Source organism: Schistocerca gregaria, chromosome 7 (genome assembly GCF_023897955.1).
Source record: "Schistocerca gregaria isolate iqSchGreg1 chromosome 7, iqSchGreg1.2, whole genome shotgun sequence".
NCBI classification, from domain to species: domain Eukaryota; kingdom Metazoa; phylum Arthropoda; class Insecta; order Orthoptera; family Acrididae; genus Schistocerca; species Schistocerca gregaria.
In genome coordinates this window covers 138775866-139064223 of record NC_064926.1, presented here as the reverse complement: position 1 = coordinate 139064223, position 288358 = coordinate 138775866, and the positions used below count along the sequence as shown (strand labels likewise).

General features: G+C 39.9%; 2 protein-coding genes across 8 annotated transcripts; one reads left to right on the top strand and one right to left on the bottom strand.

Annotated features, from left to right (window-relative positions):
• Positions 1-136842: 136842 nt before the first annotated feature.
• On the bottom strand, positions 136843-205955 carry LOC126282205 (G kinase-anchoring protein 1-like). The gene is made up of 6 exons (XM_049981751.1): positions 205566-205955; positions 184192-184338; positions 163753-164136; positions 159924-160089; positions 142896-143047; positions 136843-138521 (listed from the first exon to the last, which is right to left on the bottom strand). The coding sequence occupies exons 1-6, from the start codon at positions 205734-205736 to the stop codon at positions 138486-138488; spliced, it is 1056 nt and encodes a 351-aa protein (XP_049837708.1). The 5' UTR covers positions 205737-205955; the 3' UTR covers positions 136843-138485.
• On the top strand, positions 205953-265484 carry LOC126282204 (mucin-17-like). 7 transcript variants are annotated; one of them, XM_049981747.1, is made up of 6 exons: positions 205953-206023; positions 217131-217202; positions 226874-227026; positions 230438-230617; positions 231397-231473; positions 258954-265484. In XM_049981747.1, exons 4-6 carry the CDS (start codon positions 230445-230447, stop codon positions 264362-264364), a joined length of 5661 nt encoding a protein of 1886 aa, XP_049837704.1. In that variant the 5' UTR covers positions 205953-206023; positions 217131-217202; positions 226874-227026; positions 230438-230444; the 3' UTR covers positions 264365-265484. The 7 variants fall into 7 exon arrangements, with proteins under 7 accessions (XP_049837704.1, XP_049837702.1, XP_049837707.1 ...); XM_049981745.1 differs by lacking the exon at positions 217131-217202 and having other exon boundaries at positions 205954-206023; XM_049981743.1 differs by lacking the exon at positions 226874-227026 and having other exon boundaries at positions 205959-206023.
• The last annotated feature ends 22874 nt before the right edge of the window (positions 265485-288358 follow it).

The following is a 288358-nucleotide window of genomic DNA, read 5'->3' as shown; positions in this document are numbered from 1 at the left end:
AAGGCTGCTGCCCCTCTTCAGGAACCACACGTTGTCTGGCCTCTCAACAGATACCCCTCTGTTGTGGTTGCACCTACAGTTCGACTGTCTGTATCGTTGAGGCACACAAGCCTCCCCACCAACAGCAAGGTCCATGGTTCATGGGGAAGATTCCAAGCTTAGTTCTCTTAAAGTGAAAGATATTAAATGTATGAAGTTCAAAATCATTATTGAGGCTGGAAACACTTACTTCTACAAAGAAAAATAGTTTATGGACTGGGTTACACATTTATATACCAATCATAAAGTTACTAGACTTTTAATTGGGATTTGTTGCTCATCATATATTAATAAGTTACTAGACTTTTAATTGGGATTTGTTGCTCATCATATATTAACCCCAATCATAAAGTTACTAGACTTTTAATTGGGATTTGTTGCTCATCATATATTAATAAAATGTATTAAAATGGTTGTAAGTTTGGGAAAAAAGTGAAATTTGTGAGGTCAAGTTTACTATTGTCACTACTACTACCATACCCTCTTGAAATGGATGGAATAGCTGACCTATCTGATAACCTCTTACGAACCCATTCCAAAGCTCCATGTAATTTAATAGTATTTATTGATGGAGCAATGCTAGGGGACTGTTAATGTGCTTGATTTGTGTACTGTTTAATGTTATAAGAGGTCTTGATCAGTAATACCAGTGGCAAATATTTTTAAAAAAATTTATGCTATAATTTTCAAAGCTGAAGATCTTGGAAAATGAAATCTGAACTCATAATAAAAACAGTTGAGACAGGTGATCACCAGAATCACTAACATCAGCTGAACCATCATCCCAACCAGCAGCATCTTGCAGAGCACAAGTAACAACCTGCAAAAGTGTGAATATTACTGGACTCAGTGTCAGTTATTCCACAAAAAAGTTGCTCAATTCTCACAGAACATTTCTCTGGAAATGAACTCACAACAATAAAACTGCTAATTCTGAAGACGTAGATGAAGTCATTTCACAGAAATGTGATAGAGTGAATATTCTTTAATGGAATGTGCACTCTTTAGTCAATAAACAGGTAGTTGTGGAACATCTCATAAGGTTTTTGATATAGATGTTGTCTGTTTTTTTCAACATTGACTAAAATGGGTGGAGATAGATATGTGCTACCCTGATGGATACGTGATAGCTATTTAATATTCCAGAACAAGCAGAAATTATGGTAGCTGGTTGATCTACTTGTGAAAGGTGATTAATTTTGAAAACTTTGAGAGGGTACACCCCTAGTGTTACGACTAGAAAATTTAAAAACAAACACAGCCATTCCCATACATACTGTCATGACATTAGGAGCATGCACAGCAGAACTGGCTCATTTAGACAACCAGGAGGGTGAGTCAGCTGAGCTACCAAAAGCTCAGCAAGGCAGCTTTGCGGTATCATCAGTATGTGGTGGTACACTTTGAGCCTCAATGTTTTACAGACACTTTGAATATGAGAATTTGTAAGACTGCATGACAGCAGCTAGCAGGTAAATGCATATGAGGTGGAATCTAAAATTTTCGGGATTGATGCTGACATCTGGAAAGTAAGAGTAGTAGATCTTTGCACCGTTCGGTGGCGAGAGCTGCATATCTGATGAGTCAGTGTGTGGAGTGGCATTCAGATGAGAGAACAAGTTGCGTGTCCACAGTGATTTTCGTGATACTCTGTGTTGGTGTGTGGCAATTTTATGGTGGATCTGCAAACAGAACAGCACGTGTTTATCAGATTCTGTGTGAATCTCGGCAAAAGTGCTACAGAGACCCTTGCAATGACTCAACAAGTGTTTGGGGGGACAGAACATGAGCCGTATGCATGTGTTTGAGTGGCATGCTCAGTTTAGGGCCGTACATACAGATGTCAAAGATGTTGCTCACACTGGAAGGCCCATTAGCTGCACAACACCAGACATTGTTGCCAAACTTCAAAAATTTGCTCGTGCGGATCGATGTCGAACTGTCCAGACCTTGCATGTTCAAGACCTTGCAGATGAAGTGGGTATTGGTTGTGGGACATGTCAACAAATGATGTTGACTGATGAATGGGGCATGCACTGTGGAACCACAAAATTTGTGCCACGGATCTTGACTGCCAATCAGAAGGCACAGCGTGCTGAAGTGTGCAAGGACCTTCGTCAGACCGCATCTGATGATCCAACCTTCTTGTCACGGGTTATGACCCAGACACAAATCAACAATCATCCCAGTGGAAGAGCTCGGGCTCTCCAAGACCCAAAAAAGTGAGACAGGTGAAGAGCAAAACGAAGAGCACGATCATCGTTTTCTTTGATACCAAGGAAATTGTGCACAAAGAACTCATCCCACTCAACCAAACAGTGAATTCCACGTACTACTGTGACATTTTCGATGGCTCCATGAAAATATGTGTCAACGATGGCCCGAACACTGGCCTCAAGGTAACTGCTTGCTGCACCATGACAACACACCCTGTCACACATCCTTACTCACCAGGACCTTTTTGGCAAAAAACAACATGGTGGTTGTGCCCCACCCACCATACTCAGCAGATTTGGCATCTTGTGACTTCGCACTATTCCCAAAACTGAAACTCAAGTTGAAAGGCTGTCAGTTCCACACTCTAGAGAGGATTCAAGAAGAATCGCTGGAGGTGATAAACACACTCAAAGAACAGTACTTCCAGAAAACGTTTGACCAATGGCAGAAGTGCTGGGACTGGTGTGTACATGCGAATGGGAACTACTTTCAGGCTGATGGTGACCATTAGTCCAAAGGTAAGGTTTTCAACAGATGGCAGCACCTGTCCCGAAAATTTTGGACAGCACCTCATATTCTTGCCACATGGCTGGGAAAACCCAAGCATCCAGGCATTGGCATGAAATATGGAGATGGCTGAACTATTACCAGCACAGATATTAAATAAGACTGAATCCAATAAAAACTGAACCCAGCTTGTAACAGAGAAGCCACTAACATGGATGATAATGCTTCCTTGATCTGAAGAGTAATTTTTTAGTTATTTATTTAAAAATAAACACTGAAAATTAATAAACTGACAATGCCTCAAGTGCTTTTCACAAACAAAGTGTCTATGGGCAGGTCTTACTGACCAATACCAGGAGATAACAGCAAATGTTTTTGTGAACATTTCCCACATTTAAGTGCATGCTGGAATGTACATTCCACAGGTTAAAAGCTTGAATTTTTATCTAAATAGTAAATTAAACCTTGAGAGTAATGGCAGCACAAATAACTAAATATATACCAATGGAAAAAAGTTAGTACATCTGGAAAGGTTATGTTGATTTTGATATGATGAAGGCATATGCCACCTGGGGGATAGTAGATGTGCTGATAATAGTTTCAATATCATCTGTTGACAGACAGCTTAGTGGCATAGCTAACAGAGCACCATCTGTGTCTACTCTTGACAGCCAGAAGGCTTAGTGTGACACAAACGTGTGAAGCAAGCAGGCAATCATGCTACAGAGATGCACTGGAATGACATTAAGGTGGTCAGCTTGTGGCCTTCTGAGTGGTTGGATGATCCTTTCAGAGAATTGCTGTATCAGCTGTGCAATTATTCTGGTATTAGTAGTCACATTATATTGTTCCTCTCAGATCGTTGCATTTAACTTATCTTTCTATTGCCTGGAGTTCATTTGATGAAAGAATATAACAGTTTCCAACTTAACAAAATTTATTGACAACTGAACTGCATACTCGTCACATTAACAAAATACTGACTGATATACTTCACAGATCTCTCTGACTGACTAACAAAATAACTCAACAACTAACTAACCCTCTCGCAGCATCACTGCTTTACTATATATTGAATTTTAACAATAAAATTCAAAATAACCCATTATTAATTTTGTACAGTTTTGATGTTAAAATTAAAATTTACAAATAATAAAGAAACTGATGTTACAGTCGAGTAAGGTATAAAATACAATATTAATTACCATAACTTTTATAGTGTCATCACTAGTTTTAAATATGAAAATTGATCTGGACTTTAATTACAATAATGTCTTTTGTATTATTTTAATTACATAATTAATTACAGTTTGGATTTGGTTACTAACATTCAATAACAGTAGAAATCTCATGCTTTATCCAACTACATATGTAAACTACTTACAAATAAGGCCTCAAATTCTGAAAATGGGAAAGTTTTGTGATGTAAACAATTGAAGAGTCACTTACAAATTTAATTAAAAAGGATATTAATTACTCAGGAGGACATAAAAATAGATAACAAATGAAAATACTTCGCTTGGTGATAACTTTTAATCCGTTTCTCAAGATAACGATGTTCTCTGTGTCAACCCATCAATCACCTGCAATTAAGGTAATTAGAGATGCCAACCACTTATGCCAACATTTCCACAGCCTCTTAATATTTGCCACCAGATATTTAACACTTCAATTTCTTGATTAAACATCTAACTCAGCACCTGTACATAATTTTTTTAATGACAACAATCCCTTGATAATCATGATAATATACGTCCTTCCAGAACATTCTATGTGCTTTCAAGTATTTTAGCAAAGTTTTAGCAAATTGGACAGAATAATACGTATAAAGACACGCATACAAGTCCCTAGGAAGCACTGACTCTTGCGATAACTATCCGGATTTGTATTTAAAAAAAAAAAAAAAAAAAAAAAAAAAAAAAAAAAAAAAAAAAAAAAGAGTGGTATCAGACATTTCATATGGTTCTTTAGGAAGGCCATATCGTTATAACATGAACATTCTAACAAGTGTAGACGAGGTTCTGGATGTCCACACAGCACAGACACCTGCCAGTATCATTGTATTGTAAGGACAGAAATGGCAGATTATACAGCTACCACAGCACATATAAGAGGGCTTGTGAGCCCAGTCATGTCAACACACACTGTTGCAAACTGGTTGTTAGCAGTGGGACTTCATGCACAAAAACCTCTAGCCTGTCTTCCACACTCACCACAGCATCAACATGCATGGCTCAACTAGTTCTGTCAGAAGATCACTTGGAAGATGGATTGGCACTCTCTGGTCTTCATTGATGAAGATTTTACCTGCATGCAAGTGATGGTTATTTACACGTACAACACAGTCTTGATGAGCACTGTTTTGTAGAGCACAATCATCCATTGGATCCACCCCAGGTCTTATAGCCTGGGGTGCAATAAGCTAGAACTCTCATTCACCTTTGCTGTTTCTGGAGGGGTGCTAACCAGTGCTGAGTAAATGTAAAATGTTTTTAGACCCATTCTTTCGATGTCTTGCAACAGGAAGGTACTGTGTTGTTCCAATAGGATAATACTTTCCCACACACTACCCATGAAGCTCAGTGTACTCTGTAAGATGTGCATCAACTTCCCTGACCAGTAGCAGATTTGTCTCCAATCAAGTACATGTGTGATATGATAGGACAGAAGTGACTCGTGCGACTCATCAACCAACAGCTCTTACAGAACTACGTGAACAGGTCAAGCAACCATGGCATAATGTGTCCCTGGACAATATTCACCACCTATATCATCGACTGGATGCCAGAATCAGTGCCCGTACTACTGCCTGTGGAAGCTACACTGCATAATAATGTGGATGTTTCAGCATAGGTTGATATCTGGTACCTCAAAACACTTGCGCTATTGATGTGTAAATGTAATCATTTTGTCTGCTCCATATGCTCTGCTGCAACAATAAATCTTGTATCAACTGTAAACCTCTAAAAGAGCGTACTTAGTCTTTTTCTGGCAGTGTAGATAGGGATGTATGAATGTACTCAGTTTTCATTTTTTATGTTTATTAGCAACAAAACAGTATATCACAGTAGTATTTATTGTGATAAAATAATTATTTGTGAACATACTATTTAACATAGAGAAAAACTAAATACAGCAATAGAAAAGTATGTTACAAAGTCAGAAATGTATGGTCTTGATGTAAACTTGAGGCTTAAATAGGGGCAGCCATCTTGCATGGGGCATTTGTTCAGCAGCCAATTTTTGGTTCAGAAGCAGAGGCAGTCAGGCTTGAGATCTGGGAAAGTGAGTACATATGAAAGATAATTGTCATGTCGCAAGTGTGTTAATATTTTGATAAGTACTAAGTCATGCATACTTTACCTTAATGTTCTTCAGCCTTTCCTTCTCAAGCCATATAATATATCATTTTCAAGAAGGAAAGACGTAGAGAAAGAAATTCAGAAAAATGGAAACATGGGGTGTAATTGAGAGAAGTAGGAGTGCTTATAATAATCATTTAGTTGTGGTAAGTAAGAGAAATTGTGGAGTGAGAATTGTTTTGGACTCTAGACATCTTAATAAATTTTTTATCAGAGAGAATGACCATCCTGAGAACATGGACGAGATGTTACACAAATTTGATTATGTAAAATACATGAACAGTTGGAAGTGTAGATAGGGATGTATGAATGTACTCACTTTTAATTTTTTATGTTAATTAACAACAAAACAATATACCACAGTAGTTTTTATTGTGATAAAATAATTGTTTGTGAACAAACTATTTAACATAGAGAAAGATGGCGGAAAGTGTAGATGTAGTGTGTGTTAGCTCCACAAATGTGAACAAAAACAGTGGTAAAAAGTGTGCAAAATGTAAAAAACGAAACATTTATAGTGAATAGAAATGTGTTACATGCCATATGGTCGCAAAAATATCGGAAGAAAGGGTGGGAAAATCGACAAATTTCATTAACGCAATTGCAAGTATAGTGTCCACATCATCTTCTGATCAACCTCGTGGTGAACATTATCATGTATACTCAGACTTGACTTCTGGATTAATTCTAAAGTATACAGCATTCTTGTATGGAGGCAAGTGTTTTCAATATTGTGTGGTGCCATTTGTGCTAAATGTATCTTTAGGTGAATTCATTACAGCTCTGGATTCTGTCTTGGGAAGTGAAGTGAGTTCAAAATTAATAGTGTATGTTTATGACATTCTGGCTGCTGAAAAGACTTGGGAACAACATTTAAATCTGTTAAGAGATGCATTTACAAAATTAGAATCAGGGACCATGACTTTGAAAATAGGTAACTGTGAATTTGATTTGGAAGAAGTTAATTTTTTAGGACATGTTATACCCGAAAAAGGAATTGCACCTGATAAAGAGAAACTTGATGCTATTGCTAATTTTCCTCCTCCTTGCAATAAAAAACAGCTTAAATCTTTTTTGAGTTAACTGTATTTTATAGAAAATTTTGTAGCAGCCAAGCTTTGAAAGCTCCATGATTGTGTGAACTTCTGAAGAAGAATACTGTTTGGGATTGGAATCAGGGGTGTCAGGATGCCTTTGATGAGATCAAATGACAATGTTTTCAAAGTCAGAGATTGTTCAGGCCAGATTTGTCTCTTCCTTTTTTGTAAAATGACAGACAGTAGTGATGCTGGATTTGATGGTCATTTATTTCAGGCAACTGAAGTTGATGGTGTTATTGAAAATAGATCTCTTGCATTTGCTAGTAGAGTATTGCAGAAACATGAAAAGACATACACAGTAACTGAGGAAGAACTTTTGGCTGTACATTGGGCATTCAACAAATTTAAAAATTATTTACTAGGTCACAAAGTCATCACATATACCAATCACAAAGCATTATGTTATCTTCAGGTGTTTAACTGTAAAATAACAGAATTACTTATTGGGCCTTGTTTTTACAGCAGTTCAATTGTGAAATCAGATACATTTTAGGGCACAGACAATGTAGTTGCTGATGCTTTGTCTAGGCTACCTTTAGGAAGTGAACACGAAACAGCTTTGGAGAAGGAGAAAAACAGTTTAAAATTATGGACTTGAGAGGGGTGGTGAAGGAGGAAAAAGAGATCTTGAGAATTTGCAAAGACATCTGTAGATATCAAAATCATGATCAAAATTGGAAATGGGTTAAGGGCATGTTGTGTAAGAAAGGAGGAGAAATGACAGAACAGTATCATAAAGTACCCAAGGCTATTTTATTCAGAAGGCACAAGACTGACTCAGAGGATTGGAAACTATGTTAGCCAGAACAATGTATTGATACTTTAATTACTTATACACATGAGAGTTTTGGTCATTGTGGATCAACCAAATGCACCAAACGATTCAGGAAAACATCTATTTTTATAACATAGGAAGAAGAGTAAAGAAGATTGCCAGCTGTGACAGATGTCAAAGAGTGAAGGTAGGTAAGCAAACAAAAAGAGGCCAAATGCAAAACATACTTCCTAGTAGTAACCTAGATCTCACATCTGCAGATGTTTATGGACCCTTACCTAAGTCCAAGAATGGATTTTGTTGTGTTTTTGTGGTGCTTGATGTATTTTCAAAGTTCATAGAGTTGTTTCCTCTCAAGAAAGCTATCAGTAAGCAAGTCATCTCTGAGTTTGAAAACACATATTTTCATCAAGTAGAGATTCCTAAAGCAATTTTATCTGATAATGGTTCTTAATTTACATCACAAGCCTGGAAAGATTTTGTTGATCATACAAAAATAATGCATATTCTAACCTCAGAGTATCATCCTTCAAGCAAGCCTGCAGAAAGATATGTGAGAGAGATTGGAAGACTGTTTAGAACATATTGTAGTAAGAATCATACCAGTTGGATAGAGTATGTCAGTGATTTTGAGGATATTATGAACAGCTTACAACATTTTTCAACAGGCTTTTCACCATTTGAAATCATGCAGACCAGCTAACTTTATTTCTGAAAATGCCAGACCGGTCGACTTCCAAGAGAATATAAGTGCTGGGTAATGTACTCAAGCATCTGTCAACTAAATCAGTGCCGTGTCTGATTATTGTGAATTGTTAGCCAAGACTGCTAAAAACAGTGTTAATCAGCATACATGCATGTTTTTTAAATAGAGGGATTGACTTTCCAATACATTATGTAGCTTTAAACCAGTATTTATTTTTTTTCATTTGTGAATGAATCTTCTAGGTCCTTGTATATGTTCGTTACTTTGTCTGGACAATTAGCTAATGGTGTGGAAGACATTTATTAGTATAAACAATGTAACAAGATGCATACATGTCTGCTTTCATACTCTAATTTTGTTCTCAAACTACTGAATTGTGTCTTCATTCAACGCGATTTATGACCATGTTGACCTAAATTTCAACGACACACATGTCACCGAAGTGGTGTCAAATTGAAAGACTTGCACCCGGTGAATGGTCTACCTGACGAGAGACCCCAGTCACAGAACATTTTACGTTTACCTTAATTTATCCTGAATATTGCAATATTGTATCTGATTGGAACTTGAGTTGTGGACACTCATGCTTAACCCTGTTTTTGGGTACCCCTGGTTATCATGACTGTGTGTGTGTGTGTGTGTGTGTGTGTGTGTGTGTGTTTGTGTGTGTGTGTGTGTGTGCGTGTGTGTGTGTGTGAACTCAAGGAGAGCAAACAACCGTTGACTAAGGCTATATGCTTCTTACAATTACTCTTTGCATATAATTGAACTTGTTGATTATGAACATTATTCATTTTGTTGTGCTGAAACGTTTTTGCTGGTTTGCACCCGGTATGGTTTGGATTCAGGGTCAATCCCTACATTGTAAACTTAAGCCCCAATATTTTTCCATTATTTTGTTCTTTTATGAGTCAACATATCCTTGAATACTATGGTTTAGGGGGTTGATAGATTCTTACTCATGATTGAGCATATTCTTCTGGTCTGTACCCATCATTGTGAGTCTTTCAAGTCAGCTCACTCATCATGCACTTGGACTCTGAAATTTCTCTCTTAACTTTTGAAGATTTTGAAGGTTTGATTGTATGTATTAAACTTAAAATTTGTTATTTTAGTAATTTACCTTGTCTCTGTAATTATTTCTATAGTTTAGTGTTGCAATGCTGTAGTTTTGATTTTGTAGTATTTTCTTGTATTTTCAGTATGCTCCCCCGATCTGAAAATCTGAATGTCATATCCTGATATACATATAGATTATGATCTGTATAGTATATATTTTTCTTGCGTTCTTGTAATATGTTATGTATCTTATAGTTCTATACACCTATATACAATCCTGGGCATCATTTTGTTCACTGTTTGGCAACCCTTATAGTCTGTCACAAAATATTGTAAGCACATTGTTTCCAAATTCTGTGAGGGGGATATTGGAATGGGACACCCTCCTCTAACACTACCCTTTTTTTTTTATTGAAATAACCAATGCCATTTATACTATCGATTCTTGTGTATGTTAAAATTATCTCAGCTGTTTCACTAAAAGAATTCACATGATTTTTACATGATGTACTATATTTCAGGCTTAAATGTATAAAATTAAATTGATTTGTTACAATCAATATGTACTTATGGTTAAAATTACTCTTTTTTTTGGAAACGTTTGAAATTACAAAATTTCTGGCATACTTAAAATTCATGTTATTAATTGCACAATCTAATGCAAATTATTAAATTTATTTCTGGATTCATTTATAAAATAATGATGTGGCTTAGTAAAGATTTTTCTTTCATCAAGAATGTATATAAACTCTGTTGCTTTGTAAACTCTTCGGACTACCGCAGAATTTAAGTAGTACGAGGTGCAGTCAAGATCTAAGGCCTCCGATTTTTTTTCTCCAGACTGGAAAGAGATAGAAACATGTGCATTGTTTTAAAATGAGGCCGCTTTCATTGTCAATACGTCCCAAAGATGGCAGCACTGTACGGCAGATGGAATTTTACCACCAGCAACGAGAATGAGAACTGTTTAAATACTTTCCTTACTTGAACAGCGTGCAATCATTCGTTTTCTGAATTTGCGTGGTGTGAAACCAATTGGAATTCATCGACAGTTGAAGGAGACATGTGGTGATGGAGTTATGGATGTGTCGAAAGTGCGTTTGTGGGTGCGACAGTTTAATGAAGGCAGAACAAACCGAAACAACCTCGGGCTCACACAAGCCGTTCTGACAACGTTTTCGAGAAAGTGGAGAGAATTGTTTTGGGGGATTGCCGAATGACTATTGAACAGATCGCCTCCAGAGTTGGCATTTCTGTGGGTTCTGTGCACACAATCCTGCATGACGACCTGAAAATGCGAAAAGTGTCATCCAGGTGGATGCCACGAATGCTGACGGACGACCACATGGCTGCCCGTGTGGCATGTTGCCAAGCAATGTTGACGCGCAATGACAACATGAATGGGACATTCTTTTCGTCAGTTGTGACAATAGATGAGACGTGTATGCCATTTTCAATCCAGAAACAAAGCGCCAGTCAGCTCAATGGAAGCACACAGATTCACCGCCACCAAAACAATTTCGGGTAACCGCCAGTGCTGAAAAAATGATGGTGTTCATGTTCTGGTACAGTGAGGGCGTAATCCTTACCCATTGCATTCCAAAGGGCACTACGGTAACAGCTGCATCCTACAAAAATGTTTTGAAGAACAAATTCCTTCCAGCACTTCAACAAAAACATCCGGGAAGGGCTGCGCATGTGCTATTTCACCAAGACAATGCACCCGCACATAGAGCTAATGTTACGCAACAGTTTCTTCGTGATAACAACTTTGAAGTGATTCCTCATGCTCGCTGCTCACCTGACCTGGCTCCTAGTGACTTTTGGCTTTTTCCAACAATGAAAGACACTCTCCGTGGCCGCACATTCACCAGCCGTGCTGCTATTGCCTCAGCGATTTTACAGTGGTCAAAACAAACTCCTAAAGAAGCCTTCGCCGCTGCCATTGAATCATGGCATCAGCGTTGTGAAAAATGTGTACGTCTGCAGGGCGATTGTGTCAAGAAGTAACGCCAGTTTCATCGATTTCGGGTGAGTAGTTAATTAGATAAAAAATCAGAGGCCTTAGAACTTGAATGCACCTCGTAGGGGCATGCCTCTGATGGAGACAGATGTATTTGTATGATCAACACTAACAGTGAATTTGGAATATTAAGCAGAAATTGTAAAAATGGTGTGATATTGAATAATGTGACAAAGAATAAAATCCAAGAAATATACAGGCAAATCTTCGCCAGTTATTTAGTCATCAGGAACCCACAACATTAAATCAAAATTTCAGCCACAAGCATGTACCCCCTACATGCAAGACTTGGAGCCAACAACAAGAGATAATGAAGATCAGCAAAAAGTTTTTCTGTTGTATATCTTATGCTTCTCAAAGCATTTGAAAATGATGAAGACACCAATAAAAATTTAATAGTGATGTGTGCGAGGGTAAGATTACAAAGCACATAATAAGACAGCAATGGTGTTCTGGTAAGTGTTTTGCTTGTGTAACAAAAATGTATATGAAAAGTGTGATGACATAAATAATCAAGTCAAGAATGAGATTTTCACTCTGCAGTGGAGTGTGCGCTGATATGAAACTTCCTGGCAGCTTAAAACTGTGTGCCGGACTGAGACTCGAACTCAGGACCTATGTCTTTCGCGGGCAAGTGCTCTACCAACTGAGCTAGCCATGCACGACTCACGCCCCGTCCTCACAGCTCCACTTCTGCCAGTACCTCGTCTTCTACCTTCCAGACTATACAGAAGCTCTCCTGCGAACCTTGCAGAACTAGCACTCCTGAAACAAAATATATTGCAGAGACATGGCTTAGCCACAGCCTGGGGGATCTTTCCAGAATGAGACTTTCACTCTGCAGCGGAGTGTACGCTAATATGAAACTTCCTGGCAGATTAAAACTGTGTGTGCCGGACTGAGACTCGAACTCAGGACCTTTGCCTTTCGTGGGCAAGTGCTCTACCGACTGAGCCACCCAAGCATGACTCACGCCCTGTCCTCACAGCTTTACTTCTGCCAGTACCTCACCTCCTACCTTCCAAACCAGCACTTGCCCGTGAAAGGCAAAGGTCCCGAGTTCGAGTCTCAGTCTGGCACACAGTTTTAATCTGCTAGGAAGTTTCAAACCGATAAGTTATTACAAAAAGAAAAGAACAATATATAGTGAACTTTAAGCAGCTTGATAGTGTTATATTAAAGCAATTTGACGGTGGTACTGCGACTACAGAAGTTAAATTCTTGATTCTCTTTTCTGTATTGTCTTTGCCATTCACGTTGTAGTCACGCATACACACAAATATGTGTATGTTTAGAAGAATTAGTTTACTAAGATGTACATTGTTGTTTACAGGTTTGTGCTGACTTTTTGGTATGCACAGGAATACCGATATTTAAATACATTTAAGATAATGTTTAAGGAAGAAGATGCTTCTGCATAAGTTAGCTGATACATTTTTCATACATTTTCTGTTTTAAAGATATGAATATAATTTTTTGTGGGTATATCAAAGTATTGGTGTTGCTTGCGACACCATCCACTATACGTATGGAGTTGGGGCACTCCCTGTAATTGGGAGTAGAAACTTTAAAAACAGATATGACCATGCATGCATATGCAATGTGTTATTATGTCAGGAGCAAGTGCAGTCAGACCAGCACATGCTCTGACAGTCAGGATGGTAGGTCGGCTGACCAGGCACAGCTCGGTAAGGCAAATGAGCTTTACAGTGTCATCAGTAGATATTGGCATCCTTCGAGCCCCAGTAATCAGTGGACAATCTTGAGTATGTGAATTTCCAAGACTACAGGACATTGGTTGGTAAGTGAACGCATGCTCTAGCTCTGTGGTCAACAAAACCTGAGTGTCCAGCCATTCATGTGAAACATGGAGAGGGTAACCACCATGGCTGAATTGAATGACCAATACAGATATTAAACATGACTTAATCTAATAAAAACTGAACCTAATTAGTTGTAGAGAAGACAGAAACATGGTCATGAATACAAAAATAATACAAGTACATGAATTAACAAGTGCCCTTGATCCGAAGATCATTATGGCCAAATTACAGGAAATACATTTCCACAATAATGTTTAAATTATATATCTTAACTTCACCTTTATTGATTTTATTTTGATGCTAATATGAATAATTTGTCTTTATGGTCAGCTGAATAAAAATTCCTGCTATTTTTCTGTGTATGAATATCATAAATACTGGTTTCAAAATTTGTTTACAGTGGTTTTTACATTTCTTCAGTTTCGTGATTAGATATAATGAGACATAAATTATATTTTATGTTAAATACTTTCCAGATTACTAAACTTCATCACTACAGTCGACTAATATCAGTACAATGTACGTTCATTTGTATATAGCAAAACTATATCATACATGCTGCTTCTTAAATACCTGGAGTATTTTGTTCTAACGATGCATGTGAGAAATGTGGAGCCAAAGTTTATAATATAAACTGATAACTATTGGCAATTCATTTTTGTAAAGCACAACTTTCATGTACATGACATGGGTATATCTACCACTTATAAGCTACCATCATGAAAATCATGTATTTCCAATTATAATAATCATTTTCTCACCGGGAAATATATGAGCTATAGTGTCTCTTGATAAAATGTAAATCCTTTCATTCTGACGAAAACTCTTCAGAAGTTTTACTTCATATCAGATAAGTGTCAGAGTATAACTTCCAAAATTTGTAATTTCTGTAGTTTAATCAAGAATGGTCTTGTTGTATAATATTCATTTCATAGTGTTACAGTCAATTTCATCTTCATTAGTTAAGATACAAATCATTTCAGATGTACGGTCAAACACGTGTACATGTAAATTAAACTATAAATCAATTCTGATTCATCTGATATAAGCTTATGTAAGTGCTGCTTTCACAAAGATATAGATCATAAGCTATAACTGTATGTGCCTTTCTTCAACCATATAATTTCACGAGGTAATGAAATCCAAGTTCAGTGTGTTTCACATTTCTTTCATTTATACATAACATAATTAGCTTGTGTTGGCAAGAACTAATATGGCAAAAACTTTCACATATTGTTTGATATGTACTATTGTGTTAATTTTCCATTTTCAGATTGATCTATTTAATTTTAAGATGCATATTTTCCGTTTCATATAATAACTCTGTCAATAAGTAGTGACATGAACATTTCTTTAGTTTTATCATAATATAGTCAATGGATTTTGTTAAGTAAGTAGATCATTATTTGCATTGAGGTAGGAATGGTCAGGAAGTCCAGAAATAACAAAGCTGATTCCCGTCGTAACAGAACTATCATCCAAAGTTGGTGAACCACCATGCATATAAAGAAAATTTATGTAAATGCATATATTTTCTCTGCGTAGTACATAACATTAAAATCTTTCTTTATTCAAAATAAATATGTTCTGATCCAAATTGCAGTGCAGTAAGGTATTAGTTCTTTTATCTAGGTGTATCAGTAGTATAACAATTTCATGGTATATTCACAGCATAGCATTTACATCATGAGCAATAACTGCAGAGAATCAGGGTACTCATATAGTACATTTCATGTTTTCGTGTGAGCATCTAAATCTCTATGATTAATGCGTATGTGACTTGCACAGGTGTACAATCTTAAGTCTCAAAGTACTAACAGTACTCAGCATTTCTTACAAAATATATTTACAGATAATAAAAATATTAGTCGAATAAGTAGCTAGTAGATTTGTGAGGTAATTTTGTGCGTACATTTTGTGACAGTGTGTGTGTGTGTGTGTGTGTGTGTGTGTGTGTGTGTGTGTGTGTCTATATATGTGTGTGAGTGAAATATTTCAGTATAAGTAACAATAACCTATACATGTATTCAACAAACTTTTCAATGTATACAGATTCAACATCATGAGCAGCTATAGATCATCTAGAATTGACCAGAATTACTCCACAAATATAATTTCAAATGGGTATCTGACTCTTTCAGTAACACAAAATATTCTTATCTCTCACCATCTATATTTTCATTGCTAAGTTTTCACTTTAGGTGCACAAACGTACACTACTGGCCATTAAAACTGCTACACCACGAAGATGACATGCTACAGATGTGAAATTTAACCGACAGGAAGAAGATGCTGTGATATGCAAATGATTAGCTTTTCAGAGCATTCACACAAAGTTGGCACAGGTGGCAACACCTATGGCATGCTGGCATGACGAAAGTTTCCAACCGATTTCTCTTACACAAACAGCAGTTGACTGGCGTTGTCTGGTGAAAAGTTGTTCTGATGCCTAATGTAATGAGGAGAAATGTTTACCATCACGTTTCCAACTTTGATAAAGGTTGGATTGTAGCCTATCATGATTTCAGTTTATTGTATCACGACATTTCTGCTCGCAGTGGTCGAGATCCAATGACTGTTAGCAGAATATGGAATCAGTGGGTTCAGGAGGGTAATACAGAACGCTGTGCTGGATCCCAACGGCCTCATACCACTAGCAGTTGAGATGATAGGCATCTTATCTGCATGGTTGTAACGGATCATGCACCCACGTCTCGATCTTTGAGTCAACAGCAGCATGGACTATCAGCTCGGAGACCATGACTGCGGTTACCCTTGATGCTGCATCACAGACAGGAGTGCCTGCGATGGTGTACTCAGCAATGAACCTGGGTGCACGAATGGCAAAACGTCATTTTTTTCGGATGAATCCAGGTGTCGTTTACAGCATCATGATGGTCGCATCCATGTTTGGTGATATCACAGTGAACACGCATTGGAAGCATGTATTTGTCATAGCCATACTGGTGTATCACCCGGCGTGATGATATGGGGTGCCATTGGTTACACGTCTCGGTCACCTTTTGTTCACATTGACGGCACTTTGAACAGTGGACGTTACATTTCAGATGTGTTATGACCCATGGCTCTACCCTTCATTCGATCCCCGCGAAACCCTACATTTCAGCAGGATAATGCACAACCGCATGTTGCAGGTCCTCTACGGGCCTTTCTGGGTACAGAAAATTCGACTGCTGCCCTGGCCAGCACATTCTCCAGATCTCTCACCAATTGAAAACGTCTGGTCAATGGTAGCCGAGCACCTGGCTCTTCACAATATGCCAGTCACTACTTTTGATGAACTGTGTCATCGTGTTGAAGCTGCATAGGCAGCTGTACCTGTGCACGCCATCCAAGCTCTGTTTGACTCGGTGCCCAGGTATATCAAGGCCATTATTACTGCCAGAGGTAGTTGTTCTTGGTACTGATTTCTCAGGATCTATGCACCCAAATTGCGTGAAAATGTAATCATACGTCAGTTCTAGTATAATATATTTGTCCAATGAATATCCGTTAATCATCTGAATTTCTTCTTGGTGTAGCAATTTTAATGGCCAGTAGTGTATATTATGATAATATTGTAGTGATGAAGATCAGATACAAGAATAACAACATTTTAGCCTGTCCTGCCGCAAATGTGATACACATGTGCTGCAAGTACATTACCATCTTGTGTGGCTGTGAAAACTTCACCTTCAAGAACTGAGATTTTACAGAGCTCACTACTCACTAAATGTATTGTATTGCATATTTATTGGTTCTGTAAATCATACATTGTACAGGGGTACATAATGATTTAGGGCAAGTCAAATAATTGCAATAAATTTACCTCAGCTTAGTACAGCCGATAGATACACAAAAAACAACCTAAAATTTAAGTTCCTAGCTTTCGGAATAAATGTTCCTTCATCAGGGAGGATAGAGAGGAAAGAAAGGAAAGTGGATTTAGTTACTCACAACCCAGGCTATGAAGCAACAGGGAAAGGAAAACAGGGAGGGTAGCAAGGATGGAGGCATGGTTGTCAGAGGGAAGCGAAAGATATTCTACTGTAGGTACTGTGCCAGCTTCAAACCAAAGAGGATGCATACAGAAGTAAAGAGGTATATAGTATAAAGATGTACGTTAACCAACCTCACTCCCATTTACTCTTCAGTCTTCTCCTCTTTCCCTTTCCTTTTTAGCTATTCATGCATCTTTTCATGCTACATCTTTATACTATATACCTCTTTACTTCTGTATGCATCCTCTTTGGTTTGAAGCTGGCACAGTACCTACAGTAGAATATCTTTGGCTTCCCTCTGACGACCATGCCTCCATCCTTGCTACCCTCCCTGTTTTCCTTTCCCTGTTGCTTCATAACACGGGTTGTAGTTTCCTTTCTTCCCTTTCTTTCCCCTCTCTCCTCCCTGATGAAGGAACATTTATTCCGAAAGCTAAGAACTTAAATTTTCGGTTCTTTTTTGTGTATCTATCGGCTGTACTGAGCTGAGGTAAGTACTGGCCAGCTCCTCTATCTCTTTGTTAGTATTTGTTTCACAACTTTATATAAGATTTTCCATTAATTAATTGCAATAAATTTTCACAGAAAAATGTTGTATGGTTTCCAGTATGTAGCAATATAAGTCTAACACATGGGAATAACATTTCACAAATACAGAAATAAATTTTACACATACACATTTCTTACTTTCGGCCTTGATTATCAGATACACACATATATGTAACAGACCACATATAACACACAGATAAATGTACATGTACTCATTTCTTATTTTCGCCTTAGTTGAATGAACTATTTAAATTTTTCACATATTTACGTTGTAGATAAAAATTCATCAACACTATAGTAGCAATTCTGTAGCAAGTAGTCACTCATTGCAGTTTTCAATATATGCATGCCAGTTATTGCCCTAATTTTTTTATGTAGTTTGTTATCCATTTTTTCCTGCTTCGAAGGGTCCTTTTTCTTTTAGTGTTGCATGTGAAAACTGTATATGTAAATCTCCATTATTCTTAGTGTTGTATAAATGGATATTTTGGTTTTTTGGAGCAATCTTGCTATTTTCATCTACGATTTTCCTTATAAACATTATTGCTTGTAGGATACATAGGCATGATAATGGAAGAATATGAAGCTTTTTAAATGAGTGTTTGCATGAAGATCGAGATGCGGTGCCTTCCATGGCTCTTCTAATTCTTTTTTGTGCAATAAAACAGCTTTTGCTGGGTGGTGAATTTCCCAAGCAAATTAAACCAAATCTTAGTAGCAATTCTGCTTCGGCAAAGTACACACTTTTTATGACTTGCATTGATGTGCATCAAGCAAGAATTTTTATACTATGACAAATGGTATTTAGTTTAATACATAGATGTTGTGTGTGTTTCTGACACTTTAGGTCATCTTGGATCCAAACTCCCACAAATTCGGTGCTATTTACAATTTCAAGCCTTTTGCCTAACAGTTCTATGGTTGCAGTTAAAGAATGTTTATTCTGCACTGTGTGTAGATGCATAGTGTTTGTTTTATGTGTGCACATTATTTAGTAGTTCATTATGAACAATTCTGATACACATAAAGTGCTCTTTTCATTTCATTTTGGAGCTCCTCTGGGGCCTTTCCTTTGATAAGTATATTTGCATCATTGGCATATTTAATGCACTTATAGTCAGAGATGGTTGGTTCCGAGTCATTTACAAGAGCAAGAACAAGATTGGTCCCAGTACAGAACCCTGTGGCACGCCGTATTTAACACACTGTTTTTCTGATTGACAGGAAATTAAATTTTTTCCTTCTTTGTACAAGACTTCATCTATTTGGTGTCTGTTTTATGACTTTACCCACTCATAAGGTGGGCCTCTGACACCAACATTTTCTAGCTGTCTAAGCAATAGACCATGGTTAATGATGTCAAATGCTTTTGAAAGATCTAGGAATATTGCTGCTATGTGTTCTTTTTTATCTAATGCATTTAAAGTATCATTTAAGAAATTGATAATAGCTGTCTCAGTGAATTTACATTTTCGGAAACCATGCTGTGTAGCTGAGAAAAGTTAATTTTTTTCGATGAAATCTACGACTCTTTTATAAAAGAGTTTTAAAATTATTTTTGAAAAAAGAGCATATAGTAGAGAAACTGGCTTATAATTTGTTATATCTGTTTTTTCACCCTTTTTGTACAATGGCTTCGCTTTAGCTATTTTTGACCTTTCTGGGAAGATTCCCTGAGAAAGTGAACTATTGCATATGTCTACCATGGGCCTAACTACTAAGGGTGCACATTTTTTAATGATATGGTCTGGTATGTTGTCAGTACCAGAGGAAAATTTTTATTTTAACTCCCCTGTTGTTTTTAGAATTTCCTGTTCATCTGTTGGGTATAGGAAGAGAGACTTCTTACTAGGGATAGTTTTAATCTGTTTTGCAGAGACATCTTATTGAAAGTTTTGCTTCACCAGAATCTCAGCTGCCTCAAAGAAATATGAATTAAAATTATTTGCTAACTGCTGGGGATCAGATGTTACAGAAGAGTTATCTTTCAGTTTGATATTACGGTATTCTCTCCATTTTACTCCTGTTTCATGCTTTACAATATCCGATGTGGATTTCATTTTATTTGGTGCATTTGCTATGAAGGAACTATTTGCCATTCTTTTTGCTTCTTTTATGACTTTAGTTAAAATCTTCTTGTAATTCTTAAAATAGGAATCAAATTCTGGGGATGTGGTGTGCTGTCTAGATATTTCATGAAGTAATCTCTTTTTCTTCACAGATATTTGTTTCCCTGTTGTGACCCATTTTATTTTCAGATCTTTTTTTATGACTATCTTTCTATGGAGTGGAAAGCAAAGTTCAAAATAATAGCTTAAACTATTTCGGAGATTGTTAGACTTATCATTTGTACTTTTACAATGATAGATGTCTTCCCAAATAACTCAGGTAGTTAAGGAAATGTTGTATATTCTTGTCATTATACTTCCTAGATGTAGTTGTTAGAGATTCAGTTGAACAAAACTGTTTTCCTAATCTTATACTAATTTCTTGGTCTGGGTGGTCCCTAAAGCCTGTATTGTGGGTTTGTGTTGAATATTGCAAAGGGTACATTTGTAAATTTTTGATCAAGGATCGTGGCTGAGGATTTTGTGATGTGTGTTGGTGTTACTGTAGTAGCCTTCAAATTGAAAGTTTCTAAGAGGTTAAGTAAAGCAGTTTTTGCTTGGATTCATTTGCAAAGCCAGTGCTGAAATCCCCACATATAATTAGCCTTTTATTTTTTTGTGTAGTCTTATGTAAGATATTTACAAGGTTCTTTAACAAGATGCTAATATTGCCAGTTGGTGCCCTGTGTAGAAAAATTATAGCATATGCAACTATCACCATATTTATACAATTTCTGACAAAAATAACTACCCAATACAAAATTTGGATTGCATACCATATGAAGTTTCTCTTTGTCAAACCTATTATCAGTAAAACATAATACAGAAGTATTTTTCATGTCATTTTCTAACAAAATGTGAAATTTGTTTACTTTGTTAGATAGCAAATGTAAATTTTGATGAAATACCATCAATTTTGAAGTTAAACACGAGTTCTGAAACTTACTGCCATTAGTACTCATTGAATTTTCATCCCCTTCACATAGTATCAGTTTCTCTTGTTCTTAATGATTTTACAGATGTCTGTAATCATTTTACTGAAATTGATTGAGCCTAGTCTGTTTAAATGCACGACATCCTTTCCCAAGTATTTGTCAATTAAAAATTTGTTGGGGTCAACGAATATTGTGCCGAGTTCGTCGCACTGTTCCCTGATAGCACTGTTTATGTTGTTTATATAAGAATCGCTTACTGTCCTTCTGTGCAGAGTTCCACTTATAACCAGTCTTGAGTTTGTGTACAATGCTTTGGCTGAATAAATGACGTTTCTCGTCTCACTCACAATTTCTTCCCGAGCGTTTAGCATCATTGGCCGGGAGGCCCCTTGCAGGGCAGGTCCAGCCGCCTTGGTGGAGGTCTTATTATATTCAACGCCACGTTGGGCGACCTGCACGCCAGATGGGGATGAAATGATGATGAAGACAACACAACACCCAGTCCCTAAGCGGAGAAAATCAGCTGGGAGTCGAATATGGGCATGTAGGACGGCAATAGGTCACACTGAACACTTAGCTACCAGTGCGGACAAATTCCTCCTGATAGCTGCTTTGTATTGAATTTGTCCCAGAATGAATAGAAACACCTTTGTAGTTGGTCTTTGGATCGTTTCCAGTTTTAATTGTAGACTGTTTTGCATTTAAGATATTTTTAAAATGTTTTTATGAACTGATGAGGTCGGATACCGGGGCAAACATTGATTTCACAGCTTGCTGAAACTACATTTTTTAGTATAGAATCACCAATAACAAAGAATTCATTTTTGTTAATCTGCTTTTGTGAAGCAATTTCATGTTTCACCCTTTTATTATATGTCACTATTTTCCAGCAGTATTTACTTACCGATTTTCCACAGTTTAAAAACTCTGCGCCTTTTTCAATCATATTTTGCCCCTGAGAATTTTCACTGTTCCTTTCCTCACTAGGCACAGGATTTGTGGATTGCACACTAGAATTTTCATAGTTTTTTTCCATGTTTGGTAGGCTACTGGATTCCCACAAGAACAGGGTGCGAGATCACTTAGTAACTTCGTGTTTGCTTCCTTGAAGCCACAATTTCAGTTCTCAGTGATTCAATATCACTTTGCAGCAGTTTGATTATTACGTCCTTCAATTTGATTGTACTTTCTAGGTATGTTTCACTTTGTAAATATACTGGGCATGTCCATGGAGAATCGTTGTTTATGAGTTTTAGGTTTACTTTTGCACACTTTTCGTGCAGCCAGAAATTGCACTTTAGGCATAAGATACCTTTCATAACTCACTTGTTGCACTGTTTACACAGTGTACTGATTGTTTCTTCCTTTTTGTGACAGAGCAATATGTTGTTACACTGTATACCGGGTGCCATCTTAACATGGAGCCACAGCTGCAGATCATTTTTTTTGTTGGTTTCACTTGCTCATATAAAATATCAAAATGATTCTTTATGATGAACAAAATATTGTGTACAAAGTTTTTAGTGGACACTGGGTCAGCCTCAACAGTTTACCAATGACAGTGTTTCAAACAGACTGTATGGGCATTACCCTCCACATCATGGCAGACTCATCTCAGGATATAGTGAAAAGGGATTGTGCATTGACATAGGGATACAGTAGCTGATCACATGGAATTTCCTAATTGCAGACATTGGGAAACCTACAATTGTGGTAGACATCCTACGCCATTTCTAATTACTCATGGATATCCACTGAGGCCTGACAGTTCAGGTTGCCATCACAAGCACCTCACTGCAAAAACCTGCCTCCTTCATCAAAGAGACTGATGGCAGCTAAAGCAGACATGGACAGAAAAATTAGGAACAGAATCATGCACCTCTTGGACAGCCAGTAGGCCTCTCCTCTCCCCATGAAACCCAAAAGGGATAGTTTAAGGAGACTATGTGGGGATTACTGGATACTGAATGAGAGAACCATCCCTGAAAAGTACCCAGTTCCCCACATCATTGACAAACAATGATTTGTCTGGAGTGACAGTGTTCAGCTTAATTGACTGTGCAGGATCATATGCACAAACCCCCACTGTCCCAGGGGATGTGACAAAATGACCCCATTCCGGTTATATGAGCATTTGCTCATGATATATGGGCTAAAAAATGCTGCCCAGATGTGGCAGCATTTCATCCACCAAGTCCTCTGATGTCTAGAAGGCTTATATTGTTATACAGGTGATATTCTCATGTTTTCTAATTGACTGGCTCAGCATTCTAAACACCTACAATTATTGTTTGAATGCTCAAACAAGCAAGAGTTATGGTAAACACAGCTAAATGCATTTTTGTCCAGGGTAGTGTGAATTTTCTATAGTTTGAGTATTGATAGTGGGCATCTTCCCTACAGCAAAACAAGCCAGAGTGATTCAGGAAGAGGTGCAACTAAGGATATTCCAGGACCTTTGATAGTTGTAAGGTATGCTAAACTACTACTGATGCAACCTACCTCACACAGTATCACTGTTGGCACCAATGACTTTTTTACTTAAGGGAAAATACACAGCAGGTACTAGAAAGGGCCCTAGAGTGAGTTAGTGAAAGAATATGTTGCACATGCCATACTATTGAATCATCTGCACAAAAAAGTGTGCTGACAGCTGTTATGGTGGACACTAGCCAGCTGCCAGTAGGTGCCAGTCTCCAACAGCACATTGATAGTGTGTGACAGTCCCTGATACTCTTCTTCTTGCTGTTTACAGAAACCAAAGATAATGGAGTGCCATAGATCACGAGCTGGATAGATAGAAAATCTACTCACCAAGCTATAGCAGAACACACATATAAAGCTATTAAAGTTTGCAAGTTTTCAGAGTCAGTATCTCCTTTTTCTGGTAGAAGGATTGAAGGGGAAGAAAGAGGGATGGAGGAGAAAGGTTGATAACCCTTCTTCTAGGAGAAAGAGCCAATGACTCTGAAAGTTTGCAAACTTTAATACCTTTACATATGTGTTCTCCTATCAAGGGTTAATGAGTATATTTCTTACCTGTCCATTTACATTATATTTTCATAAATTGATCATCTTCGTTGATATAGATCATGAGGTGTATGCTGTCTACCTGGCTGTTAAGCACTTTCGCAAGTGTGTGGAAGGCAGAGAAGTCACAATTTGCACAGGCCATACCCATGTCACTGCACTGTTTCAGACTCGCCTAATGGTTCACTTCAACAGATCAGACAGGGGTTCATTTCCCAGTTTCATACCAATGTGAGTAGCTGCAAGAGATCACCGCTGACTGTTTATCCAGAAGTTGTACCAATATTAGGGCTGTACAGTCGGACCACATTGCAAATGCGTAGGTGATGGACAAGGAGCTAGACATGCAACAGGAGAAGCAGAGTTCAAGCCTACAATCACAGAAAGTCAAATCAGCACAGGGAAATGTAGCTCTGTGGTGTGATGTGCACATATTTCCACATTTTGTGCAACTATTGGAAATTAATTTTCTGGCCTTGCATGATCTCATGCATCCAGGAGTACGGGCTACAGCAAAATGAGTGAAGAATAAGGTGGTGTGACTCAGTATTCACAGAGATTGCCTCATGTGGGCAAAGCAGGGTGACAGGTGTCAGCAGAGCAAAATCAGCTACCATGTCTTTGGCTCACAAGGATCATTTGTCACATGTTTGTCCAGATTCGAGTATATCCATATAGACCTCGTGGACCCCATTCCATATTCCAATGGCTTCTGTTGGCTAATAACCTTTGTGGATCACTTTATTTGGTGTTCAGAGACCATTTCTGTGACAGACATCATAGCAGTTATGGTGGCAAAGGATATCTTAAGGGTTTGGATCATGAGGTTTGGCACGCTGCACGTCACCATGACTGACAAGGACTGGCAGTTCATGGTGACCTTACTTCAGGAAGCTGTATATATATGTGGCTGTTCCCACACACACCAGACCAGCTACAGTCAATCAGCAGTGGTATGGTGGTTAGGTAAATTATACATTGAAGCCAGAATTGATGTTTGCTAACACTATAGTCATGTTGGGTTTGTGATCACCATCAAAGAGGATCTGCAACATTCACCAGGACAACTTGTTTATGGCCAAGAGCTATGCCTACTGGCAGAACAAATTACTGCCAAGCCTTCCAACCTCCTCCTGCCAGCCTCCATCACCAAGTCCCTTCAACACCAGTGAAAAATGTAGGCCCAAATACACCTGTCCAAGCCGCAGTTACATGGATACAGGGACATCTTCATAAACAAAGGCCTGTACAGTGTACCTTTCATCTGACTGCAGGATGACTCAGTTGGCCCTCTGGTTGTGCCACCGTATAGTGGCCTGTAAAAGGTTCTGCACTTTGATGCAGCAGACAAGACTAAATGGTTTCTGTCAAGCAGTAGATGCCACCACACTAGAGCATGGAGAAAATAGATATCACCACTCAAGTAACACCAACTACACCAGCACGACAGCGCAGCAAAAAGGTTTTTTTTTTTTTTTTTTAAAAAAAAAGGGGGGGTGAGAGGTTATGTAGTGATAGATGAACAAACTAAAGACAGTGTGAAATAACTGTAACTGAAGGATTTTATATCACTCTCTGCTGGCAATGAGTTCTGAGAGACTGTGTAATTTAAGAGGTTGTAGTGTGCAACCTATCTTCTCCATTCGATTACCTCAACCTTAAATGACCTCCCTACAATATTATTCCTGATTCAGTTCCACTTGAAAGGCAACTTCATCACAGACAAAGAAAGAAAGGGGTATCATCAGTGGTAAATGTGTATCATTTGTAGAATCAAACAATGGAAAAATAAGTCCCTACAGTGAATACACTTTTTTGCCACAAACTCTACCAATCAGACTCATCTCAAAACTGATGTTGAATCCCTGCCTGACTCAGTTTGTTCATCCACCTAACTATGATCCACTCTCGCTGCCCTCAAATCACCCTTCTTAACATTCCACAATTTCTTAACCTCAAATCTTGCCTCAGCGTCACTCCCCAAATCTCTCAACATGTAAGCTAAAATTATGAGGCGTGATTGGAAAGTTTTAAGAACAGGCTTGAAAATGTACAATGGTGGTACTTACATGCTGCTGAGATGCATCTTCTTCAAAATAGTCCCATTCTGACTGAAAACACTGAATCCAGTGGTGTTTCCACTTTTGGAAACATTCCTGGAAATTTTTGCCCTGAAGTATGTCAAGGACACTCTCCGTATTTGCGTGGATGTCTCAATTGAGTCAAATTGTTGCCCTTTCAGTGAAAATTTCAAATAAGGAATCAGGTAAAGTCTGCAGGGGCCAAATCAGGGAACTATGGCGATTGTCAAAGCACAGGAATTGTGAATTTGATCACAAATTCAATGATGGAGAAAGCACAATGAGCTGAAGCATTGTCATGGTGTAGCACCCGACTCCAGTCTTTCCACAATACAGGACTTTTTTTCCACACGTTTTCGCACAAACACTCAAGGACACATTCCTGTTTAAATGTCTGTCACCTACAGGTAAATTCATGATGCACAAAACTGGTAGAATTGAAAAAAATCACCAACATTGTCTTCATCTTCGACCAACTTTGCCATGCTTTTTTTGATTGTGGTGAACCTGGAGTCTTCCACTGCAAAGACTGCACTTTGGTTTCAGGATCATATCCATATACCCATGATTCGTCACCTTTAATTACCCTATTTAACAAATCTGGGACATTTTTAGTCCGATTAATCAGTTCTTGGCACACTTAAAGTTGGTATTGTCTCTGGTCACTTGACAACACTTTTGGAATGAATTTTTCGGACACATGATGCATGTTCAGATCTTCAGTTAAAAACAACTGAACTGCATAGAAACTTACATTAAGTTCATTAGCCATCTCCCTAATTGTAAGTCTATAATCAGAGCGCACTAAGTTGCGAACTTTCATGACATTTTCTTTCGTTTTTGAGGTGAATGGATGGATGGCCGGACCATGGTTCATCTTCAAAATGATTCGCGACCATTTTTCAATCTGTTGAACCAGACAAAAACATTTGTCTGGCTCATACAATTATCTCCAAAAGCTTTTTTTTTAATAGTTCATAAGTCTCAAAACCTGATTTCCCGGTTTTAAAACAAAATTTGACACAAACTCATTGCTCCATTTTTATGTCCATTTTCACACAGACAGAATCCGCCAACAAGCCCTAACAGACCCGCACTCAACCAGCTGCCACAATGAACTGAATAAAGGAAATGAAGTTTCCTGTAACAGGGCGTGCAAGGAATAGGCAGTGACTCTCTCCCCACCCTCCGTGTACCTGCCCGTCACACCTGTAAGCAGTAGTGGATCCATTCTTAAAACTTTCCAATCACACCTCGTACATCTTCAGAAAGAACTGCAATCCACCACTTAAAAACATACCAGCCTTATAATACTACATGCTGACAAAGGCTCCACTGTTGTGGTTTTGAACTGCAGGAATTACCTAGTGGAATATCTCCACCAGCTGTCAGAATCATCCACTTACAAACTCTGCCACAGTGACCCAGCTCCAAAAAGTCAACAGGATCTCCAGTCTCTCCTCAAATCCTAAGGCACATCCCACAACCTCCCCCCCTGAGTCTATCTCTCTCCCCACCCCTACCACTTGCCACACTTCTACCTTCTACCTGCTTCCTAAAGTTCATAAACACAACCATCCAGGATGCCCCATTGTGGCCAGCTACTGAGACCCCACTAAGAGACTCTCTCCTCTCATAGATCAAGCCCTTCAGTCTATTTCCTGCAACCAACACCCCCCATACAAAAGGCACCAACCATTTCCTTTAACATCTCTCCACAGTTCCTGGTTCTGTTTCACATACATCCCTGCTCATCACTATGATGCCACCTCCCTTTATACAACGCCCCAAATGTCCATGGCCTTGCCACTATTGAACACTGTCTGTCCCAGTGCTCCATGGGTTCCAAACCTACAACCTCTTTCCTGGTCACCATGACCACTGCATTCTCACACATAATTGCTTCACCCTTGAAGGCATCACCTACAAACAAATCCATGATACAGCAATAGGAACCTGCTTGGCACCATTCTGTGCCAACCTACTCACAGGCTATCTAGAGGCATCCTTCCTAACCACCCAGAACCCCAAACCCCTCACTTGGTTCAGATTCGTATTTGATATCTTCAGTATCCGGATCAAGGGTGACAACATCATATCCACATTCTTCCAGAACCTCGACACCTTCTCCCCATTCACTTCACCTGGACCAACTCAACCCAACAAGCCACATTCCTCAATGTTGACCACCTCAAAGATGGCTAAATCAGTACCTCATGTCCATATCAAACCAGCAATATCTCCACTTCAACAGCTGCTATCCATTCCATACCAATAAGTCCCTTCCATACAGCCTACTCACTCATGGTCATCACAACTATAGTAATAAGGTGCCCCTCTTCAAATATAACAAGGGTCTCACAGAGGCCTTTCACAGACGGAAATTACCATCCCATCTATCTACAGAAACAGATCCATTCCTTATCTCTCCAGTTACCTACCACCTTCCAGATACAGACTACCTCGCCACAAAGAAGTACTTCTTTCAGGACTCAGTACCACATAGGACTGGAGCAACTGAATCACTTCTCCACCAGGGTTTTGACTACCACTTGCCATGCCCTGAAATGAGGAATATCCTACCCACCATCCTTTCGATCTCTCCTGCAGTAGTATTCCATCACTCACTGAACCTGCACAATATCCCCATTTATCCTTACTCCACCCTTGCTCTCAAACACTCACCTCTTGGCTCACATCCTTGTAATAGATCTAGATACAAGACTTGTTCCATACATCCTCCTGCCATCACCTTCTCCAGTCCAGTCACAAGCATCACGTATCCCATCAAAGGCAGGACTACCTGTGAAAGTAGTCATGTGATCTACAAGCTAAGCTGCATCCACTGTACTGCTTTCTCCTTGGGCATGACAACCAACAACCTATCTTTCTACATGAATGGCCATTGGCAAACTGTGGTCATGAGATAGACCACCTAGTTCTCAGTCATTGACATGAAGAACACTGTGTTGGGCAGCATGGAAACTGGGTGGTCTGGCTATTTCATGGCCACAATTTGTCGGTGGCCATTCATGCAGAAGACTCAAAATTTGTATTGCACAAAAAAGTTGTGTGGAGCAACAAGTACTCCTCATTTGCGCTAGGCAATACAATAGAGACACATGTCGACATCGTATCACTGTCATCTCAGTGTGAACCAATTAAAGTGCTTCAACTACTTTTCTATGTGATCCACCAACACAGGTTGCTTCCATGTCACATTGCATATTGTATCATATATTACATTGACGGAAAAAATTCTCAAAACCTAAAAATAATTAAGGTAGAATAATGAAATTTTAACGGCTGCGTAATGGGCTTAGATGCCTCGCATACTGCCACGTCACCTTATGTGTTGACCAACCCTCTGCTATCACAATCACACCACTTCCTCCCTCCCTCCCCCCATGGTCCCTTCTTCACTCTCCCTCTTCATCTTTCCTCCTCTTTTCCTGTTTTTACCAAACGTCATTTGTTTTTATCGAATGAAAGAGGATCTATCCATATTTTTCTGTTAATTGTTTTTATGAGTAAAATTTAAAGCATTATCATTGTTCAATTTAACTACAGAACTTTTTGCTGTACTAATGGTCATATAACACAGTCATGTATCCTGTGCCATCTGGATCCTTCCCGCCAACACCAGCTTTTCTGAACTGTGTGGGTGGGAACTCTACTTGCAATATATCCTACGTTCCTATAACCCCCTAGCTTCAACCTTCCTGTGTGTGTGTGTGTGTGTGTGTGTGTGTGTGTGTGTGTGTGTGTGTGTGTGCATGTGTGGGAGGGGGATGGGGGGTGGGGTGGGTGGGGTGGTGTCTGTTATTGTTTGAGTGTCTGCCTGTGTGTGTTGTATACTTTAGAAGGCCTTTTTGCTGAAAGCTCACTTGTTTAGTAGTCTCTTTGTTGTGCCTGTCTGTCGCTCAATGTCTCCACTACATAGGGAGTAGCAATCTGTCCTTTTCAAAATGCAGCATCATTTGTATTGTATGTTTGTCTCTTACAATTCTACTGTGTTGAGTAGATACAGTGAGTATGTGGATATCTCCTTTTGAATCATTTGTCCAAAGTAAACACTTGATTTATTAAAATCTTTTAATGCTATCCTCCAAGAGTTATTAGGAAATGTCTTCAACTCCACAGTTTTATAAATGCCACTGAATTAAATGAAATCTTATTAAACTTGTAGAATACAAAAAATTGTTAATGTTACACAGTACCATTACTTGTGATTGCATCAGTTCATACCACACTTCTGGGTCCAGTCTATTTATTATTTATGTCAATGACCTGCCATATAATATAATGTGGCCATGTCCTTGTTCTTAGTTATTTATTGATGATCTAGCACTGGAAACAACAAAAATGTTGAAATATCAAACAGAACACTGATATTATTGAAGCTTGGTATAAAGCAAACTCAACATGAAGTGCAGGACCTACATATTACCTGGAATCATAAAACACAATTACAACAGAAATTAAATGTTGTTAATTTGCATTAGATAACAATTGATTCCAAACTTTCTTGTGACAGTCACATAGAAAAAGTGATATTTAAATTCAGTACAGGTATATTTATTCTGAGAAGACCGTATCTTTGTGTTATTAACAGAGAGCTGAAAATGATCTATTATGCCTTAATATATAGCCATATACCATATGGTACCACTACAGAGGGCCACCAAAAGAATAGAACATACTTATATGAAGATGAAACAAACTGGTGAAGATAAAATGGCACCTCAATGTATACCTAACTTCAGAAAGTTAAAGATTATGAGTGCTGTCATTACATATCTTCCATCTACATCTACATCAATACTCTGCAAACCACTGTGAAGTGCATGGGCAGAGGGTACTTCCCATTGTACCAGTTATTAAGCCTTCTCCCCTTTCAATTCACATATAGAACACAGGAAGAATGATTGTATGAACACCTTCTTGATGCTGTTATTAGTCTAATCTCTGGGAGTAATATGTAGACGACATACCAGCCAGATCAGATCTTTTGACTCATGACATTCTGCCACTGGTTAAACAAACCTGTGACCATTTGTGTTGACCTCCTTTGTGAATTCAGTACCTTCTGTTATCCTATTTGGTATGGGTACACACACTTGAGCTATCTCTAGGATGAGTCCAAAGAATGTCTCATAAGCAATTTCCTTTTCAAACTGCTTACATTTCCCTACTATTCTACCAATGAACTGGAAACCATCATTTGCTTCATATATGACTGAGTCTATCCCTACAAACTGTAACACTGAGGTATTTATGTAATATGATGAATTTCAGTCTGCGACTGGATATTGTAGTCATAAATTACTATGTTTTCTCATTTTGTGAAATGCACAATTTAACATTTATGAACATTTAAAGCAAATTACCAATCTCTGCACCACTTTGAACTTTATCTAGATCTGACTTGTGAAGGTTTTAGATAACTGTGCCATCTGTGAGAAGTATGAGATCACTATTAATATTGCCTGCAAGGTCATTAACATACAACATGAACAGCAATAATTTCAACTCTCTTTATTTGGTACAAATGAAGTTACATATACATTATCAATGACTGACTCTCCATCCAAGATAACAGGCTGCATCCTCCCTACCGAAAAGTCTTCAATTCAGACACAAATTTCAGTTCATACCCCATACGATCATACTTTTGACAATAAGCATAGGTGTAGTTCTGACTCTCAAATGCTTTCTGGAAATCAAGAAATACTGCATCTATCTGCCTGCACTGATTCATGATTTTCAGGAAATAATGTGAAAAAAGTGCAAGTTGAGTTTCACATGATCAACGTTTTCGAAATTCATGCTGGTTGACACGGAAAGTCATTCTGATCAAGATATCTCGTTATGTCTGAGCTCAGAATATATTCTAATATTCTACAAAAAAGGAATGTTGACATTATTGTACAGCAGTTTTGTAAGTCACACATTACACTTCTTATAGATGGCTGTGAACTGTTTTCTAATAACTACTGGACACATTTTTTTGTTCGTGTGATCTAGATTATGGTTAAAAGAGGGGCTAACTCAGCTCCTAATTATGTGTAGAATCTGATAGCGATTCCATAAGACCATGAAGCTTTGTTCAGTTTTAATTATTTTAGCTGTTTCTCAACACCCTTGACACTGGTACCTATGTCGCTCACCTATGCATTGATGCAAAAATTTAATTACAGCCACACTCCTGGATTTTCCTTGGTATACAAACATTTGAAAGTGGAGTTCAGAGTTTCTGCTCTTGCTTTGCTACCCTCAGCTTCAGTTCCTGGTTTACCTTTGAATGACTGAATACTAACTTTGATACTACTAATGGCCTTCACATATGACCAGAATTTCTTTGGGTTTTGTGAGAGGTTTCTACATAATGTTCTGCTATGGTAATCATTGAATGCTTCACATATTGGCCCCTTGACAGTCAGATGTGTTTCATTCAGCAGCATCCTACCTCTTTACACTTCGTTTTACACCTGTTACACAAGAGTCTCTATATCTTTATGAACTTTTTACAGTGACTGTATACTACGAAGGGTACCTACCATCATAAACTATTCTACTAGGTACATATCTAACAAGGTCATGGTCAGCTATTTTCTTAAATCTGAGCCACAGTTCTTCTTCGTGCTCTGCACCAAATCTAAATGCTCTGAATTCCTTGTTCAGATATGACACTATGCCTCCTTATACATTTTGGTGAGCAGGTACATCCTTCATTTGTTTTGTTGCCCTTTGTACTTCTGTAACAATTGTGGCTGCATCTGCCTTCTATTTTGATACCAAACACAGATATTGCTATTATGTTTCTACAGCAATTGCTGATGTGAATTAAACTTTTTTTGTAAATATTTGAGGCATGATTATTTTGTCACTTCTTCTTCATTAGCTATTTCACTTGCAGCAGCTTAGCATGTAAGCATGTCTGCACTAACGTTTAAGGAATTGGATAGCAATAATACAACTATACCTTTGTCTGTGATTCATTTTAAAAACACTTTTGCCAACCATTGTCAAGAATGATAAAAAGATTTCTATTTTTCAGTCTAATTGAAGTTGGAAGGAGATCAGTTTGATGACATGCCAATTTGTGTGATTACCATATACCACTTCAAGCAGATTTGCACACCTGAGAAAAGTAAAGCCTTTTCAGTCTAAATTTATTTAATGAAATCTGATCTATGCTATACCATGTAATGCAAAATTATTTATTGCATCACGTCTAATATGAACATAGTCCATAGCCACCATACTCACCTACTAACCAATAACAGCTTAGCACCTGATTACTAACATGTCTGATAACAAAATCAGTCATGATAGACTATGTGCAGTAGAAATTGTAATGTATTGGCATTACTTGATTCAGTTCTGATTTCCATATGTGATTCCTGTGGCAATCATTGTTACTCATCCCAAATTCTTGACACTCAAGATTCAGAAGAATACTACATCAGCAATTGTTTTTCAGATCTAGCTTTCCCTCTCATTTCATTTTACTGTGGGTGAGTTAGGCTGTATGGACTGAGACAGGAGTTTTACAATTGGACCATTACAAATTGTGAGATTTAATTGTGTTGCCTTGTTGCCCAGTGTCATAATTATTCTTTATTTCTTTCCATGAAAACAATGCATGGAAAACAAAGTGCACATAAAATTATAAAACACACTAAAGAAGAATATAAAGATAATAATTACATAAAAAAGGAAAAATCTGGATACTGAACCACACATTTAAAATAAAAAATTTAAATCTCTAAAGTTCATTGTAAAAAAACAAGTAAGTAAGGCACTGTCTATTAATTTGCTTAAGCAGAGAGTGTTCTTCCTTCTCCTCCTCCTCCTTTCTGAGTACAGAGTATACACACAGAATTTGGTTTCTCCTTTAAATTTTTATTAGTATTTAGACTTAACAATAATCAGTTGAGCAAGATGGCTGAAACCATAACGCAAACATGCGTAATGGCGCATCAGTGACCTATTGTTGCATCTTTGTCTATGTCGTATTCGAGAACATTCTTATTTCTAATGAATTATTTTGTTTACATAAATTTGCATATGTGACTTCAGTCATTATGCAAATGTTATGGTAAAGGTAGGGAAATTAACTATGACGTAGCTGAAAATTTACAGGTCTCCCAGCCAAAGATGCCATATGCTCATTTCATTTTTTACAGGACATAGAATTAACTGATGAGAGTGAAACCACTGACATAGCTGCAAATGATGTAAATGCTTCAGATCATTAGAGTGAATCATTACCCAAAATCAAAATAATAAATACTATTATTTGTTGCACCATTACACAAGTACAAGACCACAATACTGTGCGCCTTACAAATTTAATGGAGCTTATTAAGTAAATGGCCATGGAAATGTCTTCCCTACATAATGAAGTATGTACTAAATATGAAACAGGCACTTTACATAATGAAATGTCTACCTTACTTAATGATATTTCTTCTCAAATTTCTGGCTTGAGTACTACAGTATCAAATTTAATTTCATAATACAGTATTTTAGCAACTTATATAAAAGGGCAGATTAAAGGGGATGGGGTAGGGGACGGGCAATTGCTGAGACTTGAAACTAAATTAAAATCAAATGGTAATTTTTGTAATCTGCACCAAAGTTAAGCCCGCGAATGTAGATATTTTTATTTTTTTATTTTCATGTTCCATAGATCCTTGATGTGAGCATATTGCTGGGATGTAGAACATGTTAGGTTATTACAGTAATAGCCAAATGGCCATGTGGCTTACAAAATAAATTGTATATAACATATACATGAGGTTCAAGTGTTTAAACAACAACATAGATTATAGTGGTAATAATGATTACACAAATGAACTTTAAGTCTCACATTCTAATACATATAAAAAGCATTCTTTCATCAATTGATAAGTCAGTGCTACATATTTAGTCCTTACAGGGATGCTTAAAATTAAATACATTGTACTAATTGTACCACACAGTCAAAAAAAATCTGTAAAAATAGAAAGAACTATTCAAAAAAAATATAAAGTTTCAGCTGTGTTTTGAATTTGGTCATATCCTCAATGATCGATTTAACATGAAATGGAAATTTATTGTATACTTTTATGCTTGAATAATGTACTACTTTCTGTACCATGCTGAGATTTTTTATATCTTTGTGGAGATCATGTTTACTTCTTGTATCATGACCACAATATTCTCTGTTTGTTTTGTAAATTGCATGCTTATTGTTCACAGAGCACATTAGTGAAAAAATGTACTGAGATGGTATGGTGAGGATCCCGAGCTGTTTGAATAAGTTTCTGCAAGAGCATCTGGGCCGCACTCAAGCCATAATTCTGATGACTCTTTTCTGTGCAACAAAGACCTTGTTTGCTCATGACTGGTTACCCCAACATATAATGACATGTGTCATAAATGAATGGAAATATCCTAGGTGTGCAGCTTTAACTGTTTCCAAGTCACACACAGATGAAATTGAGCAAATGGCAAATGCTGCTGAATTCAGTCTTTTACATAGATCATTGATGTGAACTGACCATTTTAGATTGTAATCCCAGGAATTTGGAAGACTCAGCCCTCAATATTTCTTTGGCACCACATTTAATTTCTATATTTTTATGTTTTTTATTTGCTGTTTGAAACTGTATGAATTTAGTCTTGTTCACATTGAGTGACAGGCCATTTGAAGTGAATCAATCTAGAGCTTCTTTGAATACAGTGATCACAGTGTTCACTAGACTGCAATTGGTTGTTTGGTCAGTCACAATGGTTGTGTCATCAGCACACATGGTGAAGTATTCTTTTTGTGTCATGCACTTTGGCAGATCATTGATAAAGATGAGGAAGAGAAGGGACACAGCACCAAGTCCTGTGGCACTCCACATTTTACTGTGCCCCAATCAGAGTAGGCAGGTGCCATTGTAGAATTGTTTATTGCTACTTTCTGCCTTCTGTCGTCTAAATATGACTCGAGTCACATCCTTACTTTACCATTTGATTCACTACTTAGCCTTCATAAGTAGAATTTTGTTATCTACACAGTCAAATGTTTTAGACAGTTCACAGAATATTCCAACTAGTGACATTTTATTGTTTATGGATTCAAGGAGTTGGTTGACAAATGAGAAAATGGGGTGTTCAACTGAAGTACCCTTTCGGAATCCAAACTGATTTTTACTGAGGATTTTATTTTTATTAAGATGATCCATGATTCTCTTGAATATTAGTTTCTCTACAATTTCAGAGAGACTTGTTAACAATGAAATTGGTCGGTAATTGGAAACATCAGCTTTATTACCTTTTTTGAACAGTGGATTCACAGTCGCATATTTGAGTCTATTAGGGACAGTACCATGATTTATGGACTAATTAAATATGTGACAGAGAACTTGAAGAGCAAATTTGCAGCAATGCTTCAGTACTTTGATAGATATATCATCAACACCTGTGGAATTTTTATTTTCATTTGTCTTATTACCTTCTAAAATTTCTTCAGTTGTAGTATAGGGTATGTGCACCTGACTAATTTTGTTCTGTACTCCTTTTTGTAGAAGACTCATGGGTTCAATTCTATACCCTTTATAACTAATTTAATATGCCGCTGTCAAAAAATGGTTGTTGGAAGATATCACTAACTATATCACCATCATCTACCATGCTTCTATTATAACACATTTCTATGCTGTCGTATTTTCTGTAATTTTTCCCGTCTCCCTTTTGACCACCTTAAAAATAGTTTTTATTTTATTGTTTTAATTGTTAATTTCAGATTTATTAAACATGCTCTTGGATTTTTAATGACACTCTTTAGGATGCTGCAGCATAACTTGTAGTGCTCCCTATCCTGAGATTTTTTAGAATTTCTGAGTGAGACATAAAGCTTTCTCTTTGTTTTACAGGATGTTTTGATTCCCTTAGTGAGTCATTGTCTCGTGTAATCATTCAGACTGCCATTTTTTTGAAATTCTCTTGGGACACAAAAATGGTAACAAATTCATTGAGGAATATGTTAAATTTATCACTGACATCTTTAGCCTGAAATACTGTGTTCTAACTGCTACAAATGTCTGCTGAAGGTTTCCAGATTCTCACTATTGATTAGTGTAAAAGCTCTATTGGTAAAACTACTTTTGTACATGCATTTTTAACAACTGCCCATCAAGGTCAGAAAGGCCATTTAAGATTTGTGTTACACATGTGTTATCAATTCTGTTATTGTCTACAAAAATATTGTCAATCAGGCTTGTGCAGTTCTTAGTCACCCTTGTGGGAAAGTCAACAACTGCCCTCAGGTTAAAAGAGCTCATTACATTGACAAAATCTGTTCTATCATTATCATAGGAGAGGAAATTAACATTAAAATCACCAAGAATGATTATTTCTTTGGATTTTGACAACAGGTGAGTTAACAGTGATTCTATTTACTTAAGGAATATACTAAGCTTTCCTGAGAGTGCTCTGTAAACAGTAATCACATAAACAGGCAAAGTATTAATGCATAATTCAATGCAGCAAGCCTCAAAATGTTGATAAACACAATAATTTTTTACATCTACAGACTTGTACACTATATTATTTTTAACATACTTTATTACTCCACCCTTATCCATTGTATTTCTAGTATAATAAGTTGCTAGGTTGTACTTACATAGTTGCACCATTTCAATACTTTCCATCAAATGATGTTCAGTAAAACATAATATAGGCCCTATGGGCATTGTTTACCACATCAGTGTCATTAATGCCAACAAACAACTGGTCCACTTTGTTCCTTAGACTCATTATACTCTGATTAAAACTACAAAGTTTACCATTTCCTAATCTCTTTGTTCACTGTTTTGTTGTAAATTGTGGTTAGAGATTATAGGCAATTTACCTGCAGGCTTTTGACTTAAGTTAATCCTGGAACTGAGGCTGGGTACCAAAAATCCTGTAGAGTTCTGAAATTCCTGTTTCATGCACTTCTTCTGCTTGTCTCTGTTACTGCTGATGATGGCGGAGACACATCAGGTGGAGTAGAGTCTTAACTGCTGTAGCTTGTGGAGGGACTAAAACTGAGGAAGCATCTTGAGCCACTGACAGAAGGTCAACAGTAAACGAAATTTCTACCACTGCTGCTGGTGAATGCAGGGGAACAGCAGTTGCAGGTTTGATGGATGTGTTTTGAGATTCCACTCTTGCCACATCTGAAGTTTGTGGTAGTGTTCCCGTTGAGTAATCCATTGTTCACACTGGTGTGGTTGGATCTTCAGTACTTGTCAGAGCTGGCAGGAGAACTGAGTAACTGTTGACAGCAGAGAGCTTGTTGTATTCAGGTTGTTTTCTTTCTTTTTTTTTGTGGACGACCTTTGTTTTCATTTTGAACTGACTATTAAGTTTGACTTACATTCAGCCTACACAATGATAACGTGGAAACATACAGTATCTAAAATTTGATGGTAAAAATTTCCAGCTGTGAAAACATTAGTTGTAAATTATTTTTCATGCTGAGAAAACGCTTGATATAGTCAAGGGGAAACAGAGGCCAAAGGAAGCTGGTGAGAGACAAACTGCTTGGGACAACTTAAATGTGAAGGCGATGCTCATTCTATCTACTGCCAGGGAAATTGACCAATTGCAATATGTTATGACATGCACAAATGCAGCAGAAATGTGGGCCAGACTAAAGACTATTCATGAACAGCGATCTACACTTAATAAAACGGCCTTGAATCAGAAATTTTTTGATTACAAAATGTCGCCAACAGACACAATCGCACAACACATCAGTCAAGTTGAGTCCTTGGCACATTGGGAATTCCGCCAGCAAACATCGCGGTTTTTTCAACTTCCTGGGACTTGTGTGCTGGAAATCAACAAATGTTAAATAATTTTGCTTTAAGGCTGTTGAAAGAGGAACAAAAACTTTTACAATGTGATGAAAACTCAACAGCCTTCGCACCAATTAATGTGGACAAAACAGGCAAGTTCAGTTCAATTCGGTAAAAAGAGTGCTTCTAGCATTGTCAGCACAAAAGACGTTGAATGATATTAATGTCACAAAAAGGGGCATTTTAAATCTGAGTGCAAAAAAACTTTTAGCAAAACTTAATACGAGAACCGATACATCTGAGCACTGAGCTTTGAGTGCCGAATGTGCGTATGTTTTTGCTCCAGGTTGCGAAAACATTTGGTTAGCTGGCAGTGCTGCATCAAAACACACAACATCACACAAAGAGTGGTTCAACACATTTAAGCCAATTCAGTTGGGTAACTCACTTGTTCACACTGGAGACAACTCGATCGTCAAAGCAGAAGGCATTGGATCAGTTAAAGTATTGTCATTAATTGAGGGCAAATGTAAACCTCGCACTTTGGAAAACACATTATATATTCCTCAGCTAAGGATCTGGCATGAGAGATTTAGGCACATTAATTTCAGTGGTCTTAAGAATATGGCCGATCTGAACTTAATACCTGGTTTCAATATGAAGAAAGTTGAAAATCTTCATTGTGAACCCTTTCAGTATCGCAAGATGAAAAGAAAATCTTTTAATCCAAATTTAGAATTAAGATCAAGAGTTCCTGGTGAAATTATTCATGTATATTTCAGTGGATGTATGAGAAAACCATCTCTTGGAGGTGCACAATTGTACATGGTTTTCACGGATAGTTGCACTTCATACAGGTTTGTGTGTTTTTCTCAAAAGTAAGCATTATACTTTCCCTGTGTTTTTGGAATTTCAGAGACTGATTGAAAGACAAACTGGAAACAAAATCAGTTTTCTGAGAAGTGACAATGGAACCGATTCCTAAATAAGCAACTTGAAGATTATTTCAAGCAAAATTGTATAATACATGAGAAAACAAGTCCCTATAAACCACAGCAGAATGGCTGAACTGAACAAGAAAACAGGTCCATTGCTTGGTCATCCAAGTGGAAATGGGCAATGGAAGAGGAAATGACATCCCTGAAGAACAAAACTTGGGATCTAGTACCATTACCACACAACTGCAAGGCAGTTGGATGTAAGTGGGTCTATCGTGTGAAGTAGAATTCTGAGGGAAAAAATTACTGCTTTAAAGCTAGATTATGTGCAAAAGGTTATTCACACTGAGAAGGCATTGATTATGAAGAGACGTTCACTCCTGTGGTCCAATATGATTCAATCAGAGGTTTATGAGCCATAGCAGCTTCACGAGATATGTAAATTAGGTGTTTGATCTTAAAGTCTGCAATCCTGAGGGGGGATTTGAATGAAGAAGTTTAGTAGTTTCTGACAATATTTGACTTTGTGCAACTGAATGCAGAGAAATGTGTTTTCCATGCTTTAACAGATGACACTTATCTTTACCAGGCATTTTATGTGGATGATGGCTTGCTTATTTGTAAGTCTCCAAAAATACTGGAAAATGTTTTGACAGCACTGGGATCAATGTTTGAAATTACTGGGGGCAATTGAAAATACTTCTGGGGATTGGAAATTGAACACAGCCCTTCTACAAAAGAAATCTATATAGGCCAACAAAGATAAATCAATTGTATACTTCAGAAGCTCAACATGGATGATTCAAAACCTGACTCCACTCCTTTTGATGTTGGAACCATGTTGCATTGTGGGCAGTCTACTGCAAAACCAACACGAGGTACAGTAGATGAAAAACAAACCTTATCAGCCAGCAGCTTAATGTGTGCAGCAACTGTCTCACAGCCAGACATGTTCATCGTGAGCATGGTGAGTAGGTTTTTATATAAATTGGCATGCTGTTATAAGGGTTATGAAGTATCTACAGGGGACCAGGGACCTGGCCACAAGGTACTCTACTGAACTGGTGGTCTACTCGGATGCCGACTTTGCTGGTAACTGTGACACTTGTCGGTCAACATCAGGCTATGTGACCTTGTTAGTAGATTAGCCTGTGACATGGTGTTCACGGCGGCAGAAATTTGTAAGCAGATCAACAACAGAGGCCAAGTACATAGCAGCTTCAGATGCTACTGAAGTTGTTTGGTTGTGTAGTTTTCTGAGAGAACTTGGTTTTCAGTTAGACAAACCAACAACACTCCAGGTTGACAATTAAAATGCTATTCGCCTGATTAAAAACACAGAACATGACAAACATATCAAGCACATTGGCATTAAATACCATTATACCCCCTATACGTGAACATGTTGAAAATAATGAGTTTGAAGTCTATCATGTTTATTCTAATAAACAGCAGATTTATTCACAAAACCTTTGCCTTTTTTTTGTCCTGTTGATGTTGTTACAGTGTAACTCTTGGTTAAAATAAAGAAATGATCAATAAGTTATTTTTACCCCAATATACCGTATTTCCCTCTTAATTTTCTGCCAAACAAGTGGTATGAAAGTTGCATTGTGAAATGATTTACAAATTTCGTGATTTCAATATTAACACACGATTTTTCAATTAAGTCACGCCTCCATGGAGTAGCAACAACAAAAAAGATAATTTGTGGATTATTTCGAAGTTTGTTTTTCAAAACCCTCATTGCCCACCTACTTTCATTACAGTAGATGTCATTTGCGCCTCCTATCACAATACACTAGCTTCCAGACTGGAGGCAGCTTTCACAGTATTTTTGAATTTCAAATAAAGGCGCTCCTGGTTTGACAATGCCAGTTACATCAAGTCTTTGGCGAGCATTACGTAAAATTTCGGCACTTACTTTACCATGGCTATCTGCAAGAACATGTATTTTGCTATTTTTTTTCGTTACATGAGTATATGCACGATTTACGTGGTGTACGTTTTTATCTGATTTTCCCCATTGTCGTCTTTGCCACTACTGTTAGACTGCTTGTCCCGAATTCAGGAGCCTAAAACAAAACGGTCGGTGTGCCTTCTCGTGACGCCACCGAGAAGTGCTTCTCTGCAGCGCTCGAGCCTTCTCGCAGCACGGCGCTATGCACCGCTATTGTGTACAATTGCCACGGTTGCTGTGATCAGGTTTTGATGTTACCACGAGCTGTTTTGTTGGTGCCGTTACTGCTACTGCTATGCTGTAGTCACGTGCCGGCTTCTCGTAGGCGGCGATCCGAGTTTGGCCGGTCAAATGCGCCACCGAGTGGTGTCCTGTGAAGGCCGCAACTGAAAACAATGGCAGCGGTAGCTCAGCCTGAAAGGAACTTTCGCTTTGACAGTGTGCAGATTTTCAGTTTTATGCGACAAGAAACTAGTTTCAAAAACTTCTCTAAGAAACTGAAGACAACATGTAACTCCTTATGTATTATGTTGACCAGCGGTTTTTGTTCCTATATTACTTAATTTCGGAATTAATGTTAGTATTTAACTAACATTATTTGAGATTACAATTTTTTACACGTTCTCCTTCATTGTGGACTGCTTTTCATGCTGCGACTGTAAAGTTAAATCAGAAAGTACATAGAATTTCTATATATGTCGTTTTAGCTGACAAGCACGAAGTACTTTGATGTTCGCCCATCATAATCAGGTTATAAGTGAATCAAACTACTTGATGAAACTAAATTAGTTTTACTGTATTTACTTAGGCAGCGAAAAGTGAGCTTTCGTGGACAGTGAGTCCTCTTGGGGGAATGACTGTGTATATTTCCTTGATTTTTTCCAAACGTCTATACCCAGATAAGAATAAAAAAACGACACAGTGAAGCACAGTTGATCATAGTAGGGGGGTGATGTCGGTTTGCCGATGCGTGTGCCCGCAGTATGGCTATACAAAACCGAGTTCGCTTTACAGGTTCGTAATATCCTTGCGGCTTAACAAACGCACTCCTGCGTATGATACCGTGTTCCTTTTGCTTCTATAGCTCAACAAAAGCAACGGGATGCGCCCTGCCTTTTACAGTAATCAGAATGAATCATTTTCATTGGTCGTATTGGATACGAAATAGGAACTAAAATGCACATGGGTCGTTATACAGCATCTAACAACATTAAAATAATATAAACTTCTTGAGTACTTACCATTCACTGTAGTGTACAAATAGATCATCATACGTGTCCAGCAGAGTATCGCTTATTAATAAGATGAGATTCGTTGTGCAAATGTTGTACACACCATTCAGTAAAACATATGAAACACTAACACAAAAAAGAGAATTGCGGCAAAGGGTAAGCGCCACATAGTTCAGAATCATAAGTTTCTGTTATTTGTCGCCACGTGACGTTTAATCTGTGCCCAGATCATTTCGATGTGTTGAAGTGGCAATGGTATGATGGAAGCTAAATAACCCTCTGGTCACATTCTTTAGCTGCTTCATCCAAATCATACTGTCGCCTTTTTTCTTCACTATTTCCACGATCTCCGCCTCACTTAAATCATACTGAATTTTCACATTTTGGCATTTCAACCATTCAACAATGTCTGCTTTTTTTTGTTGCCATCGTCGGAGCTTTATCTTTAATCACAGAATGCTATGGGTACATTATTCATTACTATGACAGGCGACCGATTTTTTAAGTTTTCTGATAGTTGCTATTTGAACCACTTCAGAAAACTATCGTGGTTCATCTCCTCGTAGTAGTCACTTGTTCTCCTCGATTTGTAAACGAGCAGACACTTTTTTTGCCTAGATACGAAAACAGATGCAATTCTAGCATACAAGACAATAATCCTTGCGCCCTTTCTCACGGGAATAGCAGAACTTCCACATAGGTAGTCATTTCTGCAGTCTTTCCTGTCGGAATGACCGGCGTTTATCCACTTTTCGTCGCGCCATAATTGTCTTCAAAAGTTACTACAACGATATTCCTTAAAAATAGACGATGCCACTCCTCTATGCCATCTCTCTCCATTGCAATTTTGTAACGAAAACAGAGGGCTCTGACAACCATTATCAGAAAAGTCTTGCTGCAACTGTGTAATTCTGCCTCGCGAAGAGTAACGCACAGCTTTTTATAGCTGGATGTTGTTTTCATTCGTGATGTCCATATATGTGGCGACGAACAGCATGTCGCTAAAAAGAGTACAGTTTTGGGAACAGGAAAGAGTCGCAGGGGCCAAATCCGGTGAATATAGTAGCTGAGGCATGATTATCGTTTTGTTTTTGGCCAAAAAATCTCTCAAAAGCAACGATGAATGAGCAGGTACATTATCGCGATGCGAAAGCCATGAATTGTTTTTCACAATTCTGGACGTTTTTTGCGTATTGCTTATCGCAAACGGGGCATAACGTCACGTTAATACTCCTTATTGACCGTACGACCTTGAGGCAAAAAAATCATGATGCACTACGCCACGGTAACTAAAAAAAAAACAGTGAGCAGAACATCGACATTTGATCGAACTTCGCATGCTTTTTTCGTCACCAGTTATGACCCTTTTCAGCAAATCAGTCTTCTGATCAAAATGGAGAAGTTTTGGAATAAACTTCGCTGACACATGTCCCATGCCCAAAACACCCGAAAAAATTAAATGACACGAGCCGACCGATATGGCGTCGAGAGAGAGGTTCGTCATTGGCATCTTCTCAGCCATCTTAGAAGAGCTTGTACCACTTGTAAACTTCCTTTTTTTACTTAGAGCAGGCTCACCGAATGCCACTGTCAACATTTCAGAAGCACTAGATTCCATTTTTACACAAAATTTTATGCAAAGTCTTTGCTCCATTTTTTCTACAGTAAACGAAAATCGCCTAGCACACTAAAACACGTCTAATCTTCCTATCTGCCAAAAACAAAGTATGCTGTACACTTGAAACTGTGAACATATGTTCGGGACATGTGTGCCAGCATAAGAAAAAAAATGATCGATAATCAAATGTACGTCGCCCGCGCAATTCGAAAAATAGCTTTACTTTTTGAACAGCCCTCGTATATGACCATGCATCGTTTAGTGTGACCTGTGTATGTGATTTTGTTATACAACTGTTGGATTCAGCTAAACTGGTGGATGTCCGAACTTTGCTTAATGTGAGTCAGAAGACTAAAGACCTTCAGTTCAGCAACAATAACTTTATTGTGAGCGCGTATCTGACGACGCCCGGCATGCATGGGCTGATCTAAGTTACAAAATTTGCTTCCGGCCTCTACATAAGGATCCTTAATCCTGGGAAAACTTCCGTAATTATTGGAGAGAAAACAGTACTCGTCCACGCAAGCCAGGAGGCACGGCACTACCAATAACTCAAAAAACAAGGAATAATAATAATAAACAGAACGTATACAAAAGCTAGAAAACACAGCGCCTCTAGAGGTTGGGCGCGGAACTACACAGACGTCGTGTACAGTAATTACGACCGCACAGCACTGCACTGACTCACACACATACACATACACGGACGAGCTTGAATGAGCGAGCGGCAGCGTCACTACACAACTATCATAAATACAGGTGCACATACTTGCGTAAAACATAGGTATCTTACCTGAATTTTACTATCTTCTTTTAATTTTATCCTTGTTTTGGTAATTTCCTTTTCTTCCATATAAATGTTATGGCCCTCCTGCGTTTGGTTACCGTATCTACAAGTGACATCTAGAATATTATAGTCTACCCTTGTCACTGCTCCCCTCCCCCACGCGGATCCTGTACGATCTCATTCCTTTCCCCCACCTCCTCCTTTTCCTTGAAAGGATACGGATCCTGTACACCTCCCGCAAACTCGACCCTCCTCACCCGCTTGTCTCACCCAACCCCGCCCGCTGCCGTGCCTGTATTACCACGTCCCTCTCGGTCTCCATCTCTCCACCCTCCTTACCCTCTCCCAAGGTGGCTTCCCGCAGCTCCCCCTCCCTGATGAAGTCCTCCTCCCCTCCATCTACCCCTCCTATCAACTTTAATCCTACCCGCCCCCACTTCCTGTGGCCTCTCCACTTGGCAACCTCCCTCCCTTCTCTTTCCTTTTCCCAAGTCCCCTTCCTCCACCCATCTTCCCCCCCCCCCCCCCCCCCGGGCTCTGCCCTTTTTTTCTTTCTTTCCCTCCCCTCCCCCTGTCTCCCTTGCCCATGGCATCTGCCCTCCCCTCTCCCTGTCCCCTTCCTCCACCCCCTGCCTTGGCACACGCTCAGTGAACATTCGCGCGCCGGAGATCATCGCCATCAGTGTCTCGTGTGTGTGCCTTCATTTTGTGTTCAGTGTGCTTTCGCCGTCACGCCACCACTGTTCATGTGTGCCGTCACAGTCATCCGTGTTATGTGCACTGTGTCAACAAGTGTTAGTGTTTTTTCTCATCCAGCGTGAACGGCTTCATGTTTACTGTTTTTGTATCTAGATTTTTTGCCCGCCGTTTTTATTGTATTGTCTGTGCCACCTATTTGTCATGTTATTGTACCACTCAAGGCTGAAGAGCAGGGTAATGTGCTGCTGCCAGCCCGCCTTGTCTGAGGTGATTAAAATTACAATAAAGGGGAAAAAAACTGAGCAACAGAGCAAGTACCTTTTCATATTCACATCAGTATAAAACCAGTAAACCCCAGATTCTTTAATGAATCCGACGCCCATGGATAAAACAGCTTATTGCTTTACAAACGAGTTAATGAGTTCACACACAGCAATAGATGCTTAGGCGTGCTAGCTGCGATAAACATGTATGCCTGTATGGTGAATATATTAAACACGTAACGTACGAGTTTAGTGGTACGTATACTTTTTAGGTTCCAGACCAGATGAATATGTTGAGGATTCACAGTCTTTAATGAGGTCCAAGATGGTCCAATAAGCTGCTCTTCAGCATCATTACCTACAGAATATACTACAGCGTCAAGCAATAATTATGAAAACGACATTGTTCTATATTTTGGGACTAAGCTTTCAGACATACTTACCACGATACTTCAAAATCACTGGAAGCCTCCTCATGAATATAAATTTCCATATTCTAGTCACAACAAGGGAGGGAAGGTTGAAAAATGATATTTGAAAAAAAAGCACATAGGCAAATACAAATCATGGGTAGCTATGTCACCATCAAAACGGCCAATTTTGCAAAGTATGTCCTTTACTTGTGCCTGCTCTTAAGGGTGGGCACCGTAGAGGAATGAAGCCAAACACACTAGTTATTGTACTCCTAACAAAATTCTCCAGTTACTGGGAAGAGACGGTGACTTTGAATGCCACAGCAAATGCTGCGTCATCAGCAAACTTTAGAACATGCTAACGACTTTTTGATTTCTTGCAAAAGCCCCTAGAAATCCATTGAAAAATAAAGTGGACACATACAGATTGAAAACAGCAAAATGAAACCGAAAAAATTGTCATTTTCTTTGCAAAGCATTGTATTTCTTGGAAGGCAGAACATACTTGTTGGAGGGCATCGCGATGGTGGGTCTGGTTTCTCAAAAGATCCCATAATATAAATAAAGTTAACTTTAAAGAACAGATGAAATTTCATGTAGGAGATTGTGGAGCTACTGAATTAGCTACACTAAATATCTCTGAGAGCAAAAGAGGTACATTCCTTAGTAAAACTATACAAAATGATTTGATTGAATGTTGTGGCAAATAAATTATTTCGCAAATATTAAAGAGAATCGGGGAAAATGGATTCTATAGCTTGGGTTTGATGAGACCACTGATGTAAGTCACAAAAGTCAGATGACAATTTTTTTTTAGATGTGTTTACCAATACATGATCAGAGAAGATTTAATACGTTTTATCAGTCCTGAGAGCCAGAAAAAAATTGTGCAAACAAATATTCCAAGTTCACAACAAATGTATAGTAAACAAAGAAGCCTAATCCACAGACAGCATGTAATAATTCTTTGAACTTGCCTATGTCTAAATGCTCTGAGGTGCAGTTAGGGCAGAACTCAATTGGTATCACTAGAAAGGATGTCTCTTTTTTTACAGATTCACTAAAAAGAAATGCTGTGCTCATAAAGCATGTAAGATACCAGCTAGCCTCTATGTGTGAAACAAGGTGGGTAGAGAGGTATGTACCTGTAGCGCCCTTTCCAAAAACAAAAAAAACAAAACAAAAATCCATCTCATGCCTTGAAAAAATTTCGCAATGGTCACATTTTTCAAGTGATACCTCCAATATTTTCTTCAACACTTAGGTAAAACATATATTTTCATGATTAGTTTCTAAGAATACTTCAGTTGTATAGAGTTCGTTGTTTTTTAGACAGGTTTGCAATGCATTCTTATATTTATTTAGTGGTACGGTATGAGTTGAGCATGGTAACTTATTGAAAAATTTTATGCTTAAGTACTTATAGTTATTATGGACTACATCAAGTCTTGTAGAAGGTAAGTCCAGCAGGTGACTGTTTCTTCTACTGTGTGCATCCACATCACATCTCATGTTCATTTCTTCAGATTTTCTCTGGCATATATTAAACAGTTATATATGTACATGCTTGGCAATGTCATTATGCCAAGAGATTTAAAATAATTTGTGCAGGACTCTCTGGGTGCTACCCCTTCCATGCACCTGATTGCTTTCTTCTGCCACCTGAAAATACATTCAGCCCCTGGGAAGTTACCCCAAAGCAATATTCCATATTGCAGTTGAGAATGAAAAGAAGCATCGTATGAGTGGAGTAGCAATTGCTTGCTCACACTGTTTCTTAATTTATACAATAAGAAAAGTACTCGTGCTAGTTTACTACATAGACAATTGGTGTGTCCTTCCCATGAGAGCTTTTGGTCTATGATTAGTCCAAGTAATTTCACTGTTGTGTTTTCATTTTTAGTTGAGAGTAAATATTATTTCTTCTGTTTTTGTTTGATTTATGCACAGCTGGTTAGCCTGACACCAGTAATTAGCCATTTGCATCATTTCTCTCTTTTTGTCCAGTACACTCTGTAAGTTATCTCCTGTGCTTATTAATGTCATATCGTCACGAACCAGGTACCTTGCCGTTGGTGGGGAGGCTTGCGTGTCTCTGTGATACAGATAGCCGTACCATAGGTACAACCACAACGGAGGGGTATCTGTTGAGAGCCAAGACAAACGTGTGGTTCCTGAAGAGGGGCAGCAGCCTTCTCAATAGTTGCAAGGGCAAGAGTCTAGATGATTGACTGATCTGGCCTTGTAACATTAACCAAAACGGCCTTGCTGTGCTGGTACTGCGAACTGCTGAAAGCAAGGTGAAACTATGGCCGTAATTTTTCCCGAAGGCATGCAGCTTTACTGTATGATTAAATGATGATGGCGTCCTATTGGGTAAAATATTCTGGAGGTAAAATAGTCCCCCATTTGGATCTCCGGGCAGGGACTACTCAAGAGGATGTCGTTATCAGCAGAAAGAAAACTGGTGTTCTATGGATCGGAGCGTGGAGTGTCAGATCCCTTAATCGGGCAGGTAGGTTAGAAAATTTAAAAAGGGAAATGGATAGATTAAAGTTAGATATAGTGGGAATTAGTGAAGTTCGGTGGCAGGAGGAACAAGACTTCTGGTCAGGTGACTACAGGGTTATAAACACAAAATCAAATAGGCGTAATGCAGGAGTAGGTTTAATAATGAATAGGAAAATAGGAATGCGGGTAAGCTACTACAAACAGAATAGTGAATGCATAATTGTGGCCAAGATAGATACGAAACCCACACCTACTACAGTAGTACAAGTTCATATGCCAACTAGCTCTGCAGATGACAAAGCAATTGAAGAAATATATGATGAAATAAAAGAAATTATTCAGATAGTGAAGGGAAATGAAAATTTAATAGTCATGGGTGACTGGAATTCGAGTGTAGGAAAAGGGAGAGAAGGAAACGTAGTAGGTGGATATGGATTGGGGTTAAGAAATGAAAGAGGAAGCCGCTTGGTAGAATTTTGCACAGAGTACAACTTAATCATAGCTAACATTTGGTTTAAGAATCATGAAAGAAGGTTGTATACATGGAAGAACCCTGGAGATACTAAAAGGAATCAGATTGATTATATAATGGTAAGACAGAGATTTAGGAACCAGGTTTGAAATTGTAAGGCATTTCCAGGGGCAGATGTGGACTCTGACCACAATCTATTGGTTATGACCTGTAGATTAAAACTGAAGAAACTGCAAAAAGGTGGGAATTTAAGGAGATGGGACCTGGATAAACTGAAAGAACCAGAGGTTGTGCAGAGTTTCACGAAGAGCGTAAGAGAACAAATGGCAGGAATGGGGGAAAAGAAATACAGTAGAAGAAGAATGGGTAGCTTTGAGGAATGAAGTAGTGAAGGCAGCAGAGAATCAAGTAGGTAAAAAGACGAGGGCTAGTAGAAATCCTTGAGTAACAGAAGAAATATTGAATTTAATTGATGAAAGGAGAAAATATAAAAATGCAGTAAATGAAGCAGGCAAAAAGGAATACAAATGTCTCAAAAATGAGATCGATAGGAAGTGCAAAATGGCTAAGCAGGGATGGCTAGAGGACAAATGTAAGGATATAGAGGCTTATCTCACTAGGGGTAAGATAGATACTGCCTACGGGAAAATTAAAGAGACCTTTGGAGATAAGAGAACCACTTGTATGAACATCAAGAGCTCAGATGGAAACTCAGTTCTAAGCAAAGAATGGAAAGCAGAAAGGTGGAAGGAGTATATAGAGGGTCTATACAAGGGCGATGTACATGAGAACAATATTATGGAAATGGAAGAGGATGTAGATTAAGATGAAATGGGAGATACGATACTGCGTGAAGAGTTTGACAGAGCACTGAAAGACCTGAGTCGAAACAAGGCCCCCGGAGTAGACAACATTCCATTGGAACTACTGACAGCCTTGGGAGAGCCAGTCCTGACAAAACTCTACCATCTGGCGAACAAGATGTATGAAACAGGCGAAATACTCGCAGAGTTCAAGAAGAATATAATAATTCCAATCCCAAAGAAAGCAGGTGTTGACAGATGTGAAAATTACTGAACTATCAGTTTAATAAGCCACAGCTGCAAAATACTAACATGAATTCTTTACAGACAAATGGAAAAACTAGTAGAAGGCGACCTCAGGGAAGATCAGTTTGGATTCTGTAGAAATGTTAGAACACCTGAGGCAACGACTTAACTTAGAAGAAAGCTTTTGACAATGTTGACTGGAATACTCTCTTTCAAATAGTAAAGGTGGCAGGGGTAAAATACAGGGACCGAAAGGCTATTTACAATTTGTACAGAAACCAGATGGCAGTTATAAGAGTCGAGGGACATGAAAGGGAAGCAGTGGTTGGGAAGGGAGTCAGACAGGGTTGTAGCCTCTCACTGATGTTATTCAATCTGTATATTGAGCAAGCACTAAAGGAAACAAAAGAAAAGTTCGGAGTAGGTATTAAAATCCATAGAGAAGAAATAAAAACTCTGAGGTTCGCTGATGACATTGTAATTCTGTCAGAGACTGCAAAGGACTTGGAAGAGCAGTTGAATGGAATGGACAGTGTCTTGAGATGAGTATATAAGATGAACATCAACAAAAGCAAAACGAGGATAATGGAATGTAGTCGAATCCAGTCGGGTGATGCAGAGGGAATTAGATTAGGAAATGAGACACTTAAAGTAGTAAAGGAGTTTTGGTATTTGGGTAGCAAAATAAGTGATGATGGTCGAAATTGAGAGGATATAGAATGTAGACTGGCAATGGCAAGGAGAGCGTTTCTGAAGAAGAGAAATTTGTTAACATCGAGTATAGATTTAAGTGTCAGGAAGTCTTTTCTGAAAGTATTTGTTTGGAGTGTAGCCATGTATGGAAGTGAAACATGGATGATAAATAGTTTGGACAAGAGGAGAATAGAAGCTTTCGAAATGTGGTGCTACAGAAGAATGCTGAAGATTAGATGGGTAGAACACATAACTAATGAGGAGGTATTGAATAGGATTGGGGAGAAGAGAAGTTTGTGGTACAACTTGACCAGAAGAAGGGATCGGTTGGTAGGACATATTCTGAGGCATCAAGGGATCACCAATTTAGTAATGGAGGGCAGCGTGGAGGGTAAAAATCGTAGAAGGAGACCAAGAGATGAATACATCAAGCAGATTCAGAAGGATGTAGGCTGTAGTAGGTACTGGGAGATGAAGAAGCTTGCACAGGATAGAGTAGCATGGAGAGCTGCATCAAAGCGGTCTCAGGACTGAACACCACCACAACAACAACAACAACAACCTCCAGCATAACAGCTAGGATCCTTTTATATGCTATCAGCAGTGGAGAATACATCGTAACTCTCATGTGCCTTGCTGATCTGCTCAGCCAAACATTAGCTCTAGGCGGGCCTGGATCAGTGGGAGAGGGGGGAGGGGGGGAAAGGGGCCCCTCCTGGGTATCTGCCCAGGGAGCGCCAAATTCATATTCTTGAATAAAAAAAGCCCTGTTTTGCAAAGCATCTAGGATACAGTGCAAGTTGGTCTATCGATTATTTATGTTTGTTTTTGAACATTCTTGAACACATTCTAAGTTGATTTCTGAACGAATCGTAAGTTGATTTTTGAATACCGCCAGGGGAATCCCCATCGCGTCTAGAAATAAAAAAAAAACTTTCCAGGAGACAAAAGGGGACTGAACTATACGATCTGAGCCGAATGAACCCGAACGGGTGAACGCGAATCGCTGTCTGCTGATGCGGTTGAGAGGGAGTGCAAATAATCAGCGAAATCCATAGGTTCACGCTACTATAGTGGAAATAAACGACTGTAACAATAATAACAGGTAAGGAAGATTACGTATTATCTTCTCGGTGTATCCAAGAAAATGAAATTTTGACAGAAAATTTTTGCCAGATCGCTACACTGCTAAGGACCAATTGTTCAGTCCCCGGTTAGCAGCCTCCTATCCTCGGAATAGTGCGGAAAATACGTTGTACGAACACGCAATAATGCCGAATAGGAGAATAAACGCTGGATAACTAAACCTGTGATTATGGCAAGGTTAGCGATGTTAACCGTAGAATAAATTTTGAAAATATCAGGAATATTTACAGAATTAGTGACGACAAGATTGTTTATTAGAAGGAGAAGAACTGAGGATATGAAATGGGGTCGTTTCACAAATTATATGGGAGAATATGACGATTACAAATTGTTATAAAAATTTCTTATTACTACTTTTCGATGTCGCTGGAGAAACTGTAGCTTATGAATCAAATGTGAAGCTATTTCCTAACGTAAAGCTTTTTGCTTGCAGTAGTCCTAACAGGCATTTGACACTGGTACTTCGTGAATTATATTCTGTCGTGTTATTTATGTAAATTTGGTACATAAAATGGCCATTTGTGCCGAAACAGTTTCGCTTATTTGGCATGTGTTAAAATTGCTATAATATTAGAAAGCCCTATTTCGCTTTATCAAGCAGGCAGTGAGAAAACAGACGTAATCAATGTATATTTATATTAACAGCTTTTTCGGTATTAAACAACAACATTTTGAATTATCATGTAGCAAAACGTTTAACGAACTTTGATGAGGTAATAGATTCTTTTGCAGAAAGCAAAGCACACCGCGTAAAGCTGTAGCAAGATTACAGACAAAAAGAAAAAAAAAAAAAAAAAAAAATGCTGAGGCCTAAGGATTGAAGAAATTTTCTACTGTCTTGCTTGGTTCTTGTCTTTACTAGTTTTGTGTTTCCTATATTTAATTTTATGTCAACAAAAGAGTAAGCTAGCTAATAGCCAAGAAAGAGTGCAAATTTTCCAAAGAGTTCCTATTCTCCTGCTGGCCGGGGTGGCCGAGCGGTTCTACGCGCTACAGTTTGCAACCGCGCGACCGCTACGGTAGCAGGTTCGAATCCTGCCTCGGGCATGGATGTGTGTGATGTCCTTAGGTTAGTTAGGTTTAAGTAGTTCTAAGTTCTAGGACACTCATGGCCTCAGAAGTTAAGTCCCATAGTGCTCAGAGCCATTTGAACCAATCTATTCTCCCGATTACAAATAATCCCAACTAGTATTAATTGTGAGGTTTTTTTTAAAAAAAAAAGGGGTCTAGGACGTCAAACTGGCAGACTGGGAGCAGGAGAGGCGCCATAGGACATTTTCATTTCCATTGTCTTGATATAGGTTGATACCCTCCATTACAAAATATATATATTTTAATTCCACAGAGCGAAATACAGTGGCAGGCGATAGAAGTATACTGTGTGAAGAGACATGGCACTGCACTTGAGCACACTTAAAGATCAAATAACACCGAGGGAGGTGGCGCAGTGGTTAGCTTACTGGACTCACATTCGAGAGGATGACAGTTCGAACACGTGTCCAGCCATCCCGATATAGGTCTTCCGTGATTTTCCTAAATCACTTCAGGCAAATGCCAGGATGGTTTCTATGAAAGGGCACGGCCAGTTTCCTTCCCAATCCTTCCCACATCTGATGGGACCAATGACCTCGCTGTTTTGTCCCTCCCCCAAATCAACTAACCAGCCGACCAAATAATATGTCTTATATTTCCTGAACATTTAGGTTTGATATATAAAAGTCTTCACAAGGATGTGCGCTAAAATATGAACATATTATTGAATAATCGATTTTTAAAAAAAATTATGTCCTATATCAAACGCTCGAGGATGTGGACTGGGGACGAAGGGGGAGGGGGCTGTTGCCACTATCAATTTTTGCCCCAGCAGTTCGGACATAGCGTAGATCCAGGAATAACTTTCAGTAGGTTTTTGGAAAAAGAGACCATTGATGTTAGCAAAGCAACTGAAATGCTGACTGATACTTTTTCGGCATTGAAAGAAAAGGGAGAACATGTGGTTGCATAATTCAGACTGCTGTATGATCAAGCAACAAAACTGGCAGATGATATAGGAAGCATCATTCAAACACCCAGGATTACATCTCGACAAGTAAGCAGGCCCAACGCTGCTCCATCAAGTGCAGAAACTATTTTACGGTGAATATCTTTATTCCTATTCTTGACACCATAAAAACGGATCTAGGAAACAGATTCGGTAGAGGCTTCCTCAGTCTCCGTAATCTCAACATTCTGCTACCAAAAATCTGCTCATTTTCAACTATGTCTGTTGGTAGGGATGCAGAAACTCTGGCTACAAAGTACTACAAAGCAATTGGAGAGGATGAAACTGACTGCGTTTCTAACCTGATGGCAGAGACCAAGCGGCGGGTGGCAAAATGGAGAAAGGAAGACTCAAACAAAACTCTTCTACTAGGCTATGTAGTTGAGCGTTTGCAGTTTTGCGCTTCAGACATTTTTCATACAGTTAGATCTTTGATGTTGATCCTTTCTTCTCTTCCTGTATGTACGACAACAGTAGAAACATCTTCCTCAATGCTCAGACTCATTAAGGATTGGTTGAGAAACCATAGTGGGCAAACATGCTTAACAAGGCTTGCTTTGTTGTATTTCCATATAGACATCATTATCAGCAAAGAAAAAATTATAGATAGATATATTGAGAAGGGTGGAAAGAACAGAAAAAATCTGTCTTTTTAAGTACAGATAATATCCAATGTAACGATAGTTGTTTTTCACTGATGTAAAAAGATTGAGCAATTAGCGTTCACACATTTTGAGTACAATTTTGTATAAAAACTGAAAAAAGTGCGAATCAGATCCTAATGTGTATGAAGCATGCCACATGTATACAGTATGCGTATAGAAATAAAATAGAAAATATAAACACGATTGGTTTTTGTAAGTAGATCTTCTTTCCTAGATTTTAACCACTCAATGTTTCAAAGAAGCACAATATTACATTTAAACTATGGCTTTATGTACCTGCAAGTAACCTTTGGGCTACTATAATGATCTAATATTATTCTCACTGTTAAAATTGTACTTCTTTGGAGGTATTAGTCTCAAACACATCGTTTTGCAAATGTAACTAACATGGATATTGCATTCTTATTCCCGCTATATTTGTTTAAAAAGAGTATCGCTGAGAATTGTTTTGAAAATAAAAATTAGAAAAAAATTGGTGTATGTACTCTAGACTTTGCAATTATTTTTAAAAAATTATATATATAAAGAGAGAGAAGGCGAGAGAGAGAGATAACTGTTGTGTCTAGGAAACTTGCATATTCGGTTCGCTAGACAAACAACTCGCTTTAATGAGATTTATTACAACAAGACAAGTACAAATACTTAACTTTGATCTGTGAATTCTCATAGGGCTTTATGTATGATCATCCAGAAGTGCAATTACACAGATGTGTCACAAGCAAAGGGCAACATACAAAACAATCGGTCTTCTTCAGAACAGACAAACACATGTAACACTTCTGGTCCTAGTGACCACTACTAACAAAAGTCTATCAACTGAACGGCAGTGACTACTGATCTCTAACTAACAAACTGGCTAACGTCGAACCTGCTATCAAACTGGCTGCCACCAGTCGGGCACGGCGCTTATGTCATCTTCACCTAGAGGCCGCTGCTGTCCTGTTGTCATGGATGGAGGTCGGTCAGCATGCGATTGGCTGACGTTTGTCACAGCCTTCTATTCTCTGTAATTCCTGACTGGCTTGCCGATGCTGACTTAATGCTGTAACACTCCTCCCCCCTCACCCCCCCAAAATGATGGACCATCATCATATATGGAGCATGATATAAAAGGGGGGGGAGGGAGAAGCATGGATGCTCTGATGAACTGGAAGCTGTAGCTGCAGGGGATGTCAGACTTCTGGTTGTATCCTGCGATTCAGCCTTTGCTCTGATGGAAATGTCCCCCAGAAAACAACCATAAGGTTATGAGTCCACCTCCTGAGGCCAATAGCAAGATGTAGAAGGCGTCAGCTGCTGCAGCGTGGGTCAGTAGGACGAGAGGAGGCGAAGGCTCTGACTCCATGGGGTCATCCTGTGGTGTTGTGATGACACCCTCTGTAGAGGACAACCTTCGTGTCACGACACGCTGCATTGTTGTCAAATTTATTCAAGATGGTGGCGATCACGTCATCAAAGATGGCGGCATGTAGACTTGGCAACAGTGCATGACATCATCCAAGATGGCCAATTGTGCTACGTCCACTTACCTAACGTTCAGAAAAAATGAAGGGAATTTTGAATTTTGGCGGGAAAATAGAACAGTTGTGCTATGTCCGCTAACCTAAGCTATCATCATCATCATTTAAGACTGATTATGCCTTCCAGCGTTCAGTATGGAGCATAGCACCCTTATAAAATTCCTCCATGATCCCCTATTCAGTGCTAACATTGGTGCTTCTTCTGATGTTAAACCTATTACTTCAAAATCATTCTTAACCGAATCCAGGTACCTTCTCCTTGGTCTGCCCTGACTCCTCCTACCCTCTACTGCTGAACCCATGAGTCTCTTGGGTAACCTTGCTTCTCCCATGCGTGTAACATGACCCCACCATCTAGGCCTGTTCGCTCTGACTGCTACATCTATAGAGTTCATTCCCAGTTTTTCTTTGATTTCCTCATTGTGGACACCCTCCTGCCATTGTTCTCATCTACTAGTACCTGCAATCATCCTAGCTACTTTCATATCCATAACCTCAACCTTGTTGATAAGGTAATCTGAATCCACCCAGCTTCCGCTCCCATACAACATAGTTGGTCGAAAGATTGAACGGTGCACAGATAACTTAGTCTTGGTACTGACTTCCTTCTTGCAGAAGAGAGTAGATCGTAGCTGAGCGCTCACTGCATTAGCTTTGGTACACCTCGCTTCCAGTTCTTTCACTATGTTACCATCCTGTGAGAATATACATCCTAAGTACTTGAATTGTCCACCTGTTCTAACTTTGTTCCTCCTATTTGGCACTCAATCCGTTTATATTTCTTTCCCACTGACATTACTTTCGTTTTGGAGATGCTAATCTTCATACCATAGTCCTTACATTTCTGATCTAGCTCTGAAATATTACTTTGCAAACTTTCAATCGAATCTGCCATCACAACTAAGTCATCTGCATATGCAAGACTGCGTATTTTGTGTTCACATATCTTAACCTCACCCACCCAGTCTATTTTTTTCAACATATGATCCATAAATAATATGAACAACAGTGGAGACAGGTTTCAGCCTTGTCTTACCCCTGAAACTACTCTGAACCATGAACTCAATTTACCATCAACTCTAACTGCTGCCTGACTATCCATGTAAAGACCTTTAATTGCTTGCAAAAGTTTGCCTCCTATTCCATAATCTCGTAGAACACACAATAACTTCCTCCTAGGAACCCGGTCATATGCCTTTTCTAGATCTATAAAGCATAGATACAATTCCCTGTTCCACTTATAATACTTCTCCATTATTTGCCGTAAGCTAAGGATCTGGTCCTGACAACCTCTAAGAGGCCTAAATCCACACTGATTTTCATCCAATTGGTCCTCAACTAATACTCGCACTTTCCTTTCAACAATATCTGAGAAGATTTTACCAACAACGCTGATTAAAGAGATACCTCTGTAGTTGTTACAATCTTTTCTGTTTCCATGTTTAAAGATTGGTGTGATTACTGCTTTTGTCCAGTCTGATGGAACCTGTCCCGACTCCCAGGCCATGTCAATTATCCTGTGTAGCCTGATATTCCACTGTATTTGATGAGTTCCGACTTAATTTTATCCACCCCAGCTGCTTTATTGCACTGCAATCTATTCACCATTTTCTCCTCTTCCTCAAATGTGATCCTATTTCCATCATCATTCCTATCCCATTCTACCTCAAAATCTGAAACATTACTGATCGTATTTTCACCTACATTGAGCAACTCTTCAAAATATTCCCTCCATCTGCCCAAGGCATCCACAGGATTCACCAGCAGTTTTCCTGACCTGTCCAAAAAACTTGTCATTTCCTTCTTACCTCCCTTTCGAAAACTGGTAATTACACTCCAGAATGGTTTTCTACCAGCTTGAGCGATACTCCCTAACCTGTTTCCAAAGTCTTCCCAAGATTTCTTCTTGGATGCTGCAATTATCTGTTGGGCTTTGTTTCTTTCTTCAACATAACTTTCTCTGTCTACCTGAGTTCTAGTATGTAGCCATTTTTGATACGCCTTCTTTTTCCTTTTACAGGCTGCCTTGACTGTGTCATTCCATCAAGTTGCTTGCTTCTTCCTACCTTTACACACTACTGTTCCAAGACATTCTTTAGCCACTACTAGTACTGTGTCCCTGTACATTGTACATTCCTTTTCCAATGACTGTAATTGACTACATTCAACTAACTGGTACCTTTCTGAGGTCGCTGTTATGTACTTGTGCCTGATTTCCTTATCCTGAAGTTTCTCCACTCTTATCCTCCTACATATGGACCTGACCTCCTACACTTTCAGCCTCACAATCCCAATTTCACTGCAGATTAGAGAATGATCAGTGTCATCAAAGAATCTCCTGAATACACGTGTGTCCCTCACAGCCTTCCTGAATTCCTGATCTGTTATTATATAGTCAATGACCGATCTGCTTCCCCTGCCTTCCCAAGTATACCGGTGAATGTTCTTATGTTTAAAAAAGGAGTTTTTGATTACTAAGCCCATACTGGCACAGAAGAGTTGTTTCCCATTCCTGTTGGTCTCCATATCCTCTCCAAATTTACCCATAACCTTTTCATATCCTTCTGTTCGACTTCCAATCCTGGCATTAAAATCACCCATGAGCAGAACACTGTCCTTGTCCTTTACTCTAACAACTACATCACTGAGTGCCTCATAAAAACTATCCATCTTATCTTGATCTGTCCCTTCACAATGCGAATATACTGACACAATCCAAATTTTCTTGCTAGACACTGTCAAATCTATCCTCATCAGTCGTTCGTTCACATACCTTATTGCAACTACGCTGGGTTCCATTTCTTTCCTGATGTAAAAACCTACACCCCATTATGCTATTCCTGCTTTGAATCCTGACAGGTAGACCTTGTATTCTCCCACTTCCTCTTCTTTTTCACCCCTTACCTGAATGTCACTAACAGCTAAAACGTCCAGCCCCATCTTACTTGCAGCCTCTCCCGGCTCTACCTTCTTCCCAGAGTGGCCCCCATTGATATTAATAGCTCTTCATCTCATTACCATTTGTTTGCCAAGTCGTATCTTAGGAGTCTCTGGTTTGTCAGTTAGAGGTGGGACTCTGTCACCTCCTAAGACCCGAGGCATTTTGCTCTGATTGTTGCCAGCATCATATTTAAAGTACCAGGGAAGCAGGTTGCTAGCCTTACTTGCCCCGAGTCCCATTGGGTTTTACCCCTAACAGTTGAGGGACTAACCGGTGAATTTGGTAGTCTTTGCCGTATGAGCACAAAGGTGACCACGACTCAGAATATGTTCGAGATGCCCAGCCTTCTTCCAAAGAAACTGGTATCCCAACTGTCAGGACCACTTACTTGGCCACTAAGCCTCCAGGAAAAAATTGCGGGGAAGTTTGAATTCCAACAGGATAATGCAAGCAAAAACCGTACTTGTCTTTATTATTATTCATTATCATTTATTAACATTCAGTATCATTTTTTATTATTTACTATCATTTATTATTATTTATTATCATTTATTATTATTTATTATTATTGACCTGCCTCCACTAGAAAATTCCCTCCAAATTCAAATTCCAACACAATAAAGGCTGCAAAACCTTACTTTTGTTTAATATTCATTATCATTTATTAACATTCATTATCATTTATTATCATGCATTATCATTTATTATTATTCTTATTATTTATTATTACAGGCCTACCTCCACTAGAAAATTGCGCCAAATTCAAATTCCAGCTCGATAATTTCTCGAAAACTGTACTTCTATTTATTATTATCATTTATTATTTATTCAAGATGGCCGATTTTCTCGGCGAGAAAGCCATTTGCCTTACATCTGTAACAAAAATCTATCCCAAGTTCAAATCCCAGCACTATAATTGATCACACGTACGAACTTTCGCTGTACGTTTCTTTTTTCACTGGTAATTTATCAAAATCGCATCAAATAATAAAGTACACGTATAGTAACGTAAGTAACGTCCTTTGGTTTTGCGGGGGGGGGGGGGGGAGGGACTAGAGACTTTTTTTCAAGCAATACGGTCGTCACTTGTTCTCCAACACAGTCAGCACACACATCTTTGTATCGCAGTGCAGTCGCCACGACATCCGCGCTCCAACTGAATTAGTTCAAATCCCCGCTACCCTCTGGCCAGCCCGCGGAGACACTGCTTACGCCTGTCATGTGAGGCAGTCGGCTGTTCGCGCTGGACTGCCGGTACACTGGGGGCGAGCCCAGTGATCGCTCCCTCATCGTAAACATGTTTTCGCTGGACAGGCTGCAACGTGCTGAGTTTGACCTCACAGTGGTCCCTTGTCCGTTCCCAATGTGTATTCGTCGCCTCCGCACGTTTCCCGCCAAAATTGTTGCCTCGGAGCTGAATCACACAAAGGTAGGCCGTTCCCTACCACACTTTTGGCGGCATAGTTGTTTTCCCGGGCACGTTCAAACCTGTTGATGTCGACCGCTTACCATCCTTGTGCAAGCGAGAAAGCAGTGCTGCACTTTTGGCGGCAAAGTTTGCTCAGCAGTGGAATCCGTAATGAATGTATAACAGCACATTTCGACGGCACTAGAACGCTCGCTAATTGACTCTCTCTCTCGCGCGCGCTATAACTAGACAATCGCTGCGCCGCTTACGTCACACACCATCCATACAAGCGATGGACATAGTCTTCTGTAAATATGCTAACTCCCACATCGCTAATCTAACAGATTAATTATCTAAGTACTTAATTCCATTTCAGTTTTAATTATATTAAATAAGCCGGCCGCGGTGGTCTCGCGGTTCTGGGCGCGCAGTCCGGAACCGTGCGACTGCTGCGGTCGCAGGTTCGAATCCTGCCTCGGGCATGGATGTGTGTGATGTCCTTAGGTTAGTTAGGTTTAAGTAGTTCTAAGTTCTAGGGGACTGATAACCACAGCAGTTGAGTCCCATAGTGCTCAAAGCCATTTGATCCATTTTGATTTGATATTAAATACGCTCCTGGAAATGGAAAAAAGAACACATTGACACCGGTGTGTCAGACCCACCATACTTGCTCCGGATACTGCGAGAGGGCTGTACAAGCAATGATCACACCACGGCACAGTGGACACACCAGGAACCGCGGCGATGGCCGTCGAATGGCGCTAGCTGCGCAGCATTTGTGCACCGCCGCCGTCAGTGTCAGCCAGTTTGCCGTGGCATACGGAGCTCCATCGCAGTCTTTAACACTGGTAGCATGCCGCGACAACGTGGACGTGAACCGTATGTGCAGTTGACGGACTTTGAGCGAGGGCGTATAGTGGGCATGCGGGAGGCCGGGTGGACGTACCGCCGAATTGCTCAAAACGTGGGGCGTGAGGTCTCCACAGTACATCGATGTTGTCGCCAATGGTCGGCGGAAGGTGCACGTGCCCGTCGACCTGGGACCGGACCGCAGCGACGCACGGATGCACGTCAAGACCGTAGGATCCTACGCAGTGCCGTAGGGGACCGCACCGCCACTTCCCAGCAAATTAGGGACACTGTTGCTCCTGGAGTATCGGCGAGGACCATTCGCAACCGTCTCCATGAAGCTGGGCTACGGTCCCGCACACCGTTAGGCCGTCTTCCGCTCACGCCCCAACATCGTGCAGCCCGCCTCCAGTGGTGTCGCGACAGGCGTGAATGGAGGGACGAATGGAGACGTGTCGTCTTGAGCGATGAGAGTCGCTTCTGCCTTGGTGCCAATGATGGTCGTATGAGTGTTTGGCGCCTCTGTTCTAAGGAATAAGCCGTGTTGTCCACAGCACACTTGCACGTTATGAACAGCACACGCTTACAGCAGAAAGACGACGTACAGAATGGCGCACCAACGGACTGCGTTGTCTTCTATATCTTTCACATCACTTGCAGCGCCATCTGTTGTTGACAATTGTAACTACTGTAATTTCGAAAGTTTTTCTGCCTGAAAATGTACTATTGTCCCAAGCATATTGCAACAAACGGTGTATTTCTATCGCTGCTCGTTTAGTTTGTATTGCCGTTTCAAATATGCCGGTCGTTTTTGAAACACCCTGTACTTACAGCCTTACTTCGGCGCTGGATGCTGACGAGGGTCGAGTAGGTGGACAGTGTCTGATGGTGGCGGCGGCTATGAAGCAGTTCTGCCAGCAATGGTCCATCTCGTGGATGCGAACGATAGGAGCAAGAAACAGTTGCAATGCTTGATCCTGGGTGTGTGCGGTGCGAAATTTGGCCATTTGCTGCTTGAAGGTTCTGACAAAATGTTCTTCACTGTATGACTGTGGATGGAATGGTGCACTAGCTAGATGCTGTATGCCATTGCGTTCACAGAATGTTCCAAATTTATTTGACGTGAACTGAGGATCGTTGTCTGATATTATGACTTCAGGCAAACCTTCGAGGCAAAAAATAGAGGAAAATGCCCGAAATGTGCTATGTGACGTAGTTGAGTTCATTGCCACAGCAAAAGGAAACATGGTATAAGAATCTACCACAATCAACCATCGAATGTTCAAAAAAGGACCTAGAAAGTCTATGTGCATATGATGCCATAGTGATTGCCAAGCAGAGAATTTTTGTGGCGGAGCAAATTGATTTTCCACATATGCATGGCACCGTGACGTCATTTGTTCTATTTGGGTGTCCATGTCTACCAAGTACAATTTTAACACGCTAACTGTTCATAAGAACAGTTCCCCAGTGTCCTTGGTAACTGGAACAATTCTTTCTGCAAAGCTCTGGGCACCAACACACGAGACTGTCCACTGTCATTTTGAACAAGAATCACACCTGCTGTATAGCGAGGTTATGCCGATTTGCAAAGTATTGGCACACTACAGAGTTCTTTATGCTATGCAGTGAGCGAGGCCAAGATGTGCGAATGTATTTTAGCAAAATCTTGAAATCTGAATCAGCTTCCGTGGCCTGTGCAATTTTTCTATAGTTCAGAGGAAAAAATTGAACCAATTCAGAAATCGTGAGCATCGATGTGACAACAGGATGCAGCAGAAGCGTCAAAGACTGTATGAGGGTGTACTGAAAGACGCGAAAGTGCGTCTGCATTACCATGTTGAGCTGTCAGACGATACACAATTTCGTACTGATGTTGAGACAACAAAGCCCATCTTCGCAATTTTTGGCCCGTTCGTACAGGTACTGGTTTAATCGGATAAAACAAGGACTGCAGTGGCTTGTGATCTGTTACTAAGTAGAATTTTCTACCATACAAATAGTGGTGGAATTTGGTGACACCATACACAATAGCCAATGCCTCTTTCTCTATTTGTGAATAGGTACACTAAGCTTTGGACAACACTTTTGATGTGAGAGCAATATGACAGTCTTTATCACCAAACCTATGCGAAAGCACAGCACCAACTCCGCAAGAAAAAGCGTCAGCTTGAAACACAACTGGTTTGTCGGGATCAAAGTGAATCAAGCATCACTCACTGAGCAATGCATCTGTAATTTTTGGGAAAGCTTCTTGGCACTCATCCATCCAAACAAAGGAGACATTCTTGCAATGTAAGCGATGCAATGGAGCTCCCATTTGTACAGAATTGACTATGAACTGAATATGATAGTTCATTTTCCCCAAGGCTGACTGCAATTCTGTGACATTGTGAGGAACCGGCAGGGAACGAATGGCTAACAAATGTGACTGAAGAGGATGTACACCCTGGCTGTTTATGACATGACCAAGATACTGCAACACAGGTTTAAAAAATCACACTTGTCCAGTCTACACTTTAGTCCCGCATAACACACGAACAAAAACATGAAAATTTGCAATGTGTTCTTCAGGTGTACGACTTGCTATGACAATAACATCCAATTAGTTTGAACTGTTTGGTACTCGAGCAATCAGCTGTTCCAAATACTGCTGGAAAATGGCGGGTGGCGGAAGCACTGCCAATAGGCAAACACAAGTAGTTCACAACACACACATTTTGATATTCTTGTGTTGTAAGTTCACCAACACAAACATCTTGTGGCTACCGTACGGCAGCTTGTTTTAAACAGTAGTACTACTGATAACATGACTCATGCATGTGATGTGATTTATATGTATTTGACGATGCTGCTGCTGATTCCGCATTTAACATTTGACGATGCCACTATGGCTGCAGTACATTAGGACTTCGTTTTTATGAAACAGGTATGCCTCTTCATATTTAAAGAGCACAAATGTCGAATTAGTCAGTACCAGTTTTCATTATGGTCCATGTATTGTTCTGAAGCTGTATACAGTTTGCGAGTGTACGTATGTTTTTCCTATTTTTGCTGCAGGTCTGATGAAGGTCATTAAAAACCGAAACTGGTAATCTGTTAACAAAAAGTTTGTGACCATAGACGTAAGTGAATGGCAACTTATTACATATACGGGTCGCTGTTTTTTCGCGATGATGTCGCAGTTTGTGAATGTGGAATTAAGGACAACACAGAGGTGAATGTGACCTGAAGATTTGGGGAGCAAAACCAGTGCATTTGCCCAGTGACTATCTTGCAGTTCTTGAAGTTCAGCAGCCACATTGTCCTGTAATGCAATGGGAGCAGTTCTGACCTGCAAAATTTTTTCTGAGCATTGTCTTTCATAGACTCCTCTAAAGATTGCGGCGCGTGTCGATGTAGTAATAAATCGCTCGGTAAACTATGAGTATTTAGCGTCTACAAAGTGCATATCGTGTGATAAAATAGTAAAAAGCGGTATTAGAACATGCCCAGTGATGCATATGTGGTATCATCCACACTGCTTTGCGAAAGTAAATCTTGAAAACATGCCGTGTGCTTGTGGAACCAAAGTGCAACGATTATCTAGATGCGACTGGAATGTATCGTGAAAATCGCGAAACCAATGTATTATAAACACTGCAGAAAGAACTCCAAGCCACAAGACAACATGCTCTGCTACTGAAAGCATGATAAAAAACCTTTCTGTACCGCCACATATGGAAAAAGTTCCAAATTTGTACAGTAATGTTGTTTTAAATATTTGTACTAACAAAAGAAATGACGCTCCATTGAAGAAGAGTGAACATGAAAAATGTGAAACAGTAAACAAAGGTAACCTACAAAGTGCTTCTGAACACTTCTCGTGTAATTTAAAAATGGTTAAGAAAAATGACTGCAGTAAGTTGAAAACAAACACGAACACGAGTCAGCTTACAAATAACAAAAAACAGGTACTATTACTTTCAGATAGTCACGGTAGGAACTGTGCAAAAGTACTGAACGAAATTTCAACAACCAGCTATAAATTTACATATTTGATAAAGCCAAATGCTACATTCAAAAAAACAACATACAATATACGAAACAAAACGTCTAGTCTAGGACAAAATGATTATGTTGTCGTCTTAGCTGGTGCAAACGATATTAATGAATCAAAACGTGGTTTTATGACATCACTAGATGAAACCATCGCAAAAACTAGGCACACACAACTAATTCTATGCACAATACCATATAGATATGACATGCCAAATGAAAACTGCAAAATCTATCAAATGAACAGTTACTTGACGCAGAAGGCATCTTACAGTGAACACATCAGAGTTTTAGATGTAAATAGCTTCCTCTAACGGAAAGACTTCACTAGGCATGGGCTTCACTTACATAAAATGGGAAAAAGAAACTGTGTGTTAATGTGCTGAATGCCATTAAGACTCCACTGGTAACAAGAAGTGCCATAAAACGTGTTACACCAGGACATCAAACATATTTGTGGTCCAATGAAGCTAATTTGGTGGACAATCTCAGAAGAATGAGCAATACTGCAGCTGAACCAACAACAACACCAGGAGCTGAAGAGCCATCAGCAACAACAACAAAAGTGAATATGCCATCAGGGTCATCAAGGAAAACATCAGAAACAGTTTTAGAAAAGAAGAAGGTATCTATAGTCAGTACCAAGTCACCACCAACATCCTATGCAAAAATCTCGTCAAGTGCCACAAATCAGTCAGCCCACGACATCCAAGTGGAAACAGCAAAAAATGTGCACCCACACTCCAAATCAGTACCACTGGAAACTGTGACAAGATCTTCAACACGAAAATGCACACCTCCAGCCTGCAGCCAGGATTTTTTATGGGCAGGAACACCAGTAGCTCCCTGCTAGCAGCAAACCAAAGGAAAACAAATGCAGAGCAAAATCTTCATGAACCAAAACTACAAGAAAACCTGGTGAGAAGTGTCAAAAATCATTTCATTGGAAAACAGTCACTATTATCCTTTACAGTATTACACCATAATGTGCAGTCAATGTTTAATAAGTTACTAGAAATAGATCTCTTCCAAAAAACAAAGTCACAATTAGATGTTCTCTGTATTACTGAACACTGGTTAACAGAAGACAAAATTTGAAAAAACGCCACTTGGCGAATTTACTCTAGCTGGTTATTCTTGTCAGAACCAAGGTAAGGGAGGTGCCACTGCAATCTATGTCAAAAAAATTTAAAATACAAAAGCCTCACAAAGTACAATAATATTCAAATAGAAACACATTTTGAATTCTCCTTAATTATCTTAACAGACTATAACATATTGATACTGAATGTATATAGAGCCCCTGATGGGAACATCCAAACCTTCAAACACTCCCTCGAAACACTACTCACAAAAATTCACTCACTAAACAAAAATCTATTAATAACTCGAGATTTTAATATTGTATTCCTCACATCTGGAAAAAACAAAGATGAATTGTTGAATATTACAAATTCATTCAACCTATCCCCAACTGTAAACACACCAACCATGATCACAAAAAATTCAAAAACAGCTCTAGATCAGATTTTCATAAACGCAGACAAACTATACCACTTAATCAAAGTCATCAGCACAAGTTACAGTGACCATGAAGCCCAAATAGTAACGGCAAATTTAAATTACATAGGACAATATCCCACAATATAATGATGATATTATAAGGCTTTTTAACTATCTGTTAAGGGCTGAAAACTGGGCAGAGGTCTATAAAGAAAATAATGTAAACTACATATTTAATTCCTTCTATGAAACATTTCTCCACCACTTCAATACTGCATTTCCACTAAAATCCAGTAAAATCGGAAACAAACACACAAACTCATGGGTAACAAAAGGGATAAGGATTTCCAGCCAAAAAAAGCGTGACTTAAAAAATCACACGAAACACCATGAAGTCGATGATCAGCTTAGGTCATATTGTAAGACCTACTTTGCAATCTACAGAAAAGTAATCCAACAAGCAAAAAAATTATACAATGGTAAATTTATAAAGGAATCTAACAATAAAATGAAAGGCTTGTGGGCAGTTGTAAAAAATGAAGCAAACTGTAAGCAGCATGTTATAAACAAAACATTAAAACTAAACCTAAATGATGAAGTCACACCAAGTAAATGGATTTATTGACTTTTTTAGCAAAATATCAGAAAACTTGACAAAAAAACAACTGCCACAGACCAAATACTCAACACCAAACACTAATTGAAACCATACCAGTACAGGCATCAATGTTTCTTCGCAAAGTCTCCAATACTGAAGTACTTACAGTTATAAAAGGACTAAAGAATAAGTACTCCAGTGGTAGTGACAACATTCCTGATTTAATTGTAAAAAAAGGGGGAGAATCCATTGTAGAACCCCTAACCCACATAATAAATGGAGAATCCATTGTAAAACCCCTAATCCACATAATAAATACATCCTTTACAAATGGAGTTTTCCCTGATATGCTAAAGACTTATAAAATTACCCCACTTCACAAAAAGGGCCCTAAAATGATGTAGCCAATTACAGGACCATAGCAAAACTCAGCTCATTCTCAAAAATATTTGAAAAAATATTTTACACCAATTGGAAGACTTTACTAATAAACTATCCTTATTAACAAAACACCAGCATTGTTTTAGAAAGCAAAGACAACTACCACAGCCATTTATGAGTATCTCAACAAAAGCTTAAAAGCACTGGATAGTAAGGAAATCACTACTGGTATTTTTTTTATATTTATCCAAAGCCTTAGATGTAATTGACCATACCATACTCTTTAAGAAGTTAGCAAATAAAGGTATAAGAGGAATTGCAAACAAATGGTTAGAACCTTACCTGTCAAACAGATTTCAAAAAGTTGAAATTAATTTTGAAAAAAAGAATACAACCACCCATCAATCTACTGTGCTCTCCTATGACACAATGACTATTAGATGTGGTGTGCTACAAGGCTCAATCCTGGGACCCATACTGTTTCTGCTGTACATTGATGATATAAGCACGGAGCTTGCTGCAAGACATACCACACTATTTGCCAATGACACAAATATACTAATAACAGGTACTGATACAGAGGACCACAACCAAAAAATTAAACCGTTTAGGTCGTCACTAAGCAAATGGTTCAATGAGAACAACCTGATAATAAATATACAGAAAACAATGTACATCAACTTCAGACTCTCATCGCAAAAAAAGAAATGCCTGATGTGATTCTAAATAGCCAAGAGCTTATGTGTATGGACTCTGTCAAGTTTCTTGGCATATGGCTTGAAGAAAATCTTAAGTGGGAGACTCACACAAATTATATCTCAAAAAAGCTATCAACTGTGTGTTACATTTAAAGGATATATCTATCTCTATCTATCTCTTTATTCATCCGTTAACAATATACATTGTATGGATGTAGTCAATTACAATATAGTTTCTGATATTTTATGTGTTGCAAAAACTTGCATAATAAATCCAAATATTTTACATCACTTTATATAAATAATCTTACTTTCCCCTATTAGACAATTACAATATAATTTCTGTTATTTAATGTGTTACAAAAATTTGCATAATAAATACAAGTATTTTACTTCACTTTATATAAATAATGTTACTTTCCCATATTTAGATATTCTTCAATGTTGTAAAAACTGTTTCTTATTAAAAATTGTTTAAGATCTACTTTGAATTTATGACATTCTTTAATTTTCTTTATTGCAGCAGGCAATGCATTAAAAAGTATTTTGGGCTGGTAGTTGATACTTTTTTGATATAGTGCTCCTTTGTGGGCCTCTCTGTGAAAATCATCTCTATTTCTTGTTTCGTGTTTATGAATCTGATTATTTACTGTTGAAAATTCCTGGTGAGTTTTCAGAAAGCAGACACATTCATATATGTATAAGCTAGGAAGAGTCATTATTTTAAATTCTTTAAATATTTCCCTGCATGACATTCTACGGGGAACCCCTTTCATTATTCTAATAGCCCTTTTTTGAAGTTTGGAAGCTTGTTTTGCCATACCTGTATTTCCCCAGAAGATCACACCATATCTAAGCAAACTGTTCATATAAGCGTAATAGGCACACAGCAATGATTCAGTGTTGCAACAGTCCCGAAGCATTCTAAGCACATAGCAGCATTTACTTAGTTTTTTACTCAAAGCTTCTAGATGCTTTTCCCATCTCAAGTGCTCATCCACCCATATACCTAGGAATTTTGTATGTGGAGCTTGTGCAATAACATAGCTCCCTAGCTCAGCTTTACTGTTCTTCTAGTTTTACTTTTAATATTACTGAAATTCATCAATGCTGTTTTATCCTTATTTATGATCAACGCATTACCACTAAACCATTTTCCTGTCTCATTTATTGTCCTTGAGACACTCTGTTGTAGATTATCCTCGGTGGATCCTTTTATGAAAATGCTAGTGTCATCAGCGAACATCACCGTTTCTGCCACTGTCAGATGCTTTGGCAAATCATTTATAAACACCAAGAACAACAGAGGGCCTAACACGGAACCTTGGGGCACTCCATAGCTAGTTTTTTTGAAGTCAGAAAGATACTCTTTGCCTTCATGGTATATTTGTACTTTCTGTTGTCTATCCGAGAGATAAGACTTGAACCATTTGAAGGCAAGTCCCCGGACCCCATAAAATTCTAGTTTCATAAGCAATAAATCATGGCTGATTAGATCAAACGCTTTAGATAAATCTAAGAATATCCCGCAGCTTAACTCATTCTTGTCCAAGGCATTTAGGACCATTTTCATGAATTGGAAGACTGCCGTTTCTGTGGACCTGTTCTTTCTAAACCCATTTTGAGCATTAGTCAGTATTTTATTTTTATTCAGAAAGTCAGCTAGCCTTTCATACATTACTCTTTCTATTACTTTAGAGAAACCTGACAATAATGACACTGGCCTATAATTATTTATGTCAGCTGTACTATCCTTTTTGTGTAGTGGCTTTACTATGGAGAGTTTTAGTTTTGATGGGAACACCCCTGTCCTGAAAGAAGTATTAATAATGTCAGCTAGGTTAGTATCTATACAGGTAGAACTGTGTTTGATTACCTTGTCTGGGATTCCGTCAATACCACAAGACATTTTATTTTTTAGTTTATTAATAGCATTTCTAACTTCACATTCTGTTACTGGGTACAGAAACATCGTCTTTTCACAAGTTGGTACTTTTATGTTTTTGTTGTTTGAATTGCATAGACCTTTAATTAGGTTCGGTGCTATGTTCACATAATGTTCATTGAATATATTGGCTATCTGTTGAGCATCTTCTATCACTTTCCCCTCATTTTTAATTTTGAAGTTATGGGTCTTGGTTTTACGTTTTCCTATGCTATTGTTTATAACCTTCCAAATAGATTTTGATTTATTGCTTCCCTTGTTAATGTATGAATCATTGCTTAGCCTTTTTGCTGCCTGTAAAACTTTCCTATAGACCCTTCTATATTTCCTATAGTATGGTTTAATTGTTGTATTTATTCTAGCATGTTTGCTTAGGTTTCTAAGGGTGATTGCTGACTTTTTAATCCCTTGTGTTACCCATGTTTTTGTCTTCTCACTAACTTTAATTCTTTTTAACTGGAATGCCACATCGTAGCAATATTTATAATCAGTAAAAAACTGTCATACTTTTTGTCTACATCATCAGTTTGTTCTACACCCCACTGCACCCTTTTTAGCATACTATTAAAAACCCTTATGTTGTGTGCATTAATAAGACTTCTTTGTACATATTTTTCAGTGATCGTGCATTTCTTAGTGTTCTCATTCCTTATCATCATTTTTAAAGCCATATGGTCAGAAAAGCCTGTATCTATTACTTCAATATTGTACTCACAGCTTTGTTTGTTGGTAAATATCTGACCAAGTATTGTTCCAGACCCCTCCCCATATCTGGTAATTTCCCACACAGTAGGTAGCATGTTGTATGAGTTAAACAGATGTAGTAATTGTGCCTTGTTCTTATTAATTTTGTTAAAATTGATGTTAAAGTCACCAAGAACTATTGTGCATTTTGACCTGCCTCTCAATTCATTTAAAAGATCATCTATATAATATAAGAATTGGTTAAAGTCACCTGATGGAGACCTATAGATGCAAGCAATGATAGTTTGACAGTCTGTAAGTTCACAAATACAACATTCAAAATCTTTTTCTGCACACTTCACCTTGCTAGGTTTTATCTCTTTAGATTTAACATTGCTTCTAACATAGATGCATACATCTCCACATTTATAATTTTCCCTGCAAAAGCGACTTATTAAGTTAAAGTCTGGTATACTTGCTGCACAAATCTGTGTGTCCCGAAGCCAGTGCTCATTGATACACAGCACAGAAACCTCCTTAACATTACAATTTAAAATTACTTCCAGCTCACTCATTTTGTTGCATAGTCCTTGTACATTCTGATACAGCAGGGTCCAGCTACCTATATTTGGTGCACAGGATACTAAAAAATCAGTCACAAAATATGTTCTCATACATGTATATTATGCTTACTTCCACTCTACATTACAGTATGGAATCATATTTTGGGGGAACTCACCTGGAGCAAGATATATTTTCAAAATGCAAAAAAAGGCAATATGCCTAACATGTAATCTAAGACATAACAAATCATGCAGACAACATTTCAAAACAAATGACATTATGACACTGCCCTCTGCTTACATTTATAATATCATCTCATTTGTCAAGTCATACCTGTTAAACAATGACTGCACACTAAAATTCAATTGAGATATTCATAACTATGCAACAAGGCAGCAATCTGACCTATATATGATTCAGTCCAGAAATACCTGGTACCAAAAAAGTGTTTTAAATGTTGGGATACAAATTTATAATAATTTACCAAATGAAATCAAAGCAATAAAGAACCCAAGAGCCTTCACACATGTTACAAAATGTCTCTTGGACCATTGCTTTTATGCATTTGATCATTTTTTTTGAAAGGGGTTAAAATTGTAAATAATTTTATGATAAATGTTAAATTAGGTCTGAAAATTATATACTATGCATGTCTATGAAATATACTGTATTATTATATACTGTGCATGTCTATGAAATACACTGGACTACTTTACTATTACATTTGTATTGGCTGTTTGTATTTTACCATACAGCATTTGTATTTACTGTTTTGTTAAAGACAGCTAACTTCCTCATTACAAAACAATGCAAAATCAATTTATTAAAAATTACTTCCAAATATGTTCTCTTGACCTGTCCAATATCGTATGTGCAACCTTATAATTCTATGATTTGTATTAACTGTTTTGTTTAAGATGGATAATTTCCTTGCTACAAAATAATGAAAAAATTCGTTTGTAAAAATTACTTGTAAATAGCTCTCTTGACCTGTCCAGTATCATATGTACAGCTGTACAATACTATGATTGCCTAGATCAATAAAAATACAATACAATGCAATAATATGTGCAACAAAATATTTATCCTTGCCTAAACCTTCAGAAAATAATTCTGGGAATTCTTTCAACAAGCTAGCTAAACTGTCTTTGGCATTGAATGCATTCACTGACAACACATTGTCCTAAATCTGAAAGCCAAACTAATCCAATGAATCAAGGCCAAATGTGTCACAGCACAGTCAAAGCCACAGTTCACGTACGTGAGAAAAACATGGCAGGCAAAGAACATTTTCCGATAACGGGAATGTCTTGTCCATCATAAGCTGCCAGGTCCGTGCTAGTTTTAGACAGGTGTGGGGAACCTAACAGTTCATATTGTTATGATTCAGCAATGTAACAGAGGCATCCATGTTCAACTGAAATTTCACACATTTTACACTAATCTGCAAATGAACCTAAAGTTTGTTGGACTGGCGTAGCACTGAAGAAACTGTTTGCTTGCTAGTTTTGCTAATGCCTAGAGCAGGCTTTGAATAGTCTGCAATGATTACATGGGCGTTGTGACTAGATTTTTGTGAGTGAACAGAATTATTGTGTTTGTTCCATTGCAAATATACAGTTTGTAGGTGACCTTTCTTGCCACAAGTGTGACACTGTGCTTGTCTGAAAGGGGAGTCTTGGTGTTTGTGCCATGAATAGCACCAAGGGCATGACTTCATTCTATTTACTGACACAGCCGCCTGTTTACAGAACTGTTTACACAGCTTGGTGCACGTGCACTGTTGCTGCCCGCTGGGCCGGTCGTGAGCAAGGGTTGACTCAGCCTGACAAATTGGTCGCTACTCAAATTTATCGGCTGCTACAGCACCTGAATCAGACTGATCTAGAATTTGCACTACGTGATGAAATGATGGATCTGACTGTTTCAAAATCTGTTCTCTAAGTTTGACATTAGTTACATTGTTCATAAACACATCACAAAATACAGCATCTGAATATAAAGCACCACAAGCACATTTGAATTTCCATTTCCTCGTCATACCCCCACTCCCAATAAGTTTATTCTGACCTTTTCTTGCAATGAAAGAATTGGTACCTAGCTGCCACCACATTTACTTTTCGGTCATAATGCACTACTGGCCATTAAAATTGCTACACCACGAAGATGATGTACTACAGACGCGAAATTTAACCGGCAGGGAGAAGATGCTGTGATATGCAAATGATTAGCTTTTCAGAGCATTCACACAAGGAAGCGACACCTACAATGTGCTGACATGAGGAAAGTTTCCAACCGATTTCTCATACACAAACAGCAGTTGACTGGCCTTGCCTGGTGAAACGTGTTGTGATGCCTTTAGTAAGGAGGAGAAATGCGTACGATCACGTTTCCGATTTTGATGAAGGTCGGATTGTAGCCTATCGCGATTGCAGTTTATCTAATCGCGACATTGCTACTCGCCTTGGTCGAGATCCAATGACTGATAGCAGAATATGGAATGGGTTTGTACAGGAGGGTAATACGGAACGCCGTGCTGGATCCAAATGGTCTCGTATCACTAGCAGCCGAGATGACAGGCATCTTATCAGCATGGTTGTAGCGGATCGTGCAGCCTCGTCTCGATCCCTGAGTCAACAGATGGGGACGTTTGCAAGACAACAACAATCTGCACGAACAGTTCGACGACGTTTGCAGCAGCATGGACTATCAGCTCGGAGACCATGGCTGCGGTTAACCTTGACGCTGCATCACAGAGAGGAGTGGCTGCGATGGTGTATTCGACGACGAACCTGGGTGCACGAATGGCAAAACGTCATTTTTTCGGATGAATCCAGGTACTGTTTACAGCATCATGATAGTCGCATCCATGTTTGGCGACATTGCAGTGAACGCACATTGGAAGCGTGTATTCGTCATCGCCATACTGGCGTATCACCGGGCGTGATGGTATGGGGTGCCATTGGTTACACGTCTCGGTCACCTCTTGTTCGCGTTGACGGCACTTTGAACAGTGGACGTTACATTTCAGATGTGTTACGACCCTTGGCTGTAAGCTTCATTCGATCCCTGCGAAACCCTACATTTCAGCACGTTAATGCACGACCGCATTTGCACGTCCTGTACGGGCCTTTCTGGATATAGAAAATGTTCGACTGCTGCCCTGGCCAGCACATTCTCCAGATCACTCACCAATTGAAAACGTTTGGTCAATGGTGGCCGAGCAACTGGCTCGTCACAATACGCCAGTCACTACTCTTGATGAACTGTGGTATCGTGTTGAATCTCCATGGGCAGCTGTACCTGTGCACGCCATCCAAGCTCTGTTTGACTCAATGCCCAGGCGTCTCAAGGCCGTTATTACGGCCAGAGGTGGTTGTTGTAGGTTTTGATCTCTCAGGATCTATGCACCTAAATTGCGTGAAAATGTAATCACATGTCAGGTGTGGTATAATATATTTGTCCAATGAATACCCGTTTATCATCTGCATTTCTTCTCGGTTTAGGAATTTTAATGGCCAGTAGTGTTGTTACTTAGAGAACCTATAACCTGATCGCAGCAAAGGTCACGCAGAGTGGCGATAGGGGTCAGTTTCTCAATGAGACGAAAGACTTCACTTCCTACCGCTGGCAAAGAGTAATGGAGTTTCACAGTACCTGATAGTTTGTGAGCAATGATGTGGGCTTCATACTGTTGCAGCCACTCGAGCCATTCCACTTCTTTTTCGTTAAACTGGCGAAAACGTGGTATGGCACATGGAGCTACAATCGGTGCATTGTTGGTCTGTTGGTCGCGCAACGTTTGTTGCTTCGTTGGCCAGTAACCGCTGCACTGTATTTGGAAGAGTTGCAATCTGCTGCGTTTGAAACTGCAACATTTGTGTTAGCTGCATTGCATCTACCGCTTGCAGGTGCGACACCTGAACAGGGGGTGGGAGAGGAGGGTTGCTCATTTTGGAATGGGCAAATGCAATAAACAGACAATTCAAGCAATAAAAATAAGCACACAAGCAATGTAATGCCCAAGTGATAACACTGAATAGAAAAAAAACACTATAAAAGACACTGTTAAAACAAACACACCCCTGCAACGAAAAGACAAGGTAGAGCAAAGGTGCCAGCAAAACACGAAAGCCCCTTGCCAAAGTAAAAAAGAAACAATCTGTGGCAGTTGGTGGCTCTGGGTTTGAAGCGTTAACACGTTGTCAGTATGTGATTGCTCCTATATCGTCGGCACCATATTATTCATACATCTTGTCACCATGTTATTGTGTCTAGAATCCTGCATACTAAGTTCGCTAGACAAACAGTCAAACAACTCGCATTAATGTGTCTTATTACAAGAAGACAAGAACAAAAACTTAACTTTGATCTGAGAATTCTTACAGTCCTTTATACATGGCCATCCACAAGTCCAATTACACAGATGTGTCACAAGCAAAGGGCGACATACTAAATAATCAGTCTTAGAATAGAATCAGTCTTAGAATAGACAAACACAAGTAACACTTCTGGTCCAAGCGACCGCTACTAACAAAAGTCTGTCAACTGAACTGCAGTGACTGCTGATCTCTCACTCTGCTATGAAGAGATTGCTAATGAAGAGACTATGGTGCATCGGCTAACAAAATCGCTAATGTTGAAGCTGCTATCAAAGGGGCTGCCATCAGACGGGCGTGGCGCTTATGTCTTTTTTACCTAGGGGCCGCTGCTGACACGTTGTTGTGCTGGAGTCAGGTCAGTCAGTGTGCAGTTGGGTGACCTCTTGTCACAGCCTTCTCTTCCCTGTCATTCCCGACTGGCGTTCCAGTCCTGACTTTACGCTGTAATAATAAAATTATAGGAAAGGAGTTACTCAGGAAACGATCGTGAATGCTGCCCATTTCAAGAAATTTAAAACTTATTTGTCTGAAATAAAACACATGTTTGCTGATGTTTAGTATCAAAACAACTTAAAACAGAAGTTTTTGTAGATTCTTTCGTTAACTTTTAAGGGGGGGACGCCTGGGTCTTCTCTCTATTCTAGCCAACTGCCCGCACCCACTTCTTTAACCAGCTTCTGCTGATGTCACTGACTTGAAGGAAGCATATAAGAACTCACCTAACAAGATGTCACAAAGTAGTAACTGTTACAACTTACATGTACCATGTTATGTCAAAGTAAATCACCAAGTGATTACCATTCCATGGCTGCTTCAATACTATTTTGCCCCTAGTGTCATTCAAGGGGGGGGGGGGGGGGCAGTATAAATTACTATTTCAATATGAAACACAGATATTGCTGTTATATGTCTACAGCCATCACTGGTATGGATTATGACTTTCTTTTGTAAATAACAGAGGCAAGCCGGCCGGGGTGGCTGACCGGTTCTACGCGCTACAGTCTGCAACCAAGCGACCGCTACAGTCGCATGTTCGAATCCTGCCTCGGGCATGGATGTGTGTGATGTACTTAGGTTAGTTAGGTTTAATTAGTTCTAAGTTCTAGGCGACTGATGACCTCAGAAGTTAAGTCCCATAGTGCTCAGAGCCATTTGAAGCATTTAAGAGAGGCATGATTAATTTCGAAAATTTATCACTTCTTCTCCAATAGCCATCTTGCTTACAGCAGCTGAGCGTGCAAGCATCTCTGCATTTATTTAAGGAGTGGCAAAACAATTATTATAATAGATACTTATGTCTATGTTTCATTTTTAAAGCACTGTTGATATCCTTCATCAATAATAATAACAAGATTTCTACACTGCTGGCCATTAAAATTGCTACACCACGAAGATGATGTACTACAGGTCCGAAATTTAACCGACAGGATGAAGATGCTGTGATATGCAAATGATTAGCTTTTCATAGCATTCACACAAGGTTGGCGCTGGTGGCAGCACCTACAACGTGCTGACATACACAAACAGCAGTTGACCGGCGTTTCCTGGTGAAACGTTGTTGTGATGCCTCGTGTAAGGAGAATAAATGCGTACCATCACGTTTCCGACCTTGATAAAGGTCGGATTGTAGCCTATCGCGATTGTGATTTATCGTATCGTGACATTGCTGCTCGTATTGGTCGAGATCCAATGACTGTTAGGAGAATATGGAATCAGTGGGTTCAGGAGCGTAATACGGGACGCCGTGCTGGATCCCAGCGGCCTCGTATCACTAGCAGTCGAGATGACATGCATCTTATCCGCATTGCTGTAACGGATCGTGCAGCCACATCTCGATCCCTGAGTCAACAGATAAGGACATTTGCAAGACAACAACCATCTGCACGAACAGTACGACGACGTTTGCAGCAGCATGGACTATCAGCTCGGAGACCATGGCTGCGGTTACCCTTGACGCTGCATCACAGACAGGAGTGCCTGCAATGGTGTACTCAATGACGAACCTGGGTGCACGAATGGCAAAACGTCATTTTTTCGGATGAATCCAGGTTCTGTTCACAGCATCATGATGCTCGCATCCATGTTTGGCGACATTGCGGTGATCGCACATTGGAAGCGTGTATTCGTCATCGCCATACTGGCGTATCACCGGGCGTGATGGTATGGGGCTCCATTCGTTACACGTCTCGGTTACCTCTTGTTCGCATTCACGGCACTTTGAACAGTGGACGTTACATTTCAGATGTGTTACGACCCTTGGCTGTAAGCTTCATTCGATCCCTGCGAAACCCTACATTTCAGCAGGATAATGCACGACCGCGTGTTGCAGGTCCTGTACGGGCCTTTCTGGATACAGAAAATGTTCGACTGCTGCCCTGGCCAGCATATTCTCCAGGTCTGTCACCAACTGAAAACGTCTGGTCAATGGTGGGGTAGCAACTGGCTCGTCAAATTCGCCAGTCACTACTTTTGATGAACTGTGGTATCGTGTTGAAGCTGCATGGGCAACTGTACCTGTGCACGCCATCCAAGCTCTGTTTGACCCATTGCCCAGTCGTTTCAAGGCCGTTATTACGGCCAGATGTGGCTGTTCTGGGTACTGATTTCTCAAGATCTATGCACCCAAATTGCGTGAAAATGTAATGACATGTCAGTTCTAGTATAATATATTTGTCCAATGAATACCCGTTTAGTATCTGCATTTCTTCTTGGTGTAGCAGTTTTAATGATCAGTAGTGTATTTTTTTAGTGTAATTCAAGCTGGAAGGAGATCAGTTTTGAGGTATGTTGATTTTTGCATCAACCACACGTCATTTCAAGCAGATATGCACACCTCAGAAAAGCTGAACCATTGCAATCTTTTCAGACCTTGCTATTCCACATAATGTAAAATTATTTGCTGCATCACATAAAATACAAACACAGTCTGCAGTCACGAAACTTATCTGCTTGCCAAAATTGGTTTGGCGCCTGGTTACCAGCAATTATAATAACAAAATCAATCATAAGAGCCCATTCGCAGTAGAAACTGCAGTGTATCAGCATTACTTGATTTGCTTCTGATTTTCGTACAGGATTCTTGTCGTATCATTGAGACTCATCCTTACTTCTGAATACTGAAGATTCAGAAGAATCACCTAGGCCCTATACCAATTTCAATGTGAACATCTTCAAAGGGGTTAGGTTTATTCATTGCCATTAGATCTAGCATATTTCAGTCACAAGTGAGTTTCCAAACCATCTGTTCTATTTAGTATTTAACATTATTTTGCAGGATGTATTTGTCAAGCCACTACTTAAAACAAGGTGTATATGGCCCGGGACAACCTGGAGATCTGGGGAAAACCGGGGAATTTTTTTCATCCGGGAGAAAACCGGGAAAAACACGGAAAGTTTTTAGAACTCCGGGATTTTTCAGAGTTTCAGTTTTCAATTAAATTTTGGTAATTTTGATTGCTAACTACTGATAGTCTAACAAAGAATATTACTCTACCTCGCCACTGTAGAATTATACTGCAGCAATCAAACATAAACGGGAGAAAAAAATTAAGTAAAACTGATGTTGCAAAGGAAATACGCCATTTACAAAAAAACAGACTGCATATGCAAACGTGTGCCAACAACAAAACGTGTAAAAGGCATCAGGACGAAAGACTATGCAATACTTCATAACAGTAAACTGCTTGCACTGAGCGTGACATCGCAACTGCTTACGTTAGCTTCGTTAGAGAAGATGCCAGATGCTTCTGGCTACTTGTAAGTGTGGCTGTAGCAAGTAGCCAGATGCTACCTGGAAAATTTTTCTGGGACACAGTGTTTACATTTAGTTGTTTTGCTGTTTCCTCTTCGTTTACAGATCTCACGTCAAATGAAAACAAAATGGATTTCTATGGCCGGGAGACATCAATTCATGGATTTCGTAGATTCATAGATAAAATAGATCACATAATTATGGAAGTCCAAAATACGTTATTCATTTCAGTTTTTTGGTTTTACTTTAATTCCAGGTTTCTAACAGTCAACCATTAACGCTTTGCAGAACGGTGAAGCTATTTTCGTCGGTTTGCTAAAGAAATTTGGTTGTTATTAATCTTTTCCGCTGATGCACTCAATTTATTTGAAACGAAGTGTTTCGTTTCATACTACTGGCTAGTTTCAACTGTTTTCTGGATTTCAAGTGCACGTTTTCATCTTCTAACACGTATGGCACTATCGATAAAATGAAATGAGCGTATGGTATCGTTGGCCGGGAGGCCCCTATTCGGGGAAGTTCGGCCGCCAGGTGCAAGTCTTTTATTTCATTCGACGCCACGATAATAAAGAGCCAAACTCGAGATAATGCAATATTGATACTCCAAGAAAATTTACATGCCGAAAACCAAACAGAAAAGTGGTTGGGGTCTACTTCATTGTGGATCTGGACATACGAATGTGCACTTTAAGCGGAATTGGGTATTTTAGTATGGTTTACGAAATTCTGATGCTCTTGGATTACAACACTCGTAAAAAAGACCAATTTATACGTGAAACCTTAGCTTTTCTTGTGGCTAATTTATCTTCGAGACCGGTACTATATGTGAAAGCGTCGCGTCCCTTGCAGCCATACTTGTATTTAAGTTTACACCATTAACTTTTCCTACTCGCGTGTCCACGCTATTTAACAGTGATGTTGCTGTTGACTGACTACATCACATGTTCTATGCTCTGAATAAATGCTTTCATTGGCTAGCGAGATCACGTAGCATGAGCTAAGATTGACTTACAAAAGCGCATCACAAACTCGATTTCAATGCTTCGGAAACTAACTTGCCGAGTTTGGTGGAATTCGAATTTATACTTTTGTAATATGAAAATATGCAGTGTACTTGTGGCTGCATATAATTTTTTTCCCCGCTCGCAGTCGTTTACTAATGTGCCGGGAATTTCAAGTGGGTGCATGAAACCTTAACCCATCGAAGGATTGATAAGTTTTACCTATCCGAGGGAAAGTATCCTGTCACTTAACATGGAAAAAAGTGTATTTTTAACCGGTAAAACCGGAAAAAATCCGGAATTTTTTTTCCTTGTCCACCTATACACCCTGTAAAAGCTATAATTTTCCCAATTCATTTTTGGATAATTAAAGTCTCTCTTGACTAGGACTGTGTGACTGGGGAAATTGTGTACTACCAAACTGAAGTTGTACGTAATGTTTTTGGCCAGGTCTGGAGGTGAGCCTGTTGACTGATAGAAGGATCTGAGTGTAAGTTTAAACCGACCCTTGATACTGAGGTTTGCAAAACAATATCACATACAGCTTCAATTTCTGTATCAGTGGATTTGAGTCCCTTATCTGCAGTGCCAAACACACAAATTCATTTATCATCAGAATATCCTTCCAATATACACATAAATTTTTCTCAAAAATCTCACTGCTATCAGTAACGTGAGCTCCAGTACTTATTAAGAGCACTTCAAAATCTGGTACTTTGTTATGAATTCTTCAGCAGTTAATTTCTAGGATTTTAATACTGTAACCTATATGAGTCATTTTATAATGACACTCCTACAGCTATCATTATTTGGACTGGATGGAAAGTTGCCTGATCTAAAAAACCTCGCACACATTCAGTTATTTGGGTACCAGCCTCTGGCTTGTAGTGCGTATCTGGCTCCTTTAGGAAGACCCTACAGTTTTCAACCCTGTGGCACAACTATAGAAGATCAGCCAAGCCCGCCTTTCACTCAGAACCAGGGGACCACAATCTGTTCTGGGGACAATGTGAATACAACGCTTATCAAGGAGAGCTATTGTAGTTAGTAGAAGTATGACATGTGCCATATATACAATAACAGGGAATAACAGTATCTGGTATCATTACAAAGTATTCACAAAGAAACACAGGAGTGCTTTGTAAATAAATCAGCTAAACTCTCCAGTGTCATACCTCAGTGTATGGCAAGGAGCCACCAGACTAACAATTAAAAAGAAAAGTAAAAGAATTCTATTAGAACTGAGTCCTCACAAAGGTGGCGAATTTTTAATTGAGGTCAAGAAAATGGTGAGATTGTAACATTTTTATCATTCTACTTGTAGAATTATAGTAATATACATCTGTGAAATGTCACATAACACATACTTTATACTAATGCTACAGACGTGTTGTAAGTATTTGTATCAGTAATAAATGCACCAGACCAAAACTTAGTCACCTCCAAGTGATATGCTAATAGTGTGTAATACTGCCTCTGGGCCTGGTAATGGCCTTAACTGAAAGAGGAATGGAAGCACATGTTTCTTCAGATATCTCATATCCAAATGAAGTCACTCATTGATGATTAGGAACTACAAAACAGCTGAAATGTTGGTTGCTAAATTTCATCCAGTGTTCCAAATAGTCCCAAACATTTTGTATGGGATTAAGATCTTGAAATGAACCAGACATTTTCTTCATCTACATCTATCTACATCGACACTCTGCAGTCCACCTTAGCGCATGTGGCGGAGAGCATACTCTGCAAGTTGCCTTGAGGAGTGTGGCAGAGAGAACTTTGTATACCAGTCTCATTACTGTTTTTCCTGTTCCAGTCATGAATGGTTGACAGGGAGAACAACTGCTGATCACCCACTGTGTGGATTCGTATCTCCCTAATTTTATTTTTGTGGTCTTTCCACGAGATATATATGGGAGTAAGAATATGGTGGCTGACTCTTCTAGGAACATACACTCTTGGAACTTTAACAATAAACCACAACATGATGCAGAATGCCTCTCTTGCAGTGTTTTCCACAGGAGCTGGCTGCGGATCTCCATGACACTTCTGTAGACAGTAAATGACTTGTAATAAAATATGCTGCTCTTCTTTGGATCTTCTATGTTTTTCTATATTGATCCTAACTGGTACATATCACAAACTGAAGAGCAATTATGAAAGTATTGGGCAAATTTTGTAACCTAGTTCCTTTGTTGATAGGCTAAATTTTCTGAGGATTCTTCGAATGAATCTGTCTGGCATTTGTCTTACCCACTATTAAATAACAGCTGTGTTTGTTATCATGTTTAGATTAAAGAAAGATTCTTTTACGTTTCTGTATGTCTAAGTGTACATGCAAACAATTACATAGGCATATTTACATACCAAATCATTAGAATAAAAATGTAAAAGTATTTAAATTATTACTAATGCTATTTAAAATTTGGACGTGCTTAAGTGGAGCACTGAAAGGTAAAAATTTTCAGGGTAATTTAAAAAATAAAAGGAAGTCACAAAATTTGCACATTTTCTTGATTAACAAAAGCCTTGGTTCCTCCTCTCTGTAATTTGTTCATCCAGTCTCTTGAAGGTGGATTCATTCTTGTATGAAAGTCTCTCTCATTTCTCTCCACTCTTGCCTCCATGATTTCCACAGACATTGTCTCTTCAGTTTGTTATTCCAGAACTGTTATTTTGTCGTGCAACAGTGATATATCCCCCCCAGTAACAGAATCCAGATTGTCCTACCTATGAGCATGTAAATGGAATCCCCCTAGCCAAGATATTGAGTGAAAGAACTGGTATGTGTCAATACACAAAAAAAAAGAAAGAGTGAGACGAACTTTCTCAGATAAGGAGCTCAGCACTTTCCTTGGGGCAATACAAAACTCCTTAATCACAATCATAATCATTAGATAAAATTATCAATAGTAAAGAGTATAGAAAACACAACAGATTTAAATCTAAAATTTATAAGGCATAAATGTACCCAAAACAAATTGTCAAAATTAGCAGTTACTGACAAAACAGATCTCATGTACTACAGTCAGTTGATCAATATTTCAAACACAAAAGTAAGAACTGAAATTAGGAAGTACACAGAAATCATAATCAGTTAAACATGTTGTTTTGTTGTGGTCTTCAGTCCTGAGACTGGTTTGATGCAGCTCTCCATGCTACTCTATCCTGTGCAAGCTTCTTCATCTCCCAGTACGCACTGCAGCCTACATCCCTCTGAATCTGCTTGGTGTATTCATCTCTTGGTCTCCCTTTACGATTTTTACCCTCCACATTGCCCTCCAATACTAAATTGGTGATCCCTTGATGCCTCAGAACATGTCCTACCAACCGATCCCTTCTTCTAGTCAAGTTGTGCCACAAACTTCTCTTCTCCCCAATCCTATTCAGTACCTCCTCATTAGTTATGTGACCTACCCATTCTTCTGTAGCACCACATTTCGAAAGCTTCTATTCTCTTCTTGTCCAACTAGTTATCATCCATGTTTCACTTCCATACATGGCTACACTCCATACATATACTTTCAGAAACGACTTCCTGACACTTAAATCTATACTTGATGTTAACAAATTTCTCTTCTTCAGAAATGCTTTCCTTGCCATTGCCAGTCTACATTTTATATCCTCTCTACCTCGACTATCATCAGTTATTTTGCTCCTCAAATAGCAAAACTCCTTTACTACTTTAAGAGTCTCATTTCCTAATCTGATTCCCTCAGTATCACCCGACTTAATTCGACTACATTCCAGTATCCTAGTTTTGGTTTTGTTGATGTTAATCTTATATTCTCCTTTCAAGACACTGTCCATTCCGTTCAACTGCTCTTCCACAGTTAAACATATGAAATGAAAATAAGATAAGGAATATTATTCAAGCAGATCGCATTAAATTTATTGAAGTAAGGAAAACAAAATATTGTACTTAATAATATATTCAATTTTCTACTGTACCTTCTTTGGGACAAAACAGAATTCACCCAAATAGCCAAGTACTACAGTGTTTCTATCAGTTCTTTAAATTATTCTTGTTTTTCTCCATGCAAATCTGATCTTTGTTTCTCAAATAAATATGTAAAATTATTTAGCATTTTGGTATTAGTATATTATCAATAAACTTCCACTGAAGCTCTCTTATGTGCTATGGTGTGATTTAAACCATTGTAGAAGTTCGATCTTAACATAGATCAAATTTTATGCTTCCACAAGAAGTTTAAGCAAGCTACACAATACAACATGAAAACTGATTTGCCGTAAAATAAAACAAAAGGAAACAAGCATATATATAAAACTTATCTCTAAATAAATATCGCATCGATCAGACACATAAGAAAATGAAGAACACCACCATCATATCTTAGCAATCGAATGAATTATAAGGAGATCAATAAAGTCTGCAGTAAACTAACCACTGTATATAAGAACACATCGTTTGTGGGTAGCTGAAATATGCTCATAAAGGATCAATGGCTTTACTTATGCTGAAGTTTCCATTTGTTCATCTGAGGTAGTGTGAGGTTCACTTGAATTACAAAACATTTATAAAACAACATAGAACAATATGTTTCATTAATAAAATAAAAACACAAAATTGCTGTTCATGGAAAAATAACATTTTCTGCTGGGGTCCTTGTGTTTGCCAGGCATATTGCATTCAAAGATGACCCTTGAGGTCAAATGTATGTGATTTCTTTTTCTTTACAGCACAGCAGTCATCAAATAACAGCGGATGTGCTTAAGCCATTTGCTTGTAGGACTTCATTGCTGTTATATTCCTCGAACCAAATAACTTTCTAATTCTGGGACAGACCAATCAATATGTTTTTGAGTGGGGGCTTCCTACTGTTTCAAAAGACATTACGCAGATATCATAAATACTTCAATTTTGTGATAACTAACTTTGACCTGTCTGCCATGTGTTTTCACTAACACTAAATCTCCCACCTTCAATTATGTGAATTATTCGATTATCATGTTGTTTTTCTATAAATTCTTTGGCTATCATTTCTCTTTTCTAGAAGAAAATTGGCTTAAATGATAGGCATTCAGTGAGTTCCTTCAATATACTTACTCTGTTTTGTGAAGCATTATCTTGTATGGCGAAAAACCTCTAGAAAAATATTGTTGACTATTCTTCACATCTTCAAATACGTAACAGGCTCAATCCAAGCTGGGTGCTCCTAACTGCAATAGGTTCAACATAATCTCCATCATGTATCTTCATGCTTCGTTACTGGGTGGATTCTATGCTGAAATTAGAACGATATTTCATCCCCAGCCTTCCAGTGAATAACTCCTACATAGTTAGACAAAACCATATGAGGTTTCCCTCCTTTGTGTAATGTGTTTATCCTCAATTTTTTATGCAGTTCCTTGACTTGAGAGTGCGGTTTGTGTGTGTGTGTGGGGGGGGGGGGGAGGGGGGGAAGGTGCATGCGTGTGTATTTTTGTCCACACCAGCTTGACTTCTGTGAACATTCTAGTGGGACAAGAACTTTTCGCTATCCAGCCTTAGCTTCTGGATTATTAGTTGAACTTCAGGATCTGCTGCGTGAGCCGATTTGTACAAAATTGAGTGTTCATCAATAAATGTGCGTATTCTTGTCACTAATCGTTATCAGTATTTCAGTCTTCTCCTATTTCTCCTCTCATAGTGTTTCTCTCTGCGTATTATAAATAGTTGAGGGTGGCAGTGAGTAAAATCTCCTTTTGTGGTTGTATCAAAAGTCTGACACAACAGCTGTGTCCAAAGAGGGATAAGATCTGTGCTACTTACAGGATTAATTTCTGTTTTTACCCATGTTGTGGCTCGCCGATCTTTCAAAGTGATACCGCCTGTCCTCTATATGCGGCGCTGTCTGCCAGCCATGTAGCAGCCGCGCCACCTAAGCGGCCAGCCAGCCAGCGGCCGCCCGAATTGGACTCAGTGCTGATTTGACTGTTACCGTGTACACATGTCTTACTTTGTCTACTTGCTCTGTGACTTACAAGTATTGAGTCGTCTTCGAAATATATGTGTTCGACTTGACTTTATAACAATTGGCGACGAGGTAGTGGATTTTTCCTTTTCATCGTTGACCCACACCCATGGCTACTTTAGAGCAACTATTGCAAGGTCTCATTGAACAGCAAACGCTCCTCACATCGGCGATTCGCGATTTCGTCGCGGCATCCAATGTGGGGCGTTTCTTGTCGTTGTCTCTACCTCCATTTCCTCCTTACAACGAGACGGCGGAAGACTGGTCTGATTACGACAGCACTTCTCGGCATTTCATGTCACGGACGAACAAACATGTAAGTCTCTGTTCCTTTCATGGATTTCACCTCAAATGTATAGACTGTTGTCGCAATTGACTACTTTGAAAGATCCAGCGTCTTTGTCCTTTGCTGAAATGTGCTCAATTCTGTCCGTATATTTTCATAAGCAAACGCATGTGGTAGCCTCTCGTGTTGCCTTTCATCGTTGTCAAAAACAACCGAATCAATCCTATCGCGCCTGGGCTGCTGAACTTCACGGCCTCAGTCGAAAGTGTCAATTTGTTACTGACGTTCACAAAGAATCCTACTCCGATTCCATGGCACGGGATGCTATTATCCGGCCGGCGCCGTGCCCTTCACGTCTTTTGAAATTTCTCGCGCCGCTGGAGCGCAAATAGAGGCGTGGGGTGACGTCGGGGACGTACAACCTCTGTGCGCTGTTGACGACGCGTGCCGCGTGTCCCTGCCGGCCGACGTGGCGGCAGTACTGTCCCACGCGCAGCCTCGGCCTAACCGTAAACAACCCTCTAAGGAACTGCAACAAAAACCCCGGCAAATTCCTTCATGTCCGCGGTGTTTTGCGAAACATTCACGGGAGGATTGTCCCCAACGTTGAGCCGTGTGTCACAATTGCAAAAAGAAGGGTAATTTGTCTTCTGTTTGCAAATCCGACAGCATACATGATGCTCATGATCGTGACGCTGGTTCTGCTTCTGTGTTGTCTGTCAATTGCACTTCTTCGCTTTCATCTACATCTACATTTGTACTCCGCAAGCCACCCAACGCTGTGTGGCCGAGGGCACTTTACGTGCCACTGTCATTACCTCCCTTTCCAGTTCCAGTTGCGAATGGTTCGCGGGAAGAACGACTGTCTGAAAGCCTCCGTGCGCGCTCTAATCTCTCTAATTTTACATTCGTGATCTCCACGGGAGGTATAAGTAGGGGGAAAGCAATATATTCGATACCTCATCCAGAAACGCACCCTCTCGAAACCTGGCGAGCAAGCTACACCGCGATGCAGAGCGCCTCTCTTGCAGAGTCTGCCACTTGAGTTTGCTAAACATCTCCTTAACGCTATCATGGTTACCAGATAACCCTGTGACGAAACGCGCCGCTCTTCTTTGGATCTTCTCTATGTCCTCCGTCAACCCGATCTGGTACGGATCCCACACTGATGAGCAATACTCAAGTATAGGTCGAACGAGTGTTTTGTAAGCCACCTCCTTTGTTGATGGACTACGTTTTCTAAGGACTCTCCCAATGAATCTCAATCTGGTTCCCGCCTTACCAACAATTAATTTTATATGATCATTCCACTTCAAATCGTTCCGCACGCATACTCCCAGGTATTTTACAGAAGTAACTGCTACCAGTATTTGTTCCGCTATCATATAACCATACAATAAATCTTTCTATGTATTCGCAAGACATTACCTTTGTCTATGTTAAGGGTTAGTTGCCACTCCCTGCACCAAGTGCCTATCCGCTGCAGATATTCCTGCATTTCGCTACAATTTTCTAATGCTGCAACTTCTCTGTATACTACAGCATCATCCGCGAAAAGCTGCAGGGAACTTCCGACACTATCTACTAGGTCATTTATATATATTGTGAAAAGCAATGGTCCCATAACACTCCCCTGTGGCACGCCAGAGGTTACTTTAACGTCGGTAGATGTCTCTCCATTGATAACAACATGCTGTGTTCTGTTTGCTAAAACCTCTTCAATCCAGCCACACAGCTGGTCTGATATTCTGTAGGCTCTTACTTTGTTTATAAGGCGACAGTGCGGAACTGTATCGAACGCCTTCCGGAAGTCAAGGAAAATGACATCTACATGGGAGCCTGTATCTAATATTTTCTGGGTCTCATGAACAAATAAAGCGCGTTGGGTCTCACACGATCGCTGTTTCCGGAATCCATGTTGATTCCTACAGAGTAGATTCTGGGTTTCCAAAAACTACATGATACGCGAGCAAAAAACATGTTCTAAAATTCTACAACAGATCGACGTCAGAGATATAGGTCTATAGTTTTGCCGCTCTACTCGACGACCCTTCTTGAAGACTGGGACTACCTGTGCTCTCTTCCAATCATTTGGAATCTTCCATTCCTCTAGAGACTTGCGGTACACGGCTGTTAGAAGGGGGGCAAGTTCTTTCGCGTACTCTGTGTACAATCGAATTGGTATCCCGTCAGGTCCAGTGGACTTTCCTCTGTTGAGTGATTCCAGTTGCTTTTCTATTCCTTGGACACTTATTTCGATGTCAGCCATTTTTTCGTTTGTGCAAGGATTTAAAGAAGGAACTGCAGTGCGGTCTTCCTCTGTGAAACAGCTTTGGAAAAAAGTGTTTAGTATTTCAGCTTTACGCGTGTCATCCTCTGTTTCAATGCCATCATCATCCCGGAGTGTCTGGATATGCTGTTTCGAGCTACTTACTGACTTAACGTAAGACCAGAACTTCCTAGGATTTTCTGTCAAGTCGGTTCAAAGAATTTTACTTTCGAATTCACTGAACGCTTCACGCATAGCCCTCCTTACGCTAACTTTGACATCGTTTAGCTTCTGTTAGTCTGAGAGGTTTTGGCTGCGTTTAAACTTGGAGTGAAGCTCTCTTTGCTTTCGCAGTAGTTTCCTAACTTTGTTGTTGTACCACGGAAGATTTTTCCCGTCCCTCACAGTTTTACTCGGCACGTACCTGTCTAAAAACGCATTTTACGATTGTCTTGAACTTTTCCATAAACACTCAACATTGTCGGTGTCGGAACAGAAATTTTCGTTTTGAACTGTTAGGTAGTCTGAAATCTGCCTTCTATTACTCTTGCTAAACAGATAAACCTTCCTCCCTTTTTTTATATTCCTATTAACTTCCATATTCAGGGATGCTGCAACGGCCTTATGATCACTGATTCCCTGTTCTGCACATAGTCAAAAGGTTCGGATCTGTTTGTTTACAGTAGGTCCAAGATGTTATCTCCACGAGTCGGTTCTCTGTTTAATTGCTCGAGGTAATTTTCGGATAGTGCACTCAGTATAATGTCACTCGATGCTCTGTCCCTACCACGCGTCCTAAACATCTGAGTGTCCCAGTCTATGTCTGGTAAATTGAAATCTCCACATGCCGAGAAAATTTATGTGAAATTACTCCAAATTTTCTCTCAGTTGTTCTGCCACTAATGCTGCTGAGTCGGGAGGTCGGTAAAAGGAGCCAATTATTAACCTAGCTCGGTTGTTTAGTGTAACCTCCACCCGTAATAATTCACAGGAACTATCCACTTCTACTTCACTACACTATAAACTACTACTAACAGCGACGAACACCCACCACCAGTTGCATGCAATCTATCCTTTCTAAACACCGTCTGTACCTTTGTAAAAATTTCGGCAGAATTTATCTCTGACTTCAGCCAGCTTCCTGTACCTATAAAGGTTTCACCGTCGGTGCTTTCTATCAGCGCTTGAAGTTCCGGTACTTAACCAACGCAGCTTCGACAGTTTACAATTACAATACCGATTGCTGCTTGGTCCCCGCATGTCCTGACTTTGCCCCGCACCCGTTGAGGCTGTTGCCCTTTCTGTACTTGCCCAAGGCCATCTAACCTAAAAAAACCGCCCAGCCCACGCCACACAACCCCTGCTACCCGTGTAGCCGCTTGTTGCGTGTAGTGGACTCCTGACCTATCCAGCGGAACCTGAAACCCCACCACCCTATGGCGCAAGTCGAGGAATCTGCAGCCCACACGGTCGCAGAACCGTGTCAGCCTCTGAGCCATACCCTCCACTCGGCTATGTACCAAAGGTCCGCAGCCAGTCCTGTCGGCGATGCTGCAGATGGTGAGCTCTGCTTTCATCCCGCTAGCGAGACTGGCAGTCTTCACCAAATCAGATAGCCGCCGGAAGCCAGAGAGGATTTCCTCCGATCCATAGCGACACACATCATTGGTGCCGACATGAACGACCACCTGCAGATGAGTGCACCCTGTACCCTTCATGGCATCCGGAAGGACCCTTTCCACATCTGGAATGACTCCCCCCAGTATTCATATGGAGTGCACATTGGTTTTCTTCCCCTCTCTTGCTGCCATATCCCTAAGGGGCCTCATCACGCACTTGACGTTGGAACTCCCAACTACCAGTAAGCCCACCCTCTGCGACTGCCTGGATCCTGCAGACTGAGGGGCAACCTCTGGAACAGGACAAGCAGTCATGTCAGGCTGACGATCAGTATCAGCCTGAGACAGAGCTGAAACCGGTTCGTCAAACTGGAGAGGCCTTCCGTTCAGCCCTCCGGAATGTCTTTCGCCCCCTACCACACCTTGAGACGACCTCCCACTCTACCACAGGTGAGGGATCAGCCTCAATGCGGGCAGTATCCCGGGCAACCACAGTCGTAGTCCGATCGGGGGATGCGTGGGACGAGCTGGCCGTCCCCGACAAACCCCCATCCGGACCCCCACAGTGATGCCCATTGGCAACAGCCTCAAGCTGTGTGACCGAAGCCAACACTGCCTGAAGCTGGGAGTGAAGGGATGCCAACTCAGCCTTCATCCGAACACAGCAGTCCCTATCCATGCTAAAAACTGTTGTGCAAAGAACGTCTGAACTAATCTCCAGGGAGCGCAAACAAATCGACAAAAAATTTAAACGGTTATTAAAATACAAGATTGCCTAGTAAATACAGTATTGCTGCTACTTGCGCACTGCTGACACACTGCTCGGCGGCGGAAGGAGACTACGCGATTTTACACTATTCAGGTACTAAAACGCGATGCTAAAACTCTCAAATACTATAATACGCCCGAAATTTATGAATTAAACAATGCAAGTACCAAAAACACGCAAAGAAATTAAGAATTAAACTATTGAACAAATGAGTGAAGTAGGAGTATACGACTTGCTGCTGCAGCTGCTTATCCAACGGCGGCAGGGAAATTATTCCTCACTGTCTAAATACTTGGTCGAGATTTTCGCATGCAGGTGGATACTGGTTCTGCTGCCACTATCATCAATTCTCAGACGTATCTTCATTTCGGTTCTCCAACCCTATCACTAGGCAATTACGGACGTACAATAAACAGAAGATTTCTCTCTTGGGACAATTTGATACTGAGTTATCTTACAAATCCGTCGTTCGCACGGTACCCATGTTTGTGGTCGATCATAGTAACGCAGAGAATCTTTTTGGTTTCGATGCCTTTCGCGTTTTTGGGTTCTCCATAGATGACTCTGTCAATATCGTCTCTGATGCTATTCCTTATGCTCACTTGGATTCCTTGTCGACATTTTCGTCCCTTTTTTTCTCCTGGGTTAGGCCGTGCAAACGACTTTGAAGCTCATACCACGCTCAAACCCACTGCTCGGCCTAAGTTTTTTCGGGCTCGGCCCATTCCTGTGGTCCTTCGTGATCAGGTCAAACGGAAGCTGGATCGTCTCACTACTTCAGGGGTCTTGCTTCCTGTCACTTCCAGTGAGTGGTCATCTCCTGTCGTTGTCGTTGCTAAGCCCAATGGTGATATTCGTCTCTGTGGCGATTTTAAAGCCACTGTAAATGCTCAATGCCTCATCGACACTTACCCTATGCCCCGACATGAAGAATTGTTCACTACTCTCGCTGGAGGCCACTATTTTTCTAAAATTGACCTGTCAGAAGCTTATCAACTTCCTCTCGACGCTGCTTCCCGGCAGTTTCTGGTCCTTAACACACCTTTCGGCCTCTATCAATACCAACGATTGCCATTCGGGGTTGCCAGCGCCCCTGCTCTCTTTCAGCGATTCTTGGAATAATTATTGCTCCCTCTCCCTGGGTGTATGTTACATGGACGACATTGTTGTCGCTGGCTCCACCACTGAAGAACATCTTCAGAATCTCCGCACACTTTTTAAATTCTTACAGACTGCCAGTCTTAAGTGTAATCTTCAGAAATCACAATTTTTTCAGGCATCTATCAGGTACTTGGGTCTCCATCTCTCTCGGGATGGTATTCGTCCACTTCAGCAAACTGTCGCTGCGATCGATGCCGCCCTTCCTCGGCCTACATCTGTTAAGGAACTGCATGCCTTCTTGGGGAAAATAGCATACTATCACAGGTTTTTACCGTCTGCGGCTTCGGTGGCTCAGCCGTTGCATCGCCTGTTGCATATAAACGTGCCCTTTCACTGGTCCGCGTCATGCAATGCGGCTTTCCAAAAATTGAAGACTATGCTGAAACAGGCCCCGTGCCTGGCTACTTATCGACCTGGCCAGCATCTCGTTCTTTCCACGGACGCCTCTCAATACGGGGTTGGTGCAGTCCTTGTGCACCGTTTTTCTGACGGTTCTGAACAACCCATTGCTTATGCCTCCAAAACGCTCACGGATGCCCAACGAAAATATTTTCAAATTGAAAAAGAAGCTTTGGCCATAATTTATGCTCTTCATAAGTTTGGTGTTTTTCTCTATGGATCCAAATTTCATTTTGTTACGGATCACAAACCACTTGTTTCCTTGTTTCATCCATCAACGTCACTTCCCGACAAGGCTGCACATCGTTGGGCTCTTTACTTGTCTCGTTTCAGTTATGAGATTCATTTCCGGCCGACAGCTCAACATGCGAATGCTGATGCACTGTCTCGCCTTCCCATGGGTCCTGATCTGGCATTCGATAGGGACGAACTTCTGTGTTTCCACCTGGATGCTGCCGAGCAGCGGGTTGTGGACGGGTTCCCCATCACCGGAGACCGTCTGGCGGCTGCTACGGGTTCTGATCCTACCCACTCCCGGGTTTTATGCAACATTCAGAAGGATTGGCCAGATCATCCGTCCGCTAAGACTTCTGATGCGTTGCGGAACTACTACGCTTTGCGCTACCGCCTCACGGTTGAGGATGGTGTTATCCTTCTTTCCACCGACAATGCTTCGCCGCGTGTTGTTGTACATGTGTCTTTGCGTGCTTCAGTGTTGCACCTCCTTCAACAAAGGCACTGGGGTGTCTCTGGCACAAAATCTCTGGCGTGCCGTCATGTGTACTGGCCCGGCATCGACTCTGAAATCCCTCACATGGTCGCTGCCTGCGGCCCTTGTGCGTCACAGGCTGCTGCCCCGAAGTTATCTTTGTCACTGTGGCCTTCGCCTGAGAAGCCCTGGGAGCGCATTCATGCTGACTTCACGGGACCTTTTTTAGGTACTTATTGGCTACTCGTAATTGACGCTTACTCAAACTTTCCTTTCATTGTCCGTTTCATGTCGCCTACCACTGCGGCAACCACAAGTGCTCTTGCCTGCATTTTCTCTTTGGAAGGCTTTCCCTCTACTCTTGTTACTGATAATGATCCGCAATTTGCCTCTTCCGAATTTGCGGATTTTTGTGCTTGTCACGGAGTCATGGCCCCTCTGTTCCATCCACAATCAAACGGTGATGCTGAACGACTGGTCCGCACATTTAAGGCTCATATGAGGAAACTCCTGACTTTTTCTGCTGCTGATGATGATCTTCTGCGGCCTTCCACCTCATGGCCACAGGTGCCTTTGCTTGGCCGGTTCACTGCCGGCGATCTTTTATGGGTACGGGGATATGGCAGGCGGCCAAAATGGAGTCTGGGCCGCATCTTACAACACTCTGGCTGACGCCTGTATGAATTCCAGATGGACACGGGTGTTGCAGTGCATCATTCAGACCAGCTTCAGGATTGTGTGCCAGCAACGCCCGTTCCAGATGCCGCTACACCACTTTCGGCTCTACCTGCTTTTGGCATCACTCATTACTCACAATGCAACCCTCTCACCATCATCTCGGTGCCAGCACAAGAACAGACGCCACCAGGAGACGTGACCATGCAGTCTCCGGATGACCATCATCTGTCGGAGCAACTCTACTTGCCTCCTCCTGCTACGGACGCCAACACATCGCCCATGTCTCCTGTTATATCAACCGGACTTGCCACTACGGGCAGATTGGTACACGGGACCCCAGCCGATTCGACCCCTACGTCTCCTGTCATGTCGACCCGTTATCATCGGGGACACTTCCGTCTGTACGGGAAGCCTCCTCCTCGAGACTTTACGGCCAGTCAAACAACACATATGGACGTTAGCAATCTACGGGCCACCTTCATTAAGACCAGTGAAAAAAATTCAAAGAGGGTAAAAGTGTTGTGACTCACTGATCTTTCAAAGTGCTGCTGCACAGTTACACGCATCCTCTTTATGCGGTGCTCTCTGCCAGCCATGCAGCAGGCACGCCACCTAAGCAGCCAGCCAGCCAGCCAGCAGCCGCCAGACTTGGAGTCAGTGCTGATTTGACTGTTACCATGTACACATGTCTTACTTTGTCTACTTGCTCTGTGACTTACATGTATTGTGTTGCCTTCGAAATATGTATTCAACTTAACGTTATAACAACCCACCTACCCAAATTACTTGTTGTTTATTTCTTGCTGTTTCTTTTTATATGTCTAGCACATTAGTTGTGGAGTTTTGACTCGGAATGAGCACTACTACTGAGATGAGTGTGTTATTTTGTCTGCGACATCTAATCCAAATTCCTTACAGGCATGCCCTCTGCGTCACAGTACGACTCTCTAATGCATGTTATTCAAGTCGTGATGCAGCTATCACAACAGAATCTTCAAGCAGCTCAACAGCCTCAGCCGCAGCCTCCATGAGCCATTCCACCATTCCAACAAACAGCATGAGGACTGGCCAGAATATTTAGCTCAGTTGATGAATCACATGGAGGACACCAATTGCAAGGGATAAAGACCAAAGCATTTTTTTTCCATAGTGAGCACGGAAGTTTACAGGCTCATAGTGAAATTGTTTCCTGACAAACAATAAGTTTGAGACTTTAGCTGACAAGTTAACTATTTATTTTGATGAACAGATGCTCATGGCTGCTGCAAGGTTCAAGTTTTTCCATATTCGGTGGGCTGCAAGTCAAACTCAAAGAGTGGATCACTGAATTAACAAGGTTTAATTAGGCACTGCAAATTTTTGTCATTGTAGATAATTGCACAGTGATGTCATGCTGCATGACGCTATAACTCAAAATACTTGTGACAATAGAATTTGTACTGCTATTTTGAAACAACCTGATCCTTCTTTAGATACAATGTTACAGTTAATTGGGGCTCACAACACTTATGATTTAATTAAGTGTGAGATGCAGATGTCAAATATTAATGAATTGCATAATGAATGTGTTAGTAGTGCTACGGAATGTAAAGAGCCGTGTGTCCCCCGGCCTGTGGACACAGCATGTGACATCACATACAGAGACAAACAGTGCCATGCCGCTCTCGCAGAATACTGGTAGAAAGAAAAATATAGCAAAATCTTTCCCAAAGTGCTTTAGTCACCATAAGTATGCTCAGTGCCCAAGTTGTGATGCCATTTATTATTTTTATGACAATGAAAAAATCAATTTTTGACAATATATTGTATTTGGGTAGATAAAAAAAAATCTATTCATAAAGTGGCGGCAGGAGAACTCACATATGAAGAAAGGTTTCACTTATGCAAGCTTTGGGACCCAGTGGCTCATTCTTCCAGCAGAAGGATTGAAGGGGAAGGAAGAGGGGTGAAGGGAAAGGAACTGGAGAGATTTGGGAAAAGAGGTAGAGTTCAGGAAAGTCACCCAAAACCTTGGGTCAGAGGAGACTTACCAGACAGCATGAGAAGGAAAGAGTGATTGTTGGACTGGACCAGATGAGATTTGAAAACCTGAGAGCTTAGAGGTCTTCCACCTTTAAGTCATCCTTCACAAACCTTCAGAATGTCTTTGACTGTGTGTTGATTTTAAGTTGACTGTGAAATCGCACACAGTGATAGACATGTCCCTTTTGCCCTGTCCAGAGGAACAGATGGACAGACTAAGCGAGGGTCATTATTTTTCCAAGGTGCACTTGGCAGATGCTTAACTCAAATTGCCTTTAAATGACTAACATCAGGTTATTTGAATTTCAACGCCTGCTCTTCAGTAGTGCTTCAACACTGGGGAGCTTTCAATGCTTTTTAGAACAAGTGACTGCCAAGATGCCTTTGCATTCAAATTACATGGATGACACTGTCATGTCTGTATATTCTGCAGAACATCATTTAACCAGTCTTGAGTGCCTTTTTCAAGTACTGTTACGGGCAGGCCTAAAATGTTGCAAAAACAATTTCTCTTTTTTCCACGTAAAAATAAAATATCTGGGACATGTCATTAATATGCAGGGTATTCACCCCACCCAGACTCACTAGCAAGCCATCAAAGATTTTCTGGCTCCCAAAAATCTAAAGGAACTGCAAGCAGTGTTAGGCAAACTAAACTACTGCTTCAGATTCATTCCTCATGCCTCTTGCATTGCACCTCTGCTTCACAGTTTACAGCATAAGGATGTATCATTTGTGTGAACCAAGGAATGTCAGTTGGCTTTTCATCAATTGAAATGGGCGCTACTTAGTGACACATGCCTCATACATTTTGATCCAACTAAACCAGTAGTTTTAACAGTTGATGCTTCTGCTGTTGGCCTAGGCACTGTTCTGTTGGATCACTGGATCATTCAATAGCATTTGCCTCCAAACTTCTGACAAATTACAGTCAAATTGAAAAAGGAGCATTGATGATCATTTATGCTGTAACAAAGTTTCATCATTACCTCTATGGAAGGAAGCTCTACTTGGTGAAGGATCATAAGCCACTCACTTCACTCTTCCATCCAACCAAGCCTGATCTGCAACAAATGGCACAGAAAATTGCAACAATGGGCTTAATTGCTGTTGAACTACAACTATGAAATCTTGTACCACCCTATGGCTCAACACTACAATGTTGATGTGTTGTCAAGGTTACTGGTGGGCATGGATGATCAGTTCGCCTCCTCTGAAGCATAATGTCAGATAGAAGCTCTGAATGCACAATTTTCCCATGTACTTTCATTGTGTATTACAAGAGCTAGCTGCAGATGCAGGTTTAAACATTGTGTTGAATAAAATGCGCATAGGGTGGCCAAGGAGCATGAACGACATCATTCAGCCAGAAGTAAGTCAATACTTTGCTCACCATCAAGCTTTGTCAGTATTGCATAGTGTTTTACTGTTACACACTGAAAATAACCATTCCCAGGTCATCATCCTGTGTACCCTTGAGCAAGATGTATTAACGTTGTTGCATCAGGGACAATGGGGTATTGTAAGGACAAACCAGCTTGCTCAATGCCATTTTTCTTGGCAAGGGATCGACGCCAGAATTGGAGATGTGACATCACACTGTGCCACTTACATGAAGCAACAGGCAGCTCCTCCTCAATGCTTTTCTGACTGCCCATGCCCCAGCAGTCCATGTGAATGCATCAACATGGATTTTGCTCGACCTTGCTGGAACACATGATGGCTTATTGTGTAGTGGATGCCTTTAGTTGTTTTCCATTTGTGGTTCTGATGAACGCTACAATGTCAGCCAGTACTATTACAACACTTACTTCAATTTTTTGCATCGAGGGCTTCCCAGAAGTGTTAGTGTCTGATCATGGACAGCAGTTTGCCTCACAGGAATTTGAACAATTTTGCATGGTCAAGAGCACTGAACATGTGGCCACAGTGCCATTCCACCAACAACAAAAGATGAAGCTGAATGTTTTGTGCAAACATTCAAGGTGCAGATGAATAAATTCTGTGGAATTCACTCACAGGAGCAGGCCTTGTAGCTGTTCCTGTCCACCTACAATGCAATGCCTCAAGATGGACCTTTTCTGGCCAAACTCCTGCGCTGCCACTGGCACCGCATGCTGCTTCATTTGCTGCACCCATCAATGAGAAGTACTGGTCAGTGTAAAGATTCTCATTTTCAAATCCAGGACATAAAACTCTTCAGGATCTTCCAGCCCAGACACTTATGGCAACAGGGGAATGTTTTGCATGTTCTTGGACACAACATATTCTTGGTTTCTTCCCCAAGAGGGTCACTGCTCAAAAGACATCGTATCCAGCTTCCCTCTCTGAGACTCCGCAATTCTGCCACCGCATTTTGTTTTACAGATTCAGCATGCAACCAGGAACCAGGGTTGCAGCTGTCCACAATGGACCAGAAGGCATCTCAGGCTGAGGTGTTTCACATGAAGGTGGACACACCCTCATCCTTGATGTCATGATCACAGCACCCCATGTTTCCATGGAAGATGCCTCTGTGCCCCGCCACCTTCCTCTCTGAGGGGAGCCATTCAGCATTCAAAACTCTTGCCCTGATTGTAGAATGTCCGGGCAGTCACAGGAGTCTGCCGCTGGCTACAGTACCGATTCCCATCCCATCTACTGCACCTGCACCCAGACTCCCCACTCACCATCAGTTTGCACAATAACCATATACAATCGTGGCCTGAAGATATTGCAGGGGGTGGGGGGTGCAGGGGAGGAGTGTGGTGTCATAAGCACAGCATGCCCCAACAAGCAGTGCCATAGGTGTTGATAGGTCGACAACGCATTCTAGAGGCAATGTATAGCCGAGGAATTGTGGCACCAAGAAGTTTCAGTATTGGCGCCACTAGAGAAGCGATAAGCACCAGTGCAACAGCCTGGTGGGCAGTTCCAAGTCAGCGTAACTACAGAGAACCCCCTTCTACTTGTGTACTCTGCGCAGCAGCATCTGCTTCTAGTGAGTCCACAACAGCCCATCTTCAGTGAAAATACTAGTAGGACAAGAATTGTTTAATATCCAGCTTTATCTTCTCAAATACTGGTGGAAATTCAGGATCCGCTGCCTGCACTGATTGCTATGAAGTTGAGTGTGTGCCAATAAATTTGTTTGTTTTTGTCACTAATCATTATCAGTATTTCAGTGTTCTCCTCATTCCCCTCTCATAGTGTTTCCCTAAGTACACTATAAATAGCTGGGGTGGTGATGAGGAAAATATTCTTCTGTGGTTGTATCAAAAGTGTAATACAACAATTTGAATTGTCTTTATAAACATGTATCAGATGGACAGATTCAATTGCAATGGAAATGCATCCCTCTCCTCAAAATGATGGAATAATATACTTGCACCATTTTATCACATGTAAGTGTGCTGTGCTGTAGTATAAGATGTAGCATTAAGGATTAGTAACTTGGAGCAGTGGAAAATGAACTTTGCTGTCTTAAACAAGAAAGTGGGTAAAATGATCTACTAAATAGTGGAAGCTATGGCAATTTATGCCAAAGAGTTGAGGAAAAATTGTGAAGATACTGCTAGGTATATGAGAACATTAGTTATTGAGTCAAACGGCTAGCAACTATTAAGCTGTGAATGACCTAAAGCTCGATACTCAGGAAGGTATGTTTTTATAAGTTTTACTGCATTTTGCTGTTTGGGTCAAATGACATTGAATTGACAGACAAATATTAGATAGAGCTGATTAACAAAACAAAACAGAGTAGGTGCTCATATATTGAGGAGTGCCTCTTATGTGCTTACCAGTAATTAATTTCACAAGAATGCTTAACACTTACATTCTATATGAGTCTCACTTAGGTGTCTGTGTACACAGAAAGGATATGAATTACTCTCTGGTAAAAAGTCTACCAATTTCACCTTTCCATGCAACTCACAGTGACACTGACATATAGCAAGTTTAACACTGTACCACTGCACAGTTAACTATTTATTCTCAGTCAATCTACTGCACAGCTGAGCAGTGACTTATTAGACACACTAGAACATTGAGAAATTAAGATTACATTGTTGAATTGGTATGTTTTCTTAATTGAATAAGCAGATGTCCATATCTAAATAGTAACATTAAGAAGATTGACAATTGATTGAAATACAATCACTGAAACAACTAATGCCACATAAAGAAATTGCATTTGTTCAAATTATTTAGGAAACCAATTCTGAAGTAGGTGATGTAATTGGCAATCGTTTTACACTCATTTCACGAGTTTCTTTTCAATGAATTAGCCATGATAAAATCTTCCATGCTCAGTAACCCACATCTTTGCAATAACAAAAACCTGTTCAGAACTAAGGAGTCAATCAAGGTGAGTTTATTTTCACCAGTGCCAAGAGATGTAGTACAGTACCACGAGGAATATTATGAGAAACCTGAGATCGTGCAATGCACCCAGGCACTACCTAGAGACTGCCATGAGGCTATCATGTTAGAACACAGCAACCTAGTTGTAAGCTGAGAATACCAATAAATTTCATGATGGATGCTTGCAGGTACAACAAACTGAGTGCAAATTTGTATTGTTGTTGTTGTTGTTGTTGTTGTGGTCTTCAGTCCTGAGACTGGTTTGTTGCAGCTCTCCATGCTACTCTATCCTGTGCAAGCTTCTTCATCTCCCAGTACCTACTGCAACCTACATCCTTCTGAATCTGCTTAGTGTATTCATCTCTTGGTCTCCCTCTACAATTTTTACCCTCCACACTGCTCTCCAATACTAAATTGGTGATCCCTTGATGCCTCAGAACATGTCCTACCAACCGATCCCTTCTTCTGGTCAAGTTGTGCCACAAACATCTCTTCTCCCCAGTCCTGCTCAATACTTCCTCATTAGTTATGTGATCTACCCATCTAATCTTCAGCATTCTTCTGTAGCACCACATTTCAAAAGCTTCTATTCTCTTCTTGTCCAAACTATTTATCGTCCATGTTTCACTTCCATACATGGCTACACTCCATACAAATACTTTCAGAAATGACTTCCTGACACTTAAATCTATACTCGATGTTAACAAATTTCTCTTCTTCAAAAACGCTTTCCTTCCCATTGCCAGTCTACATTTTATATCTTCTCTACTTCGACCATTGTCAGTTATTTTGCTCCTCAAATAGCAAAACTTTTACTACTTTAAGTGTCTCATTTCCTAATCTAATTCCCTCAGCAGCACCCAACTTAATTCGACTACATTCCATTATCCTCATTTTGCTTTGGTTGATGTTCATCTTATATCCTCCTTTCAAGACACTATCCATTCCATTCAACTGCTCTTACAAGTCCTTTGCTGTCTCTAACACAATTAAGATGTCATCGGCCAACCTCAAAGTTTTTATTTCTTCTCCACGGATTTTAATACCTACCCCAAATTTTTCTTTTGTTTCCTTTACTGCTTGCTCAATATACAGATTGAATAACATCGGGGAGAGGCTACAACCCTGTCTTACTACCTTCACAACAACTGCTTCCCTTTCATGTCCCTCGACTCTTATAACTGCCATCTGGTTTCTGTACAAATTGTAAATAGCCTTTCGGTCCCTGTATTTTACCCCTGCCACTTCAGAATTTGGAAGATAGTATTCCAGTCAACATTGTCAAAAGCTTTCTCTAAGTCTACGAATGCTAGAAACGTAGGTTTCCCTTTCCTTAATCTTTCTTCTAAGTTAAGTCGTTGCCTCAGGTGTTGTAACATTTCTACAGAATCCAAACTGATCTTCCCTGAGGTCGCCTTCTACTAGTTTTTCCATTTGTCTGTAAAGAATTCATGTTAGTATTTTGCAGCTGTGGCTTATTAAACTGATAGTTCAGTAATTTTCACATCTGTCAACACCTGCTTTCTTTGGGATTGGAATTATTATATTTTTCTTGAAGTCTGTGGGTATTTCACCTGTCTCATACGTCTTGCTCACCAGATGGTTGAGTTTTGTCGGGACTGGCTCTCCCAAGGCCGTCAGTAGTTCCAATGGAATGTTGTCTACTCCCGGGGCCTTGTTTCAACTCAGGTCTTTCAGTGCTCTGTCAAATTCTACACGCAGTTATGTATCTCCCATTTCATCTTCATCTACATCCTCTTCCATTTCCATAATATTGCCCTCAAGTACATCGCCCTTGTATAGACCCTCTATATACTCCTTCCACCTTTCTGCTTTCCCTTCTTTGCTTAGAACTGGGTTTCCATCTGAGCTCTTGATGTTCGTACAAGTGGTTCTCTTATCTCCAAAGGTCTCTTTAATTTTCCTGTAGGCAGTATCTATCTTACCCCTAGTGAGATAAGCCTCTACATCCTTACATTTGTCCTCTAGCCATCCCTGCTTAGCCATTTTGCACTTCCTGTTGATCTCATTTTTGGGACGTTTGTATTCCTTTTTGCCTGCTTCATTTACTGCATTTTTATATTTTCTCCTTTCATCAATTAAATTCAATATTTCTTCTGTTACCCAAGGATTTCTACTAGCCCTCGTCTTTTTACCTACTTGATCCTCTGCTGCTTTCACTACTTCATCCCTCAAAGCTACCCATTCTTCTTCTATTGTATTTGTTTCCCCCATTCCTGTCAATTGTTCCCTTACACTCTCCCTGAAACTCTGTACAACCTCTGGTTCTTTCAGTTTATCTAGGTCATATCTCCTTAAGTTCCTTCCTTTTTGCAGTTTCTTCAGTTTTAATCTACAGGTCATAACCAATAGATTGTGGTCAGAGTCCACATCTGCCCCTGGAAATGTCTTACAATTTAAAACCTGGTTCCTAAATCTCTGTCTTACCATTATATAATCATTCTGATATCTTTTAGTATCTCCATGGTTCTTCCATGTATACAACCTTCTTTCATGATTCTTAAACCAAGTATTAACTATGATTAAGTTGTGCTCTGTGCAAAATTCTACCAGGCGGATTCCTCTTTCATTTCTTAGCCCCAATCCATATTCACCTACTACGTTTCCTTCTCTCCCTTTTCCTACTGCCGAATTCCAGTCACCCATGACTATTAAATTTTTATCACCCTTCACTATCTGAATAATTTCTTTTATTTCATCATGCATTTCTTCAATTTCTTCATCATCTGCAGAGCTAGTTGGCATATAAACTTGTACTACTGTAGTAGGTGTGGGCTTCGTATCTATCTTGGCCACAATAATGGATTCACTATGCTGTTTGTAGTAGCTTACCTGCATTCCTATTTTCCTATTCATTATTAAACCTACTCCTGCATTACCCCTATTTGATTTTGTATTTATAACCCTGTAGTCACCTGACCAGAAGTCTTGTTCCTCCTGCCACCGAACTTCACTAATTCCCACTATATCTAACTTTAATCTATCCATTTCCCTTTTTAAATTTTCTAACCTACCTGCCTGATTAACGGATTTGACATTCCACGCTTCGATCCATAGAACACCAGTTTTCTTTCTGCTGATAACGACATCCTCTTGATTAGTTCCACCTGGAGATCCGAACGGGGGACTATTTTACCTCCGGAATATTTTACCCAAGAGGACATCATCATCATTTAATCATACAGTAAAGCTGCATGCCCTCGGGAAAAATTACAGCTGTAGTTTTCCCTTGCTTTCAGCCATTCGCAGTACCAGCACAGCAAGGGCGTTTTGGTTATTGTTATAAGGCCAGATCAGTCAATCATCCAGACTGTTGCCCTTGCAACTACTGAAAAGGCTGCTGCCCCTGTTCAGGAACCACACGTTTGTCTGGCCTCTCAACAGATACCCCTCCGTTGTGGTTGCACCTACGGTACAGCTATCTGTATCGCTGTGGCACGCAAGCCTCCCCACCAACAGCAAGATCCATTTTAATGGGGCAGGATTTGTATTGTATTTCTATTAAATATTGATTTCCCATCAGCCCTGCATGGAACTGAGTGTCCATAAAGTGTGGTGGACAAGCCAACTAGTGTGATACCACGAGAGTGTTTCTGGGTTTCTATATCCCATTGGCCCCATCATGAAGAGTGTAACATCACGCAGAAACTAGCCAGTCCCATCACAATGGATGGTGTGCATCTTTGTTTGGCCACACTCTAAGCTTGCACTTGTGCGGCTATGAGGAAAACAAACTGTGATACAGCCTCCAACTCGACCTGTCATCCATTCCTAATACTATCACCCAATAGGAAAAACATGATTTGAATCCCATTAGTTACATTGTTATGTTCTTCTTTGGAAATAATGGAAAGAAACAGTAAAATGCAAGGATTTAATGATTAATTGATTGCATATGTCGAGTAATGGTTGATAGATAAGCATCAAATTAATACCTTCTACCACTGTTGTATACTGAATGAACTATTCATGGCACATTTATTGGAATCTTCTTGTAAGCCTTGTACATAATAATGTACACTAACTGTGGCTCTTTGCCCTGCTGCTATATGCATCTTCGTCTTTCACCCTCGATGAGGAAGATAAGTAAATATCCGAACTGTTCACAGAATAGTTGACACTTAATAGCCTTATAAATTTAGTAAGTAGGAAGGATGTCCTACTCCCACCACACACCTTGCTTGTCCCTATTGATGCTACCTCCTCTATACCAACATCCCTCATGTACATTGTCTCCTGCTGAACATTTCCTGTCAGTGTATATCTGATTCCAAACCTATGACATCCTACCTCTCACTTTAATCAACTTTACACTTACCAGTAACTACTTCACCTTTGAGGGGCAGACATACAAACAGATCAGGGGTATGGCCATGGGAACCAGGATGGTTCCTTCCTGTGCCAACTTGTTCATGGGTCGCTTGGAGCGGTCTTTCCTGCAACCCATAAGTCTTCAGCCCCTGGTTTGATTTAGATACATTGATGACATTTACCATTTGGACTCATTGTGAGCCTGATCACCTAAAATTCCTGGAATCTCTGAACATCTTCTCCCAATTAAATTTCACATCATCCTATTCTGAATCCCATGCCACTTTCCTTGATGTTGATCTTGTCCTCACATTAAACCTACCAACAAACAACAATACTTACATTTTGACAGTTGCCATCCTCTCCATGTCAAATATTTCCTCCCATACAGCCTTGGCATCTGAGGCAAATGTATTTGTTTGGATCCAGACTCTTTACAGCAAGAAACCACAATCTCACCTCAGCCTTCGCTGCACATAATTGCCCCACCATCCTAGTTAAAAAGCAGATTTCCTGGGTCATCACTTCCAATCCTGGTACTGCTGAACCCTCCAAAAAAACAACTTAGGAGCACACCATTGGTGACTCAGTATTATCCTGGTCTGGAATGTGTTAATCAGCTACTTCGACAGGGCCATGGCTTCCTAGAATCATGTCCTGAAATGAGATCCATTCTGTCTGAAATTTTGCCCACCACACCTAGAATAGCTTTCCATCACCCTCCCAATCTCTTCAATATTCTTGTCAGACATGCACCCTCCTACCATCACCTATAACAATCCTGTAACTGGCAAAACACATACTATCAAAGGGAGAGCCACCAGTGAAACGACACATGCCATATACGGTACCAGCTGTTATATAAACACTGCTCGGCTTTCTACGGTGGCATGACTACCACCAAATTATCAATTAGGATGAATGGGCATAGGCAGAGGGTGTATAGTGGCAACTTGCAATATCCTGTTGCGAGTAGATTTTTTTATCTATCCAATTACATAATTTTTATCTAAAAACAAAGATGATTTAACTTACCAAACGAAATCGCTGGCATGTTGATAGACACACAAACAAACACAAACATACACACAAAATTCAATCTTTCGCAACCAACGGTTGCTTCATCAGGAAAGAGGGAAGGAGAGGGTAAGACGAAAGGTTGTGGGTTTTAAGGGAGAGGGTAAGGAGTCATTCCAATCCTGGGAGTGTAAAGACTTACCTTACATATCCTTTTGTCTTTCCCTCGCCTTCCCTTTTTCCTGATGAAGCAACCGTTGGATGCAAAAGCTTTAATTTTGTGTGTGTTTGTTTGTGTGTCTGTCAACATGCCAGTGCTTTTGTTTGGTAAGTTACATCATCTTTGTTTTTAGATATAATTTTCCCATGTGGAATGTTTCCCTCTATTATATTCAATTAAATAATTTTATCAATTACTGATTATTTTTGTTGTTATAAATATTGATTGAATACCTTTCTGTATTAGCATAAAAATCAATTCCACATACGCTTCCTGCACGTACAATGAATGAATACAGGTGTTGATGCCGCCTAATAAAATGGAATGTTGCTGCCTACTAGCCACGAATATTCTTCATAACATCTGCCTGTGGAGCCGAAGCAACACACTGCCATGAACCACCTGAGTGGCGCAAAACCTGATTCTGTTGAGGTGGCACATATCAAATGCCAATAAGCAATGCACTTTGGTATGAGCCAGGTGCTAAACAGCACACTAGTGACCCAGTGCACTCAACTTTAAAAACTTTTCCACTGTGCACTGTTTATCTCCCAAGTGATACAACATTCCTTCTTAATATGCTTACCTCTGTGGTCATTGGAGCACCTGCACTGGATTTGTTGGCAAAAACTATGACTCCAAGGAGGTTTTACAAACTTTTAGCCTGTTGTTAGTGTGTCCCCTATGCCTTGGAATTAGGCAGCCCCTGACCTTTTGAACAAAATAATACTAGCACAGCACACTGGAATAATGTGTATGGCGACGTAGTTGAACTTTAGTGTTTAAACACAGTATCAAAGCTGTTACAAATGTTTTATGGTTTGTAGTGTATCCCACCAAACTGGAGATATTCTTTGAATTTGTACATTCTATGCTATTGCATTATACAATATGACAAAATATGACAATGGAAGATGTACAGAACCACTGAAAACACTACAGATGAATCATGTGTTACAGCACTACACATAAACCCAATCTTGAAAAAGCTGATTATTATATTATTGTTAGTACCATGATACACTCACACTTGACCATGAACTAGATATTCATGAGTGAGACATAACTTATCTATTTTGCACCAGACCAGTCCAGTGCTACTTTAAGATTCCACACTGCATATTATTTTTATTACTGAGCTCCCATTATTTGTTGCATCAGTTTGAAACTTCCAATCTACACATGTAAGTTCATCACTGAAGGACTGTCAATGCTATCTACAAGAGTTGATGACTGAGCATAGCTGATTGTTACAGTTGCAGATAAGCTGAGCACAAATGACTGAAGTACAAAAACACATGACGATTCACATTCGAAATAGAGGCACCCTGACCCAGTAACAATGACTATGATAGAAGGTTCCATAATGGAGGTTCCATAAGGAAGCAAGAAAATATTTATTATTATTGTTATTATTATTATTAACATGACTCAAGGAACAATGATAGCATGAGCTGTAAAGATATCAAGCAGTACTTTCATAGGAAACAGACATTTTCAGACTACCTCCACAAGTTCGAGGGTTTAAGAAATAAAAGATGAGAGGAAATTGCATCAAAATTTATAATGTAAGAATTGACTATGCCCACTGCTGCTCTAGCTACTAATAATGAAGCTCCACCTTGCTGTTTTTGCATTTGTGTGTATTAGATTTTATGATTTTGTTACATAAAGAGAGACAGTTTTCTCCTCCCTCTGAGCTTGGCAATAGACTTAAGTATGCTTTATGTCATGGGTATACTGATAATTAATGAGAGGAATTGCCTTAATGCAGCTAGATGTTGCTCAATATGAGTGAATATTATTTTAATAAAAGTGGGTAGAGTATGTCAGTTCTTATTTGTCCATCTATAAATAACAATGTCAGGGAGGAACTTCCCTCTAACTTTAATGTCACTTCCACTGCTTTGACTGATTCAGTGATTTACTGTTTTCCGTGGTGGATGTCTATGCCTTCTTAAGTTGTTGGATTTGAAATGGAAAGTGCACATCCTAACATGAATTGAGATATTGCCCTTTGATTTAGCCTATGGCAACAATTCTAACTGAGAACAAGTTAGTAGAGGGTATTTCTATAAGAACTAGCAGTAGTCTGTGGTGGGTGATTCAATTAATAACATTACTGCACTAATGGCACCATCCAAGACATATCACCTTACCATAGGCTCACTGAGTGAATATGATACACAGTACTTAGGGAACGGTCAAGTTTTGTGATACAGCACTTTCTGGTTGCCCCCCCCCCCCCCCCCCAGTATCTCTTACCCTACCACCATGTTACCAACCCTATTCTGTACTTCCTTCTTCTGTCAAGGATTGGCCAGCCAAGGATAATATGGACTGAGTTGCTCTGACAGCACTGAATTTATCTCACATTTTCCATCCAATGACAATGTGATATTGCTCCTCCCTTACGGCAGCATTTGATACTTAGTTTCACCCTGGTTTACCAGGAGGAATGAGTGACAGCTCAGTCTGTCAACAGAGCAGATGACCAATCTGTTGCAGGACAAAACAATGTATTGATGACAGTCAGTGAATGTTGGGGCAATTCTCAGGAGGAAAGGAAACCTTTTGACTGTGGCTCACACTAGGCCTCTGACACATCTTTCGCTAGCTGTACTTACTCCCTGCTGATACTACTCCTGTTACTCTACATTCTGTCCACCACAATTACATATGAATGACTGTCATACATCTTTGCTTTTTCCATTAGCTATTTTTATTTTGAGGAGAACCAAGTGGCCTACTCCATTGTAATAGCTTGAGTAACGGATAATGAATGACACTATTTTTGCTGTATCTCTTATGCATGGAATGAGTTGTGGGTTTCCAATTACTCTCTCATCTTCCAGGCATGTGCTCTGGCATGGTATGACTAGCAATCACAGAGATGCTGAACTGCTCATTGTATTTTCTTCTGCTTCATGTTCATACTATGGCCTGTCTACTCTCTGTCGCCTTGCTGTTCGCACAGAGATACACATGTCTTCTCTGCACACTTAGTGCTACACCCTACCTATTAGACTGTAGTGGCTCCACACACACACACACACACAAAATCTCAGGTCCACCTGATACCTCTTCTAGTCATGTTTGCCAGTGTTTACTGGTTGCAACACTTCAGCTGCAGTCAGCATCTGTATATTCAAAAGATTCACAGACAGTGTACCACTCTGCTGGTTAATGCCCGTATGCATAGCCATAACAGCCACTTTCCCCTGTTTGCAGTTCTTCAGTTACCACCAAAAATTTGGTGCCCACCACATCTCATCAGTATGATACTCTATCATCATGGAGTGATCAAGCGTAATACACTGGAAAGAGCTATCAGTCAGTCAGTCCTTCTTGTGTCGAAACTTGGTGTTTTGACCAGCAGAATTATAACTCTACATGTGTATTCAGTCCCTCATGTTTTTCATGACCTATGGACGTCACTGATGCCCATTGGTCATTAATATGATATATTGGTTTAAAACTTGTGTATGCCTCTTGTTACATCTAACATGTATTCTACAAGCACTAAATCATTTCCCTCAGTCATATCGTACATACCTTGTTTACTGACTTATTGCAGTTGCACCCTAGATGGTTACACAGTCATTTGTTCTAGGTACAGAAAGCACTAGCATGTAGATGGGGCTCTCAGCTAATGAGATGTCCATAAAGAGCATATTCTGCTCTGAAGGCAGTATTTGTTTTATTTACCCTTGGCAGAAAATATCACCACAAGGGCAGTTGTATTCATTTTGCAATTACTCCACCTTTCCTGAGGTGACCTCTCACTTTGTCTACGCCCTTGCACAGTTGAAAAACTGTACCCTTTATCATTTTCACTGGGTAGTGACTATGCACATGCATAACAAGATTCCTAGTTTCTTTCAGACTTCGAAGTAGCTCTATATCTCGGTGGAACCCTTAGCTATTCTGTCAAAAATGTGATGATGGAGCTTATATCAGTTGGGGAGAGAGACATATGCAGTAATTATCGTTAAGCCACACCAAAAATTGTCTGTCCAGAAATGGGCATAGGCATAGATGTGTGCGTATTAAGAACATTGTGGCAGAACTAAAACATGAAATTCTTATTTACTTCTTTCAGTTAAGTGTGTGGCTTGGAAATTTACCTTTTCTCCCCAATGATGCACTACAGTGCCGTCATGGCTGCGACAGCTATTTTCTCTTTGTGTTGACTTTGCCTCTGAAAGTGTCCATTTAAAAATGTAAGTCATCATCACATCAGGAGAAGCAAAGTAGGATGTAGCTTGGCAGTAGAATGAAAACTTGCAATTCCTGCATATTATAGCTTTTACTTAACTCAGTACTGAGTGAGCACTATTACATGTGTGTTTCTTGCACCAGCTCAAAAAACTAACAGACCCCAAGATTGGTGAAAAAAGACAAAGGGGGTACATAAAATAATTGCTATTTTTGCTCTTCAATTTTCTGTCACCATATATATAATCATACATCCCTATGGTATCTTTGCCAGACAGAGATGGTGCAAATATTTATTTATATGCATAGGCCATTTAAAGAACCTACACAAGCTGTTGTCACTGTGGACCTAAACTACCAATAGAGTAGAATTCTTTTGCTCAAGGGTAGTGACCCCTTTGTTAATTCATCACTTTATGGGGCAAGAAAGTCAAAGTAAAACATAGACAGTATACCAGTGAACTGGTTACAACACGCTCATCCCTTATCTACACACAGAATGTGCTAGGCCATCTTCAGCTAATACTGGTGCCCTGTATTCATCTGCAAGATGCAATGTATTCACATAAGCTCAAAGTCTTGCAAATCAGGCTTTTTATTTGTTTTACTGATATACATGTTTTCATTTTTATGCATTCTGTGTGTTCGCACAATTATACAGTAATGTGGTGTGACAAGTTTTTTCCTCTTAACTAATTTCGATACTGTGAATGTTAAAAGGGACATTGCTGTCATACAGTAAAGAACACCTGTACAAGATCCTCTGCAAAATAGATGGCATTCTGAAAAGGGAGTGCCATCTGGATTTACTCCAACATATCAGGTAGTGCCATTTGGTCACACTCGACAACACTTAACACTAAATAGTCATTTAATTTTGTTCAGTGAGAATAATTTGGTATTATTGCTATAATTCTACTACTAAGGGTATAGAAAACTGAATTTATGGTACCTCATGGTCGGGACACCACTACTAAAGGGTTCCCATGCTATACCTAGTATCCACTTTGCTGAACTACCTGTATGAGCATCTGGCTTCTCTCGTAACCACTGTTAGAAAATATACACTATTGTCTAACTGTACACCCAAGCTTGCAGCTGAGACTGCTTGGATTTTTCCGTTACATCTCATGTGATTTGTAAGCATTCAGAATTGCACAATGCCTCATATTCTCCCTCCCCCCCCTCCCCCCCTTCTTTTCCACTTCTGAGTGGGTGCAAAGTATTATCATCACACATGTGAACGTGGCTCACTCCATCAGCTTCTGTCCAAGTTCAGTGTTTCATGCTGCCACATTTGACATAGCCTACTTCACCAGTTTGCTCAATGACATATGGGTAACTATCTGCCAACATTCTCCCTGCTGCCAGTTATCTTATGTGTAATAACTCTTCAGCATTGTAAGCTGCTGAACTGAAACAGTGCTAGGACTTACTTGCCCTAATGTAACATAGTGTGTATTATTGTAGGCATTGAGGCTAGTATCATATGGTGCTGCTACTAATGTATCATAAACAAGTGATAACCACATTCACCAAGACATTTCAGTACCATTGCACTCTCATCAGCTGCTGCCAATCCTTGCCGTGAGATGCTGTATTATGTTTGCCCTACTTACAGGCATTGCTAGTGCCCCACGATTCCAAACCTATCAATCATCATAGGGTTTGATATTTGAGCAGTTGTATAATGTACTGTTCACCCCTCACTAAGTTATCAGTGGCTGATGTGCACATAATGATTTTAAAATAAAAAGAAGTAGCTCTAAAATACATTACCAATCATTTATGGCATGTGAAACATTGTTATGAAGATTGGACCACAGCGGAATGCTTCGCACCTTATGGAGCACAAAACAGGTGCTTATTATGACCCAGGAACAATTGCAAGTACGTCATGCTGCTGCAACATACCACGTGAGCTGGGTTCAATGTGGGCAGTACAGTGTTGAAAACAATATTTGACACCCCTGACTAAGCTGGTGCTGGTTGTTGGGTTAAAAGTCTTCAATAGTTCACTTCTTTTACTGTCAAAAACCCTGAAACCCTTGTATGCCAGCACTCACACGAGGACAATCTTCTGTCTACCACAATACAAGTTCATAGTGTAGCTACTGAACATATACAGTAATATGAGGAACAAGAAATTCAATCCAGCATGAGTTGGTTACTATGCACCAAGAGCTGTCAAACTTAGCCGCTTCTGTCATGCTATTATTCAGCTAGGTTTAAACTAAGAACTTAACCCTAGCTTACTGCCTGCTGAACTGTCCTTGCAAATGCTTATTAACATTTTTTTTACAGTGACTAATACCTCTACCTGTCACTTGCGCCAGTTGTGGATTCAAGTGTTACCATCTATACACTCTTTCCAGGTGCCTGGTCAGCCTCTCATAAAACACATCCTTCAGCAGACCCAGGATGTCCTGATCATTAGTGAAGATCATCAAACACATGTGATGATATCTCTAACAGCCTTACAGTCTTCTACCCAAGGAAATTATTATAGGTTTTCTACGTTATCACTTAATACTGGTGTAAGGAACTGTGAAAATGCACTGTTCTAAAAGAAACTAAAACTCCTACTCAATTTTGTACCGTCCTTATGATGCATGGATCTTGGTTTGTCCCAGTCATAAACAGTTTGTTGTACTCTGTGCCACAACCTATCTCAGCAGTTTTGATGTGCTATTAGTCTATACTCATGTCTCAGACATACTGGTTCATCATAGTTAACAGTGGATTACTGTATAATATTTTTTCTTGCAACATTGTTATGCCCACTACTAAGCTTTCTGATTATTTAATCTGCTTCCAAAAATCTGATCTTAAACCCTTTATGTTATATCTGCCGGATGTACCTACTGTGTTACACACACAGACAGCTTGTCAGTGTTATCTAACAAGTCTAAGGCTCAACTTTTAGATGCAATTAACAAATTATTAGCTAAAGAGCATAGAGAAATCATTCTTGATTGCACATATCATGGAATGGGTGACAAAGATTACATGCACCAAGTGGTTATTCCCAGTTCTATGACTGTCCCTCTCACTCTAATCTCTGTTTGCCTTGGTGTATGGAGCTTGTATACCTGTGGCTATTATATAACCCATGACCTGAACCAATACCTGAACAAAATCCATTGGGTGATTGTCGAGGTTAATACTGAGGAGCATGTTAGACGTCTCCTTTCCTTATGTTAAGACAGAGAGATTTTAGTTTGTATTATTACACTGATGTTTCTCCTAAGTGGTCAAATTTTGTGTCTTATCATGGGGTCATGCAGATTCACTATAGTGGATAATTGTGTACCAAAGAATTTTGTATTCGAACATCAAAAGTCCTGCATATCACGCACAAGGCTTATTTTGCAATTTTTATTAAGAAATGTAGATGATTTTACATTTTTATAAATCACAGTCATGGAGATTGCCTAACTATCTTTATTTGTTGAATTAAGCCAATTATGTGGCATTCATGTTAATGAAAAAAATGAAATGATCATTTGGCATTGATGGCCGGGAGGATCTATCCAAGGAAGTTTGACAGCCAAGGTGCAAGTCTTATTTCAGGTGATGCCACATTGGGCGACTTGCGTGTCAGTAAAGATGAAATGAGGACAACACAACACCCAGTCCACGAGCAGAGGAAGTCTCCAACCTGGTCGCAAATCAAATCCTTGCCTGCTGTATGGTAGGCAAATATGTTACCACTCAGTTAAGCAGGCAGACATTCTTGTTAATAATAACTGCACTACAGTTGCTTTCTAAAGGACCCTGCACCCTGAAACTTTTGTGGGCCCCCCACTGATGTGAGTCCATCTTTGAGTTTCACGGATGCGTGTTATCTGGGGCCTACTTGTTGTAATGGCAACCGGAACGGTCGTGGTGTTGTAGTGATGGAAACGCGGTGGGACCCACAGAGCGGCCCGCGAACAACAACGCAACGGGAGAGCATGGACATGACCAACGAAGGACCTTATGACACAACAAAAACAGACAACAGAGTCACAAACCAAACAAAACAACCACGTCCACTCGTGAAGCAACATGAAAGACAATACACTGTCTAACGCGAGGCGATATGTCCTGAGATGCACGCGAGGTTAGACTGGCAGGCTGTGCGACAGGCAGGCACTTAAGTACTTGAAAAGGGACACTGTTATTGGCCACTGCAACCACATGTTCTACTCTGGGGCCCTCACTCTAAATGCGGGCCAGGAGGTGCGCGCCGCCACAACTTACGGTGTTATGGTACAGAGAACTCTATGGGTCTTCGACGTCCATGATGTCTGGTGGGGATTCAAATTCTGAGACGCGTGGTACCAGATACCTCCCCCCTGAAACTTGTACGTAGGGGCGGAGACGCCCCGGACGGGGCCAAGGCAGGTGACAGCGAGTAGACGAGGCGGGCTCATCAACCGCTATTGGTGGGGAGCAAGGGATGCCCGAGGTATCCATGACAGCCAATTCAGAGTCTAGGGCAGGGGAGGGAGCCGCCGATCCACCCGGAGGCGGAGAGGGCTGGCGGCAGGTCCTCAGGGAGACAGCCACTGGGGGCAGGGACTGTGACTCGAGGACCATGTTCATACTGGAAGAAGTAGGGACAGAGGTGGCGGCGCAAGTCCCGTGGTGGCATACAGGCGGAGCTGATTATGATGGCGGCACTCCAAGCCTTTCGATGTATGCACCAACGTCACACGCCACCCACGGGCTGCAATGAATGTGGCAGGTGTCCAACCCACCTTCCGCCCGTACTCGCAGGCCCACACAACCGTGCCAGGGCGTACCGTCGCAAGGGCTCGGAGTGGGGGTGGGAGGAGGATGGCATCAGAAAATGGAGCAGGGTCCAGCTGTCGCCCATGAAGGAGCTCTGCTGGACTGCAACCGTCAATGGGCATTGTGTGATAGATGCTCAAAAACAGGGCGAGTGCCGACGTTGTTGGAGATGTGTCGACCGCCTTAGTCAACTGTTGTTTAAAAGTGCGGACAAGCCTTTGCGCCATGCCATTGGACGAAGGGTGGAAAGGTGGGCTACGGATATGTTTGATACCATTGGCCTGAAAGAAGTCATGGAAAGAGGACGCCATGAATTTGGGGCCATTATTGGAGACCAATGTGCGTGGCAGACCCTTGATGGCGAGAACCTGGGCCAGGGCCATGAGTGTAGCCTCCTTTGTGGTGGATGCCATTCGGACAACATATGGGTATTTGGAGTAGGCATCAACGATGAGTAACCACATGGACCCCAAAAATGGGCCCGCAAAATCGATATGGATGCGATCCCAGGGCCGGTGAGGCTCAGGCCAGGGTGCAAATGACCAAGAGGGACTCGCCTGGTGTTGTGCACAGACAGTGCACCCATGGACCAGGTGCTCAATATCGGCATCAATGCCAGACCAATACACATGCTGGCGAGCCAAAACTTTCATATGGGACATACCCCAGTGCCTGCGGTGTAACAAACTGACCAACCGAAGCTGCAATGCCGGAGGGATGACCACCCGATGGGCATCTGACTCCGTGGCCAACGGAAGGACATCATCAACCACGGAGAGCGTTTGCGACAGGTGGTGCCAGGGGCTGAAATTGGTTGCATTCGAAGAGTGACGTAGGATGGCTACCCGTGGACCACGTAGTTGAGAACCTGCCACAAGACAGGGTCCCGAGGGTAGCTACAGCAATGTGAGCAGCCATGAGAGGCAGACTGTCCAGTGCATCCTGGCAGGCGGAATCAATGTGAAAGCAGAGGACCTCCTGTTGGTCAAAGGCAGGATCGGGGCCCACTGGGAGATGCGACAAAGCGTCCGTGTTAGCATGGTGGGCGGGAGGCTCATACTAGATGGTGTAAGTGTAATTACGTAAAAACAATACCCAGCGCTGGAGATGTTGGGCCGTTTGCTCCGGAAGGTAAGAGTGGGGTCCGAAAAGCGTAACCAAGGGTTTATGGTCTGTCAGGAGGGTGAACTTTGCCCCAAAGAGATTCGTGTGAAATTGTTTGTCAGCGAAAACGATCGCCAGGGCCTCCTTTTCAATCTGGGAGTAGTTACATTGTGCTGGGGTCAACGTCTTAGAGGCATAAGCGATGGGCTGTTTGGAGCTGTTGGCATCCCAGGGCACAAGGACATCCCCAATGCCATACGCCAATGCATCAGCCGCCACAACCAAGGGGCGGTCCGGAGAAAAGGGAGTAAGGCAAGCGGTGGACTTCAGCATCACCTCTAAACAGAGAAAAGCCTGGTCACAGGCAGGGGTCCACTCAAAAGGTACCCCTTTGCGATGCAAGCGATGAAGGGGTGAGAAATGGAGGCAGCCTGGGGCAAGAACCTCAAGTAATAAATAACCTTGCCTTAAAACACCTGGAGTTCAGCCAAGTCTTTGGGACAAGGAAGAGCCTCAGTGGCTGTGACATTACAACCAGAAGGGCAATGCCATCTTTGCTAAGCCAGTGGCCTCAGTATTCCACTTCCGGTTGAAAAAGCAACACTTGTCCAGCTGACAGCGTAAACCAGCAGACTGCAGAGCGTGAAAAATAAGGTGCTGAGGTTTTGCAAATGTTCCTGGCAGGAACGCCCAGTGACCAAGATGTCATCCAGATAATTCACACAGGCAGGGATAGGCTGCGTAAGCTGCTCCAGGAATTGCTGGAAAATGGCCGGCGCTGAACCAAAGGGAAGGCATTTGTATTTATACAACCTGAAAGGCGTGTTGACAACCATGATGTTCTGAGATTTGGCATCCAAGGGCAACTGGTGGTATGCCTCAGCCAGATCGATCTTAGAAAAATACTCTCCCCCAGCAAGTTTGGCAAGAAGGTCTTCTTGTCTGGGAATCGGGTAAGTGTCAACGAGGGACTGAGCATTGACTGTAGCGCCAAAGTCCCCACACAGCCAAAGGGACCCATTGGGTTTCCGTATGACCACCAGTGGTGTCACCCATGCACTGTAAGTGACAGGCTCCATCACACCAGCGGCGTGGAGCCAATCAAATTCCTGCTTGACCGCAGGCCGTAAAGTCACCGGCAGGGGTCGGGTCCGGAAAAAGCGAGGTTGTGCATCCGGCTGTAGGGTGATGTGTGCCTCAAAGCCAGAAGCACATCCGAGATCCGGTGAAAACAATGACACAAATGCGGAGAACAGATCGCCGAAGTCCTGAAAGGGAACAGCCATGGAAACGACCTTAACTTCACTGGAAATCGAAAAGGTAAAAAGTTGAAATACATCCAGGCCAAATATATTCGAAGCTGACAGATGGTCCACAACAAAGAGGGTAAGGAGCTGGCGAACACGCTTGTACGTCGCCTGGATGACGAACTGCCCACGAAGGGGAATGGAACCGTCTCTGTAGGTGACAAAATGGCGAGAGGGAGGTGACAACGCAGGGGAGCCCAGCCGGGTATATGGCGCCATATTAATCCCGGAGACGGTGGCCCCAGTGTTGATCTGAAAACTGACATCCTCCATAAAAACGCAGAGTGTGAGGAAAAGCTTCTGCGCTGACAGATTGTCCTGTGGGATGACCGGTTGCAGAGCATGGACTGTATCTTGAGGCCCAGGAGGGGCAGGACTGGAGCGAGTCAAGCAACTATGACAAATCGATCGGATGTGGCCCTCCTTGTCACACGGCATGCACGTTTTCCAGCCGTGGGAACAATCAGCCCACAAACGTGCAGTAAGACATTGTGGGCAAGATGGAAGTGGGCCGCGTGACTGGCGACCAGGGGCAACCGAAGGCGCCGATGCCATAGAGACGTCGGACAATGAGGAGTCCCGACGGCGCTGGCCTCTGTCGGCCAGGCCACGTCGACAACGCAAGGGTGGAACCCCCCATGACACCATGATTGCTGCCACCTGTGGTCGCGCCATAAGACGCTCGTTAGCCATTTGAGAGATTTCAAAGGAGTGGGCAATGCAGAGAATCTCTTCCAAGGAGGGGTTGTCTAGTTTCAACGCCGCAGTACAGACCTCAGGATCGGGAGCTAGCTGAACCACCACATCCCGGATCAGGGATTCTGCATAGGAAGCCTTACACTGCTGATTGGTGCACAAAAAATCGCATCAACAGCTGAGACCCTGCAAGTCTATGACCCAGGAACCATACGATTGACCAAGGAACCATACGATTGACCAGGCTGTTTATGGTACTGGTGGAACTCCAGCCGAGAGGCGATGACCACATGGTAGCATTGGGAATAATAGTTTGTCAGCAAAAGGCAGATCTCCTGGAAAGAGAGAGCCACAGGATCAGACAACAGTGCCAACTTGTGGAGAAGAAAGAACATGTCCGGAGAGGCCCAAGACAAAAACAACGATCGCTGCAAGGAGTCGTCTGTGACTTGAAAAGCCGTGAAATGTTGTTTCAGCCAATGTAAGTAAGTTTCCCAGTCCACTTTAGCGTCATTAAGGGCTGGAAACAACGGCGGACGCAGGAATACATCGGACACCCGAGGACTCTGAAGTTGTTGCGGTAATGTGTCCTGGGCATCAACTTTGTCCATTAACAACTGCAGTGGCTTTTGTAAGACGTCTAACTGGAGCTGCTGCTGCTGATGCATGAGCTGCTGCTGTTACTCCAGCAGACAGACCAACTTTGCCTCCATACCAACAACGAACACCGCTTACCTCGTCACCAAAATGTTGTAATGGCGATCGGAACAGTCACGGGGTTGCCTGCAAACAACAACACAATGGGAGAGAACGGACACAACCAAAAATGACCTTACGACACAACAAGAACAGACAACAGAGTCATGAACCAAACAAGACAATCACGTCCACTCGTAAAGCAACACAAAAGTCAATACGCTGTTTAACACGGGGCGATATGTCCTGAGATGTACACAAGGTTAGACTGGCAGGCTGAGCGACAGGCAGGCGCTTAAGTACTGCCCCTATTGGCCACTGCAACCACGTGTTCCACTGTGGCGCCCTCACTCCAAATGCGGGCCAGGAAGCGTGTGCCACCACAGCTTACGCCGCAGTGGTACAGAGACCTCTATGGGTCATCGACGTCCATGACGTCTGGCGGGGATTCAAATTCCGTGGTGCGTGGTACCAGGCTACTCACCAAGCCTGACAATCCCTCTATGGTAGAACAAACCCTTTCAGTTTCATCCACAGCCTGCTGTGTGCCACTAGGCCCTGCACACCACTCAGCCGCTGTTCTGCTGGCTGCCTTGACTGCACCCTTGGACCATCCACTGGCTTTGACAGCACTCATCCTCCTGACACCATCCACACACCAACGGCATCACATCAGCGACCTCATATGAAGACCCAACTCACAGGGCCACTTCACTGTAATTTTGTAATAGGTTGCATGGAGTCATTCTACACTTGAGTTTCACTAATGTCAAAACTAATTCAATGTAAACAATTATATGATTTATAAACCATGCTCTTTTTAACTGATTTGCTATAATTCAATCCTCCCAAAATTTGTAAGGTCCCATATTACTCTAAATGTAGCAGAACTTTTCACAGGTGCCATTTAATTTTACATTAAGTTATATAATTTGTAACTCACTTTTAAGATCCACAACATCGCTTCCACAGAAGGAGGAGGAAAAGTGTGTGGTGAGCAGTTTTATTGCGAGGAAAAATGGTTCTTCAGCTTTTTTTAAATTTTCCATCCTAATTAACTTTCATATGACACACTGCCTCACTGGTAACAGTCTTTTCTTTCAAAGGTTTTCTCCTAACAGCACCAAACATCCCCCTTCCCGCTCATTTTCCCATTCCGACTAAGTCCAGAACATTGCTTTTATTGCTTCACCAAAATAATTATAGATAAAAATAGTACTAAATTAATTTTTAAAAACGTTAATCTACTGCTGCTGTACAAATTGTCCTATTGTTTATCTTAGCCTATTCAATGTCACTTTTAACACATTCCAAATTCTTTTACATTCTTGACTGGCTTCAAACTTTACATAACATCACTCATTAAAAGATTCATTATTTTCCACACAATTTCTATTGTAACTGCTGTGCATATAACATAAGACATTTCTCGCATCTTATAGTGACATAACATTAGTTTCTGTCCTCTTTAAATGACGTTTGGTGCACAGAAAATTCCATTACTGAAGTGAACATTTTGTATGCATATGAATTGGAAGTATCAGAAGATAATTACCTTCCTCTAATGGTATGTGGATAGCTTAGTTAAGGAATAGATTGATCCAAAAAAAGAATTTTGTTCTACCCAGATGGGGAAGGCACTAGTTGTGAAATAGCCATTGTAACTTTTTCATCCTCAGCTAATCCCGTAAGATTGGAAACTCAGTCTCTTCTCCAATATTGATGGTAGGCTTTTCCAAATACATCAATTCACAAGGAGCAAACCCAAAGATTCACCCCATAGGTTGTTTATTATGGTCTCAAAACTTTGTATGTGATTGACAAGGCAGTGTGTTTTTGCTACAATACATGGCTTACTGATCTCTTTCATTACTGTTTCACTCATATTCCCTTGTGGAAAATACGTGGTTTATTTTGATCATTCCAATACATTGCATTAATCTTTTAGAAATAAACTGAGGCTCATTATCTGATGAAAGTGATTTTGGCACCCTCACATTATGTAAATTATCTGTTTCCAATTTTTCTACGTTAGTTTTAGTGTTGGTCTTACCATATAAAGTTTTAAATATTTTGAAAAGGTATTTGACACAGCAAAATTGTGTCCCCAGTAGAAGTAGGTAATGGTCCTGGTAAATCTAGAGAAATTAGTTCTTTTGGATCATTAGGAAGGACAGCACGCATTAAACATTTTGATGGTATGGTGGTGGGTCTTCACTCTTTGATATTTATCACTTCCAGCTAGTCTTCTCTTGGCTCTTCTCCACAAATTATTGAATATTACTTTTTCCTGTATTTTAGCCGGTGTTTTCTGGTCCCATAATGACCATAGTACAGTAGTACGAGTTTATATGCCAACTACCTCTGCAGATGATGAAGATATTGATGAAATGTATGATGAAATAAAAGAAATTATTCATATAGTGAAGGGAGACAAAAATTTAATAGTCATGGGTGACTGGAATTCAAGAGCACGAAAAGGGAGAGAAGGAAACATAGTAGGTGAATATGGACTGGGGCTAAGAAATGAAAGAGAAAGCCGCTTGGTAGAATTTTCACAGAGCATAACTTAATCATAGCTAACACTTGGTTTAAGAATCATGAAAGAAGAAGAAGGTTGTATACATGGAAGAACCCTGGAGATACTTAAAGGTATCAGATAGATTATATAATGGGAAGACAGAAGTTTTAAATTGTAGGACATTTCCAGTAGCATATGTGGACTCAGACCACAATCTATTGGTTATGAACTGTAGATTAAAACTGAAGAAACAGCAAAAAGATGGAAATTTAAGGAGATGGGACCTGGATAAACTGGAAGAACCAGAGGTTGTACAGAGCTTCAAGGAGACCATAAGGGAACAATTGACAGGAATGGGTGAAAGAAATGCAGTAGAAGAAGGATGGGTAGCTTTGAGGGATGAAGTAGTGAAGGCAGCAGAGGATCACGTAGGTAAAAAGACGAGGGCTAGTAGAAATCCTTGGGTAACAGAAGAAATATTGAATTTAATTGATGAAAGGAGAAAATATAAAAATGCAGTAAATGAAGCAGGCAAAAAGGAATACAAACGTCTCAAAAATGAGATTGACAGGAAGTGCAAAATGGCTAAGCAGGGATGGCTAGAGGACAAATGTAAGGATGTAGAGGCTCATCTCACTAGGGGTAAGATAGATACTGCCTACAGGAAAATTAAAGAGACCTTTGGAGATAAGAGAACCACTTGTATGAACATCAAGAGCTCAGATGGAAACCCAGTTCTAAGCAAAGAAGGGAAAGCTGAAAGGTGGAAGGAGTATATAGAGGGTTTATACAAGGGCGATGTACTTGAGGACAATATTATGGAAATGGAAGAGGATGTTGATGAAGATGAAATGGGAGATACGATACTGCGTGAAGAGTTTGACAGAGCACTGAAAGACCTGAGTCGAAACAAGGCCCCCGGAGTAGACAACATTCCATTGGAACTACTGACGGCCTTGGGAGAGCCAGTCCTGACAAAACTCTAACATCTGTGAGCAAGATGTACGAAACAGGCGAAATACCCTCAGACTTCAAGAAGAATATAATAATCCCAATCCCAAAGAAAGCAGGCGTTGACAGGTGTGAAAATTACCGAACTATCAGTTTAATAAGTAACGGCTGCAAAATACTAATGCAAATTCTTTACAGACGAATGGAAAAACTGATAGAAGCCAACCTCGGGGAAGATCAGTTTGGATTCCGTAGAAATGTTGGGAGGCAATACTGACCCAACTGCTTATCTTAGAAGAAAGATTAAGGAAAGGCAAACCTTCGTTTCTAGCATTTGTAGACTTAGAGAAAGAATTTGACAATGTTGACTGGAATACTATCTTCCAAATTCTGAAGTGGGAGGGGTAAAATACAGGGACGAAAGACTATTTACAATTTGTACAGAAACCAGGTGGCAGTTACAACGGTTGAGGGACATGAAAGGGAAGCAGTGGTTGGGAAGAGAGTGAGACAGGATTGTAACCTCTCCCCAATGTTATTCAATCTGTATATTGAGCAAGCAGTGACGGAAATGAAAGAAAATTCGGAGTAGGTATTAAAATCCACGGAGAAGAAATAAAAACTTTGAGGTTTGCTGATGAAATTGAGCAGTTGAACAGAATGGATAGTGTCTTGAAAGGAGGATATAAGATGAACATCAACAAAAGCAAAATGAGGATAATGCAATGTAGTCAAATTAAGTCGGGTGATGCTGAGGGAATTAGATTAGGAAATGAGACATTTAAAGTAGTAAAGGAGTTTTGCTATTTGGGGAGCAAAATATCTGACAATGGTCGAAGTAGAGAGGATATAAAATGTAGACTAGCAATGGCAAGGAAAGCGTGTCTGAAGAAGAGAAATTTGTTAACATCGAGTATAGATTTAAGTGTCAGGAAGTCGTTTCTGAAAGTATTTGTGTGGAATGTAGCCATGTATGGAAGTGAAACATGGACGATAAATGGTTTGGACAAGAAGAGAATAGAAGCTTTCGAAATGTGGTGCTACAGAAGAATGCTGAAGATTAGATGGGTAGATCACATAACTAATGAGGAAGTATTGAATAGGATTGGAGAGAAGAGAAATTTGTGGCACAACTTGACTAGAAGAAGGGATTGGTTGGTAGACATGTTCTGAGGCATCAAGGAATCACCAATTTAGTATTGGAGGGCAGTGTGGAGGGTAAAAATCGTAGAGGGAGACCAAGAGATGAATACACTAAGCAGATTCAGAAGGATGTAGGCTGCAGTAGGTACTGGGAGATGAAGAAGCTTGCACAGGATAGAGTAGCATGGAGAGCTGCATCAAACCAGTCTCAGGACTGAAGACCACAACAACAACAATAACAACAACAGACGTCATAAATGGTCACCTCTCATATCATTAAGACCAAATACTAGTGCTAAAATGTAATACCAAATTCAAACCAAGAAAACTGTATGAGCACAGGTGAATACTATCTGCAAACAACATTGCTACACTAATACAATTCAAGACAGGAATCATGGGAATCAGTTACAACTACCATTGAGGTCAACAATAAATGGAACATGTTCATAGAAATTCTTACAGAGCACTTAAATAGAGCCATGCCTTTAAAAAAAGTGAGTATCCAGAAAAATCAGCCTTTAAAATCAAAACCTTTGCCATTCGATTTTAAAACGAAAGATCTGAAAGATAAATGAAAAATATTTATAAACTGACTAACTCAAGGAGTTACATAAAGAACTCTACAAGCAATACAAAAGTAAGTACCAGAAAAAAGTCAGGAGATTAAAATCAGGAAGAGTCAGCCAACAGATACAAGGTTCAGATAATGTTTCAAAGAGTTGCTGGTCAATTATTAGTAAGATCAGAAGCAAAGAAATAGAAACTAAAATTAATAATGTACAATTAACTGTGAATAATAATGATATCTCTGATCCCCTTTTAGTCAGCAATGTTTTTAATAATCATTTCATAGATACTGTTGAAAATGATATTTCTATGAAACAGGATATACAACACACATTTGAATATAATAGCAAACAAAATTGCAGTACACTACCTGTATAAGTGTAGAAATGCAAACACGAACTAATGAAACCACTAGTTTACCTAATAAACTAATAAACTGTGTTCTTAAAGATGGTGTGTTCCCTGACAAATTAGACTGGTTGTAGTTAAACCAACACATAAAAGGGGCAGCTGCACAATTTTCAATCATGTACTTGAAAATAATAAATTAAAAATCCCGAACAGCAGGAGTATTCCTAGACCTCTCAAGGGCTTTTGGTAGGGTGCATGCATCATGACGTGCTTATCAAAAATTGGGAAGAGTGGTGTCACTGGAAAACTCATGCAATTACTAGAAACATGTGTAAAGGGTAAACTGTAGTGCATGGAGACTGTATACACTAATGGAGAAACACTGGAGAGGATAAGGTAACATATAAGAAATATACATTTTTTGTGTCCCTCAGGGCTCAATTTTAGGTCCAGTCCTATTCATATGCTATGTAAATGATTTCCCAAGTTCTCTTGACAATCAGCAATAGATCACTACGTATGTAGATGATACATCAGATGTCTGCTATGTAGACAGTGAGCCCAGCCTAGTTGAAGAGATACATAACTTTACTGAAAAGGCAAGAGCTTACATTAAAAGAGACAACCTAAAAGTAAACATAGAATATACTAATATTATTCTTTTTAAACCAAGTGGTCCAATGAAATCAAATGAAATGAGTGTATGGCATTGTTGGCCGGGAGGCTCCATCCTGGGAACAGACAAAATACTGTGATTTATGAAATTCAACCAAAAACCTGTACAGATTGTAAATTTTTGAGTTTATGCATAGATGATCGTCTTTCATGGAAGCAGAAAGCTGATTATGTCTGTAAGAATGTATCACCCAGTCCATATGTATTAAGGTTATCACCATATCTTAATTCTGATACACTAAGGGCTGTATATTATGGATTGCTGTACTCCTTGTTTAATGGATTAGTAATGTGGGGTGGGACACACCAAACTAATATGAAAAGGGTTTTCATACTGCAGAAGTGAGCCTTGAGGATCATAGCAAATGTAAAACCAGGAATTTATTTCAAACTCATATGATTAGATACAATATTCTCAAAATTAATACCGTGTATAGACTAGAAACTGTAACGCTAGTGAATGAAGACACTAAGACCACAAAACGAAACATGGATATTCACAACTATGAAACAAGGCATAGAAAAGCCTTTCCTATGGCTAACAGAAAATTAACTTTAACAGCAAAAAGCCCCTGTATCAAAGGGGCTGTTTTTAATAACTTGTTACCAAATGAAGTTAAGACATTTACAGGTGATACTTGCCCAAAAATGCCCTTATAGCTTGAATTTATCATGAATTACAATGTAACAAGAACTAATGTAATCTAAAAAAATCGTAATTGTAAAAATTTTATACTCAGCTGAAAATGCACATGTTATGAGCAATAAATTGAAATGGAAACTGAAATATAGCATTGTCAGCGAAAGTGCAATGCGTGTCTAAGATTGATTTATAAAAATCAACCTAGATCTTAATCACTTGCCTTTGCATAACACTTTCTGTGAGTATTTATTTGGATTACATTTTGACTGCTTCACCTCTTTAAGCAATAAAAATTTCATGTCATATGGAATGTTTTGTTTTAATGTCTGTACTATTACCTCCTAAAATATTTACTGTTTCCTGAAACATCTCATATTTTGTAATACTCTCATTGCTACATTTGAGTGACACTGCTTATGTCAACAGAGGTGAAGATAAGCATGATACACTTTGTAAAGTGAGATAATTCTTCCACTTGCTTGTATGAAAGTGTAAAAGCAGTTTTCATTGGCATTGTTGCTTCAATCCTAGTAAAGGCTAAAGACAACACAACAGAAATTGTGAAACCAGAATTGATCTATGACTGTACTGTCAACAAAACTTGTTTTGACAGAGCAGATAAAATATACAGCTTTTCTCACATGCTCAAAGATTTTGTCACACTGAAATAAACTTCCTTTCCAATCATTTATTACGTTCCCATTCAATAGCTTCTACAAAGGAAAGAAAGCAAAAATTATCCCTAATGGTCTTCATGAAAACAGTGGGAAATAAGTGGGCTGAAAACAAAGAATTCAACCTGCAATGTTTCACAAAGAAAACATAGTTGTTCAAATGCACACAGTTTTCAGTTTTTCAAAGGAAAAATTGTCATAACTTCAAAGTACTCTTCCAAGTTCTCATCTGTCAATGTAGTAACTTGCACATTACTGCACTTCTGCAACCACTACCGTGATGCATGTCAGTACACACACTCATCTGAGTAGCATACCATTTGGCTGCTCCAGGTCCCCACCTGCCTTGGCTGTCAACCTTGGTACAGCACCTCTATGGCTTTCAGCCAATAGTGAATGACCCCTGATGGGCAAATGCTTCTTATACAGCCACATACTGGCAGTCTTGTGTACGTTCTTATGCCGTCATGCCATGTTTCAATAAATAATTCATTTCTTATGACCATATCATTTATTGCATTTGGAGTTAGAACACGAGTGGCAATGAGTAGAACTTTCTTGTGCTGAACTTCAGTGATTGTTTTTTCATGTGACTTATCCATGGATGTGATATTGTTTTTTCATGTGACTTATCCATGGATGTGATTCTTCAATCACTTCTCCAGCAGCAGCAATTTACTATGGTCATCTTGAAAAGACTCAGAGCTATGTTCACTGTTTGGGCTTCACCATCCCAGGTGCACCCACAAAGCTAGAGAGAAATGGCTCTGCCAGCACTTCGTTGCATTTAGGGTGACAGACAAAGAAACATTTAAGGCTTTGTTTTTATCACGAATTCCTCCTTGCATGTACCAACATATCAATGAGCCACTTTGCAGGAATCATCCTCAATCTCTTTCAACAAAATGTGTAGTTTGTTGTCTTTGTATCGTCGCAACTGCATCCATGTCATTGCCACTCACATTGTATTGTACTAGTGCCACAAGCAACCACATCAGTCTTACTGGGGTCAGGCAGTTGAGCACCACAGTTTGAGACATAAGTGTTGCTTTATTAATAAACATCCAAAGAATCATATGCAGCCTCCATGGTTAGAAATGTGATCATGCTACTAGCACCCAATAAGGGAGTTTATCTGAGAGCCCTTTACCATAAGGATCTGTCCTTAGAATAAGTTTTAAATATTCCTCTGTCCCTTGAAGTCACTTGCCCAGCAAGCCACCAAATTGAAACAAAGGGTGCTGTTATCATCATTGAAAGTGAACCCATGGGTATATAACAACAAGCTCACCAAACAAAGAGGAAGTTGATGCCCTTCAATCCGGCAGACATAGCTGCAACAGGCAAACCCATTGGCAACAAGGATACTGTGTGGCACTTCTGTCGTAACCCTCTTGCTTTGTGAAACTCGAGATAGCTGTATGCTCCAGGGATTGGGCATAATGCCACAAGAAACGTCACATTGAAACGTCCTGATAGATTATAACTGCATGTCAGAGTGAGACTTGAATGAGCGAACTTTGCCTTTTCCAGGCAAGTGCTCTACTGACTGAGCTACCCAAGTATGACTCACAACCTGCCCTCACAGATTTAGTTCCACCAGTACCTCATCTCCTACCTTCTAGGCTTCACAGAAGCTCTCCTACGAAACTTGCAAGACAGTCACTCCTGGAAGAAAAGTTATTGTGGATATATGGCTTGGCCACAGCCTGGGTGCCGTTTTCAGAATGAAATTTCTACTCTGTAGCAGAGTGCATGTTGATATGAAACTTCCTAGCTGATTAAAACTGCATGCCAGTCCAAGACTCAAACTTGTGACTTTTGCCTTTCATGGGCAAGCTACCCAAGTGTGACTCTTGAACCATCCTCACAGTTTTGCAGGAGAACTCCTGTGAAGTTTGGAAGGTAGGAGACAAGATAGTGGTGGAAGTGATGATGGGTTCTGTTTGGGTAGCTCAGTCAGTAGAGCACTTGTCTGGAAAAGGCAGAGGTCCCGAGTTCAAGTTTCAGTCCGGCACACAGTTTCAATCCATCAGGAAGTTTCATATCAGCAAGCACTCTGTTGCTGCATAATAGAAACTGCACCTAGACTGTGGCTAAGCCAAGTCTCCACAATATCCTTTCTTCCAGGAGTGCCAGTCTTGCTAGTTTCGCAGGAGAGCTTTTGTGAAGTTTGGAACATAGGAGATGAGGTACGATGGAAGTAAAGCCATGAGTATGGGTAGAGGGTGATGCTTTAGTAGCTCAGTTGGTATAGCACTTCCCCACAAAAGGCAAAGGTCCCAAGTTTGAGTCTCGGTCCAGCACACAGTTTTAATCTGCCAGTAAGTTTCATATCAGCACACACTCCTCTGCAGAGAGGAAATTTCATTCTGAAGGCCACATTGCATCAGTTTTTTCATTCTCAGCTTTCCTCAGACCAAATAGACTTTCACATTCATTCTAATTCATCATTGTATGCAAGTCAGAATAAGTTCTTTAATGAAGTAGCTGTGCTGAACAAACCATTATCACTACAAGTGGACATCAGAGCAGTTGTTTCACTCCTCAACTCTTAAGCATACCCTTAAACTTATGCTGCCCACCTATGGCTGCCACCAAATGACATCTGGTAGGCTACAATAAACAGCACATTCCTGTTCTTGGTCAATTTATTGCTGCCACCGTTTAAAAAAGTATAGTCCTTTCTCTCACATATTTAGTTGTTATGGACTTCATACCAAAAATTTGTTTGGATTGGACGTGTTTGAATTTTCTATTACTGACACTGTGCATTAATGAGTTCTGAATTTTCGGATTTGTTTTCTGAGGGTTTAGGGTGTGCAAACATCTTCACAGTGCCGATCATGCTTAAACTTATGTCTGGCCACATTTTTTACGGGAGCAGCCCATACCTGCCTCCTTACGCAAATAATTTAAATCTGAATTGTATCAGTTGATATCACTAGGCAATATTCTACCAATTTCATTAAGTGAGTTGGCCTACAACATTAGAGACTGTAAAACAAACGATTGAGTGAGCTCCGACTTTGAGAGACTTTAAAGTTATCGTAAATGCTCACTGTTACTGACATACACCTGCCTTGAGCTGATGAATTAGTTGCAAAATTGGCTAGTGACTAATTTTTTTCCAAAATTAACTTAGCTAAGGGCTAAATAAAGCTTCAGTTGAATGACACATTCAATCAATTGCTTGTAGTGAACATGCCTTTTGGTCGTTACTAACATATATGTTTAATGTTTGAAGTGGCTTGTACCCAGACTACCTTCCAATGTTTTTTGGTCAACTTGTAGCAGATATTCCTCACTGAAGCAACTATCTTGATGATACAGTAGAAACACGTACTACACAACAGATGATCATTTACGTAACCACCATTTTCTCTTTGCTGTTTTGCAAACTGTAGGCCTTGAGTGTAATCTAACTAAGTCATAATTTTTTCCACCCTGTGAAGCGTGTATCCAGGTGGGGTGTTCGACAACCTGGACCAGCATGTTGCCACTATTACAGCTTTTCTTCATATGACCAATTTACAGGAACTACAGGTTTATTTTGGGTGCAGCCACTATGGCTCACCCTCTGCACAATTTGATTCATAAAACTGTTCCTTTAAAGTGTTCACTGGCCTGTGAGCATGCATTTCTGCAACTGAAAAATAAATTATGCTCTGTACCTTGGCTTCTGACTCCATACCTTCCAGTCTGGTTCCAGTATTGGGTGGGAGCAGTTCTGGACCTTTGTCATGGGGATGGCTCGGAGCAACCTACCACTTTTGTGTTCAGACTGCTCAATGCGGCTTAGTATCATTACTTGCAAGTAAAAAAAAGGAAGGTCATTGGGGAGCCTCCAACACTAAACCACTGGCATATCGGCATCTTCTGGCCAGGTATTGACTGTTAGGTGAAGCTCCTGGTGGGGCCTGCCGCAAGTGATAATTCAAAAGCAAGCGACCCCACACTAGCCCCCCCCCCCCCCTTCCCCTCTGGCCAATGCCCACATTACCTTTGGAAAAAATCCATATCAACTTTGCTGGTACATTTTTATAAACTTTTTTCATTACTGAATGTTAATGCCTTTTGCAAGTTTCCTAATGTCATCCACTGTCCATCTGCCTCAGCAGACATGACTGTCAAGGTGCTGTCAAAAACATTTTCCGTCAAACGTCTTCCATGTACACTAATTTCCTCACTTTTTGGCTCAATTCTTTGAAGAATTTGCACTCGTCCAATAGCATCCACCACGTCACGCTGCCACCCTTTCATCTGGAATTCAGTGGTGAAGCAGACCTTCTCGTGGGAACTTTCAAAATGCAAATGCACAAACATGTCATGAAACTTCCAGTGGAGGAGGCCCTTGCATTTTTTCCCAATTCTTACATAGTGACTCCACTTGGGGACAAGAGCCTGGCTGAACCCTTGCATGGCCAGTAGCTGTGGATGCTGCTCCATCTCCTGCTGCCAGCAGTTGTCCTGCAGCAGCACAGACTTCATGGTTTGCAACCAGAACTACAGTCTGGTCCCGTGGGTCCTCATGTTCCCTCATTTGATTGCAGGCATCATCCACAGCCAGTGTAGGTGTTGTATGATTGTGCTGCATATCGATGAGTGCCTTGTGGCACACCACTACTATCAGCTGTGCCCTTGGGTTGGCACAGACATCTCCCTACGGACCGCTGCAATGGCGCCGCTTACTCCATCATAGTAGGTCACTGTGCGCAGCACATTGCCTGGGATGAACCCAGCCTTCCTCCCGATACAGTTTCTGGCTCTTTCATTAGTAGATCAACCTCTAGACACCACTGCAGTTCCTTTTTCCATGAGGAGGGAGGCATTGGGGCTTCATCAATGCACCTATAGACACCTCCTGTGCCTACTCAGGTACCTCCTACACTGACACTGGTGCCTTCTGCTCTGACAAAGGTACCACCTGCACTGATACCAATGCCTGCCACCCACTTGCCAGCACTGCCTACATTACTTCCAGACAACACGGCTCTCCAGCTCACGGTACCTAGAGAAGAATCTGATATCGGCATGACCTCTGCCTATGAGGTACAGGTGTTGTCCACCTACTGCCCTGGATGGGGCAGAAGGCATGTGTGTCTGCACTTGTACCACTTCCATCTTTAATTACTGGTTCATGCGGATCATGAACTGTTCACACTGGCGACAACTGCTTCAGCCAATATGGACAACACGGCTCTCCAGCTCACGGTACCTAGAGAAGAATCTGATATCGGCATGACCTCTGCCTATGAGGTACAGGTGTTGTCCACCTACTGCCCTGGATGGGGCAGAAGGCATGCGTGTCTGCACTTGTACCACTTCCATCTTTAATTACTGGTTCATGCGGATCATGAACTGTTCACACTGGAGACAACTGCTTCAGCCAATATGGAGGCGTCAATCATCTGTGTACCGTGGAGGAGCCAGCATCTGGTTGCAAGGAAGGTGGTGTGTAGTGACCTTCACATTATTGCACCTCTTTCACCACAACCATGTCAGATGTCATTATCTCCGCTCTTTTGAGTAATGTGTTGTTCTGCTGTTCTGTGCATCCACCAGAGGCTGCCGACCTTGCTCCGATGACTCCATCACCTGCTGTTGATAGGAAGCGGATCCTGGTGTGTAAATGGTTCTTATAAAGCCATGTACTGATTCCAGCTGACAGTCTTACAACAGTGTCTTTTCTTGCGTTCAGAGTTTCAGACTGCCTAAAGCCTATATTTGAATGAAGAAGACAAATTGCCTTCAGCACAACAGCAGGCATTTGACAATGTCCTCATTTCCTGCTGGAATGGAGAGCCCCTTTTCCATTAAATTCTGAAAGTATTTGTACCCCTTCAGAGAATCTACACTGCTGAGCCCTGCCATTCCAGGTTGCATAACAAACTCTCATTCTAGTGTCGAGACAATAATTTAAGTCTGTGAACATAGGCTTGCATGAATTTGTGGTTATAAGAGCTGTCAGCTGAATTTGAAGGTGTAAAGCAATGTATTTTAATGTTTCCTTCACATCTACCCCATGTATTTTTCTGAGTGGGAAGGCGCTCTGGTCCCCAGCACGAATCCGCCCGGCAGATGTGTGTCGAGGTCCGGTGAGCCGGACAATCTGTGGATGGTTTTTACGCGGTTTTCCATCTGCCTCGGCAAATGCGGGCCGGTTCCCCATATTCCGCCTCAGTTACATTATGTCGGCGATTGCTGCACAAACAAGTTCTCCATGTACACGTACACCACCATTACTCTACCACGCAAACATGTGGGTTACACTCGTCTGGTGTGACGTTCCTTTGGAGGGGGGAGGGGGGGGGGGGGTCCACGGGGGCAGCGGAGGGGTGAAATGGACTGTGGTGGTCGTCGTGGTGTTGCGGACCACTGCGGCTGCTGAGGGGATGGAGCCTCTCCGTTGTTTCTAGGTCCCCGGTTAATGTCACATAACGTAACCCCATGTATTGTCTGCCCGCAGTAGCTGAGTGGTCAGCGCAACAGAATGTCAACTCTAAAGGCGCAGGTTCGATTCCCAGGGCTGGGTCCGAGATTTTCTGCACTCAGGGACTGGGTGTTGTGTTGTCTTACTCATCATCATTTCATCCCCATCGGCGCGCAAGTCGCCGAAGTGGCGTCAATGAACGGTCTAACTGATGGGAGGCCTTAGCCACACAACATTTACGTTTACCCCATGTATTTGTCTCTTTACATTTTTCTTAAGCCTGCTGGTTTCATATGAAGAAATGCCTTTTCCCATAATATTGAAGCCATCTTTGAAGCGCATTAACATGGAATACTCATAGAATTAACAGTCTGGTATGCCAATGTCACATTTCCTGATACTTTTTCACAATAAACTGCACTGGGAATGATGCATTTTTGAGAGATCAATTAAATTGCATATTTGTATAGTACAGAAGTATAAATATGAAACCAGCCAAATTGGCAATTTAGCTTCACCAACATGTAGACCAGCATAGTGCCTGACAGCTATCCTGTGCTGCGATTGGTTGATAGAAGTAAACATAGCAGGTGCCATGTTGCTTTACCTGTCTGTGAAGCAAAGTGTTTTATTTGGAGGATTTTGTATTTATACATGCATATTTCAAAAATATGCAGTTTAATTGATGCATCACATAAAGATCTCTCAAAAGCTTAACATTTGTGGTACATTTTGATGTGAAAAAGGGTTAGGAAATGTGATGTTTGCAAGTACAACTGTTACCAGACCATGTTTAAATGGAAATAAGGCATTTTCATTTAGCATTACATGTAGGGCATTAGTTCTTTATACTGGAAGTGAATGGTCATTTTAAATTATGCTTGAAATTTAGCCTTGAGGAAACAGTCTAGGTCCAATTTCAACATTAAATAACTATCAGGTACCAATACCAATAAACTGTTTCCCAAATTTATGACACTTTTACATAGGAACAGGGGAAATGCCCAGTTACATAGTATTTGCAAAAAACACCAATTCCACATTATTTTACCAGTTACCACTTTATGTGAAACTTTCATGTCATTAACTATTGGTCCTATGATACGAGGGTCACTCCAAAAGAAATGCACACTGTTTTTGTAAAAATACAGTTTTCATTCTGCATGTGTGAAAGTTTTACAGTGTGTAGATACATCCTTCCCGCTTGTTTTCAAACTTAGTTCAACCTGTTCCCATGAGTGGCGCCATCACAGCATGTCTTCAAGATGGCTGCTACACTTGACGTTCGTCATAAGCAACACGCTGTCATAGAATTCCTGTGCAGTGAAAACGAGACAGTGGGGAACATCTACAAGAGGTTGAAAAAGGTGTATGGAGATGCTGCTGTCGATCGCAGTTCAGTAAGTCAGTAGGCAAGCAGGTTATGTGATGAAAGCGTACTGCACACACTCCAGACAATGTGCACAGAGTTAACGAATTGGTGGCTGCTGACAGACGCATCACAGTGAATGAGTTCGTCACACTACACTGGGATAGGGGAAGGAAGTGTTTGCAGAATACTGAAAGTGTTGGCTTTAAAAAAGATTTGTGCCTGGTGGGTTGACAGTGGCTCACAAAGAAACAAGAAAAACAGTATACAGCGAACTTTTGGAACAGTATGAGAATAGTGGAGAAAGAATTGTGACAGGTGATGAAACATGGCTCCATCATTTTTCACCAGAGACGAAGAGGCAATCAATAGAGTGGCATCATGAAAATCCACCCAAGAAAAAATTTCAAAACCATAACTTCTACTGGAAAAGGTATGGCTACGGTGTTTTTTGATTCCGAAGGGCTCCTGCTTGTGGACATCATACCAAGTGGAACCACCATACTCTCTGATGCATATGTGACAACATTGAAGAAACTTCAAGCTCAACTGAGCCGTGTTCGACCACTTGGCTAAAGCAGGATGTTATGCTGTTGCACGACAATGCATGGCCACGTCAGTCAAAAATCCATGGAAGTGATTACAAAACTCTGATGGAGAAATAAATATTGTTCCTAAAGGATGTATCTCCACACTGTAAAACTTTCAAGCACGTATAATAAAAGATGGATTAAAAAAAAAGTGTGCATTTTTTTAGAGTGACCCTCGTACAATAGCAAAAAAAGGCATTATGGAGAAGTTCATTAAAAACTTGTGCATCATATGGGTGTCATAAGGAATGTCGTTGGCCAATAATAAATTGGCACTATGCACAAATCGTACACCAAGATAAAAAATAAAAACAATTACAATTATATTAAGGGCAGCCAAATTAATATATGACCGTCTGAATGCACTGCTAAATATTTATTCTTGGAGCTGAAGGTATCAAAAGAAAACGAGAGCAAAGGAAAAAAGACCAAGAAATGTATTTCACAGTTCTTTATTGAATATAACCAAAATAAGAAAACCTTACTCATATCACCAGAGAATAACTGGAAAAGAAAGAGGCATACTTAAATGACTGGTGAACTTCACTAAACAAATCACGCAAAGCAATAATTTCTTACAGAACACAACAATATCACTTTATTGATTTACACGAGATGAAAGAGAAGAAAGTTTTGCCTCAGAAGGGCAAAAACAGAATCAACAGTCTCAAACATGCCATTTCAACATGATAACAGAAAACAATGCAATATTTACAATCAACCTCTCTGTCATATTAACAATACAGAATAATGGCATTAAAATTGCATATCTAGAAGAGTTTAATCTCTTCATGAACAGAAACAGTGATATGTTTCTGAAGGAACTTTAATGTTCTCAATGGCATATTTCTGTAATTGGAACACATTACAACCTTAGCAACTAGCACAAAGATGTTCCTATGCCTGTTATATAGTGCTGGTGTATACATCATACAACAGAAAGAAAAAACAATTTAACCAATATATTACAACACATGACCTAACATATTTGGCACCAAAACTGTTTTATAATTACAACAAAAGTTTTCAAATTAAAAAATGCATTAAACAAATACTGCTGAACAGGAAAAATAGTAAGAAAGGCTATCATCAGGGAAGAATTCTATTATTTAGAAACTTAACTTGCATACAAATATGTAATATCTTACACTGGCACAACATGTGTCTCACACTTTTAGTTTAAAGATGGCTGTTCAAATATTGACGGCAATGACCAACTGGCTGGCTAAACAGAACATGTACAATCCAAATCTGGCAGCATTCAGCATCTTGTTCAATTGTCTTTATACCCATAATCATGATGACAACTGTTTTCCTTTACACCTGTTGTTCAAATCAGTTTTCATCAGCTTTAAAACATTTGTGCAGCTCTTTAACAGAAGTTTTGAGAAAAAATGAGCCATGATTAGAAATTTTTTAAACTAGTGTTTCCAACTTTATCAACAACATTTTGCACCAAACCTTAAAAAGGACAGTTTTCATAGGGGTATTCTCTATACTGTGGTGTTCTTAAACACCAGATCAAAATAAAAACCACCAAGGTGTTACTTGTAGCTATCAATTAATATTATCAGAAAAAAGGCAACAAAATTGTGCAAATTTAAATGGGTGGTGTTTTCAACATCTCCAATAAAAGGCAGACCTTATTATAATGATACATGCTATTATTAATAGTAAGAATGAATGCCTTCTGATGTTAAACTTTGTTCCTCTTGTATCTGTCAGCGTATAAAGAAAGAATAACATAAATACCAATGAAAATTTTCTCTCAAATCTACTAAAAAGCATACATTTAAAGTTATCATCACAGTTTAATCCAGATGAAACCCTTAAAGTTGATACCAAACGAAACAAACACAATTATCAAAGATACTGATCCAGTCACAAGACGCAAAATGACATATAAAAGTTGATCAAAAGTATTCTGCTTTGCCGCAGACCTGAAGACTCCACCACAAATGGCATGCAGCGAGCAATTTGATTTCTTGCTTAGTTTATCTGGAGACAGCAAAAACAGTTCCACAACAAATCTGCAGGAAACTAGTTCTGGTACATGTTTCCCAGTTTCTTCTTCTGCCATCATTGTGCTGTTTCACTTGCACTCCGTTTCTTGTTCTACAACAAAAATGAAAAATGGTCAAAAGTTCCCTACTTAAAATAAATAACAGTTTACTAATAAAAAACAACAATTTCCAAGAAAGCTTTGTGCAAAGGGAGCAGCAATGGCCATGAATATTGTTTGTCTTCACATTTCATATTGGGGATGGGGGGCGGGGGGGGGGGGATGGGGTGGGATTAGGGGAGGTGGATTTTGGAGCTGAAGAGAGGGTAGGGGGGCGGGGGAAAGGGGTAGGGGGGGGGGAGAGAGAGGGAGAGAGGGGGAGGGAGAGAGAGAGAGAGAGAGAGAGAGAGAGAGAGAGAGGTGTGTGTGTGTGTGTGTGTGTGTGTGTGTGTGTGTGTGTGTGTGTGTGTGTGTGTGCGCAATGACCCATAAGAATATTAGAACTCAGCAGGGGAGGGGGGAGAGAGAGGGTGAGGAGAGAGAGGGAAAGAGGGGGAGAGGGGGGGGGGAGAGAGAGAGAGAGAGAGAGAGAGAGAGAGAGAGAGAGAGAGAGGTGTGTGTGTGTGTGTGTGTGTGTGTGTGTGTTGGGTGCGCGCGCAATGACCCATAAGAATATTAGAACTCAGCTTGTGAAATTTTGTTGTTATTCACAACACAGATATTCAATGCTTGCGCACACCAAAATTTAATGTTGAACAATTGATAGAATACATGAAAAATTAAGAAATCTGATAGTCAGATGGTTGGACTATAATTGAGGGGAAAGGGGGAGGGGAAGGGAGATTTATGGGAGATTGAGGAATGGTGAAATACATAGGAGAAGACAGGCTTCTGGAGTTTTCCAACAAAACGCAAGGAGCATAATTATCAGGTAAAAATTGCACCTTTATGATGAAACAGTACCCTGTTACTTCAGTGCACCACATCCAACATTATTTCACAGAGTAGGTAACATACTTTAATTGTAATTCTGGAACATCTTCGAAAACCTTTCTAAGGCAGCCACAAACTTCCCATTTGATTAGAAATGTTTTGCTAAAACCAGTTTTTCAGATCAAGTTGACACTTGAGTTATTCAACAAATATATAAACACAGAATGTCATCAATGTCACCTCTATGCCAGTAAGAAATTTGTTTCTGGCCAATGTAGATTTCTACTTTCAAAAATTAAGTAAAGTGGATATCACAGTTACAAAAAGATTTAGAGACTAAATTGTGGACTGCAAAGTATGCACACAAATATGGGCAACAGGAATTCAGGAGAAGAAACTGTGTATTTTATAGTTGTTGCACATTAGGTAAAAAACTGATGCACAAAAAATTGTCAGAAGGAATAGGAGAGAGTTGTTGTTGTGGTCTTCAGTCCTGAGACTGATTTGATGCAGCTCACCATGCTACTCTGTCCTGTGCAAGCTTCTTCATCTCCCTGTACCTACTGCAACCTACATCCTTCTGAATCTGCTTAGTGTATTCATCTCTTGGTCTCCCTCTATGATTTTTACCCTCCACACTGCCCTCCAATGCTAAATTTGTGATCCCTTGATGCCTCAAAATATGTCCTACCAACTGATCTCTTCTTCTAGTCAAGTTGTGCCACAAACTTCTCTTCTCCCCAATCCTATTCAATACTTCCTCATTAGTTATGTGATCTATCCACCTTATCTTCAGCATTCTTCTGTAGCACCACATTTTGAAAGCTTCTATTCTCTTCTTGTCCAAACTATTTATCGTCCATGTTTCCCTTCCATACATGGCTACACTCCATACAAATACTTTCAGAAACGACTTCCTGATACATAATTCGATACTCGGTGTTAACAAATTTCTCTTCTTCAGAAACGCTTTCCTTGCCATTGCCAGTCTACATTTTACATCCTCTCTACTTTGACCATCATCAGTTATTTTACTTCCTAAATAGCAAAACTCCTTTATTACTTTAAGTGTCTCATTTCCTAATCTAATTCCATGAGCAGCACCCGATTTAATTTGACTACATTCCATTATCCTCGTTTTGCTTTTGTTGATGTTCATCTTATATCCTCCTTTCAAGACACTGTCCATTCCGTTCAACTGCTCTTCCAAGTCCTTTGCTGTCTCTGACAGAATTACAATGTAATCGGCAAACCTCAAAGTTTTTACTTCTTCTCCATGAATTTTAATACCTATTCCGAATTTTTCTTTTGTTTCCTTTACTGCTTGCTCAATATACAGATTGAATAACATCGGGGAGAGGCTACAACCCTGTCTCACTCCCTTCCCAACCACTGCTTCCCTTTCATGCCCCTCGACTATTGTGACTGCCATCTGGTTTCTGTACAAATTCTAAATAGCCTTTCGCTCCCTGTACTTTACCCCTGCCACTTTCAGAATTTGAAAGAGTGTATTCCAGTCAACATTGTCAAAAGCTTTCTCCAAGTCTACAAATGCTAGAAACGTAGGTTTCCCTTTTCTTAATCTTTCTTGTAAGATAAGTCGTAAGGTCAGTATTGCCTCACGTGTTCCAACATTTCTACGGAATCCAAACTGATCCTCCCCGAGGTCCGCATCTACCAGTTTTTCCATTCGTCTGTAAAGAATTTGCATTAGTATTTTGCAGCCGTTACTTATGAAACTGATAGTTCGGTAATTTTCACATCTGTCAGCACCTGCTTTCTTCGGGATTGGAATTATTATATACTTCTTGAAGTCTGAGGGTATTTCGCCTGTCTCATAAATCTTGCTCACCAGCTGGTAGAGTTTTGTCATGACTGGCTCTCCCAAGGCCATCAGTAGTTCCAAAGGAATGTTGTCTACTCCGGGGGCCTTGTTTCGACTCAGGTCTTTCAGTGCTCTGTCAAACTCTTCATGCAGTATCATATCTCCCATTTCATCTTCATCTACATCCTCTTCCCTTTCAATAATGTTGTCCTCAAGTACATCGCCCTTCTATAAACCCTCAATATACTCCTTCCACCTTTCTGCTTTCCCTCCTTTGCTTAGAACTGGGTTGCCACCTGAGCTCTTGATATTCATACAAGTGGTTCTCTTCTCTCCAAAGGTCTCTCTAATTTTCCCGTAGGCAGTATCTATCTTACCCCTAGTGAGATAAGCTTCTATATCCTTACATTTGTCCTCTAGCCATCCCTGCTTAGCCATTTTGCACTTCCTGTCGATCTCATTTTTGAGACGTTTGTATTCCTTTTTGCCTGCTTCATTTACTGCATTTTTTATATTTTTTCCTTTCATCAATTAAATTCAATATTTCTTCTGTTACCCAAGTATTTCTAGCAGCCCTCGTCTTTTTACCTACTTGATCCTCTGCTGCCTTCACTAATTCATCCCTCAGAGCTACCCATTCTTCTTCTACTGTATTTCTTTCCCCCATTCTTGTCAGATGTTGCCTTATGCTCTCCCTGAAACTCTGTACAATCTCTGGTGTAGTCAGTTTATTCAGATACCATCTCCTTAAATTGCCACCTTTTGGCATTTTCTTCAGTTTTAATCTACAGTTCATAACCAACAGATTGTGGTCAGAATCCACATCAGCCCCTGGAAATGTCCTACAATTTAAAACCTGATTCCTAAATCTCTGTCTTACCGTTATATAATCTATCTGATACCTTATCTCCAGGGTTCTTCCATGTATACAATCTTCTTTCATGATTCTTAAACCAAGTGTTAGCTATGATTAAGTTGTGCTCTGTGGAAATTCTACCAGGCGGCATCCTCTTTCATTTCTTAGTCCCAATCCATATTCACCTACTACGTTTTCTTTCTCTTCCTTTTCCTACAGCCGAATTCCAGTCACCCATGACTATTAAATTTTCGTTTCCCTTCACTATCTGAATAATTTCTTTTATCTCATCATACATTTCATCAATTTCTTCATCATCTGCACAGCTAGTTGGCATATAAACTTGTACTACTCTAGTAGGGCTTTGTGTCTATCTTGGCCACAATAGTATGTTGATGAAGAATATTACCAAGAGGAGGTGGCATTATTGGAATATCTACTGTGTGCAACAATGAGCATTTTACTTGTACTGGAGGGGGTAAAAAGAGGAGAGAAATTTTTGAAGCACACCAATATTGTGTAGTATGTAGGTAGTGTAGTAGACATGTAGTGATGAAAAGGAAACAGTTAGTTAAAATACTACTAGTGACTATAAACAATTTAAAAGCATCAAACTAATTGTAAAAGAAGAAAATTTTTCAAACTCTTTTAAAATAACAACATTCCAGAAAATTGAGCAGCTGCAAAACAAACATTGACCAAGTGTTAAGACAAAATGAATGGCAGTCAGTTACTATCAACATAGTCTCTTTAGTGATTTGACACTTATTATTTTACATTTCTACAATGATTTTTCAAACAATTTCTTTATAATTAAACAGCCAGAAGTACAAATAATTGAACGTTTGTAACTGAAAGCCTACTGACACACACCTGGGATTTGTTTTTGGTATCAGAAGTTAGGGCCCGTACTTTAGAACGTTCTTGCTCTAACAAAGTGTGAAGACTGGATACTTCTGATGACAGTTCATCCCTCATTTGTTGGAGGCGGTCGACTTCTAGGAGAACTTCTGCCTTATCTTTCACTGTAAAAATGATTCACATTAATTAAACTGCATTCCAAAATCACAACTACTATACACCACAAAAAGCGAAAAAATGCAAAAACCTATGGTCACAAAAAATTACATTTATGCTGCTACGTCACAGGGAAGTATTAAAAAAATGCCTCTTTCATGTTCATACAGAATTAGCAAGACAGAAAATTAATTGTAGTTATTGAAGAATTTTTGTCAGCCTATGTGCAAAACAGTGTTTGATTTTTAAACTGTTCTCTCAACGCCACTTAACTATTTGAAATTATTCACTTAAAGTTAATGGCAAGGTGTGAAAGTCATTGCTCAGGCACACACACAACAGAAAAAGTACATGATCCTTACATATAGTAACTATGGTCAAAAATACTGCATCAATACTAAAGATCACAGCACTTATAAATGAATTATATGAACAACAATTGCCGGCCGCGGTGGTCTCACGGTTCTAGGCGCTCAGTCCGGAACCGCGCGACTGCTACGGTCGCAGGTTCGAATCCTGCCTTGGGCATGGATGTGTGTGATGTCCTTAGGTTAGTTAGGTTTAAGTAGTTCTAAGTTCTAGGGGACTGATGGTCTAAGATGTTTAAGTCCCATAGTGCTCACAGCCATTTGAACCATTTTGAAGAACAATTTACAAGAATTTTCCTTCATAGCCTACATTGCACTATGTGGACACTTTAGTTTTCTTTCATGGCTTATGTGCAAATGAATCGTTGTTTACATATTGTCATTAAATTAATTTATGCATAAAAATTTGAATATGATGATTTCAGTGTCTGCCACATTATATTCCACAGCAATATGTAGCACCAACAAAAATTTCACTACTGATTACACATGAACAAGTTAGTGATTTTGACTAAAAGTTTTCCAGGTTGAAATTTCACATTCCCCCAAAGCAGTTTTTGTTGTGTATAAGAGCAACTTTTACATTAATTGTTATCACGTTTTTTGAGGTGCCACATGACATACTGAGATTATTCCAAGCACAGCTGGAACTGAAAACAACATATACACAAAAGAGAGAATTTTAGGTTGTTCAAGTGACCAATTGCAATACTTTGGAACACAGTTACTGCAGATAATTTTAAAATGTTTTATAATAAACGTTTTGCAATGAGAAAATGGTTACTGGGTATACAGTCCCTATTATTTTATTGTTCAGATCCATAGCATTAACTAAGCAGTCAGAACACATGAATCTGCTTCTTGTTACAATATCAAATGAAGCAAAGTAAAGCCACTGACAATAAATTTACCAATAGACAACTCTGCTCATTCCACAGTAGAAAAGAGCAAGACCTCGATAGCACCCTCATTTTTTTTCCAGAGTAAAGACAGTTTTCATAATTAAACATATTCTAGACCCAATGCAATGGAATAGTCACTTTGAAACATGCAGCAACAATGGCAAATGAACTCACATCACATACATTTGTCAAAATAATTTAGTAACTACTCTTAATTATGTTGTACGACTTCTTGAGTATGACAAAACTAATCATATTACAGAGATGATCAGAAAACCCTATGACATAAACTACCTGAATATAGCGATGGAGAAGTCTGTGACTAAATCACTAACTAGATGCCAAAACAATGAAAACAAAACAGTAGTGTATTCAATTTTATCAACAACTAGTGGAGAAATCTGGCATTGCCCAGATATTTATCTATATTTGTACATCATGCCAATACCGTGCAATGTCTGGCCTTGTGCTTAATGTTTATGACATCATATCTCCTGAACTATGGGTCATACAATGATTTAATTTTGTAGGTACATTCAGCAGCATTCACGGATACTGTCTGCAAATGCAGTTAGTAGCAACGAATTAATAAATTTAAACATCATGTGGAGTGCGACAGTTTTTCATGACTCTCTCAATTTATATCTGCTGAACTGTAGGTCCTACTACGAGATAATTTTGCATTTATATTCAACTATAAATGTGCATACTGTCTGTGAAATGTGTCAAGAATGCAATTAGTGGTAAAGAAGTAGTAAATCATAATGTCATGCCTGATGTGGTACTTTCACTGCATGAACAATTGAAAAGTAGTATGTGACAAATATTTCGACTTTTGCCATTATGAAAGAAAGAGAGAAAAAAAATTGTCAAGGTTTGAAATTATGTGTAAAGTTTGATTCAAGTCACTAAATGCTCTCATTCTCAAAAAATGGATGAATGAAATCTGGGAATTCAAATATTGCAGGCTACATTCCTTTTTGACCCCACACCCACAACTTTGACAGGTAGGTGGTTCTTGTTCCCTCTGTGAATGTCACCTGATGATATGGTATATTTGTACCAAGTTTTGTTGAAATTGTTTCAGTGGTTTAGGAGGAGATATGGAAAAGGCGCGCGCATGCGCACACACACCACACGCATGCACAATATGTATTGATTCTGCAAGTTTCCAGAACAAATTTAACTTTGTAGCAGTGTGTGCACTGATCTGAAAATCCCTGGCAGATTAAAATGGCGTGCTGAACCAGGATTCAAATGCGGGACTTAAATGTTTCACAGTCAAGTGCTCTACCAACTGAACTATCCAAGCATGACTCTCAACTTGCCCTCACAGCTTTAGTTTCGCCAGTACCTCTGCTACCTTTCAAAGTTCACAGAAGTTTTCCTGCAGGACTAGCACTCTTGGAAAAAAGGAAAATGTAGACATGGCTTAGTTACAGCCATGAGAATTGTTTCCTAAGGACTTAGGTCCAGTTCCCAGTCCAGTACACAGTTTTAATGTGACAAGAACTTTCAATTCTATTAAGTTAAAAGCTCTCGCTACACCTGGAAATTCCTTTGTTGCCGCTGTCTGTCACCTTTCCATACTACGCAATATTACTGTGTGATATCCTCACGTACATGAGAAATTCTTGCAAGAACACTATTTGAACTGTTGTCAATATCAATAAACTTTGATAGGAACAATAGATCATGTTTCAAATCAGATACTCTTCAACCAATGGTCATTGTTAACTTGATTCATGACACTGTGATAAAGTCAGTACAGTTGAACTATAAACTGGAATTGTTAAAAAAGAACCAGAAAATGAATATTTGAAGCTGCTCTACAAAACATCACAACACTCAAAAACGGTATTTAAATATGTATATCTTTTAAACTGTTTTTATGTGAATGACGAATTGGCATCTACATGACAAATTCTCAAGCGCATGTTATCTTCTTTTGCACCTACAATCATGCCACAGAGAGACAGACCTGGACACCACGGACCCAAAGACAGTAACAGTGTTTCCCTGAATTGGTGAAGGCAATTGGTGAAGGCATCAGGGGTAGCAGGGATCAACAACAAACACAACAACAATTCCTTCTTTATGTGAATCCACAATTGATCATTTTCAAAGCACAAGCTCACAGTGATTTGTAACAAAACTGTTCAGTACTTTTCCTTTCATTAACAACCCATTCTTTTCCTCCAAGAATCTCTAAAAGTTTCCGAATTTTTCCATTCACTGAGAATTCCTGATTTTCCAGACGAGTAGCCATCCCACTGAAGAACTGTTCACACCTTTCAATATGTCTATCTTGCTGTTTCCATTCATCTTAATCTATACAGCATTTACTGTTTCTTTAACATCTATAATCAAGATCCTTTCTTAAAATTAAGGGGGAAAAATCCTCTAAATAGTTTTAAATACACTGCCTACAGCTTCTTCATCTACATCTAAGCTCTGCAAACCACAGTAAATGCATGGCATTCGGTACGACGACACATTCTGTTGTAGTTTTAAATGTAAGTTCTATTATTCATTCATTTTTTGTGTGAAAACAGTCAATAGGAGCAACTCAATCAAAACAACTAATTCAGGCAGTTCTAGTTTAGTTTTATATATTGGTTGGATTATTATTCATTCATTCTTTCCAGATGAAAGAAGTTTATAGGAGCACCTGGATGGAAACAGTCAGTCCACTGAAGTCCTGCATACTGACTGAATTACTCAATCTTTCTTTTCAAACAAAACCAGTTTAATTTTTCTTTCAGTAGAACCACGCATTTGTTCTCTCATCTGCAAAAACTCTTTAGTGCTTTAGTTGACTGAGCTATCCATTCATATTTTTTTTTAGTGAAACTAGTCTGTAGTTGAACGAGAGCAGTGGTATACAACTGGGATACCCCCCCCCCCCCCCCCCCCGAAGGGCAATCCAGCACCCACGGTACATGAAGACATCCAAGGGCTACATCAAACTTAAAATAAGCATTATACAGATTCATTTAATTATCTACTAAATAAACTAATTCTTCTTTTCATCATTTAAAACTGCTTAATATATTGCTAAGGATTAAGTTGTTCCAGATGCGATTAACACATAACTAATTAAGCTGATGTGGCACTGCGGATACAAAGTCGAGCATAACAGTTCTGTTAAGAGTATGTGAAGAAGAAAGGAACAGTGCCACGTTTTGTGGAGAAGGGTGCAGCCTACCACTGTTATGGGGCAGAGGGTGCTACTTACTACTTTTAATGTTGCCTCTTACCAATGATGTGGGGCAGAGGGTGCAACCTACCGATGTTGTGTGGCAAAGGGCGCATCCTACTGAAGTTACACGGCAGAGAGTGTTTCTTACCGATGTTACGTGGCAGAGGATGCTTTGTACTGCTGTTGGATCGCAGAATGTGCATCCTACCGACGGTCTCTGCCAGAGAGTGCATCCTACCGACAATCTCTAGCAGTGAGAGCATCCTAGCAATGTTGAGTGGCAAATAATGTTTCCTACCTATGCTGCATTGCAGAGTGTATTTCCTAGCAATGTTGAACGATGAAGTACTTCCTGCTGATGTTACACGGCAGAGTGCCCTTTGTACCATTGTGCATGGTAGAGGGTGTGGATCATTCCATGTGAAATCAGCCAATTAAATAGATAAATAAACAAATAAATAAATTGGAACCTAAATGATTTAGAATTTTGTAATTTTTTGTCATTTTATTCAACCTATAAGAATAAAATAAGATATAAAAAAAAAGATTTTTTTGGGGGATGTTTCGTTTTCAAATGATTAATTTTTAAAGTTTCCAGAATTGTGCAATTTTTGCCATGTTTTGAAAACTTAAAATGGTCATGTCTCAAAAACTATTTGCCATACAGACCTGATATTGTATGCTGTTTTATTCAGTTTATTACAGGCTTTAAAACATTTGTTACTTGACCAAATTTGTTAAAATGCTAAACTTCCCCAAATGAAAATGTTTTAAATGTGAAAATTTCATATTTGGATTTGCTTATCTATGTTAATTGTACTCTGTTAATGAATATGCCAGATTTCATGCTGGTATTACACAGGGAACATATTGAAATAAATTTTATTTTACTGCAATTCACATTGCAAACTGTATCTCAACTGCATGATTTGCAAGCTGGTTCATAAAACTTGTTAAAAAGAAATTATTGAGTATTAATTAAGCACACATCAGTTTATCACTTTAAAACTGTACTAAACTAAGTTATATAACAATTACGTAAATAATGTATGGGATGATATGGCTTTTCCATTTCATACATTTTTAATTTAGTTTTTAGTTCGTATTTCTAGAACAACAGAAATTACACATACATATTACCAATATACATGGTGTTCCCATTTCAAAACACTGTAGAAAGAGAACCAGAATGATGTCAAATTTGAACAGCATACTACTGATGCAGAGGGAACCTCACATAACAAAAAACATTTAACAAAAGTCTGTAAGTGTTAGAATATGCAGACTAACAGACACATGGCACATGGCTTTTCCTCAGCTTGAATCACGGCACATGGCTGTTCCTCAGCTTGCATCTGAGATGACTAACATGACTGTCTCCACGCAGGATGCGTACTGGTGGTAAAGCTCCTTTACAATGGTGGGGTGCCAATAGCCCTGCAGAACTTCCACATATTCAAGGTACGAAAAAGGCACTGCTCTGGTGTCTGCTAAGGTTCTGGAGAAAATGACTACAAAATTCAGAGACTGGTGGGTGGTGGTCATGATGATTTACGGTGGAGGATGCTAAACAGCAAGGTCATCAGCACCCTTGCATTAATGATATACCAAAGAAGATTGGGAAAAATCTATGGAGAAAGATCATTAAACTGGAAAATTATGTTTCATCCCACCACAAGAATCATAAAGCAGCCCCGAGAAGGCGAGCTTCAGAAAAATCCACAATAAAATTCCAACAAGACATAGCTGAATAACTCAGTAAAATAATTGATAAAATACCTATAAAGATGCTGTTAAAAAAGGGATGGACAACCATGTCTGGATGATGACTTAGAAATAATACATGACCCAGCAACTCTGTGACACATTAATATTTCACATCCAGTTGTTTTGGGAAGAAATCCGGACACCACACAAAATCTTCAAGACAAGGACAACACATGCGTCAATATCAGTTAAAACAGAGGGAAGATCCTGTGGGATGCCCAGTTCAACCCTCAGATCATCATATAAAACACACTCACTTAAAATATGTTGTACTGACAGCTGTATCCTGCATTCTCTGACAGACTGGGGGCTCCAATCAACGTAAGTGGAAGCCATGCATCAATGGGCAATGTCCCACTCTAAGCTGAGTAAGAGCTACTTCTCCACACCATCACGAGCGGATGGAGGTAATCCATGGTCGCACTGAAGTCTTTATGGAACATACTTTATTATTCCTCAGTTCCAGCCACTGAGGCTCCCACCAACATATGGCCTTCCTTGTCACAAATGAAGTGAGCCCACAGAGGGACCAAACAGCGAGGAGGGGGAGGAAGCGAGCAAGTTTCCTTGGCAGCGGCATCAGCGAGTTCATTTTCCCTATGTGCCCTGGAACCCAGCAAAAAAAAAAAAAAAAAAAAAAATGATTTCCTTGTTATACCTTTGCAAGAGAAGGAGAGCATCTTACAGCTGTTGCACCAACCAATCTGCTGCATACATCTGTCCAATAGTGAGAAGAGCACTTTGAGAAATGGAGCAGATGATAAATTTTTTGACACGACACCGTCTCATCTAGTCGATTGCCCTCAGGATAGCAAACAGTTCTGCGTAATAAACTGAAGACTGCTCTGGGAGCCCTATCCTGAGGACAATGTTGGGGAACATGACAGAGCAACTGAAAAAAATCTCCCTGCTTAGAATCATCTATGTACACAGTAATAAAATCTGGATGGCAATGTAAAATATCATTAAACTTAATTTTAATTAATAAAAAAGCTAGCAACAGGGCTCGTGCAATAGGCCCCTGTTGACAGCCTAATATCCTGGTGGTGAACTGCATCGAGCATTTTAAGGTACGAAGGCCTTGCTGACCCATAAATCTGGCATCTGTATTCAAGCAGGGGTCGCACAAAGGCCTTATAAAAGTTGTATGGCCGAACTGCTGGCATTTGAAGCAGCACATAGGGTTAGGTACATAGAACCTAACCTTAAGTCATAGGAAACCTACCATGATGTGTTCAGGTAGCGTTGGAGAACTGAAGGTCACAATGAAGGTGGCAGTCGTCTCAATTTCTCCACTGTTCTTCCCTGTCCTTTGCTCCACATCTATTATCTCCTGTGGTGCCCATTCTTGTTTGAGTTCAGCAGCATATATGTCCATAATATCACCACAGGTTACCACAACTTTACTGGAGTTAAGAGAGTTATGTAACTCAACAATGATGTCTTATTCACCCAATTTTTGTGACTTCTTAAGTAGTTCCACCTGCTTTGCCCGGTTAGTCTCAACCAGCAAGGACCATTTCACAACCGCTTAATAGTCTTTAGAGTACCAGTGAGACCTTTTAAGCCTTTATAAATATAGAAGTGGGACACTTTTTCAAACATCCTCTCCTTCCTCTTGATCACTACAAAGATGTTCTGATTCATGACTCCCTGAGTCCTGTTACTAACAACAAATAGATAATCAGGAGGACTAGCCTCCCTCATTCTTTTTGATGAGTGGGTATGAGTGCTCCCAGGCAGTACACACTTCCCACGGGGAGGAGAAGAAGAAGATTTTGAGGGTTCCATCTCGGTCCCATGAGCAGCTAGAGAAATAAGGGTCCACTCAGACAGAATGCCTGCCTGCCTTATACAACTTAGGTGCGGCAGGTTCCCCAGAGGCTGCCCGTTAATGACTGTTTTACCTCATCAGCCATGCATCTCTTTAGCGCACAGCACACCTTGGAATTGAGGTATTTTTTATATATAAATTTTAATTCCATCCTTGAGATTCGCGCGGTCAAGCCAAAATCCCCACTCCCTGTGACACAGAACATTCCAACATGGCGCCACATGGTGTTTGCTGAAGCATGCCCAGAGCTTACAGTGACAGAAAAATGGCAGTGCTTAGCAGTCCCCAGCTCAGGAACACTGGTGTTGCCAAGCCCATACTCAGCAAACAAAGAGACAGGTTCCTTTGAAGTGCAACATAGCAGAGGGAGGAAAGCTGGTCATCGGACACCTGTCAAAGATATGGCCACAGCAGGCGAAGATGTGGCAACAGCATTGCAGGACAGGACAAATGGCGGCGTGCAAACATGCCGTGAACGGGGCACTGCCCAAACGTTGGACATGCCTGTGAGCACAGTGCACAAAACACCATAAAATACCATGCACTGCTAGCCATACAAAATCATCCACATTCAGGAGTTGCTTCCTGCTGACCAGCCAGCAACACAAACACTGTGGAATTTCTCACTCACATGTAAATGGACAATGAATGGACATGGAACATTCTGTGGATAGACAAAGCTCATTTCCATCTTCAAGGGCATGTCAATAAGCATAACTGCAGAATATGGGCAATGGAAAATCTGCACACACATCAACCAGTACCACTTCATTCTGCAAAAGTAGCTGTGTGGTGCAAGTTGACGGCATCATTTATTGTAGGCCATATTTTTTCAAGGAGAGGAGTCCTGCAGGTCCTGTTACCTATAACATCACTGGTAAATGCTATGAGGGCCTATAGTGCATCAATGTCATACCAACCCTTCAACTGCATGTATGTGTGGGTAGGATCATTTTTATGCAAGATGGCAGTACTCTGCACATTGCACAGCCAGTGAAGCGAAGGCATTTCGGTAGTGCTAGAATTATCAGCTGTCATTTCCCTACAGACAGGCCGCCCAGATCACCTGATCTTAATCCATGAGACTTCTGGCTGTGCGCTTATCTGAAAGACATTAGCTCAGTGCTCCAATTATGAATGAAGCTGAACTGAAGGCACACACTGCGCAACACATTCTGAACAAGACCTCCGAGGCACTCTGATCTGTTATGTAACATGCTGTTCCTCAATTCAACTTGTGGCAGAGAATGGTGGACAGCTTACTGTACATGCATTGCACCATTCTAATTACAATTATAAAGTGATATTTTCCTTTTTATGTGTTTGCGGCCTCAGGGCAATTACAAACCAATTCATTTTGCTTTTCATGCAGTTTTTGGTCCCAGGACAATTAAAAACCACTTTTGTTTTGCTTTCTGTGCAGTTTTCAGCTTCAGGACAATTAAAAACAAAATTTTCACATCTGATGTGGTACGACCTTGCCACGATGGATGCACTTACCTATTAGTGTCATACATGTTGACTGCTGAACTTGTGCAGTCACACACATTGATCAGTGTGAATGGTGTAATGTGTAACTCAAACCATAGTCATCATATTGTGATTTGTCTGTCATTTGTAGCTGATTCCACATAAGTTAAGATGCTCACAGTGCAATCTGCTGGTAAAATTTTCATTGACTGTTTTTGTTCCATGACATTTCCTCTTTTATCATTAATATGCTGCTTAAATTTGATGTCATTCTGAGCACTAGTTCTCTTTCTAAAGTGTTTTAAAACTGGAATTTTAATTATGGATACCCTGTGTAATAAAACAAAAAACATTCACTTCTCTTGACAGTAATTCACTTCAGTAAAGATGAATACTGAGATAAAATTAGTTAAGCACTGGTGAGGGTGAGAGGAGCTGGTTACTGCTTGTATGTATAAGTCATTAAGCACTGGTGAGGGAGAGAGGAGCTGGTTACTGCTTGTATGTATAAGTCATTAAGCACATGTGCTCAGGGGATAAATAGGCAGAAAAATGTTATTGCCATGATTTAACATGCTTAACTGTCCAATAAAATGTAGAAAGACACATGTTGGAATACAAGTACCAAGCACAGCTAACAAAGTGGAGTACTATATTTGCTGTATTCCAAAATTTGCATTTCTACATTTTGCTGGGCAGTTAAGGGCTTTAAATTATGACACTGGCACATATTTGCCATCTGAGAACGTTCATATTGAATGACACCAGAGGCTTAACAAATGTACCTAAAATAAAATTTGAGGAGACTTTTTTAATACTTATAGAAATCAATTGTGCAAGCAAGTTCTGAGGCATCAAGAGATCACAAATTTAGCATTAGAGGGCAGTGTGGAGGGTAAAAATTGTAGAGGGAGACCAAGAGATGAATACACTAAGCAGATTCAGAATGATGTAGGTTGCAGTAAGTACTGGAAGATCCAGAAGCCTGCACAGGATAGAGTAGCATGGAGAGCTGCATCAAACCAGTCTCAGGACTGAAGACCACAACAACAACAAAGCAAAACCTGATCAAATATTAACTTTCTTCCAATTGTCTGATTGAAGTATAGATGCCATTAGACATTTTCGATGTGACAAATGATGAGCATGCAGCATGAAAAAGGAGCCAGGCAAAGAGATTTTATCAAGCTATAACAGTCACAGGGACACAAAGTATCAAACATTTATTCATATAAGCAAATACTGTTTCTCATCTTAAGGATTTTGCTGTTCACATAATTCATGTGAGTCCCGATGATGATAGCATGCTTTTGAACAAATTACAAGACTTCTTCAAAGGGCCTATGCAAATGATGGATGGTTTGTGGGCTATCAAAAGGAGAAAAAGGAGAAGTACAACTTTTATTTATGCGTCCTTGTGGACCAGCAATTTCTTTTTCATAACCAAGAAGACAAGATGAATTGAATGTACTTTTAAAAAAAGATTCATATTTTGTAAATTTGATCTCACAACTGCCACTGGAAGTACATAAGGACTATCATATAAGAGCTGTGAAAGCCTTGGATATTATAATGTAAAAGAGTGTGTTGCTACATCACTAATGTGTCATTATTGCTTGGGAGAACTACGACTTGGTTATGTCAGTCAAAAGAAAGTTGCAGTATATTATCTTAGACTATAATAAGATTGTTATTGGATCACTATAATGATTCCCACTGCAAGGCATTCACAAATAACACATTGTTAAATAATGACAGCTATACCATTGTTTAATGAGTAATACTGATTAATATTACTGTATTAACCTCTGCATAGACGGTGGGGTCTAAGAAGAGCCCATGACACATAGTTTGATTATAATTTCTATTGTTGGCACATACAGACTCGCCATTCTAGTTATTCTTAGTGTGCCACGGTGGCTTGTGAAAGGTGGATGTGTGGCATGCTCTCACAACAGTACATATCGGTTTTATATTGTCGCGGTTTCTGTAGACCACATGCATGCTTTAATGCAGTATGTATTTACAATGTGCCAATTTGCTTTTATTTCAGTATATTTATAACAATGGCTCACTTTCTCTGTGATGAGGACATTTCACGACTGTCAGAAGGAGGCAGTGACTCAGAAAGTTAAGACATAGAAAGAAATAATACAGAAAAAGAAGTTAATGAAATTAGTGATCATGATTCGATACACAGTGAACACCTTTGTGGTTCAGAGATTGAGCAAAGTGAAGGCTCTTCTTATAGTGGTGAGGAGGAGGAGGAGGAGGAGGAGGAGGAGGAGGAGGAGGAGGAAGAAGAAGAAGAAGAAGAATGCCCAGGGAACTATTTTTATGGTAAAAACAGATATAAATAAAGTAAATCTGCCCCACACTTATATATGACAGCACAATATCGCATGAGTGTGTGTGGGATTGAAACAACATGCTCTTTGTAGAAATAAAATGTCACCAATAGAGAGTTGGGAACTATTATTTACCAAAGATGTGATTGAGACTATTGTCCACTACACCAACAAAAAACTTGAGGACAGATATTCAATTCCATTATTATGGCCGTATTATTGCTGTATGATTGCTTACATTGGATTACTTCTGTTTACTTCAATATTCAAACTTGGACACTATCACCATGACGTCCAGAAACTGAAAGGCTTTCACCAACAAAAAGGTTAGATACATCTTAAGGTGAGAGAACCATGTGACCCACACTGTGGTTCCTGAGAAAGTGTATCTAAACAGCATTGAGGCAAACATCATCGTTCATCAGCTGAGATGGTTAGATCATGCTCATCCCATTAGTGGTAGAAGGTTTCCTGCCAAATCCTTTATGGTGAACTCTGCTTATTCAGTAGACCTCATGGAGCTCCTCTGAAGCACTTTAAGGACCAGATAAAAGCCATCTTGAAGATGACTGGCATAAGCATACAAACATGGGAAGAATGTGCTGTGGACTGTTTCCTTTGGAGGAACACTATGTCCACTGCTGTAAACTTGTTTGAAGAAGAGAGATGAACTGACAAGCAAGAAAGTTCCATCAACTACACCCCCCCTCCCCTTCCAACAATTCAGTATGATGTACATGGAAGCATGTTTTATGCCAGGATTGGCCTGTTCCGCCACAGAAACACTTGCACAAGTTGAAGTGAAATGCTCATAATATGCAGGAAGAAACTGTGCATACTTGACATCATGCTGAATGCCAACGATAAAAATCAAATTGTGAAGATGTTAAATCACAGAGGACAACTGATTTTACTGGTAGAGATATTTTTCGAGGAGTGATGGGAATAAAAGGATTTTTATTCATTGATTTGAATGTAACTTTCGATGACATCGGTACATGAGAAGAAAGAAAATCTACAGATGGCCTTGATACAAGAAAGTTTTGAAAAGTTTATTATCGATTGTAGCACAAACTATTCTTGTTTAGAATATTTATGTGTTTATGAAATGTTGGTAAAATTTTGAGGAAGGTGCGCTTTCAGAATGTTTATCAAAAGTAAACCTGGAAAATATGGCCTGAAAATGCATTATATTTGCAATGCAAAAACTTATTACTTATATAATGTATTTATATACTCTGGAAAGCTGCTTACCCAGAGAAATATCCCTTTTGCAGTGCAACACAGGATGTGCTAAAACTTGCACGTTCATTTTATGGAAATAATAGAAATATCACTGGAGGCAGTTGGTTTAGATCTGTTGAGTTAGTAGATGAATTATTGAAATGAGGACTAACAAATGTGGGTACTGTATGAAAAAAACAAAGGAGAAATTCGTCATTAGTTTTTGCCTAATAAAACGAAACCCACTGAATAATCTTTATTTGGATTTGTATGAGACAACACCTTTGTGTCGTTCATTCCAAAGAAATATAAAAGTGTATTTTTACTTTCTCCTATGCATCACATAGTGTCTGTAAATCACAAACTACATTATACTCCGGGCAACCACAGCTGTTGAAAGGCAAGATGTTCAGAAGAATTCTGCTCACAGCATCTTCTTTACCTTTTGCTTGGCACAATGTTGACGACAATCTCTGAATATTAACTTTTGACTAGGAGCAATGGGTATGCCTATATGCTTTTAACACTGTGAGTATATTTTAAACATCCCTTTGGTAATTTTAATATCCGTAAAAAATGGTGACACTGTACTTTGCTTTATATGGCATAAGTTCACCTGACATGTGGCCTAAAGCCGCGAAACTGGTCGTGTTTTAATAAACAATAATTTTACCAGCTGTGAGAGGAATTCTTCCTAACATCATGTCTGTAAATCAACAACTAAAGAAACTTAAATTACTGAATTTTACAGTGACACTAAAGGAGTAGTTGATGTCTTAGATTTGAAATGCTCAAATTACGCTTGTTCACACAGTACACGAAGATGGTCAAATGCAGTCTTCAGTGCTATGCTGAATATTTCCCTTGCTAACAGATATGTTCTTCAGGTTGGTTCTAACCCAAATAAAAAAAAATAAAAATAAAAAAAATAATAATAATCAGCAGCAGAGAATACATTAACTCCATTGCAATGAGTCTTCTAAAGCCATACATTTGCATCAATTAAAAATAACCCAAATTTGGCCAAAGATGTAAGGGAAATAATGTGCGAATTGTTTGGCAGAGAACACATTTTATCAATGCCTAATGCGGATAATAATGATTTGGCAGCCTTAACCGATTTCTGCCATACAAGGTTTGCAGTAAAACTTATTACTAAGTCCAAAGCTCTACAGATTATGCATTAGGTGCTGTGTACACCAGAAAAATAAAACTTATTTTAATATGTTCCCACTGGAGCACCATCACAAAATTTGGCACGTACATCAACAAACAATATGCAACTAACATATTTAAAAAAAAAAAAAATAAACCAATAAATAAGTAAATAAATAATATCCATTTTGAGATTTTCAAAATTAAAAAAAGTCTGTTTGGAAAAATTCTGTTTTGTTATGAATAACACAAAGTAGGATCTACTTTTAAAGCTTATAATATACTGAATAAAATGGCACAAATTTAGTTCTGTAAATCAAACAGTTTCTGAAATATGGTCATTTTAAGTTTTCTAAACATAATAAAAATCATATATTTTTGGAAGTTCTTCAAAAAAAAATGATAAAAGAAAAGATTACACATTTCATGGAAACAACTACTACAACAAATTTAAAATAAAATCTAACTTTTGAGATTTCAAGATCCACATTACTGGTTGATTTCACATGGACTGACCCATGCATCCAACTGATGCGTTGCAGAGAATGCTTCTTACCAATGTTATGTGGTGGAGGGTGCTTCATTCCAAGGCTGCATAGCGAACAGCACTTCTTACCAATGTTGCATGGCAGAGACTGCTGCCTACTGATGTGTGGCAGACGGTGCACCCTACTGAAGTGTCAGAATTTCATGTGCGCAACTTTTCAATAATAACTTGGTAGAGGAGGCTAGGCCTATTTCTTACATGGAGTAATTTGTAACACACGAGTTTTGAATTAATGACTGGTAGTAACACATTTTCCTTCCAGTATATGGTAGCACCTCATAGTACAGCTCTCCTGCGGATCGTTTGACTGTAATGTAATGTCCAATCGTGCTTCCTAAATTATTAAAAATTGTCATGTTGATCTCAATAAAGTTTTAAGTTTGTGAAAACTTAAAACTTGCCCAAGATTGACAATGATACAGTTGATACTCTTCTTTTACATTCGTCTAGAAAGGGCTGGAAAAATTAACCTTACAACTGTCATGAAAGAATTTGTTTCCTCACCTGTGGAATGGAAATCAATGTTTGGAAACGGTAAATACAATTTTTGGAGTCTAAAAAGAAACATGTAAAAGCACAGTATTACTAAAATAATAATAATAATAATAATAATGAGAGCTATGTCAATGGCTGTTTGGTATTGCTGTCTACAGTAAATCAGAACTACGGTTCATAACTAGTCTCAGAGAAAAGTACAACTAATGCTGTCCAAGCTAAGCGATCTCTTTTTCAAAATTGAAAGAAAGAAATTGTTTTCAAGAAGCAAGATCTATAAAACTGGACAAATATTTAGGACTTCTAATATAAATGAATTGCTTCTCTTTGTAAACAACATGCCATAACACCTTCCCATTCTATCTAAATACATACTTGCTTAAAGGTTTTGCTGAAAGATACATATCTAATTCTCATTATACAAAATCAGTGACTATGTTTGATTGCTGGCAGCAGCCCCCCTATGTCCCCCAAACAATCACTGATTAGGCTTCCTTCCCCCTCACCCCTTCCAACAGTCAGTAGGTAGTCTACTGACAGTGGTAGAGGTGATGCATTCAAAGCAGCATCTTTACTAATATATTGTTGTTGTGGTCTTCAGTCCAGAGACTGGTTTGATGCAGCTCTCCACGCTACTCTATCATGTGCAAGCTTCTTCATGGCCCAGTATCTACTGCAACCTACATCCTTCTGAATCTGTTTAGTGTATTCGTTTCTTGGTCTCCCTCTATGATTTTTACCCTCCGCACTGCCCTCCAATACTAATATATTATGAGATCAATATGGTTAAAGCTGACAAATAAACTATGACACTTAAATAGGAGGCAGTTCCCTATCATAGGTTTTCTTATTATAAAATACATAATTTTTTTGATCGTTCTCTGACTTGTTATTCATCCTACACCTCTGCAATTTAATTGTTAGTTACCCAGTAGATGTAATTACTAACTGCAAATATTCACTTATTTATAGACATTTCCATTTTCACATTCTCTACTCACCTTTCTTGGTTGTTTCTGGAATTTGTCTCTCCATTGGCAGGTGTTATGAGGTTCCGCAAATGATAAGCTAAAACAACTTTCACACTGTTCATAGCGTTTGATGTTCTTTTGCTGACTCCTATTTTATCAGTTAAACAACCACCACCTTTCATGAAACTTCCTGACAAATTAAAACTGTGTGCCGGACTGAGACTCGAACTTGGAACCTTTGCCTTTCACGGGCAAGAGCTCTACCACCTGAGCTACACAAGCATGATTCACGACCTGTCTTCGCAGCTTCAATTCTGCCAGTACCTCAACCCCTACCTTCCAAACTTCATAAAAGCTCTTCTGCAAACCTTGCAGAACTAACACTCCTGGAAGAAAGGATATTGTGGAAGCATGGCTTAGCCACAGCCTGGGGGATGTTTCCAGAACGAGATTTTCACTCTGCAGCGGAGTGTGTGCTGATATGAAACTTCCTAACAAATTAAAACTGTGTGCCGGACCGAGACTAACACCTTATACACTTTATAATATTTCTCACTGAATTCTTCTAACTACATATTACAATGAATGAACTATTACTTACTTTCACCATGAGCAAGGATTTGACAGAGTTTCTTGTTTCTTGTTCTCACATTAAGCAATTCTTCTCTTAATTCAGCAATTTCTTGTTTTAATAACTCATTTTCTTCTTTTTTCTTTTCTAGAGCATCTTGCAACTGAGCTACAAGTAGTAGTTCATTAAGAAAAGGCTAAAAATAAGAACAAACAGGAAAATTTTTATTTAATAACTCTTGGAGCAGTAACTATACTTACAGTATCAATGGGCTACTACAACACAATGGAAAGTTAAACAAACAAACAAACAAAAATTCTATCTTGTCTTACAATATTATGAAAAGAAAGTTGCAGCAATGGCCTGGATTGAATTAGCCCAGTGAAGTAATGATGAGGGTCGGTGTGCTAGCCAATCTGGACATGGTTTTTAGGAAGTTTCCCCACATCCCACTAGGTGAATACTGGGCTGGTACAGGAGTCCCACTTCAGTTACATGAATCTCAAACATCCAGAAACTTTTTGCTCACTTTCACATGAATAACACTACATTTTGATAGTTTGGGAGAGACACATTTTTTGTCCCGGGTAGAGGAGGGGGGGATTGGGGGAGGGGAAGATAATGGGGTGGTCACAGGAAGGACATCTGGCTACCCCTTGTTACTTGTCAGCAACGCATCACACGAAAGTTACTTTCAACCTTAAGTTTTGCATAACAGCATATATTGGCAGACCCACATCAATTACTGGCACTGCAGTGCTTGTAAAACTACTTTCCGTAAGGTTTGTCATCTTCACTTTGACCTATGAGACAATGTTAAAATTGTAATTGCTCCAAATACAATGATGAATACCTTTAACAAACTAAATGCATTCAGGAAGATTCCGAGATATGACCACTGAATGGAAAAATGTACACTGCTACCAATCAATACACCATGTCTACTGGTTCCTTGTAACTTATGGAAAAATCTTCACAAAGACTAAGGTAGGATAACAGTTCACTGCTAATTCGGACAACAGTCACAGTAAAAACAAAACACTTCAAGTCTGTACAGAAACATACGCAGCTTACTGATTTCAACTGGATCTCACCAACTCTGTTTCTGTAACTGAATGCTTACTTTAGATAGCTAACAGCTCCATGATCTGGTAGGAAGGTGGTGATTACCAGTCACTTTCATACTCTCTAAGTTGCATTGCTCATGGCGACAAAGTTCCAAATTATCCAAAACTTTAAATACTGACAGAATAACTTAAATGACCATTGTGTATATCTAATTCCTTAATTCGGAATCATCAAACACTTTTAAACACTAACTCTGCCCTACGCTGCCAATGACTTGCCTTCTTTACTCAGAAAGACTGCCAGTCATCTTCTTGATGTCTAAAGTTTCAAGAAGTTCCAGTAATTGTTTACATATTCAATCCTTTCTGCTCCAGGAAAAATGTAATGATTCTCACTGCTCCTGCCTTACTCCACCTGCTAGACTCCTTTGAAAAGTGTTCCTTCCTGCCAGAACTTCTAGCATGTTATTTCCAACTTAAAAGATCCCAAGAGAAAACCTGTCATCATGGGGAAATCTCCAACACTTAGGCAACCTAGTGAGTTTCCAACCACAATACACTTTATGCAGCTTAAGGACAAACCAGCGTATCAGATCCAGACTGGCACCGTCAAATTCCACCAGATGTGTCTACAACAGCCAAGATGACCCCACAGTGTGGCCACCTGATATAGCAGACTCAAAAAGATTGAACACCCGGTCCCAACCACAATATAGTTGAGGTAAGTTTAACTCTGAACACTCATTTCAACAGGCTCGGGAATGATATGTTACACAGAGGAACTGCTAGTATTACATACAACTTTGACAGAACACTTACATGAAAAAGAACCTATGCCATACACTAGTTAACTTTGAATATACTCACCATTATCTCTCTGTATGAAACCACTACACTGACAGTACAGATAAATGAACACAGACAAACAATCTAAACTGGTGAAAACTTCCTGTTGTGGAGCAGGCAACAACACTGGTGGTTACGACAATGGAAAATTTGAGTCTAAATTCCCAAATGTCTTAAGGGGAGCTTGCTCAACAAGATATCCTCAGTTACGTTACCCAACAATCATTAACAACTGCTCTTTCTCTTACTGTGACCTATCCCCCTTCCAAAGTTTATTTCTACCATCCTCTTCTAATTCTTATCATGTATTTTTTCTCCGCTTTCATGTCATCTTTTGTGGCTTTATTTAGTGTCTTTATTTTAATGCCTTTTCCACAATTTACTTCATCTCTGCTTTCTCTCTCTCATTGCTCTTCTTAATCTCATCTATCCTTCTAGTCCATGCTGCTTTTTTCCACCTGACTGCCCCTTGCCACTTCTGGTTACTCGATTTCAAATCTCACATGTTAATAGAATTTTATTATAAATTTCTCTCTTGATCTATCTTATGTCTGCCTTGTTACGGGAGTCCAGGGTGGCTTTCCAAGGTACTTGTTAAAATATTAAAAATATAACAAGTACCTCGGAAAGCCTTGACTGGAATACTCTCTTTCAAATTCTGAAGGTGGCAGGGGTAAAATACAGGGAGCGAAAGGCTATTTACAATTGATACAGAAACCAGATGGCAGTTATAAGAGTTGAGGGGCATGAAAGGGAAACAGTGGTTGGGAAGGGAGTGAGACAGGGTTGTAGCCTCTCCCCGATGTTATTCAATCTGTATATTGAGCAAGCAGTGAAGGAAACAAAAGAAAAATTTGGAGCAGGTATTAAAATCCATGGAGAAGAAATAAAAACTTTGAGATTTGCCGATGACATTGTAATTCTGTCAATGACAGCAAAGGACTTAGAAGAGCAGTTGAACGGAATGGATAGTGTCTTGAAAGGAGGATATAAGATGAACATCAACAAAAGCAAAATGAGGATAATGGAATGTAGTCGAATTAAGTCTGTTGATGCCGAGGGAATTAGATTATGAAATGAGACATTTAAAGTAGTAAAGGAGTTCTGCTATTTGGGGAGCAAAATAAATGATGATGGTGGAAGTAGAGAGGATATAAAATGTAGACTGGCAATGGCAAGGAGAGCATTTCTGAAGAAGAGAAATTTGTTAATTTCGAGTATTCATTAAGTGTCAGGAAGTCGTTTCTGAAAGTATTTGTATGGAGTGTAGCCACGTATGGAAGTGAAACATGGACGATAACTACTTTGGACAAGAAGAGAATAGAAGCTTTCAAAATGTGGTGCTACAGAAGAATGCTGAAGGTTAGATGGGTAGATCATATAACTAATGAGGAGTTATTGAATAGGATTGGGGAGAAGAAAAGTTTGTGGCACAACTTGACTAGAAGAAGGGATCGGTTGGTAGACATGTTCTGAAACATCAAAGGATCACCAATTTAGTATTAGAGGGCAGTATGGAGGGTAAAAATCGTAGAGGGAGACCAAGAGATGAATACATTAAACAGATACAGAAGGATGTAGGTTGCAGTAGGTACTGGGAGATGAAGAAGCTTGCACAGGATAGAGTAGCATGGAGAGCTGCATCAAAGCAGTCTCAGGACTGAAGACCACAACAACAACAACAACCTAGGAAAGCCATCCTGAGCTCCCACAATAAGGCAGAAACATGATAGATTAAAGGAGAAATTAATAATAAAATGCTACAAACATATGAATATTTTAATATTTTAATTTCCTACAATCCCTCCTCCTTTCTGACATATCAAAACACTTTTTGTTTCAACATACATTTTTTTTGTTTTTATTTATGGTTAAGCTTACTGTCACCTCACAAATAGAAGTTTTTTTTGGAGCTACAATATACATATGGAAACACAATTACTCACCTCACGTGCTTTTCGTAGTTCTTCAGAGTGTTCACGATCAAGAACTTTCTTGGTATCACTCTGGATTCTTTCAAAGAATGTAGTATCATGTTCTATTTGATTTGATGAAATTATTGATGGCTGTTCCGACTCACACTCTTCTACAGCACCCATTGCATTAAGACCATCAGATTCCACCATATTATTAAACTGCTCTAGTGACATGGGTTGTGCACGGTTCTGCTGCTTCTTTGCTCGTTTATTTCCTCCATTAGCTGCCTGTCGTTTTTCTTGTTCTTGTGATTCTTTCTTCAACTGTTCGTAAACATCTTTCTTTTCCTCATAGTCCAGCTTTGAGAGGAGGATGGCCTGCTGCAGATCTCTTTCATATGATTCTTCTACAAACTGCAGAACAGTGGAAAATTAAATATCAACATTATTAGATAATGGTTTTGAATAGTTAAAAAGTGTTAAAGTGTTATGTAGACTTTTTACACAGTTTTCACAGCACAATTTATATTTATTCTTAACTCATGTTCACTCAGATTTGATTACATTACAATATTATTTCAAAGGGGGAGGAAAAAAAAGAAGAAGCCACTACACAGACAGATGTTCGCCAACATTCCTGACACACACATTATTTAACAAATACATTATATTGGCCACAAGAAAAATTTCTAGACTTATGATTGCGTTGATGATGTGCATAAAATTGCTATTTTCAAAACTGGATATTAAATGCTGAATGTGATCACTGATGAATGAGTTTTATGCCAAGGAAGACGTGTGGTTGTATCATGTGTCACCTTATAGGTGACCTGCATGTATGCTGTGTCATCTTGTACAACTCGTAAGATGAAACAAGTACGTAAATGTCAAAGATTGGAAAAATCAGATAACAGTAATCACCAAGGATGTATTCAAGACAACCACAAAAATAATTAACTTTATCTTGAAATGAAATAGCAGTGCCTATTATAGATGTTGCCAACCTACACGTCCCTGCCAGATATACAACACATTTATATGGACGCTACATCAATGATTACTGCATGCTTCTGACTACAGTTTGTATGAAATAAGAGATGTTATAAGAAATGGACCACTAGGTTTATCTCTATAAAGTTAAATTTGGGATGTCCTTCATGAAGAACACATTTCTGCACTGATCAAAAAGGAAAAGAGGTAGATCAGTCTAGTCTGTCTCATACATGACAACTGGTTAATGTAAGTCCAGAATGTGAAACCTGCACAACCATATTTTCTGGCCATGCTGTGCTACCTGGTGCTGTGAAATTGTGTGGTTTTGTTTTCTTTCTTGCGGTCAGTTTCTACTATATATTCATAACTTCTTTCTTCTTATATACATATTTTGGAACATAAATAGTGGCAACACTGCTGTGGAGACACTATGCAATGGAATTTACTATTGTCGCTAACAGCACACACTGTTGAAATACCTACCTTACCTCCGAGCAAATGGACTTGCCCTTCCCACATCACCGGCATGCGCACAATCGAGGGAAAGACAGTCACTTGTGAGTGAGCAGTTTAACGTATCAGTGTCACTATTTTTTTGAAACACGAACAACAGAGTTGTATCAAGATTGAATGTGCCCGAGGTCGCACAGCACAATAGTGTCATCAAGGTCTTCAAGAGGCATGCGGGGAATGGGCACTGCTGTACAGAACAGTAGCATGTTAGGTAAAAGCCTTCAACGAAGGTCACAAACTGTGGCAGAAATGCATTGGGCAGGTCGTCCTAGAATCTCTGAAGAAGTAGTGCATGCTGTTGCCACATTAGTGGACAGTGATTGACGCCATATGATTTGTGAGCTCACCCATGAAACCAGATTAGCGCATATGACTGTGCTTCTTATCCTGAAGGAATGCCTCGGCATGCAAAAAATATCATCACGATGGGTTTCACATTACTTGACGGAAATGGAGAAATGGATGCCTTACAACACTGCTCAAACGCACTTGGAGCACTATGAGTGTGAAGGAGAGGCTTTCTTACACCGTACTGTAACAATGGATGAGAGATGGGCCACATCGTAAGAGCCAAAACTGTAATGCCAATCCAATGAATGGTGTCACAATATGCATCATTGTGAAAATCAAAAGTGTGTCAGAGCCCCAATATCGTGAAAGTTATGGTGATTCTCATGTAGGACTGTGATTGTGTTATCTTAACGCATTGGGTTCCTCCACAGCAGACCGTCAGTGCACGGTATTACTGTTTGTTTTTGGAGCATCACCTGTGACCAGCTTTGCGAAAGAAGCAGCGATACTTCCTGCGCAACCCACCCTTCATTTTGCATGACAATGCATGAGTGCAAACAGCGTAAACTGTGGCTGCTCTGTTCGGTCGATGGGACTGGGAAGTACTGTACCAACCATCATACTCCCCGGACTTAATTCCTTGTGGCTTTGATTTGATTCTGAAGATGGAACCACTTCGTGGCATTCGCTTCAGAACTGTTCAAGAGATTCGACAGGCAGTAGACCTCTCCATTCGCACCATCAACAGAACAGGCTCTGCTAACAGTATATTATGCCTTCTACATCGCTGGCAACAAGTTCTACACAATGCTGGTGACTACTTTGAAGGACAAACAGGTGCAAACATGTAACTTTTGTATCGGTTGTGAATAAATAGTTGCCACTATTTAAGTTCTAACACTCATATAATTTTCCACAAAATTGTATATACACATGCATGCTGTTTCACCCTTCTCCTCACACTCGGTTTTAACAAAAAACAAGAAAGTTTTATTTATGACTTAACAGCTTTTGAATACTACTATGGAATCTGAATCATCTGAAACTTTGTAATCCTAATGATTTGCAGATTAAAACTCTGTGAAACAGTGCCATTGATGCTACTATCGCGATAGATCCAGCAACAGGAGGGATCTCTCATATGCTGTATACCAATCATCCCAACCAATTTAGAAGTTACGTCGCATAGTGCCCAGAGCCCAACCAATTTATCCATTTATTTCAAGAACATTATTTCCAAACTGAAGTTCACTCTTAATTACAATAAGGGAGGCTCAAGGTCAGATAGAAGGGGAGGCTTAGATGGGGAGGGAGAGTGGACAGAGATAGACAGGGAAGGAGGAAATGAACACTGAGAGGGTAGAGAAGAAGGTGGAGAGATGTAGATGTGAGGATGAGACAGACAGATAGACGGGAACAAGATGATGGACATAGAAAGGAGGGAGGAGGAGGAGATTGGTAAAGTGAAGGGAGGAGGAGATGGACACAGAGAGGGAAGATTATTGTTATGATTATCTTCTGTCCTTTCTCAGACCTTAGGTCTGGTTAAAAATGGAAAGTGACGCAGACCTTGATCAAGTGTGACTTCCTTTTAACTGTACGGTATATGTTACATTGCATTTAGGAACTTTCGGGTAATTGAACTTGTATCAATAATTACAGATTTCTGTAGTTGTATATATAAGTTTGGATGTAGCTGTATTGTGTTGATGTACTGGTGGATATTGTGTGGTATGACTCCTGTAGTTGATAGTATAATTGGTATAATGTCAACTTTATCCTGATGCCACATGTCCTTGACTTCCTCAGCCAGTTGGATGTATTTTTTAATTTTTTCTCCTGTTTTCTTCTGTATATTTGTTGTATTGGGTATGGATATTTTGATTAGTTGTGTTGATTTCTTCTTTTTATTGGTGAGTATGATGTCACGTTTGTTATGTGGTGTTGTTTTATCTGTTATCATGGTTCTGTTCCAGTATAATTTGTATTCATCATTCTCCAGTGCATTTTGTGGTGCATACTTGTATGTGGGAACATGTTGTTTTATTAGTTTATGTTGTATGGCAAGTTGTTGATGTATTATTTTTGCTACATTGTCATGTCTTCTGGGGTATTCTGTATTTGCTAGTATTGTACATCCGCTTATTATGAGATCTACTGTTTCTATTTGTTGTTTGGAAAGTCTGCATTTATCTGTTGTGGTATTAGGATCTTTAATAATATGCTTACTGTAATTTCTGGTGTTTATTGTTTGATCCTGTATTGCAATCATGAATCCTTCCGTCTCACTGTATATATTGCCTTTTCTTAGCCATGTGTTGGATGCGTCTTGATCGATGTGTGTTAGATGATATGGGTGCTTGCCATGTAGTGTTTTCTTTTTCCAATTTACTTTCTTCGTATCTGTTGATGTTATGTGATCTAAAGGGTTGTAGAAGTGGTTATGAAATTGCAGTGGTGTAGCCAAAGTATTTATATGAGTGATTGCTTTGTGTATTTTGCTAGTTTGTGCTCGTTCTAGAAAGAATTTTCTTAAATTGTCTACCTGTCCATAATGTAGGTTTTTTATGTCGATAAATCCCCTTCCTCCTTCCTTTCTGCTTAATGTGAATCTTTCTGTTGCTGAATGTATGTGATGTATTCTATATTTGTGGCATTGTGATCGTGTAAGTGTATTGAGTGCTTCTAGGTCTGTGTTACTCCATTTCACTACTGCAAATGAATAGGTCAATATATGTATAGCATAAGTATTTATAGCTTTTGTCTTGTTTCTTGCTGTCAATTCTGTTTTCAGTATTTTTGTTAGTCTTTGTCTATATTTTTTTTTAGTGCTTCTTTAATATTTGTATAATCTATTCCTATTTTTTGTCTGTATCCTAGATATTTATAGGCATCTGTTTTTTCCATCGCTTCTATGCAGTCGCTGTGGTTATCCAGTATGAAATCTTATTGTTTATTGTGTTTTCCCTTGACTATGCTATTTTTCTTACATTTGTCTGTCCCCAAAGCCATATTTATATCATTGCTGAATACTTCTGTTATCTTTAGTAATTGGTTGAGTTGTTGATTTGTCGCTGCCAGTAGTTTTAGATCATCCATGTATAGCAAATGCGTGATTTTGTGTTGGTGTGTTCCAGTAATATTATATCCATAATCTGTATTATTTAGCATGTTGGATAGTGGGGAGCTTTCCAATTGTGCGTAGAATTAATTGCTCGGGTGACTTCATGTTGCAAAATTATCACTTCAGGCATTTGTGGTATCATCTTGCATGTGTCTGTTTCTGCTTGTATTCCATGTGTCAGTGTCGCCCTAACCGCCGTCTGCTTCACGTCTGCTGTGCAGCGAGCTACCTTAATTTAAGTATTAACTGTATTTTTCTTACTTGTCACTTCTTCTTCGGTGTGTTTTTGCTTTTAGGAAGCTTTAATTGTCAAGTGCTAGTAATAGTGTTGCATAGATTTCGTGTTTGTTTTGAATACAGTCAAGGAGAGTCCCTTTAGTGAACCATAGTGCCAGTAGTGCTAGTGTTTGTTTTCTACACATTCCAGAGACAGGTAGTGATATTTTCATTGTTTTCTACAAGAAGTGGTTAGCAATCACAGTTTAGTCAATAATCAGCTGTCTTTAGTGAATTAGCAGTCTAGTTAAAAGTTGATTAAGTCTCTTCAGTAAATTGATTTCTTAGGGTGGATAGGATGTGTGACTGCTGTGTACGGACGCAGGAGGAGCTGGCCACTCTTCGCGAACAGCTGAGCGTGTTGATGGCCGCGGTCAGCCGTCTTCAGGCTGCTGCCTCGGAGTGTAGCGGCAGTGAGGAGTCTGGTGCGTCGCAAGGTACACCCCAGGTGTTACATGCTTAACCTACTGTCCCTGCTGTCAAGACATCTTCGCGGGTACTGGGCGCGGTTGGGCCACCCTCTCCCCAAGGGGAGTGGTGGGTTCAGCAGCGTTCGCGGCGCACAAGGCGGAGGGTCAATGTGGAGGCTGGCCGTGTGGCATCACCCGCTCTGCCTGTGAGTGGACATGTGGCTGCTCCTTCAGCAAGGTCCGAGCAGGCACACGGGAGGAGGGGTATATTAGTTATTGGGAGCTCCAACGTTAGGCGGGTGATGGAGCCCCTTAGGGAAATAGTGGAAAGGTCGGGGAAGAAGGCCAGTGTTCACTCTGTCTGCTTGCTGGGGGGTCTCATCCGAGATGTGGAGGAGGCCCTACCGGCGGCGATAGAGAGCACTGGGTGCACCCGACTGCAAATTGTTGCTCATGTCGGCACCAATGACTCCTGCCGTCTGGGTTCAGAGGTCATCCTCAGTTTGTACAGGCGGTTGGCGGAGTTGGTGAAGGCGGAAAGCCTCGCTCGCAGGGTGGAATCAGAGCTAACTATTTGTAGTATCGTTCCCAGAACCGATGGCGGTCCTCTGGTTTGGAGCCGAGTGGAAGGCTTAAACCAGAGGCTCAGATGATTCTGCGGAGAGCTGGGGTGCAAATTTCTCGACCACCGCTATCGGATGGAGAAATGTAGGGTCCCCCTGAATAGGTCAGGCGTGCACTACACGCCAGAAGCGGCTACGAGGATAGCGGAGTACGTGTGGAGTGCACATGGGGTTTTTTTAAGTTAGAGAATTCCCTCCCTAGGCCCCACAAGACGCCTCCTGAGACGCGGCAATGCAGAAGTAGGCAAAATGCAACAGGGAATAACAATATTAATGTGCTAATAGTACACTGCAGGAGCGTCTATAGAAAGGTCCCAGAACTGCTCTCATTAATAAACGGTCACAATGCCCATATAGTACTAGGGACAGAAAGTTGGCTGAAACCACATGTAAACAGTAATGAAATCCTAAACTCAGATTGGAATGTATACCGCAGAGACAGGCTGGACAGTGAAAGGGGAGGCGTGTTTATAGCGATAAGAAGTGCAATAGTATCGAAGGAAATTGATGGAGATTTGATTTGTGAAATGATTTGGGTGAAGGTCACGGTTAAAGCAGGCTCAGACATGGTAACTGGATGTCTCTATAGGCCCCCGGGCTCAGCAGCTGTTGTGGCTCAGCACCTGAAGAATAATTTGGAAAATATTTCGAGTAGATTTCCCCAACATGTTATAGTTCTGGGTGGAGATTTTAATTTGCCGGATATAGACTGGGAGACTCAAACGTTCATAACGGGTGGCAGGGACAAAGAATCCAGTGAAATATTTTTAAGTGCTTTATCTGAAAACTACCTTGAGCAGTTAAACAGAGAACTGACTCGTGGCGATAACATATTAGACCTTCTGGTGACAAACAGACCCGAACTATTTGAATCAGTTAATGCAGAACAGGGAATCAGCGATCATAAAGCGGTTACTGCATCGATGATTTCAGCCGTAAATAGAAATATTAAAAAAGGTTGGAAGATTTTTCTGTTTAGCAAAAGTGACAAAAAGCAGATTACAGAGTACCTGACGGCTCAACACAAAAGTTTTGTCTCAAGTACAGATAGTGTTGAGGATCAGTGGACAAAGTTCAAAACCATCGTACAATATGCATTAGATGAGTATGTGCCAAGCAAGATCGTAAGAGATGGGAAAGAGCCACCGTGGTACAACAACCGAGTTAGAAAACTGCTGCGGAAGCAAAGGGAACTTCACTGCAAACATAAACATAGCCAAAGCCTTACAGACAAACAAAAATTACGCGAAGCGAAATGTAGTGTGAGGAGAGCTATGCGAGAGGCTTTCAATGAATTCGAAAGTAAAGTTCTATGTACTGACTTGGCAGAAAATCCTAAGAAATTTTGGTCCTATGTCTAAGCGGTAGATGGATCAAAACAAAATGTCCAGACACTCTGTGACTAAAATGGTACTGAAACAGAGGATGACAGACTAAAGGCCGAAATACTAAATGTCTTCTTCCAAAGCTGTTTCACAGAGGAAGACTGCACTGTGCTTCCTTCTCTAGATTGTCGGACAGTTGACAAAATGGTAGATATCGAAATAGACAACAGAGGGATAGAGAAACAATTAAAATCGCTCAAAAGAGGAAAGGCCGCTGGTCCTGATGGGATACCAGTTCGATTTTACACAGAGTACGCGAAGGAACTTGCCCCCCTTCTTGCAACGGTGTACCGTAGGTCTCTAGAAGAGCGAAGCGTTCCAAAGGATTGGAAAAGGGCACAGGTCATCCCCGTTTTCAAGAAGGGACGTCGAACAGATGTGCAGAACTATAGACCTATATCTCTAACGTCGATCAGTTGCAGAATTTTGGAACACGTATTATGTTCGAGTATAATGTCTTTTCTGGAGACGAAATCTACTCTGTAGGAATCAGCATGGGTTTCAAAAAAGACGGTCGTGTGAAGCCCAGCTCGCGCTATTCGTCCATGAGACTCAGAGGGCCTTAGACATGGGTTCACAGGTAGATGCCGTGTTTCTTGACTTCCGCAAGGCGTTTGACACAGTTCCCACAGTCGTTTAATGAACAAAGTAAGAGCATACGGACTATCAGATCAATTGTGTGATTGGATTGAGGAGTTCCTAGATAACAGAACACAGCATGTCATTCTCAATGGAGAGAAGTCTTCCGAAGTAAGAGTGATTTCAGGTGTGCCGCAGGGGAGTGTCATAGGACCGTTGCTATTCACACTATATATAAATGACCTGGTGGATGACATCAGAAGTTCACTGAGGCTTTTTGCAGATGATGCTGTGGTGTATCGAGAGGTCCCTTATCATTTAGCTACAAAATAGCAGGTCAGCAACTGGAATAAGTTAATTCCATAAATTATCTGGGAGTACACATTAGGAGTGATTTAAAATGGAATGATCATATAAAGTTGGTCGTCAGTAAAGCAGATACCAAACTGAGATTCATTGGAAGAATCCTAAGGAAATGCAATCCGACAACAAAGGAAGTAGGTTACAGTACGCTTGTTCGCCCACTGCTTGAATACTGCTCAGCAGTGTGGGATCCACAGCAGATAGGGTTGATAGAAGAGATACAGAAGATCCAACGGAGAGCAGCGCGCTTCGTTACAGGATCATTTAGTAATCGTAAAAGCGTTACAGAGATTATAGATAAACTCCAGTGGAAGACTCTGCAGGAGAGATGCTCAGTAGCCCGGTACGGGCTTTTGTTAAAGTTTCGAGAACATACCTTCACCTAAGAGTCAAGCAGTATATTGCTCCCTCCTACGTATATCTCGCGAAGAGACCATGAGGATAAAATCAGAGAGATTAGAGCCCACACAGAAGCATACAGACAATCCTTCTTTTCACGTACAATACGAGACTGGAATAGAAGGGAGAACCGATAGAGGTACTCAGGGTACCCTCCGCCACACACCGTCAGGTGGCTTGCGGAGTAAGGATGTAGATGTATCCACCATGCATGCCTGTTATGTTGTACCGGGTTTGATCATATGTTGCTCCAGAAGTGTTCCATGTCTGTTATGTTTGGTGGGTTGTCTATTTTAATGTGTGTGTTATCTATTATCTGGTAAAATTTCTTTTGGTCTGTGTTAAATGTTTGGTTTTGTTTCCTCCTATTTTAACTTTTTTTGTATCTTCTAAGTCGTTTGGCCAATGCTTGTAATTTCTGCTTCTTTTCATCTAATTGCTCTATTGCTTCTTGTTGTGAGATTTTACCAAACCTTTTTCGTTTTTTGGCTGATATTTCATTTCTTATAAATTGTGTTAGCTGTCCAATGTCTTTTCTCAGTTTTTCTATTCTGATCTGTAGCCTGTGTTGCCATGCTGGTTTTGTGGGTTTCTTCTGTGTGTTGGTTTGTTCTGATCTCTGCCTAGTGTGTATATTTAGTGTAGTGAGTGCTCCTATATAAACCAGTAGTTGTATCTCTCCCATAGTTGTATTTTCATTTATTTTGCTGTGTATAATTGTGTTGATAGTTGTTATTGTTGTTTCAACTTGTGGGTTATTTGAGTGATGTGGGTGGGTAGGCATCTGACAGATTGTGACTCCTTAACTTGTCAGAAGCTGCTGGCATCAAACTAACAGCAGTGGGACACCACCTTCCGCCAGGAGGCTGTCAACAGTGCTCATACGAAAGACCCCCGTTGCCAACCGCACGCCAGTGTGGTGAACAGGATCCAGCACTCAGTATGGATGGTGCTGCCAACCCATAGGCAATACATCCATTGCCCAAGCGGGTTGTAATCAGTGCTTTGTAAGATCTCAGAAGAACTGCACGGTCCACACCCCACGAGGAGTGACTACGAAAACTAAGAGCATTCAGATTCTTCATGGAAGTTGCCTTTAGCCAGCAGACATGCAGCAGCCAAGTTACCTTGTGGTCAAATAAAATACCTAAGACTTCGAAAGTTTCAACAACTTCAAGTAAATGGTTGCTAAGATAAAATTCTGGGTGCGGGTGCACAGTCCAGAGTCGACAAAAATGAATAACTTGTGATTATGCACAAGAAAATTGATACCCGCAATTCAGAACCCAGTCATGGACTCTGCAGACACCCCCCTGAAGTTGGTGCTCAGCGATGCGCTGTGATGCAAAGGCATAGTACTGGCATAGACCATGCAGGTTCAGTGGTGGAGAGACTGTGGGGTCCACTGCATTTACGAAACCACTGATAAAGATAGCAAAGAGTGTTATGCTCAGAACCGATCCCTGAGAGTCTCCAGGTTCCTGTACGTATTGGTTGCTGAGGATGAACTTATCCAGACCCAAAAAAATCGGAGAGATCTGAAATTCTGCATAAAAATGGGTAAACTGCCCAGAAACCTCACTCATGCAGTGTAGAGAGGATGTAATGATGTCAGGTGGTATCATACGCCTTCTACAGGTCATAGAACACAGCAATCAGATGTTAGTGATGTGCAGTGTGGATTCCAAACAAACCAGGTGATCTGTGGTGGACCAGAAGGCCTGAAAGCCGCTTTGGAACTGGCTTCAAAGTACCAACAGAAATAGTGGTTGACCATTCATTTGAATAGCTTATACAGCCCATTCGTTGCAGAGATTGGCCAGCAGTTAGTTAAAATATGTGGGCCCTTTCCTGATTTCACGACAGAAATAATAATACCGTCCTGCCACTGAGAGGGAAATACTCCCTCCTGCCAAATGTAATTAAAAAGCTATCAGCACAACGATGTCTGAGCATTTGGTCATGGATTTTGTCAGGTCAAGAGGCCATACCATGACACACTGTCAAAAATGCTGCTAAGCTCCCATTCACTAAAATGGACACTGTATGATAGAGAGCTGTGTGCTTGGAAAGATAGCGGGCGGCCTCAATAAGGTGTTTAAATGAGGATGGACACTTCAGCAAAGTGTGCCGCAAAACATTCGGCAAGTACGACGGGATCAGTGCAGATGTCACCACTGACAAGGATGCCAGGAACTGCTGTGGGTACTGGGTGGCTGCAAATGTCGCAGAGTTGAGTCCATACTTGGGATGATGGGTTGTGGGATCCCTCCCAACACTCCTGCTTCCTTTTCTTTATTAAAAACTGTGCTCTCATCTGGAGTCTCTTGAATGCTATTAAATTATCCATACAGGAATGGCACTTGTTCCACTGAAGTACACTGGGGCATTCCCTGCTAGCTGTGGCTATATCTTCAGACCACCATTGTACTGGTGGTCGTCAGGATGAGCCAGAGGAGTAGTGTGTTGGTTCTGCTGCAGCATGAGTAATAGTATTAATATCCATCACATGACTGGCTGCAAAAGTGGCTGCAGCGGAGAAAGCCTGCCAAACGGCTTTCTCAAACGATCAACATGGAGCATGTTCTAGATGTCTGTGAGCGGAGAGGGAGACAATGATAGGAAAATGGTCACTGTCACAAAGATCGCCATGGGCGCACCACTGTACGATAATTGGGCTGCAAACTGCGAGACCAATCGCTGAAAACGTTTTGTGGGCTGCACTGAAATGAGGGAGCTGACACTACTTGCCACAACTGCAGGGCAGGTCCTGGAATATGACCAAGGCCTGGAGGTGTCATGTGACACATACTCATCGTGTGAGGTGTGGACTGTGACACGACAGTTGCAAAATCGGAGACCATATTAGCTGAATGAAGTCTTTCAAACTTTTTTCTTGCATCTTGGTAAGACAGGTGGTCAAGGGTTTTATGCTCTTGAATTTCCTTCTCCCTCTTGAACAATAAGCACTGCGGTGATCGGAGAGGGTGCAGTTCCAGACAATTGACACATTGAGGGAGTTGGTCACAAGGCCTGATTTTATGGGATACCTGTCCACATGCCCTACAGATAGCCTCATTATAACAGTAGGCGGACATGTGTCTGAACCTAGGCAATTAAAACATCTCATCGGAGGAGGAAAGTAAGGCCTCATGTCACAATAGAGGTCTGCGCGGATAAGAAAAGTGCAATCCGCATCCGCACCACATCCGCAAGGTCCTTATCCGCAACTGCAGCAATTAATCTGCATCCGCAAGTTCCTTACCCGCATCCGCATATATTTAAGTTTTGAATGAGTAATTAATAGTAACAGACAGTAGTACTTAGAATTATGGTATGTAATGACACAGTTATTGTTAGGGTGCCATTTCTGCGACAACTTAACTAATTGTGACTTCTTAAATCACAGGAAATGCTCTATACCTACTCTAAAGCAGACCATTCCAAACAGGAAAGCATTGGCGCTCCGGAGCATACACGTTAGCCGCTCGGATCTCGTGAGATTGGAAACGCTATTTAAAAAAATAAAATTCAATGTAATAGTATTAAATGATGAAAATATGTGTACAGAAACAATTATATTTCGCTGCTCTTGTGCAAAGGTACCTGAAAATGACAATGGTTTTAAACTGTTACTATCACATTGCATCATTTACCGACAGTTTTTTTGTACTCACTGCTTGGATGTGTCAAATTTTGAAGCCATTCATGTCAGCTGATGATTATATTATAGCTCACGCGCTCAGTCCTCATCATTTCCAGGTGAAAATGTTTATAGTATTAGGCCTACACTGCAAAATGCTGGCGCACCTGTGAAAAAGTTAAACTGCCAGCAATAATTGACGTTGTATGGAAGAAATAACTTGTCTTCCGAAGAGTGACAACAAAATCAAAATCAGTGGTTATAGAAATTACGAGTGGTTGGATGATGTAGCAGTTCCTTAGCACTCACTGCACGGTACTTGGCCCCTACATCAATAAGAAACTGTGTCGTCTCAAGAAACCCAGATCCACATGCAACTTCAAATGGTAAAATGTCTTTGCTGACAAGATTGATAAGTTTTTCTGTCGCGGCTGTCTTCAAATTTGGAGGAACTTCAGGAACTTTCACGTCTCTCTTGGTATTTAAATAAGTAATTATGCTACTTTGTCGAGCCTCACACGAATGTTTTAGCAAATTTGAAGTTCCACTTTTGTGTCCAGTGTAGGAATATACTTTTTTACATGCAAAACAAGCCACTATATCTTTTATCTTTTTGTTGCCATCATATACGTATGCGAATTTTTTCCAAATCGGCGATTTCAATTTGTTTTCCTTCACTAATGTAAAATCACCTTTTTTCACCTTACACAAAATTGTATCCATCGATATGGTGTTCATTTGAAGAAAGAACTCTCAGTGATATTTGCTACGATGCACGTTGTCACTCGGTCACTACAAAGCGCTAACTGAAGTCAGCGGAAAATTGCAACGGGCACCTGTCTGGTAGACAGTGGGCAGGTTTGCCACACAGAGAGCACTTCACAGGCCACACAAAAGACACGGTCGCGGAAACGATTAGACGCAGGTCTCTTGGGTACAGCTAAGTCGGTTGTAGCCAGGGGCTGCGGACAACAGACATCCGCTCTACCCGGGCCCTGCAAGATTCCAAGAATGTCAACAGACTTGACATTTTCAACTAACATACGTACTGGGCAGATGCCTTGCTCATTATCCGCAGATGACCCGCGAATATCCGCACCGGCCAAGATTTTATCCGCCAAGTAACAAATACCGCGGATATCAGCATCCGCGCAGACCTCAACGTCACACCTATAAGCCATGACCTTAACCTTCTCAGGCAAAATGTTGCCATTGAAGGGTAGGATAAAAGCTCCATCGTCTACTCTATAATCTGCATCTACATCCACACTCCACAAGCCACCTGTCGGTGTGTGCCGGAGGGTATTTTGAGTACCTCTATAGGTTCTCCCTTCTATTCCAGTCTCATATTGTTCGTGGAAAGAAAGATTGTCGGCATGCCTCTGTGTGGGCTCTAATCTCTCTGATTTTATCCTCATGGTCTCTTCGCAAGATATACGTAGGAGGGAGCAATATACTGCTTGATCCCTCGGTGAAGGTAAGTTCTCGAAACTTCAACAAAAGCCCGTACTGAGCGTTTCTCCTGCAGAGTCTTCCACTGGAGTTTATCTATCATCTCCGTAACACTTTCGTGATTATTAAATGACCCTGTAACGAAGCGCGCTGATCTCCGTTGGATCTTCTCTATCTCTTCTATCAACCCTATCTGGTATAGATCCCACACTGGAGAGCAATATTCAAGCAATGGGCGAACAAGTGTACCGTAACCTACTTCCTTTGTTTTCGGATTGCATTTCCTTAGGATTCTTCCAATGAATCTCAGTCTGGCATCTACTTTACTGACGATCAACTTTACATGATCGTTCCATTTTAAATCACTCCTAATGCCTACTCCCAGATAATTTATGGAAGTAACTGTTTCTAGTTGCTGACCTGCTATATTGTAGCTAAATGATAAAGGATCTTTCTTTCTATGTATTCACAGCACATTACACTTGTCTACATTGAGATTCAATTGCCATTCCCTGCACAATGTGTCAATTCATTGAGAACCTCCTGCATTTCAGTACAATTTTCCATTGTTACAAACTCTCAATGTACCACAGCATCATCCGGAAAAAGCCTCAGTGTACTTCCGAGTTATCCACAAGGTCATTTATGTATATTGTGAATAGCAACAGTCCTACGACACTCCCCTGCGGCACACCTGAAATCACTCTTACTTCAGAAGACTTCTCTCCATTGAGAATGACATGCTGTGTTCTGTTATCTAGGAACTCTACAATCCAATCACACAATTGGTCTGATAGTCCATATGCTCTTACTTTGTTCATTAAACGACTGTAAGGAACTGTATCTAATGTCTTGCAGAAGTCAAGAAACACGGCATCCACCTGGGAACCCGTGTCTATGGCCCTCTGAGTCTCATGGACAAATAGCGCAAGCTGGGTTTCACACAATCGTCTTTTTCGAAACCCATGCTGATTCCTACAGAGTAGATTTCTAGTCTCCAGAAAAGTCATTATACTCAAACATAATACGTGTTCCAAAATTCTACAACCGATCAACATTAGAGATATAGGTCTATAGTTCTGCACATCTGTTTGACGTCCCTTCTTGAAAACGGGGATGACCTGTGCCCTTTTCCAATCCTTTGGAAAGCTACACTCTTCTAGAGACCTACGGTACACCGCTGCAAGAAGGGGGCGAGTTCCTTCACGTACTCTGTGTAAAATCGAACTGGCATCCCATCACATCCAGCGGCCTTTCCTCTTTTGAGCGATTTTAATTGTTTTTCTATCCCACTGTCATCTATTTCGATATCTACCATTTTGTCATCTGTGCGACAATATAGAGAAGGAACTACAGTGCAGTCTTCCTCTGTGAAACAGCTTTGGAAAAAGACATTTAGTATTTCGGCCTTTAGTCTGTCATCCTCTGTTTCAGTACGATTTTGGTCACAGAGTGTTTGGACATTTTGTTTTGATCCACCTACCGCTTTGACATAAGACCAAAATTTCTTAGGATTTTCTGCCAAATCAGTACATAGAACTTTACTTTCAAATTCATTGAACGCCTCTCGCATAGCCCTCCTCACACTACATTTCGCTTCAAGGCTTTGGCTTTGGCTGTGTTTATGTTTGCTGTGAAGATCCCTCTGCTTCCACAGCAGTCTTCTAACTCAGTTGTTGTACCACGGTGGCTCTTTCCCATCTCCTACGATGTAATCTAATGCATATTGTACGATGGTTTTGAACTTTGTCTACTGATCCTCAATACTATCTGTACTTGAGACAAAACTTTTGTGTTGAGCCGTCAAGTACTCTGAAATGTGCTTTTTGTCACTTTTGCTAAACAGAAAAATCTTCCAACCTTTTTTAATATTTCTATTTACAGCTGAAATCATCGATGCACCAACTGCTTTATGACTGCTGATTCCCTGTTCTGTGTTAACTGTTTCAAATAGTTCGGGTCTGTTTGTCACCAGAAGGTTTAATATATCCCTTCTGGATGCAGTGAACAAAATGGACTCCAAGACACGTCAGGTTAGTATGCAGCTCTTCACGGGTTTGTAGCATTAGGTCCCAATGGAAGATAATACCTTGGATTCCACTGAGCTTGTTATGAGGAGAAATGGTGACTGGTACATATCCTAACTTGACCCAGGTCTGAAGTGCTCGTGATTGGTTGGCGTGTGGTGTTTTGATCAGCAAAGATTCATTTCTCACCTCTATTGACGCAGCCTCCCCAAATCGATCTTCAATATTTTCAATGAAATTGTCTTAATTGAAGTGAAATGGCCGCTGTCAGTGCAGGAACAAACCAAGAACTTAGCAAACTGTCCACGTCCATTTCTCAGAGCTGACGCTCGTCTTGAGTCATGGTCAATGATGAAAACGCTGTAGGATTGTAAACTTCTGCGTTAAAATCACTGATCCTGACTGATGAGATGGCTGTGTTTCATTGCGGATCATCTGCACCGATGCCACTCACTCCGACTGGAGGCCCTCCCCACAGGCACCACCCCACCCAGGTAAAGGCCACCTGGCACAGTAGATGTTGTACGGAGTCCTGGTACCCCAAAGTGGAGAGGCTGACATGGGGAGGTCACAGCTCAGGCATCAGCAGTACGATATCTGCGTTGTCAGGGGGCTAACACCGAGAAGGTACATGACAATCTCACCATGATGGACCGGCTACAGAACTGGATTGGTTGGTGCAGAAGGTAACAGTGCACAGTGGAGAAGTAATGCACCATAGTAAAGCAACCTTCCTAAAATGACCCACACTTAAAAATATTTGATCCAATAAAAATGACTGCTATTAGTCACCTCTTACGAAAGGCAACGAAGGGCCATGGGTCTATTCTAGCCCCTGACATGACGGGGAGAGGGGATAAGAGGCTGGGATGCATATACGATTTCTATAAATACTCAGCAAATGTGAAGTATTGCTGGGTTTGCTAGTAACATTATAAAGTAATCACTTATTTATCCCATGTTGGAATACTGCTTAATGGTATGGGACTCAAAATAAATTTATAAATAGAAGGGAAGCACAAATGGTCGTTGGTTAGTCTGACTCACTGGGCAAAAGCTATTAAAGATAGATGTAAAATATCTCACAGAAAGCCCACTTACAAAGTTTCTGCAGTATTGGCTGCCATCTGGTCGGCCGCACTTTAAAATACAAATGCCGCCACTCATACTGCTGTGTTTCCTACAGCCTCCAGTGTGGCATGAGAGCATTGCCACGAACGCTTATGCTGCTACCAATGATATGCCAGCATCCCCTCTCTGGAGCTTTAGCGGAGGGGTCTACTTAAGTTCAATCGTCAATCCACAGAGCCCATTTTGTATGTTTGCCATTTCATAACATATACGGACTTTCACAGCAATCACGTTTCATTCTCCATGGAATAGTCATTGTATTGAAGATGAATGAATTTTAAACCTCTGTATCTGTATATACTTCAACTTTCAAGTCTACTGTTAACATTAGTTGCAGACTAAATAAATACTTGAATTCTCTGTCCATAAACTGCATCTGTTTCTCGCTCCTGTAACCACTAAAGAAATTCTTCCCACACTCCACACATGATTGGAACTAACCATAACCTATGCTTGCTTGCTAAGTACCCTCTGCCATGCACTTCCCAATCATTTTCAGAGTATGTGTGTAGATACAGATGAAGAATAACTAACATTATAAATAAGTGGTGGCAGGATAACACACATATAAAGGTATTTAAAATTTGCAAACTTTCAGAGCCAGAGGCTCCTTCTCCTGGCAGAAGGGTTCAAGGGGAAGGAAGAGGGGTGAAGGAAAAAGACTGGCGAGATTTAGGAAATGGAGTGAGTTCGTGAAAATTGCCCACAACCCGAGACAGGGGACACTTATCAGACGGGAACAGAAGGAAAGACTTCTTTCCTTCTCTTCGCGTTCAGTAAATCTGCCCTGGCCCAGGACCTGGGAGACTTTTCTGAACCTTCTCCACTTGCCAAATTTCACTAGTCCTCCCCCTGCTGCTTGGTGCTTTGGTTTTTCTATCTATTCAATTATGTTATATTTTCGAAATGTTTTTGCACTGATGTAACATTATAAAGAAGCAGTACTTCAGATATAAGGTTCTGTTTACAATAAAATTTGCTTCAGAACTTTGTATGTTTATTCTGGAAATTATCTCGTTTATGTCACTTGAAACATACTGTACTCTAAATAAGACATTTTAGATAACACCGATACCAAGTATTGCAACAATAGAGTTATGTGTGTTGATTTTCTAATATGTTTTGAGAAAACTGAATTTATAAATTACTTGTACCATATATTTCAATTGGGCACTGCAAGGGGTCAGATGGTTTTGTTAAAATACAAATCCTTATTCAACTATGAAAATGGCTGTTTCCTGGGAAAATATTGTTTGTTTATATATCCCTGAACAATTGAAATAGTTTTACATGATTCATAATATAAATTGTCCATTTTCACATTGTATCAGCAGTAAATCAAGCAAACTTCCAATACTGCCTCTACGGCCAAGAGTACTAGCCAAAATATTAAGATTTGTATGTTCTTACTAAACACTGTACAACACAACACCACCTCCTGTTACACTGTGAACAACATTCTATGAAAATGCATGTAACATAAACTAAAAGACTGATGTATGGCTGTGAGTGTTGTACAATCAATTGCAGTTGAGTACAGTTACAATACAATCTGTATGGAGTTTTGAGAGGAAAGTGGAGATAGTAAAATTTTAAACCGTGAAATAACATTTTTAAATTGATTCATTACTTAAACTGCAATCTTATGATACATAACAGGACTTTTTCCAGCTAGTTAAGAAACCTGACTCCAGTTTTGAAGGACTACCTAGATAAGATGACACCAACATCTACACCAGTCATTAGGATACATAATACTACCAGTTCTTTGGGCAATTCTGTGTAAACTGTAATTTTAATAAATATATAAGAGTAACACGCATCTTTTGTTAAGTGTAATTAGCTCACCATAGGAGTGAGTGAATGCACTTTATTATTCAGAGGACATCTTCATTTCAGTTCGGCAGCAAATGAGGAGATGGGAAGCCTATGAAGTTATGCCAGGAGTTGGGAAGTTACTAAGTGACTATTTAAGTCATGATTCAAAAGTATGAGTATGGCCACACATGTCTCACTTCCTTCTCATGTATGGTGGGTTGCCTGTCTGCCTCCCCCCCCCCCCCCCCCAAAAAAAAAAAAAGCTTTCTCAGCCTATCAATTTACCATCTATGCTCCCCTTCCAAATGAAACCCATGGAACTGAAATCTAGTAGTATTTTCATTTATCTTTGTGTGTAAGTTGTAGTGGCAGTTTTAATATTTATGAATGTAATTTTTATTTCTGTCAAGTTAATTGCCTTTCTGCCACGCAAAATTCCATACGTAAAATTACATTCACATTTTCCAGTATGTACAGAACAAGAAATGCACGTAATGGCAAATTTTTGCTTGCTTGCTTGCATTACAGTAAAGTTATTATAGGCCTATGTGGGAGCATATATGCACATCTGCCAAATGGAGTAGCTTGAAACTGTGAAACAACTCAGCTCATCCAGTTTTGTATAGTCAAAAATATTTCACCTCCTATTAATGTAAGTATTTTCAAAATATAATAAATGCCTAGAAAGAGTACTGTTTAATAGTACCAGGAAAAAATTTCTGGGTAGCTCGCAGTGAGCAACTTTCACAATTTGGTTGAGGCGAAACAGTGAGTAATGAAAACTAGTCAACACCTGGTAAAGACAAGTATGGAAGTAGTTATAATACGGTGTAGAGATGACATCTGACAACTCAGCCGCCAACCCACAACTTGTAAACCATCAATTTCACCGAGGAAATAGGAATGATTAAATCTATTGCAATTAACCATTTTTGTTTTCTTTTTACTTATTGCCCATCTAAAACTCCATTAATTTATTTCAAAACCCATTACACAACCAGTGTATCCTCTACTTGTTCCACATTAATTACTTGACTTGGTTTGTTAGTACTTCTACAATAAATTGTCTCCCATGTTGTAATAACCAAAACTTCACAAATTTCCCCTACTTAAATTATTATTAAGTATTCTTAATTTCCAATTATTTTGTCACTGGTGGGAAGCAACTGAACTAAGCCTATGACAAAACACAATCCTCCCCTCATTTTTCCCCTTTTTATGAAGGTGCTGGCCTGCATACACTCTGCCACTATCATGTAAATAATGGCCTTGCAAAGATAAACATGATTAGATGATAGAAACTTAGGCAATAAAGGCCACAAGCTTAAGGTTGTGACTAACTTTTTTAATATGACAGTGAAGCAACAAGTGTAGTAAGATATTTAACAAAAATTAATTTTTTTATGGACTAATGAATTCATTCTGCTTCATTATACACTTACCTCTGAATCTTTTTGTTTCCACTGGTCCCACTGATTGTCTTGTGTAGCAGATTTCTTTTTGTTTGTTGAACTTGCTTGCTTGTTTCCGTCCCCCTTGGTAGAAGACTTAGCCTTTGGTTTTGCATTCGCTTTCTGCTGGTTCTGTTGCTGTTTAAATGAAAGACGTGCCATATATCTAAGATTTTTTTGCTGTATCATGATTGCCAATTGAAAATAAATAAATAAATAAATCTGTTTCAATCACCAGAATCGTAATTTATTTAATTTAATTAGCAGTCACAATCCTCACAACATAGTCGACAATTGATGAAACTCTTATAAAGACAAATAAACCATAGATTTTACAAAGTACCACAAAAGAAGTCAGATTAGAAGATTAAAACAGTCTGGATTGCATTTCTCGGTGCACAAATATCACTTTTTAGGAATGGTCTTATAAACTTGTGGGAAAACTAAACAACCACAAGAGATGCATGCAAACAATGTAACCAAGTCCAAGTGTACAGTAGACAAAACTGCAGAATTAATAGTAATGGCTGATTTATGTTGATCATATGGGCACAAATAGAAACTCAGGAGCTGGCTTACATTCTGAGCTCATGAAAGTGTGAGTTTTTAATTTTCTTTTATTTGTTATTTTACCTGCTTCACATTGTAGATAATTTCTTTAGTATTGTAATAGTCTTAATATTATATGCTGAAATTGCACTAGATTTGACTGAGATCTGTTTATGTACAGCCAGCATACTGACTCGCACTCATAATAATAAACTTTGCAGATTCTCACAATTTTTGTGTATGAATATATGCACTGTAATGAATATATGCGCAAGTGTCATTTTTTGTCAAACAAGTTAAAATTAGACATTCTGCTGTGTTTTTTTGTTTTTTGTTTTTTCATGAAATATGCTGTGCCATTTGAATTTCAGTTAGGTGTGATGTGGGCCTTGCATTTTGTTTGCATACGTATGGCTGATGTACCCTAACTTGCACTCGAACGAACGTAGCACATTCCCTTGAGATGACATATTTTTATAGCTGAATAAACACAGCAAATTTCAGAACATTCAATCATTTTAACAAACTTTGGATTATTCTATTGCTATAGTTAATTACTTTGACAAGAATTCTGAAGGTGATTGGAATTGGTAGCTGGTATGAAGGTGGGAAGGGGAAGGATGCAGTATGACAGATTGTTGGAAGCACCAAAAGAAGGTATCAGCTGCCAGAGTTGTATGGAGAGGAGCATCACGCAAGAGTAGAGATGAGAAATAAGCAGCAGATGTTGTCCATGCTCAAGAACTCAGAATATCACGAATGTCAGGAAGACATAAGTACTGCTGCTAGGTAGTGGTTATGCCAGAGATGTAGGCTGTCAGTTACAAGAGAAGTTAGGATTGGTGTGTAAGGTCATCAGCTTTTTCAAGCCAAGTGCTGGGCTCAAAGGAGATAGCGGACATAAGGCCTTTAGCGTAAAGAACGCACTAAAGATAATCAGGTAGTAATAGTGGTTGTGGCAGAGAACAGGTTGGAGAGAGACAGGGCAAGTGACTTGAGTATCATAGCCTTCTCAACTGGTGGCACACATGTGTACCTTATTCAGCTGTTCATATAGCGGATATGCTGAGTCGCGATAGGCACAACAAAAAGATTCACCAATTATAGCTTTCGGCCATTAAGGCCTTTGTCACCAGCAGACACACATACATACATGCATACACACACTCACACAAACACAACTTGCACACACGTCTGCAGTCTCAGAGAACTGAAACCACACTAAATTCTCTGAGACTGCATACATGTGTGCAAGTTGTGTTTACGTAAGTATGTGTTTGCGTAAGTGTGTGTGTGCGTGTGTGTATGTATGTGTACCCGCTGTTGACACAGGCCTTAATGGCCGAAGGCTATAATTGCGTGAATCTTTTTGTAGTGCATATCACGACTCAGCATGTCCGCTATACGGTGAGTAGCAACTTTCCTACTCTGGTATTGCTACATTCCATCCTGGATTTTCCATTGTTTGATTATCCAGCTGTTCCATTGCCATGGCTGGCTTCGCTGTATGGTGAGTTAATGTGGAGCTAGAAATGGTGCACATTGCATTGGTGTTGGTTGGGAGTACCGCATGACGAGGTTTCACTAAGAATGGCCTGCACCACATTAAGACTGGAGAGTGAAGGTTGCTGGAGCTAAAATTCCCATTGCCATGGGTACAAGAAATAGGACTTTTTTTTACAATAGGTCATAATAAAAGGTCTCTCTACCTAAAATGTGTCTCAACCAGTTCAGAGATTTCTTCAACAGGTACAGAGACAATGGACTGTGCCATACTGCAAGACACACACCATTAAAGGTTAAGAAATCTTAATTATAAACACAACAGAAATATAGATACCATTACCAATCCTACACAGAAAAATAGAATTATCAGTTTTTCAACAAAATATGCAGTCTATTAATACTAACATACGGCAACTACAAATTTATGTTTTGGGATCTGAGAATACCCACAAAGCCATGGTCCACTATTTCCCCAAGAATTTTCTTATGCAACTGGTGAGGTCAACACTTAAATGTCTGGACTGGTTGAGTAGTTGACAGATTCTTATACAGGAATCATTACTGCCTTATTCAATGTGGTGTACTATCATGTTAACATATTCTTAATAAATAATTAAGTATTACACTTTGGGAATTCTCACTATTCTGAGACTTAATCATAGCCATATTTTCTTTTCTTTTCTTATTTTCTGTATTAGTCTCCAGTAAACACATCTTCTGAAAGAGATTCGTATGAGAAATATATCAAATGATCGAATGAGTGTGTAAAAAGTTGTTCAGTTCACCCAGAATAAACAAGATTTTTCATATTTCATGAAAGTCAGTATTCATCTTAATCCTCTCATTTTGGTAAACTTAGAACTGAATCTTTCTGTTGCTTCCCTGAAGCTGTTCTCAATATACTTCACATTGTTTTAATTTTATTCTGAGGCATGTGTATCCTTCATGAAAAGCTTATTCTTTTATTTACTTCAGTAACACATCTTCTTAAGTCTTACTGCATTACCTCTAATGATTTACTGTAGGTAGACCTCAGAATCAGATCTATTTCCTTTTACATGAGGTTCTGATTCTTTGTGTTGACAACACTGGCTGCCTCTGCTGATCCATTGTGGATATGGGATTGTGGCCTGTCAAATATTTACCAAGGAAAATCACCAAACTGGTATATGTTTTGAGAAATCATTTTATTTAGACAATCATGTTGAGGGTGAAATAAATGCTCTGTATGTAGTGTATTAACCTATGTATTCGGTATCTCTGACTAACAATGTAAATAAAGTTGTAAGAATGATGTATGTTGTGCTGTCAGATATTATATGATACATAAAAAGGTGCAAAAAACCAGGACAGCTGTGACTAGTGGTGAAGGAACCAGCTGCTAGACAGAAAAGGAAAGAAGGAAATGACTTCTGGTAGTTTCACGTCTTTGAAATGAGGTAAGAGCAGAGACAGCCAGTAGCAGGGCAGCTCTAATTACATTACTTCATCACCACCATTTGACTATTATGTTTTTCCATATTAATGGATGTGCATATTACCTCATATTCATTAACAAAGATTGAGTATTACATGCAAGGATACTGAGTACTGACAGAAGAACAGTTAACTACAATACACACAGGTCCTGAACCTAGAATATCTGCAAAGAGAAGCCAAGCTTCGAGAAAAATTGCAAAATGATTTTATGAAAAGATGGAAGAAAGAATATTTGTTAGACTTAAGAAACTTTCATGACGTACAGCAACCTCACAACGAAATGTTTAAATGTAGGGTGGGAGACACTGTGCTCTTATGAGAGGATAAGCAACCAAGATATATGTGGAAGAGCGCCCGCATTATGGAAACAAGAGCAGGGAAAGATGGAATGGTACAGACCTTAAATCTTTAAACTCCAGATGGAAGAAATATTACTTGGCAGCTGCAACTTATTCCACTGGAGATCGACCACAGTGGGGAGGATGATGAAGACAAATAAATACTCTGTTTGTAGTGTATTAATCTTTGTATTATATATCTCTATTAGTAACATAAATAAAGCTGTAAGAATGATATATGTTATCCTGTCAGTAATTATATGATACGTAAAAAAAAAAAAAAAAAAAAAAAAAAAAAAAAAAAAAAAAAAACCACAGTTTCAGCATGTCCATATTGCCATCATCAGGCTCCTAAGAACTCCATGTATAGACAATCAGATATATTATTATAATAGAGGGAAACATTCCACGTGGGAAAAATATATCTAAAAGCAAAGATGATGTAACTTACCAAATGAAAGCGATAGCATGTTGATGGACACACAAACACACAAAATTCAAGCTTTCGCAACCAACTGTTGCTTCACCAGGAAAGAGGGAAGGAGAGGGAAAGACGAAAGTATGTGGGTTTACAGGTAGAGGGTAAGGAGTCATTCCAATCCCGGAAGCGGAAAGACTTACCTTAGGGGGAAAAAAGGACAGGTATATACTCGCACAGACACACATATCCATCCGCATGTACACAGACACAAGCAGACATTTGTAAAGGCAAAGAGTTTGGGCAGAGGTGTCAGTTGAGGCGGAAGTACAGAGGCAAAGATGATGTTGAATGACAGGTGAGGTATGAGCAGTGGCAACTTGAAATTAGCGGAGGTTGAGGCCTGGCGGATATCGAGAAGAGAGGATATACTGAAGGGCGAGTTCCCATCTCCGGACTTCGGATAGGTTGGTGTTTGTGGGAAGTATCCAAATAACTCGGACGGTGTAACACTGTGCCAAAATGTGCTGGCCGTGCACCAAGGCATGTTTAGCCACAGGGTGATCCTCATTACCAACAAACACTGTCTGCCTGTGTCCATTCATGCGAATGGACAGTTTGTTGCTGGTCATTCCCACATAGAAAGCTTCACAGTGTAGGCAGGTCAGTTGGTAAATCATTTGGGTGCTTTCACACGTGGCTCTGCCTTTGATCGTGTACACATTCCGGGTTACAGGACTAGTTTAGGTGGTGGTGGGAGGGTGCATGGGACAGGTTTTACACCGGGGGCGGTTACAAGGGCAGGAGCCAGAGGGAAGGGAAGGTGGTTAGGAGATTTCATAGGGAACCTCTTGCTCCAGATAACTTCAACATATTATGAAATATTAACTGTTCTCAAAATACCAATAGTGGCTAATCAAAATGTACAAGGAAGGTATTGCTGTTGTGCTCGGACTTGCTCTTTAGCCTTGTCTAGTTTTCACTTAAATCACGAGGGATATCACAGTTAATCAAAACTGGAACTTTTTTTTTCATATTTGTGGCCTACATGTGCACTTTACCAACCAACTCTCCCCCTCCCTCTCTCGTGTGTATGAAATTTTTCCTTATGGCATATATTAATAAAACTATGACATATTTCAAACAAAAATATAATTATCCTTCAAAACTACTGTATGGTTCTCCCTTTTTTTCCAATGTCTTAAACAATAATATGCTGCAGAAGGGGTGGCTGCTAAGAACAAGAGGAAGAGCAGGAGGAGGAAAAGCCTTAATTACTTCTTGGTGACAGTTAATGCGGACCGCGTTGGCTTCTACTCAGAAGCCTATGCTGTGCAGATGATAGCACCTGTAAGGAACACCCTGGAAGCATTGTTTTGTGGGAAACAAATGTGGATGGGCTGCTCATCAAACTGCACAGCAGACAGTGCAATGAGAAGTGTGCGCAACCCTCTAAACTAAATGTATTGCACAAAGACAAACTGACTTTTAAATTTGCAAAACTCATCTCAGGACTGAGCTGACAGGTTATCAGAATATGAATGGGCAATGTTGATCACAGGCTTTTAGATTGACAAGTACAATGGGCTGGACTACGAGGCACCAGGCAATGGCTTTCGGCACACCCATTTCCTTCTTTGCTCTCAGCTCTCAATTTGCTGCAAGAATACTGGCTAAATAAACATTATGACGAACCTTAGCAGCCCAACTGCTTCTACTGGTTTTCATTTATGGAGAATAAACTGAATAGCTTAAAGATCAGAGAGTGGATTAGTGGAGTTGGAGTAGAAAAGATCTAATGGGTTACTGCAAGATTATCATAAGGGGCAGAAAATGACAACCAAACAGAATAAAATCAAGATGTTTGTTTCATAGCAGAGAACGAAAGCAGGTAGAAAATTAACATATGAGATTTACTGTAAATAAGATAAGTAAATAACATATTATTGATATTGACAGAAGTTCAATAAGATTAGCAAGACTTGTTTCCAGATTAAACAAGTATTCCATGGAAACTAATCAAAGCTATGCATAAATATGCTCAAACTATAATATATGTCATTACAGATGTCTAATAAAAAAAGAAATTTGCAAAGTATACACAAAATGTCTGAAATAAACAATTCCCCAAAAACTAGAGAGAAATGCTGCAACTGTTCTGTTTCATAAGGAAGGAGACCAAGAAGACATGAAACTATACACCTATCGGCTTCCTCTCTTTAATATAGATACATCTAACAAGTTTATCAGCATCTTTACATTTTCTTGCCCCATTCTAGTTGCAGTATGAATGTGTGCTTTATCTCCTTACTTTTATATGTAAATATGATGTGTAATTTATCTGAAGTAGGAGTGGCTTGTACAGCCAAGCATATTAACCTGCTACTTCTGTCAGGACCCAGCACCCATCCGTGTCGCAGATTAATGATGAAGATTGACGAACTGGACAGCCTGGCTGTGGTTTTTGGGCAGCTTTCCATATCCAGCACCCATCCGCGTCGCAGATTAATAATGAAGACTGACGAATTGGACAGCCTGGCTGTGGATTTTGGGCAGCTTTCCATATCCAGCTAAGTAAATATCGGGCTGGAACCCATGTTCCACCTCAGTTACATGGCGCACAAACATTTAACAAATGTTTTCACACTTGAATGTGTCATTTATTCTACACACAGACAGTTGGAGTAAACAAATTCTGTTCCGAGGAAAGCGATTGTGTCAGGAAGGACATCCAGCCACCAACTATCACTAACATTGCTAAAGATAATGTGGAGAAATGAGAAATGGCAAAGAAGAAAAGTAATTTATTTTTAGTTTTGAACAGTATTGCAAAAATTGTATAACACCAAGGTTTTAAACAGAGAAAACATTAAATTTCAAACAGGCAAAAGAACAAGTCAATTTGAGCAATGACTACAATACAATAGAATGTTTGCATGATGTTAATGAAGCAACTGGACTGAGAAATGACTTTTACAGTAATATACAATTCAGGATTCACAAAATCTGAGCAACCTTTGACTGAATCTCAGCAAAATATATACTAATAGACTTTGTGAATCAAATCTCAACCTATTTTAATTTGTTGGATATATACACGAATGCTACTGCTTCCATTGCAATTCAATGAGATGGTATGAAATTAGAAATGATAGAGGAGTCAGACAAATAAATTCCAAATCACCAGAATTATTCTTCGCAGATCTAGATGAAATTATCAGGTCACTATACAGGTTAAAAACGAGAATGAACAGGTCATACTTATTAATGAAACATACATGAACCACATTTATTTTGGTGACAAAACTGTACAACTCGCCAGCAGTGGCCAGTTATCATGTGCTATACACCACTTCTCTTTGAATGTGTGCTGGTATGCAAATAAAATGGATGAAAACAGGTTTTGTAGAGTTCTCTCCACAGTTACCTAGAAACCAGTACCAAATTCTGAAATGATGGTCAGCTATGTTACTACCAATTCAGAGAAGAGACACAGCTATCTGTTTCCGACTGTGTATGCTTTGATGTGATGTCATCCCTGCTGGCACTGTGAGCTCTACATTGCATACAGCTCCAGATCAATATTTTTCTTTGCAAGCATAGAATATGAGGAGTTTATTATGAGTGGTTGCATAAACAGCTCAATGCAGCAACGAGTGGTAATTTGTTGGTAAGGGTTCAATTCCTGCTGCTATTAACTTTTTACTGCATTTTATGTTATTCCTCACAATGTTGAACAATTAATTATAGCTGCACAGGGTAGCCATGAGGTCTGAGGCACCTTGTCATCGTCCGTGCGGCTCCCCCTGTCGGAGCTTCAAGTCCTCCCTCTGGTGTGTGTGTGTGTGTGTGTTTCGTCCATAGCATAAGTTAGTTTAAGTTAGATAAAGTAGTGAGTAGGCTTACGGACTGATGACTTCAGTAGTTTGGACCTATAAGACCTTCGTACAAATTTTCAAAAATTAGTATAAAATAGCACTTAGCAGCTCCATCAGTCAAACAAATCAGTAACAGCTTGCACAGTATGTGCTTGAGCATTGTCCTGCAAAATGATGGTCAGGTACTGCAGAAAGTGTCATCTCTTCTGGCTCTAAGCTGGTCGTAGGTTGTGTTCCAAAACTGAACAACATAGAGACAGAAGTGATGCAAGCTGCTACGGATTTGTTTGACTGATGGGGCTGCTAAGTGCTATACCACCTACTGCACTCCCCTGAATTAAGCGCTCACGAGATCAACTCAATTTCTGAACTGAAGGAAACACTTAACGACATTCGCTTCAGAACTGCCACAAATTCGTTGGGCAATAGACCACGCTGCTCGAACTGTCAACAAAACTGGCATTGCTAAGAGTATCCTACAGCTTCCACATTGCTGGCAACAGGTTACACACAATGCTGCTGACTATTTTTAAGGACAGTAAAACTTTGAAACATGTGTCTATTTTGTACGAGCTGTAAATAAATAGTTGCTGCTATTAAAGTTCCAACACTTGTATATGTCTTAACTGATCAAGTTTGAAAGTAGGCTCAAAATGAATTACAATAAGACAAAGATAATGTACAACCAACATACCAAATAGCACAAATTAACAATGAAATCAAAGATTCAGTTAACAATTTCTGTAGCAAAGAAAGCAGGTGCTGACAGATGTGATAATTACCGAACTATCAGTTTAATAAGCCACGGCTGCAAAATACTAACGCGAATTCTTTACAGACGAATGGAAAAACTGGTAGATGCAGACCTCGGGGAGGATCAGTTTGGATTCCGTCGAAATGTTGGAACACGTGAGGCAATACTGACCTTACGACTTATCTTAGAAGAAAGATTAAGAAAAGGCAAACCTACGTTTCTAGCATTTGTAGACTTAGAGAAAGCTTTTGACAATGTTGACTGGAATACTCTTTTTCAAATTCTAAAGGTGGCAGGGGTAAAATACAGGGAGCGAAAGGCTATTTATAATTTGTACAGAAACCAGATGGCAGTAATAAGAGTCGAGGGGCATGAAAGGGAAGCAGTGGTTGGGAAAGGAGTGAGACAGGGTTGTAGCCTCTCCCCGATGTTATTCAATCTGTATACTGAGCAAGCAGTAAAGGAAACAAAAGAAAAATTTGGAGTAGGTATTAAAATTCATGGAGACGAAGTAAAAACTTTGAGGTTCGCCGACGACATTGTAATTCTGTCAGAGACGGCAAAGGACTTGGAAGAGCAGTTGAACGGAATGGACAGTGTTTTGAAAGGAGGATATAAGATGAACATTAACAAAAGCAAAACGAGGATAATGGAATGTAGTCAAATTAAATCGGGTGATGCTGAGGGAATTAGATTAGGAAATGAGACACTTAAAGTAGTAAAGGAGTTTTGCTATTTAGGAAGTAAAATAACTGATGATGGTCGAAGTAGAGAGGATATAAAATGTAGACTGGCAATGGCAAGGAAAGGGTTTCTGAAGAAGAGAAATTTGTTAACATCGAATATAGATTTATGTATCAGGAAGTCGTTTCTGAAAGTATTTGTTTGGAGTGTAGCCATGCATGGAAGTGAAACATGGACGATAACTAGTTTGGACAAGAAGAGAATAGAAGCTTTCGAAATGTGGTGCTACAGAAGAATACTGAAGATAAGGTGGATAGATCACGTAACTAATGAGGACGTATTGAATAGGATTGGGGAGAAGAGAAGTTTGTGGCACAACTTGACTAGAAGAAGGGATCGGTTGGTAGGACATGTTTTGAGGCATGAAGGGATCACAAATTTAGCATTGGAGGGCAGCGTGGAGGGTAAAAATCGTAGAGGGAGACCGAGAGATGAGTACACTAAGCAGATTCAGAAGGATGTAGGTTGCAGTAGGTACTGGGAGATGAAGCAGCTTGCACAGGATAGAGTAGCATGGAGAGCTGCATCAAACCAGTCTCAGGACTGATGACAACAACAACAACAACAACAACAACAATCAGGTAGATGAAGAGAATGGCTGAATGAAAACTGAAAGGAAAAAAAATAAAGAGAAAAATGGTTTGGAGTGCTTTTTTGGACCAATTAGGGTTACCAAAACTAAATCACCAATGATTCTGAAAAAGTAGTTTATTTTCAATAAATGTAACTAGTTTCAACTTACCACTGGGGAACATGGAATTTTAATGTGAAACCACAATAAAAACTCAGAATTAATCCTCAAATGAGATTAATGTTGAAAATTACTTGAAAAGACAGAGAACAGACTGGAGTGGTAAATGTAATCATAACTGCAAAGAAAATTAAACGGATGGCGGGTGGAAGATGAAGTCACGCAACTGCATACCTGATGGGTTCTCTGGATTTGAACAGATAAGGAAAGTGTAAGCAGGTATCTTAATGGAATGCGCATAAGCTATGTTAGAAAACATGCAGGAGGTGACCTTTAATCAACAGTGGGAGACAAATGGCTGAAAACGAAATAATACAGTATGTCCCACATATTCAACACAGGTGGTAAATCTGCAATTCAGACAGACATAAAAATTCATAATACAAATGAATCAGTGACTGCAAAAACAACAGTGTTTCTATATTTTACATGAAAGCAAAACAACTATACATGTTTTCTAAATTGAGAAATCAAATTGCATGATATTTTTTTCTATGTACACATTTCATGAATATAAACACAATCCACCACCAGTTGACCCAATTAAAGGAAGGTAATGTTGACTTCGGTGCTTGTGTTGACATGTGACTCATTGCTCTACAGTACTAGCATCAAGCACATCAGTACATAGCATCAACAGGTTAGTGTTCATCATGAACGTGGTTTTGCAGTCAGTGCAATGTTTACAAATGCGGAGATGGCAGATGCCCATTTGATGTATGGATTAGCATGGGGCAATAGCCGTGGCTCGGTATATTTGTATTGAGACAGATTTCCAGAATGAAGGTGTCCCGACAAGAAGACGTTTGAAGCAATTGATCGGCGTCTTAGGGAGCATGGAACATTCCAGCCTATGACTCGCGACCGGGGAAGACCTAGAACGACGAGGACACCTGCAATGGACAAGGCAATTCTTCGTGCAGTTGACGATAACCCTAATGTCAGCGTCAGAAAAGTTGCTGCTGTACAATGTAACATTGACCACGTGACTGTATGGAGAGTGCTATGGGAGAACCAGTTGTTTCCGTACCATGTACAGCATGTGCAGGCACTATCAGCAGCTGATTGGCCTCCACGGGTACACTTCTGCGAATGGTTCATCCAACAATGTGTCAGTCCTCATTTCAGTGCAAATGTTCTATTTACGGATGAGGCTTCATTCCAACGTGATCAAACTGTAAATTTTCACTTCATTCCAACGTGATCAAACTGTAAATTTTCACAATCAACATGTGTGGGCTGATGAGAATCCGCACGCAATTGTGCAATCACGTCATCAACACAGATTTTCTGTGAACGTTTGGGCAGGCATTGTTGGTGATGTCTTAATTTGGGCCTGACGTTCTTCCACCTTCAATGGAGCACGTTATTATGATTTCATACGGGATACTCTACCTGTGCTGCTAGAACATGTGTCTTTACAAGTACGACACAACATGTGGTTCATGCACGATGGAGCTCCTGCACATTTCAGTCGAAGTGTTCGTACGCTTCTCAACAACAGATTTGGTGGCCGATGGATTGGTAGAGGCGGACCAATTCCATGGCCTCCACGTTCTCCTGACCTCAACCCTCTTGACTTTCATTTATGGGGGCAGTTGAAAGCTCTCGTCTACGCAACCCCGGTACCAAATGTAGAGACTCTTTGTGCTCGTATTGTGTACGGCTGTGATACAATACGTCATTCTCCAGGGCTGCATCAGGGATTCCATGCGACGGAGGGTGGATGCGTGTATCCTTGCTAACAGAGGACGTTTTGAACATTTCCTGTAACAAAGTGTTTGAAGTCACGCTGGTACATTCTGTTGCTGTGTGTTTCCATCCCATGATTAATGCGATTTGAAGAGAAGTAATAAAATGAGCTCTAACATGGAAAGTAAGTGTTTCCGGACACATGTGCACATAACACATTTTCTTTCTTTGTGTGTGAGGAATGTTTCCTGAAAGTTTGGCCGTACCTTTTTGTAACACCCTGTGTTGAGTCCTTCAGTGTGAAATGTTATTCTATGAGCCATTCAGTGTGAACTGCTAATCTATTTATCAAAGTAATGTACACTCCAGAATTAAAGATTGTTAGGACATTTCATTTTTTGAGTATTTTTTTAAAGTTTCCAAAATTGTGCAATTTTTGTGATGTTTTGAAAATTTAAAACAGATGTATCTCAAAAACTGTTTGACTTACAGACCTGAAATTTATATCAGTTTATTCAATTTCCAGTAAACTTTAAAATATCTGCTACAGGAAGAATATATAGACTATCAGACAGAGAGGTGTGATATGCCTCAGGGATTATTTTGGGAAGAATGTGTTGTTACAACAGTAATGTGCCATTGCTTGAGGAGCAGCTCATACTATTTAAAAGACGACTGCCGTCTATAATCTTAGACTATAATAAGATTGCAATTGGATCACCATAATGTTTTTATTGTTGAAGTTGAGCAGAAAGTTTCACACTGCAAGGCATTAAATAATTAATAGACCTAATATTAATTGATGTTTATGTGTTTCTAAAATAAAGGTACAAAGAAGTAAATTATTCATACTCTTTACGGACCATTTCCTCCCCCCATGAACCATGGACCTTGCCGTTGGTGGGGAGGCTTGCGTGCCTCAGCGATACAGATGGCCGTACCGTAGGTGCAACCACAATGGAGGGGTATCTGTTGAGAGGCCAGACAAACGTGTGGTTCCTGAAGAGGGGCAGCAGCCTTTTCAGTAGTTGCAGGGGCAACAGTCTGGATGATTGACTGATCTGGCCTTGCAACATTAACCAAAACGGCCTTGCTGTGCTGGTACTGCGAACGGCTGAAAGCAAGGGGAAACTACAGGCGTAATTTTTCCCGAGGACATGCAGCTTTACTGTATGATTAAATGATGATGGCATCCTCTTGGGTAAATTATTCCGGAGGTGAAATAGTCCCCCATTCGGATCTCCGGGCGGGGACTACTCAGGAGGATGTCGTTATCAGGAGAAAGAAAACTGGCGTTCTACGGATCGGAGCGTGGATGTCAGATCCCTTAATCGGGCAGGTAGGTTAGAAAATTTAAAAAGGGAAATGGATAGGTTAAAGTTAGATATAGTGGGAATTAGTGAAGTTCGGTGGCAGGAGGAACAAGACTTCTGGTCAGGTGACTACAGGGTTATAAACACAAAATCAAATAGGGGTAATGCAGGAGTAGGTTTAATAATGAATAGGAAAATAGGAATGCGGGTAAGCTACTACAAACAGCATAGTGAACGCATTATTGTGGCCAAGATAGATACGAAGCCCACACCTACTACAGTAGCACAAGTTTATATGCCAACTAGCTCTGCAGATGATGAAGAAATTGAAGAAATGTACGATGAAATAAAAGAAATTATTCAGATAGTGAAGGGAGATGAAAATTTAATAGTAATGGGTGACTGGAATTCGAGTGTAGGAAAAGGGAGAGAAGGGAACATAGTAGGTGAATATGGATTGGGGCTAAGAAATGAAAGAGGAAGCCGCCTAGTAGAATTTTGCACAGAGCACAACGTAATCATAGCTAACACTTGGTTTAAGAATCATGTAAGAAGGTTGTATACGTGGAAGAACCCTGGAGATACTAAAAGGTATCAGATAGATTAGATAATGGTGAGACAGAGATTTAGGAACCAAGTTTTAAGTTGTAAGACATTTCCAGGGGCAGATGTGGACTCTGACCACAATCTATTGGTTATGACCTGTAGATTAAAACTGAAGAAACTGCAAAAATGTGGGAAATTAAGCAGATGGGACCTGGATAAACTGAAAGAACCAGAGGTTGTACAGAGTTTCAGGGAGAGCATAAGGGAACAATTGACAGGAATAGGGGAAAGAAATACAGTAGAAGAAGAATGGGTAGCTCTGAGGGATGTAGTAGTGAAGGCAGCAGAGGATAAAGTAGGTACAAAGACGAGGGCTGCTAGAAATCCTTGGGTAACAGAAGAAATATTGAAATTAATTGATGAAAGGAGAAAATATAAAAATGCAGTAAATGAAGCAGGCAAAAACGAATACAAACATCTCAAAAATGAGATCGACAGGAAGTGCAAAATGGCTAAACAGGGATGGCTAGAGGACAAATGTAAGGATGTAGAAGCTTATCTCACTAGGGGTAAGATTGATACTGCCTACAGGAAAATTAAAGAGACCTTTGGAAAGAAGAGAACCACGTGTATGAATATCAAGAGCTCAGATGGCAGCCCAGTTCTTAGCAAAGAAGGGAAGGCACAAAGGTGGAAGGAGTATATAGAAGGTTTATACAAGGGTGATGTACTTGAGGACAATATTATGGAAATGGAAGAGGATGTAGATGAAGACGAAATGGGAGATACGATACTGCTTAAAGAGTTTGACAGAGCATTGAAAGACCTGAAAGACCTGAGTCGAAACAAGGCCCCCGGAGTAGACAACATTCCATTAGAACTACTGACGGCCTTGGGACAACCAGTCCTGACAAAACTCTACCAGCTGGTGAGCAAGATTTATGAGACAGGCGAAATACCCTCAGACTTCAAGAAGTATATAATAATTCCAATCCCAAAGAAAGCAGGTGCTGACAGATGTGAAAATTACCGAACTATCAGTTTAATAAGCCACGGCTGCAAAATACTAACGCGAATTCTTTACAGACGAATGGAAAAACTGGTAGATGCAGACCTCGGGGAGGAACAGTTTGGATTCCGTCGAAATGTTGGAACACGTGAGGCAATACTGACCTTACGACTTATCTTAGAAGAAAGATTAAGAAAAGGCAAACCAATGTTTCTAGCATTTGTAGACTTAGAGAAAGCTTTTGACAATGTTGACTGGAATACACTCTTTCAAATTCTAAAGGTGGCAGGGGTAAAATACAGGGAGCGAAAGGCTATTTATAATTTGTACAGAAACCAGATGGCAGTCATAAGAGTCGAGGGGCATGAAAGGGAAGCAGTGGTTGGGAAAGGAGTGACACAGGGTTGTAGCCTCTCCCCGATGTTATTCAATCTGTATATTGAGCAAGCAGTAAAGGAAACAAAAGAAAAATTTGGAGTAGGTATTAAAATTCATGGAGACGAAGTAAAAACCTTGAGGTTCGCCGATGACATTGTAATTCTGTCAGAGACGGCAAAGGACTTGGAAGAGCAGTTGAACGGAATGGACACTGTCTTGAAAGGAGGATATAAGATGAACATTAACAAAAGCAAAACGAGGATAATGGAATGTAGTCAAATTAAATCAGGTGATGCTGAGGGAATTAGATTAGGAAATGAGACACTTAAAGTAGTAAAGGAGTTTTGCTATTTAGGAAGTAAAATAACTGATGATGGTCGAAGTAGAGAGGATATAAAATGTAGACTGGCAATGGCAAGGAAAGCGTTTCTGAAGAAGAGAAATTTGTTAACATCGAATATAGATTCATGTATCAGGAAGTCGTTTCTGAAAGTATTTGTTTGGAGTGTAGCCATGTATGGAAGTGAAACATGGACGATAACTAGTTCGGACAAGAAGAGAATAGAAGCTTTCGAAATGTGGTGCTACAGAAGAATACTGAAGATAAGGTGGATAGATCACGTAACTAATGAGGACGTATTGAATAGGATTGGGGAGAAGAGAAGTTTGTGGCACAACTTGACTAGAAGAAGGGATCGGTTGGTAGGACATGTTTTGAGGCATGAAGGGATCACAAATTTAGCATTGGAGGGCAGCGTGGAGGGTAAAAATCGTAGAGGGAGACCGAGAGATGAGTACACTAAGCAGATTCAGAAGGATGTAGGTTGCAGTAGGTACTGGGAGATGAAGCAGCTTGCACAGGATAGAGTAGCATGGAGAGCTGCATCAAACCAGTCTCAGGACTGATGACAACAACAACAACAACAACAACAACACGGACCATTTGGTGTTATGTTGCATTTTAAAATATTTTCACAGTTAACATGGAAAAGTCAAACCCGAATTAAAACTAAACTGTATCTACATCTGCGTGATTACTCCACTATTCACAATTTCCACTCTTGAATGGTGCGCAGGAAAAATAAGCACTTAAATTTTTCTGTGCGGGCCCTGATTTCTCTTATTTTATCGTCATGATCATTTCCCCCCTCATAGGTGGATGCCAACAGAATGTTTTCCCAATCGGAGGCGAAAACTGGTAATTGAAATTTCATGAGAAGATCCCACCACAACAAAAAACGCAGGTTATATGTAAGTGTAATCCGTAAGTATTTAGTTGAATTTACAGCCTTCACATTTGTGTGACTTATCTCATAATCAAAATCTAGCAGATTTCTTTTAGTACTCATGTGAATAACTTCACACTTTTTTTTTAATTCAGCGTCAATTGCCACTTTTCGCACCATACAGATATTTTATCTAAATCATTTTGCAATTAATTTTCATCATCTGATGACTTTACAAGACTGTAAATGACAGCACCATCTGCAAACAATCCAAGAGGGCTACTCAGATTGGCTCCTAAGAGGTTAATATAGATCAGGAACAATAGAGGGCCTATAACACTTCCTTGGGGGACGCCGAATATTACTTCTGTTTTACTCGATGACTTTCTGTCTATTAAACCGAACTGTGACCTCTCTGACAGGAAATCCCTAATCCAGTCGTCAACTTAGGCAATATTTCATAGGCAAGCTATTTGGTTAGAAGACGATTTTGCAGAACTATGTCGAAGGCCTTCTGGAAATCTAAAAATATGGAATCAATTTGACATCCCCTGTTGATAGCACTTATTACTTCAGGAGAATAAAGAGCTAGTTGCGTTTCACAAGAATGATATTTTCAGAGTCCGTGCTGATTATGTGTCAATAAATCGTTTTCTTCGAGGTAATTCATAATGTTCGAAGATATCATATGTCCCAAAACCCTACCGCAAATCGACATTAGTGATATGGGCCTGTACATCAGCGGACTGCTCCTACTTTCCATTTTGTGTATTGGTGTGACTGAGCAATTTTCCAGTCTTTTGGTACAGATCATTCTGTGAGTGAGTGGTTGTAATTAATTGCTAAATGTGGAGCTTTGGTATTGGCATACTATGACAGGACCCTGAGTGGTACACAATCTGGACTGGATGCCTTGCCTATATTAAGTTATTTAAGCTGCTTTGCTACACTGATACTTCTATGTTTCTCATCTTGGCAGTTTTTCTTGATTGGAATTCAGAAATATTTACTTCATTCTGGGTGTCTGATGTGCAACTCATCGTACACCACAAACATGGCTTCTGGGATGTTTCTGTTTATAAATTTCGTAGATGTAGGTTGTATGTTTTGTATATAATTTCTCATTTAGTTCTTGAGCATGCTTCCTTCATCAAGCACATGGTTGACCACATGTCCTATCCTTATTCGGCATACTGAAGTATTCTGTGTATATCTATATCTTGAACTACTGAAATTTACTGTATTCTCGTGACAACTCCTGTATCATTGGGAGGTGATTCTGGGATTTGAAAAGTTTGTTACAGAAACAATTGCTTTCCCATAAAAACATTGCCTCCCAAAACCCCTTATTCCTGTGGAGGTTTCTCAATAATTTTTCTATGTTGTTAATGTTTTCACATTGGTAGTAACATCAATCGTTGGTTATTTCATGAGGCTTGTACTTCCACCATACTAATGATTTCATTGATGTACCAGTGCAGTAATACAATGTTAAGTAATATCATTGGAAAGATTTTATTTTTCCATTATCATTGATGATGCTGATAACAGAACACGGAAAGAATGAAAATCAGTACAGGCACAAAGCTACTCTTGCAACATCTCACCAAATATGTCACCAAGTTTAATGTCTTTATTCAAAAGGCATGCCGTCATCATAGTGTCACATACCCTCACTGCAAGGAATACAGGGGTAAGATCTAAGATTTCACTTAGGACACTGACACACAATAAATGTATGCAGTTTAGCGGAGGAAGACCAAATAGCTTTGTGAAACACTGAGTGTCAGCCTAGCCAGACTGCCACCAGGTCTGAAGTGATTCAAGTAATGTAGTGATACAGCATTTAATAACATGCATTTAATGATTATGCATTCGAGGGTCTGTTGATGCTATATGAACCATCAGCTACCAACTTCAAGCTCTTAATCGTAGAACACCATTCTTAAGTAACAGTCTGTGAACAAGTTCAAGCATCATAGAGTAATAATATGATCCCTATATTATACAGTCCATTATTCCCAACACGAAAATTCCCTTTCTTCTCAAAATTCTCACATCTACTTTTGCACTGTAGGGACTGAAACACACAGAACGAGCAGCTTTAAGTCATAGAAAAACTTTCCTCCTCAGAAGAAATATGTTTTCTGCACATTGAGCAGAGAACACAATTCACCACTGCTACTGGGCTGTTCAACATTTACTCCCATTACACTCTTCCAGCCTCAGAGCAATTGAGCAGCCCTGTAACTCCTTCCCAATATGTATTCATCAAAAAGTAATTAGCAAAAATGAGCATTGATAAGGTAAATTGGACACTGCACAGGTACACGTTTGTGTTAAAATATCAAGGCAGTGTTGAGAAGCAGGACACCATATTAGACTTCAGGAATCAGGAATCACAGTATCAGCTTAGTAAATCATGTTACTGATGTGGTTGTATTGAAGTCTGTATCACAACTGTGAAGTAGTTAGTTATCAAATGGAATAAAGTTTTTCTTTGCTTGGGAGTCCACTGTGATGAAGCCTATACAAGATTATGATAATTCTTGTTCTCTTTAAAAATCTGGCACTTATTCATCCTAACTAGGCCTACCTGAAAAGCTTTGATGCTTTTTGCAGCAGTCAATTAAAGACAGGCACACGGTCCTATTATGGTTCAAGTCTACACAACTGCAAAAAGAATCACAAATTTTCAGGGAGGGGAAGAATGTTCATAATCTTGTATAGGCTTCAGCACAGCATTGACCTACCTTAGTTACTGCACCTACACAAGATGTAGCTTTATTTCTTAAGGATATTCACAATGCTCATGGTACTATATAATGTATGTCATTGTCTATAACACTCAAGTCAAAGCTGGCCAATTCAAACCAATGTTGTTAGGCTTTGTGATTATTTCTATAATGGCACATTAAATTGGTGTTTTATGACACCCTCCAAATAATTACTGAATTATTCAATGTTAGGTTAAAACAGTGGTGCACACTTGGACTCTAATTCCAATTGCTTGCCTTTTGTAGCCCATGCATTACTTGAGCACACCTTGTTCAGATTTCTACCCTACAAACTCCACATGCCCCTCACAGCATTTTGGAACTAGCATTTCTGGGATAATAGTTAACGCATCAAGTTCAGTTTCTGCTCAGTGTTAACGTTACTGAGATAGAAGCAGGATGAAATTACTTAGTGGAGCTATATCTGCTGAAAGAACAATGAAAGAGCTTGTAAAGCTTTTTGGGGTTCCATGACATAGGACAGAATACGGTTAGACTCCTCTTATTTAAAAACAAGATATGACAGTTGCAAGATTACACTTTAAGGACAAGGCTCTTGCTACCTCTGAATGTAACATTCTAGTGTAAATCATTCTGCCAGATAATCATGCCTAATATTCTAGTAAAGAACAGTTACATCATAGGACATGAATGGCTAGAAGCCCCCAAAATGGTCCGCCTAATTGGTAAGTTTTCCCCTATCCCCTATGCCAGCAGGCACTTTTTCTTCATGGAGTATAAGAGCTCTGTGCTTCAATGCATATCTGTTACACGTAAGCAACTGTAATGGTGTGTGTAGTGTAGTGGCATATTCATATTTAGCCTACTCCCCTCAAAGAGCACCAAGGTGGCCACCGTACTTAACAGCCACATCTAACATATATCGCCAGCAACAGTGACACATGTCCTCACTTCATGAAAGACTGTGGAGATGTTTGGAACTGAATCCAGGAGACTGATGCAAAGACTGGTGATAAGGGACTTTACACCACCACCACCACCACCACCACCACCACCACCACTCCTGCCATAAAGGCAAAGGGAAAAGTGACAATAGCATGTGGCATACTCACACGGACACATGTCCCAATACTGCCCATGCCCAATGGTGCTTAACTTCGGTTATCTGATGGGAACCAGTGTGTCCACCTCGGCTAAACTGCTGACATATTCCAGTAACATTAGTTTAGAAGTGGATCATCTGTACTCCTACTGAAATGAAAACTAGTGCTTAACAATTGTGAGGCACAGATTATCAACTCTTGAGTTATAGACACTTTCTTGCTTATATTATTCAGTGAACAGAATGGTTGAGCTTTTCTTCCCCCTCTTCCTGTATTAGCCCTAATACTGAATCTTTGTACTCCAAATTGTTTCGAATACATTTTACCCAGAAAGTATTAGGATAATTTGATTAAGCTCCTAATTGTTTTGACCCATGAAGAAACTCTCTAAGGCGATTAGCATCAAGCACTCAATGCAATTGTTCCATCAGGTTTACAGACACATCACACTGTATTACGTGCACCACTGCTTGGTGGAGAACGGTAGGCTGTGTACAACGAGACTGATAAGGCGAGAGATGAATTACAAGTTTGATTATATTATGGCCATAAATAGCATTTCAAGACTGAGTAGTACAATGTGTATCTGGCACAGAAATCGAAAATTGACTCGTAAAAGCATTTTTCTTTAGTGTTACGCCTGTAGTGAATATCGCAAACTAATTTCTCACACATGCAATTCCCACATCTGACCCGCTCTTTATACTATTTGGTTGATTTTAGTTATATCATGGTATGAGCGATATTTCATAACATGACAGCAAATGGTATAACAATAGAAAACTTTAGGATATTGGCTTCTTTTAATACAATGTTTTAGCTTTAAATGAATATCACGATAAATGCCTGCCAATCTATGCATGAAATAATAGTTATGGAAATGTATTATCTTCTCGCTGTAGAAATAACAATGCTGATACAATAAAAATTTTTGAATGATTACCTTTCCATTTTCTTGTTTCTTATTTTTCTTTTTCTGATTTGCATCCGACTTTTGGTTGCCAGAAGCTGACTTTTTATTGTCAGTCTTTTTCTTCTGTTGACTCTTCTTCGGATAATCATCTTCGCCTTCCACAGTAAGAACAGCAAATCGTGAAGCAACTGCCGTCGCCATGGTGTATCAAGTAACAAATCGGACTCAGTTTTAAAAGGGTTAAATTTCTCAGCAATGTAAGTACACTTAAGAGAAACACAAGCAAACAATACTTCAATGAAACTTCCGCCTCGAGCTGTCACAACAAGCGCAACACAGGTCGCACCACTACACGATTATCGTTACTGTTTTTTCCTAGGGCATTATGGGTAGGCTTCTGTAACCTACAATGCATTGTGGGTAAAGGAATATGTCCACCAACTTGTAAAGCGGTGTATTAGATACGAAGCGCGCGTGTGTGTCAGTGTGTAAGTTCGCTTTGTTGTTATATTTGTGTGCTGCCAGAGAATTAGAGCTTGGTGTGATGTCTGAGTATCATTTAAACCCTTGAATAATTTTTGCTTGTGTCGGAAGTAATACAATATTATAAGCGTCACTGCCAGAGAACGGCTACGATTTTTGTATGTAAATAATGTGTGTTTGCGCCAAAGATGTGCGGCAGGCTTAAATTGTGTGTCACCTGTGTGAAGCGAGCGTCAGTGCTAAGTTAAGGAAATTAAGTAATTTCATGCGTAACGTAGCTATTTTGTTTGTGGTAAACGTCATATTTTTTTGTTTTCTGAGGCGTAATGGGAAGCTCACCACAGTCGGTTTAGCACCAGTAACACATCTGCGTCATCTTTTGCCCTGAAAATCTGTGTGACTTTTCTTGAGACTTCTCTATGAGTACCATGATACATGTATTGAAATGTTTGCTGATTACTTTATGTGGTATCAGGTTTGCACATTTTGTGCTTCAGTGATAGGGTAGATTAACGTTGCAGATTGTTGCTTTCTCATGTTTTGGATAATCAGCTGCATCATGTAAACGCCTTTCATTTGCAACTACAGTTTATTCTTTGCAATTTAGTGTGGGGATCTCACAGACAACTTGATTGATGTCAATATTTGCTATTTTAAATGTATTTCACATCATCATATCAAATACTGTGTGCAGTTATTGCACCTGCCATTTCTTGCCTGGTAATGCCACAGACTTGTATTAAGAGAGAAAAGAATTTTGAATATTCTTATGTTACCAGTCCATGTTTTACCACTGGTAGGTGTACCCATGAAAGGAAAAAAAAAATTGCATAAAATATGCTCATCACAATATTTTATGTTGCAGAACCACATAATAATGTGTACTTGTTTATTTCTCCTGGGCCGAGAAAGTAGACAATGCACTAAAATATAGGACAAATATGTGATGGTCTAGGAATGGTTAATTTGCCTACAAAATATTCATTTGCGTGTACATTATAGTTTGACAACTGTATTGACAACTTTAGTCACTAAGCGCTCAAATTTTTCAGGAGTGAGTGGGTATGGTTACGAGTTGCATATTTGACTATTGCTCATCTGAGTTGTTCACTTTGACAGACAATATTTTTTTGTGTGAAATTGTATGCTAACTGCTATACAGAACCTCAGATACAATATTGACCCATACTGCAATAAAACCCATTGTACTATACTCCAGTTTGTGTGACAACAAGGTATGTATGTAAGACACAGGCTATTTCTGTAGGTTGTTGAAGACTTTGATTTATACTACTTCAGAATATTTCATAGTTCACACAGTTCGGTATTATTGTATAAAGATGTGTGTGATAGTGCCTCTTCATTAAGTAAATTTGTTTGTATGTATTGCATGCTCCCCCAGTAGCCTACTGAACTTTTTTCTTGAAATTAATAAAAATTAAGCAGCAATCTTGAGTGAATAAACACATTTATGCTATTTAAAAATTGTGACCAGTTTGACTCTGTCTAAGACCATCATCAGAATATACTCCAAAGGCGGCAGGCAGAGACGGTGACTCGGACCAGCAACCAGCACTGTGTGTACGAGAAATGGATATCAACTCCTGCTGTTGATGGTCTAAATCAGATTGAAACCAGTTGCCACTTTTAAATAAGTTGTTTATGTAATCAAGACTGCTTTTCATCTTTTTATTAAATATTGTTTGTATCTCACTGCTGTTTTAATTATGATTAAAATATAGCTTTTTATTTAAGTCGTGGTGTAACATATTATTAATACACAAATCATGTGAATTTCATTTAATCTGTTCAATAAGTGCCTTTTGTACGGGTTTTACGATATGGCCACAGGAACACTCAAATTACTTTCCATGCAGTGGTTATAGACTTTTTGCTAATTTATGTAGGCATATATATATATATATATATATATATATATATATATATATATATATATATATATATATACACACACATCATTATTTTGATGTTTTTAACGTATTTTCCCATGTGGAAATTTTATTATTAAAGGAACTTCCACACGGGAAAAATATATTAAAAACAAAGATTCCAAGACTTACCAAGCGGGAAAGCTCCGGTAGACAGGCACAATAAAATAACACACAAACACACAAAATTTCGAGCTTTCGCAATCGGCGGCTGCTTCGTCAGGAAAGAGGGAAGGAAAAGGAAAGATGAAAGGATGTGGGTTTTAAGGGAGAGGGTAAGGAGTCATTCCAATCCCGGGCGTGGAAAGACTTACCTTAGGGGGAAAAAAGGATAGGTATATAATCAATCTCTCTCTCTCTCTCTCTCTCTCTCTCTCTCTCTCTCGCACACACACACACACACACACACACACACACACACACACACACACATCCATCCATCCATCCATACATACACCCACATCCTTTTCATCTTTCCTTTTCCTTCCCTCTTTCCTGACGACGCAGCCGCCGGTTGCGAAAGCTCGAAATTTTGTGTTTGTGTGTTATTTTATTGTGGCTGTCTACCGGCACTTTCCCGCTTGGTATGTCTTGGAATCTTTGTTTTTAATATATTTTTCCCATGTGGAAGTTTCTTTCTATTTTATTTACATCATTAATTTGAACCTACAATTACGTTTGTTATTGTCTCTGTTGCATTTCGAAATCTTTTCTATCATCTTACTTTCTCTTTTTGTTTATACAAGTAGTTACACTTTGTATTCATCATCCCTTTTTCCGTAATCTACCTACATTTTATCTTGCCTAATTATAATAATACGTAATTTACTTCCAAACCATAACCTAAAAACTTAAACGCTTTCAACATTACTGCTGCTATAAAATCCACTGTTCCAAGTTTACAAACATTTCGTGTAAACTCTTGAATACTATTTCACAGCTTCAGTTCCTTTCACACATTAAACAACCATCTCAGCTATTTCCAACAACTTTCGTTTTATTTCCATTCCCGTTTTTCCCACATAACCGATCATTTTTTAACAGCTTCCCACAGGTAAACTGATGTCTACTTGTTTGTGTGTGTGTGTGTGTGTGTGTGTGTGTGTGTGTGTGTGTGTGTGTGTGTGCGCGAGTATATACCTATCCTTTTTTCGCCCTAAAATAAGTCTTTCCGCTCCCGGGATTGGAATGACTCCTTACCCTCTCCCTTAAAACCCACATCCTTTCGTCTTTCCCTCTCCTTCCCTCTTTCCTGAAGAAACAACCGTCGGTTGCGAAAGCTAGAAATTCTGTGTGTGTGTTTGTGTGTTTTATTTATTGTGCCTGTCTACCGGCGCCGGCAGACAGGCACAATGAACAAAACACACACACAGAATTACTAGCTTTCGCAACCGATGGTTGCTTCTTCAGGAAAGAGGGAAGTCAACACAATCTGGAACCACAACACCCCAATTCAGTAGTTAACCTTTCCTCCAAACCCCTCTCCCAATCCGAAACCTCTGTCCTATCCAAAGGCCTCACCTTCAGCCCCACTCCCAGGTTCAACCAAACTGCCCTTGTCAAAGATTTACTGTCCTACACTCGTAGTCTCTGCTGGAAATATCACTTTGCCATGAAGAAAAATAATCCTGATCCCACTCCTAATGATCCAACTCCCCAAGACACTATCCAAATTGAACCCTGCCTGGAACAGTTCCGTCCTCCATCACAGCGGGATCCACCTCCTCTTCCTCAAAATCACCCTCTCCAAACCTTCCAGGAATTTCTCACTTCCAGCCTTGCCTCTCAATATTTCTTGAAAAACCTTAATCCTACTCCCAACATCACCACAGCCGAAGCCCAGGCTATCCGTGATCTGAAAGCTGACCAATCCATCATCATTCTTCCGGCTGACAAGGGTTCCACAACCGTGGTACTTGATCGTCGGGAGTATGTGGCTGAGGGACTGTGTCAGCTATCAGACGGCTCTACATACAAAGTTTGCCAAGGTAATCCCATTCCTGATGTCCAGGCGGAGCTTCAAGGAATCCTCAGAACCTTAGGCCCTCTACAAAACCTTTCACCTGACTCCATCAAACTCCTGACCCTACCGACACCTCGCACGCCTACCTTCTACCTACTTCCTAAAATTCACCAACCACTTTCTCGAACGCCTGGAATCCGTACCCAGTCTGTTACCCCCGGAAACCATCCTTGTAACCATTGATGCCACTTCCCTATACACAAATATCCCGCACGTCCAGGGCCTCGCTGCAATGGAGCACTTCCTTTCACGCAGATCACCTGCCACCCTACCTAAAACCTCTTTCCTCGTCACCTTAGCCAGCTTCATCCTGACCCACAACTTCTTCACTTTTGAAGGCCACACATACCAACAATTAAAGGGAACAGCCATGGGTACCAGGATGGCCCCCTCATATGCCAACCTATTTATGGGTCGCTTAGAGGAAGCCTTCTTGGTTACCCAAGCCTGCCAACCCAAAGTTTGGTACAGATTTATTGATGACATCTTCATGATCTGGACTCACAGTGAAGAACAACTCCAGAATTTCCTCTCCAACCTCAACTCCTTTGGTTCCATCAGATTCACCTGGTCCTACTCCAAATCCCATGCCACTTTCCTAGACGTTGACCTCCATCTGTCCAATGGCCAGCTGCACACATCCGTCCACATCAAACCCACCAACAAGCAACAGTACCTCCATTATGACAGCTGCCACCCATTCCATATCAAACGGTCCCTTCCCTACAGCCTAGGCCTTCGTGGAAAACGAATCTGCTCCAGTCCTGAATCCCTCGACCATTACACCAACAACCTGAAAACAGCTTTCGCATCCCGCAACTACCCTCCTAACCTGGTACAGAAGCAGATAACCAGAGCCACTTCCTCATCCCCTCAAACCCAGAACCTCTCACAGAAGAACCCCAAAAGTGCCCCACTTGTGACAGAATACTTCCCGGGACTGGATCAGACCTTGAATGTGGCTCTCCAGCAGGGATACGACTTCCTAAAATCCTGCCTCGAAATGAGATCCATCCTTGATGAAATCCTCCCCACTCCACCAAGAGTGTCTTTCCGCCGTCCACCTAACCTTCGTAACCTCTTGGTTCATCCCTATGAAATCCCCAAACCACCTTCCCTACCCTCTGGCTCCTACTCTTGCAACCGCCCCCGGTGTAAAACCTGTCCCGTGCACCCTCCCACCACCACCTACTCCAGTCCTGTGACCCGGAAGGTGTACATGATCAAAGGGAGAGCCACGTGTGAAAGCACCCACGTGATTTACCAACTGACCTGCCTGCACTGTGACGCTTTCTATGTGGGAATGACCAGCAACAAACTGTCCATTCGCATGAATGGACACAGGCAGACAGTGTTTGTTGGTAATGAAGATCACCCTGTGGCTAAACATGCCTTGATGCACGGCCAGCACAGCTTGGCACAGTGTTACACCGTCCGAGTTATCTGGATACTTCCCACCAACACCAACCTATTCGAACTCCGGAGATGGGAACTCGCCCTTCAGTATATCCTCTCTTCTCGATATCCGCCAGGCCTCAACCTCCGCTAATTTCAAGTTACCGCTGCTCATACCTCACCTGTCTTTCAACAACTTCTTTGCCTCTGTACTTCCGCCTCGATTGACATCTCTGCCCGAACTCTTTGCCTTTACAAATGTCTGCTTGTGTCTGTGTATGTGTCTGCCGGCACTTTCCCGCTTGTTAAGTCTTGGAATCATTGTTTTTAATATATTTTTCCCATGTGGAAGTTTCTTTCTATTATATATATATAGAAAGGAATCTTTGGAATCTTTGTTTTTAATATATTTTTCCCATGTGGAAGTTTCTTTCTATTATATATATATATATATATATATATATATATATATATATATATATATATATATTGGAATGACTCCTTACCCTCTCCCTTAAAACCCACATCCTTATATATATATATAATAGAAAGAAACTTCCACATGGGAAAATATATTAAAAACAAAGATTCCAAGACTTACCAAGCGGGAAAGTGCCGGCAGACAGGCACATTAACAAAACACACAAACACACACACAGAATTGCTAGCTTTCGCAACCGATGGTTGCTTCTTCAGGAAGGAGAGGGAAAGACGAAAGGATGTGGGTTTTAAGGGAGAGGGTAAGGAGTCATTCCAATCCCGGGAGCGGAAAGACTTCCCTTAGGGGAAAAAAAGGACAGGTATATAATCAATCAATCTCTCTCTCTCTCTCTCTCTCTCTCTCTCTCTCTCTCTCTCTCGCACACACACACACACACACACACACACACACACACACACACACACACCCTTTTCATCTTTCCTTTTCCTTCCCTCTTTCCTGACGACGCAGCCGCCGGTTGCGAAAGCTCGAAATTTTGACACAGACACAAGCAGACATATTTAAAGGCAAAGAGTAAGGGCAGAGATGTCAGTCGAGGCGGAAGTACAGAGGCAAAGAAGTTGTTGAAAGACAGGTGAGGTATGAGCAGCGGCAACTTGAAATTAGCGGAGGTTGAGGCCTGGCGGATATCGAGAAGAGAGGATATACTGAAGGGCGAGTTCCCATCTCCCGAGTTCGGATAGGTTGGTGTTGGTGGGAAGTATCCAGAAAACTCGGACGGTGTAACACTGTGCCAAGCTGTGCTGGCCGTGCATCAAGGCATGTTTAGCCACAGGGTGATCCTCATTACCAACAAACACTGTCTGCCTGTGTCCATTCATGCGAATGGACAGTTTGTTGCTGGTTATTCCCACATAGAAAGCGTCACAGTGCAGGCAGGTCAGTTGGTAAATCACGTGGATGCTTTCACACGTGGCTCTCCCTTTGATCGTGTACACCTTCCGGGTTACAGGACTGGAGTAGGTGGTGGTGGGAGGGTGCACGGGACAGGTTTTACACCGGGGGCAGTTGCAAGGGTAGGAGCCAGAGGGTAGGGAAGGTGGTTTGGTGATTTCATAGGGATGAACCAAGAGGTTACGAAGGTTAGGTGGACGGCGGAAAGACACTCTTGGTGGAGTGGGGAGGATTTCATCAAGGATGGATCTCATTTCGAGGCAGGATTTTAGGAAGTCGTATCCCTGCTGGAGAGCCACATTCAAGGTCTGATCCAGTCCCGGGAAGTATTCTGTCACAAGTGGGGCACTTTTGGGGTTCTTCTGTGAGAGGTTCTGGGTTTGAGGGGATGAGGAAGTGGCTCTGGTTATCTGCTTCTGTACCAGGTTAGGAGGGTAGTTGCGGGATGCGAAAGCTGTTTTCAGGTTGTTGGTGTAATGGTCGAGGGATTCAGGACTGGAGCAGATTCGTTTTCCACGAAGGCCTAGGCTGTAGGGAAGGGACCGTTTGATATGGAATGGGTGGCAGCTGTCATAATGGAGGTACTGTTGCTTGTTGGTGGGTTTGATGTGGACGGATGTGTGCAGCTGGCCATTGGACAGATGGAGGTCAACGTCTAGGAAAGTGGCATGGGATTTGGAGTAGGACCAGGTGAATCTGATGGAACCAAAGGAGTTGAGGTTGGAGAGGAAATTCTGGAGTTGTTCTTCACTGTGAGTCCAGATCATGAAGATGTCATCAATAAATCTGTACCAAACTTTGGGTTGGCAGGCTTGGGTAACCAAGAAGGCTTCCTCTAAGCGACCCATAAATAGGTTGGCATACGAGGGGGCCATCCTGGTACCCATGGCTGTTCCCTTTAATTGTTGGTATGTGTGGCCTTCAAAAGTGAAGAAGTTGTGGGTCAGGATGAAGCTGGCTAAGGTGACGAGGAAAGAGGTTTTAGGTAGGATGGGAGGTGATCTGCGTGAAAGGAAGTGCTCCATTGCAGCGAGGCCCTGGACATGCGGGATATTTGTGTATAGGGAAGTGGCATCAATGGTTACAAGGATGGTTTCCGGGGGTAACAGACTGGGTACGGATTCCAGGCGTTCGAGAAAGTGGTTGGTGTCTTTGATGAAGGATGGGACATCTCTGCCCTTACTCTTTGCCTTTAAATATGTCTGCTTGTGTCTGTGTATGTGCGGATGGATATGTGTGTGTATGTGTGTACGAGTGTACACCTGTCCTTTTTTTTCCCCTAAGGGAAGTCTTTCCGCTCCCGGGATTGTAATGACTCCTTACCCTCTCCCTTAAAACCCACATCCTTTCGTCTTTCCCTCTCCTTCCTGAAGAAGCAACCATCGGTTGCGAAAGCTAGCAATTCTGTGTGTGTGTTTGTGTGTTTTGTTAATGTGCCTGCCTATATATATATATATATATATATATATATATATATATATATATATATATATATATATATATATATTAAAAACAATGATTCCAAGACTTACCAAGCGGGAAAGTGCCGGCAGACAGGCACAATGAACAAAACACACACACACACACACACACACACACACACACACACACACACACAGAATTACTAGCTTTCGCAACTGATGGTTGTTTCTTCAGGAAAGAGGGAAGGAGAGGGAAAGACGAAAGGATGTGGGTTTTAAGGGAGAGGGTAAGGAGTCATTCCAATCCCGGGAGCGGAAAGACTTCCCTTAGGGGGAAAAAAGGACAGGTGTACACTCGCGCGCACACACACACATATCCATCCGCACATACACAGACACAAGCAGACATATTTAAAGGCAAAGAGTAAGGGCAGAGATGTCAGTCGAGGCTATCTGTGTGTGTGTGGTGTCAGTATATTACTTCAATTTTAATTTTTTTAATAAATAAAGACACTCGGAGCAGTTATTAAATGTGATTATTTACCGTTATTGTTATTGCTGTGGTCTTAAGTCTGAAGACTGGTTTGATTCAGCTCTGTACACTACACTATGTATGTGAGAGCCTCATCATCTCCAAATATCTACTGCTCGCTGTATTCATGCCGTGGTCTCTTTATTATTAAGACAGCTCTATTCACAAAATATTCCCAGTTATCATGAACTCATTCCGGAAATGTATTTTGTTTACTATTAGGTTAATTTTTATTTTAATGAACTGGATTAGTTGATCAGTAAAGCATACAGGATGTTCCTGTAAGAGTGCGCAGAAATGTAACAGGACATAGAGAAGGCTCCATGAACAATTTGAGGTAGGAAACCTGGGTTTGGAAAAGCCAGCTTAAGGAGAAGTGGAAATAAACTTATCTACTGCTTTGTCTAGCATTGCTGTTTTCCAGCTTATTTCCAGCTAACATGCGTAGAAGTTTACTCATACTGTGCTGTTTATTTACATGTACATTCCTTATTTTCTACAAGGAACAACGAGGACAAGCCTGATTAGTAGGAAGTCATGATGCAGGTATTGTTTACTTTAGTTGTCCATAAGGTGGCTCTGTTGTATCATATTTACATTGTCCCATGACAGAATGTGCTATGAATCAATGACAGACTCATGTTTGTTGCAATGCTCTTGCAGCTGATAGGCTGTGCAGGGAACGATTTCCTATCAGGCATCATCTGTCATGACGAGTGTTATTTCTCTCAATTGACAAATATGGGTTACTGGTTCATTAGGAAGAAGAAACGAGGGACCCGGCAATTAGAGGACCACATGAGGGATGTTTGTCAGAGTGCGTCAGAATCTTGTTCACTGATGTCATGCTCGCATTGAGGTTTCAGCACATTTTTTAAGATACATCACAGATGGTATGTTAATTGTGTCAGTGATGGTATTAGCAGTTAACTGTAACTAATGTAAATAAAAAGGTACATAGTCTTGTAATTTTAGTTCTATTATCTTCTTAAGCTGGATTCTCTAACCTCAGGTTCCCTGCCTCAAATTGCTCAGTGGAGCATCTTTTATGTCCTGTTAAATCTTTGCACACTCTTACAGAAACACCCTGTATATAAAGAAGTAATTTCAATGTGATTTTCTCAAAAGAAGAAAAAAAAGAGAGAGATTCTATTCCAAAGGACACCAGTGTTGGTGACACTTTTCTTAACTGTATTGATCCACCTCCTCCTTGGCTAACATACATATTTTTTGCCATTTATAGTCATTTCAAGGAATTCCTTGTCTATCCTAGTGTCTTCTATCTGTCTCTCATAACCATACCCTCCTAATCTAGATTAATGGAGCTTTTCCACTACACTATGACACATGCATCCATCCTGTTTTGAGTCGTTACCATTCTCCTTTTGTTTTCGCCTCAGCAAACTTCATTTCAGCAGCTTGGATTTGATTATTCTCTCTTTCAGTGCACAGGTCTTCAGTGACTAAGGCTGGTTAGATTTGCCATTTGTGGTATATGGTTGTCCCAAAGGAGGCACCTTTCTTGGTTGTAAAACTGGGTAGCTTTGTGTGTACAGTTCAGAAGTTCAGTTCACATTTCTCAGAAATGCATAATTAGTAGCAATGTCTTTCATGTGTTGAGCTATCCAAACAACTAGTATTTTAGTAATTAATTAATGGTACCCTTTTTTAAATACATAGCTGAGTTTCACTCATTCACCAAGAATTTAAAACATAAAAAGAGAGAAGTGAAATATAAACAGGTAACAGAAATAGGCCTATCTGTGGGTCTCTTCTTCATACTCCATTCCCCCCCTCTGCTCCTCAACTCAGATCTGAACTATTTTCCCTTGGGCCATATTATTTCTGTCTCCTTACCATATATTTTCCTAGCTCCTGTTTTTGTCTTGTAATTAGTAATTGAGGAGTGATTTTAAAAGGCATTTAGTCCTGGTGTTTGTGTTGTATACATACAATTTCTGTGCTATTTGCAATGTACATGAGTCCTTTTTCGCTAGTTTTCTTATACAGCTTGATGACTTTTGTGACATTCTTGTTACCAAAAAAAAAATAATTTCTTTGCAAACAGGTTACACAAACTTCATATTAACCTGTCTGTTTTAAATCTGTTTTATTTGTTTACACAGAATTGAATTGACTGAACTCAGAAAACATTAGAGATGTACTGGTGATATTTGTGTTGATGCAAGATAGTTTGGCAGAAATTTTTAAAGCATTGTGCTTTCCATTTTCTTCTTTGTTTTACACATTACATTATAAAGACTGAAAAGGCAATTGTAATCACAGTGACTCACCACATCTCTAGGGATTCAGTTATGCTGAAGGTCTATGGGAAATAAATACCAAAGATAATTTGTGGAAAATAAATAAAACAATTCAATTTCTTTTGTTGGCAGCTCCACAGGAGTAAGGCAGCTTAAACATCTTCTGCCCCCACTTCTCAATTCAACTAGTGGCAAAGAAAACATGTGCGTACAATAAAACTTTTAATTTATTGAGACCAATAAGGTAACAAAATCAGACCTGATTTACCTTAATATGAATTAATTTTAATGAAAATTCATGTTTTGACTATGGAACGGGTTTTGTGTGCCTAATTTTGAAGTTTACATTCACTGGTGGCAAATTCAGTGAAATGCTGTACATGAAGTGTGATTCTTGTGTGTTATCTCTAAAAAATTTATAGTGTGATAGCGAAGAGACTGGAAGTTTGGAAAGAAATTGAGACTGAAACGTTCAACAATTTGGTAATTGTGATGCAACGTAACTCGTTTCGGAATTCAGAGTAAGTGATGATGTCTTTTCTAATCCAATAACAGTACCACTTTATCACATTTAAAATTCAGTCTGAACATATGAAAGTTCCAGGATGCAACAGGTTATCTGCCATATTACATTCAGTGTAATCTACATTTCTTGACTGAAATTTGTCATCTAATCTGTCTGCCTAAATCTTTCCATGAAAGATCTGATTTCTCTTATGTTATTGTGATGGTGATTTCTCCCAGTGAAGGTGAGAGTAAACAAAATATTATGGCATTTGGAGGAGTATATTGGTTTAAAATTTCATGAAGATCTAGCCACAATGAAAAACATCTTTTTTTTCATGATTGTTACCCCAGCTCATTTATCATATTGTGACACTGTCTTCTGTATTTCATGACTAAACAAAACAAGCTGCTCTTTTTTTAACAGTTTCAATGTCCTCTGACAATCGTGTCTGGTAAGGATCACATAACACACCTCAGTACTCCAGAAGAGGATAGACAACGGTAGTGTAGGCAGTCACTTAGTAGATTTATTGCACATTATAAGTGTTTTGCTTAAAAATCTCATTGATGGTTTGCCTTCCTCACAACCTTCTCTAAGTGATAGTTCCGGTTTTAGTTGTTTATAACTTTTATCTCTAGTTTCTTACAGGATTTTGCAGTACAATTCTTTATTTTGTCAAATAGTAAAAGGTTTGTACATTGCGTATTTCTAATGGTGAAAGAAAACTTTAATATGCAGGAAACATGTCTTTTCTCTCATTTGTTTACTTTACATTAACAAGCTTGTCTTCGCACTTCCTCGAATCTCTTAGCTGCAAATACTTAGATTAATGTTGATGTTCAAGGTAGCACAAGAGATTGAAAAAAAAAAAAAAAAAAAAAAAAAAAATTAGATGGCAGCCTGTCATCCCTTAATTTGACTTAATCAAGTTCATATTATATTTTAAAATATCATTAGACTGAGTTTCACACACACACACACACACACACACACACACACACATATAATGCTACTGCACATCATGTGTGATATAATAGTAGCTTAACATTGTCATGACGACATCAATCCAGCACTCCTTTCCTCCCGTATCACTGTATGTTGCGCATCAGAACTGCAATAAGCGTAGCTATTATTATCGTGTTTTTTGTTTTGCAGTTTCGACTTATTCCTACTTATAATTATAATTATTCAACACATCTCACACTAGTACAAAATATCTCTGTGTAATACTTGTCACAAGAAGATCTATATATTATAACTGAGAAAGGTTTACATGTTGAAGTGCCGAGTTGTTTCACATCAAATCACGGTTCTTATGCATTAGACTGAAATGTAATTTATCACTGTCTGGTGACTCGATATAAGGCAGATGCCTTTCTTAAATAAGAGTGTAAAAACACGGTTCCACAAACTTGTGTACCAGTATTCTTAATGTAAACTTGCTGTATAATTCTTGAGCATATTTTAAGTTTGACTATCATAAATGTCTATAAGAAAGAAAAACTTCTATTCACAAATCAGAAATTATTTAGAAAGTATCACTAATGCGAAACTTAGCTTGCCCTTTTCTGGCACAGTATCCTGCAGACCATGAATGAAGAGCAACAGGCAGATTCCTACTTTTCTAGAAAGTGTTTGGCACAGAGCCGTTTGAAGACTGTTGACATAGGTCTGAGTATACAGAATAGGTACTCAGCTATTTGAGTGGCTTAAAGACTTTTTAGCTAATAGAACTTAGTGTGCAGTAGTGCCCCAGGGAAGTGCGATATGAACTCTGTTGTTTCTTATGTATGTGAACAATGTGACAGATAGGGTGCGCAGCACTCTACAACTGTTTGCTGCTCCTGCTGCTGCTGCTGATGATGTGGTGTATGGAAAAATGTTGGCATTGAATGGTTGTTGGGGGATAGAGGATAACTTTGGTAGAATTTCTGTTTGGTGATGTGAATTACAACTTGCCCTAAATGTGAAAAATTGTAATCTATTTCAGATGAACAAGAAATACAATTCTGTAATGTTTGGTCATTGTGTCAGCATTGTGCTGCTTGAACGAACCAGTAATGTCCATTAAATTTTAGGCATATCAATGTAGACTGACATGAGATTTATTTAGTATTTTAAGATTGGTTGTAGGGAAAGTGAATGGTTGACTTTGGTTTATCAGAAGAATTCTAGGAAAGTGTAGCTCACTTATAAATGAGGTTACACACGTAACACATGTGAGAATCATCCTTGAGTACTACTGAAGTGTTTTGTGTACCTACCAATTTGAATTAGAGGAAGACATTAAAGGAATTCAGAAGTGTACTGCTAGATCTGTTACTAGTAGGTTTGATCAACATGTATGAGAGAAATGTTCCAGAAACTCAAATGTGAATGTCTGGAAGGATGACAATGTTCTTTTCACAAAACACTATTGAGGGAATTTACAGAACTGGCATTCGGGACAGACTACAGAACAATTCTACTGTGCCAATGTACATCTCACATAAGGGTTATCAAGACAAGAGAAGGGAAATCAGTGTGTATAGAAACATATAGTAGGTAATTTTTCACTTACTCCATTTGTAATGACGCGGTGGTACAAGGTCTTCTCCGCCATGCAACATATAGTGGCTTGTAGGGTATGGACGTAGGTAGTTTTTCCTGGCTGCCTAACAGTGTCACAGGACAGGTGTATTATGCAATTTGTGAGGAGGGGGGGGGGGGGGGGTCAATTACTGGATCTGAAGGATGATTCATGATTCATCCAAAAGCTAGCAACATTCTCAGTCTAGTTCATATGGCTATCAATGCCACAACTGTTCAGTGAGTTGTTGTCCTTACTTTTTATGTTAATTACTTATCAAGAAGGTAGTTTATATTTAAAACCATTTGACCTCATGGATAAAAAGTTTGGCATCTAAAGCATATCATATATTACAGGTGAAACGTAAGCTTTTCGCACCTTCAGGCACCATTATCATCAGCGATAAAAACAGATGGTGAGGGTGGATGAAGGCCTTTCTAGAAATTTTGTTCCACTTTTTAATGACACATTGTGCTAACTTGTAGAAATTTATAATACTTTTTACATAATTTTTTGGCAGTTCCCTTGGCCACAGCACCTCCAACAATAGCTTTAGTGGCAATGTGTAATTTCCTTTCTCAAGACCTATGAAGACCAAATAACTGCTTACATTTCTTTCCATTCTCTTCTTCATGATTTGTCTTACGGTAAAGATATTATTTGCACATCACCTGCCTCTTCTAAAACTATTTTGTTCTTCCACTTCATTTACAAACTTCTCTATTCTTGATTTTAAAATACTCTTGTACACCCTGCTAAATGAACTTATGCCATGATGATCGTTAGACACCTTCTTGCTTCCTTTTTTGTGTGTTTTTTCTATCTTTAAAAAAATTCATTTATTTCTGGCATTCTTGTATGTGGAAAATGGAAAGCAAAACCACCACTCAAGAAAAAAATATGAAAAATGTTAAGCGGTTTAACTGCAGATTTTAACACAACAGTAGTTGACTTGCTGTGGCCTTAAATACACTGTTGGTAGTTTGTTGTTGCCCGTTCTATGAAAACGTCCATAGCTATGGCTAATTGTTGGTTAGTTTGTTGATGTCTTGGTCATAATTTTGGTGTTTTTTAATTTTTTTTTTTTTGTGGAGACATACATATACAACTTTGCTTCCTCCATTTTTTCCCCAACATTTTAGGCTTTTATGAAACAAATTGGTTACACATGTATCATTCAAAGTATTTTCCATCGCTGGCCATACTTTCTTAGATCTTCTGGGCAGTGTATGAATCCCCCGTCAAAAAAAGTGTTTATCTTTTGAAGTGATCCACGAATCGATCAAATTTGTGACTTCTCCATGAGATCAGAAGTGTTGGTCAGGCAGCCCTTGGGCCATTGATCTAAATAGGTGATTGTCAGAGGGAGTAATGTCTGAAGAATATGGCGGGTGGGGTAGGACGCTTCCAAGTATTTTTTGACCTCTTCTGCAATGTTGGATCAAGCGTTGTCATGCTGCAAAATCACTTTATCGTGCCTCTCGCTGTATTGCGGCCATTTGTCTTTCAGTGCTCTGCTCAAATGCATTAATTGCATTTGATAACGAGCACCTGTGATTGTTTCACTTTGTTTTAACACCTCATAGTACACAATGCTGAGCTGGTCCCACCAAATGCAGAGCATGATTCTTCGAACCGTGAATATTCGATTCGGCTGTTGACGTGCAAGCATGGACGGGATATCCCCATGATTTTTTGAATTTAGGGTTATTGTAATGAACCCATTTTTCAACCCCCGTCACAATGTGATGCAGAAAACCCTTCCGTTTTTACCTCTGAAGCAGCTGTTCACAAACACACAAATGCTGTTTAATGTCTCTTGGTGTCAGCTCGCACAAGAACCAAGTTACTTCTTTCTGAATCATGCCCATAGCTTTGAGACATTTTGAAATAGTTTGCTGTGTCATTCCCACTCATCTTGCCAATTCTTCTTGAGTTTGGTGCGAGTCTTCTCTCAGAAATATCTCAAATTCTGCATTTTCGAAAACATTCTCTCTTCCATCACTATGCTGATCTAGGATGTTAAAATTACCATTCCTGAAGCGTTGAAACCACTCACAACACGTTCTTTCACTAATAGCGTCCTTGCCATATGTACTTGAGACCATTCACTGAGACTTGGCTGCTGTTTTCTTCATATTGAAACAAAACAGTAACACCTCCCGCAAATGATGAGAATTAGGCTCGTAAACTGACATTTTCAGTCAAGAACAACTTTATGATGCTGACACAAATCGACTAATGTTTGAATGAGGCTATGTTGACCGAGATCCAAACTAACTGCGTGATATCTGCTATCTGTTTCTTTTGACTGCTACTTACCACTGTTGCCACCTATCAGCAAGTGGTGGCAGCAAAATTGTAAACCTTGTATAATTTACAGTTCTTGCTTTTCAGTGCCTACAAAATCAGAGTAACCTCCAGAAGTTATGATTTGTTTGGAGTTTTTATGGTGAAACGAAAATCTTGTGATGGGAAGGCAGTGAACACATTAATGATAACCATCTATAAGGCATTTAAGTAGGCACTTGAAAATGATAGCCCAATTTATGATTTTGCATTCCCTTTTAGAGCACACATCATATACAACTATGTTGGATAATGTAATGTTGCTCTAGTCATTCTGCAGTAGCCTGTGTGCTTTCTGGAGTTCTGAGACTCATTTTAGTTTGTGCTCTGTTCGAAATCTGTTACCAGTATATCTCGAAGATATTTTATGGAATACTCACGCGTCACATTTCTAAGTGTACTATTTCAGGTTTTCTACATAAAATGTTTCATTGCAAAGTATTTGGAGGTTTGTTTTTGTGTAGATTCACTGGAGTGTCTAGTTCTGGACTAAGCAGCCTTTAAACCAAATGTTTTTTGGTGGTATGTTGTTGATACTTTCATGGTAGGGCCCCAGGAGTTGCGAAGTAATGAAATTTTTGCACCATCTCAACTCCACTAGTAAGAACGTTGTTTTCACCATAGAAACAGAAATAGATGGTTGTCTGACACTCTTTGATATTTGGATATTGGTTTGAGTGGTGATGCTCTGTGTCATTCAGTTTACCGGAAGCCCACTCTTGCGAACTTATATTTACAGTCTTCAAGTTCTTAAGTGAATCAACAGGGCATTATCTGTTGAAGCAAAAAACCAGCAATCAAACAAGAATAGTAGTTCACCTACAAAATCGACAGCTTTTCTTGTATTTATTGTTAATGTTTTGTTGCATATAGCATCATCCTCTTTAAATTTCAAGTTCAAGTGATTTTCTGTCCTCTATATAAGATTTTAGATATTGGATTGCTGAAGTATAAGTTGGAAAGTTGCTGATCACCATATAGCAGAGATGCTGAGTAGTATGCAGCTCAGCATCTCCCCTATATGGTGAGTAGCAACTTTCCTTCTCTAATGTTGCTACAATCCTTCCTGGATTTTCCATTAATTGTAGTATAAGTTGTTGTTATGGTATATCAAATTCCTTGAGAAGAGTAATGTGGCTTACATAGATCAAACTACATATGCAAACCATGAAAGGATGTTGCATAGAACATCAATGCTCCACTGAAATAGAAATTTAAACTACATGCAAGATTATAAGGACAAGACTTATTGTCATAGGTAGCATCAAATTGTAATTGAATATTTCTATCGATCACTAGACTCACCTCCTGATGTAACAAATAACTTCAGAGAAAACATGATTAGCTAGTGTGTTAACTCTCCAATCATACTGTAATCTTCTGTGGAGACATTAACCATTCATCAGCCAGTTGGGAAAATTAGTGTTGTTAGTGGTGAGCATGACAAGATATCCTGTGAAACTATACTAAATGCGTTCTTTGAGAACTGCTTAGAACAGATAGTTCAGAGCTTCACTCATGATAAACTTGTATTATACCTAATGGCAACAACTAGACTTCATCTCTATAAGGATGTCCACTTCAAAACTAATACCTGTGACCATAAGGTGGTTGTGAGTGACCATGATGTGGTTATCAAAGTGCAAAGGGCAACTAAAACAAATAGAAAGTGTTGCATGTTTAGTAAACTTAATAACAAAAGGAACAGGGGCTCAAGATAAAAAGAGTAGTTGACCTCGCTCTGGAGAGATATGTACCTAGCAGAACGCGTGCGAGAGAGAGAGAGAGAGAGAGAGAGAGAGAGAGAGAGAGAGAGAGAGAGAGAGAGAGATGCTGAGTGGAATGTCTTTGGCTGTCTAGACAGCAATGAATGAAGCCTTCAGTGTTTGTTGTAGCAGAATATTGTCAAATGATCTTTCACAAAACCTAAAGAAATTTTGGGTGTATGTAGACTGTTGTGCCACCAAAGTCCACATCCACTCATGGATGAGACAGAAACTGAAATTAAGAGGGAAGCAAAGTAAAAGTACAAATGCTAAACTCCGGTATTTTTCAGTGTTCCTTTACATGGGAAAACTGAGGGGTATTGTCCCAATTTAATTCTAGTGCCATTGAAAAGGTGAATGAAATAGATATTACTGGCAGTGGTCCTGAGAAAGAGCTTAAATCGTTAAACTTGAATAACCTCCAGGGCCCGATGGAATCCCTGTTGGGTATTATACTGAATTTGGAACCGAGTTAGCCCCTCTTTTAACTACACTGTATTGTAGATAGCGATAAAGCAAATCTTTGCCTTGTAATTGAAAATAAAATACGGGTCACACACATCTGTGAGCAGGGTAGTAGAACTAATCCACAAAACTCCTGTCCAATATCCTTGCCATCAGTTGGTTGTAGAATCTTAGAACATATTCTGAGCTCAAATGTAATGAGATATCTTTAATAGAATGATCTCCTCCATGCCAACAAACTTAAATTCTGAAAACATTGTTCAAGATGCAGTATTTCTCGATTTGCAAAAAGCATTTGACTCACTAATGTATCTATGCTGATTACCAAAGTATGATTGTATATGGTATCAAGCATTATTTGTGACAGTTGAGGATTCTGTGGTAGGAAGGGTGCAGCGAGTTATCTTTGATGGAGAGTCACCAACAGATGTAGAAGTAAGTTGTGCTGTGCCCCATGGAAATGTGTTGGCACCGTTGCTGTTCATGTTGTACATTAATAACCTTGCACACAATATCAATAGTAACCTCAGACTTTTAACAGGCAGTGCAGCTATCTGCAGTATATACTGTCAAAAATAAGCTACATAAATATTCAGTCAGATCTTGATAATATTTCAGAATGGTTCAAAGATAGGCAACTTGTTTCAAATTATGCACTTCATTAAAAAAAGTAATGTCCTATAATACCAATGAGTCACAGTTGGAATTGCCAGTTAATATAAATACCTGGATGTAACACTTTATATGGATATGAAATTGAATGATCACATTGGCTCAGTCATGGACAAAGCTGGTGGCAGACTTCTGTTTATTTGTAGAATACTGGGGAAGTACAATCAATCTACAAAGCAGACTGCATTCAAATCACTTGTGCAATCCATCCTAGGGTACTGCTCAAGTGTGTGAGACCTGTACAAAATAGTACTAATGGCGGGATATTGAACATACACAGAGAAGACCAGCAAAAATAGTCACAGGTTTGTTTGACCTGTGATAGAGAGAAGAAACTGAACTGACAGACTCTTGAAGATAGCCATAAACTATCTCGAGAAAACCTACTTGCAAAGCTCCAAGAACTGGCTTTAAATTATGGCTTTCCGAGTGTGCTGCTACCACGTACACATTGCTTCTGTAGGGATTGTGAGGACAGGAATATATTAATTACAGGATGCACAGAGGCATTTAAACAGTCATTCTTCCCACACTCCGTATGTGAATGGAAAGGGGGAAAGCTCTAATAACTGGTGCAGTAGGTCGTACCCTCTGCCATGTGCTTCACAGTGGTTTACAGAGTATAGATGAAGATGTACTTGCCTTTTTCATTCCATAAAATTTGCCCTTGCTGATCATTGTATATCCATGTGGCATACAATGAAATACGATACAACACTGATTTTGTCTACTGCCTATTAATTTTGGGATTCTCTTATTAAAGAGTCTCATGAGATACACATGGCAGAAAACTGTATTATTTGGAAAAGCGGTTATCAATTGGATAACGTGTGGAATCCCCTTATTTCCACGATATGCTCTGAACAAAAATAATGGAGTATGCTGAGGGTTGTGGTAATCCATCAGAAAACAGTATCACATTTTCAACATAAAAAATGCAGCCACACACGCGAGACAGATAGTCTTGCAATTACAATCTTGATGCATTAACAAAACATGTACAACACTGTAAATAATTGTGTGACATAGACATTCATTGTCAGTTTTTGATGACCCACTGAAGATGTCTGGCAGGAATGCAGACAAAATATCGTGTGTCTTAATAAATGTTGACTGGCTGCACTCCCAGAATGTCAGTGAGTATTCAGAACACTGGAGAAAGCCTCAAGGTTCATAATTAATTCCTGTTTTAGAGCTTACTGGATCCTAGTGATAATATTGATTCATAAATCATCAGTGAATGCTAAGAGTAGTCAACCATGATTTTGCATACAATGTATCCAATATTTATAGCTTTGTATATTTTCTCAGCCTCTGATAACTTTGTGTTAACTAAGTTAATTATTCATATTGTGTATTATTCCTTGTGACCATTGTTTGTATTAACTAAGCTCTTTATTCATATTGTGTATTATTCTACGTGACCATTGTAACATTCGTGTAGGGCCATGTAACATGTCAGTTCATTAAGTGCTTTATAACTAAGTTCACTGAATCAGTAAGAAATAATAACAACAGTATCACTGTAAATGGTACTCATTTTCAGTTCTTAACAATGGCCAGGAAACGAGGATGATGGTGATCATGTTAGGAACATGTCAGCCTATGCCTAGAAGAAACCATCCTGTACTCACATTGGAATGACCCTTTCAGATTATTAGCTCTAATACTGATACTTCCTACAACAGACTTCAGAAGAGTAAGACATTACTTATCATAGTAGAGAGTTATACGTATTTCTACATTATATTTTTAAATTCATGATGCTTTCATAGAAGTTTGACACTCGCCCTGAATAATCTCCTCAAAATGTTTTTGACACTTGGTTCCTTTGTGAATCATTTGTCTAAGAATAAACTTTTTAGATGCTTAGAACAATAGTACTTCATTGGCATGAGCTCTACACTCTACATAGCAAAAAGAAGAACCCTGACAGTTGTCAGTCCTGTTGTCAGCTTTCCAATGCAAAAGTGCAAAAGGCTGCTGTCAGCACCAAAGCTATGTGACTAAAAACAGTACTCATCTATCCATCTGGAACAACACTGGTGCATAGCCGAAGAGATGTATACAAAATTACAATACATGAATGGTTGTGACAGATGCGTGACGCAACTGTGCCAATCTCACTGTGACTGTCAGGGCTCTTCTTTCATCTTAAGGACTATAGTGAGGATGTGAATTGTATGTGGTAGAGTTGTATCATGTAAAAAATCTGTTCTTCTTAATTTACCTTTAAATTCTCATCAACCACTGAACTTCCATGATTTATAACCAATATATGCTGCTTAACTTATGATATTTTTAATTATATTAGGTATAGTAAAATATGCACAATAGGGGGGACCAACATACCATGTGACTCACTCACGAATGGCATTAGTCTACGGCATCTATCTGTAGCTTGAGCCGTGGTCTTAATTTACAGCAATTAGCATTGGTTTTAGTATTAATTTAGATATAATGAGGCTTTTTAGTCATGGCTGAGTTGATTACTGCTGTGACATAAAATACAAGTATTATGTCAGTAAATAGTAGCAATAATTTACCAAGTATAGAGGGTGATTTTTCCACTGTGTACGAACTCTAGTGGCCTAGGGATTGATTGATGAGAGGAATAAAAAAGGTCTAATGAAATTATGTTTGGAAATGAATGGTTTCTGTGCTAGAGAACATTTATTCAATCACACATTGCTTTAGAGACTGTGGTGTAATGTGCACTGTACCATGTGGTCGCAGTTAAAGTGTGTGTCGAAAATGGCTTCATGTGCCTCAGTACATGCGTGTATACACCTTAGCATGTTGTGTCTCTCATGATCATGTAGGCCAGGCTGCATGCGAATGATGTCAGAGGCAGCTTGAATACACTGCTCCATTGTCTCCACATCTGGAATGGGCTCTGCAGACATGATTCTTTTGGACGGCCCCACTACCAGAAATCACACAGGTTGAGAGCCAATGAACGAGCAGGCCATGAAATTGGACTCTATCGTCTGATCCGTTGACCAGGGAAGATGCAATTGAGATGCGTCTGGACATTAAAGGTTAATGGCGAAGTGGGCTGGAGCACCATCATACAGCACTCACATAACCATTTGACTCATCAATGGCACTTCTTCCAGCAGGGGATGCAAAGTCACCCGCAAGAAACACCGTTAGCCTCACCCTGTTAGGTGATGTGAAAGGAAGACTGGTCCCAAAATGCAGTCATCAGTTATCCTGGCCCACACATTCCTGCTGCACCAATGCTGACGATTGCTGTCACCGTACCATGGGGGCTCTGCATACTATCCCACAGATGACTGTTTTGTAAGTTCAAGATAACACTCCGCGTAAAGGTGGCCTATCTGTGAGTAGGTTGGATGACAAATATCAGAATCCTAGCTGCCTGGTGAAGGAAACAGTGACAAAACTGCTCCCTGGAAAGTCTGTAGTTAGTAAGCCCTACACACACTGTAAATGATAAGAGTAGTAACAATTGCCAAGGGGAATGTTCCGCACGGTCACCTGGCTTACCTTGTACTGACGGACCAGGTGCCCGTTACTGACACGGCGGTCGCCTTCACAGTGTAATCACATTTTCCTCCAAGTCTGGTGTCCAAACGTTTAGGGTATGTTCTTCATGATTTCCTGAAATGACCCTGTCTCAGACCAGTGGCGAAACACTGTTGCAAACATTGAGTGCTGTGCTTATTGTTGGCAGGGATAGGTCTCCTGGCACAACCTCGCTGCCTGTTGCCACTTGCTTTTTCATAAGTAACTGCCATGTTGGCAAGTTCTCGATTTGAATACAGAACCATTGTGTACAATGCTGTATCATATCCACTGTAAGGTGAGTCAGCAAGAGATGTGAGTCAGCAAGAGATGTGAATCAGACACATTACCAATGACTGGCAGGAGAAGGGGTTAGGGCATGACATATGAGGAACAGTACCACCCTCTATGAGCAAACCACGCATACTGTAACTGTGGCTAGCAAGGAAACCACACGTTTCCGGATGTAAGTTCATTATACCTTTTTTTGTTCCTTATCCTCTCATTGACCAATCTCTAGAGTTTGTACACAGTGGAAAAAATCATGCTGTATAAATATAGAGTATACATTGACTTTCCAGTTGCCAGAGTAGAAAACAGCTGGAGCATGTGGCATGCAGCAGAAATCATACTGGTGTCGTCACAAACTATTTCTTTCTCTTCATGTGCATGATGCATCATTTGCCTACCTTGCAACTTCAGTAGTGCACTTCGTGCATAGTTATTCCGAGTATCACAGCTACAGTTTTTGTCTCGTCACTAAAATAGTCCATAATTTGTGAAAGTTTATATAATGCCCTATATAATGAGCTAGGATTGATCTAATATCTCATATGATTTTAAACATCTGGGAAGCTTTGGATGGCCTCTTTGCTGTTTCTCTATACCTAACAGCTTTGCATGCATGAGATTTCATTTGCACTTCCATTTAACTGAAGCATTGGGTACTGAAATATCTCAACATGTTTCACTCTTAAGTGACATTGTTAGATCAGATCTCATCACTTGTATAATTTATCCGTTTATTTTCTTATGTCTAAATGTTTTACTGATGTTATTAACTATCTTTTAATTTTTTTGGTTTATAAAACCACTTTGAAACAGGTAGCATTATATGAGGAATGCAAGTCCAAATCTGAGCTATGATATAAAACTTCTTATTATGTGTCACCATTGTGCTGTTATTCAAATGGTAAAGAATTTAGTCTTTTCTTTAGAAACACCATAAAATATTCTATTACCCTCTGTATACTTTGAAGCTATCTGAAGACTATGTTGTATATCCATTTGCCTGTTTTGTCAGTATCATTTTTTTTCAAAGGTCTCTATCTTATTTGTGTTTTGGTGCATTGAAAATCACTTTTCACGTATTAGATATTACATTTTTATGGTGCTGTTGATATGTATTGTATGTGGAAAAATAAATATATCTCTATTAGAGCTACATTTCTGTAACCACACTTTGAAATACAGCAGTTGTTACAGAGTAAACTTATAAGTAATGGCTTTATCGTAAAATACATTTGAAATAATGTTCTAAAAATGTGTTACTGTTACCATTTTTTCCTTTTGTATATAGGGTGGGCATGTGTGAGCAAACAGAGGTACAGTACTTAGAAGGTGATGTTGTGTGGGTGAAATTGGGTTCATGTTGGTGGCCTGGTGAGGTACAGGATATTACAAAGCTACCAGAAGAGGTGCGAGAAGATTTGCGGAGAGATCTTATTGCAGCTGTCAAATTCTTTGATGAAGATAAATAGTAAGTTTTTATTGGCATGGTTAATAAATTTTAAATAATCTTTCATATACCAATATGTTTTAATCTTGGACCTTTTTGTTGTGTAAATTCACCAAAAGCTAATTAATGTCTTTATGTTTCTTGTCCTTTCTTTAATAACTATTCAGGATAAAGTAATAAAAAGGTCTAGTCCAGCAGAGATAAAAGAGCAATAATTGTTAAGTTCTCCTGATACCCAAAAATAAAGTTGCTCATTATGTCTTAATCAGTTTGTCATTCTGGACCTACTAGCATCCTTTTCATTATAAGTAGACAGTTAATATATTTTCATTTGATTAAATTGAATAGGTGTAGCTAGTTGTCATGCTTTGATCACAAGAGCTAAAACTGCGGTTTGCCACTGAGAATTGGTTGCTTTCAGTTTCTGTGTTCTTTCGTTTCAACCCCTAACCTCCTTCACAGTTTACTGAAAGGACTGATCTTATGACTGTGTCTGTTTTTAATTGAATAAATTGACTATGTTTCACAAAAATTAACCATTCTAACCTAGTCCACCATTTTTTATTGCATGTACTGATGATAATTTCATTTACGTTATGTAAATGATTTCTCCTCACTTAATTAGTAAAATTGTGTACAAGTAGAGAACTGCTATTTGTCTTTGTTAACCACTTCGATATATGTTTTTATTCAAATTTTTCATTTACCACAATTGATCTTAACCCTATACCATTTCTTCAAAACCACTTTGTTAATCCATCAGACAATGCTGTAATTTTTGTTGTTTATTTTCATTCCAGTGAATATGTACATAAACTGGATCACATTTGCATGTACAACTGCAGGCGGAAAATGGAGTTTATCAAGAGAGGTTTGGGTAAGTGGTATATATTTAAAAAAATGTAGCATATCAGTATTTCCATGTTTACCTATGAAGTGTTGTAATTTTCCTTAGGAGTACTATTACCTGTCACTCACAGAGTGAATAATATTAATATGCTAGAATTTCTTAGTAATACATTTTGCAACACACACTATTGTATGCGATTCTGTTGAACAAAATCATCCCAAATGCTTGCATTTTTTCCCAATTTATTTTCAGTTAAAGCTTCATGACTTTCCAACTGAATATAGTTGTATTACCTTTCAGCACTTAGAATTTGAGTGTGGTATCTGAAACTGCTATGGTAAAGGTGTGCATAGAACTTGTGACTTTATACAACAGACATAGGTACATAGGTGTTTTTGTCACATAATTTCAAAAACCCAGTTTAATGTTGACTGCACAACCTTTAATAGCAAAATTAAAAATTGATGTGGCGCATTACCTGTAACAGTAGCTTATCAGATTTGGTATATAATTGTCCACTTTGTAGTTGTCAAGCACATATCCTGGAATTAAGTTAGAATACAGTGAAATGGCATTTGGAATACTTTTCAATTGTCATTTCTCTGATGCTTATCATTGCAAGATTTGATCTTTAATATAACCCATTTCTTACCTCATTTCATCAGTCTCATTGCTTTAGTTTCCCCACAATTTGCTCAGCAAACTGCATGTCAGATACCAAACAGTGTTTTGGAAATTTTAGAGATTTCCCAGTCTTAAATCTTGTTGAAAAGAGGAAGTGAGGAAAGAGGTACATGGCATATCTGTATTGCTGTATTGTAAATGTACACCTGCTATTAAACAATGGAAAATCCAGAATGGAATAATGAAAGTATTATGAAAGCAATAGATTGTTACTCGCCATATAACAGAGATGTTAAATTGCGGACAGGCACAACAAAAAGACTATTAAACAGGTTAGTTTTGGCCAAAGGGATTTCTTCCATGTGTTTGTGCGCGCGCGCACACACACACACACACACACACACACACACACACACACACACACACACACACACACACAAAATGGCTGGCAGAGGCCAGTCTGTGAGTTCTGTGTGTGTGTGTGTGTGTGTGTGTGTGTGAGAGAGAGAGAGAGAGAGAGAGAGAGAGAGAGAGAGAGAGAGAGAGAGAGAGATAGTTTAATTCTAAAGAAGGCCTTTGCCTAAAAGCTAACTTCTTTAACAGTCTCTTTATTTTGCCTGTCTGCAACTACCATTAATCTTTTACAAATGTGCCTTTGGCACTGTTGTGTGTTCTGCATGGCTGATATGCACACACTCTTCTAATTCAGCATATCTTATAACTTTATTGGAGGTTTGTGAGAAGTAGTCATAAACTTTTAGGTATCACCTTGAAAAAAGAAAGTTACATAGTTAATTTTCAAATACCTATCTACAGCCTTGGTACACACTGAAATCACCATGCTACAGTAATGGAACAAGCCATTAAAGGAGCCAAAAAATGACACAGCCCATTGATAAAGTGGCGTGTCATGCAGTAATCCATTTTTGGCAGTTGCAGAAATATTTCAATACTTTCAGGCCAATTCATGTTACTTGTTTAGCAGTCTAGATTGGCATGACACAACTGCAACATTTTCACTACTGCTGAAAACAAATGACTGCCTGATACTCCACTTTATCAGTGGGCTGCACTATCTTGGGGCTCCTCTAATGGCTTGCTCTGGTACTGTGGTATGAGGATTTTGCGTGCGCGCGTTTGTTTGTTTGTTTGTGTGTGTGTGTGTGTGTGTGTGTGTGTGTGTGTGTGTGTGTGTGTGTACTTACCTACAAACAAAATAATAATGACATAAGTTTGTTTATTTGAGGTGATAGTTAAAACTCTTGTTTTCCTTCTTAAAGCATTAACAGTAATTTTTTTTCCTGTCTCACTGTGTGTTGGAAAAGTATCGCATGATAAAAGGAAAGCAACAATAGGACTTTTTTGGTAAAGAGTTTATGATATAGTTTTGAAGCCTTGATGATAATTTTTTCACACTAATCTCCTTGAAAGGAATAACTATGAGTTTCACTGTATGTATTGATTATTTGGTGGGATAGTTATAAAACTTGTGTGAATTTTCTGGTTTTTATGGTCATTGTATGGAGTCAGTGCTTGTAATTGTTACATTTAGGGAACACTGTATGCAGATGCACATTTAATTTTAACACTCACATTGGCAATCCTTTCATTCCATCACAGTCAGCAGTTTCAGTAACTATTCCAAATACACTGTTGGTTGGTGGACTACTCTGATTCTTCCATGCCTTGTAAGGGTTGAGTTCGACATATCCGTGTTCACGGTTTCTAATGCTATACATGTTCTGTTGTTGTCACCTTGAACTTTTCTTAGCCCTTAGAAGCCTGTAAAGAATTTCCTTGGTCCATTCATCTGCCCATCTCCATTTCATATGCAAAATATATATAATTACATCATCATGCAAGGAATAGCATTTTGCACGAATTTTGTCGTGACTTGCAGTGTGATGTTCTGTGTGCTCGGAAAACACCCTGAGGTATGCAGCAGTGACACACATTTGTTCCCAGCATGAACTGGTTGCTGAAAGATCACATGCATGGTATGGAAGCAATGTTTTGGTAAAGCCCAGTTTGAAAATCTGCAGTGTTTGCCAATCAGATGAAAACAATATTGAAATTATCTCTGTGTAATTAAGTAGCAGTGTAGTTACCTCAGTTTATAAACCTCCTGCAACAAAATTTTCCTTTGTTCCGCACCAGAAACTTTCCTAAAGGTAAAATCGCCTCTGTGATAAGTGACTTCAACAGCCAGTCATATTTGGGGTTATGCACATGACGACAAAAGTAAAGTAGTTCAGTCATGGGTTGAAACTTTTCAACTTACTCTCATCCACAATAGCAAACTTCCTCCTTCTTTTAACTGTGAAAGATGAGGATGAGGTTGTAACCCAGACCTTCTTTTTGTTAATGAAAGTTTTGCACATAGATGTTCCAAAGCTATATGTCCAATACCAAACAAATGACACAGGCCAATCGTGTAAAATTTTGCCATCACTAAGACCCCAGGAAGTCTGTTATAAGTGGAGATGCATCTTCAAGAAGGCTGACTGGGTGAAATTGTCTGATATACTGGATGAGAAAATTCTGAGCATTGTTCTAATTTCTGAAGAGTGCAACAATTTTCTTGACAGTGTCCAGGCTTCTTCAAGGGTGTCAATTCAGAGGATCCGCAGAACTTTCACACAAAGTGTAGTTTCCTTCATATCTGTGGCTAAGATACTTGAGTGGTTTCAGTGAATATCAGATTGTGACATGAGTAAGAGCATTGTGACATGAGTAAGAGCAATCAGAAAGCCTAGAAACTATTATGCCACCGCGGTAATGATAACACCGAAGCTAGCAAGCATGCTGATATGATTGCCCATCAGCTGCTAGTAAATGGAAAACTAACTCAATACAGAAAGATAAGTAAGAACCAATAACACAGCAGTATGACCAAGAAAGTAACATCTTGTCTCCACCATTTACTGAAGCTGAGTAAGTGCAAATTGGGTAAAGTAGCTGGATTATATGACATATGAGTAGAGAAAATTGAGAACTTTGATCCTGTTAAAATGTGTTGGGTGCTAGATGTAACAAACAACTGTTTCCAGAATTGCAATATCCCCAAAGTCTGGTGGAAGGTTTGAGTTACTACTATCCCTAAATCACACAAAGATCACCTGGATTCTAAAAGCTAAAGACCTATTTCCCTGCTCTGTCACCTGTACAATGTCCTAGAAAGGCTCAATTTTCAGGGACTGCAAGCAAGCTGGCTTCAGAGAAAGAAAAAGCTATGCATCACAGATATTAGACTTGAAATAGCACATCGAGGATGTCTTCGAGAAATGGCTTGTCACTGGCACTGTATACATTGATCTCACTGCAGCGTACGACACAGTCAGTCGTCAATTTCTTTTCACAAATGTGTATGACATCACCAAAAACTTCAATATCTGAAACCTTCTCCAGAACCTGAGGTCCTTTGTGGGATTTCAAGGGCATCGAAGCAGATGGAGAACACAGAAGTTCACTGGTCATTCAGAGTTGTGAACAACATGGAAGGCTCTCAACAGACTATGCTGTAGTAGTATCAAGAGATGCAAGACCAACTTGCAGTAATGGAAGTGAGGCATTTTTTTAGAATCAAGTTTTTGCAAGCGTGGTGCTGTGCAGGCTAATAACCATATACTGCAATGTTCTTCATCTCTAGACAAATGCACCTTGAGAGATCTGATGAGGGTGACACTGAATGCCCTCGATGTGCCCAATTTCTGGTCAATCAGTGTACAAACTAATGTCAATAATCAATTTCCTTCCATTGATTATATATTTTATATTTCTGATACAATAATAAATAAATAAAATAATTATGTATTTCATTCCAGTCTCTTAACTGTTGTATTTGTGTGATTTCCTATCTCTCCTCGTAACTCCTTCATGCATCTCTCCATTGCTCATTGAGAAGCTCACTGTTTGTCAACTTTTTTTGCATTAAAAGTCAGTGTCTCACTGCCATAAGTGAAAATGGATGCTATAATGATTGTGAATTTTCCAGTTTGGATGCAATAGAGACATACTTCTGAAAACCATGTTTAACAAAAATACTGGAGCCCATTTTACTCTTTGTTTTGTTTCTTTCATTGTAGGAAGCATCAGAAGTCGATAATATAAGTATCACACATAAAAATTCTACTAAATGATGCAACAAATATATTAAGTGATTGAGACTTTTGATTTATACAGCTATTTTAATTAAGTGTTGTATTTCATATACTTATGATTAACTGTGTGCAATAACTTTTCACAATCTTTCCGAATTTTATTAAGACTAACATGTTATTCTGCCTTATTTTCCACCACTATTGCAATTTCCTCCACGGGTCATTATCAAACAGTATGCTAGGAAATGATGTACAGATCATAAAAATTGTACGAGTAGAAAACATTTTTTTGTATTACATCTTATAATTCATCATTGATGTATTATTTTAAATGAGTATGCTGTACTGTATCACATGTAAATGAGAATGGAACACCTGCCACAATGGGACCATGCAATGGTTACATTCAAAAGTAATCACCACATGCCTTGAGACATGTATTCCAGCGGGAGACAAGACGACCAATTCCTGTTTCATAGAACATAGTCTGCTGCCAGCAGATCCACAGTTACACTCACTATTGCACTTCCTTATCCTACTGAAACAGATGTCCATGCATGTCTGTCTTTGGCACCAAATATGTGAAAATCACAGAGAGAAATATGAGAGCTGTATGGAGGATGTTGCAGTGTTTCCCAAACCAAATCACTGAAGTGTAACCTTCATCTGATTTGAGGTGTGGGTGTTATGCAATAAGATGATTCCATCCAATAGCATTGCGAAGGCCTGAGGACAAACGGCAAGATGGAAGAAACATCCCATATTTCTTCCATCAAAGAAATCCAAAGCTGTCCACACAAGTTCTGATAAAGCCATGATGACCCTCTTCTTTGATTGTAGATCACCTCAGCTCGTCGAGTTTCTTGAGTGTGGAACCCCAATCAATGCGCAGTGCTATGAAGACACGACAAAAACTGGGTGACATGCCATAAAGTCAAAATTCCCAGGAATACTGTTGGATGGAGTCATCCTGTTGTGTGATCATGCCTGCCCTTGCACAGGTTTAAAATCTAATAGTTTCTGAGGAGTTAGAGAAATAGTGTTTTTGATCTATTGCTGATGTATTTGATGAGGAAAGTTCTTGCTAACTGCTGTGGTGGTCAAACAGTGCAAGATCTGCATTCTGATCAGTCAACTCTGTAAATGCTGGTTCGATTCATTTTCTTACAATTTTTTTCCTCTTTTTTTCCAAAAATATGACCATAATGATGTAAATGTTTTTGTAAAAGCTATTTTCAAGTGGCCTCAAGTACGACATTAAAGCCTGGTGATGTTGGTAGATCACATGGGCTGGCCTCTTATGATTGCACAAAGAGAGATGCTTCATGTGTTTATTTGTTCTTACTTCTGCTGGCTCCAGAGCCAAGTGGCATGCCTTGGTCCAACAGGTAAGCTAAGGAAATGCAGTATATGTATTTTTCTGGTTAGTTTCACTTCACAAGACCTTTGTGTCGAGGATGTGATCGTGAAACATGAACCAAGCTCATGCACATGCCACTGTCATATACCAATATGTCTGTGAGCTTGCCAGAGGAACCATTCTTCACCAAAAGCTGGACCAAGTGCCAGTATATTCTGATCTCTTTCCTCTGGTTTTTCAATTCTTTTTTATTAAGAGTGCTAGCTATCATTTAACAGTGATGCTAACCTTTTATTAAACCTGAAACTACTACTCCTAGATTATATACTTCCAGCTTTTTTGAATGTGTAGTTTTTTAAAGTGACTGTTAGGTTTAGCGAGCAGTATAAAGATTTAGCAAAGTCAAAGTAGTTTTTATTTATTATTCTAGTCCACTAGTCTGCTTTCAGTAATTAAAATCTTAGAACCCAAAAACATATTTATAAATTGTTCCAATTTTTTCAAGCAGTTTAGCTTTTTACGTGACACACTTTGAAACAAGGCTCTTTGCTCATCACATCAGAAGAGAACACAATGTTTCAGTGAACATTTTATGAGATCAAAATGAGACAAACTCACTTGAATTTTGCTGTATTTCTTCTTGCACAAAGTTGTGGTCATCATCTGAATCATCAATAGTGTCACCCTCATTGTCATTGTCAATAAAATCTTGTCCCAATTCACACAAAATTTCATCATCCATAAGAAAATATGAGGCCATGATTTTGTTTTTTTTACTTACTGGACAAATAGCTACCATCCTCCAGCAGCTTCACTTTATATAATAAATGGCTGCCTTAGAGAAACATGTCTGTTGCAACACAATGAAGACTGATCAACCACATCAATATACATGATTTTTTATTTGAAACTGGGAGCAACTGTACCCTGTCAGATAACTGGCACAGCAGTTATCAGAATTTTCACAACCCGACAGTTGATGGGATTGGCGGTCAAAGTGTTAACATCTTTCCTCCTATCAATTTCACTTGGAATGAGTGAAGTTGTACTGGGGTTAAGGAAGTGAGCTCACATTTGGTAGTACCATCGCACCCTCCCTTGTAAATAACTTAATGTAAGTGCTGGAATGGCTTCTTTAAAGAGAACATGTCCAACTTTGTTGCCCAACCTTTCACAGTCTTAAATTGTGCTCTGTCTTGAATGTCTCCATTTCGTGTGGTTATCTTCTGCTTGATAACCTTGCTTTCTAGAATTAACCCTCACCTCTCTAACACCTATGTAGAAAGCTCTGTCCTTATCTGACGTACAGACCACTGACAGTACCTCTGTTCTTAACTGCTGTCTCTTCTACACAAAAGTCTCCCATAGAGCATCTAAGATGTCCATAAATATGATGATTTCAAATCCAGTTATATATAACATTTCAACAACCATTAACTCCGCATGTTACTTTTCACTTCATTGACATAGATGCGCTAACCACAACGTTATTTCTTAACTCAATTTGGGAGTGACAAGAAAACAGTCAGTACATCTACATCTACATCGACATCTACACAATTACTCTGCAATTCACATTTAAGTGCTTGGCAGAGGGTCCATCGAACGACAATCATACTATCTCTCTACCGTTCCACTCCTGAACAGCGCGGGGGAAAAACAAACACCTAAACCTTTCTGTTCGAGTTCTGATTTCTCTTATTTTATTTTGATGATCATTCCTACCTATGTAGGTTGGACTCAAGAAAATATTTTCGCATTCGGAAGAGAAAGTTGGTGACTGAAATTTCGTAAATAGAGCTCGCCGCGACGAAAAACATCTTTGCTTTAATGACTTCCATCCCAACTCATGTATCATATCTGCCACACTCTCTCCCCTATTATGTGATAATACAAAATGAGCTGCCCTTTTTCACACCCTCTCGATGTCCTCCGTCAATCCCACCTGGTAAGGATCCCACACTGCGCAGCAATATTCTAACAGAGGACGAACGAGTGTAGTGTAAGCTGTCTCTTTAGTGGACTTGCTGCATCTTCTAAGTGTCCTGCCAATGAAATGCAACCTTTGGCTCGCCTTCCCCACAATGTTATCTATGTGGTCTTTCCAACAGACGTTGTTCGTAATTTTAACACCCAGGTACTTAGTTGAATTGACAGCCTTGAGAATTGTACTATTTATCGAGTAATCGAATTCCAATGGATTTCTTTTGGAACTCATGTGGATCGCCTCACACTTTTCGTTATTTAGTGTCAAGTGCCACACCATACAGCAATCTTTTCTAAATCACACTGATTAGCGAAATTTGATTTGCTTCAATTCTGTTACTTTTGCTGGTCACCCTGTCGAGAATCTTGTAAGAGTGCATATAGACCCTCAGCCACACAATAGTGGGAGGGGGTATGGGGAACAGGGGATGGAAAAAAATAGAATTTGCAGCAGAACTAAAAGCGATTGTGGTTTGCTAACAAATAAAAGTGTATAATAGAAGTTAGTGGAACAACTTATCTATTGATGATGTCGAAATTCAGTCTAACTTTGAACATACCAGGATGTGTGTGAGTTGCCTAGGTGAAGTCAAACAGGTCATTCACTGCATTTACTGGCCACCTTCCACCAGACTTTTCCTGTGAAATGACTACTATCATGCAGTAACAAGTGCTGGTAGATTCACAAACAGGGTTTTTTATCCCAATTACAAATTGGTTTAACTTCTGATTGACAAATTCATACAACCAATGACAATAACGGCCTAATTCATACAACCAATGACAATAACGGCCTCTCATTATCATTCAGAGTCAAAGTTGATTCTGTGTTATACATAATTACCAAGTACCATGATCACAGATCTTCACCATGGGTGGAACTCCATGGCAGTAACACACTGCTGCGTAGACTCTTGAGCCCCAGCCTGCTCTGACGTCGTGAGCAGCCATCTGCCCCCCCCCCCCCCCCCCCCCTCCGAATATCTCCAGAATAAATCACTTCAGTCCAAAGAGAACCTAATATCCTTGTACCTGTAATTATTATGACTTAAACATAATCTTGCACAATTCAGCTCACACACACACACACACACACACACACACACACACACACACACACACACACACACACACAATCTCGCAATCTCAGTTCAACAGTAAGGGTGCATATCAGCTGCTCTCATTGAATGTCATGAACATTTGCACCATTACAAGACAAATGAAAAAAGACTGCTAGATATTAGTAGCTATCGGACTAAATCCTTCATCACATGTGGACTAAAAAAAAAAAAAAAACCCACACACATTCACATATGCATAACTTACCGTATTTACTCAAATCTAAGCCGCACTTTTTTCCTTCTTTTTGTAATCCAAAAACCCTCCTGCGGCTTAGAATCGAGTGCAAAGTAAGCGGAAGTTCTGACAAATGTTGGTAGGTGCCGCCACAACTAACTTCTGCCATTGAATACATGTAGCGCTACACAGGCACGGTTTGCAGGCACAAAGATAAATACTGGCGCCAAAACCTCTGCGTCAGTAAATAAATTAAAAGAAAAGGTAGAAGAATGTAAACATTATGCCATGTATTCTTTCGTGTTTGCTGCTATCTCATTCAAATCCTGTCTGCCTAATTAAGTACGAAACTAGAGTGAGACAACCGTAAACACAGGAGAATATACATATCGTGCCATGTTTATATTCCCATTATTCTTATGCTGAATTAGTTATACAGTCAGAAATGAAGCACGGCAACTGATTAGATTTTTAAATCTAATATGACTCTAATTTGTGTGGAGAAATTTTTTCGCTACTCTCGTTCAGAACATCTTCTATCATATGCAGCCTATTATTTGGTTTTTGTAGATCATTATCAAAGAATGCAGCCATGTAAGTAACTACAAATAGCAGTCTTGCCATTGTTTCGCTTATGAGACAATTCCTCTCTCTTCTTTTTATTGTAAGGCGCAGTAGCGCGCACAAAAGTAAGCCATGCTGCGAGTGGTGACAGATCGTAAGCACTCATTATCTCAATGCGACAAACAATGCATGACACATTAAAATAATGCAGTTTCATTTCAGAGTGACGTAAACACCTATTACAAAGAGAATGACACTTATCAGATCAAAACAAAATAAGCAATCGATTCAAACTAAATGAAGCACGTGAAAAAGGAAGGGTACCCGTACAAATAAGGACGGAGTGCCTGACACATAGCAATGGCTACTTGGTAAAGCTTAACTGTTAAGCTTACAACTTGAACCAAACTACTGTAGCTGTATCTTCATCTAATCGACCTAAATTGTCTCTCATGTTACAATGGACCAACTTTGTTTAGATTTGGAGGTGTGGTCGAAAACTTTTCTCTCCTCTTGAATTTTGAGTCTCAAATTTCAGGTGCGGCTTAGATTCGAGTGCGGCTTAGATTCGAGTAAATACGGTACACATGACCACTGTCGTTTGTGGACGCTAAGGCCTGACTCCATGTGTGGTGAGCAAGTTGTTTACTGGGCTGGGTGGTGGTGTAGAGGAGGGATGGCAGAGTAGGGATATGGGAAGAGAGTAGTGTTTCCTTTGAGAGTATGCAAGTATGTGGTGGAGACAGGATAGTGGGCTACAAGTTGCAGCACCGAGAGATTGTGCTGGGAGGGAGGGGAGAAGAGTGTGTACCACCCAGTGGTGGAGCAGCTGAGTCTTCTTCTTTGGCCAAGTTTCAACTACCTCTCATCGTGCCCGGAAATGAGAAATCTATTATGTGGTTGAAACATGAACAATGTCTCCAGTATCATTTTCATGTGGAGCAGAACAACAGTGTGAAGCTTGTAGTGTTTTGTTTCGCTGTGTTCTATGTGAAGTCAGGAGGATGGGTAATATTGTCCAATCTCTTTGTTTGGCATCAATGTACAATGAGAGCACAACATTGTATTAAAGCATTATTTGAGGTCATTCTTCTGTGGATGATAGGCAGTTCTCATCCTGTCAGTGATATCACACTGTGAAATTACTTCTGAAACTAGTCCTCGAGCAGAGATAATGAAAGGGGTGCTGTGTACTTCAGAATGATGTCTTCTGCAAGATACTTTGCAATTTCTTTAGTTCTTTGGCAGTTGGCACAGATTTGGTGACAGTGTAGTGGGTGAGGCAGTCCATGCAAACTGTTATCCATTGATTCCTGTTTGTTAACTTTGGTAATCTCTCCAAAATGCCATATCCAATTCAGTGGAATTGCACTACTACATGTGGAATAGGTACCAGATACCCAGAAGGTGACATCTAATTCAATCATTAGCATTCCTTGCAGTGGTTCACGTAGTGTCTAATGGATTCGTAGTGCCCTGGCAACTGATACCTGCATCTCATTCTGTTTATGGTCCTCATGAATCCCAGGTGCCGGAGATTCCTCCATGCTGCATTGTTCCATCAAAGAATCAATTGTAAGACAGTTAACATCCTTGTGTTTGTATCCGCTTTTGTATACCATCGTGACTTTGTACTCTCTGAAGCCTAATTGCCCACCTCGGCAGTTGACCTGACGGATCCTGCAGGCTTGTCAGTCAGCTAGAAAATAGTGTCCATCACAGTGGTGAATGATTTGCTGAATAAATATGGGCAGAACTTGATCATGACTCAAACAGATGCAAGACATTCTCTATCATAACTCTTTTTCAGCACTTTCCTGAATTTGCACTAGAACTGCACGTATCCCATAACTGCTAGTGTCGGTGCAAACTTCTCTCTCTGCTCTCTTGTTATACAATGCTAGTGCTGGAAAAGATGTTAGAGCCTCCTTAAAGATGAGGGGAAAAATCTTCCTTGCACCTAATACCAGGATAATTCTTCGTCGCCATGCAGTGATTCTTGCAAAGGATGTGTCTGGTAAAGACATCCTTTATGAATTTCCTGTAATACAAGCACATTCTAAGAAAACATCTTACATCATGAACATGCCAAGGAGTTGGGAAATCGGTGACAGCTTTTATTTTCTCTGGATCAAGATGAACTCTGATACAATTCACTAGATACTCCAAGATTTTTGTTTCTTTAGTGGTGAAGAGTCACTTTTCTGGGCTCAGGTGGAGGCTTGCAGTCTGAACACGCTTCGACACAGTTGCCAGGTGACATTGTTCTTAATATGTTCAAAGTCAGCTGGAGCATTACACAGCCCAAATAGCATAACTTTAAAGTTATAAATCTCATCAGCAGTAATGAAAGCAATCTTTTCCTGGTCAGCCTCATCAGCCTCGATTTGCCCAAAACCTGTGTGCGTATCCATACTACAGAAATACCTTGCTTCATTCAACCATCCATTTCCTGTATATACGGACTATGGAGACATTGGAATGCGTTTATGTTGATTCTTGTCTATGTGATGGCTTTTTCGTTGCCTAATTTGAGCGATGGTAATGTAAATGTTTTGAAGTACCCAGCATCTCCACCAAACAGTGTTGCTTTGTAACCACACTGAAGTCCAAACCTGAAAACAGGATCATCAGGGAAATTAGCACTCAAAGCATGTTTTTTATGACCACCATTATACAGCCTGAATAGAACTCGGCTTCTGCTTGGAGAGTGCGGTTCTTTATATAATTATCGAATATCCAGAGTGCTGTTATTTATACGAACATAGAATGTTCTAGAATACACAAACATTACAAATATAATGTGTTTCAAGAACCTTCTGTATATGACAAATACTACACTGTTCAGTCAAATTAATATAACCACCTGTTAAAGTCCTGAGAATCCACCTTTTGCAGTGGAGACCACTGTAAGATGTGCAGGAAGAGAGTCAGTGAGGCTCTGGAAGGTACTGACAGGGATGTGAAACCATGGCAACTCCAGTATTGTGGCCATCTGAGCTAGGTTTGTTGGTTGAGGACCAATGGCACGAACAGCCAGAGTGAGGTTGGTGGCCAGGGGTATATCGTAAACTCATCCTGGTGATCTTCGAACCATGCACGAACGCTGCAAGCTCTATGACATGTTACACTGTCTTCCTGGTAAATGCCATTCTGCCAAGGAAAAACAAACTGCACGTACGTGGTCTCCAAATATAGATGCATACTTGTGTAGATCCTTTATGCCTTCTACAAGAATGAGATCACTAAGGAACACCACGTAAATATTCCCCAGACCATAACGATTGTCGCAGGGAGTTTGCTTTCAGACATTTCTTGCTGTACAAGGCAACGACCATCTGTTCGATGGAGCTCAAAATGTGATTCATCTGAAAAGGCCGACTGTCACCACTCAGTGGATACCCAGTTGTGGTATAATTCCAGTGTTTGTCGTTGGTGAATAGCAGTCAGCAAGGGTGCATGGACCAAGTCTCTCCTGCAGATGCCAATATGCAGTAACAGTCACTGAAGAGTCATTGGTAGCCCCATGGTTCATCTTGGTGCTTAGTTGCTCAGCAGTTGCATGCCTGTTCACCCGTACACATCTCTGCAGCCGTCATTCAACCATGTCATCTGTGGCACATGGACACCACAGTTGCCTTTGCGCCAGTTTTGGATAGTGCCAAATCTGGGGAAAATCCAGGAATTTTTTCATCTGGAAGAAAACCGGGAAAAAGCCCGGGAATTTTTAGAATTCCGGGAATTTTTCATTGTTTTAGCTTTCAGTTAAATTTTTCTAGTTGTGACTGGTAATAATTGATTCTCTAGCAAAGAATGTTACTGTATCCTGCTAATGGAGAATGATGCTGCAGCAATAAAATATAAACGAGAGGGGAAAAAAATAAAACTTCAGTGGCAAAGGAAACGTGCAATTTCCAACAACAGAACACCATGCACGCACAAGTGCCCCCAAATAGCACAAATATGTCAAAGGCTGTAGGGTGAAGACTATGTAATTCTTTGTAACAATAAACTGTTTGCTATGAGCATAACGTCAGAACTGTTCACATTAGGTTCATTTGACCAGTTGCCAGCGGGCTGATGCACATGCGCAGTTTACTCGTGTATGAGCAGTGCCTTCTCCCACTTCCCGCTACTTGAAGTGTGGCTGTTAGATGTATTGGCAGTAGCAGCAAGCTGCCAAATGCAAACAAGAAAAATTTTTCTCTCGCGTCCTAGCTGCCAGATTCGTGCATGCGCTGAGTTGTAATGGGGAGGGGGTTAGTCTCCACGTGATTTTGCTGCTTCTCTTTGTTGACAGCTCCCACGTCAAATGAAAACGAACGGATTTTTGTGGCCGGGAGCTGTCAAGTGAATTAAAATACATTCACACAAATACGGAGGGCAAAAATATATTATTAGTTTCAGTTTTCTGATTTTATTTTATTTACAGGTTATTGGCCGCCAAGCATTAATAGCCTTGCAGAACAATGAAGTTATTTTTGCAAGTTTGCTAGAGAAATTTTGCTTTATTAATATTTCTGCTGAAGCAATAATTTTATTTGAAATGAAGTGTTTCATTCCACAGTATTGGCTAGTTCCAACTGTTCGTTGAATTTCAAGTGCACATAATGATCTTCTGCCACGTATGGCATTATGCCATAATAAAGAACCAAAAATGAGATTGTAGAGTACTGGTACTCCAAGAAAACTTACATCCCAAAAACCACAGTGAAAAGCTTAATATCAGATGGGACCTACTTCATTGTGAATATGGAAAAAACCAATGTGCACTTCAAGCCAAATTATGCATTTTAGTATGGTTTACAAAATTCCGATGCTGTTGGGAGTATCCTCTGATGCGCTGTTTCTTTTATGGTGTAATGTAAGCTGTCTTAGTGCTTTATACGTACGAACATGCAGGCTTCCTACACCACTGCAGCTGCGCATGCGCAATAATGCCTGTTTTCTGGTGCTCTCTGGCAACTGGTAAATTGAACCTATTTCTAACAGACTCCGGATAGTATTGTGAACGGTGGTTCGAAAAGCGTTACTTTCAAAGTAAATTTCTTTTTGCGCAAGATGAATCATGTTACATGTAAGAAAGGAGGATGGATTTTTAGATCACAGAGCGTTTAAAACTGAACATTTTGAGGACAAGCCACTTACAAGAATTTTGAGCCCAGACGCGTATGTCATAATTTTAAATTTACTGGCACATTTGTGTGATGTATACTAAAGTATAACACACACAAAAAAAGATCAATATTACATGTGGAAGCTTGGCTGCTGTTATAGCTTGTTAATCTTAGACACCAATATTATATGTGAAAGCTTTTCTTGTAGCTATACCATGTACATTAATGTAAACCATTAACTTTTACTCTTTGTGTCTTTGTGCTACGTAACCAGTGATCTTGCTATTGGCTGACTATAACACGTGTCCTCCCTGCGAGTTTGGGGGTAAGAATAGGCCCGCAGTATTCCTGCCTGTCATAAGAGGTGACTAAAAGGAGTCTCAACTGTTTCGGCCTTTAATATGATGGTCCCCCTAAGGGGTTTGACTACTACCTTTCCTAATTTTCCATTAGTGCGTACCATTTGGGGAAGGACGCCTTACGTGGTGCATCTTAAATCCATCGTGCCCTAAGATCTGGCACACCCAATATTGGATTTACATCGAGCTTCTGGCCACATCCGCTGCATGTGTTCTGGATAGCATACATTCCCTCCTTTGTGCACTTCCATCTTTGCCCTTGTGATGTACATGGATATTTCGACATCCGACATCCAGCACGGTAGCCAGTCCGTTGTGGTGGGGTCATCATGTACCCTCTTGGTGGTAGCCCCCTGACTACACAGGGATCGCACTGCTGATGCCCGAGCTGCTACCTCCCCACGCATGCCGAGAAGTAGATGCCTATCCCTCTGGGGCATCGGGTCTCCCAGCAAAGGCCATCCTGCCAGGTGGTCTTTGCTACGGCTGGGTGGTGCCCGCGGGGAGAGCCCCTGGTCGGAGTGGGTGGCATCAGTGTGGATGACCCGCAATGAAGTGTGGTACATCATCTCTTGCTGGTGGGCCTCCACCAGCAGTCTCTAAGCGATCGAGGTCTAACCTCAATGGAAATAAATTTGATCAGAGATTGTTTCCCTCCCTGGCCACTCCATGGGAGGAACGTCTGGCTAAAGAAGGCAGTGGAGATTATTCATCCCGGTACCTCGTGTGTACGCGAGTTGATGGGGAATCGTTTATGTCGACCAAGCCACAGTTTTTTGTGGAGCATTTAGAGGACAAGTTCGGGGAGGTGGAGGGCTTGTCCAAAATGCGCTCTGGGTCGGTTCTCATCAAAACAGCATCCTCTGTCCAGTCACGAAGGTTGCTCACTTGTGACAAGTTGGGGGATGTTTCCGTCACCATCACTCCCCATAAAAGTTTAAATATGGTCCAGGGTATTATTTTCCACAGGGTTCTTCTACTACAGTTCGACGATGAACTACGCGCCAATCTAGAATGACGGGGTGTTCACTTCGTCCTGCGCGTCCATCGGGGTCCGAGGGATATTCAGTTACCCACCGGTGCCTTCATCTTGGCCTTCAAAGGTGATGTTTTACCCGGAAAGGCCAAGGTGATGGTTTACCACTGTGATGTGAAGCCATATATCCCTCCTCCGATGCGGTGTTTTAAATGCTGGAAGTTTGGGCACATGTCATCCCGCTGTACTTCCGGCATCACATGTTGAGATTGTGGACGTCCTTCGCATCCCAATACTCCATGTGCTCCGCCTCCCATCTGCGTTAACTGCGGAGAACACCATTCCCCCTGCTCGCCGTTCTGTAGGATCTTCCAGAACGAACGGAAGATACTGGAATATGAGACCCTGGATTGCCTGACCTACTCTGAGGCTAGGCGGAAATATGAGAGGCTCCATCCTATGCCAATGGCGTCATGATGTCAACGTATGCCGCTGCTCCAATGATGGTTCTTCCATCTCCTGTGTCGTCCCGTATGGTTGGTGCTATGAGTAGTCAGAATCCAACAGCCCCCTTAATTGTGGGCGGCATTTCACACCCTGTTGCTCCTGCTCCATCTTCTTCAGGAGCAACACCCTCCCAACAATCTGGGACATCAGCTCCCCCTTCCCAGCCGGAGAAGCGCAAGACTTCTTCGGCTACTCTCGCCAGGAAGGGGTTCCTTGGGGACCTCCCTTCGCAAGTTCCGACCAGTGGAAAAATGGACACCCGCAAATGCCTGAAACAACCACCAGTCTCTGGTCGTAGGGCCTCACGTTCATCGTCCGTCCCTGACCCAGTGAAGCCCATGAAGCCTGAACCACCGAAGGCACAGCGTGACAAGCAAAAAAAAAGAGGAAAGTCCCCAAGACCAACGACATTGCGGTGGCACCTGTCCCACCACATCCTACAAGCTCTGCGTCTGAGGACGAGGTGGAGATTCTGGCATCCGCTGAGGACCTCAATCTCGCTGGTCCCTCAGACGCCATGGATAGCGCTAGCACCGCTGCTCAATTGGAGGCAGCAGGTGACCCAGCGGCATAATCTGCCTTCCAAGTCCCGTCACACCTTTCTTAGACATGGAAAATACCGTCGTCCAGTGGAACTGCAGCAGTTTCTTCCACCATCTAGCTGAACTCCGACAACTTATCAGCCTTCACCCTTTCTTTTGCATTGCTATTCAGGAAACTTGGTTTCCAGCAATGCGAACCCCCGCCCTCCGTGGCTATCAGGGTTATTATAAGAACCGGGCAGCTTATGAAAGAGTGTCTGGTGGTGTCTGCATATATGTCCTTAACTCTTTTCACAGTGAGTCTGTACCTCTACAAACAGCTTTAGACGCTGTCGCTGTTCAGGTGTGGAAGCCACAGGCTGTTACCGTCTGCAGTCTTTACCTTCCACCGGATGGTGTTGTCACACAGCGTGTCCTGGCTTCTCTGATAGCCTAATTGCCGCCACCTTTCTTGTTACTGGGCGACTTCAACACCCATAACCCTCTGTGGGGTGGGTCAGTGGCGACAGGTCGAGGCGCCACCATTGAGCATTTATTGGCATAGCTTGCTCTTTCGCTTTTAAATGATGGTTCCTTCACACACTTCAGCGTGTCGCATGGCACGTACTCTGCCATCGACCTTTCGATCTGCAGCCCTAGCCTCTTACCGTCTGTCCAATGGAGAGTGCATGACGACCTGTGTGGTAGTGACCATTTTCCGATCTTTCTGTCACTGCCACAGCGTCAGTCTTCTGTGCGCCCTTGCAGGTGGGCTATGAATAAGGCTGACTGGGACTTGTTTTCCTCCACTGCCGCTATTGAGCCTCTCTCTAGTGATGACATTGATGCGGTGGTTCAATCGGTCACCACTGGCATCGTTACTGCCGCCGAATCTGTCATTCCCTGTTCTTCTGGGTCCCCTCGGCGGCGGACTGTGCCTTGGTGGTCCCCTGAGATCGCTGAAGTGATTAAAGATCGCCGGCGGGCGCTCCAGCATCACAAGCGACATCCCTGCATTGAACACCTCATCACCTTCAAACAGCTGCGTGCGCGGGCCTGCCGCCTTATCCACCAAAGAAAGCAGGAGTGTTGGGAGCGGTACGTGTCCACCATTGGCCTCCATGTCTCTCCATCCCAGATCTGGGCCAAGATCCGACCGCTCTATGGCTATCGGACCCCTGTCAGCGTCCCTGCGCTCTCACTGAATGGTGCAATTTGTACGGACTCTGACGAAATTATCGACAGCTTGGCAGAGCATTTTGCTATGAGTTCCGCTTCTGCGAATTACCCCCTGGCCTTCCGCTCCATTAAAGAGCGAATGGAACGTCGGAGCCTTTTGTTTCCCACCCACCATCCAGAATCGTACAATGTTCCATTCAATGAGTGGGAATTTCGAAGTGCCCTAGCCGCTTGCCCTGATACCGCTCCTGGACCAGATGTTCATCCACTGTCAGATGCTGAAACGTCTTTCAGTGGACTGCCAGTGACGGCTCCTCAACCTTTACAACTGTATTTGGGTCGAGGGTGAGTTTCCGTCGCAATGGCGGGAAAGTATTGTTATCCCCATTCTGAAACCAGGCAAGAACCCTTTGGAGGTGGACAGCTACCGTCCCATTAGCCTCACCAATGTTCTTTGCAAGTTGCTTGAACGGATGGTGAGCCGGCGCTTGAATTGGGTACTGGAGTCTCGGGGCCTTCTGGCTCCATCTCAGGGTGGGTTCCGTAAAGGCTGCTCCGCCGCCGACAATCTGGTAAGCCTAGAGTCGGCCATCTGTACTGCCTTTGCCCATCGTCAGCACCTGGTCGCTGTCTTTTTCGACATGTGGAAGGCGTACGATACGACATGGCATCATTACATCCTTTCTACACTTCATGGATGGGGTCTTCAGAGCCCTCTGCCAATCTTTATCAGAAATTTTCTGTCGTATCATACCTTCCACGTGCAAGTCGTGGCCTCCCATAGTTCCTCCCGAGTCCAGGAGAACGGTGTGCCACAGGGATCTGTTTTAAGTGTCTGCCTGTTTTTAATAGCCATTAACAGGCTCTCTGCGGCCGTGGGGACGTCTGTGTCAGTGTCCCTGTATGCTGACGACTTCTGCCTTTACTACAGCTCTATTGGCATTGCAGCTGCTGAACGTCAGCTACAGGGCGCCATTCGTAAGGCGCAGTCTTGGGCTGTAGCACATGGCTTTCAGTTTTCGGCTGCCAAGACCTGCGTTTTGCATTTCTGCCGGCGACGCATTGTTCACCCGGAGCCACGGCTTTATCTTGATGGTGAACTTCTTGCTGTGGTTGAGACACACAGGTTTTTAGGTGTAGTTTTTGATGTCTGGTTGGCTTGGCTGCCTCATATTCGGCAGCTTAAACAGATGTGTTGGCGGCATGTAAATGCTCTGCAATGCCTGAGCCACACCAAGTGGGGCGCTGACCGATCTACTCTCCTACGGCTCTACGAGGCGTTAATCCAGACCCGCCTGGATTCTAGGAGCTTGGCTTACGGCTCAGCATCCTCATCTGCATTGCGGGTGCTGGACCCAATCCTCCACAGCGGAATACGCCTTGCCACTGGTGCTTTCCGGACCAGCCCTGTGGACAGCATACTTGTGGAGGCTGGTGTCCCTCCACTGCAGTTACGACACCAACAATTACTGGCTGCTTATGCTGCCCATGTTTTTAGCTTGCCTGGGCATCCAAATTATCGACTCCTGTTCCCGCAGTCAGTCGTCCATCTCCCAGAACGTCGGCCCAGGACTGGATGTACGATCGCAGTCCGCGTCCGAGAGCTTCTCTCCGGGCTAGGGGTTTTCCCTGTTCCACCTCCTTTCCGGGCCCCTCTGCATACGCTGCTGTGGTGTGTGCCTCACCCTTGCCTTCGGCTCGAATTAGCACAGGGCCCGAAGGACTCAGTCCCTCCGGAGGCCTTCCGCCGCCACTTTTATTCCATCTTAGCCATGTATCAGGGCTCTTGAGTTGTCTACACTGACGGTTCAATGGTTGCTGGTCGTGTCGGTTATCTTCTAACTCTAGGGGACCATTGTGAACAACGTTAATTGCCGGCTGGCTGTAGCGCTTACACTACTGAGCTGGTCGCCATCTTTCGAGCCCTAGAGTATATCTGCTCCTGCTCAGGTGAGTCCTTCGTCATCTGTAGTGACTCCCTAAGCGGTTTACAAGCTCTCGACCAGTGTTTCCCTCGTTCTCGTCTGGTGATGGCTATCAAGGTGCCCGTTGCGACAGATCTGTGGTATTTGTTTGGACCCCAGGCCATGTTGGAATACCCGGCAATAAAAATGTTAACCGCTTGGCGAAAGAGGCCACCAGTAAACCATCTCTGGAGATTGGTCTCCCGGCGACTTATTTGCGGGCACTATTACGCTGCAAAGTTTTCGATTTCTGGGACACTGAATGGCGCAACCTGCCCATGCCCACCAAACTTCGCCCTATCAAGGCGACGACGACTGTGGCGGTCATCCATTCGGGTCTCCCGCCAGGAGTCTGTTGTCCTCTGCTGGCTGCGCATTGGGCACAATCGGCTGACGCACAGCCACTTATTACACTGTGAGGACCCACCTTTGTGTCACTGCGGCTCCGTTTTATCTGTGGTCCACGTTTTATTGGAGTGTCCACTTTTAGCTTTGCTCAGGCAGACGTTCGCACTGGCTTCCCTGCCCTTTTAACAGATGACCCTGCTATGGCTGGCTTAGTTTTGCGTTTTACTCGGGCAGGGGGCTTTTATCATTTAATCTGAGTGTTTGTTTTAATTTATTGTTTTGTGCTGATTCTGGCCTTTGGCCTATGGTTTTAAACTCAGTTTTTAATGTGTTCTCGGTGGTTGGCTTTTCATTTTTTGTTCCTATGGTCGGCCAACCACCGTCACACTCTGTGTGATTTTATTTCGTTTTGTCTGGTCCTTGTCTAAGTTTCTTTTGTTCTGTGTCGTCTGTCTCCTATTCTGTTGAACGTTTTTTATTCTCTGTGGGTATTTATAGTATTTGGAAAAAGGAACTGATGACCATCGCAGTCTGGTCCCTTCAATCCCTCAAACCAACCAACCAACCTATAACACGTGTCCTATACTCTGAATATCTGCTGTCATGGGCTGGCGAGATCACATGGCTTATGATTGGCTTACAAAAGGACATCACAACTTCGGTTTCAACACTTCGGAAACAAACGCACTGTGTTTGGTGCAATTCGAATTTATACTTTCGTGCTGCAAATCAAAGGTCTTTCCAGAGCTTCTCTCCTTTTTTCTATTAAGTCTTTCCAGAACTGTGTTCATGCTGACAGGAAATCTTTCTATCCTAAACAGCACTATGAGCAGTTCAGAGACGACCTCTGCGGTAAGTTCCTATCAAATTGTCTTTTGCCCTGGCTACTGATGATCAAAATAAATGCTCATAACAAAAGGGGAAAATAATTATTATCACTTGCCAGGCGGATCTGTTAACATTGCGGGCAGCACACTAACAGGTACTTTTGTGAAATCTAAGCGATCCAGGATAGTGTACAGTCCTCGCGAGTTCACTTTCTATTATTACTGAAAATAAGCATTTTTTAACAGTCTATCCTTGACGTCATCCGAGGCAGAGCACACTCTGTGATTTGACTGACATGGATCTTACAGTTGCTGGGTGTGAAGTGAAACCTAATATTGCCTCTCAGGCTGTATTTATACATGTGCTGCAATGAACAGCCAAGGGAACACCTGCTGTCATCCGCTATATGCACACAGTGGCTGTCTCTAAATGGCTGCTTTCTCAGACATACAATGTTATGAATCAATTTAGACTCTTCATAATTTTTGCATGCATGCCTAAAGTCACAGAAAAAGTTTTAGCTCACCTGCCTTAAAACTTTGCATTCTAGAATTTTTAGAACCGAACTGACTGTAGAAAATGACCTCTGAACTACAATTTTAAGAGACCTTGTATTGGTTGTTATTAACATCAAGATCCTAAAACTTGTTATAGCTGTATTATTTAATAGGTTTCATCATGTGTTATAACCTTTCTAGCATTAATATAACAGATACTTAATCAACTACAAATAAGGACTTTTTGTTCCAAATTTAGTTTTCAGTAAATTACTCAAAAACTATTAGAGCCAGCTTAACGGGGTCATGTGGCAGTCAACAAAAAGATTTCGGTGTAAATTTCTTATTGGGATTCTGTTAGATAAGTGAGTTGATATCCAATACTCACTACATCCTTGATGTATTTGATATATGTTTCCCTAAAAGAATGCTGTGAATGGAGCAATCATATAATTAAGATAAATCACAGGATATATCAGGTTTTGTGTTTTGTCATTTGAGCATTGAATTATCTGGACAAGGAATTGAACAGTACCATATTCTGTGCAATAGAAATATTTGCTGAATTGTGGACCCATATCATTGACATTGATTTGCTCTTTGACTTTAGAATATGTACTTTTTTTGAGCATTGTGAAATATCTCAAAGAAAACAGTTTGGTGACACCCAACCATCACGGATTTATAAAGTATCATTCTCTTGAAAGACAAGTGTCTTTTAATTCACATAAAGTAATGAGTGCTATCGACAGATGACCTCAAATTCATTCAGTATTTCTAGATATTCAGAAGGCTTTTGACATTGTTCCACTGTAAGCAGCTTCTAATCAGATTTTGTTGTGCAATGAATTCCTTCTCAGAGAAATCACAGTTTCAAATAATTGATGGAAATTCGTCAAGTGAAACAGAAACGGTAAGTAAAGTTCCTCAAGGAAACATTATAAGCCTTCTGCTGTTCCTAATCCAAACTATTTAGGAAACAATATGAGCTGCCCTCTTACTTTTTTTTTTACAGCTGATGCTGTCATTTACCATCTAGTAAAGTCATCAGAAGATAAAAAACCAGTTTCAAAATTATTTAGCCAAGATATCTGTACGGTGCAAAATTGGCAATTGACCACAGACACCATAAGAAATGTAAGGTCCTCCACATGTGGGAGGGGGGGGGGGGAGGGGATGTTCTTAAATTTCAGTTACATCATAAACCACAAAAATTTAAAGGTTGCCAATTCAGTTAAATATGTATGGATTACAATTATAAATAATTTAAACCTTAACCCTCACATAGAATATGTTGTTGGGATGGCGAACCAAAGACTGCCCTTTATTGACAGAACATTTACAAGCTGCAACAAATCTACTAAAGAGACTGCTTACACTACATTTGCTCATCTCATCTTGAGTATTGCCGTTAATTGTGAGGTTCTTACTAGATAGGATTAACAGAAGACATTGAAAAAAGTTCAGAGATGTGCAGCTCATTTTGTATCATTGTGAAATAGGGGAGAGAGAGAGAGAGAGAGAGAGAGAGAGAGAGAGAGAGAGAGAGAGAGAGAGAGAGAGAGACAGAGAGAGAGAACATGTGAGCTAAGGTGGCAATCATTAAAATGAACACTTATTTCATTGCGGTAAGATTTCACAAAATTTCAACCATCAGTTTTTGCCTGTGAATGTGAAAATAATTTGTTGACTTCCATCTGCATAAGGAGAAATGATCATTGCAATAAAGTAATAGAAATCAGAGCTCGCACTGAAAGATTTGTGTGTTCATTTTTCCCACATGCATTTCAAGACCGGAATGGTCAAGAAATAATCTGAAAGTGGTTCTATGAATCCTCTTCCAATCACTTAAGCATGAATTGCAGAGTAGTCATGTAAATGTAGAAATACCCTTCAGAATTCCAAATTAAAACTAAGTATCCTATTTGGAAGTGATTTGCATCAGGAAAGGCAGTGGGCAATGGATCTAGTTGAGGTTTGTCTGTTTTATTAACTATCTCCTAAATTTATGTGAATATTAACTTCTGAGTGAAAAAGTATTTCGTACGTGACTAACAAGAGAATGAGCAGACTTGCTTGTCAAAACCTCCTGTGGATTTTTTACCACTTACAGTCAACATTTAAAATCCTTGCATCATGTTTCATCTGTCAATAAACTTCAACTTATCTAAAATAATTTCATAAATTGATATTTCCTGGTGTGACACCTGCAACTAAGAGATGTACAGCCCTGGATTTTTTTACCTTTTGTAACAGTGACTGGTACTGCACAAGATTGGGGAAATGCAGTCAAGTTATCGTGGAACAGTGTTTGTTGAAGGGGAATTTTGCTTCAATGCTTTGTTAAAAACAAAAGTTAATATTTAATTTTTGTGATTCTGCAAAACATCTCGTTTAGCCAACTGTAGCGTTATGTGGCTGATCGCAGTGAAATAACTTCAGGTGGCGAATGAAAACCTCGCCCTGAGTACAGACTGCTTGCCAATTACGCACGATTGATGATTGCTACGAGCAGAATAGATAAACATGTAATAATTAGGCAGTGAAGAAATAACAAATAAGCTAATGCAAACAACTTTGAAACAATAGATGACGATTGGTGTGCGACAGTGAGCAGTCTAGTACTTGCGGCCAAGTTTTCGTGCGCCCCCTGTACCACTGAAATAATATTGTAGGAGTTATCATATTCTCTTTACATAATGTGACACAATACACTCGATTACAAAGCACAGGCTTCATTCGGTTGTAAGTCAGTCTGCCTTTCATAACAATGAACATGCTCTTTTACCTTGGATCAAAAAAGGACAGAAAATGGCCGCTCGTGTGTGCCGTGCCAACATTCTTTGCATGTGTAATAATAAAAAAAATCTTGCCTTTTTACATATATTTCTTCTGCTTTTTATCAAAATAGAGAAGTAAGCAGATATGCAGTTTTGATACCTGGAAAGATGCGTGTATTACATAACACGTAATTATAAAATACAATTTAATTACCGCTCGTGGATGCTGAATAGAATACAAAAAGAACCTGAAGTTCAGAGTTCAAAACAGATTTGAAACAGATCTAGAATGGGTTTGCGAAGTGAACGAAATGAACAACAACTCGAAACTGAACTAACTATGAGCAGTCGGCAGTGGAACTGCGACGAGTGGTCACACGAAAAAGGACGAGTCCGGCCGAGCGAGATCATGATTGAGACAGACCGAGGCTGGAATGAGACCGGCCGACGTGCCGTTGCAGGAACAAGACTGACCGTTTCACATTCTCGAGAACTATAAGCAGAAAGCCTTGACCGAAGTGAACTATGAAAGGCTGTTCCTTAGAATTCATTCCTTGCTCATTCCGTTCATCTTGGTGAACCGTTCCTTTGGAGCCATTAGTTCGTGAACGACCCATCTCTACCTACTATGAAAAACCTACGTCTTTGGGGGTGTGCGGATACTTTTGATCAATAGTATGTTTGTAAAGTCTCAGATTCATAGAAACCTGGAAAAATTGGAAAGGAAATTAATTATTTCTCTTTCTTGGTATTGCTTAGGTCATATGAGTTCTTTCCCATCATCAGCTGGTTTTATCGATCACACTGAGAAACAAATACAGATTCATCAGACTACTTCTACTACAACAAATGTTCTTCAACTATTACACAGAATTTTTCTGTTATGTGAAAGAATTTTGCAGATCATTAATGGAGAAAATTACGGTGGATTGATCAATATGATTTCCATTCCACCATCATGATAATATCCTCAATAAGTAATCAGTAATGCACTCTCAGTCTTCCTCTTTTCAGGTTTCAAAATCTGTTTAAGTATGTGTAACAATCCTCAAAATATAACAATGATCACCTCCAGAGTAGTTTCGTACCAAAATATGTAAGTCTCTGTGATTCACAAGCTGTCAAAAGTCATCCTTAACTTAAGTTCATGGTGCACAAATAAAAATATACATGGTGAATTGTATCATTACTTCATATTTTTGTATTATTTATGAGAAATAAAATTAATTTGGCCATTTTTGGTGGTTGTGGTGGTGGTAACATGTTGGCTTGGGCACTTGACAGCAGGGTCTTAAGCTCGCGTTCAAAAATTCGAAAATCTTGTATTTATTTCCATATATTCCTCATCAGTTTGCAATGAGCCTAATGAACAAGATATAAGTTGGAGTTAAGACTATTAACTTGTGACACCTTTCAGTCAGCAGTTCAGTGCTTGTCTCGCAAAGCAGTGGACGAAGTGACAAGAGAAAGCCATGTCACATAGTAAAGGAATTCAGGGCAGTACATGATACAGTTACAGATATAGAACCTGTTTAGAAAAATGTTGTACTTCATCATTATTTTTGAGTGAGTAACTTCCAGTTCATGTTGGCAGCTGAAATTTTACATATAGTCTTTTTGCTAAGCTAACTAACAGGGGAAAAGAAATCAAAACATGTTTTGATTTTATTTCCAAGTGCGTATAATTTGATTAGGACAAAAGTACAGTTTTGTACTTCAAATGTTATTGACCTCTCAGGAATCATTTTCTTGAGGTAGTTGCATACCGTTAATTTCATTTTTAGAATTGTTTGTTTCAAGCTCCGTGATTTTTGTATTGTATATACAAGTACAGAACATTGTCTTTTTAATGAAATGAAATCAGTTCTGCATATTTTCTAATCCTCAGTATTTCTTACAAATCCTTTTTTCTGTCTCTCAATATTTTGATTCATAATGTAACCTCTCAACCTAGTGCAGCTGGACTGCTGGTGCATTGTAGTCACCAGGAACAGTGTAGCCATAGAGGTGTGTGTGCGTGCGTGCCTGCGCGCGCGCTCGTGCGCACTTATACCCTAAAGCTCTTAAGTAGGATTTGCCCAAAAGCTACAAATATTCAGTCTTCTTTGTGTGCCAATTGATGAGTCAGCCACTTAATTGTTCAGTCAGTTGTTACTTTTACCCCTAAAACTATTTATATCTTACCAGTGACTTTCCATTACTGTATTTATGACGTTGATTATATCTGCACATACAAATATTGAGTGCTCAATATCTCATCAGTATCATAAGTAGTTATCTCTACTCCTTCCATTACTTTATATTCTACCCTGAACTTTCTAGTATTGTATTAAGAAAGGTATTCATAATATGTATGTTTAAATATTGCAACTGCTTAATATGTTAACTGTAAAAAAATCTTTAACATTCTATAAAGTTAATACATTACTAATGTGAGAATTAGTTATAATTGTGCATTCATAAATTTCCTAACCTAAATAGGAGTATTTCTGGTGTTACAGATATGTACCGTACCAAGAAGAAAGAAGGCTCGGCCTTTATGGATAAATTTCCTGCTGATGTAGAAAAGGCTGAGTCTATGACAGGTGGTGACCCACAGATTCTGTCAGACAGTGAGTTTGCTCCAAAGGAGAAAACAACTTGGAAGACAATATTTTGTGAAGATAAGAAACCTGTTTCCCCCACTGAGTGGTTTCCAAAGACAGCAAAAATGAATAAGAATTCAGCAGCTACTCCAGAAGTGCAAAGCCATAAGCCTACTGTTCGTCGTCGTATAACCCACCCACGTCTTCTCAGAATACTGAGAGGTGAGGAGGCAGATCATGAAGTACGGATCAGGCCGCAGCCCTCTGTTAACAATAGTGCTTCAGAGAAGAGTGCACCCTACCATTGCCCAACATGTGATTTCACTAGTAACCGTCTGAATGTAATCATACTTCATAACAAGTATCACTCAAATATGCCACTAGCTAACCGCGGTCGAGGTAAAGGAAAAGTTTCTTTAAAAGCAGACATTTCATTAGGATCCCCAGCAGGGAGAGGAACTGCTAAAGGTCGAATGAAGCAGAGTCAGAGCAATGTATCTACAGATGGGTCGAAGGAAAGAGATTATCATTCAGACAGTGAACCTCCTATAAAAATAGTTCGAACTAAAGACAAAGTTATCAAAATGGATATAAGTCCAGATAGTTCAGCTTGTGACAAGCTTAATGAAAGAACTGAACCACAAGCTGATAAGCCGTCAGAAAAAAAAATGGAAAGGAAACCTATATTTGGAAAGAGAAAGGGTTCAAAGAAAAAAGAAATACCACCAAAGAAAAAGAAGACAAATGAAGAAATCAGAGAGAAATTGTTGGCAGATTGGGAAGATGATGATGATGATGAACAGGAAGAACAAGAAATTGAGCTACTAAAACAAGTATTAAACAAGAGCTCCAAACCAGAAAATACAACAAGAGCTAAAGAGATGTCGTGCTTTGACTTTGATGAGAGTGCAGACTCAATGTTGGATGTAGAGCTTGAAGAGAGAGCTAAAAAGTTTGCAGAGAACCTCAGGTTCCCCAGAGTCACAGAGGACAGAGATTCAGTACAGAAACAAAAGAACCCTGAAGTGAAACAACATCATTCTTCATTTGCTGTCACTAAAGAGGTTGATACGTGGTCACAGGAAACTACAGAAGCTGTGGACAATAATGACTCTTTGTTGCATGAGCAACACCACAAGGAAACAGTGAGTACAGAGGACTGTGAACCATCTTCTATATTGGCAAATGAAGATGGGCAGGAAATAATGAGTGGTAATGGTACAGAAACGGAAGAAAAGCCCTCAGAAGTAATGAGCTTCACAAATACATACGGAGAGAACATTGACCATAAATTTCTGGAAAACACAGGAATGGATGTGCCACAACACTCAAGTAGTGGTGAGGACTCTGGCTTAAAAGTTAAGACAGAAGATTCAAATGAGTTGGAAGATTTGAAATCAGAATTTGAAACTGTTATGGCAGAAACAGTTATTCCTGATCTGCCAACAGTGCCAGAAAATAGACTCCTTTCAGAAAGAAAATCTCTTTCTGTATCTGAGCTTGATGAAGGAAGTACTGAATCCTTAGATGGCAGAGGTGATGATTGTGATTATAGTACAAAACCTGACAATTCTCCTCAGAATGAGCAAAAAAATGAAAGTTTTTTATCTGAGCAAAAAAATTATAAAGACGAATCTCTCACCTTGAAGACAGAATTTTCAGAAACTGAGGAGGAGAAAAATTTACTGGAGTCAAACTTTGAATCAGAAACTTATGTTGAGAAAAATGAGTTATCAAATCTGGAAGTAGTGAAAGACCACCCTGCTGAGAGCAGTGAGAAAGAGTTTAAAGAGCCAAATGTGACGGATCAGATGTGTCATACAAGTGAAAATGAAGATGTTCAAAACTTGACTGCAAATGAGGAATCTTCTCCAGATAAAAACTCTGTACTCCCTGTATCAGAAAATAGTTCAAATATGCAAAATTTTCTGCCAACTGATGAAAGAGAAGCAACATCTGATATAAATACTGATGATCAGATTGATTCTGAAAATCCTGAAGAGATTCCTGAATCTACAGAGCAGAATGAGTTACTGTCTTTGCAAATAAAAGAAACTACTGACAAATTGGAAAGTGAGAATCAAGGAAATTCTGGTAGCAAAGTGTTTGCTGGATTATCAGAAGAAGAAATTTCAAAGCCAGTGTCATGTCCAGTAATAGATAATCAAGTTTCTGATGTTGATATTGTGGACAAAGTCGAACCAGATGTTGGAAAAGATTCTTCTGAAACGACAGAAGAGAAATTTGTGTGTGAAAGTGAAAAGCTCTCTCTCCAGGAAGCTGATACGATTGATGATGATGATGAACTTGACATAAACTCCATGCCTGTAGTAATGACTGATGCTGTTATTAAGGAGGAGTTAGATGTGAAAGACACCATTAAACAATTTTCTGCTATACAGCCAGTTGTCGTTAGTGCAGCAAATATTGATGGACAGTTGTCTTCTGCATCAGTGTTAGTTCCAGCTTCTGCTGAAAGTGGATCTTTAATGACTCCTGTTTCTTCGGTGAAAACAGCGCATGGTGGTAACACAGTTTTGAAGATTATAAAATCTTCTCCTGCTCAAGGTACAAATGTTAGTGGTTTAAAGTCAGTACTACCACATAAACCAGGTAGTAAGTATGTAATTATACAGCAGAGCCCTGGTCAACAAGTGCGATATCCTGGAAAACCTCTTCAGCAATGTGTTACCCTAAAAACTATAAACCAGCAACAGGGAAACAATGGTTCAACAAAGAAATTATTGATAATGAAGACTTCACAGAGCAGTGGCTCTTCAGAGGTCCAGTCGGTACTTACAACGAGCAGTAAGATTCCAACATTTGGGCAGCGAGTGATCACAAGCTCAGGTGCAATTGTCACTGCAGTTCCTTCTGGTAAAGCAGTTTTGCCAAAAGGTGCAAAGATAGTGCCCATGCCTCAACAGCAGTTAAAAGTTTTTACAAGTACTGGAAAACAGAAACAAATTGTTGCACCCAAATTAGCTATGCAGAGCACCAAGGCTAAAGTCTCCTTACCCTCTATGCAGAGTCTTCAGAAAGTTAATGTGCTACAGACTTCGACTGGGAGAATTGTGGGTACTACCAGTAAATCAAAGAGCAGTACAATATTGATTCATTCACCACAGGTTACATCATCTGTGCAATCTAAACAAGGCATCATCTCGAGTAGTCACTCCACTCAGAGTGTCCCTCAAGTAAGCCTGAAACCACAGTTAGTAAGAGGTAAACAAATCCCTTCACCTGGAACATCATTACAGCGTGTTCTTCTGACTACTGGAACACAGTCTTCACTCCAACCACAACAGCAGAGACCAATAATGACAAAACCTTCTTCACAGCAGAGAATGCTTGTGCAAAGGCTACAAGTTCCAAAATCAGCAACTGTTGTTGTCTCTACTGACAGTATTAAAAAGACAACATCAGGTATTAGTACAGGTCAGGTGCCAAATACTTCAAAAATATTACCTCACACACAGCAGAAAGGTACCATTCAAACAATACACCCAAAAGGAAGAGTACTGGCAATACAAAATGCAAAACAGAAATTACCAGCAAAAATTTTACAGCCTGCAAGTGTATCACAGTCATTGCAATCTGTCCAAGTTGTTCAAGCAGCAGTGCCAGCTGAAGCTGCTGAACACCCCGTAAGTGGAACCAATATTCTTATTCCGTCATCAGCATCATCTGGTACGACAGTAAACATCCAACATTCACCATCGTCGGGATCCATATTGACATCAGAACAACTGGCTCAAATGATGGGGACATCAGGACAAATTGCTACAGACTCTGGCACTTTGGTACTTGTTACAATAAATGAATCAGGTAATTTACAGCCCTTTGACAATTCAACACTGGTGGCATATGATACATCAGCTGCACCAGATTCTAAAGCAGCCAATGCTCTGTATATTGATTCATCAACTTTGGGATCTCAGAATGATCTCGACAAATTGATATTAACGATAAATAATCAAGCTGCTACTACAAGTGGTGTTGTAAATATGGAACAGCAGTCTCCTTCAGTTTCACAGGATCAGCAGTGCACTGTATTCAGTATTGCTAATAATAGCCAGACAGCTGCTCCAGGTGCCTGCAATCAGGACATATTAGCAGCTGCTTTGGCCAATACTGATGTTTTCCAGCCAGAATCCACTAATGTTGTAGGTGATGCTTTGACTATCAACCACCCTGGAAGTCCTGGAAGACTTTTGGAGTCGTCCTCACTCTTAACTGTTTCATCCACAACATTGCATCAAGCTGCTATGCTGCTTCCGTCAGTCACAACTGCTGGGCTGCCTCCTGCAGCTCCAGGTGTTTTAGAGACATCGCTGACACTCAACCAGCCAATAATGACTCCATTGGAAGTACCATCAGCTGTCACTCATCTTGAAAGTCCACCACCACCACCGCCGCCCTCCACATCAATGCAGTTGACTCAGTCATCTCTTGTTATTCCTACTTCTGCATTTTCATCAATAAATTATGCCCCAGAAACAGCACCATCAACAGAGTCTCCTGTTTCCAGCTCGACAGTGATGAAAGCCTTGCCCAGTTTGCAGCTACCTGTGCAATACGTCTCTGAAGAGGTTAGTGAATCATCACAAATGCAAGATAAAATTGGAGATACAGTTGTTCCCCCTTCTAGCTCAGCTGAAGCTTCACAAAAAAAAGATAAAGTGTTACCTTCTTTTGAAAACATTTCTGAGGGAGTCACAAGTTCAGAGGTTGTTGGAAACTCGTGTTCAAAGTACAGTTCTCTTGGTGAAGCAGCATCTGCACAAGTCCCTGAAATATCATCTCCTCAAGAAAATACAGTCAGTTTCAACAGCATCCAGCCAGAGTTTCAGCAGATGCCAGAGAGCACATCAGAAACACCGTGTTGTACAAAAAAGCTGACTGACCAAGCTGTCTCTACGTCATATGTCACAGATGTTAAAGATAGTTCTGATGGGATAGGTTCTTCTGTCCACATAACCAGCACTCCAGTGGTATTTCCACATCAGCTAGAGAGCACTTCAGAAGCAATTGCTAGAAAAGCTTCAGATACTGCAGCTGCTGAGGAAGAACAATCACCACATCATGAAGACCAGTCATCTGTGAACTGTGTAGAAAGCACATCAGAAAACATGTTAATGGATGCAAACGTGTCAACTCATCAATTGGCTGCTATCGAAGATGCAGAAAGCACCTCAGGCATACCTGAAGAGACAAATTCCAGTTCCACTGCAGTTATCGGAGGTCACCAAATCGTATCATCAGTGTGGGCCGAAAGTGGGAATAATTCAGAAACTGCTCCAGCAAAAGAAGAAAGTGAAAGGTAATGACATGATTTTAAGTAAATTGCAAGCTGTCACTCAAAAATAGAGAGAGTGCAGCTGCAGTAAGTGGGAAAGATTTTAGTTGATAATTCAAAACTGCACACAAATACCAGCATAATGTACATGGAAACTTTTTAAATATTTTTATTCATCTTTTACTTGATTTTAGTATTTGAACATGAGTTTGAGATCTCATCAAACTTAAAATTGTTTTGGAGTTAAATTCCTGATGCTATAAGTTACATGAGAGAACTACATTGAGCTCAAAATTGAGAGACTCCTTTACTTTTCATACATTAAAGTGGTGTTACTTATATGTAGATTTGTATTGTTCATGTAGCATTGCTGCGTAGTTTTAAAGGATTTTTATTATAGATATTGTTTGGGTACCATACTAGTTCATAGGCAAGGAGCACTTTCAAAAATGAGGTAACAGTGCTTAGTCTCCATGCATCTTTCATTCACCCATCTGATATATGTCTTGTTATTAATGAAATTTGAGTTTGTAAAATGAAACAAGAAAATTTCTTACTTTATACCCAAAGGGTTTTTACAGTAATCAGTAAGACTGTGGTTTTCTTTTATTGTGTTGTATATTAGAATCTCTCTGTAAATATGTCTCCTGTCAGATATCAGAATAGTGTCAGATTTTGTTTTATATCAAATCCTATAGGAACATTTTTATGAAATTTTTATTATTTTATGACTGTTGTAAATATGAAATTATTAATTTCAGTGTAGGCTGAAAATATTGAATGGTGAACATATTTTATTAAAAAAAGGTAACTATGATATATATACATTTGTATGTGTGTGTTCATGTGTATGTGCATAAGACAGAGGTTATATGAATATGAGGTGCCTGACCATTTTGTATACATGTTTGAATGTAATGTGAATGTCCTTTTGTGCTGACAGGAATGAAAAGAATGGATGCAAGTATGCACATAAAGTATCATAGCTTCATATAATAAGTAAGATACATAAAATGTTGTCACCACTGAGTTGCATACTTGGTATTTGAGTGAGTGATTTTATCAGTGATTTTGTACATGTGTGTCAATTATATGTACTTTGTAAAAAATTGTTAATATCCAATACAATAGGTATTTGGCATATGGTATTATGTTTTGTTTCCCTTAGACCTGAAACAACAAGTCCCATGTTCATGAGTTTACATACATCCACATGAAGAAAGAAACAAGGGGGGAAAAAGATATTTCAACATGTCCTGTAACATTTGTGCAATACACCACCTAATATGCAGTAAACAGATTTTTATTTTGGCATTGCCTTCAGAAGTCTTTTATTATGTGATTTTCTGCCTTTACAAATTAACAAAACACTGTTTCAGCTGAAATGAAAATATTAAAACAATAAAATATTTAATTTGGCGTAAGCTCTTTGGAAAATTGGTAAAGTATTGCATTTGCAAAAGAGTATAAGGACTAGAACTTGACTAATAACCATGCATAATAAATGACATTAAACTTTTGTAATTAAGGGTTACCTTCTTGGAAGCCATACAGGAAAAGGAATTGAAACGCAGGTTTTCAAAAGGAAATCCAAATTACACAGAATGGCATATTAAACAATACACAGTTAGGCTAACATGTGAAAGGTTGGTTCGTAAAGCAGCGAAACAACAGAATCAGGTGGGAATAAGACAGGGAAGTGTAGAAAGGTCTAAAAAGAGATAAAAAGAGAATGATTTTGTGTGAGGGGAGGCAAAAGTATTGTAAAGTGAATTATTGGGAAGTATTGACTCTAAATTTGTTCTTCCTGTCACCATTTCTACAAGTGTGTCCTGTGCCCCTCTTGTTTTAAGCTTTTAAATAAGTGAATCTTGTTTCTAAAAGCTGTTAACAAACAACAATTATATCAGATGTGTGTAAGAATGGTTAATTTGTCTGCATATTCCAATGATTATGTTTTGTTCTGGACTTCTATGATAACATGAATGTCTTCATATGCAGATAGGCTACAGAATGATCTATTTTCATTTTGTTTGGTGGGTCGTAAAACTGTTTTTTGTTTGTAGCAGCTTTTGATACTCTGTAGTGCTTCGCAGTGCTGTGGAAAGTAAGGTGGTGATACAATTCTGAAACTTGTATTCACACTAATTTGTCACAAATAAATGAAATTCACAACTTCTGTTTGTCTAGTAGCTAGTATGATCATCTTTTTATGACTTTTGCACTAGGTTAGAAGTTTCATGTAATTCACTGTAAGGGAAAATTATATTTACTATTGTTCACTGGTAATTATCATCAGCTTCGGAGAGAATTTGGAACCTTGTTGATTCTAATTAATTTTCATCAATGTACATAAATTGTGACTTTTTCGTAACAATTGACATATTGGTATGCTTTTTGTTTCTTGCCGTATTATTTCTTATTGTTTTCTTCCACTGTGAATGAGCAGTTGGTACCATTTTTGTCCATGTTCAGAGGCTCATGTCATTTTTTATAATGGAATTCTATAATAGGAAAAGGAAGAGAAGGAAAAGTAGTAGGTGAATACGGACTGGGGGAAAGGAATGAAAGAGGAAGCTGCTTGGTAGAATTTTGCACAGAGCATAATTTAATCATGTTTAAAAATCATGAAAGAAGGTTGTATATGTGGAAGAGACCTGGATACACTGGAAGGTTTCAGATTGATTACGTAATGGACAAAATTTTGGAAGCAGGTTTTAAATTGTAAGTTATTTCCAGGAGCAGATGTGGATGCTGACCACAATTTATTGCGTTTGAACTGCATATTAAAATTGAAGGAACTGCAAAAAGGCAGGAATGTAAGGAGATGGGACCTGGATAAACTGAAAGAACCAGAGGTTGTAGAGAGTTTGAGAGGGAGCATTAGGAAACGATTGTGAAAAACAGAGGAAAGGAATACGGTAGAAGAAGAATGGGTAGCTTTGAGAGATGACTATGCAAATGTAGACGAGATGTGGCTCAAATTCAAAGATATAGTAGCAACAGCAATTGAGATTCATACCTCATAAATTGGTAAGAGATGAAACTGATCCCCCATGGTACACCTAACAGGTCCGAACGCTGATGTAGAGGCAACGGAAAAAGCATGTGAAGTTTAGAAGAACGCGAAATCCCGAAGATTGGCTAAAATTTACAGGCGTGCGAAATTTGGCACAGACTTCAATGCAAGATGCCTTTAATAGGTTCCACAACGAAACATTGTCTCAAAATTTGGTATGAAATCCGAAGAAATTCTGGTCGTATGTAAAGTACACCAGCGGCAAGACGCAGTCAATACCTTCGCTGCGCAGTGCCAATGGTACTGTTACTGACGACTCTGCCACTAAAGGGGAGTTATTGAACACAGTTTTCCAAAATTTCTTCACCAGGGAAGATGAATGGAATATTTCAGAATTTGAAACACGAACAGCTGCTAGCATGACTTCCTTAGAAGTAGATAGCTTAGGGGTTGCGAAGCAACTCAAATCGCTTGATACGGGCAAGTCTTCAGGTCCAGATTCTATACCGATTAGGTTCCTTTCAGATTACGCTGATACAATAGCTCCCTACTTAGCAATCATATAAAACCGCTCACTCACCGATAGATCTGTACCTACAGATTGGAAAATTGCCCAGGTCGCACTAGTGTTTAAGAAGGGTAGTAGGAGTAATCCATCGAACTAGAGACCTATATCATTGACGTTGGTTTGCAGTAGGGTTTGTAGCATATACTGTATTCAAACATTATGAATCACCTTGAAGGGAACAATCTATTGATATGTAATCAGCATGGTTTCAGAAAACATCGTTATTGTGCAACTCAGCTAGCTCTTTATTCGCACGAAGTAATGGCCACTATCGACAGGGGATCTCAAGTTGATTCCGTATTTATAGATTTCCGGAAACCTTTTGACACCGTTGCTCACAAGCGACTTCTAATCAAGCTGCGGGCCTATGGGGTATCATCTCAGTTGTGCAACTGGATTCACGATTTCCTGTCAGGAAGGTTGCAGTTCGTAGTAATGGGTGGCAAATCATCGAGTAAAACTGAAGTGATCGCAGGTGTTCCCCAGGGAAGCGTCCCGGGACCTCTGCTGTTCCTGATCTATATAAATGACCTGGGTGACAATCTGAGCAGTTCTCTTAGGTTGGTCGCAGAGGATGCTGTAATTTACCGTCTAGTAAAGTCATCCGAAGACCAGTATCAGTTGCAAAGCGATTTAGAAAAGATTGCTGTATGGTGTGGCAGGTGGCAGTTGACGCTAAATAACAAAAAGTGTGAGGTGATCCACCTGAGTTCCAAAAGAAATCCATTGGAATTCGATTACTCGATAAATAGTACAATTCTCAAGGCTGTCAATTCAACTAAGTACCTGGGTGTCAAAATTACGAACATCTTCAGTTGGAAAGACCACATTGATAATATTGTTGGGAAGGTGAGCCAAAGGTTGCGTTTCATTGGCAGGACACTTAGAAGATGCAACAAGTCCACTAAAGAGACAGCTTACACTACACTCATTCGTTCTCTGTTAGAATATTGCTGCGCGGTGTGGGATCCTTACCAGGTGGGATTGACGGAGGACATCGAAGGGTGCAAAAAAGGGCAGCTCGTTTTTTATCATCACATAATAGGGGAGAGAGTGTGGCAGATATGATATGCGAGTTGGGATGGAACTCATTAAAGCAAAGACATTTTTCGTCGCGGCGAGATCTATTTACGAAATCTGAATGCAAAAATATTTTGTTGAGCCCAACCTACATAGGTAGGAATGATCATCAAAATAAAATAAGAGAAATCAGAGCTTGAACAGAAAGGTTTAGGTGTTCATTTTTCCCGTGCGCTGTTCAAGAGTGGAATGTTAGAGAGATAGTATGTTGTGGTTCGATAAACCCTCTGCCAAGCACTTAAATGTGAATTGCAGAATAATCATGTAGATGAAATAGTGAAGTCAGCAGAGGACCACGTAGGTAAAAAGATGAGGAGCAGTAGTAGAAATCCTTGGGTAACACAAGATACTGTATTTAATTGATGAAAGGAGAAAATATAAAAATGCAATAAATGAAGCAGGAAAAAGGAAATACAAATGTCTAAAAAATGAGATTGACAGGAAGTGCAAAATGGCTAAACAGAAATGGCTAGAGGACAAATGTAAGGATGTGGAAGCAGACATCACTAGGAGTAAGATAGCTACTGCCTTCAGGAAAATTAAGGAGACCTTTGGAGAAAAGATAACCACCTGTATTAATATCAAGGGCTCAGTTGGGAAACAGTCCTAAGGAGAGAAGGGAGAGCAGAAAGGTAGGAATAGTGTACAGAACGCCTGTACAAGGGAGATGTACTTGAGGGCAATATTATGGAAAAGAAGAGTATGTAGATGAAGATGAGAAGGGAGATACAATACTGTGTGAAGAATTTGACAAAGCACTGAGAGACTTAAGTCGAAACAAAGCCCCAGAAGTAGGCAGCTGATAGCCTTGAGAGAGCGAGCCATGACAAAACTCTTCCATCTGGTGACCAAGATGTATGAGAGAGACGAAATACCCTCAGACTTCAAGAAAAGTATAATAATTCTAATTCCAAAGAAAGCAGTTTTCTTATCTCTTGGGGAAAGTCTCCTGGCAATGAAAAACTTTTAACAGTTTTCGATCTTGTTTATGAAATGGGGTATCCCTCTTCTTGCACATTCTGGAAATAATGCAGTATTCTCAACAAGTATGTGTTGTTATATATCATTACTGAAATGCAGTGTTGTTTTTGGTTTCAAATACGGTGTTCCATAAGAATCCTGAAAAAATGGTGGAAAGAACATGACTCCAAACAAGTAGCGGACCAAGGTTGAATTTTATCAAGAGTTATCCAGGGCTGTTCTCCTGTGAAGGTATTGAACTTTGCCTTAAGAATAAAACCCTACTGCTCCTCCTCAGCTTATATAATATACCACACTCAGTCTCATCCAGTGTGATCAGTTGGTTGGTTACTAGTAAACCCTTTGATTCCATATATGTATAAAACAACTTCAGACTTGTGATTACCTTACAGAGGAGTTAATGTGTTAAATATTAGATGTTGATGTTAAGCATGTGAGTGAGTAGTGGCTTAGGAAAGGTTTGAAACTGTGTTTAAAGTTTGTTGAAAATGCTTTCAGTATCAAACGCTGGGGCTAGTACAGTGTAGGAAATTTGTCGTCTGTTTGTAGCAGAAGCTAGTTATTCAAACATCTCAATGTTGATGACATCATATCTTTCGAATTATATGTCATACAATGATGTAATTTTGCAGGAACAATCACAGATGTATGTGGATGCTGTCTGTAAAATGTGTTTTGAGTAGAATTAGTAGTAATGAGGTAATGAATTAAAATGTTATGCCTGATGCAGCAGTTTCACTGCACAAACAACAAACACGCTATAAGTGATAAACTTTTTTCCTTTCATCAATTTGTTGGAAGGATGGGGGGCGGGGGCAGCTGTCAACAAAAAAAAGTTTTGTGAAGGTTTGAAATTATGTGTAAACTTTGTGCAACTCACCAAGTGCTCTCTTTCTCAAATATTTGTTGAGTATAGTGTGGGTATTTGTGCACCATAATTTACAGTGCCTGAAGATGTACACTGTTTTTAACTGTAACACTTGTCTTACTGTGTCAAAAGTTAATGAATAGACTATGACAGTATTTTAAATTTTTAGATTTGCTCAATAATTACATAGCACATTGAAAATCAATTTTTTGTAGCCCCTGGAAACTGTTAGACAACTTGCAACTGAAAATCTGTGCTTTGAACTATGAACTTGGTTGGCCATTTAGTATTATAGGTTGCACTTTTAGCAGCAGGGTTTGTAATCTCTGTGGAGGTTCACAAAATCTTTGGAAGAAAAATAGCTTGAGCAGTTACCTCGAATCTTTGCCAAAAAGATGGGTACCATCAATAACTACTATTCTCGTGGCCCATTTAACTATCACGTGTAAACCTGTGTTTTTAATAATCGCATGTTATGAAATAACAACTCATAAGTCAGCTTGCTAGTCAGTCCTTGTAAACGATTTCCTGTATGCCTCTACGAGAGCCTGTTCTTAGATGAGATGAACATTGGAGGCTCTAGAATTGCCGTGTGTATTGCAAATGCTCATGATCTAAACTTCTTCAATAGTCTTTTGGAAAGAGATTGTATTTTCCTTTCCAAATGTGTCTCTTTAATACAATCTGGTGAGGATCCGCAGCACTTAAGCAGTACACAAGAATGGGTCACACAAGCAATCAACATTCCATCTCTTTTAAAGGTGTGCCACGCTTTCCCTGAACTCTCCCAGTAAAGAATTGACTATTTGGCTTTCGTACAACAGATCCTATGTTCTTGTTTCACAATGCTGTGTCTAAATATTGACTAACTATATGGGTGAGCCAAACAACACCCAATTAATATTGTATTTGAATTATTCTGCTTCCCATCTGTATGGACTTATATTTGTCCATACTTAATGAAATTTTTCATTAGTCACATGGAATAGAAATTGCATCCAAGTCTTCGTAAATCTCCCAACAATCTCTAAACAACACTTTTCCATGTATAATAGCATCATCAGCAGTCTCAGATTCCTGTCAGTGCTATCTGATTGGTGATACATTTATACATGTTGAACAGGTGCAGTGTTGTGCTTATTTCTGACACTCTTGACATTATTTTTCTCTCTGATGAATCCTCAACAACAAGTATAATTCATTAAGTTCTATTACTCAATGTTTCCGAGCTAGTCACGTATCTGAGAATCTGCTATGCCTGTTGAGATTTGTCTACACTGTGGTACAGTGTGAAATGATTCCCTTAAATCTAGGACTATAGAATGTGCGTGTTGACTGTGACCAATGGTTGCAAGATATTGTTTGTGAAAAGGAGCGAAATGTGTTTTCCGCAAGTGGTGCTTTCTAATCCAACCTGATCGTGGACAATAGTTTTCATTTGTCTACAAGACTCATTATGTTTGATCTTAGAATATGCTCAAGAATCTTGCAGCAGACTGAAATTAAGGCTCTTTGACTGTAATTTTGCAGACAGGCCACCAGTAATGTTACACTGTAATGAGTTAGGTTAACTAGTTTCATTTTTGTGTATAACTGACAATTTGAGAGTAAATTGTAAGGAAAAGTGCCCAAACTTTAATCTAGATGTTTCTGTGTGGTAATGCACAATTTGATTCTTGTTTGTTTATCCTGTGCTAATGACTTTTTCTAAGAAGACTGTGTAAATCAGTTGTTGATCCAACAAATAAGGTATTAGTAATAAAAAAATTTACTTAAAAAGGATAGCACAGTTCTTCATCACTTTGTCTAATATGTGCTTAATTTACTGTGCTGACAAACACTTTACAAAACTATATTCTCACTCTGTAAGTTCATTTCTTATATTGACTATATTGTGAAAACGATTACATTGCTACTCATCATTTAGCAAAAATGTTGAATCACAGAAAGACACAGCAAAAAGACTACTAAACGCACTCTTGACCACTGTCTCTGGCTGCTGAAACATCAGCAGTTGGAGTCAATGGTTGTGTGTGTGTGTGTGTGTGTGTGTGTGTGTGTGTGTGTGTGTTTTTTTTTAGGAGGCAACCTTCTGGCCGAAGGCATACGTGTTTTAGTAATCTTATTGTTGTGCCTGCCTGGTCTGTGTCCCAATGTCTACACTATATGGTGAGTGACAGTCTTATCCTTTTCATAATACTATCATTATTCCATAATGGATTTTCCATTGTTTCATTCCCTGTAATTTTAAGTATTATATTAGCTGTATGGATTATGGCTTATTACATTTGTATAGTAATAATACTGACTGAAAAGATAACATTTAAAAATCATTGGCGTTTAATTTGATGTAGAACGCATTCACGTGAATTGAGCTTGTTGGATTGCCAACTAGAAAAGTGTCACAACTGACACCTGAAATAAAAGCTGTTCATTCTACAGTAGCTGTGATCAGCCTTCATCCAATGTCATCTCATTTTCCTATAATCTCCACATATTCATTTAAATGCATTTGTTTGTGCACAGTAGAAAAGTCCACTACCCAAGCATTTGATTCACTTCCAGAAAAGCACTTAATATGCACATAATGTTGTCTGTGTGGGAAAATGCTTATCAAAATGAAATTGTGTTTCTTCCATGATTTTTATAATGGCCAGTACTTAAAGGAAACATTGTGGTTAGAATGCTAATGTTTGTGAGAGTTTACCTCTTTAAGTATCTCATGTTGGTAGACTGGCATACTAATATTGAAGTAAAACACAACAGTGTGGCTTACACAGTCAGGAAAATGAGTTATCTGCTCAGTAAAGATAACACTTATGAGTGTTTCCTCATTTGCAGTGATAAGAGCAAGGAAGGTATGATGGCAACTATCATCACTAAAGTTGATTAAATCCAGATATTTTCCTGTAAGTCACTCAGTGCATAAATAATTTATTTACCTAAAGGATATGGAAAACATTCAGCAATAGTGCTTTATATCACATAATGACACTGTGACCTTGAATGTGTTCGGGGAAAAAAAAGCGAAGAAGTGAGCATTTGTATGCACAGTTATTTACAGAACATTCATGTTTTACACTGCTATTCAAATTCAATTGAACATCCAATAACTACAAACAGCCACATTGTACTGCTTGAACGAGGTGCTATCCGAAATTTTCGGGACTGGTGCTGCCATCTGTTGAAAACCTTACCTTTGGACTAGTGGTCACCATCACCCTCAAAGTAGTTCCCATCTGCACGTACACACCGGTTCCAGCGCATCCGCCACTGGTCAAACGTTTTCTGGAAGTCTTGTTTTTTGAGGGTGTTTATCACCGCCAGCGATGTTTCTTGAATCCTCTCTAGACTGTCAAACCGACGGCCTTTCAACTTGAGTTTCAGGTTTGGGAATAGCGCGAGGTCGCAAGGTGCCAAATCTGGCGAGTACGGTGGGCTGGGTACAATCACCATGTTGTTTTTTGCCAAAAAGGTCCTGGTGGGCAAGGACGTGTGACAGGGCGCATTGTCATGATGCAGCAGCCAGTTCCCTTGTTGCCAAAGTTCGGGCCATCATTGCTGCTTGTATTCATGGAGCCATCGCAAAACGTTTGGTTGGGTAGGACACTTTCTTTGTGCACAATTCCCTTGGTATCAAAGAAAACAATGATCATGCTCTTCACCTGTCTCACTTTTTGAGTCTTGGGGAGCCCGGGCTCTTCCACTGGGACGATTGTTGCTTTGTCTCCGGGCCATAACCATAAATCCAGCTCTCGTCGCTGGTGATAGCCCATGACAAGAAGGTTGGATCATCATATGCGGACTGACGAAGGTCCATGCACACTTCAACACGCTGTGCCTTCTGATTGGCAGTCAAGATCCTTGGCCCAAATTTTGCAGCGACATGATGCATGCCCAATTCATCAGTAAACATTCTTTGATATGTCCCATAACCAATACTCACTTCATCCACGAGGTCTTGAATGGTTTGACGTTGATCTGCACGAACCAATTGTTGAAGTTTGGCAACAGTGTCTGGCACTGTGCGGCTAACTGGCCTTCCTGTGTGAGCATCATCTTCAATGTCTGTACGGCCAGTGCTGAACTCAAACACGCGTACAGCTCACGCTATGTTCCCCAAACACTTGTTGAATCATTGCAAGGGTCTCCGTAGCATTTTTCCTGAGATTTGCACAGAATTTGATACACACGCGCTGTTCTGTTCGCGGATCCGTTGTAAAATCACCACACACCAGACACAGAGTATTACGGAAATCACTGTGGACACGCAACACGTCCCCCCAGTTGAATGCCAGTCCGCACACTGACACATCAGATATGCAGCTCTCGCCACTTAGTGTTGCAAAGATCTCCTACTCCTCCTTTGCAGATGGCAGCACCAGTCCCAAAAATTTTGGATGCCACCTCATATCTGCTGTTGTATGCATCTGTGTCTTCATGTGCAAGGATTACAATGTTGTTTCTGATTTTTTTTACTCATGCACATCAGTTATGTACAAGAGTTTTGTTTTCATTGTCCTTCTGCTGAGGTTCACAGAGTCCAAATATTCTACTCCAAATATTCTACTTCTGGACCAATTTTCAAATTAGTATGTGCTGGGTTTCAATCCTTATACCTTTTCCCATAGTCTATTTTTGTCTTATTGGCAGTTTTGCCAGTCTTCGTGTTATTTGGTAGTACAGATGCTTCAATTGTGAAATTGATTTAAGGTCCATATCTCAGTTTGTTTTTCCATCTAAGACATGTTTGGATTCTGTAAACAAAAATTGTTTTTCAAATAATCATGTGTGGTTAATGTGACTTTACAAGATTCGTGTTAGATCTTATTTTTCAGGATTAGTAGCAGCATTCACAGCAATGGCAGGGGTCTGAGTTTGTGGTTGCATTTTACTTAATCCCTACATCCCTTTACTTCGTAACTTGGATGGCTTGAAATACTTGTGGAAGATTTGTTTACTAAATATGTTAAGTTTTTTTTTCATATAGTGATGAACAGCACCTGCATAATGACATATAAATTTCAAGATATTTCATAAATGTAGTTTTCCTAATTATAACAAAATATTCCCAAGATTTTGTGTAAAACTTTCATTTTTGTTGCAAGTGTGGTTATTTTTAGGTTTTATCTCTTTGCAAGGTTATGGTTTCCAGTTTTGGTAGAGTTAGCTGATGTGTCCACATATAATGTATGTTTATTTGCTCATGATGAACTGTAAGGGCCTCTCCAGTTAATTTGAATATGCTTTTGTTGGTGTACAGATAGATGATGCTACATAGATTTTACATAGCCCTCTTAATCAGGAAGAGTAATACGTAAATTTGTTTGATTCATACTATGAGGAAACTGCGTGAAGATACATACTTGCCTGTAAATAATTTGTTATGAGTTTGCAATTTTCGATTGTAGCTTAATACAGAGATAATTCATTGTTTTCAGTTTTTTTCCAGTCTCACAAATATTGCATTCCCACAATCCTTTGTAAAATGTTTACATAACTTCAGGGCTTTTATGTACTAGATACCATTTTATCTTTACCTTTCTGACAATGGATATGGAGTATTATAGAATGTGCCTTTATAAGTTGTGGAGAGTTTCCACAAGTTTTACACCACAATGAGTCTGTTTGCTTAAACTGAAGGGGACAGAGACAAACAAGTTGGTAAAGTAATAGATATGTCAGGGGAGGACCATGTTACACATAGACACTTGTTCTGCCTAATTAAAGAGCTGTGTGACTAATAGAGAACTGTTTCATTGTACTTTAAATTGTACAAAGTGTTGCTTTATCAGTAGAGATATTTCTTAGAAGGTAGGTTATGTTAGTGTAACAATTTCTATAGAATGACATCAGATGCATGACTGACTCCTGGAATTAACAAATACCGTGTTTGTATCAAGTTACTGCCATGTGGCATTTTATCAGACTTGATTACATGGTCCAGTAGGGTTTAGAATGGCACTGAACAAGTGTTGTGTCCTATGCCAAAACATGATTCATAGCTGTCACAGTTAGGGCAATACTGTGGTGTCTGACACTGGATGAGACTTAACATCTGAGATGATCAAATACATGTTCCACCAAGAGAAAAATGATATATTATACTGATCACAAGAGTACCTTAGCCTAGTGCAAGGTGTCCACACACATTTTACATATGGAGAGAGTTGTTGGTGAGAGGTTTAACCTGTCCCTTGAGAAGTAAGTGTCAAGATACTTAGCAGTGCTCATCATGTGTGCTATGCTGAAAGAAGAGCTGTCTCTGAAATTAATGCAGCACTTAATCATCAGCAGTCCACAACTCCTCATTTATGACACCATACCAAAACCATAGTTTTAGTGCTGGAATTAACAGCATGCTTTGCATGGAAACAGAGAAATATTATTCTTGTCAGTCACTGACAAATGGCACCTGATAATTTAGAATGCTACAAGAAGCCCAGTGTTTGGGACCTGACAGCGCAGAAGTACATAAATCGAGTGGCTGTGCACTGTTTGGCATACATGACAGTAGTGAGACGTGGCTCCAGAACCTTAGTGATGTGTGAGTGTTTCCTCACACAGTTCATTTTGTGTTTTACAGCAGGATTACTAGTACCCTTACATAAAATAAATATAGCACAGTGTGCTTAAAATTGTTTGAGGCAATAAAAATATCTAAAAACCAAACAGGGTTTAAAAATACAATACTGACCTAAAGGAGGACACTAAAACTAGTTGCACAAAACACAGGCAATACAACATAGAGTAACTGTTGATAAAATCCATTATAAAATAGCTGGACAGATACATTTAAAATTGGACCAATTTATTGGGGTTGGGTGACATGAGCAACCTTGTAACTCATTAAAGTCAACTGACCAAAATGAAGATGGGTAGACACCTACAGAGGCTCCACCTGCAGAGCTGCAGCAGAATGTTATGCTTCCAGGTAATATAAAAGGCCTTCTGGTCAAAGAATAAACATATAAGGTCATGCTTGTACAGGAAAGCCTGCCCTCCATGAGCCATGGACCTTGTCTGGTTGGGATGACTTGCGTATCTCAACAATGCAGAGAGCTTGTACTGTGCAACCACAATGGAAGCTTAGCTCTGATGAGGTCAGACCAACCCTTGATCCGGAAGAGAGGCAGCAGCCTTTTCAGTAGTTACTTGGGCAACAATCTGGGTGACTAACTGATCTGGCCTTGTTACATAGCCGACAAGGTCTTGCTGTGCTGCTACTGAAAATGGCTGAAAGCAAGGGGAAACTACAACCATTATTTATTTATTTATTTATTTATTTTTTTTTTTTTGTCAAGGGCATGCAGCTCTAATGTACAGCTTAATTGTGATGGTGTCCTCTTGGATAAAATGTTTTGGAGATAAACTACTTTCCCATTCAAATTTCCAGTTGGGAATTATGCAGAAATATTTCATCATCAAGATAATACAAAACTGGCATTCTATGGGTTTGGGGTGTACAGTATTTTAGAATTATAGGTTAGACACTTTCAGAAGGAAACTGAATCATTTAAAAGTAGATATAAAAGTGGGAAATAGTGAAGTGTGTTGGCTGTAAGAACAGGACTTCGGGGCAGAAGAGTACAAGGTTACATGAAATAGAGGTACTACAGGACTAGGCTTAATAATAAGAAAATAGGAATAGGGGTAAGCTGCTGTGAACAGCATAATAAATGCATTATTGTAGCCAAGGTAGACACAAAGCCAACATCCACCACAATAGTACAAGTTTATATGCAAACTAGCCCTACATGCAATGATGAAATTGAAAGACTGTATAATGAGGTAAATGATAATAATCGGATTGTTATGGGAAGTGAAAATATAACTGTGATGGTTGACTGGAATTCAGTAGTAGGAAAAGGAAGAGTAGTAGAACATGGACTGGGAGAATGGAAGGAAAGTGGAAGCTGCTGGATAGAATATTGCACATAGTGTAATTTAATATTTGTTATTACTTGGTTTTAGTACTATGAAAGATGAAGATATGGAAAATATCTGGGACGACTGGAAGATTTAAGGTTGATTGTATTATGGTAAGACAGTGATTTTGAGACCAGGTTTCAAACTAAGACATTTCTAGGAACAGAGGTGTATTCTGGCCATGATTTATTGACCATGAACTTCAGATTAAAATTAAAGAATTTGCAGAAAGATAGGAAATTAAGGAGATGGAACCTGGATAAATTGAAAGAAACACAGCTTTGGATTTTCAGACATAACTGTAGGCAATGTAGACTGAACAGGGGAGAGGATTTTAGTAGAAGACAAATGGGTATGTTTGATAGAAGAAATAGTAAGAATCACATAGCTAAGAAGCCAAGGCCTAGTAGGAATCCTTGGATAGCACTGGAACATACTGAATTTAAATTACAAAAGGTGAAAAATACGGAAGTGAAGCAGGCAAAAGGAAACACATACATCTAACAAATGAAACTGACAAAAAAATGAAACGACTAAGCAGAAGTAACTGGAGAACCAATCCAAGGTGTATAGACATGCGTGATTGGAGCAAAGGTAGATGCCACGTATAGAAAAATTAGAGAGACGTTGGAGAAAAGAAAAGTAGCTATATGAGTATCAAAAGCTCAGATGGCAAGACAGTACTAAGCAAAGAATGGAAAGATGGAAGGAATGTGTAGGGAAGTAAATATGAGAACAATATTATGGAACGAGAAGAGAAGATGCCTAGACAGTACTGAGCAAAGAATGAAAAGATGGAAGTAAATATGAGAACAATATTATACAAAGAGAAGGGAAAAAAGGAGAAAATGAGATGGGAGATGTGATACTGCTAGAAGAACCTGACAGAGCACTGAAAGACCTGAGTGGAAACAAGTCTCCTGGAGTAGATGAGATTTAATGTATAATATAATAGTACCAATTCCAATGAAGACAGATGTGAATACTACAGAACTATTGGTTTATGGTAGAAAAGTGTTGACATGGAGGGCTAGTAGAAATCCTTGGGTAACAGAAGAAATATTGAATTTAATTGATGAAAGGAGAAAATATAAAAATGCAGTAAATGAAGCAGGCAAAAAGGAATACAAACGTCTCAAAAATGAGATCAACAGGAAGTGCAAAATGGCTAAGCAGGGATGGCTAGAGGACAAGTGTAAGGAAATAGAGGCTTATCTCACTAGGGGTAAGATAGATACTGCCTACAGGAAAATTAAAGAGACCTTTGGAGATAAGAGAACCACTTGAACGAACATCAAGAGCTCAGATGGAAACCCAGTTCTAAGCAAAGAAGGGAAAGCAGAAAGGTGGAAGGAGTATATAGAGGGTCTATACAAGGATGATGTACTTGAGGACAATATTATGGAAATGGAAGAGGATGCAGATGAAGATGAAATGGGAGATACGATACTGCGTGAAGAGTTTGACAGAACACTGAAAGACCTGAGTCGAAACAAGGCCCCCGGAGTAGATAACATTCCATTGGATCTACTGACGGCCTTGGGAGAGCCAGTCCTGACAAAACTCTACCATCTGGTGAGCAAGATGTATGAAACAGGCGAAATACCCTCAGACTTCAAGAAGAACATAATAATTCCAACCTCAAACAAAGCAGGTGTTGACAGATGTGAAAATTACCAAACAATCAGTTTAATAAGCCACCGCTGCAAAATACTAACACGAATTCTTTACAGACGAATGGAAAAACTAGTAGAAGCTGACCTCGGGGAAGATCAGTTTGGTTTCCTAGAAACACAGGAACACGTGAGGCAATATTGACCTTACGACTTATCTTAGAAGAAAGCTTAAGGAAAGGCAAACCTACGTTTCTAACATTTGTAGACTTAGAGAAAGCTTTTGACAATGTTGACTGGAATACTCTCTTTCAAATTATAAAAGTGGCAGGGGTAAAATACAGTTAGCGAAAGGATATTTACAATTTGTACAGAAACTAGATGACAGTTATAAGAGTCGAGGGACATGAAAGGGAAGCAGTGGTTGGGAAGGGAGTAAGACAGGGTTGTAACTTCTCCCCGATGTTTATTCAATCTGTATATTGAGCAAGCAGTAAAGGAAACAAAAGAAAAATTCGGAGTAGGTATTAAAATCCATGGAGAAGAAATAAAAACTTTGAGGTTCGCTGATGACATTGTAATTCTGTCAGAGACAGCAAAGGACTTGGAAGAGCAGTTGAATGGAATGGACAGTGTCTTGAAAGGAGGATATAAGATGAACATCAACAAAAGCAAAATGATGATAATGGAATGTAGTCTAATTAAGTCGGGTGATGCTGAGGGAATTAGATTAGGAAATGAGACACTTAAAGTAGTAAAGGAGTATTGCTATTTGGGGAGCAAAATAACTGATTATGGTTGAAGTAGAGAGGATACAAAATGTAGACTGGCAATGGCAAGGGAAGCGTTTCTGAAGAAGAGAAATTTGTTAACATTGAGTATAGATTTAAGTGTCAGGAACTGATACCTGAAAGTATTTGTATGGAGTGTAGCACTATATGGAAGTGAAACATGGACGATAAATAGTTTGGACAAGAAGAGAATAGAACCTTTCAAAATGTGGTGCTACAGAATAATGCTGAAGATTAGATGGGTAGATCACATAACTAATGAGGAAGTATTGAATAGGTTTGGGGAGAAGAGAAGTTTGTGGCACAACTTGACCAGAAGAAGGGATCGGTTGGTAGGACATGTTCTGAGGCATCAAGGGATCACCAATTTAGCATTGGAGGGCAGTGTGGAGGGTAAAAATCGTAGAGGGAGACCAAGAGATGAATACATTAAACAGATACAGAAGGATGTAGGTTGCAGTAGGTACTGGGAGATGAAGAAGCTTGCACAGGATAGAGTAGCATGGAGAGCTGCATCAAACCAGTCTCAGAACTGAAGACCACAACAACAACAACAACAACATGGATTATTTACAGAAATATGGAAAAATTTATTGAATCCTATCTCAGGGAAGGTGGGTTTTGGAGAAATATAGCAACATGTGAGGCATTACTGACCCTAGGTTTTATCCTAGAAGATAGATTGAAGAAAAACAAATGTAAATTAACAAACAATGTGAAATCCAGGGTGGAATGTAACAGTTATGAAAAGGATAGTTGCCACTCACAGTATAGCAGAGATGCTGAGTTTCAGATAGGCACAACAAAAATACTTTGCAGAGATGCTGAGCTGCGGATAGGCACAACAAAAGACACTCTCAAAATAAGCTTTTGGCCAACAAGGCCTTTGTCAAAAATAGAAAACACACACACACACAACCACAGTATGTGGCTGCTGAAGGCGCACTCTCCCTGATGTTAGTTATTCTGCACACTGAGAAAACATCAAAGGAAAATGAAAAAAAAAAAATTGGGAAGGAAACTTAAGTCAGGCTTGCTAATGTTTTTGTAATTCTGTCTGACATGCGCAAAGGGCTTGTTGAATGGGACAGATAGCATCTGAAAAGAGATTATAAGATGAACATCAACAAAAGTAAAACAAGGTTAATGAAATGTAGTTGGATTAAAACTGGTGATACTTGGGAAATTAAATTACGAAATGTGACAATAAGAGTAGTAGATGAGATTATCTATTTGGGCATCAAAATAACTGATAAGGGCCAAAGTAGAGGATTAAAATAGAGACTGGAAGTGATAAGAAAAGCATTTATGAAAAAAATAGGAATTTGAAGGTATTTCTGTGGACTGTAGCCTTGTATGGAAGTGAAGCATGAGCAATAACCAGTTCAGATGACAAGAGAATAGAAGCTTTTGAAATGTGGTGCTATAGAAGAAAACTGAAGATAAGATGGATAGATCAAATAATTAGTGTGAAGGTACTGAATGAAACTGGGGAGGAAAGAAAATTTATGCCACGACTTGACTAAAAGAAGGAATCAGTTTGCAAGGCACATCTTGTGCTGTCAAGGAATTGTAATAGAGAAAAGTGTGGGAGATAAGAATTACAGAGGGAGACTTAGGCATAAATACAGTAAGTAGATTCAAATGGATGCGGGATGCAGTAGTCATTCAAAGAAGAAGAGGTTTGCACAGGATAGACAAATGTGGAGAGCAGCATCAAACAAGTCTGTGGATTGAAGACCACAGAAACAATAGGGAAGCCTATTGAATTTACACTCCCAGCTGTGCAAAGTTATCAGTTGTGCAATGATTCTTCCTGAACTCTCACTGGAAGCAACTTAATAGTGATCGTGATATGAGAAATCACATTAGACACTAGATGACAATTCACTACATGTCTTTTCTACACAGCTAGTCAGAGCATTGCTACAGTAGCTGTTGGGTCAAGATTGTCTTTTAAGAGTTTTGAAAGGGGATTAAAATAGTCTGTTTCCAGTAGTCAAGGAAATATTCCTGCTAGCCAAATTCCATTAAAAAGCTGAAGAAAGGTTTCCTTCGATTGCTGAGTCAACTGTTACGAATAAATCAGGTCCTACTTACTCAGGTTTTATCCCCAGTGTGTCCTAGGATTTTTGTCTGCCACTTCTGACAACATTTTTTTATGTGTAAAATGTTGAGTTGCACCTAATTGAGAATCCATGTTGAACTGTAGATCCCCCTTGGTCAGTCAGTTCAGAGGAGGATAATGGAATACTATCTCTAATTGGACATTGGACAATGTGTTGTACAGCACTGCATTGTTGAAACCAGCCTTCAAGTTGATGACAACTTTACCCTGTACCTTATTGAGCTGTAGCAGGTATAGTGTCACAAGATACAGACAATGCATATTTCAGATGCCATAGTATGGAGAAACATCTTTATTCCTCAGTGTCTGGTGGTACAGAAATTGCAGCCACAGGTACAAACTGATAAAGTGGTGCTTCTGATAGGATTAAATGTGTGTATTAAAATTAAATAAAGTGAACATTACAATTATACACACTACTGATACCAATCTGTATCACTGAACAGCTAAAGTGATCACCCGATAATGAGTGAAAGCCCAGTCCTGGCTGAAGCTAGCCATAATGTTCTTATAAAATTCAACCATAGTCCAGGTGATGTACCCTGGTGATGGTAGAAGACAAGCATGATCTTGTGCAGCTGCTGATAGTAAACTTGGGTACCATCTGGAAATCGTCTGATGAATTCACGTACTTAAATTCGAGAAGCTGATGTACTGATGAAGTTAAAAATCACTTGCCAGAGCTTCCATTACTCTCTCTAATTATTCTAATTGCCACTCAGCCAGTAAAAGGGTTACAATTTCTTTGGGTGTGGGGCACTGCTTGAACCTGTGCATAGCTGTACAATGTATCCTTGAATTTAGAATGGCACTCCAATCATGATGTCCTTCCTCTGATGGGACAGGGAGGGGGTGGCACTTTCGTGCAAGCTGTGATCCATTTCCCACTGAACAGTGTCTGCAAGGCAATTGAGCAGAATGTAAGGTATTTAGCTGTATAAAATTCTGTAGCAGTACTTTAATGAATAACATCCCATTTCTTAAAAGGATGAACTCGGTTTGTGTGAGTCAATAAATTACTTGAACCAAGGAGCAATTAGTGGTAGAACCACATAGCAATACAGTGAGGTGACAGAAGTCATGGGATAGTGATATGCATATATACAGATGGTGGCGGTATCACATACACAAGGTATATAAGGGCAGTGCATTGGTGGAGCATTGTATGTGATTGTGACTGCACGAAGGGAATTGATGGGCTTTGAATGCAGAGTGGTAGTTGGAGCTAGATTTGTGGGACACTCCATTTCAAAAATCATTATGGAATTTAATATTTCGAGATCCACAGTGCCACGAGTGTGCCAAAAACACCAATTTCAGGTATTACCTCTTGCCACAGACAACTCAGTAGCCAATGCCCTTCACTTAATGACCGAGAGAAGTGGTGTTTGTGTAGCATTGTCAGTGCCAGCAGACAAGCAACATCACTTGAAATAATCACAAAAATCAATGTGGAACATATGACGAACAGATCCATTCGGACACTGCGAAAAAATTTTTCATTAATGGCCTGTGGCAGCAGACAACTGATACAAATGCTTTTGCTAACAGCATGCACCTGCAGTGCCTCTCTGGGGCTAGTAACTGTGTCAGTTGGACCTTAAACAACTGTAAAATCTAGTCAGATTAGTCCCAGTTTCAGTTGGCAAGAGCTGATGGTAGTATTTGAGTGTGGCACAGACCCCACAAAGCCATGGACCCAAGTTGTCAACAAGGCACTGTGCAAGCTGGTGGTGGCCCCATAATGGTGTGGTGGTATGTGTTTACATGGAATGGACTGGGTCCTCTGGGCCAACTAAATGGATCATTGACTGGAAATTGTTGTGTTTGGCTGCCTGGAGGCCATTTGCACTCATTCATGTTCCCAAACAATGATGTGCCACATCACGGGGCCACAATTGTTCATGATTCGTTTGAAAAACATTCCGAAAAATTCGAGTGAATGCTTTGGCCACCCAAATTACCCAGCATGAATTCCACTGAACATGTATGGGACGTAATCAAGAGATCAGTTTGTCCATAAAATCCTGCACCAGCAACACTAGTTATGGATGATTATAAAGGCAGAGGCCTTCCAGTGACTTGTTGAGTCTGTGCTATGCTGAGTTGCTGCACTATGCCAGGCGAAAGGGGGTCCAACTTGATATTAAGAGATTTTCCAAGACTTGTCACCTCAAAGTTTTGTGTGTGTGTGTGTGTGTGTGTGTGTGTGTGTGTGTGTGTGTGTGTTGAAATCTCCTAAAGTAGAAAGGGATCGGCGAGTTAAACAGTAATTTGATTGAAACTCTTGCTGTCAAAAGGGTTCATTTGGCAGAAGGTACACAGAGCAAACAGACATAAACTTGGGCATGAACCATGACAGTCACAATTTTCAGTGTTGAGGTTAAAAGCAAGTTGAATTTGTGTGTCTTTGAACACTGCCATCCCCTCCTCTGCCCCCATCCACAAGCATTTAGACTGCGAAATGAAGCCTAAAATTATGTGAACTGTTAATATGGTTGTGTGATGTATCTGTGATGTATTCTTTTTATTCACTCATGTATTTTACTAATAATCTATACTACTAAATCTTTAATGTGGTACTAGTTGTAGGTTGCCTATCTGACTGTTCCCAGAGGTAGCAAAATTCGGTTTTCAACATTTTATGTGATTATTGATCAAATTTAAAAAGCTACCATAATCTGCTTGTTTAGAGATACAATCTTATGTTAAAAGTTAACACACTAATGCAGTTACTACAGTTAGAAGTTTGTGTGTGTGTGTGTGTGTGTGTGTGTGTGTGTGTGTGTGTGTGTGTGTGTGTGGTTGAGAATTGGAGCACTTAGTGACTTCCAACAAACTATACACATGATTTAAAACCTTTACAAAACTTTTTCTTGCTGACACTCCCCCCCCCCCCCTCCACACAAACACACACACACACACACACACACACACACAAAATGATGAAATGAAAAGAGTTTACCACATACTACATTTTCGCTCTTCATTCAGTCAAACGTAAGTTCAGACACGATGTTTCTATTTAATTGGATAGATAAAAAATCTACTCACCAAGCAGTGGCAGAAAACACAGCAATCGCAATAGTCTTTTATGTGTTTGTTCTGCCGCTGCTTTTTTGTCTATCCAATTCAATAATTTTATCAATTGATTTTTCATTGTTATGTTAGACATGATTTTTTGTTTTATTTATGCTGTACTATCGATTCTATTTGAAACACAGTTTGCAGGCAGTATCTACATATATCACTGAATGTACCTGCAAAAATAAATCATTGTAGAACATAATTTATGATGTCATAAACATTGATTTGCCTGAAAAACTAGCTTTAGCTTAAAGTGGAGCACAAATTACTATTTTCATTCAGTGTTTCATAAAGAGAGTACTTAGCAACTTCCAACAGACTTTTTAAGTATAATTTCAAACTTAATCCAAACATTTTCTTTCTTACATGCTTAAAATCAAATATTTAATGCATTAACTCATTTGTAAAGTAATCAGTTGCTTGAAGCTGTTTTATACATTCTTTAACGAATTGAGGCTTAGCTTGTTTAATCTAATTTACACACCCTATCAAGACTTTAAAATTTTATGACTTATTGTGTATAGGCACAATTAATTCCGTTTGTTGGCTGTTGGGTTTACAATAATCATAGAACCTATAGTTTTGCACATTCTTGTCAGGTGTATAAGCTGTAAAAAGTAACCGTACCTCTTGTGTGCTACCATTGTTTCTTCCACTCCTTTTCTCACCTTTGTGCCTGTGAGTGTGTTTTGCCAGTTACTCTTTACATATATAGCAGTCAGTGATATTTTTTGAAGCTTTAGTGTAAATTTCAGTTATGTTTTAGAAATTTCAATGTATAGCTGGGAATAGTGAACATCATCACTGGAAAGCAAACCTCAGCAGCCTTCATATGATACTGAAACTTCTGCATAACACATTATTTAATAGAAAATTCAAATAATTAAAAAAGTGTTTCACATAGGTATGTTACGTATTTTATTTTTATTATTAGAGTCATAATCTACTGCACATCTGTCTCAACATGTTATTGTGAGACAGAATGACAGTGTAATGGTAAGCATTTCTGAGAGTGTAGCTTACATGTTATGAGGTGGATGAGTCAGTAGACTGTAGTAATACAGGTAAAATGGTGTGAATTTACGAAGAGTTAATAATAAAAAAGGAAGAAAAGATGATGAGATGAAGTGTGAGTACTGTAATAAGAGAACAGAAAGTTGGATAAGGAGGAGGAGATGATGTATGAATGGAGAATGAGGTTAAAAAGAAGGGAGATGAGATAACTGTGTGTCACAATGAAAATAAACAGGATAGTAGTAGTTCTATCATATAACAGAAAACTGAAATTTTACACTAAACATAGCCTAACTTTTGTCTCAACAGGGCATTCCAGTGTTCGCAAGGTGACCAATGTTTTGTCATCTATTTTGATTCCTTGTGCACTGTTATCAGCTCATGGTAGATTCATCTGTTGCCATATCAGTTCCTGTATTGTCCATTCAGTATGCCCTCTTGAGGCATGCCCATTCAGTGTAGATACAGCCACTTTCTTCAGCCTGGTAAGATGTGGTTGTGAATTTGAATCAAGGTTGTGCAGTTTGTTTTGCACTGTTATTTAAAAACAATGAAAGTATTACGAGGGTTGGAACTTTAACAGTGACAACTATTTAGTTATATGCTCGTACAAAATAGATACATGTTTCAAAGTTTTACTGACCTTCAAAGTAGTCACCAGCATTGTGTATAACCTGTTGCCAGCAATGTGGAAGTTGTAGGATACTCTTAGCAGTGCCAGTTGTGTTGACAGTTCGAGCAGTGTGCTCTATTGCCCGGCGAATTTGTTGCAGTTCTGAAGCGAATGCCATGGAGTGTTTCCTTCAGTTTGGAAATCGATTTGAACTTATGAGGGCTTAAGTCAGGGGAGAGCAGTAGATGGTATAGCACTTAGCAGCCCCATCAGACAGACAGATCAGTAACAGCTTGCACTGTATGTGCTTGAGTATTGTCCTGCAAACTGA

Coding starts and splice junctions, on each gene's coding strand:
- LOC126282205 (XM_049981751.1), bottom strand. CDS start 205,736: ATGGCGACGGCAGTTGCTTCACGATTTGCTGTTCTTACTGTGGAAGGC. Junction 160,090..163,752: donor AACTACGAAAAGCACGTGAG/GTGAGTAATTGT, acceptor TCTTATTTTTAG/CCTTTTCTTAATGAACTACT. Junction 138,522..142,895: donor ATACCAAAAACAAATCCCAG/GTGTGTGTCAGT, acceptor TTTTTGTTGTAG/AACAAGAAACGGAGTGCAAG.
- LOC126282204 (XM_049981743.1), top strand. Junction 230,618..231,396: donor TTCTTTGATGAAGATAAATA/GTAAGTTTTTAT, acceptor TTTTCATTCCAG/TGAATATGTACATAAACTGG. Junction 231,474..258,953: donor GTTTATCAAGAGAGGTTTGG/GTAAGTGGTATA, acceptor CTGGTGTTACAG/ATATGTACCGTACCAAGAAG.